At 40.1% G+C, this 288,358-nt stretch overlaps 3 protein-coding genes across 11 annotated transcripts; 2 read left to right on the forward strand and 1 right to left on the reverse strand.

The window, feature by feature from the left end:
- The first annotated feature begins 5,025 nt into the window (after window positions 1-5,025).
- Window positions 5,026-42,879, forward strand: AASDH (aminoadipate-semialdehyde dehydrogenase). 6 transcript variants are annotated; one of them, XM_057546810.1, is made up of 15 exons: window positions 5,026-5,048; window positions 8,013-8,287; window positions 8,379-8,499; window positions 11,618-11,943; window positions 19,990-20,182; window positions 26,865-27,106; window positions 27,479-27,585; window positions 28,117-28,289; window positions 28,721-28,913; window positions 29,970-30,085; window positions 31,130-31,925; window positions 34,609-34,772; window positions 35,984-36,106; window positions 36,939-37,070; window positions 38,505-42,879. In XM_057546810.1, the coding sequence occupies exons 2-15, from the start codon at window positions 8,058-8,060 to the stop codon at window positions 38,892-38,894; spliced, it is 3,306 nt and encodes a 1,101-aa protein (XP_057402793.1). In that variant the 5' UTR covers window positions 5,026-5,048; window positions 8,013-8,057; the 3' UTR covers window positions 38,895-42,879. The 6 variants fall into 6 exon arrangements, with proteins under 6 accessions (XP_057402793.1, XP_007165348.2, XP_057402795.1 ...); XM_007165286.2 differs by having other exon boundaries at window positions 5,033-5,272; XM_057546811.1 differs by lacking the exon at window positions 5,026-5,048 and adding an exon at window positions 5,055-5,065.
- A 2,948-nt stretch (window positions 42,880-45,827) lies between these two features.
- Window positions 45,828-194,395, reverse strand: CRACD (capping protein inhibiting regulator of actin dynamics). 4 transcript variants are annotated; one of them, XM_057546808.1, is made up of 10 exons: window positions 194,297-194,395; window positions 111,088-111,259; window positions 82,758-82,893; window positions 75,054-75,218; window positions 73,157-73,225; window positions 70,399-70,581; window positions 66,951-69,741; window positions 50,858-51,048; window positions 50,037-50,199; window positions 45,828-48,039 (listed from the first exon to the last, which is right to left on the reverse strand). In XM_057546808.1, the coding sequence occupies exons 3-10, from the start codon at window positions 82,797-82,799 to the stop codon at window positions 47,879-47,881; spliced, it is 3,765 nt and encodes a 1,254-aa protein (XP_057402791.1). In that variant the 5' UTR covers window positions 82,800-82,893; window positions 111,088-111,259; window positions 194,297-194,395; the 3' UTR covers window positions 45,828-47,878. The 4 variants fall into 4 exon arrangements, with proteins under 4 accessions (XP_057402791.1, XP_057402792.1, XP_028021280.2 ...); XM_057546809.1 differs by lacking the exons at window positions 111,088-111,259; window positions 194,297-194,395 and adding an exon at window positions 109,778-109,844; XM_028165479.2 differs by lacking the exons at window positions 111,088-111,259; window positions 194,297-194,395 and adding an exon at window positions 80,717-80,738 and having other exon boundaries at window positions 82,758-82,834.
- Window positions 115,900-116,325, forward strand: LOC103013929 (coiled-coil-helix-coiled-coil-helix domain-containing protein 2-like). The gene has a single exon (XM_057546813.1). The coding sequence runs from the start codon at window positions 115,900-115,902 to the stop codon at window positions 116,323-116,325; it is 426 nt and encodes a 141-aa protein (XP_057402796.1).
- Window positions 194,396-288,358: the final 93,963 nt, after the last annotated feature.

Consider the following 288,358-nt stretch of genomic DNA (forward strand, 5'->3'; position numbering starts at 1 on the left):
AAATTGTTTTCTCATGTAGCTGAGAATTTGTTGGATGGCAGGAACCAATGCTTTTAACCTTTTTAGAATTTCTTTTTTTTTGTTTTTAACATCTTTATTGGAGTATAATTGCTTTACAATGGTGTGTTAGTTTCTGCTTTATAACAAAGTGAATCAATTTCTCACTGCACTATGACAAACAGAAAATGATTACACAACGGAGACCCAAGTGGGCGCTTGCACTCTACCTTAATCATTGAAGATTGCTTGTTTGGCTCCACTGATGGGTATGTTAGATGTGATGGTTAATTTTATGTTTCAGTTTGGCTAGGCTTTGGCGCCACATTGTTCAAACACCAGTCTAGATGTTGCTGTGAAAGTATTTTTTTTTACCTGGGATGAACGTGTAAATCAGTAGTCTCTGAGTAAAGCAGATTACCCTCCGTAATGTGGGTGCGCCTCATCCAGTCAGTTGAAGGCCTTAAGAGTAAAGGCTGAGGTTTCCAGAAGAAGATAGAATTCTCAAGACTGCACCCTAGAAACCCTGCCAGAGTCTCCAACCTGTTTCAAGGCTGCAACATCAATTTTTTTTTTTTTTTTTTTTGGCCACGGCACGCAGGATCTTAGTTCCGCAACCAGGTAAAGAACCCGTGTCCTCTGCAGTGGCAGCGCAGAGTCCTAACCACCGGACTGCCAGGGAATTCCCTCTAGAGAACTCTAACGGGCTCACTCTTGCAAAAAGCCTAACTTCCCTCATCCCTCCGTTCTTTCACAATCACCTGACAAAAATACCAAACCTGAATGAACCCATGGGCAGCTGAGCTCCCTTAGAGTAAATCACACACCACTGTCCCAACTGTGACGTGGGCTACAGTGCTACCAGAGCACATAACAGGGACCTAACCTTGTCTTGGGGTAGGGTCAAAGGTTTTCAAATTTTGTTGTTGTTGTTATTTAGAAATTTTTTAAGCGTATTTATTTTATTTATTTACTTATTTTGGCCGCGCTGCGTGGCATGCCGGACCTTCCTTGACCAAAGATCGAACCTGTGCCCCTTGCAGTAGAAGCGCAGAGCCTTAACCACAGGACCTCCAAGGAAGTCCCTCAAAATTATTTTTGAAATAATTTTTATTTTTGAAAGAAACAATGACATTGACAACTGAGAGATGAGTTGGGAAGTAGCTGAAGAGAAGCAGTGAAATGAGAATGTACCAATAAATGTGCAAAGGATCAGCAAGGTACTGGGGCAGGCATTTGATACTTCTTGGGAATTGGAATGATGTAGTAAATAGATGGGGAAGAGTAAAAAGATAGTTCAGGAAACAGGTGCAAAACACATGAATCTCTGCTGTCAAGAAGGGATTAAATGAAGGCAGACTTGGAAATAATGCAGCTGTTACAGGTCCTATGAGAAGTGTAAGTCACCGTTTGGGAAGGCTTGTACCCTATTTAAAAGCTAATAAGCCAGTGTGTTCCTGTTTCATGGTAGTGGACGTGAGATTCCTGGGTCAAAGAGAACTTCATTACTCATGGCAAAAGCAGTAGCTGGAGCTTCATGTCTGTCAATTCTCCATGCCTCCTAAGTCCCCCTCGGGTAACTAAGATAGACATAGATGGATGTCTGCACACACAGTGGGTTGCGTTACAGGAAAGGAATACTAAGTTTGGGGGGGATTCATTCCTTTTATAATAAGTGGAAGAAAGCTTGCTGCTTGGGGAAGGCATTACCTCAGCTCTGAAGATTGATCACCCCGAACAACCCTGAAAAATGACCTGGATAAAGAGCAGTCAGTACCTTGCATTCTTTGCGTACCCAGCAAAAATTTGCAGGGACACTCAGGGCCCATGGCAAATTGCTCTTCCCAGCAGTATGCTAGGTTTATGGGATGGGGGTTGGATGGGGTAAATTCTCATACAAGGCTTGAAGAAAGGCATTGAGGAGGTGAGGTTAGAACTTTTTTCACAAGAGGAATAAACGTTCATCAAGCAGGTGTGGGGAGGGAAAGGGTTTTTCAGCCTGTGACTCAGCCAAAGCACAGGTGTGGAGACTTGATAAGGGTTTAGTAGGCTCAGAAGACTTACTAGGGTCTTATTATAGCTGGATCTTACAGTACCAGGTGTGGGGAATGTGGAGCATGGGGTGAGGAAGCAGTAGCCAACTGTGAGAGATTAGGCTAGAAAGATAACAAACCGTCTTGTTTACCTTGCTAGAGTCTGAATGTCATGCAGGCAATGAGAGCCCACTGAAGCTTCTTAAGCAGGAGAGTGCTGTTGCTGCTCTGGTGTATGTTTTAGAATGATCACTCTAGATTACCAGGTAAAAATGAACATAGTCTTCTACATTTGCTCCCTCTTAGACCCCCTGAAAATGACAGTGAAGGGATTTTTAGAGTCACAAACTCTCAAGGATAGAGGGAAAGAGATAACAGAAACAAAATTCTGAAATCAAAAGCAACGGGCTCAGGGAATTCCTGGGCGGTCCAGTGGTTAGGACTCTGCACTTCTACTGCAGGGGGCATGGGTTCAATCCCTCGTTGGGGAACTAAGATCCCACATGCCGCATGGCACGGCCAATAAATAAATAAATAAACAAACTCATTTATTTTTTTAAAAAAGCAAAAAAGCAAAGGCTTGGCTGATTTGGAAAAGCTAGACTAAACCAGCAGTGAGCAAAGCCAATAAGCACTCCTATTTACATCATAGAGCACCCTTAAAAACTGAGAAACTGGCTTTTGGAAGCAGGGGTAAAGATGGTAACTAAAAGGATTGGAAATTCACTTAGGAATGAGTTACACCCTTATGCTACCTCCCAGCACCCTTAAGCTTAACTCTGAAGGCCGTTTTGTTTGGGAGAGAGTAAAACAGAGGGTCTTTGTATTGGAGGACATCAGGCACCTGGAATAGAATTAAGTGAAAAATTTTATACTGAATTCTGAGACGCTCCTCCCACCCCTGCAGCCCTTTTCTCTCATTTGATTTTCAAAACACTTGCTCCACGGATTCAGAGCTTCCAATCAGCTTTTAAATGCCCACTTTTAAATATGATTAGATAATCAATGATTATTACCAGACACCCGTGGAAGCCTCTAACATGAAAGAATCCAAAACCAACAGAAGAAATAGAGACTGCAAGGGGGGGAAAAAACTTTAAAAAGCTATTATTAATATCAGAATTGAAAAATGATATTTTCAATAATGAAACAGACATTATCCTGGCAGTAGTTCAGAGTCTACTGTAGCCAAGCAAGACTGGAAGGGCTTTAGGGAAACACTGACCAAGAAGACCTGAACTAACATAGCAGTAGTGGAGATGACAGTGTTATCATTTAAAGAATGCAGATGGGGGGCGGGGGGCAGGGGAGGAATGCAGATTGCAGGCCCCTCCCTCACTAGAAAATGAATTCAGAACCTCTTGGGATGGAGATCCAGGAATCTGGAATCTGTGTTGTTTAACATTACCACAAACGATTCTGATATAGCCAGCTGGGCATTGGTCTAGAGATTGGGGAGTAGAGGACGTAGGATCTAATTGCATACAGGAGGGTAAAAAAGAAGTTGGGTGGGAGTGGATATCTAGGGTTTTTTTTACTGTCTCACTGGGTGGATAATGGTGTCATTCCCAAATACAGAAAAAAAAAGAGACACCTTTGAGTGGCCCCTCCCCAAATAAAAGACCCATAGTACAACCTGGTGAATGTCTCATGGGCAAGTGGAGGTATCTCTTGCTTGGATTACTGCTACAGTTTCTTGCCACCAACGCCAAAGGACACGAAAGCATCCTATGCCTTTTCATGTATCGTTTATTGATGCCCGGCTGCCTCCTCAGTCCTTCCCCTAGCCAAAACAAAACCAAAACCCTGATCACTTTGTAACTGAGCAAGAGATCCTGTGTGCCAGGTGCAGAAAGCCAAACTCTTTGACAGCAGGTGTTTGCAGCAAAGTACGGGTTTATTTGCAGGGTGCCAAGCAAGGAAGTGGGAGATAGATCTCAGATTCACCCCATCTTGGTCTTTGAGTCAGGGACGTTTTAAAGGGGAAGAACAAAGAAACTGGGGTTAATCACAGTCTTCTTACATTTCTTAATCATGGTTTTGTGAGTCAGGTTGTCTCCAGTTTATGATTCTCTGGCCAGGTGATACAGGTCTGTGAGCTCATCTTGCCTTGGAGAAACATCCTGAGTTTGTATGTTAATGATGATGCATACATCTACAACAGCAATTTTAGTACATTAACGATGTTGTCAACAACAGCAGTCTTACTCATCTGACTTTGATTAGTGTTCAGTTAACACAGGATTGAGGTCAGAGGGGACAAGAAAGGGAATACAGTTGTGGAGGGAGAGATCAATCATAAACTCAGCAGGGGGGACTCGGTTTCAATTTCCTCTCTGCTACCGGCACAGTAGCTTTAAAAAATATCACTATTACTGCTCTTGACATTTTAAATAACTAACTTAAACGCCTCCAACTAAAATTCCCTTAAAAACAGATTTTTATTCAGCGTATAGCTTAAGTAACCCTCCTCAGACCTGTTTTCTTTATAGCTCCTGTTGAACGTTGAAATTTTCTTAGTTATCGTTTAAATTCATCTCTTCCGATTAAAATGTCAGCCTACTTATGACAGGGACTTCGTTTGCAGGCTTTATTGTTGCACAGTTCCCCACAGTGTAGGGCAGGTTATAAAAAAAAGTCCAACGCATGAAGTCCAGTCACTCTTATTTCACAATGATTTCATCGCTCTTCACGTTAACTCTACGCAATATCTTTATCCCCACTTTGTGAACGAGGAGACAGCTGCTTGGAATTAAAGATTCTTGCCCGGAGTTTCTTGGCAAATATGAAAGGGTACGACTCCAACCGGGTCAACTTCAAAGTCCTTGCAAACCCCGTCCAAAACCCAGCAAGACCAGACCAGAAATCTGAAACGAGAGCGGGCAGCAAAGCAGCCAACACTTCTCTCCCATTGGCTCCGCAGCTCCGGGAAGGGGCGGGGCAGAAGGACGCTGCCTGCCCAGGGTCGCTCGTGCTGACGTCAGCAAGGCGACGAGAAACATTTCTAGGAACCAGAGAGTACGGTGGGCTGCGCGGTGGGTCGGCTTTAAGGTGTTGGTTTATTCGCTGTGTGTGAAGAAGTGTTGGGGTTGGATTGTCGGGAGAAGGTCCGTATGGGCTCGGACCTCCCCGCTACCCCCTCACCCTTACGCCTTCTGAGTGGGTCTCGGCAGGAGGCGGTATCCACTGGGGACGTGTGAGGGAGGCGAAGTACGAAGACACCTGCGGCTGACTGCGCACAGGTTTGCTTAGCTTCTGGGCAACCGCCTGGCCTCGGAGTTGAATCAGTAGTGTCTGGAGGGATGGAGTGGTGCAAAAAGCTGAACTTGACCCGTGTGCTCTCCCCACTCACCCTGCCTTAGACCCTCTGCTCCTTATTTCGAATGGAAATAAGCCTACCCTGTCTTGTTAGCGTGGTTTCGAAAAGCAATTGAAAAAATGTGTTGGAAGGTATAAAGTGCATTGTTATTAAACGTAGTTGCTTAGTGAAAGTTAAGAAGCTGGTGGATACGGGAAAATAAAGTTTTTAGATTATTTATGTCTTTAAAATAGCCAATAACCTAGGGAGAGCCCCTGAGACTTCTGATTACTAAAGTAGCAGCCTCTACAGATATAAAGTAGCAAATATCTTAAAACTTAATGATCCCATTACATATATAATCTGTTTATCAGATTTTGCTTCCCCCCCACCCCCTTCTTATATGGTCCCAGAAATGTTTGGGCATCCAGTTAGTATAGCATTCTCTACTGGAGCGAATGTATTTATGATTCAGTTAATGAAAATGAAAACCTTAGACAACAAGAATAGATTTTGCCTTAATTCTCTATAGCAGCCACTGGGAAACTGGCAATTAAAAGTTTAAAAACATTTTAATTGTTGTATAGATATGTGTGGTGAATCTTGTAATTTGTCATAAAAAATGACTTTTTTTAAAAGAATTTAATCCATTTTATAATCTTGCCCCTTACTTTGATGTCAAGGGATTTTAGATTATAGTATATTAATCAAATTGTCCTCCTGTGGAAAATTAACTGCTGGATGTGTTTTTGCATTAAAACAGTGCTTTTTTTTTTTTTTTTGCATGTAGACTATAACCTTTTGTTTAAATGCTTTAGTATAATACATTCTGTAGTATAGGCAATTTGTTATTCATTTGGGGAGAGGGAAGCAGAAGGTCCCCTTCTGCACTAACTGAATCTTGAAGAATGGACTCATTCCCGTAATTTTAGTGCATGTTATGAAAAGCTTTCCTTATATTTACATAACGGTCATTTGTGTGTATGAGGAAAGCTTAAAAATTTTATCTTGTGCATCACAGAAAGAGCTAGTATTTATGGAAAAGACTGTAAGTACTAAAGTTACTTTATATTTAAAAATTTTGTGTTTAGAAATCATAGCATTTCCAAACCTTATGGGTGTCAGCATTATTGGTTCATTTTGCTCTCTTTAGAAATGTTTTATTTTCTGTATTGATATTGATTAAATGACATGGATGAATCAGTAGGGAAATGAGTTCAAATAAGCATAAACAAATAAAAAACTTGAATAATTAAAACAGACTATTTGATAAATCTTATTTGCTTTGAAATCCAGAAAATAAATTTCACAGTGGGAAAACAAAAATCACCTTTACCTTCAAGGAAATACTAGGAGTTGTGAAGTTTTTTTGTTGTTGTTCAGTCATCCCTAAAGTTTCTTTGATGAAATACTGTTTCAGATTTCCTTTTTTTTTAACTTTAAAAAATTTATTTATTTATTTATTTTTGGCTGCGTTGGGTCTTCGTTGCTGCGCGTGGGCTTTTTCTAGTTGCGGCGAGCAGGGGCTACTCTACGATGTGGTGCTCGGGCTTCTCACTGCGGTGGCTTCTCTTGTTGCAGAGCACGGGCTCTAGGCATGCAGGCTTCAGTAGTTGTGGCGCGCGGGCTCAGTAGTTGTGACTCGCGGGCTCTAGAGCGCAGGCTCAGTAGTTGTGGGGCACGGGCTTAGTTGCTCCGAGGCATGTGGGATCTTCCCGGACCAGGGCTCTAACCTGTGTCCCCTGCATTGGCAGGCAGATTCTTAACCACTGGGCCACCAGGGAAGCCCCAGATTTTCTTTTTATAGAATCTGCATTGAGAAGCCCAAAGAACATTGTATTGATATAATACTTTACTGAGTCGTAATACTATATTTAGAGTCTAAATTTAAATGAATTTATTGACAATTTAAAAATCAAACTAGAGGGAATTTCCTGGCGGTCCAGTGGTTAGGACTTGGCGCTCTTGGGGCCCTGGGTTGGATCTCTGGTCGGGGAACTAAGATCCTGCAAGCTGCCAAACAAACCAAACAAACAAACAAATAAATATCAAACTAGAGTATGAAGAGATTACTTCTTAATAATTATAAAAGTGGCTTGCTGTGTTACAATAATAATAAGCACAGTTTATATATAGAGAACTAAAACTGGATGGATGTAAGGGTTTTTTCTCTTCTTTCTATCAGAGGTTGGTTTTGCTTTCACCTAAATTCAGTTCCTAAAAGCAGACTTGATTTGCATTAGTCTTTTCAAAGTTACCATACAGGATTGTAACCACTTTATTTTAATCAATGTGTAACAACTGAAGAAAAATGAAAAAATTAAGCATGTGGTACTTTAGATTTGGTTTTATTTTGGGTAATTATTATTATTCATTTCTTTTTTACTTTGTGTTCTGAGAGAATTCTACATTTCTGCTTGTTTCATCCTCATCTATGTATATACCATTCCCCTCTCAAATTTTCTTCCACCTCTGACAGGGAGTTAGGTTGCTTGTATCAAAATTTCAACCTCATTGTTCTCAGCAAAGTTACCATAGACAGTTGGTAGTTCAGAGATTCTTTAACTGTGTGTCTTTGATGTAGTTATTTTTGTGAGGAGTGATTGTATAGAATTTTTTCTCTACTTCCCGCCCCCCAACAAACTCCCTAAAACTCCTTGTCCCCCTAACATTTCTGGAAATAGGTAGAATTCTCTGCTACCAGTGATGTTCAGATAAACTTCAGTGAAATGACTCTTCAGGAATTGGTGCATCAGGCTGCCTCCCGTTATTCGGATAAAATAGCTGTATGTTTTGATGAATGTAACAACCAGCCTCCAGTTTATTACACCTACAAGACTGTGGTTAACGCTGCTTCAGAATTATCAAATTTTCTGCTGTTACATTGTGACTTTCAAGGAATTCGGGAAATTGGTCTGTACTGCCATCCTGGGATAAACTTACCCTCTTGGATTTTAGGGTAATATTTTTTAGAACTAAAAATTTGATATCTTAAAGTAAGATTATTTTCAACAGATATTCTGTGCTGACTCTGTACTTTGTTTCTTTAGAATTCTGCAAGTCCCGGCTGCTTATGCACCTATTGATCCAGATTCACCACCAGCATTATCAATTCATTTTATGAAAAAATGTAATCTAAAGTATATCCTTGTTGAAAAACAGCAAATTAATGTAAGTGTGGGTATTTCAGTTGTTTGTTTGTATTTTTATGTGTTACATTTACTTTTCAATTGAAGGGGTCCCATCCCCTGTCTTGATTTCTAAATTCACTAACTCAGCAAAATTTCTTGGTCTCAGCACTGTTGACATTTTGGGTTGGGTGTTTGTTGTGAGGAGTGTCCTGTACATTATAGGATGTTTAGTAACCCCCATGGCCTCATCTAATAATTGCCAGTAGCACCCCCTAGTTGCAACAACCAAAATTGTCTTCAGACATTGCCAGATGTCTCCTGGAGGCACCCTCCACCCCGCATGCTCCACTGAGAACCACTGCTCAATGGCATGGACATATCTTCTAGCCTCATAATAATGTATTGTGCATTGTTTTGAATTTACTTTCTCTTTCCAAAGTTGTTCTTATAGTAGGAAACTTTTATAATACTTGATACTTTTATCTTGGTGTATTTATGGCAACTTACAGTGGTCAGCAACATTAAAGAACTGTATCCAAGCTTAGATTTTGAAAAAGAGATTGGCACTTAAACCAGACCTTTCTGGAAAACTAAATTTATTATTTTTTTTATTTTTAAGTGACTGCCAACCAGAGATCTAGCCAAGAAACACTGCTTCAGGGGCGAGAATTGGTATTATATGTTAAGCAGGGTACCCCATGTTTCATTATTATTTCTTCATTTCTTGTTTATAAAATATTGTTTTACCATGGAGAAAACATTATAGAAACTATATTCAATTTAGCCTATTGTTACCCATTTCCTATATGAACCATTTTATATTAGGGGTAACTTAAATGCATTTTACCTATTTGTATATATGTGTGTGCATCTATATCTGTAATATATAGCAGTAAGACAATTCAAAAGCTTCAGATATTATATGGAGGACGTCCTAGAGAATAATGGGTATTAGAGTAAGGCCTCCAGAAAGAGACAATAAAGTATTAATTTGGTTAATAAATATTTTCTAAGTACACATATATCAGTGTCTGGCCACAGTTTTCTCTTCTGTTCCTCAAATTGGTTATTTGTTGATAAGTTAGCAAGACTAAAATGAGGATGTGATATTCATTTTTTTAACAACCTTGGTGAAAGTTCTATAGACAAGGTGGGTGGGTGGGAGAATTAATTGTCAATATCAAGCTATTCTTTATAACTGCATATAGGAAGGAGTTGAGTACATAGCAGCAAACCCCACAGAAACTACCTTGCTTCCTGTTCCATGATTTTGATGATGGTGTAAGTGTTCTTCCTTCACTTAACACAGGAGCAATCATTGTATTTATTGATCATCTACTGTATGCCCATGATCCACTAGAGTAGTGGTTTTCAGCTGGCCATGATTTTACCTGCCAGGAAACATTCTGCAGTGTCTGGAGATATTTTTTATTGTCATGATGGAAAGGGGGTGCACTGGCTTCTAATGGGTAGAGGCCAGGGATGCTGCTAAAAACCCTACAATGCATAAGACAGTCCCCACAAAGATTTAACTGTTCCAGAATGTCAGTAGTGTTTAGATTGAGAAACTCTGCACTAGAGACAGGGTGTTTGGGAGGGCATTGGTATGTGAAAGCAGCCTAAGATATGATTCTTGCCCCCCAGTTGCTTATATAGTTGGAGAGAAAAGGTTAGTACTTCCAAGGTCTGCATAGTGTGATATTGCCCTAAGCAAAGTATACGTAACCTAGTAGAGATAGGACAGTTTTAATGGAGGAGGATGGTATTTGAGCTAGGTCTTAATTTTTTTCACATTACAGGATATACCACACCTTACACCTAAAACCACAACACAAACACAAACAGAAAACTCCTGGTCCTGGGTTGTGATCTTTTCCTCTCATTTAAATTGATTTCTTTATTGTGAAAACTTGTTATGCTTCATTAAGCTGCTGCTTATCAACCTAAAAAGATATACTCAAAGCAAACTTCTGTATTAATCTATTTCCATCTACCAAATAACTGAGCCAGAAACTCAGCAATCTTCTCAAGCTCACTCCCTATCCAGAAAGTCATCAAGTCCTATTGATTCTTTCTTCATAGACCCTTTCTATCTACTTCTGCTGCAACAGACCATTCAGGCCCATATAGCATATCTGAATTGTTATGAAAGGTTCATTAAAGGCTCTCATTTATCAGAGTCTTGCATATCAGTCTCTCCTTGACAAGCTAAGTCTAGTCTGTGCTATTGCCACTTTCAGTTAGATCCCATCACAGGTTAAGGTCTAAACTCCTTGGTGTTGAGTATACAGTTATTAAGGATTAGCATCTCATCTCCTATCAATAGCACTACTTATCTTCTCCATCTCCCCCAATTCTGCAGCTTATTGGAATGTGTACTGTTCTCCATAACACCAGCTTTGTCAGGTCAGATACTGTGTATTGACTTGTTTGTTTAAAGTACCCCTCTTTATTTGGAAAATAGCTACTTATAACACAAATATTACATATGAAGAATCAATCTCTGACCTTCCAGGCAAGTTAAGTTCAGCCTTCTCTGTTCTCATTCATGGTTTGTTTTTTTTTTTCTTTTGATTGATTGATTGACTGATTTTGGCTGTGCCGTGGTATGTGGGATCTTAGTTCCCAGACCACGGATCGAACCTGCGCCCCCTGCAGTGGAAGCATGGAATCTTAACCACTGGACCACCAGGGAAATCCCCTGTTCTCATTCACATTTAAAGCATATTTCATTATCACACCACATTACACTGAAGTTGTGTGTTTTTATGTCTCTATTTTAAAGATGAGTTTGAAAGTAAGCACCGCACTTTACTCTTGGAGGTTTCTCATTTATCTTTTTATTCTTGGATATATAGCAAGTACAGTTGACCCTTGAACAACTCAGGGGTTAGGGACAGACTTCTGTGCAGTGGAAAATTCCCCTATAACTTTACAGTTGTCCTTGGTACCCGCATCCACAGATTCAATCAACCTCGGATATAAGTGGACCTGTGCAATTCAAACCCATGTTCAAAAGTCAGCTGTACTTAAAAAAAAAAAAAAAAAGCTATGTTGAATGAGTAAATGAATACTTAATATTCTATATATATTCTATATGAAAGAGAATGCCTTTTAACATATTAATGTTGTAAAACTTTGTTCCCCATTTAACACAGAAATTCAAATCTTCCTATGAAACATTATTGAACTATGATGTGTTTACAGTAGAACATAATGACCTAGTACTCTTCAGACTTCACTGGAAAAATGTTGAGGTGAGCTTGATGCTAAATAATAGCATAAGAAGAGAGACATATGAAAAAGAAAAAATGACAAAGAGCATGAATTCTGAGAACAGCAGTAAAGAAAAGTCAGAAGAGCACATGGATGTGAGGCTAAAGCATTGCTTGGCCTATGTTCTCCATACATCAGGCACCACGGGGATACCTAAGATTGTCAGAGTCCCTCATGCATGTATAGTGCCAAACATCCAGCACTTCCGGTAAGTTCTATCCTTAGAATCCTTCTTCAGAACTCGTATTTTAAAGGGAAAAATTAATTTTGAAATACCTGTTCTTTATAACTCTTGTTCCTAAATTGACCGTCCTAAGTACTTGGGTCTCTTGTTTCAGCTATATCTGAACTTTAGTTCTCTGCAGAGTAGGGCTTTACCTGTTTGATCCAGACCTGGAGCCAAACAACAATCAAATGATATGGCTGGAAGCTTTGCTTCTTAATTATTAGTAAGAAGAGAGGAAACATATTCCTGGCAGAGGTACCTACAGAGGTATGGGAGAAAGAAGGAGCTTGGCTTGCTAGAGTGCACTGGGCAGAGCTGAAGAGTGGGAGAGTAGGAGTCATATGACCTGAGGGGGCAGGCACCTGGTGTGCTCTGTTGGAGAAGTTTGAACTTAATCCAAGGAACCATTAAAAAATTTTGCATTTCATTATGTTTAGTCTGGTAGCATTGTTGAGTTGGTTTTACTGTTATGGGAAATGAGAAATCTCTATAAAGTTGAGATTCTCAACTTCTGAAGAAAGGAGGAAATAGAGGAGGAAAGGAACCAGAGGAGAGTAGGCTTAGAAAATCAGAGGAGGAAACAGAAATAGAAATGGAAACCTCATGGGACACATACGTAATTTTATGTCATTATAAGTTTTATGTAATTAAAAATTTTTTAGTAACCACATTTAGAAAGTAAAAAGTGGGGACTTCCCTGGTGGCGCAGTGATTAAGAATCCGCCTGCCAATGCAGGAGACATGGGTTCGATCCCTGGTCCGGGAAGATCCCACATGCCGCGGAGCAACTAAGCCCGTGTGTCACAACTACTGAGCCTGCGCTCTAGAACCTGTGAGCCACAGCTGCCAAGCCCATGTGCCTAGAGCCCGTGCTCTGCAACAAGAGAAGCCACTGCAATGAGAAGCCCACACACCGCAACAAAGAGTAGCCCCCACTCACCACAGCTAGAGAAAGCCTGCGTGCAGCAACAAAGACCCAACGCAGCCAAAAATAAATAAATTAATTAATTTTAAAAAGTAAAAAGTGAAATTAATTTTAACAATATATCTTATTCAGTATACTCCAAATATCATTTTAATATGTATCAATATAAAAATTTAGTGAGGTACTTTACATTCTTTTTTTTTTTTTTAATTTTTGGCTGCGTTGGGTCTTCGTTGCTGCACAAGGGCTTTCTCTAGTTGCAGTGAGCGGGGGCTACTCTTCGTTGCTGTGAGCGGGCTTCTCATTGCAGTGGCTTCTCTTGTTGCAGAACGTGCGGGCTCGGTAGTTGTGGCTCGTGGGCTCTAGAGCGCAGGCTCAGTAGTTGTGGTGCATGGGCTTGGTTGCTCTGCAGCATGTGGGATCTTCCTGGATCAGTGATCGAACTGGTGTTGACTGCATTGCCAGGCAGTTTCTTAACCACTGTGCCATCAGGGAAGTCCTACATTCTTTTTTATATACTAATTATTTTCAAAATCTAGCACGTATTTTATAAACATCTCTATGTGGACCAGTCGCATTGTTAGTGCTCAATAGGCACATGTATCTAGTGGCTACCGTATTGGATGCCCAGGTCTAGAAGGAAGGAATGGTTAAATGCTGCAGAGGTGTCTGTTGTAATTGGCAATCTGTTTTTTTAGTTTTAGTTTTGTTTTTAATATTTATTTTATTTATTTATTTTAATTTTTGGCTGCGTTGGGTCTTAGTTGTGGCACGCAGGATCTTCATTGTGGCATGTGGGATCTTTTGTTGAGGCGCATGGGCTCTTCGTGTGGCTTCTCTCTGGTTCTGGTGTGCAGGTTTTCTCTCTCTAGTTGTGGTGTGTGGGCTCTGTAGTTTGCAGCACGCGGGCTTCTCTCTAGTTGAGGTGCGCAGGCTTAGTTCCCCGACCAGAGATTGAACCCGCATCCCCTGCATTAGAAGGCGGATTCTTTAACACTGGACCACCAGGGAAGTCCTGACAATCTGGTTTTTAGTGACTTCACTTCTAATTCCCAGGGCTGAAGACAGTACAGGCTGGAGATAAGAGAATGAGAGATAAGGAAATGGAGACAACAAAAGTAAAGTGTTATTTTCTAGAAACTAGTTTTAATAGAAGAGAAAGGATTCTGGGAGGGTGTAGCTTTTTTATCTTTGATTTTAGATGGGAGAGACTTGTAGGCTGAGCATAAAGACCTGGTAGAGAGGATTGGTTAGAAAAATCAAGTAGTCGGAATATGGTAAAGGAGTAAGATATTTTGAGATGGGAGGAGATGATATTTAAAATACTCTCTCTTCTTTAGAGAGCCTTAAAAGGATAAGAGGGATAATAAGTTACATAAATTCTTTATGTAATAAGGAATGTTAGAGGAAGTTGATGGATTGTAACTTTAGAAAGAAATAGGATGCAATGTCCTATGCTAACATTATGGGAAGTGAGGTGGGGATGGAGATATAGGCAACTTGAAGAGAGTGGAACTGATTTGGAATCTAGGAGAGGTGGGAGAGACAGCTGACTAAGAGGCACTGGGCCTAACAGGCAGGAATTGTCTGTAAGGTGAGAGCAAATATGTGCTCAGTGAGGGGTGAGGGGCTAATTTGTGAGTAGAGTGTACAAATTTCTTTTTTTTTTTTTTAAAGATTGAATTTTTTTTTTTTTTTTTTTTTTAAAGGATTTTCTTATTTATTTATTTATTTATTTTTGGCTGTGTTGGGTCTTCGGTTCATGCGAGGGCTTTCTCCAGTTGCGGCAAGCGGGGGCCACTCTTCATCGCGGTGCGGGGACCGCCCTTCATCGCGGTGCGCGGGCCTTTCTCTATCGCGGCCCCTCCCATCGCGGGGCACAGGCTCCAGACGCGCAGGCTCAGCAATTGTGGCTCACGGGCCCAGCTGCTCCGTGGCATGTGGGATCTTCCCAGACCAGGGCCCGAACCCGTGTCCCCTGCATTAGCAGGCAGATTCTCAACCACTGCGCCACCAGGGAAGCCCGAGTGTACAAATTTCTTGATAGCTATTTTGTGCTTGAACTTAATGAACTCTATTTGCTTATTAAACCCTTCTTGGTTTACTTTTAGGTTCACAAGTAAGCAAAGCTAAATAATTGGATTCTGAAAGATGAAATGTTAAGATATCCAATTTAGAAATTGAAACAGTGATGTTAAATTTTCTATTTGATTTGGACTTAAATCACCAAGCTAGGGAGTACCAAATTTCAGCTGACTCCCCAGATATTATCAGAATAACCTGTTAGTAAGATAAAGCTGAGTTTATTGCTTACATTGGTAGGAGAGAATGCTGCCTACCTCCAAGAGTATGATGGTCTCAGAGGGAGAAGGGCAGGATCTGATTTACTGAGATTTTGAAGTAAGGTAGATCTTTCTTTTTTTTTTTAATTAAGTAATTTATTTATTTTTGGTTGCATTGGGTCTTCGTTGCTGTGCACGGGCTTTCTCTAGTTGCAGCGAAGCAGGGGCTGCTCTTCTTTGCGGTCCGCGGGCTTCTCATTGCGGTGGCTTCTTTTGTTGCAGAGCACGGGCTCTAGGCTTGTGGCCTTCAGTAGCTGTGGCTCGTGGGCTTCAGTACTTGTGGCTCGCGGGCTTCAGTACTTGTGGCTCACAGGCTCTAGAGCACAGGCTCAGTAGTTGTGGTGCACGGGCTTAGTTGCTCCACAGCATGTGGGATCTTCCCAGACCAGGGCTCGAACCCGTGTCCCCCGCATTGGCAGGCGGATTCTTTATTTATGTATTTATTTTATTTATTTTTGTCTGCATTGGGTCTTCGTTGCTGCGCGCAGGCTTTCTCTAGTTGCGACGAAGGTGGGCTACTCTTAGTTGCGGTTTGCGGGCTTCTCATTGCGGTGGCTTCTCTTGTTGTGGAGCATGGGCTCTAGGCGTGCGGGCTTCAGTAGTTGTGGCTCGCGGGCTCTAGAGCGCAGGCTCAGTAGTTGTGGTGCACGGACTTAGTTGCTCCGCAGCATGTGGGATCTTCCCGGACCAGGGATCAAACCCGTGTCCCCTGCATTGGCAGGCGGATTCTTAACCACTGCACCACGAAGGAAGTCCCTGGCAGGTGGATTCTTAACCACTGCACCACCAGGGAGGTTCCTAGATCTTTCAGTACAGGGGCTTAATGTAAGGATTGGGTAAGGTTTGTGATATAATCATGATGGATTGGTGGAAATAGCAAAGGAACTTTTGAGAAAAGAGGTTCAGAGAGTCTTGGGTTGTAAACTGTTTTTGATGCTTTTGCTAAAGAGATGATTTGGTTTTCATTAATGAACAATAAAGTTATATGTAACTTCTGTTTTCTTGGTTTAGAGTCTCCTAGAATAATAAAACTGTGCTAATGAAGACAATGTAAATAGTAAGTCCTATTAATATAGGCAGTAAAGTCAGTAAACTGTGTGAGGGTAAACCTTTTTTGTTTTGTTTTTTTTAGCTGTGACAGTACTACTCTCTGAAAGCAGATTATGGGACTGATTTGCTTTTTGTCTTTTGCTTTATTGTTTTAATAAGAACATGTGAGAAGAATTGTGTTGTTTATGCCCATAGACATTTTACAAAGACAGATATGGTATCTTCTGTAGTGATAACATGGAATTGAACTTCCCTTAAAATATTTTCTAATCTTTCTAGATTATGTCAAAACAAAAAAAGAAAAAAAAGCTGAATAGCTGCTCTTTGATAGCTGTGCATCAAATATATAGTCTTTAGTTGTATAAGCATTTGTGAGCTTTTAGTTTTTAAGGAACTGTTTTGTTTTTTGTGCACAGTTACCTAGTTTGATTGCAGAGTCAGAAATGAAATAGAAATTTAAAACTCCTTTTGTTTCAGTCAAAGAAGAAAAGTAGCTCAGTGAAGTTAAAAAAAAGTAAAAAAAAAAAAAAAAAAGTAGAACTTTTCTATTATTTTATTGTGGCTTTTTTTTAAGCCCCCTTTCACTTCTGGAGCTTGATGACTTAATATAGTACTCTGAAGGAATGCCCAACAAAACATATCCTTTTTATATATTTGTTTAGATTATTTATCTTGTTAAATATATTTTTGTAATCATATCTTAAAGAGAAGTACATGGGCTTCCCTGGTGGCGCAGTGGTTTAAACTCCACCTGCCAATGCAGGGGACGTGGGTTCGAGCCCTAGCCCGGGAAGATCCCACATGCTGCGAAGCAACTAAGCCCGTGCACCACAACTACTGAGCCTGCGCTCTAGAGCTCACGAGCCACAACTGCTGAAGCCCTTGCACCTAGAGCCTGTGCTCCGCAACAAGAGAAGCCACCGCAATGAGAAGCCCGTGCACTGCAACAAAGAGCAGCCCCCGCTTGCCGCAACTAGAGAAAGCAGCACAGCAGTGAAGACCCATCGCAATCAAAAATAAATAAAATAAATTTATTTTAAAAAAAATTATATATATATATATATATATATATATATATATATATATATATATATATAATTAGATTTAAAAACCTATATTGTTGGGGAAGAAAAACTTTACCCTCTTAAGTTCAGTGTCTGGGAACCTGTGAATTAGACTGACAAAAGACAGATTAACAGAGAAAAAATGTTTATTCATATACATATGGGAGCTAACAAAAGAAATAGCTCGCTCATTGTAGGGGAGGCAAACTTTTACCTTTGTCAATGAAAATTCAATTAACAAATTAAGAAGAAAAAAGGGAATTTTATTCGAGCCAAACTGAGGATTATAACCCGAGAGAGTCTCAGAAAGCTCTGAGAACTGTTCTGCCTGTTAAAAGTCGAAGGCACACTCATACATTTTCTGGACAAATGATCATATGCCAAAATGACATACTGATATTTTACATAAAGTTCTCCAAAGATATATATAGTCCAGGTAAGCATGTACAAAGCGAGTTGCAAGTCATTACGACCCCCTACAGAGTTGGGAAAGAATGCTGTTCTTTTAAGAAGTCACATTGCTAGCATCAGAAGAAAGGGGGGAGAAATGATCTTTTACAGTGGAGGAGGCATTCACATCTTTGAGGAGGCTTGGTTAAGGTGTAATGCAGATGCACGCTGCACAGTTGGGAAGGAGGTGGGGGAGACCCAAACAGACACAGAGAATTTTATGTTTAAATTTTCTTGTCTCGCCTTAAAACGTCAATTTTATTTCATCACTTTTTACCCTCTTAGGGTTCTTTTTGGCTGGGTCTGAGCATTAGATTGACAAAAGAAAGGTCAATAGAAGAAAAGCATACATTTAAGTATAACAAGTTTTATGTGGCACAGGGTCCTTCATAAGGAATGACCCAAAGAGATGACAAGACTATATTAGGTTAAACAAAGAAAGGCAATTGTGGAAAAGTGACTAAACTGTGTGGGGAGGCTAAAGGAAGATAAGAATTATTTTAACCAGGTCTGTTTGTATAGAGTTCTCTTGCTTTCAGCGTCTCATCCTTGATATTAAGAACATTACTTTCCTTCTGGTATAGGGAGGACATCTTTCATGTGGGAATTTCATCTGCCTTTATGAAAAACAGGAAAGTCAGAGTGTTTTTGTTTTGCTGTTTTTCAAGTGCCTTTAACTCAAAATGGTCAATATACCAGAGCTGCATATTTTGGGGTAGCATGTTCTGAACTCCATCATTAAATGCTTAAAGTTGGGGCTTATCTACCTAACTTAGTAGGGGAAAGGGAGGGGAAGAAAGGCTTCTATGGGAAATACAAATTGGTTTCTTTAGGAAAGACAAAAGCAGATAAGAAACTTTGTGGTAATGTTGGCCTATGCATATGAGGGTAGTTTCATCATGTCGTCAGGGCCATAAAACTCCCCAGTAGAGGGGTTTATGGTGGGTTTACTCTTGGTGTACTTTTGGGAGTAAAAGTCACCCTGAAGATGGAATTTATGGTAGTCTCATTCCCCAGAAGTTTCTGCTATCAATCAGATAAGGGAAGCTCCAGGAAGGCTTCTTTCTGCATCTGTTGAATCCAAAATGTCTTCAGCTTAAAATAATCTTCATACCAACCCTGGAGTTCCAAGTGGGTCCCCACAATACCATACTTGAAGACATTTTGAAGTTAAGGTAATCCCTGCTTTTAGATAGAATGAGTTTTTTGTCTTTAAATTGAAAAGTGTTATAGGCTCATCGCTGACCATCCATGCTCTATAATACCCTTATCACATATATTCTGTTCTGCTCTTTGTTGAGTTACTAAGAGAAAATGCCAAATAATGGGAAAAGGGAGTCAGAGGTCTCTATTAATCATCATTCAATAAGTAGTATAGGAGAAGTCAAGATTCTACCTGAAAAACAGAACTGGGAGTATATATCAGGGATCTATTACAAGGAATTGGCTTACACTTGTGGGGCTGGCTAAGCAAGACTGAAGTCCATTGGGTAGACAATTAGAAAGGGGTGATTGTGAACAGACTGGAACCCCATGGGCATGTGCTTGTCCACAGGCAAGTCAGGGAAGAGGATCCAGGGGAAAGGGAGAGTAACTGCTGAACTAGCTAATTGCTGATCCAGCTGCTGTTTGGAGTCTCTTCAGAGAAGGCCTAAACACTCTCTTAAAGGCCTTCCAACTGAGTTAATCCAGCCAATGCAGGATAACCTCCCTTTTGATTAAAGTCAGCTTATCAGGGACTTTAATCGTATCTACAAAATCCCTTCACAGCAGCACCTAAGCTAGTGTTTGATTGAATAAATGGGAGAAGGTGTGTGTGCTATCAAATGACAGCTGTCCGCCTTCTGTCCTCCAACTGTCTAGAGAGAATATCCCTTGTCTTCTACCCTAACGGGAAACATACTATCAATAGAAAGGGAATTCTGAGGACCGTAATTCAGTCCAGTCAAGTTGATGCATCAGAAGGCCATCACATATGATAAAATACATCATGGTAAAAAGTGGCTTTGCTTTAAATGGCTTTTAATCCTTACATTTATAAAGAAGAGTTCTAGAATTAATAGCACCGTTTTGGTTAATCTAAGAGAAAAAAAAATCTGGCCAACATCTGGAAACTTAATGGTTGTAAATACTTCTTTAGGATATGTGTTTACTAAATGTTAGGCATTTCTCATAATTACATTCTGTTTTGCCTTAGGGTGCTTTTTGAGATCACTCAAGAAGATGTTTTGTTTCTGGCTTCACCTCTGACCTTTGATCCTTCTGTTGTGGAAATATTTGTTGCTCTATCAAGTGGTGCCTCTCTGCTTATTGTACCAACTTCTGTCAAAGTGCTCCCGTCAAAATTAGCTGCTGTTCTCTTTTCCCATCACAGAGTGACTATTTTACAGGTACATTTTAGTAGCAAATGAAATGTTTTGTCTTTAATTATTCAGTATTTTAAGTGTGTTAGAGACTATTTTATATTCCTGTAGCTCTTTACAATGGATTAATGATAATCTAGTTAGATTATCAAGGGCTGTCTTCCTGATGATGTCGCTTTTTGTTTGTTTGAGAATGAAAAAAATCAGTTAATTCTGTCTAGAAAATTCTTTTACTATGCACTTTGTACATACTATAGTAAGTAAAGGAACTTTTACTCAAATCTGTTGGGATATGCCTCTCTTGTCTTAAAGTTTTGAGTTTATTGTGTTTCCCACTAAAAGCTGCTTTAAGTAAGTTAAATTATAATTGACTTAGAAATTTAGATTTTCTGATTTTTACATCGGTATGTTTTATATTAACCTAAAAAAATATATTTTTTAAGTTTGGCATTTTTGAAGATTTAAAAAATATATATGTGAAAGTATGTGACTTGTACTGTAGCCTAAAGATATAGCATTGCAAGTGGTTAATGAAACTAGAGAGAATTAATAAAATTATATGCATATCATGATAAATTAAAATTTTTTAAAATGAGACTTGAGAGGATGTTAAATTTCTTCCCAGAGACAGAATTTGATGCTGACTTTCTTTTTAGGAAATGTGTTTTTCTTCCTATTAAAAAAACCATTATATATAAATGAAATGAGTATAGCAATGCAGTTTGCTAGGTATCAGTGGTATAAATTCTCATCTGTTGGTGAATCATTCTATGAATCTGGGCAAGATTTTAATACAACTTTTATTTTCCTGTAAAATTCAAGGAGCATAATTTTTCAGGGAATATTTGCTAAGTACCTTAATAGTGTCTTACACCTCTCTAAATCTGACCCCCTTGCTTAATGTTAAAGCACAATCTCAGATAAATTTACTTTAGCAGTGGTTTTTAACTTTTCTGGGATCATAGATCCTTCTGAGAAATGGATACACATTTACTAACTCTGTTCCCAAAATACAGCAAATTTCGCATATAGTTTCATTGTGATTTTATATAACTCACAATACATATTTACTTGGAATATTATGAGCAGATCACATTTGACTTGGTTTGAGTAAGGAAGAGAAGCACAAAAGCTGACAGACTAACCTTTCTTTCGTATAAGACACATGTCTTGTAGTGAATTTTAGCTTTATTTTATTATCAGGGTTCACCTTTTCCCTCCAGAGTCAATTTCTTACCAAATAATATGTAAGTCATCAAGGAGATACATATATATATATTTTTTTAAGAGCTCCTTTTACAGATTTTATTTACAGATAACCTTGCCCAAACCTAATTGGATATTAAACAAGGATCTTAAAAGCTCTCAAAGAGAATACATGCTACTAAAGTTTTGAGAATTGGAAAAAATAGAATATCTTGAGTTATTGCGGGAGAGAAAGACCCCAAAGTGAGATGGACTAAGCTTCTGAGGAAATTAAGAACCTCTTTATCTCAGGAGTAAGAGTTTTCTCTTGCGAAGAAAGGGCCAGTATTTGGTTTCTTACAAACCTAAAGTATATTTGGGAATTTTTTGCATACTCTGGGTAACAAAGTTATATTATTTAAACTTGATGCCTTTTAAAAGTGAAACCTTTTAGTTAGAGCAAAATCTTAGGTTGCTAGCTACCAAAGGGTCAACATAAGTGTTTTTCATTTTTACGTAAATTTTTACTTAGACAATCTGGAAGAAAACTATAATATTTTCTATCATGTTTTTCTGTTATTTGCTAAGTCCTGTTTTCCTATGCCTAAGGTGATTTGGTAGCAAAGGATGTTGAGTTGTCCTGTGCCAATAAATTGATCATTTCAGTTTATCAGTATCTGAAAAGTGTTACTATGCTTTACCTTGCTGAATATTCATAGTTGTGCATTCATTTGTAGAGTTCAAAGTTGAAATTATCCTTAACACTAGAAATTAGGCCAGAATGTTTCAGATTTGCTTTACTGAAAATGGAGAGCAGGACCATTCAGTCGTCATTTTGACAAGAGATTTTCCTTATGATAAAAGTCTTGGGGGCTTCCCTGGTGGCGCAGTGGTTAAGAATCTGCCTGCCAATGCAAGGGACACGGGTTCGAGCCCTGGCCTGGGAAGATCCCACATGCCGCGGAGCAACTAAGCCCGTGCGCCACAACTACTGAGCCTGCGCTCAAGAGCCCGCAAGTGACAACTACTGAGCCCACGTGCCACAACTACTGAAGCCTGTGCGCCTAGAGCCCATGGTCCGCAACAGGAGAAACCACGACAATGAAAAGCCCATGCACCACAATGAAGAGTAGCTCCTGCTCACCACAACTAGAGAAAGCCCCCGCACAGCAACGATGACCCAACACAGCCAAAAATAAAAACAAACAAATAAATAAATAAATTTATTAAAAAAAAAAAACACAACTCTTGGTGGAACAGTTAAGAGCTTGATTTAGGATCATTTCAGGATAAATAGGGTGACCACTGTAATTTATTACCAAAAACTTGGAATCCTGAGAGTGAATGAAAGCACTAAATTCCCAGACAGTAATCTGGAACAATAAGTACATACTGGGGTATAGGGTCATTCTACTACTTAAATATTTTGACAAGCCATGACCTTAAATAATCTCCCCAAATTAAAATTCAAGTTGTCCTTTTAGCTTTTATTGAAAGAAGCCATTTTAAAATCTTTATTCACGTAACCTCTGGCTACAGCCAAGTGAGGAGATTGGCAGATATGCTCCCCAAAAAGCAACTATAAAGCTGGACAAAATTGACAAAAATAACCATTTCAACACTTTAGAAATCAACTAAAGGCATATAACTATCTGAAACATGTTTATTTTTTTTGTTTTTATTTTTTTTAACAGAAATATGTTTACATTTTAAAAAACTGCTGAATTTTGCTTTAGAAAAGGGAATATGTGGCATTCTAGCCAGCAAGAAGGGCCTACAGCTCCAATAGCCTGAGGTTGCTATGGTGAGGAGGGCAAGCACATTCCTGACTGACCTTGAGGCTATGTGCATGCATGTAAGAGACACAAAAGAGCCCATGGAAAATAAAAGCTGGATCAGACTTGAAAATGACCTAACTTTAAATGAGCTCCCCTATCCACACACAGATCCATCTATACAGACAATCTGTCCAGTCACTGGTTGACGTCTGAGCTATGCAGACATGAGGCGACCCTTAGGAAGTAAGACTTAAAAATGAAAACAAGAATATGTATTTTGGGACTTCCCTGGTGGTCCAGTGGTAAAGAATCTGCCTTACAATGCCGGGGACACAGGTTCGATCCCTGGTCAGGGAACTAAGATCTCACATGCCGCGGGACAACTAAGCCTGCATGCCACAACTACTGAGCTCGTGCACTTCAACTAGAGAACCTGCGTGCTGCAAACCACAGAGCCCACGCACTCTGGATCCTGCACACCACAACTAGAGAGAGAAAAACCCTCATGCCAAAACTAGAGAGAAGCCCGCGGACCGCAACGAAAGATCCCGTGTGCTGCAACTAAGACCTGATGCAGCCAAAAAAAAAAAAAAATGTATTTTAGGGAGTTCCCTGGCGGTCCAGCAGTTAGGATTCCAAGCTCTCACTGCCAAGGGCCAAAAAAAAAGTATTAAATTAAATTAATTTATTTTTTGGCCATACCATGCAGCTTGTGGGATCTTAGTTCCCCCACCAGGGATTGAACCTGGGCCACGGCAGTGAAGGTGCTGAGTCTTAACCACCGGATCGCCAGGGAGTTCCCAAATACCTATTTTAAAAGCCAACTGAGCAGTGGCATCAGTGACCATACGGGGGAGACAATTTACAATGCAGGGGACCCGGGTTCGATCCCTGGTCAGGGAACTAGATCCCACATGCATGCTGCAACTGAGAGTTCGCATGTCACAACTAAGGAGTCCGCCTGCTGCAACTAAGGAGCCGGCAAGCAGCAACTAAGGAGCCTGCCTCCTGCAACTAAGACCTGGTGCAAAATTAATTAATTAATTAATTAATTTTAAAAAAAGAAATATATTGTTATATCAAGAACATGATATCTGCCTGAAAATAGAGGTTCCAAATACATGAAGCAAAAATGGACAGAACTGAAAGGAGAAATAGACAACTCAATGGTTTGAAATTTTAGTGCCCTACTTTCAGTAATTCATTGAAAAACTATACAGAAATCAATGTGCATATAATAAAGAAGACTTGAATAACATTATCAGTCAAATTCCATATGTAGAACACTCCATCCACCAAATGCAGAGTACACATTTCCTAGGATAAGTCATATGCTAGGCTACAAAATAAGTCTCAGGAAATGTAAAATGTGTTGATGAAAAATTAGTCAATCTAAGAAAGAAATAAAGAATGTTCTTTGAGCCAAATTGAGGATTATAACCCGGGAAACAGTCTTTCAGAAAGATCTGAGGACCCTTCTGCCTGTTAGAAGTCAAAGCACAATTATGTACGTTTTCGAGACAAAGAGTTATACATCGAAGTGACATATTGATAGTTTACATAGTCTAGATCTGCACATATAAGGCAAGTAGTGGGTCATTGTGACCCGTCACAGGATTAAGAAAGGAATGTTATCTTCTAAGGATTACCTTGTTGGTGCGAGGAGAAATTTGCTTTTTATGATGAAGCAGGAATTTCTGTGTCTTCTAAGGTGGTCTGGTTAATGTATAATGCAGATGCACATTGCACCGTAAAGCGAGGGTAGTGAGGCCCAAATGGGCAGAGAAAGAATTTTATGTTAAAAAAATTTTTTTTGTCCTGCCTTAAAAATAATTTTATTTCATCAAATGTGACTAAGTGGGATTTGTCCCAGGAATGCACATTTGCTTTAACATCCAAAAATCCACTGATGCTATATACTAGATAAAGAATAATGGACAAAAAGCACATAATTATGTCAGCAGATGCAGAAAAATTATTTGGCAAATCCAATGCCAATGATTAAAAAAAAAGTCAACAAACTAGGAATAGAAGGGAACTTCCCCAACATGATAAAGGATGTCTACAAAAAGACTACAGCTAACATTATAATTGAATAAAAGACTGAATGCTTTCACCCTAAGATTGGGAACAAGGCAAGGATGTTTGCTTTTTCACTTCTCTTCAACATTATTCTGGTTGTTCTAGCCAGTGCAATAAAGCAAAAAGGAAGAAAGAAATTAAGCACCCACACTGGACAGGAAGAAGTAAAACTATTTGCAGACGACATGGGGGAACTACTAGAACTAATAAACAAGCTCAGCAAGGTTGGAGGGTACAAGATCAATATGCAAAATCAACTATATTTCTACATTATAGAAAAAAAGCCCAAAAATGAAATTAAGAAAATAATTATATTCACAATAGCATCAAAAATAATAAAATAGGAATAAATTTAAAGAAGAGCAAGGCTTGTACGATGAAAACTATAGAACATTGTTGATAGAAATTGAAGAGCTAAATAAATGAAGAGACATTTCATGTTTATGGATTGGACGTCTCAATATTGTCAAGATTGCAGTTCTCCCTATAAGTTAAACCCAGTCCCTATCAAAATCCTGATAGACTTTTTTGGGGGAGAAATTGACAAGCTGATCCTAAATTTTATATGGAAATTCAAAAGCTAGTCCTGATCCATACAATAGAATAAAAAGTCCTATGGTCTGAGTGTTTGTGTCCCCCCAGAATTCATATGGGGCCTTTGGGACTGCTTAGGTCATGAGGGTGAAGCCCTCATGAATGGGATTTAGTGCCCTTGTAAAAAAGACCCCACAGAGCTTTCTATCCCCTTCCACCATGTGCAGACACAGCAAGAAGTCTAACCTGGAAGAGAGCTCTCACCAGAACCTGACCATGCTGGCACCCTGGTCTTGGACTTCTATCCTCCAGGAACTGTGAGAAATAAACTTCTGCTGTCTATAACCTACCCAGTCTACAGTATTTTGTTATAGCAGCCTGAACAGACTAAGACAAAAAAGAATGAACTATTGATACATACAACATGAATCACAAAGTATTTTCACTGAACATACAGTCAAAGATGCTAGGTCAAAACAGAATACATGTTGTATGATTCCATTTTTATAAAATTCTAGAAAATGTCAGCTGATCATCAGTGACAAAAAATAGATCAGCAGTTGTCTGGAGGAGAGGTCCAGTTGGAGGGAAGAATTACAATGGTACATAGGTGATTTTAGGGTTGAAGGATATGTTCATTATCTGGATTGTGGTGATGGTTTCACTGATAATATATCTCAAAATTTGTATTGTACACTTTAAATATGTATAGTTTATTGTATGTCAATTATATTATCTTAATAAAGTTGTTTTTTAAAATCTTTATTCATTGTTTTGCTTAGGCACTTCCTTAACACTTTTATATACTTTTTCTACATAGAAATAATGGGAAAGGAAATGTAAATTCATTTTATAGATTTTTGTCCTTGTAAACATTTTTGTCTAAAGTGCATAATGAAACATAATTAATATTTGCTTATTTTTTACTGAAGCAAAATTTATGTCCACATTAAAAATGTAATGCTGCTTCAGTAGTTTTCCAAATATGATTTGCCATTTAGTAAACACAGCCTTAATTTCCTTGTGAGCTCCCAATGTTAAGCTTTGGACTAATCACTACAGTGTGTTGTTTTGTTTTTTTTTTAAAGAAGTGATGGGAAAGAAATAATTTATTTTTAATGTATCTACAGGCAACACCGACATTGCTTAGAAGATTTGGATCTCAGCGTATCAAGTCAACTGTTTTATCAACCAATACTTCTCTTCGAGTATTGGCCCTTGGTGGCGAAGCATTTCCATCATTAACTGTTCTCAAAAGCTGGAGAGGAATAGGCAATAAAACACAAATATTTAATGTTTATGGTATCACAGAGGTATCAAGTTGGGCGACTTTTTACAGGATACCAGAGAAAATTCTTAACTCTACTTTGAAGTAAGGGTTTCAGTTACTTCAGGGTAGGGTAGAGAGAAACTGTTATTTTTCCAGTATCTTAACACAAATAGTATTTTTGATAGGCACTGGAGTAATATTTTATAAACACTATTTTATCTAGAATTTTAAGCTGGGAATCCAGAACCTTTCTTATTTTAACTGGTGCTACAGATCCTGCTAGAGGTTTTTGTAACTAAACAGCAATGAATAACATGATAACTTTTCCACCTAACCTTTTCCTCTTGTCAATCTTTGAATTATAACAAAAACTTTATTTTTCTTTATTTGGTACAATGTGATTTAAATACACTGGTAAATTTTCTATTCAAATGAAAAATTTTAAATTTGGTTTGGGTTGTTGTGTTTTCATAGATGTGAATTGCCTGTACAACTGGGATTTCCACTGCTTGGAACAGTAGTTGAAGTCAAAGATACTAATGGTTTCACAGTTCAAGAAGGCAATGGCCAAGTATTTTTAGGTTGTTTTACATTTGTTGATTGGGAATAATTTCTTTTTTTTTTTCAAGAAAAAAAATCTGATGGGTTAATTTTATTCTTTCCTCAATTATTCTTAAGTCTAGTATTCTTTTCAGTGATGGTAATTTTTAATCTCATCCTCACAGTCATGAAACATTTAATTAGTTACCATAATTATTTCAGATAACAATGTCTGATACTCTAAGAGAAGATATAAAAGTAATTTAGAAACTGTAAATTGGTTGTTTGTATTTCTGTTTATAGCCAAAATTCTATTTAATTAGTATTTTAAGAATATTTTTAATCATGTATTTTTAGAACTAGACTGTGTTTCATCCCTTTGCTTATTTTACTAAGGTTCTTATTGTATATAATTTTATCAGATAACATTTAAAAGTGAATCCCCCTTTTTATATAAATATTCAAACTTTGAAACTTAGTAACTGAGCTTTTGGAGGTGTTCTGATTTCATGGTTTTTAATATATTTTCCATGAATTTTTAAAATTACATTGTTGTTTATATCTTGTGAAAGGTGGCAGAAATAGAGTATGTTTTCTTGATGATGAAATGACAGTACCACTTGGCACAATGAGGGCCACAGGAGACTTTGTGACTATAAAAGATGGAGAGATATTTTTCTTGGGACGAAAGGACAGTCAGATCAAACGTCATGGCAAACGTCTTAACATTGAACTTGTGCAACAGGTAGAACTGTTTAAATATTAAATATCTATTAATATATGTAGGTACTAGAGGCAGCCATAACTACTTTTCTGTTCCAGGGTTCTCTGTCAGTATTATTTAAACCTAAGACTTTTGTGTTAGTGATGAATTACAGTAGAAGATATGGATAATACATTGTGCACTTTATTCTCAGCATGAAGAGTTGTTTTTTAAATAAGTGACAAAGTGGATTTTGATAACTATGAAAATAAGTTGACTTATTTTGCTCTGGGAGCTATTATTTTTGGAAAACATTAAGAACCCTGTGTGCTGGTAATAGTAATAGTAGGAAACAATTTTTTAAAAATCTCTAGTGAATTACAGATTTTAATTTGACTGTATTGAATGCAGAGTATTTAGGAAGTTTGTTTTTAAATGTCCTTATTGGCAAATTGAGATAATCTCTCTCATAGGTTGCTGAAGGTCTTCAACAAGTGGAGTCTTGTGCAGTTACATGGTATAATCAGGAAAAATTAATTTTGTTCATGGTGTCCAAAAATGATTTAGTAAAGGATTACATCTTTAAAGAACTGCAGAAACACCTTCCAAGTCATGCAATCCCGGATGAGCTTGTGTTGATTGATTCTCTACCATTTACATCTCATGGTAAAATAATTTGAAGCAGCTATGTTTCAGTGCCAAATGATACTAATTGTATTAACTAGTTTAAAGGCCACTTAAATCCTTATTATTATAAGTAATACTAATATATATTGTGGTAGACCCTCTGTTAAATACTTTGTATAATTAACTCATTTTATCTCCAGAAACTCCTGTGAGTAGGTGGTATTATTCCCATTTACTGATGTGGAAAATAAGGCTTAAGAGGTTAAATAATTTCCCCAAAATCACATTGCTAGTTAGTAGTAGAGTTGAAATTCTGTAGGACTGTTTGACTTCAAAACATGTGCTCTTAATCACCATAGTCTATTACTTTCCCAATTTCATCTTTATTTAATATTTCAGAATGTGGTTATTGCTCAGTAAATAGTACCATTTTTTTTAGCTCTTTAAATGAGAGCAACATTAGCCCCTCCTTTCTTTTTTTTTTCTTTTCTTTAAAATTATTTATTTTTTGGCTGAGTTGGGTCTTTGTTGCTACACGCGGGCTTTCCCTCCTTTTTTTTTTTTTTTCTTTTTTAAAAATTATTTTTGGCTGCGTTGTGTCTTTGCTGCTGTGCGCGGGCTTTATGTAGTTGCGGCGAGCGGGGGCTACTCTGTTGTGGTGCACTAGTGTTGCGGTGAGCAGGCTTCTCATTGCGGTGGCTTCTCTTGTTGTGGAGCACGGGCTCTAGGCTCGCAGGCTTCAGTAATTGTGGCTCGCGGGCTCCAGAGCACAGGCTCAGTAGTTGTGGCGCACGGGCTTAGTCGCTCCGCGGCATGTGCGATCTTCCCAGACCAGGGATCGAACCGGTGTCCTCTGCATTGGCAGGCATCGGATTCCTAACCACTGCGCCACCAGGGAAGTCCCTCTTTTCTTCTTATCTGCTACCCACTACATTCTGGGTAGCATGGGACTGTCTTCTTGATTATTGATTCTGCATGACAAACTTTTATAGGATTTTCTAACCTTAACAATGAAAAATGTGTGTATTGTGACTAACAAAGACATGAAGGGGTCAAGCTGAAATTTAAAAATTGTTATTTCTCTTTTGTATTAAGGCAAAATTGATGTTTCTGAGTTAAATAAGATTTATTTAAACTCCATAGACTTGAAGTCTGAGTGTAAACTCAATGGAAAAGAGGAACTTTGGGAAAAATTACATCATTTGTGGAAGGTACAACTTTTAAGATACAAATTTGTTATTATAAAGAGGTCGTTGTATATCTTCAAGGAATGTAGCATCCTAATAAGTCTGATAAAATTTTCTAAGAATGTTACTGCTGCCCAGATGTTAAGTAGTATAGCTTTGTTTTATTCAATTTGTATTCAAATAAGGGTTAGGTTCTCTACTGCAAGATTAGATTAAGCTCCCTATATAGAAATTTATTGGAAGTGAGGTAGTCATAAAAGGCATGAGTAGACAAAACCTCTCTTGACATAACTTTTCCCTAAGAGGGTCAGTCAAGTGCAGTAACACTTGTCAGAGTTGAAAAAATAGCCGAATCTTGCTGTACCACAATCTGTGGTATAAAGGCTTAACATAATTATTCCAGAAGAACTTTCAGTAACAACATGTATGTTTCTGCTTAAGGAAATTTATATATATATATATATATATATATATATATATATATATATATGTATATAACAATAAAAAACTTATTTTAAAATATATATATTTTATTACCTATGATTTACAGGTCAGTATAATTTTTCTTAGATAAAATTTGGAGTTTTCTAAAGGGTTCTAACAAGAGGATGTAACTGTACAGTCTTGTCTGAAAATAGAGGATATCTAGATAAAAGTAATATCCACTTCATTTTTAGATTCTTGGAAAATAATTTCGGTTTATGTGAAGTTAATGAAAATAATTATTCCTGTATTATAGAAACATCAGATATTAATATCTGATATTAAATCAGGTGTTTTTATAATTCCATTCCCTATTGTATGGGTAGAAAAACTGCTCTAAAGGGAAGTATAATTTGCAGTTCTAGGGTAGTTTGTGACAAAATTGGTAGCATAATGATGGTCTCCTTTACTATACAGAAAATAATTTTAGAATTTATTTTAATTGTTAAAAACTTTATTTTGTGTGTGTTTTGTGTTCATCTCATTAATGTAGTGACCATCATCTATATATTAACCTTTAAATGCTGAATTCTTTTGGTTTTAGATCTTTAACTTCACCATATTTCTCACTTCTCTACTCTGTAGTCTGTTCTGAGTCTCTCAGAAGACCCTTTGGAGGTTCCTGATGAGTCACTCTTCTTAAATAGTGGTGGAGATTCTTTGAAGTCCATACGGCTCCTCAATGAGATTGAAAACCTTGTTGGCACATCAGTACCTGGGCTTCTGGAAATTATTCTTAGCAGTTCTATTTTAGAGATTTACAATCACATCCTTCAAACAGTGTTTCCAGATGAAGATCTGACATTTAGCAAGAAGTATGCCACAAAAAGAAAATACAGCGATGTTAATCAAGAGGAAACCAGTGGAAAATCTTTACATCAGGAATCTGTCATGCCTTTAAATTGTGACAACGAGATCAATGCTTTTATTGCCCTGAGCCGAGGGAGTCAGATTTTGTCTCTGAATACTACTAGGTTTTTAACTAAGTTGGAACATTGCCCTTCAGCCTATTCTTCTGATTTAATTTCACAGACTAACATTCAAAATATGAAAAGCTTAAATCCTCCAGCTCTTATTGGGAAGTCAAAAGATACGTCCTGTGTTGCAGAAGTTTCTGAAGAGGAAACATCTGTGATGGGGGCTGAAAAAATGGAGTTTCATGTGAGGTGGAGGTCAGACACAGGCAAATGTGTGGATGCTTCACCTCTGGTTGTAATACCAGCTGTTGATAAGTCATCTGCGACTGTGTACATTGGCTCCCATTCTCATAGAATGATGGCAGTTGATCTTTACTCTGGAAAGGTGAAATGGGAACAGATTTTGGGAGATCGCATTGAATCCTCAGCATGTGTATCTAAGTGTGGAAACTTTATTGTAGTGGGTAAGTTTCTGAATTTGATGTTTATAGAGTTAAATTTAATTACCATATGATAATGCTAGTAGGGCCAAGTTAAATTTAAAAAACCTATGTATAGTAGGTTTGGTTGCTGTCAAAGAATAATAGTTAACCACATGCTGATTCACAGTGTGGGCCTTGGGTCAGAGTTTCTGGATTTGAAGCTAGCTCTAAAGCTGTTACCAGCTCTGTGACCTTCAACGAGTTGCTGAACTTCTTAGAACTTCATTTTTCTTATGAGTATATGGGCATAATAAATAAAACATGGTGCTGCATCACAGATTATCCCCAGACTTAATGGTTTAGACTAATAAACATTTATTTATTTATTTATTTATTTATTGGGATATAGTTGCTTTAATAAACATTTATTATCTCACAGTTTCTATGGGTCAGGAATTTAGGAGGGGTTTAGCTGAAAGTTCTGGCTCAGGGTTTTTCATGTGGCTGCAACCATCTGAAGGCTTGACAAGCTGGAAAAATCTGCTTCTAAGTTGGCTTACTCACACTGCTGCAAACAGAAGACTTCAGTTTTTGCTGGTTTTTGGCAGGAAGCTTCAGTTTCTTGCCACATGGGCTTCTCCATAGGCTGCTTGAATGCCCTCACAACATGGAAGCTAACTTCCCTCAGAGTGAGTGACCCAAGAGAGTGATTGAGGAGGAACGCAGTACTTTTAGTGTCTAAAGTTGTATACCATTATTTGTGCTTTATTCTGTTATTAGAAGAACATCAAGTCTGGCCCACACTCAGAGGGAGGGGAATTAGCTTCACCTGTTGAATATCTCTTTGAGTATCAAAGAAATTGTGGATATATTTTAAAACTACCACAATAATCATAGAGCTTTTGAGAGAATTGAATGAAATGATTGCTTGTGAATCCTTTAGTACATTGCTAGGGACAGACTAAGTGCTCAAAGAATAATAGTTAACTACATGCTGATTCACAGTGTGGGCCTTAGGTCAGAGTTTCTGGATTTGAACCTAGCTCTAAAGCTGTTACCAGCTCTGTGACCTTCAACAAGTATTAGCTACTACTTTCTACTCAGTTTCATTAAGGTGTAGGTGACTTTTACTTTACAAAGATATGGGGGTCTAGGCATAATGTCTCCTCAACTACCACTCTCTTTTTACCCCCCAAACTACATCAAGTTTTACTTTAGTGCTCATGGCATCTGTTTACCAAAGCTTTTCAGACTAAGTGCTTAGGAATATATCTCCCTACTTATGTTATCCTGGCTAGAATCTACTTGAATCTGAGTTTGATTCTTCTGTATTGAAAACCTACATTTTGAAAATTATACTACAGGAAACTTTAAGTTATACATGTGAATGATCATGAGTAATCCCTATCCATGAAAGTCAGCTCATTGAGGTTACTGTTTGCATTCCAAGTGTCTAAACCCAAAGCCTCTGGCACGTGGTGGTCACTTAGTACTTTTTTCTCTTTTTAAAAAAATTTCCAGTTTTATTGAGATGTAATTGACATATAACATTTTATTAGCTTAAGGTATACAATATAATGTTTGATATATGTGTATATTGCAAAATGATTACCACAGTAAATCTAGTTAGCATACATCACCTCATAGAGTTACAATTTTTTTCTTGTGATGAGAACTTTTAAGATTCACTCTCAGCAATTTTCAAATATACAGTTCAGTGTTGTTAACTATCACTTAGTACTTTAAATATTTGTTATTAATATAATATACAGTAAAACCCTTTTTAGTATACAGTTTTGTATTTTGACAGATACATACTATCATGTAACCACTACCACAATCAAGAGTCCACTGCTCCATGGACTTCCCTGGTGGTGCAGTTGTTAAGAATCCGCCTGCCAATGCAGGGGACACAGGTTTGATCCCTGGTCCGGGAAGATCCCACATGCAGCGGAGCAACTAAGCCCGTGTGCCACAACTACTGAGCCTGTGCTCTAGAGCCCATGCGCCACAACTACTGAAGCCCGCACGCCTAGAGCCCGTGCTCCGCAACAAGAGAAGCCACTGCATTGAGAAGCCTGTGCACCGCAAGGAAGAGTAGCCCCCACTCCCCGCAACTAGAGAAAGCCCGTGCGCAGCAACGAAGACCCAACACCTCCAAGATAAAAAATATATATATATGTGCATATAGTAGCACTTCTCTGTGAGCATTACATGAATTAATAGATATAAAATTCTTAGAGTAGTATCCTTCACAAGGTAAAAGGTCAATAAACATTTGGTCATTGTTAATGTTAGCATTTCTGGAACACCTACTATGTGCTGGGCATTTATCCTAATTATCACAGTAACCCTGATGTAGATGTATCCACATTCAGCAGAAAGATAATCTAGGCCCAGCGATGCTAGGTAATTTGCCCAAAGGATGGCCATGACAAGATCTGAATCCAGGTCTGTCAAAGCCTCTTTCTGCTGCAACATGCTCACGTTCACTGTTTTCCTGGTAGTGAAGCACTTTATGGTACTTTTTTTAAAATGTAAGGTGTACCTACTAAATAGGTTTTTTACACAAATGGTTGCTGCTTTGCTGAAATGTAAATCGAGCCAGACATAGAGCCTAAGTACACATGAAGAACATCGAATATATATTGTCATGATTTTAGCCAAATAATTATTTTCCAGTGACATATCTAAATCTCATCTTTTGTATTTTGTTTCCCAACAGGCTGTTACAATGGGTTGGTTTATATTCTGAAGAGTAATAGTGGAGAAAAATACTGGATGTTTACTACTGAGGATGCTGTCAAAAGCTCAGCAACTGTGGATCCAACCACAGGACTTTTTTACATTGGCTCTCATGACCAGCATGCATATGCTTTAGATATATATGTAAGAATTCACTTCATCAATTTCATACCATAAGCATAGATAGAAGAGTGTGAAACTATCAGGTGGTGGTGACTAGGGGAGCAGGTATTAACTATTCCCAAGTTTGTGATCTGGGAAGTTTAAGGGGTTAATTAACAGCCATAATATCTTAAGACAATTTTAACTTCCTTACCGAATTTTCACAAATAAATTTGCTACTCAGAGTTTTGAAATATAAGGAACTTAGAATGCCATCTTGACAATAGAGAAGAATCACAAAAATATCAGTAAGAACTGATTACATAAAATTTTTAAATTTAAGAATTATAAAATTAAAAAGAAATAAGTTGGGAAAAGTTTTTGAAACAAGTGTGACAGAGTTAAAATATTTATAAGTATAAATTAAGAGCAAATACAAATTAATAAGAAAAATATAAAGGTCCAGATAGAAAAATAAACAAGGGATATAAATGCACAGGACCCCAAAGAAGAAATAGCTAGTAAATGTATTTAAATATTTAATATGTTTAAGAATCAAAGGAATGAAAATTTAAAACTTTGAGATAAAGAAGCAAATGTTATTAGATTAGAGGGTAGCATTAAATGCTGATGAGAATGGTGGGAGGTGAAGCCTTCGAGGAAAACAATTTGACCATAGGTAACAATTTCATATCCTTTGATTCAGTAAAATTCTTCTAGGAATCTATCCTGGCAAAATAATCAGAAACATGGACAGACATATGCACCAAGATGTCTATTTCCAAATTGTTCATAACACCAAGCAATTAGTTCCAGACAATTTTCAATGATAAGGTAGAGAGAGAAATTATTTTGTGTTCATATGGGATATGATCCATTAAAGTAACATTTAAAGAGTTTTACAAAATAAGTGAGCTGAATTAGATACAAAGTGTATGATATTCAGAATGATGATCTCAAGCATATTAAGCTGTGTGTGGGTGTGCATACACCAAAAAGATCACAAGGGAAAATGCTAAAATGGTAACAGTGGTAATCTCTGGGTATTGGCTTTTGTCATCTTTTTATACTAACTTGATTCTCCACAGTGAGTATATATTATTTTTATACTAAAAATAAAAATTATATTAACTGAGATAGACATAACATCAGGAGGGACAGGATGTGTATATTTTGTTAATCACCAGCAGAAACCAATTAATTTGCTTTCTTTTTCTTTCTTTTTTTTTTTTAATTTGCTTTCTTATTTGCAGAAAAAGAAGTGTGTTTGGAAGTTGAAATGCGGAGGAACTGTTTTTTCTTCTCCTTGTTTGAGCCTGATTCCATATCACTTGTATTTTGCTACACTGGGAGGACTTTTACTGGCTATAAATCCTGTAGGCATAAAAGAATATTTATTGATTTTATTACCTATTTTTCTTTAATAGTTTTTATTTTTGCTTTGAATTCTGAAAATTTGAAGTAGATTTCAGTTAGATATAGTCCATACATTACTGAACCAGAATTCATTAAAAATGACTGACATGAAGTATAGAAAGATGAGAAAAATCTAAGTTCTGTGTATGTCTTTTATCAGTTTTTTATTTTATTTTATTTTTTTGGCTGTGTTCGGTCTTCATTGCTGTGCATGGGCTTTCTCTAGTGGCAGAGAGCGGGGGCTACTCTTCATTGTGGTGCATGGGCTTCTTATTGCGGTGGCTTGTTGCGGAGCACGGGCTCTAGGCGCTCTGGCTTCAGTAGTTGCAGAGTGCGGGCTCTAGGCGTGGGCTTCAGAAGTTGCAGCGTGCGGGCTTAGTTGCTCCGTGGCGTGTGGGATCTTCCCGGACCAGGGATCGAACCCGTGTCCCCTCCTTTGGCAGGCGGATTCTTAACCACTGTGCCACCAGGGAAGTCCTATCAATTTTTTAAGTTGGCAGACTGTTCTCAGTCCTGTCAAGAACTTCGTGTCCATTCTAAGGATGGAGTTTATGTGCTAGTTATTTCTTTCCTGGTTTTATTGCAAGTTTTTATCTTAGCATTCATAAGTAGCACTCATTAATTTTATAGCTGTGTATATGTGTACTAGCTTCATTTATAATGTCAGCATGCCATTATAGCATTTTCTGGTGTTTATAGCTTTACCTCTGGGAGGTTTATGAGTTTATTTTATAAAGGGTAGTTGATTAGTAGAATGATTTAAATGCTGTGAATTGCTTTTGCCCATGACAGGCCACTGGGAAGAGAGTTTGGAAACATTCCTGTGGAAAGCCACTCTTTTCTTCTCCACGGTGTTGCCTGCAGTATATTTGTATTGGCTGTGTAGATGGGAATTTTCTCTGCTTTACTCACTTTGGAGAACAGGTAAAAATTTCTAGTTCTGTTTTACTTACATTTCTCAAAGGCATAGTAGCTGGTGACAACTGAAGTAAAATTTTAAACAGTATTCGAACCATTGTGTTGAAAAATAATTCTATTTTATTTGTCAAACCACGGGTATTTAAATTTTAGAATGACGCTATAATAGATTTAAAAGATTCTATCCAAACATTGTTTTACTTTTGCCATTCTCCTCTCACAATTTAAAAAATGTTATCAGTTTTTAGCCAACTTTATTATAACCTCTATTCAGATTGTGAACATTGAAATAAACTCCTGCTTTTTCTATGAAAACCTAAATCTGTTACATAACCCAATTTACATCGTATGGAAGTTCCATCTTCAACTTCATGATCGGCAGGGTAGGCTCCTTCTTTCGTTGGGATAATAATCTCTACTTCTTTACCCATAAGTGACTATGGCACAACTTCTGTGTTTTTGATTTTGGGGATTATTTTGTGGACTTGAGAGTGTACTAGCTCCAACATAAGTTAGCCCATTGCTGGCTAGAGTTGACTCTGGGTGCTTTTTATTCTACATTCACCCCTCATAGCCTAGCAGTTTCTTTTGTTCTGTGTGACAATTACTCTGTGATGAAATCTTTTATTAAGTTCACTTAATATTTTTTATTTACAAAGTAATTTGAATATATTCTCACCTTTGGATTTCTAAAAAGAAGGAGCAAATGCTATTACCCCTTTTTTTACCTTTTCTGAATGAACCAAAGAAAGATTAAAGTGATTTTGTCCAAGTCAGGGACAGAATTGAAATTACAAATCATATTTCATGAATATACCCACTCTTTTTATTTTGCTTTTACTATACTGCTATTACTGTGGATTTGTAAACACTATCTTAGACTTAGGCTTTTTCTTCCTTGTGTGTTTTCTTTAAAATATGGCTGACAGGTTAATCTATAGTAGCTTTGAAATAAGCAAAGTGTATATATCTACAGGGTAGACACACAACTCATAGCTCTTTGTTTAAAGCTTTAAATTATTGCACATAAACTCTTCTTTTCAGCCTACTTACCCCCTTATTCCTCCATTAGGAGACCAGAATAAGATACAGTTTTTAATAAGATACACTGAAAACTGTGTAGTTTTTTCTTTGAAATAAGTGTCTCTGAACATATTAGTAATAACTTTTGAATGGGGTTCGAAATGAATTTTACTTCATAATATTATGCATAGCGGGGATTTATGTAATAAGGACACTGGTGGGTTTTGTGCTAGATTTTACCATTGGGACAGAGGTCTAATCTGAGGGTGCTGCTTTTGGGAGAAAGCCATTATTTTCTCTATGTATAGTTACCATTCAGTAGCTTGCATCTCTCACATTTTATTAAGAATTTCAAAAAGCTTTACAGAATTGTTGAAATGAGATGAATGAATTATTTTTGCCTTTATCACCCTTCAGATTTGGCAGTTCTCTACCAATGAACCAATCTTTTCATCCCCATGTACCTCAGCATCAGAGCAAGAAATATTTTTTGGTTCCCATGATTGCTTTATCTACTGTTGTAGTATGAAAGGTCACCTCCAATGGAAATTTGAAACTACTTCAAGGGTGTATTCAACACCATTTGCTTTCCATAACCACAACCGTGGCAATGAAATGTTGCTGGCAGCAGCATCTACTGATGGGAAGCTATGGATCTTGGAATCTAAGAGTGGAGAGTTGCAAAGTGTGTATCAACTTCCTGGAGAAGTTTTCTCTTCTCCTGTGGTCTGGGAATCAATGCTTATTATTGGATGTAGAAATAATTATGTTTATTGTCTGGATTTATTGGGTGGCAATCAAAGATAATGAAGTACAGTCCTTGCTAGAATATATCTGTGAGATGTTTGAAAATAGTTTACATTATGGAGCATGTGGATAGTCTCATTTTATGTTAAAGATTATATTTTGTTTAAGAAACTTGTCTATTACACTTTGTTGGAAAACAACCGTATTTTACTTCCTATAGGAGCAACAAATGCTTTTAAAAGGAATTATAGAACAAAACACATCAATATGTTAAGTGGCAGTTTCTTTTAATTAGGCTACAGATGTTCTACTTGGTTTTTTTATAAAAGACTTCTGGGAAAAAAGATCAGAATATACTTGGTGGGTTAAAAAATTAGTCTGTGATGTAATACACCATTCACTCATTTATACTGAGATTCATAACAAAAGATTTTCAAAGAAAGGATCTATTTATCAAATTAGTTTCCATAATTTAAAATTTTTTATTATTATTATTTTTTAATTATTTATTTATTTGGTTGCACCAGGTCGTAGTTGGGGCAGGAGGGCTCCTTTAGTTGTGGATCACGGGCTCCTTAGTTGCGGCACGTGGCCTCCATAGTTGCAGCTCGCCAGCTCCTTAGTTGTGGCACATGGGCTCCTTAGTTGTGGATCACGGGCTCCTTAGTTGTAGCATGTGAACTCTTAGTTGTGGCATGCATATGGGATCTAGTTCCCTGACCAGGGATCGAACCCAGGCCCCCTGCACTGGGAGCAGGGAGTCTTAACCACTGCGCCACCAGGGAAGTCCCTGTAGTAGTCTCTTATGATCTTTCATATTTCTGTGGTGTCAGTTGTAACTTCTTCTTTTCCATTTCTGATTTTATTGATTTGGGCCCTCTCTCTTTTTTTCTTGATGAGTCTGGCTAAAGGTTTATCAATTTTTTTTTAATCTTTTCAGAGAAGCAGCTTTTAGTTTCATTTTATTGTTTTTTAAGTCTCCTTCATTTATTTCTGCTCTGATCTTTATGATTTCTTTCCTTATACTAACTTTGGGTTTTGTTTGTTCTTTTTCTAGTTTAGATGTAAGGTTAGGTTGTTTGAGCTTTTTCTCATTTCCTGACGTAGGCTTGTATTGCCATAAACTTCTCTCTTAGAACTGCTTTTGCTGTGTCCCATAGATTTTGGGTCATTGTTTTTCATTTTCATTTGTCTCCAGGTATTTTAAAATTTCCTCTTTGATTTCTTCAGTGATCCATTGGTTTTTTAGTAGCATATTGTTTAGCCTCCACATGTTTGTGTTTTTGCAACTTTTTCTTGTAGTTGATTTCTGGTCTTCTAGTGTTGTGGTCAGAAAAGATGCTTGATATGATTTCAATTTTCTTAAATTTACTGAGGCTTGTTTTGTGGCCTAGCATGTGATTTATCCTGGAGAGTGTTCTATGTGCACTTGAAAAGAATGTATTCTGCTGCTATTGGATGGAATGTTCTAAATGTATTAAGTCTTATCTGGTCTAATGTGTCATTTAAGACACAGTGTTTCCTTACTGATTTTCTGTCTGGATGATCTGTCCATTGATGTAATTGGGGTGTAAAACTTCCCTACTATTATTGTGTTACTGTTGATCTCTCCCTTTATGTCTGCTGGTATTTGCTTTATGTATTTTGGTGTTCCTGTGTTGGTGTTTATATATTTACAATTGTTATGTCTTCTTGAATTGATCCCTTGATCATTATGTAGTGTCCTTCTTTGTCTCTTCCAACAGTCTTTATTGTAACATCTATTTTATCATATATAAGTATTGCTACTTACCCTGGCTTTCTTTTGATTTCCATTTGTGTTCAATACCTTTTGCATCTCTTCACTTTCAATCTGTGTATGTCTTTAGATCTGAAGTGAGTCTCCTGTAGGCAGGAAGGCGGGATATGTATGGGTCTTTTTATTTATTTTTTAATCCATTCAGCCACTCTGTGTCTTTTGATTGGAGCATTTAGTCCGTTTACATTTAAAGTAATTATATGTATGTTCTAATTGCCATTTTGTTAATTATTTTAGGGTTTTTTTGTAGGGCTTTTTTGTTCCTTCTTTTGTTCTCTTGTGATTTGATGACTATCTTTAGTGTTATGTTTGGATTCCTTTTCTCTTCTTTTGTGTATCTATTATAGATTTTTGGCTTGTAGTTACCATGAGGTATTTATATAGTAATCTGTATTTATACATGATTGTTTTATGTTGTTGATCTCTTAATTTCAAATACATTTTAACAATCCTGCATTTGTATTCTCCTCCCCTCACAATTATTATTTTTGGTATCATATTTTACCTCTAATTGTTTTGTGTATCCCTTAACTGCTTATTTTAGATATAGATGATTTTACTACTCTTTTAACCTCCCTGCTAGCTTTGTGCATGGATGATATCCTACCTTTACTGTATGTTTGCCTTTACCAATGAGTTTTTTCATTTCATAGTTTTCATTTATCTAGTTGTGGCCTTTTCTTTTTCGTTAAGAGAAGTTCCTTAAATATTTCTTGTAAGTTTGGTGGTGCTGAACTCTTTTAGTTTTTGCTTGTCTGTAAAGATTTTGATCTTTCCATCAAATCTGAATGAGAGCCTTGCTGGGAGTATTCCTGGTTGTGGGTTTTTTCCTTTCATCACTTTAAATATGTTGCCCTTCTGGCCTGCAGAATTTCTGATGAAAAGTCAGCCGATAGCTTTATGGGAGTTCCCTTCTATGTTATTTGTTGTTTTCCCTTGGCTGCTTTTAATATTGTCTCTGTCTTTAATTTTTGACATTTTAATTACAGCATATTTTAGTATATTCCTCTTTGGGTTAATCTTGTATGGGACTCTCTGTGCTTCCTGGACTTGGATGTCTGTTTCCTTTCCCAGGTTAGGGAAGTTTTCAGTTATTATGTCTCAGATATGTTCTCAGTCCCTTTCTGTCTCTCTTCTCCTTGTGGGACCCCTATAATGAGAATATTAGTGCACTCAATGTTGTCCCAGAGGTCTCTTATACTGTCCTCATTTCTTTTCCTTTCTTTTTTCTGTTCAGCATCAATGATTTCCACTACTCTGTCTTCCAGCTCACTGATCTGTTTCTCTGTATCATTTAGTCTACTGTTGATCCTTCTAGTGTATTTTTAATTTCAGTTATCATGTTCTTCATCTGTTTGGTTATTCTTTATATTTTCTAGCTCTTTGTTAAAAACTTTTAATTTTTACTCTGTGTATCCATTCTTTTCCCAAGTTCTCTGATCATCTTTACAATCACTGCCCTGAGCTCTTTCTTGGGTATTTGCCTACCTCCACTTCATTTTGTTTTTCTTGTGGGGTTTTATCTTGTTCCTTCATCTAGAACATGTTCCTCTGTTGCCTCATTTTGCCTAAGTTGCTGTTTGCATTTTTATGTTTCTGGTAGGTTGGTTATGTTTCCTGACCTTGGAGAAGTGGCCTCCTGTAGGCGACGACCTATGTGTCCCAGCAGTGCATTCCCCTCTTATCACCCAAGCTATATGCTCTGGTGGTTTCCTGCTATGAGGGCTGTGTGGGTCCTTCTGTTGTGGTGAGCTAACTATGTGGGCCGTCTGGTAGGCTTGGTTGGCCCCTGTTCAGGTTGGTTGCTAAGCCCTGCCCTTTGCAGAGGCTGCTGGCCACTGGTTGGCATGACCAGGTCACAAGGTGGCTGACTGCAGAACCCCAGGGGCCCCAGGGCTAGTGCTGGCTCATTGGTGGGTAGAGTCAGGGTCTAGAAGACACCAGGGCTGTTGCCCATCCTATGGTGGGTGAAGCCAAGTCCTGGGGTTAGTGCTGGTCTACTGGCACGCAGAGCCAGGTCCTGGAGTCTGGATGCAAGGCCAATGGTCCCAGAGCTGTTGTCAGATCGCTGGGGGGAAGGAGGAGGGGCTGTTCCTGACACAGTTGGGTATGGGGTTTGGGATGTCCCAGAGCTTATGTTGGCCTGCTAGTGGCCAGGGCCAGGCCCCAGGCCCAGATAGTCCCAGGACATGGTCTGGCCTACTGATGGGCTGGATGCATCTGCAGCCTGTGGGAATGTGGTTTTCTTTTTTTTTTTTTTGGAGACTAAAGCTTTTTTAAAATTATTTATTTATTTATTTATTTATTTATTTATATTTATTTTTGGCTGTGTTGGGTCTTCGTTTCTGTGCGAGGGCTTTCTCCAGTTGTGGCAAGCGGGGGCCACTCTTCATCGCGGTGCGCGGGCCTCTCCTGTTGCGGAGCACAGGCTCCAGACGCGCAGGTTCAGCAGGTGCGGCTCACAGGCCCAGTTGCTCCGCGGCATGTGGGATCCTCCCAGACCAGGGCTCAAACCTGTGTCCCCTGCATTGGCAGGCAGACTCCCAACTACTGCGCCACCAGGGAAGCCTGTGATTTTCTTGCATCTGGTGTCTGCCCTCTGGTGGCTGAGGCTGGTCCAGAGGCTAGAACTGGCTGCCTGGACAGCACGGCCAGGGCAGGGCTGGGTCTTGGGGCTAAAAACCAAAGGGAGGATTCGACAATGGCCCTTGCCAACACCAATGTCCACGTGGTAGAAGGAACTCCCAAGAATGGCTGCCGCCAGTGTCTATGTCCCCAGGGTGAGCTGCAGCTGCTTCCTGCCTCTTTAGAAGACTCTCCAAGATCAGCAGGTAGGTCTAATCCAGGCTTCTATCAAATGACTGCTTTTGCCCTGGGTCCTGGAGCATGTGAGATTTTGTGTGTGCCCTTTAAGAATGAAGTCTCTCTTTCCCCCAGCCCTCTGGGACTCCTGAAAGTAAACCTGACTGGCCTTCAAAGCAAAATGCTCTGGAGGCTTGTCTTCCTGATGCAGGACCCCTGGGCTGGGGAGCCCGATGTGGGGCTCAGACCTCATAGTGCTTTGGGAGAACCTCTGCAATGTAGTTATTCTCCTATATTTGGGTCTTCCTTCCAGGGGTATGGGACTTGACTATATCGCAAATCCTACCCTTCTACCCATCTTGTTGTGTTTCCTTCTTTATGTCTTTAGTTGTAGAAGATCTTTTCTGGAAGGTTCTGGTATTTTTCATCAAAGGTTATTCTGCAAATAGTTGTGATTTTGGTGTGCCCATGAAAGAAGGTGAGCTCAGGGTCTTTCTATTCCACTGTCTTGGCCTCCAGAATGAATTTTTAAAAGAATATTGAGTCTCTTGCAGAATTACAGAGAGGGCTAGAGCTATATACAGCCGGAAACAATGAATGCCTGAAATATCATTTCGGCCAGAAGACAGCTGCTGTCCTTGAGGCTCTAAATGCTTACCTTATGGCTGACCCCACTAATGCTGGACACTGTTTCCTACCACTGCCAGACTTCCTCACAGTCCCATCTTTTGGTCAGTTGCTCCCAAACCACAGTCCCTTCCAATTTGAAGTGAAACATGTTGTTATGCCCACGAGAGAGTATAGGAAGGCACCTAACAGGCATTTCAGCTGTGGTAGAAGGTGAGTGCTGCCCTCTACCAAGACCCACAAGGTAGAGATTTCCGCAAACACAGAAAGGGGATTGAGGCCATGGCTGGCCCAAAAGAACATATCAGGTTTTAGACCCGTGCGGATTCGTCTTTAATGTATTAACCACCTGGAGCTCTTGCTAAATGCACATTCCAATTGAGAGGGCTGGAAGGAGGGGGGCTTGGCTTAGCCACACTGGAGACTGAGGCAAAAAGAAAAATCAGTAATACTGACCCTGTCTTTATTTAAAATTTTGATATTTGTTCATCATGGAATTTGCGTTAACCTTGATTTTTAAAATATTGCATTAAAATAGCATTCCTCTTAATTACTTGGTTTTTTGACACCGAAGGCAAGTGCCTTGCTCACGTCACTCACTTTGCCCTTGTCTGGCCTTGTGAGTCAGTAGGTCTGGTCTGCGGCCCTAAGCTGCGTTTCTCACATGCTCTTGGCTTGTGCCCATGCTGTTGTTCCATGGCCCACGCTTTGAGTAAAGAGGTTGTAGGATCATTTTGTCTGAGATGCCAGACCATTCAGTTCCAATTTAGGATTGAGATAAACATTTTATTTGTCCCTACTCATTATTTTTCTCTGAAAACATCTAGTTAAAAGTATAATAAGGTACCATATAAAATGCCTTGAAATTTTTCTTTCTCAACAAAAGCTGTATAAATACAAGCTTTCTATAGATGGTCATTGAAATCAGTAAAAAACCTCAGCTTGAAATTCCATCAGTGCCGAAGATCTTTTGGGTATTTTTTATTGAAAGATCTTTTTCCTTCAATAATGGACATTTTACATTAAAACTTTATACAACCAAAATCTCAAAATAATAATAAAATCACACTAAGGTATTTTTATTGTTAAGTCTCTACTTCATTTTATTGTTGATAAAAATATTGCAAGACACTTGTAACTCTAATGTTTCTGCTTTAAAATAAGCAATTAAAACTAAACATCACAAGAAGAGACAATGAATACATACTACAATTTGCTAATTACTGGCTAAAATGATAATTTAATAGTAATTAATATATAAGAAACAATTGCACTTGAAAAATTAAAAAAGTAAAGAAAAAACCTCTAGTTTTGTAATATGTCTTATGAACAGAGGTTAATCATCTATAACCTTGCCAGGAGAAGTGTATGTTTGTTTAAATAAAAAAAAAAAAAAAGCTTGTGTATTTAACTAGCAATCATTCATTTCTTTTAAGTTTTGAAGTTTTTATATGCTTTATAGAATTTCCCCCGTAGTTTGTTGGTCAGAAAAGACTGCAACACAACTAAAGCAAAATAACACTTCATTGGTATTTAGTGCAAAGTAGGAGTAATTTTTACATGAAATATTAAACATGTAGCCTTTAGAAGGTGTTGGAAGTAAGTGCTATGACTTACTTCCAGTATACTTTCCTCAGTATACTCTTAAAAAGATTTTGCTGGAAATTTTTTAACTGAGGTATTTCTCCTCCTTTGTATGGGATCAGTGGTAGGTAAGCCAGTACAGAGTTGACTTGTCTACCATTCTTTTTTAATGATCTGATTTATTCACCTGTTCTCTGCCATTACTGTGATATTATTCAAAGCTGACAGGATGACAGAAAAAGACAATGCAGAAGAATTAATGTAGCAGTATAATTCCAGGGCTCTAGGTGGAAAGATTCCTATTAAGAAGTGTTATATTAGTGAGGAAATCATTGAAACTAACAAATGTCTACATATTTGATTTAGAAATGAACATCACTGTGGAAAACATGCAGTGGAATATTAATTGCTTCTCATAGCCATAAAAAAAATTAACGTTCCATTGATTCTTAACAGTCTGAAGGTCCACTATATATAATATTAACTCCAACTTGCAAAAGTACAACTATCCACTTCACCACACATGCCAGCTGCTACCATGAGGCTGAGCCATCGTTTCCAGAAAGAAAATGCCTTGTATATGGTAAATAACTTTGCTGTCATCCTTTCTTTAAGGTACATAATAGTGTAACAGCACACTGTCTGTCTATTGAGTAAGCATAGAGGAAAATGACACTAATAAAATACTAATGTGTTTTTGTAGGAGAGGAAAAAAGGATGTAATTCCTTCCCCTGCTGCACTAGGCAAAGGATTTGTTCTTAGATTTTGAAGTCAGGATTGAAGAAAAAGGTAATATGCCAACACCACGAAATGTAGGTTAGTACCAGCAATATGTGGGTTTGCTGTATGTCTGTCTGTGTGTCATGTAAAGCAAATTTAGGGAAATAAAAGTGAATATATGTGGCTTTTAAATTGCCAAGTCCTTTTTTTTTAATCACGTGTATAACAACAAGGCCACTTAAAACTCTGAGATGTTTTTAAAGGTAGCAAGGTGAATGCTCTACATTATAAATGCTATTGAACATTTGACTCTAAATATGAATTACTTGATTATGGTAAAGAAAGAAACTTCCCACGGGAAGTCCTTAGTACAAAGGCTTCAAATCTTGTCTTACTGTTAACTTTCCCTAAAGATTTAAAAGATTTTCAGAGACATGTAATGTCAATAGACTCTTTTATGCCCTGTAATAAATGGCTGGTTTGGGGGGTTGTTTTATTATTTTTCCTGTCTCACCTTTGCTGCTTTGGGTGAAATGAGCCTCCCCTTCAGAGTTTTAAAAACTAGATTACACTAAAAGCAGTGTGTCCCATGCTTCTCAACCTCTGTGATATACCGGAAGTCATCTGAAGGGTTTTTACCAGAATATACACATCTGGCCCCATCCTCACAGGATCTCTGATGATTTGAGTAGGTCTGGGATGGAGCCTGGACTTCTTAAGAACAACTGCACTAGACGGGGATTCTCAGAGACAGAGAATTTGTAGCTTCTTTTTTCTTTTTAAATCATTTTAAATAAAAATATTCCCTATGAGCCAGCTGGGCCAAATGGTTAACATGTCCTTGAGAGAGTTGTGGTATAACGGGGCCTGTAGCTCAACAGTGCAGTAGAAGAGTCAATGGACTCGCTGTCTGTGTTTGTTACAGTTTCCTGTTGGGGCAAAATCATGAGAAGCAGACATGGGCAAAGAGTTGGGAGCCAGACTTTTACTTGCAATTCCCAGTTACTCACTGCATTCAGGCGAATGGGCACTCTTGTTTATATAAGATCCTTTCACTATCACTATAGAAAAGGGTAGAAATCCCCAAGCACATGGTAAATGGTTTGGAAAAAAGAAACAGGAGTACAGAATCAAGAAAACTATTATAAAGATTGGCAAAAGTACATGTTCTGAATGGTGTGTGGGTGTATGTGTGTGGAAGGGCCATGGAATGGGTGTGGCAGGCTCTCGTGAGAAGTTCTCAGTCTGGAGATTTTGCTTCATGTGGTCCCTAGGACGGAATTTTCTCTTTAGAACTAGGAGGAGCTCAAGGCACCAGGACCTAGGGTTGTGCAAATACACTCTTTACAAGGAACACCACCAGTTCAGTTTCTAAACATGATTTTAGAGCCTATAAAACATGCTGCTTTTCCCTAGCTTTGTTTCTTTCTTTACCTCATATAAAAAATAAATAAATAAAAAGGGCAAGAGAAGAGCCAATAACTGGCAATAGGAATGGATAAGAGTCACTCTTTACTTAATAATCTGTGGACAGTCGCTCCAGGCCTTGGCTTTCCTTTTGGCCAAAGCCAGCCAGGCTGGTTCTGTTGACACGGGGGCAGCGTCTGGGGTAGAGAATCTCTTTGTGACTTCTTTCACCAGTGGTGCTGGGGGAGCCGAATCAGAGATCTCCACTAGATTGCATTTTGAAGGAAAAGGAGAAAGGAATAAGTCAGAGCCACATTTTGATTTAGCAGAAGTATGAGATTCAGAAAGGAGAACCCAGTGAAACACTGGGTACCTCTGGCGAGAAGAGTTAGAGAAAGAAAGCTACGTGATCATAACTGTTCCATACAGAATTACGGTGATCACAGTGCAGTCGATTCTAATTTCAGAGAATGTCTAGAAACCTAATTTTCTCTGTGCACAGAAGCTATGCCTGTGTGATAATAATAAGAGGTAAATTCTGTGATTCTAGGCATACAACCAGTCAATTTCATGAAGAAAAAGCTTAAACCAAGTAGTTTGAAGTTTGAACCTGTTAGCTGGTGAGGTTAAAAGCTACCTCCTCTACCAGGCATGCCCTGGGTCCCTCCTCCCTCTGAGGCCCATGGATCCTGTCAGCTCGTATCACTCAGACTCGTCTAACAATTCCTTCGCATCCCATCACTATTTATCAGACCTTAGAGGCTTTGTGTGGTGAGTGTTCCTATCTTATCTTTGGGTCTTTCTTATTGTAGGCAATGGCCTACAAAATACTGAAAAGACAAAAACTTCAGCAGAAGGCTTGCTTTATTAAGGTGGAGCCAGCTCTGAATTGCATTAACCCTTTGGTGCTTCTAAGAAATCAGGCAGACAAAGGTTGATCTCTGACTTCGGAGCTTTCACTATTCTGCAAGAATTCTCTCTTGACACACACCAATATGATGTTTAGAATCCTTAATTCCTGGGTATAAGATCAAACGAAATAATGCCCTTGGAGGTTCTTGAGAAAATGCTCCAAAGTGGTTTTCAAATATAAAGGTTTTTTCTCCTCACCAAATAGTAAATATAGCTTTAATAGTGAGACCTCTTTACATTTCCAGACCTCAGCTAGCAGGTATCCAAGGCATAAAAAAATCTTGGGTCCAGAAGTTGGGTGTCCTCCGAGGAACAGGGCTGCCTAGTGGGGAAAACAGATGCCCTAATAACCCCTGAGAGGAAGCTCTTTCAGACTCTCCATCCTCCAAGTGATGTGTAACAAGGAAATAGTTATAAACATTATTGGATCATTTTATCTTTTAACAGAATAAAGAGTTTTTTTTTTTAATGTGCATGCGTCTCCTATGTGTCATGAACATATAAACACTGCTGCTGTTAATTAACATCAAGGACTTAGAGCACAACAACCTTGCTCTGTAAAGTCACACCTGGGTCAGAAATTTGCTGTCTGAAATCACATCAGTGAGAAGGGACCACCCCACTTTTTCCTGGAGCATCTGAGCCACTTGGATGACCATGATTCAGAGAAACAATGTCCATTTCCAACTGGAGCAGAGCTCCAGGTAGGGGTTTTCCAATACAGCTTCCTCACATTTACCTTAAGTTTGTGGTGTCAAAGGAAACAGGCTCCTGAGTCCACTTTTCAGCTCAGGCTTGATATCAACTACTTTGCTTTGAGTCACTGCTTCATTTAAATTTTACCTAAAATTCACCCTTTCCCCTGAATCCTAATATAATCTTATCTCTTGTTTTGTTTAGAAGGTTCTTATGGTGTGCAGTCTTCCTTGCTGCAGGAAGTTAATAAACCTAATTTTGTTGGACTACAGGCAGTGGAGTTGGAGAGGGCTCATATCACCTTGTTAAAGGTTCAGGAATTTAATGAGTCACTTGATATCACACTAGTAGCTTGAAATTAGCCATGGCTGGGAGTATTTACACCACAGCAAATACTACAAATCAGAGGTCTCTCCACTCCCTGAAGAACTGATTGTTAAACGTTTATCATCACACCACTGATAGTGGGTGAGTTTCTGATGATCTTTATCAGAGGAGCTTTATCAGTGTCAGAGTTGATGAATGGGGTCGTGAGACAGCTTGTGCTCTGAAATGCCTAAAATGCCGTGCTAGTTATGACGCTAGAGGAAATAAAACACACCCTAAGAAGAAAAACCTTTAAGTACGGTTAAATAGAAATGGACCTGTTCTCTACCTGTCACAGATGTAGGAAGAGTGTTGGCCTTTTTCAGCTGTTCTCGGCGCTCGAGCCTGGACGCTGCTGTCTCTGGCTTCTTCTCTTCCGGCTGAGCGGTGGACTTGTGCAGGGAACCAGCTCTGCTGACACTGCTGCTTCCAGGCTGCGGGCTGACACTGACCTGGGTGGACAGAGGAAGTCAGGGGAAGACTGACCATGCAAGGCAAGGCCTTGGAGGCTTCCATTGGCCAGCCCCCGTTCTCTGCTCCCAGAGGAGGGGCCGGACTGCACGGGGGAGCGGTGTGTGCTCAACCACGGAGCCGCTCAGTGCAAATGTCCCGAAGAGGGGACGCCACATACTTTCCCAGAAGAGCCCTTCAAATTAACTATACCGTCAGGGCCACAGAGCAAGATTCCTAATTTCCTCTCGACTCACTGCTCAAATAAAATGCTTTTTGTATTTCTCATATAACTTGTGTGAGCGGATTCTGCCAAATCAGGCTAACCTAAGAGCATAAGGAAACCAAATTTCTAACCTGAAACGCCTCCTTGTCTTAACAGTGGTCAGCTTATTTATTGCTCTACTGTCTAAGTATTCTCCACCACTCTCAGCTAGCCTTGTTTTGTTATTGTTGTTGTCTTAAATCCTGTGAACTAAAAGAGCCAAGCTCAGGAATTCCCTGGTGGTCCAGTGGTTAGGACTCGGCCCTTTCACTGCCAGGGCCCAGGTTCAGTCCGTGGTTGGGGAACTAAGATCCCGCAAGCTGCGCAGCGCAGCCAAAAAAAGAGAGAGCCAAGCTCAGGAAAACAAAGTTAAAGCTGAAGACTAAGCTACTTACGTTTTCTTTGGAGAGCTTTTCTGCCTGTTTGGCCTCCCTGGCTTGCTTCCTCTCCTCTCGAGTCGCTTGCTGCTCCCGAAACCCCTTCTGCTTTTGCAGTGCCAACGTTATCCACAGTGGCTGCGCGGTTTCAACTTTCTCCGCAAGTTTGGAGCCGTCTAAAGAGTGTCTGCTCTGAAGCGTTGGCTTTTCTGTGGGAAAAAAGACTGTGATATTGTGATGTACAAGTAAGAAATACATATTTGGTCTTTGTCCCTGTTTCTGGCACAGAACTAAAACCCTTGCAGTTTCCTAAGTGATGAGAGCATAAAGGTGTCTTTTGTTCTGCTAATGAGGTAACTTTTGGAAAGCACCTGAAGATGGAGGTTGGTTGCCAATAGAACCAATCATGTGATTAGAGGGTTAGAACTTTTAGTCCCACCCCCAAGCTCTCGGGGAGGGGCGAAGGGTTGGAGGCTGAGTTCAATCACCCATGGCCAGTGATTTAATTGATCACGACTATGTGATGAAGCCTCCATAAAAAGCCAAAAGAACTGGTAAGGAGAGCTTCTGAGTTGGGAACACATGGAGGTGCTGGGAGAGTGACTAGCTCCAAAAGCATGGAAGCTCTATGCCCCTTTCCCATTCATCTCTTCCATCTGGCTGTTCCTGAGTTCTATTCTTTATATATAAACTTATATATATATATATATATATATACATAAACTAGTAAGTAAAATGGTTCCCTGAGCCCCTGTAGCAAATTAATTGAGCAACGTAGATTTGCAATTGGCATCTAATTAGATGGGGGCAGTCTGGTAGGACTGAGCCCATAACCTGTGCAATCTGATGCTATCTCCAGGTGGAAAGTCAGGACTGAGAGAAGTGAGTTGAACTGACACCAGCTGGTGTCAGAGAATTGTTTGGAGGTGTGGGCATCCACCCCCCACATCTCCCCAACAGAGTCAGTAAAAAATCAGATGTGCATTGAAACTAACTACTCACTTGCCTCAGTCCCTCATCCCCTAAAACTTGTGACAGTCATCAGCCCAAGAAATAGTCAACTATCCCTTTCTAACACAAACACCGTGCCAATACCTGAGTGACTCCGCTGGGTGGGAAAGTAATATCTTCCTTCGATCAGTGGAAAAAAAACAGGAGCATGTGTCTCCCCTCAAAATGGAAGAAAAAATAGTCTCAAGTGTCAAAAAACCTCAGGCCTACAGAGGACCCAGGTAGTTATTTGATTCACTGTCCTCTTTTTATTTATTGCTTTTTTAAATTTATTTTTTCAATGGAAACTTCTCCATGTCCCCACCCCACCCCCCATCCAAACAAGTGGAATCCCAACGTATGAAAGAGGAAAAGGGGACACTGCTCAGCCTAGTGGGGCTGCTGAGGGCACCAGGACTCTGAGGAACACAGTGGGAAGCTGCGATTTTGGTCCAATGCCCTCATTTTTGTTGTTTTAATTTTTTTAAATTTATTTATTACTGGCCGCACTGGGTGGCGTGTGGAACTTCCACGACCAGGGATGGAACCCGTGCCCCCCGCAGTGGAAGCGCGGAGTCTTAACCACTGGACCGCCAGGGAAGTCCCCAATGCCCTCATTTGATAGATGTGAGCACTTGGGTCCATAACCATCAACTGCAGTGACCACGGTCACCCAGCAGTTAGTGCACGGGCTGAAGCCTGAGCCTAGGACTTCTGACTTCCAGTCTGTGCTTTTATTGTGGTGGACTGTCTTGCCTATGCAACTGGGGGCAACAAACTTCCCAGGTAGATGGGGTCAAACACTGAGTAGTAACTGGGCTCTGGAATTGAGCAGACCTGGGTTTGCCCTTATGTGACCTTAGAAAAGCTACTTAACCTCTCCAAGCTTTCATTTTCTAATCCATAAAATGGAGATGAGAATGGCACATGCCTCACCAGGCTAATGTGAAGATTAAAAGGGGTCCTCGGTATGAAAACATTTAGAATAGTGCTTGGCATGTAGTAACCGCTCTACAAAAGTGAGTGTTCTTGTTATTTATGTCTGTGAGACAATGATCCCCACCCGCCTTCTACTCCCCAAGTAAAAATTATGCGCTATTAGAGGTAACCATTCTGGCATTGGCATTGAATCCTTTACTATCTCCAAGGGAAAGGGCCCATTCTAGTCCTGTTCTTTGAAACCAAACGGAAGTCTACACTTTGATCCAGACCTTACCAAACAGGGCTTTCAGTTAAGTGAACGTCATATTGAGGAGAAAGAACCAAAATAAGTTCGAATTGGGAATTCAAGCACAAAAATTCAGGCAGATCCTTAATTTTCTACAACTCTTAGATCTATAATGCTGTACAAAGAATTCATATAATGAACCTTGCGAATTGTAATATTCCTAACCAAATAAGGATTCAGTTATGATCTAACATAGGAAAGAAAACCGACATATTTCAGAAGTATTTTTTTAAAAAACTAAAACTGAAACTGAAAGGGGTTTTTGATTAGTTAACCAGAAAAATCAAAAAATATTTACCACTTCGAGCATTCTGCTTAACTGAGAAGCTTTACGTACATTGGAAGGAAATGAGTTTCACCTTTTTACTCAAGGGCTGTGTAACACCTGTGTGTAAAATGGCTAAAAACCAAATTCCCCAGATCTAAGTGATTTCCATTTAAAGCAGTTATGTAAAAGAGAGTCTCACCTGAACTTGCTTGGGAAGGTCATTCAAGCAACAGGCCAGTTTCCTGCCAACAACTTTGACTGCGTTTATCACAAGGGTCGAAATACCTTTAAAGTATAATTGCCTAAACTTACAGTTGACTAAAATAATTTGAAAAGATAAATCTCTAGCCAGATTTTTATCTTCTTAGATCTGTAGTTTGAATAGTACATCCTGGAGTTATGGACCAGACTCTTTGAAAGGCTGTAACATAATATGTATTAAGGGCCTAACAGGTCTGGATTGTAGTTGGGGATCAATAAACAGAAAACAGGATGTTAAAATGGGACTCATGCCTGAGTTTCAGCCAGGGATGCCCCAAAAGGTCGTAACAAATAATAAATGGCACTTACTCCCGTGTTGTGAAGTGATGTGCTTGATCACCTACTCAGGACTAGCCAACGAGGTGACCAAAACAGCCACCTCAAGGTCCTAGGAAAATCAGAGCTGAGGCAGAAGCAGCCAGAGTAGAGAATTTCTTTGAAAAACATTGTTGGAGCATGGTGTGTTCCCACGTCCTCTCCCCAGCAGAGGAAAGGGGGCTAAGCCAAGTGAGAGGATCTCTAATGAGACCACTCAGACAAACTCCTGGAGTCTGTGGGGCACAGACTTGAGGTTCTATTCACACCAGGAAAAGTCCAAAGGCAAGGACGGTGGCTGCCAGGGGCCTGGAGAAGAGGCGTTTGTGCTGGGAAGACCTCTGTTATTGAGTGATGCTTGAGGTTCAGGTGCTAGCCATGTGGATGGGAGAGAGAGGGGCGGTCTGGAGGGGAACCAGGGACCCAGGGCTGCCTGGAGGAGGCACCACTGAAGTAAGGGAATTGCAGGAGGAGAAAGAGCCCAGGTGGCACATGAGGGATCTGAGGAACACACAGAAGAATCAGCACTGAACATCCCCCAAGAGCAGTGAACGTTGCTGCCTCACCTCTCTCCCTTCCTTCGCTCCAGCTATGGGGCCTGTTTCTGGGCCAGGAGGAAGGGCAGAAGTCGACCACGTCTGCATCCCCACTTTAGGCGTTTCAGCCCAAAGCAGGCCAAATTAGGAGGGAGACACTTAGTTTGAAATACTGTTTGGAGTTTGATTATGACACTGGAGGCAGCATATTAATTACTAACATGAGACAGTTGTTACTAAAGGTGCCTAGAGGACTTTTTACTATCAAAAAGTAGCTGAAAAGATAGAACTCCAACTCAACAACAACTAAAAAACCCAATTAAAAAATGGGCAAAGGACTTAAATGGACATTTCTCCTAAAAAGACATACAAATGACCAACAGCATATGAAAAGGTGCTCAACATCATTAATCATCAGGGAAATACAATCAAAACCACAATGAGGTATCACCTCATATCTGTGAGAATGGCACGTGTGTGTGTGTATCTCCCAGAAAATAACAAGTGTTGACCAGAATGTGGAGAAATTAGAACGCTTGAGTGATGCTGGTGGGATATAAAATGGTGCAGGCACTATGGAAACAGTAGGGTGGTTCCTCAAAAAATTAAAAATAGAATTACCATATGATCCAGCAATTCCACTTCTGGATATTTATCCAAAAGAATTGAAAACATGATCTAGAAAAGATATTTGCACACCCATGTTCATAGCAGCACTATTCACGATAACCAAGAGGTGGAAGCAACCCAAATGTCCATCAACAGATGAATGAATAAACAAAATGTGGTGTATACATACAATGGGATATTATTCAGCCTTAAAAAGGAAGGAAATTCTAATAGATAACTAATGAGAACCTACTGTATAGCACAAGGAACTCTACTCAATGCTCTGTGGTGCCCTAACTGGGAAGGAAACCCAAAAGAGAGGGGATACAGGTATACGTATAGCTGATTCACTTTGCTGTACAGCAGAAACTAACACAACATTCTAAAGCAACTATATGCCAATAAAAATTAATTTAAAAAAAAAAGGAAATTCTGACACATGCTACAATATGGACAAACCTTAAAAACATTATGTTAAGTGGAAGAAGCCAGTCACAAAAGGACAAATACTGCATGATTCCACGTATATAAGGTATCTAGAGTAGTCAGATTCATAGAGACAGAAAGTGAAACAGTGGCTACCAGGGGCTAGGGGAGATGAAAACGGGAATTGATTAACGGATATAGAGTTTCAGTTTTGCAAGACGAAAAAGTTCTGGAAATTGGTTGTACAACAATGTGAATGTAGCATTACTGAACTATACACTGAGAAATGGTTAAGATAGTAAATTTTACATTATGTATCTTTTACCACAATAAAAAAAACTTGTAAAAGTGACTGAAATAATTATGCCCAAGATATTATCCAAGAGATGGGGGAAAAATGAGAATCACAGATCAGATTTTTAAAAACAGCCCCCCAAAATAAAATAAATAAAACAAGGTTTTGCTAAATTCTGTGGAATTTTTGAACAATTTTTTGGAACAAATATATGACTATGGTCATTCAGTCCAAGAAGTAACGTTAAGAACATTTATGTAAAAAGTGTTTCTGGAGGCTTAATTACAGCATTTCACAAATACCAGGTGAGAATTATGGCAAGAAGTCCTAGGGTAACAAATGGGAAGATCATTTAACCCGGGAAAGAACCCCTCATCCAGGTTTTACCACTGCGAGGAGCAGGCAAGTCGCCTAACTTTTTGGATGTTGATGTCCCCATCTGTAAAATGGAGCCAGGACAACCCACATGTGCTGTGAGATTAAATGAGATGCTGTAAACAAAAGCACTTTGTAAGTCATTAAGCACAAAGGATGACTGTTGTTGAAATTTTCCGGAACAGTAAAATCCCTAACTTAAGTCAAGGTTTTAAAAGACAGAGAAGTTCTTTGTTAATTGCATAATCTTTTTAATGGGGGAGTTCAAAGTGTCTAATTAAAATTTTATTTTGTGACAATGCTTAATTAAACCTATTCTCTTTCATTCTAAACTCACTGGATGAGGAGAACCACAGCCAGCCCACTCAAGTTCCCCCCTCTAGGTTCTGGGGAGACGAGCAAGTGCCTCCTGGCATCTAATCACTGCTCCTGTAGGTCACTTCTTGGAGAAAGGACTACTTAGTATCTGTTCTACCCATTGGAAGGAGGTGAGAATCTCAGAATGAGATGATATCTGGTGATATCTATAATCAAAGCATTGGAGGACAGACGCTGGGGGATTATTATTGCTATTTCCATTCCCACTGGAGTGGGTTCAGTCAATGCCTTCCCAGTGCCTTGTCCCATGTATTGGTCCTTGCTGAGCTCCACCTAGGGAATGGAGACCTCTTTCTAAATTGGTGTCCCCCCAAAAATGTGTGTGTCTGCCTTAAAGGATGTGCAAGGCAATTCACTGAGAGTGAAGAAAGAAAAGATTAAAATTTCTATTTACCTATTTTAAAATCTAGAAATAATAGAATCGAGCTTTTCTAATTCTGAATACCCAGATGCAGACACCTCACTCAGCCCATGTATCAGAAGGCCGTGTATAACAAATGGTATGTTTAAGGACTCTGGAGGCGGGGAGGGATTGAGATGGCAGAGTAGGAAGATGTAGAGCTCTCACCGCCTGCCACAAACACATTAAAAATACATCTACATGCAGAACACTGTTCATGGAACACTAGCTGGAAACTGGCAGAAGAACTCCTATACAACCAAAGCTGCAAGAAAGATTTCCACGTGACTGGGTAGGATGGAAAAAAAGGCGTAGGGTTGGGACCCCTGCCCCTGAGGGGGATCTGAAAGGAAGAGAAGGTCTGTATGGGTGGACCCTTGCCCTGGGGAGCCAGCAGGTTGAGCCACAGACTGGGCATCCCAATCCTAGTGTTGTACATGGAGGAGACAAGTCCCCTTGGCTGCCGGGAGAACCTCTGGGACAGACAGAAGGGCTGGAGAAGCCTAGACTCTACTCGTGAGGAGTGTGCATGTGCTGGCTGGTCAACAATCACGGTGGAGAGGACTCTGCACTGGTGGCTGCCACCTTGCCGCACTCCCCAGTCTGAGCTGGGTGAACACCCCAGCCCCACTCACTCCACACTGCCGCATGGTGTGAAACCTGGGCCAACTGGCCCCCTGGGGAAAGACTCAGTCTAGCTACACAGACAGACTGGGGGCCCTGGGTGTGATCCGGGTGGGGTGGTGGTCACTGTCAGTGTGCGCTCAGGCGGCCCCGCAGAAGCATGCCACAGTTTGTCTCCCAGCCTAGCAAGAGTGCCCCACCCGCTCCACACTGCAGCTTGGCTCTGGATCTGGGGCAGACAGGTCCTGGGAGAAAACTGCCACAGAGGCAGCCCGGATTTCTGGTGGCAGCATGGCCATCTCAATTCCTGCAGCCACAACACCCGGATCCCCAGCCCCAGCCTACTCCACACCACAGCCTTGCACCAGATCGAGGATGAACACAACAGGGGAAGGGACATAACCCTGAGCTGCGTCTGAGCAGAGCCGTGGACGCCTACAAAGGAGGTGCACAGGTCCTCTGGATGCATGGGCCTCACTTGCTTCAGCAATCCCCTCCTTTGGGGCAGGGCATACACTAAAGGGGAACAGAGCCTGACTGAGCCCAACCCACAAGGCTACTCCAACAACTGGGGAGCACACCTCACTGCTAACAGGGTGGCAAGAGCCACAGAGCAGAGAGGAAGTCCCATCTCACACCCTGCATAGACTTTAGATCCTCCAACACCAACCACACCCTTTCTCAAGGTGATAACAGCCAGCACACCCTGAGGAAAGGCATGGCTGGCATCCATATCAAACCAGGCCTCATACCAAAGACACTGGACACACATAATCTACACAGGGATGCTCCCACGTAAAAACACTCCTTCAAGACCACAATAGATGATGTTTCTCCTGCATGCACAGAGACAGAGAAAGTAAGTAAAATGAAAAGGCAGAGGAACTACTCCCAATTAAAAGAGCAAAAGAAATTCCCTGAAAGAACAAATAATGAAACAGAGCTCACTAGTCTACCAGACCCCAGTTCAAAAAGGTGAGTAATAAAAATGCTAACTGAATTAAGAAAGACTATTAATAGAAATGCAGATCACTGTAACAAGGAACTAGAAATTACAAAGATGAACCAATGAAAAACAGATAATTCAATTGCCAAGATTAAAAAAAAAAAGTAATCTAGATGCAATGAATAGCTGACCAAATGACACAGAAGAGTAAGTGACCTGGAAGACAGAATAATGGAAACCACCCAATCAGAACACCAGACAGAAAAACAAATGGAAAAAAAAAAAAAAAAAAAAAGAAAGCAACTGGGATTTCCCTGGTGGTCCAGTGGTTAAGATTCTGCACTACAAATGTGTGTGTGTGTCGGGGGGTGGGGGGGGTGGGGGGCGCTGGGTTCAATCCCTGGTTGGGGAACTAAGATCCCACATGCTGCGTGGTGTGGCAAAAAAGAAAAAGAGCAACATACAAGACCTATGGTATATATAAAACTTGCCAGCCTATGCATAATAGGGGTTCTAAAAGGAGAAGTGGGAGAGAAGGGGATTAAAAATGTATTTGAAAAAACTATGGCTGAAAACTTCCCAAAGTTAAAGAAGGAAACAGAAATCCAGGTACAAGAAGCTCAGAGTGTCCCAAACAAGATGAATCCAAACAGAACCACAAGAAGACATATCATAATTAAAATGGCAAAAGTTAGAGAGAGGATTCTAAAGGCAGCAAGAGAAAAACAGACTCATTTACAAGGGAATCACCATAAGGCTATGAGCTGATCTCTCTGCAGAAACTTTGCAGGCCAGAAGGGAGTGCAATAATATATTCAAAATCCTGAAAGGGAAAAACTTGCAACCTAGGATACTCTTCCCAGTAAGATTATCATTTAGAATAGGAGGAGAGATAAAGAATTTCTCAGACAAGCAAAAACTAAAAGAATTCAGCAATATTAAACTTACTCTAACAGAAATATTGAAGGGTCTTCTCTAAATAGAAAAGAAGCAAGGATCTGTAGGAAAGGGAAAATCATGATAGGAAAGGCAAACCTAGAGTAAGGACTGAAGATCACCTAAATAATCCAGTACTTACACTAACAAAGAAACAAAAAAATTGTAAAAGCAATTATAACTACAATAAACAGTAAAAGGATAAGCATGAAGATGTAAAATAGGAAAGCAAAATCACAAAATGTGAGGGAGGGGAGTATAAAACTAGATCTTTTAAAATGTATTTGAACTTGAATGACTATCAGTTTAAAGCAAGTAGATACAGTTATGGGTCAACATATAGGAACTCCATCATAACCACATATCAAAAACATACCATAGATTCATGAAAACCAAAAATAAAGAAACTGAAGCATACTACAAAAGAAAATCATCAAACCACAAAAGAAAAAACAAAAAGAAGAAGAACAAAAAAACTATAAAAACAATTGGAAAACAAGGATTAAAATGGTAATAAGTACATGCCTATCAATAATTACTTTATGTCAAATGTCAAAGGACTAAATGCTCTGATCAAAGACATAGAGTGGCTGATTGGATAAAAAAAAATAAGAACCTACAATATGCAGCCTACAAGAGACCCCCTTCAGGGCAAAAGTCATACATAAAGTGAAGGGATGGAAAAAGATATGTCATGCAAGTGGAAACAACAAGAAAGCGGCGGGGGGTGGGGAGGGGGGAGAAGGGTGGGTGGGTGGGTAGCAATACTCATATCAGACAAAATAGACTTTAAAACAAGGGCCATAAAGAAAGACAAAGAAGGGCATTATATAATGATAAAGGGATCAATACAAGAAGAGGATATTACACTCGTTAACATATACTCGCCTAATATAGAAGCACCTAAATAAATAAAGCAAATACTAACAGACATAAGGGGAGAAATGGACAATAATACAATAATAGTAGGAGACTAACACCTCACCGACATCAACTGTCAGACCTTGCAGACAGAAAATCAACAAGGCAAGAGGTCCTAAATGACACACTAGGCCAGTTGGACTTAAATGATATCTACAGGACACTATATCCAAAAAAAGCAGCATGCACATTCTTTTCAAATGCACGTAGAAAGTTCTCTAGGAAAGACCACATACTAGGTCACAAAACAAGCCTCAACAATTTCAAAAGGACAGAAATTACATCAAGCGTATTTTCTGACCACAGCAGTATGTAACTAGAAATCAATTACAGAAAGCAAAATGGGAAAAGAACAATGTGGAGACTAAACAGCATGCTATTAAAGAACCAATGGGTCAATGATGAAATCAAAGAAGAAATCAGAAAATACCTCAAGACAAATGAAAATGAAAACACAACTTTACAAAATCTATGGGATGAAGAAAAGACGTTCTAACATGGATGTTGATAGCAATACAGGCCTTCCTCAATAAACAAGAAAAACCTCAAATAAACAACCTAACCTACCACCTACAAGAATGAGAAAAAGAACAAATAAAGCCCAAAGTCAGTGGAAGGAAGGAAATAATAAAGATTAGAGAGGAAATAAATAAAATAGAGATTTAAAAAAAATAGAAAAGATCAATAAAACCAAGAGCTTATTTTTTGAAAAGATAGACAAAAATTGACAAACCTCTAGCCAGGCTCAACAAGAAGAAAAGAGAGAGGACTCAAATAAACAAAATAAGAAATGAAAGAGGAAAAATAACCAATATCACAGAAACAAAAAATCATAAGAGAATACTATGAAAAGTTGTATGCCAACTTAGAAGAAACTGGACAACTTAGAAGAAATAAAAAATTTTCTAGAAAAATTTCTCAGCCTGCTGACTGAGTCGAGAAGAAACAGACAATTTGAACAGACTGAACACTAGAAGTGAAGTAGAATCTGTAATTTAAAAACAAAAAACAAAAAAACCTCCCTACAAAAGTCAAGGACCAGATGCCTTCACTGGAGAATTCTACAAAACATATAAAGAACTTAAACCGATCCTTCTCAAACTATTCCCCAAAAATTGAAGAGGAGAGAACACTCCCAAATTCATTCTACGAGGCCACTATTACCCTAATACCAAAACCAGACAAAGACACTACAAAAAAAAATTAAAGGCCAATATCTTTAATGAATATAGATGCAAAAATCCTCAATGAAGTATTAGCAAACGAATCCAACAATACATAAAAAGGATTGCACACCATGATCAAGTTGTATTCATTTCAGGGTCACAAGGATGATTCAACATACACAAAAATCAATGTGATACACCACATTAACAAAAGGAAAGACAAAAATCACATGATCATCTCAACAGACACAGAAAAAGTATTTGACAAAATTCAACATCCATTCACATCAAAAACTCTCATCAAAGTGGGTATAGAGGGAACATATCTCAACATAATAAAGGCCATTTATGACAAACTCACAACCAACATCATACTCAACAGTGAAAAGCTGAAAGCCTTCCCACTAAATTCAGGAACAAGACAAGACTCTCACCACTTCTATTCAACATAGCACTGGAAGTACTAGCAACAGCAATCAGACCAGAAAAAGAAGTAACAGGTATCCAAATCGGAAGGGAAGAGGTAAAACTGTCACTATTTACAGATGGCATGATATTCAATATAGAGAACCCTAAAGTCTCCACACAAAAAATATTAGAACTAACAAATGAATTCAGCAAGGTAGCAGGATACATGATTAATAAATAGAAATCTGTTGTGTTTCTATACACTAACAATAAACTATCAGAAAAAGTAAAAAACCCAAAAAATCCCATTTAAAAATCACATCAAAAAAATACCTAGAAATAAACTTAACCAAGGAGATGAAAGACCTATATGCTGAAAAGTATAAAACATTGATAAAGGAAACTGAAGATGATTCAAAGAAATGGAAAGATATCTCACGCTCTTCGATTGGAAGAATTAATGTTGTTAAAAATGGCCATACCCCCCAAAGCAATCTACAGATTTAATGCAATCCCTATCAAAATACCCATGACATTTTCACAGAACTAGAACAAATAATCCTAAAATTTATATGGAACCACAAAAGACCCAGAATTGCCATAGCAATCCTGAGAAAAAAGAAGAAAGCTGGAGGTATAACCTTTCCAGACTTCAGACTATACTACAAAGCTACAGTAATCAAAACAGCATGATATTAGCACAAAGAGAGACATAAATCAATGGAACAGAATAGAGAGCCCAGAAATAAACCCACACACCTACAGTCAATTAATCTACAACAAAGGAAGCAAGAATATACAATGGAGAAAAGACAGTCTCTTCAGCAAGTGGTGTTGGGAAAGGTGGACAGCTACATGTAAAGAAACTAGAACATTCCTTCACACCATACACAAAAAGAAACTCAAAATGGTTTAAAGATCTTAATATAAGAAATGACACCATAAAACTAGAAGAGAACACAGGTGAAACATTCTTGACGTAAATTGCAGTAATATTTTCTTAGATCAGTCTCCTGATGCAAAAGATATAAAAAGCAGAAATAAGCAAATGTAACCCAATCAAACTTAAAAGCTCTTGCACAAGGAAGGAAACCATCAACAAAATGAAAAGTCAACCTACAGAATGGGAGAAAATATTTGCAAACAATGCAAACAATAAGGGGTTAATATGCAAAATATACAAACAGCTCATATGACTCAGTATCAAAAAGACAAACAGGGACTTCCCTGGCTGTCCAGTGGTTAAGACGCCATGCTTCCACTGCAGGGGGCGCAGGTTCAATCCCTCGTCAGGGAACTAAGATCCCGCATGCTGTGTGGTGCGCCCAAAAAATAGAAGAAACACAAAAAGACAAACAACCCAATCAAAAAATGCGCAGAAGACCTCAATAGACATTTTTCCACAGAAGATATACAGATGGCTAACAGGCACATGAAAAGATGCTCAATAATGCTAATTATTAGAGAAATGCAAATCAAAACCACAATGAGGTATATCACCTCACACAGGTCAGAATGGCTGTCATCAAAAAGTCTACAGATAATAAATACTGGAGAAGATGTGGAGAAAAGGGAACCTTCCTACACTGTTGGTGGGAATGTAAAATGGTGCAATCACAATGAAGAACAGTATGGAGGTTCCTTAAAAAACTAAACATAGAACTACCATGTGATCCAGCAATTCCACTCCTGGGTGTACATATGGTGGAAAAAATGAAAACTCTGATTCAAAAAGATACATGCACCTCAGTGTTCACAGCAGCACTATTTACAATAGTCAAGACGTGGAAGCAACCCGAATGCCCATCAACAGATAACTGACTGGGCTTCGCTGGTGGCGCAGTGGTTAAGAATCCGCCTGCCAATGGAGGGGACACGGGTTTGAGCTCTGGTCCGGGAAGATCCCACATGCCGCAGAGCAACTAAGCCCGTGCACCACAACTACTTAGCCTGCGCTCTAGAGCCCGCGTGCCACAACTACTGAAGCCCGCACACCTAGAGCCCGGTGCTCCGCACCAAGAGAAGCCACCGCAATGAGAAGCCCGTGCACCGCAATGAAGAGTAGCCCCCGCTCGCCACAACTAGAGAAAGCCTGCGCGCAGCAACGAAGACCCAACACAGCCAAAAATAAAATAAATAAAATAAAAATAAAGATTAAAAAAACCCCACAGATAATTGATTTAAGATGTGATATATATATACGTGTATATATTTATATATGTGTGTGTGTGTATATATAGTGGGATACTCAGACATAAAAACGAATGAAATATCGCCTTTTGCAGCAACATGGATTCACCTAGAGAATATTATGCTTAGTGAAAAAAGTCAGAGAAAGACAAATACTATATGATATCACATGCGGAATCTAAAAAATAATACAAATGACTGTATACAAAACAAACAGATTCACAGACATAGAAAACAAACTTATGGTTACCAAAGAGGACAGGGAAGTGGGAGGGACAAATTAGGAGTATGGGATTAACAGATACAAACTTCTATACATAAAATATACAAGCAACAAGGGAATTATACCCAATATCCTGTAACAACCTATAATGAAATATAACCTACAAAAAAACGCACAAAAAATGAATCACTATTCTGTACACCTGAAACTAACACAGTATTGTAAATCAACTACACTTCAATTTCAAAAAATTGGAAATAAAGACAGACAGACAGACTCTGGAGGGAAGCTGGGAGTGCTGTGATGTGATGCAGGGAGAGGACTTGCATTCTTGTCCTCATTTGTTTTGCTTATTTGCATTGTGAGTTTCAGCAGTTCAGTGAGTTTATGGCATATCATATCTTCTCTGAACCAGATGATCTGTTATGAAATGGACAAATGGTGTAAAGAAATTCCAGTAAACAAACCACAGATTGGGATATACTACTAATAATGCAAGCATAACAACACAGCAGAGCTGTCACGCTCTTTGCCTGATACTTGGTGCAGAAATCAAATCTGACAAGAAGGTGGCCAAAGAAAATAAAAAGCAGCACCATGATTTGCAATGTGGATTTACATCCACTGTATTTTCAGTGAACCTCACCCTAAGTACATATGGTGCTCCACGGGTTTTAGCTAATGATGGTATTGTATGTATACAGTTAACACATAAATTGGAGGTCCAGGCTTAACGTTTTTATCCTGATAAGGTGTTCAGTTAAACAAAGTTGGTCAGCCCAGGCCTGGGGTCGCATAGCGTGTAAAACCCCAATGGTCTTAGGTAGAGACCACCACATGGTCCTTGCTCTCATGCTTCTTTTCTACCAAATAAAGAAAAATTCAATTAGCAGAGACTGTTAGCCCAGAATCTGGATACTGAGAAAGAAAACAGGGGCAGCAACAGTTTTTGGTAGAAAACTGTAAGAATTCTCTCTAAGAGAAAGAAGCAGTACAGAGCGTTACTTCTCTGGGAGAAGACAAGAGAGTGATAGAGCGGGTCAGTCTGTGAGAGGAACTCTGATGATACCACCAAAGCTAACAGCACAAAAGCTAATGTCAAAACTGAAAATGGGGGTTCCGGTTCAAGAGGGTGACATAGGAGGATCCTGAACTCCCCTCCTCCCACAGACACACTGGGTTTACAGCCCCATACTGAACAATTCCTTCTGAAAGAAATCCAGAAACTAGCTGAGTGACTTCAACACATCAAGGGAACAGAAAAAAAAACCACATGGAAATGGGTAGGAGAGGCTGAGACACAATCTCGCCATAAACCCCATCCCCAGCAGAGTGACCCACAACCAGGAGGGAATTCAGAACTCCCCGTCTCTCTCTGAGGAGCAAAGGTTTGGACCCCACATCTGGAACCTCATCTTTTAAGACTTCCACCTGAGTGACAGGCCCCCAAAACATCTAGCTCTGAAAGCCAATGGGGCTTATGTCCACGAGACCCACAAGGCCATAAGGAAACTAAGGCACAGATCTTAACAGGCTTGTGGGAACTTACCGTGGCTATCCCCCCAGAGCCCAGCGCAGAGGTAAAACAACAACAAAAACCTGAAAAATGGGTTCCTCTTCGGCAGGACAAACAGAAACCAATAGGGAGATACGGTCTGGACACTGCTGATCAACATGCTGGTCCAAGAAACCAAGCAAGGCTTGGTTAAAAAGGATGGTAGCGTCTTCCATAAGGCAAGTAACCAAACCAACATCTCTGGGAAACAGCTCTTTTCTCTGCAAAAATCACCCCACACCTAAAGAATTAACCTAAATCTTCCCTAAAAAACCTGAGGGGAGAATTTCTCTGAGAAATACGAGTAACTTCCTGGGCTATGAACCACACCTGACCACCTACTCTGCAAAACAGAAAAGAAAAAGTATCAGATGAAGGTTCTTGGGGCCCCAAAGCCAATCCAAGTGATCATCATGCTGCCCCAAACATCCAGCATGAAGAAACACTAGGGGCAGGCAGGAGTAATGGTCGCTCTAAAATTTCCTTATCGGAGGGCTTCTCAGTGGCAAGCTGGTGGGGTCAGGATGCATATGTGGGCATTGTGCATTAAATTGAGACAAACTTGATTATGCACACAGAGGCTCCTGAGGGGGGCTGTCCAAAGCCCCCTAACTTCCCACCTGGGTGCCGCTAGTGCCCAGAGACAGAACACAGACACTGGTCTAGGAAACTCCAGTCTTTACTGTCACTGCACAGGCCCCTCATAAAGATTAATAACATCTGCATTAACTTGGACGACGTTTCAATTTCCACTGCCAACCGAAAGCGAATCAGTCTGTGCCAGCACCTCCAACTTATTACTTGGGTAAGTAAGGATCATTAACGGTGTGAACTGCAGACAGTCAGTCAACAGTCAGAACGCAACAGTCAGTCCACATTTCCAAAACGGTAAAGAAAAGTAAAGAGCCTCACCATGATCCATGAGTGAGGGCACCTGGGGAACGGGGCACCAGGCTCTAATTAAGGAAGTGCTCCAACGCCAGCTCCGGGGGCTACTTCCGGCCCTGGGCACGGACAACAGGCTGGACAGAGGCAGAGTTTTGCAACCTACAGTTACGCACCTTTCCTCCCCGCCTCGGGTGTTGCAGAAGGCTTTTCTTGCCGGGCGGCAGACGGAGCTGGGGAAGCTGGCTTCCTCTCTGTTTCCACCTCTTCCTCCTCATCCCGCTTCTGGTCCTTCCTCTCCTCAGTCGGCAGGGCTGAGGGTATCCGGGGGTCCCCGTTGTCCCGGCCCTCCTTGCACGGCTCGCCGGGCTCCGGGTCAGGCTTCCCCGCCCGGCGAGCCAACAGCTCCACCAAGTAGGGCCTGCTCAGCTTGGAGATCGGGGAGGACGGCGGAGTCTGGCCCGCGGGCTTGGGAGCCAGGGCTGGCTTCTGGGCCAAGGGCGTTCTGTTTGCTGCCCTGTCCTGCTCTGGAGCCGGGGGCTGGCTGCTGGCTGCTGGGGGCCCAGGCTGGGCTGCAAGAGGAGACTGGCTGGGAGGGCTTTCAGCAGAGTCCTTCCAGGGAGCCGGAGCTTGCTTCCTCTCGGGGGGGAGGGACGGGCCATGCTTGAGGGCCGCAGCCTCTGTCTCTCTCTCTCCAGCTGTGCTCCCCGGAGCTGACGGTGCCCCACTGATACTGTCCCCCATGCTGCCGTGCTTTTTCTTCTTCTTTTGTTCTGTTTGTTGGTCGCAGTGGAAGCGCAAGGAGTAGTTGGTCCTTCTCAATTTTATTCCAAAAGGGGAAGCTTTATCCTCCCCACCTGGCATCACGGGCTCCGGCTTTCCTACTCCACCTGTGGTCTCGCTGTCCGAAGTGACCACGGGTTCTGCTTGGGCCACTGCTTTCTGTGGAGGGTAAGGAAGGCTTGGAACAAGGAAAGATGGAAGGTCTTTGGCAAATTTGCACCCCTCTGTGGTGTCCGTTGGCTCCTGGTGCGCCCCCGGTTTCTCTGCACCCTTCACGGGCTCTTTAGTATCAGCAGCAGCGAGCTGGGGCCGGGCCTCTTCGCTGGGGCCCGGCAGGGATCTTTTTCTAATGCTTTCCGCTTCCGTGTTCTGTTTGGAGGTCTCCCAGCCCCCATCAGAGAATTTCTGCCAGGCAGGCTTAATGGAGAACTTTGCATTTACCGGCAGGGTCCTCCGGAGGTTCCCGCGGGAATCACATCGGCCCCTGGGAGTGTGTTCATCACCCGGCCGAGACTCGTCTCTCTCGCCGCGCTGGTCACTCTCTGCATTCTTCAGGATTCTGGACCGAATGGAAGCCCATTCAGCGAGCGCGGCCATGCTGCTCGGAGACTCCTGTGAGGGCCTGGTCTTCCCACTTCCTGCCCGGGGGTCGCCTGGGGCTCGGGGTGGGTTCTCCAGGGCAGGGACATCTACGTGCTTCTTTTCTTCTGACAAGCCCAGAAGAGACTTGCACGCTGTGTCCTTGATCTGGCTCAGGTTGACGGCTGGGCCGCAGAGCTGGGCTCCCGTAACCAGAATGGCTGTGTGTGGGATGCTCAGGGACGAGGGCAGGGCGTGGGAGGCCGGGCTGGCTTTGGGGACCTTTGGCTCTTGGGGACCAGAGGCGAGCCCCTCATCTTTCATGGGCTTCACCGGGCTCAGATTGACTTTGGGGAAGAGAATTTGTTTCCCTCCAGATGACACCTGGAAAGTGTAGGGTCTGGGCATGGTCTGCCTCTCATCTACCTCCTGCCATCTGAGTTCCTCCACCTTTCTGTCTGTTTCTGGAGCGGCAGCTTCTTTCTTCTCTCCTGGAGCCAACGCCTCTTCCACCTGGGCCTCTTGTTTCTGGTGCAGCTCTGCGTTGGTTTCTTCCCTCTCTTCCTGCCATCCACAACGATGATCCCCGGGAACATCCCCCTGGTTTCCGGGCTGCTCGCCTGATGGCTCGGTGGCCTCTTGGCTCTGCTTCACCCAAATACTCGGTTCCTCAGAGTTTTCTCTTGGCTTCTCGAGTTTCAGGTGTTCTTGTTCTGCTTTCTCTGAAATGTCGCTCTGAAATGGGCTCCTCAAGCCCCTTTTGTGGTCCAGCAGCGGCTGATTCTCCTCTTCCACTCTCGGTGCTTCCTGAAGCTTCTTTTCCGCTTCCTGCCTGCTCTTCGCCTCCGCGTCCTCCCGCAGTCTCTGCGCCTCCAGCTCTTCCTGCCTTCTGAGCTCCTGCATCCGTTTCTCCTCCTCCTCCCGCTGCCTCTGCGCCTCCAGCTCCTGCCGCCTGAGCTCCTCCCGCCGCCTCTCCTCTTCCAGCCGCTGCTTCTCGGCCGCCCGCCGCCTCTGCTCCTCCAGTCTTCTGAGTTCCTCCAACGCTCTTTCCTCTTCTTCCCGCCGCAGCTCCTCGGCCTCCTGCCGGCCCCGAGCCTCCAGCTCCTCCTCCTGCGCGCGTCTCTCCAGGCGCCGCGCCTCTTCCTCCAGGCGCCACGCCTCTTCCTCCAGGCGTCTCGGCTCCTCGGCTTCTGGGGGCCCTCCTTCGTCGTGCTCCCTCCGCTCTGGGTCTCCGCAGCCTGTCTCTTCCGGACTCTGCGCCGCCTCTTCACGCTGCCTCTTTGCTGCCTCTAGCTGTACTTCTCCCTCCTCTTCCTCCCCTTCCTCCTCCAAGAGCTCCTCCTGCCTTCTTTTCTCCTCCCAAAGCCTCCTCTCCAGGGCCTGGAGCCTCTGCTCTTCCAGGCGTCGCCTCTCTGCCGCTTCGGCCTTTTGCCGTTTGCACTTGGCCTCAAGTTCTTGCCAGTATTCTTCTTGGCGTCGCTTCTCTTCCTCCGAGTCCAGCGCCTCTGGCTCCTCTTCATGCCAGATTGGCTTGTCTTCTCCAGGGTGCCCATTCTGGTCTAGGGACAGCTGATGCCGGAAGCCACCTTGCTCGTTCTGTCGATCCTAACATTGGTAAGGGAAACAGAATTAGCTTTCCTTGTGCACAGGCTACCATTACAATCCTATTCACAATGCGAGTGGCCCTCCTAATCTCAAAAGTAGGAGCAGCGTTCCCCTCTCTACGCACAGAGACAGGTAACCTCGGGTATCCCTCACACCAAGAGTAAACTGGGGGTGGGGAAAAGAATTTCATCTTTGTGTTTCCTCTCTACATGTCATCCTCAAATTCCTTTTTTTTTTTTTTTTTAATACACGTGAATAATCATAGGAAAACTGGTAGTCCAGCATTAGAAAGGTGAGGAAAAATGAGATTTGCGCTTCATCAATATCCCCCGAAACTTATGACTGAGAAGTCTAATCAAACTGAAGAAGCTTTGGCTAAGCCATAGCACAGGAAAGTGGGCCATCCTTCTCCTGCGAAGCACACAGTATCCGGAGCCCCTCGGAAGGCAGCCTCTCTCTCTGAGGCCCACCAGCCACCAGCGGGCAACAAGTCAGAAAGGGTGGTGGAAAGGAAATGGGCCCCTTCACCCTTGTGCCTGAAACACAGCCATCCCCGACAGGGACAGACCGAGTTCCTTCCATAGGCCCCTCACAGCACCATCCTGCTAGGCAACATTAATGCCCAGCCAGCAAGGGTGTCTGCCAGGCCGTACATACCCCGACAAGTCGCCTGTGCTTCCTTGACACCCTCTGTTTTTTTGGCTTAATGGACAGTTTGTGCTTGGCGGCACTGTTGTCCAGGCAGGCGATGGCCAGGGGGATGGCATCTAGGTTGACGCTTTCGATGGTGCCGGCAGAGGAGAAGTGCCTTTTTGGCCGAGACGGTTTAACTGGAGCAGCCTACAGTGGAGATTGAAACGTGAAGTCAGTCCGGATCAGAGAACAACCTGCAGGGAATCCTGGAATAGCAGCACTTGTTGGAGCTTGCACCTTGCCCAGCCTGGCCCAGGAGATGCTGGCAAGCGGTCAGGGCTCGTGGGCACAGTGAAGTGAACACTGCTTTTATAATCAAAAGACGCTGAGTATTTGTTTTGCCAGTGATAATCTGTATTAACTTGTAAAGGTCATTTAATCTTTCAGGGACTAATTTTCCTACTCTGAATGGTACGGGGGTTAGATTAGATCAGGGGTCAGTAAGACATAGTCAAGGTGGTCCAGTCCTGCCTGAAGACTGTTTGAGTGAATAAAGTTTTCCTGGTACAGAGCTACACCATTGCCCTCGGCTGCCTTTGCGCTAAAAGGAAGAGCAGGGCAAAGCAGAGTCTGGTAGTTGCAACTTATGGCCACAAGGCCTAAAATAAGTAGTAGTTTGCTAAACCCTGGACTAGCTCATCTCTATGCTAAGAACTCTGTAATTCTAAGAGCCTCCCACTGCCACAGACATGGTGTGTACATACCTCAGCTCCTACTTTAGCCTCTTCAAACAGGGAATGTATCTTTCTGGCCTTTGTATCAATCCTCTTTATGCCCAAGTAGCAAATCTCATTTGGTAAGTGCTCAATAAATATTTGCTAAAAGAATGAAGGAACAATAAAGTATAATAACCTCTCTGCCTAGGGCGTAAAATTTCTAATCAGCAAAAATGTTTTAGCACGATCATGCCAAAGTCACCGAGCACTGGTGCAATGGAAGCGAAAAGGAGGAGGCCTGGGTGAGAAGGTGAAGGGCAGAAATGTGCTACACACAGGGGAAAGGCAATTCTGCAAAGGATGAACCGCAGAACTGCTTGCGGCTCTGTAATACAGGTGTGGTCACTTAAAAAAGCGCAACCTCAGACCAACCGTATACATTTAGTTATAGGTCAGAGAGACCGAGGCTCACAGTCCACGCTGAATCAGATGGTAAGAAGCCACACCTGTAACTTCAGAGTATTCACAGGCAAGCGGCGAGGCAAGGGCTCCTGGCCACAGCACGCCACCGCCACCGCGCAGCAGAGGGCGCTCACGGCCCTAACTGCCTTCTCCAGCAGCTAAGATACGGGCTCAGCATCAGCAGAGGCCAAGGTTCCCCTGTTTTGACTGTGTCCGTGCACAGTAAGGGCAGAGTCGATGGGGTTTAGCTGGTGGCTTTGCTTTTTGCAATTATCTTCCATATATATATCTCTTATTTATTTATTTATTTATTTTATTTATTTATGGCTGTGTTGGGTCTTCGTTTCTGTGCTAGGGCTTTCTCTAGTTGCGGCAAGCGGGGGCCACTCTTCATCGCGGTGCGGGGACCGCTCTTCATCGCGGTGCGCGGGCCTCTCACTATCGCGACCTCTCTTGTTGCGAAGCACAGGCTCCAGATGCACAGGCTCAGTAGTTGTGGCTCACGGGCCCAGCCGCTCCGCGGCATGTGGGATCTTCCCAGACCAGGGCTCGAACCCATGTCCCCTGCGTTGGCAGGCGGATTCTCAACCACTGCGCCACCAGGGAAGCCCTATCTTCCATATTTATGCACAAAGATAAAGGAGCCAGCTAGCTCCAAGAGCAAAACGAATGCTCAGTAAATACTAATTTATGACAAGAAGCACGGAAGTAAGGAAAAATAATCCTAGCCTTTGGTCTCCTAAGCTTTTATTTATTTATGGTTATCTTTATAATAGGTGTCAAATTCTAAACTACTGTTGAAGAGAGATGAATTAAACATTTATTTCCATCCCCTAATGGATGCGTGAGTAAAAGGAGTTAAAGCCAAATGTGATAGATTGAAGACACAGATAAAGCATTTCAAGCTGAGATTTAATGCCATGTTTCATTTCTAGTTATTCAAGCTGGGCCTCTTCATCTGGGTGGTGGAACTGTCTTGAGTCATCCCCTTCAGAAGACTCAGGGACATGCCCTGTTCTCACCGTACTGTCTGCCAGACCCCGGGAAGACCCCTGGACCACTGTGCAGGTGAAAGGTCCTCATGGGAGCAGACTGGCCTCTGTAGAAGAGGCGCACGGGGTCTCCACAGGGCTCCCTAGGCTCCTGCAGGTAACGTCCCAGGTTTCAGTGGAACGTGTGTAAGTTAAAAACCAAAAATACACACAAGTAGAGAAATGCTAAGGTCTTTTGGGGGGCATCTCTAAATAGAAGGAGGCTTTTCCTTACACACTCTTTACCTTCAGGTGTTTTTGAATGTTTTTTTCAATGGCTTACCGGTGTCTTAAAATACATGATGCACTTAGGAAAACTACCAACACCTGAGACTCCAAACACAGGTGTGGCGGGAGTGTGGCTCTTTTTCAGAGCAGGGTTCAGTTCTAGCAGTTACATCACCATAGAAACAGACGCTCCAACATCTACCACTGGTTGCATTTTGAAGGAATTTAAAGTAATGGACAAAGGTAGCATTTATGAATGGAAAAGTGAGGCAGCAGATCGCCCAACAAAAGGAAGAATGGAAGTTAAAGTAAGGAAGCTACATACACAAGTTCAAATCGTATTACCTTCTCTTCCATCTCACTTCCGGCTCCAGGCGGATTCAGAGGACCTGGAGAACTTGGCGTCTCACTGGACTGGAACAGTAGAGAGAGTGCTCAAGTCAAACACCAGCACAGGAAGTCCTGGGCAGACAACCAGATAGTGTCTGTGCAGGCAAGGGCCACCCCCTCCTCCACGCAGGGGCGCAGCTGGCTGCAGAGAGCCGGCAGGTTCACGGCGGGGACTCTGCTAATGTCCGGACTCCACCAGGGCTCCTGAGGCACGGTGTGTGCTCCCCTCTCCCCCGAGTTCAACACATTTCCCATCTGGGCAGTCTCCAACCTCAGTCCTTGATGTGTTTCCCCACTGATGAGAGAATCTCAGGTGCTGCCCTGCTGCCACCCTACCTGGGAAGCAGGGCTCCAACTTCAGAGCTCTCGGCTTTGCTGGCTGCCTTCCACCCCATGAAGAGGAAAGAGGGCTCTTCCAGGGGCACACAGGGGCTGGGCTGAGGAGGTGGATGACCAGAGGAGGCAAGAAAACTTGGAAGGAAGGGAGGAAGGAAGGAGAAGACTGTCCTCTCATTAGAATGTAAACTACATGGAGGCAGCCCCTCGTCTAATCCGGCTCATCTCTGCGATGCCCACAGCTGGGGGAGCACCTGCTGAACGAATGACCCTCCTTCTCCCCCAGGCCACAGTGCCCTGCACTTATTAGATCTTCAGTAACAGGGAAGACATTTGCTTTGGTCCACAGGAAATCCCTGAATCAAGGCTGATGGCCCATGCTGCTGCCCAGCACTCAAGAGGCTGGAGAGAGCATTGTTGGACAGTGCGAGAGATGGGCCCCATGCCTGCTTCACCACCACCCACGAGTGTGGGCGCCAGGAGTCACCAGGGCCAGGGCCAGGGCCAGGCAGAGATGGGCAACAGAGAAGGTTGTCCATCTTTTCTTTCCTTCCTTCCTTTGCTCTACAAGTCACTTATCTTTTGTTCTACTCTTATGACATATTAGCTGATAACAAGCACGACTTCTTCCAGGGGCATCTTAATAACACCCAATGTCATTTCAGGCACCATGGTAGGCACAGCACAAAGAATACTTTCTTTTAAGCATGGGAAGACTCAGAGCCTCAGCTAGAGAACAGTTTATCTAGCTACTGGTAGGGCTTTTCTTCCTTTTCCCATAAGAGGCCTGAGGGTGTCCCTTTTGCTGCTAGAGGGACTCTCATTTCAGGATATGCTCAGAGTGTTTCTTTCAAAGTGTCAAGAGACCAAATTTAGATAGGACAGTGCTGGAGCAGTGTGACTTTCTTTCCACACTAAGTAGACTTCAAGCTGGTCTGTTTGATATGTTCTGCCTTATTGAGCACCTACTTCTTTCCTCATTTCCCTTTAAGTTAGTCCAATTCGACAAGTAATCATTCAGTGCTCCTAAGTAAGCAGTAACGATGTCCTGGGGAGGCAGAGACATGTAAGATCCAGTTTGTCCTCAAGGAACTCAACGTTTAGAGATGCAGAGAAAATAGTTACGTGGACCCAGATACAGACGGAGTACAGATGTGTAAGGAGCACTAAGGATGCACAGTGAAGGCACAGAGGAGATAGTGCAGCTTGGAGGTGAGGCCGGGCAAGGCTCCCAGAAGAGGTGGGTCAGCCCGAGTCTCCGAGAGTAAGTGGAAGACACTGGGAAGAGCTGGTGCGAGGGGCACTTCTCCCCTGCCTCCCCCTCTTCCAAGCTGGCCCCACTGCAGATCAAGGCACTGGCCCGGGAAGTGCCCTCCAGCCCTGGGCTACTCATCAGGAAAGCTTCACCCACCTTATTCCCCACATTGCAGACCCCAGGGTTACTGATGCCCCTGTCCACTGCCCAGCACCCTCCTGGGCTTATTAGCAATCAAGTCATTCCCTGGAGGAGCCTTACTTTGTTCTCGGTGTCTGAGAGGATGACGTCCTGCTGAGCCACAATTTCCATGGGACTGGTCAGGAACGGATCCTCTTCCAAGTGAGCCTCGCCACTGTCTGCCTTCTTCATGGGAATGGCATTGGGTGGTGGCTGCCCAAACTTGATGTTCGTGCCCAACTGTCGCTGGAGAGAAACAAAAGAAAGACGTTCTGAAGCAGTGAAGCGGTTCACAATAACCACAGCCAGATTCCCCATAGCTAGCAGGCACTGAGGCATATTCTGTACACGACCGGTTTCCAGACTAGACACCATGCCAGTAAACCCTGATGCGGTCCTGTAATAACTGAATTTGTTTCCTGGTATTTCTCTCCCACCTTCGAGCCATGAGCTTTTTCATCCAGCCACCTCTTTCATGGAGATGCCAACATTTCCAGGGGCGAAGAGAGACCAAAAGTTGGGTATGACAAAAATTTTTTGATTAACCTATGAGTTTATTTATATAAAAGTCTTTTAAGGGTACCAAAATTGGATAGAAAATCGTTTCATGAAATGCAGAAACCACTGGGGGAAATCAAGACCCTTGTGGTTGCACAAAGAAGGGAACCCTTCAGCCTTTTTGGACATACTCCCCTTGAATATTTATGTTTCATCTACCTTCCTCACCAGCCCCTAGCTTGAACATCCTGTTCGGGTTACAGTGGGTACCACTGCCAAATGGAAGAAGGCCCCAGGACCCACAAGTCTTTCCATGATTGATGCTGAGTTCACGGAAAAAATGGAAGCAATCTTGTCCTGCCAATAGGACGGCTTCTTCGCCTTGCTGCAGCTACCCACTGTGCCCTACGGGCCAGAAGGAACCAAGTGGGTAAGGGACAGAGAAGGAGGCCAGAGGAAGGGCCAAAGAGGGACTGATCACTGGTGGGAGGGAGCTGAATGGATGGGGAGAAGGAGGGAAAAACGGGATAGAAATTAGGAAGATAAATAGTATTCAGAATTAAAGAAAAGCCAGGTTAAAAAAAGAAATTCTATTCCCTGAAGAAAAATATATAAACATAATAGTTTTTAATAAGAGGCAAAATATTTAATGGGCTAGATATATTAGATATAAAATATTTAATGGGTAGAGAAAGTGAATGACACTCAGGAAGAAAAAGAGGTAAGCCGTGGTCATCTGAAAGATTACTGTACTGAATCGAACATATTGTACAAACTACTGCCTTTATCTATATCAGGGATTCTCAAGCTCGGCGCTACTGACATTTGAGGCCAGATAATTCTCTGTTGTGGGAGCTGTCCTGTGCACTGCAGGACGTTTAGCATCACCCCAGGACAGCAGATGCTAGTAGCAACCCCTCTTCAACCTGTTTAGACAACCAAAAATGCCTCCAGGCTTTGTCCAATGTCCCCTGGGGGCTAAAGTCGCCTCCGGCTGAGAATTACTGCTCTAGATCTAGGTACTTGGGTTTCACAGTCTTTTTATGCTTCAAAGGAAAAAAAAAATAGAGACTACATTATCTGATATTTATCTCTAATGTGGCCAATATTTAATCCCACAAAGCTGCAAAAAGCCTTAGCAATCACATTATCCAACCCCCTCACTTTACAAAAAAAGTCAGAGGTCCAGTGGGGAGAGGTGACCGGCCCAAGCTTATGGAAAGAATGAGTGGTCCCAAAGGGATTTGAATCCATGTCTTCTAAACCACATTCAGTGTTATTTTCATTGCACTCCACTGGTTCTCATAAATTTAACGTCGCACTTCCTTCTTTTAGGGGCAGAAAGGAAGAGAGGATGCAGCATTTTTACTACCTCACTGAAGTTCCCCAGCAGAGGACTCCCTCGAGGGAAATATGCCCCTTCTCTCTCTCAACTCCAGGGTATCAAATCCACCCACCTTCACTCAGCTCCCCCTCGGCCTTGCATGGTGGATGGTGAGATTGCAGAGACATGAAAAGAGATGAGCCCCAGGCCCCCCTCCCCACATCCCGGGGGCACGCACCCCAGCATGCCAAGTCAGGAGCACAGAGAGACAAGGACTCGTATTTGATCTGCTGGTATCTCAGCCTGAGCCTGGCTCCCCTGGCACCCCAGGGAGGGAGCACACATCAAAAGCCTGAGTTCAGCCAGTGAAGTACAGCTTGAGCAGCCTAAAAGGGTTTTGGGGAGGAGAAGGCTGAAAAAGGGTATCTTCTAAAAACAAGTTTAGCAGGAAGCGGCAGTTAGTATCTACTCTAAGCAGATCAATAAGCAGGCACAGTTAGAACAGCCGATGGTATCAGACGAAGAGGACACGGTGTAACAAAGCCACAGGCCCGTCTCACTTGCTACCCTGTGGGAGAGGGACGGGGACGTGGGCAGAAGTGGCAGGAGGAGTTCCAGCATCCTAATGACAGCCTGAGCAGGGGTTCGTTCTGGGACTCCCAGCCCAGCCTTTGGTTGACCAGTTATCCCTTCTCTAGGAGTGCTGGCCAAGAGCTGGAAACTTTCCCCATCACCTTAGACCCAGACCCCCTGCTGTCAGGGTGTGCCATCTACCAATGCTCTTGAATGTCTGAGATGAGGGTATTTCTTCTACTTATAATGGAAAGAATAATCCTTGAATGAGCTTCCAAGGAGAACCTGGCTTGATACCCTAAATGCCCTTTACTTAGGATTTCTGCCACCATCACAGAAAAGAATGAATATGCTGATATTATTCTTCATTAGGGCACTTTTTAGAACACTGACACTGGTCCACCCTGATGCTTAGGATAAAAAAAAAAAAAAAAAAAAAAAAGAAAAAAAGAAAATATGGCCAAATGTAATCCCAGTCTGGATTGAAATAAACTCCAAAGATGGGATGGGTATCATGGCTGCCAATGGAAAATGAAAGAGAAAATGGGAAAAAATATTAGATGCAATAAGAACAGGTGAAATAAGGTGCATGGGACAAAGCTGGGAAATGGAGAGAGTGATATTAAGAAATGAAGTAGAGAGTTAAAGAAAGAGGCAAATTGAGAGGAGGGTGCAGGGGGCAGAGAAGAGGCATAGGGAGGAGAAGCTGCAGCCTTGGTGGCAGGTACAACAGCTGAAGGGAGTGGGGTCGGGGTGGGGAAGGTGGATGGGAAAGAAGGAAGAGGAAGCGGGAGGCAGGGAGGGAGGGAGAATGTGTGTGTATACCAGAGGGTTGATTTATGTCACAGATATGTGCATCCTGGCAAAAGAAACACAATGCTGTTGCCTTTGAGAGTAACGATGAGCATCTCCATAAAACAGCTGGATTTAAAATCCCTCTAGAGAAAACAAGTTCGGGCTGCTGGCTAGGGAGCTTGGGAGGTGGGTGTGGGATGGAGGAGGGGAGGACCCAGGTCATGAAAGAAATGACGGCCATCGTCTAGGGATAGGGCTGCAGCCTCTCTGTCCAGACAAAGGACTGTCTTCACAGACACACCCTGCAGTGGTTGGGGACGAGACAGTGGAACAGGCCAGGCCAGGGCTGAAGGTCCAAGGCCATGGTGACTGAGCCTTGGGCTCTCGAGGCCAAGGCTCTTGCACCTGCCCTGTGGTTCCTGCTCCAAATGCTTCCTTCAGCTGACTCGAAGGAGACTGGGCTGTTGGACACTTTGTGTGGTTTACTGACAACTAAAAGGTGACTGCTGAAACCTATCTGGCAATCTCAGGTGTCGAGTGAATTGAGTATGGGGATAAATGTGGCTTTTTGGTGACTTTTATTCTGCGCACCATTCAGGCATGGTCCTGGGAAGAACTGTGATATGAGCAATCACTGAAAACCAGTCTGTTGAGATGAGCTTGCCCTTAAGTTTTCAGGAAAATAAACTATTACCACTCCCTGCATATATAGATATATATTTTTTACATACCCATGGATTCTTTATATGTACTGAGATAATAGCCAGAGGGGAGAGTGGAACCGCTGTGCCTAAACTGAGTCCATGTTACTTGTGGCTATGAATGGAGTTACTGTTAGACTGGAATGTGAGCTAAAAGGGGCGATATTTTATTCACCCAAATGGGGCCATTTTGTTGTAATATGGAATGTTGGAGAACGATGTTATAGGAATGCACATCCATATTTATGAGGCTTTTCTCCTATGGTGTGGAAATTCCAAGCACATCATATTCTGCAGCTCTCACACTGCCAGTTTAGATTTCCCCAGACTTTTCACAGCCATCCTTCAGACCACGTCTGTAAGAACAAGGCAGAAGAAGAATAAAGTTGCTGTCCTCTTGAGCGAACTACGTATACTCCCATAGTTAAAATGAATTTAAAAGAACAAGCAAAATCAAAAGCACACAGATTTAAAGACGTTCGCTCTGTGCAGAAGTGGCTAAGAGCAGCTATTTATTCTTTGTGTCCTCGACAGCTGCGTTAGGTGCCCAAATCCTCAAAGGTAAGACACTTTGGCATTTTAAAGTGAAATCCAGCTCAGCAGGAGATAGCAGCTACTGAATATGGAGGTTTTCCCTCCTGAGCTAAACAGTCCGTGGGCTAACAGACTAAGCATTTTCTGACAAAGATCTGGTATAATTCTAAAAGATCACTTACAGGCTTAGACTGTGATGTTCCTGAGTCTTATCATCGACAGGTGCATACATACTTCACAGCCTGGTTTGATCTGAAATAAACAGCCACCTCCCTGATCTGTGCTCTGGGCAGCTGTAGGGAACATCAAGGTCATTGTGGTCCAAATGCAGTGAAGTGCAAAGCTTACAAAGCCACTCTGTGCTATAGCAGGTGAACAGTGATTTTGTATAAATGGCCAATTTTAAGAACTGGAGGGGCCCTTCAGATCATCCATCACATGCATCCTCTTATTTTTCAGATAGGGCACATGAAGGTCAGAGAGGTTAAATGAACTGCTCCAAGGCCACGCAGCTAGGTGGTGGCAGAGGCCTGGCGGGGGCTTTTTATTTCACCCACTGGCCATAGAACAACTGACTGTTATGGATAGGGTCCTCAAAAAGGACACCACTGTTGTTTCTGTCCCTGTAACTGTCCTATATATTAAAATCTGTTCTCACTCTGCACACGAATTATTTTTATACTCAGGGGAAAAAAGTAATTTTTCTTTTAAAGGTTCAATTGCTTGCCACAGAAATTTTGGTAGGTGGTAGATTCACTTTGTTCAGAGAAGAGCAGGCTTATTTATGCTGTGTTCAGTCATCCTGTACTCAGCATTAGCAGACAGATACTAACCATCACGGGTGCAACATAGGACAGTTCTGGCTGAGATGACTACGTGTGGACACTAGGGGGCAACCTTTCCAAGTGCAGTCATTACAGGCGTGGCTCCGGTTTCCAAGGACTAGGAAGTTTCTTAAGCCAGAGAAAAATGGCATTTTTTTTTTTTAAATGACATTCCAGTAGAAATCTCATTTCAAAAGAATGTCTTAATAATGGTGGCAAATCAGCTTGCTAGGACATTTACTGTCAAATAGGTGTTAGCCATTACTTCTCTCTCTCTTTTTAAAATAAACATACACACATACACAAAGACAATTTCAGACATAAAAAACATACATGCCTCTGACGTAACTAAACACCCTCATTCCATGCTGGAGTCTACGAGGGGGCGGTCTTTTATGCTGCTTACTAAGCATCAATACCAGCATAACGTTTTTATGGAAAAATGCAAAGCATTCATGCAAGTTAATAAAGTTAACTACTATTTCTACGACTTACCAGGAACATACTGCTTAGTCGACTGAAAAATAAAAGCACAGTCTTTTGGGGGTGATACAGTTATATCTTATGTCACTCCAAAAATCACATTTGCTATGATAATGGTCCCCATTTCCCTCTTCGAAGAGCAAAAGTCTCTTATTTTATTGTTTAAAAACATAACTTTAGAGCTGTAAGGAAGCTTTTGAATCCATGCAGCAGAAGCAAAATTAGGCAGACCTTGTATGAGTAGATAATGTCCAAAGGAGAGCACTCAAATTAGACAGCTATTCTGCTTTACTCACATTTCTTCTCCTGTTTTAACAGAATTGTTGCTTCAGGGAAGTTAGTTGTTTTACATTTTATTAGTTATGAGATCAGATTCTTTAAACTTATGGCTTACATCATTAACACAAACAACTGGCATTCACATATTTCTATGGAGTTTCTGTGTTTTCAATACTGAGGAATTATCTATTTTTTACAACTCAAAATCCACTTCTTGGAGTGGCAGTGGCAGGTGGTGTGACATTACAAAGCTGATACCATTTAAGACGACAGACTATTATCTAATTTTTTTTTTTAATCTAATTTTTAAAGAACTCCTTGAAAGCCCTTGTAAAATACAGTTGTTTTGTAGACTGAAATCTGTAAGTCATTCCCCTTAGAAAGGGAATATTATGAGGGTTCATTACTTCGCAGCAATAATATTCCAGGAAATAAAAGACTTGAAGAAGGAAAGGTAAGGAGGAAGGGGATCAAGGTTTTCTTTGGCCGTCACACCCTTCCCCCTTCTCCAGCTTATGAGAAGAGACAGCTTACTTTTTCTTCTGAGTCTATAAAACGTGTAGCAGTACAACCAGCAAGAACCAAGAACGGGGGAGCTAGTTAGGAAAGCTGAAATTTGAAGGAAGTGCCTAGGTTAGTTCTGAGGGCAGGACTATGGCCTTGGGCAGTGGTGTGGTAGGTACAAAGATCTAGGCAAGTTTGGGTGTGGTTTCAGGGTGTTGGCTATTTCCCACCTCACCATATGCTATATTCAGCTGAGTGTGTGTGGAATATGTAACCAAACAGAGATCACAAAATACATAGCTAATAATCAGTAGAAACAAGAATGTTTCAAGAAAATAGAAAAATTTGAGTGTCAGTAGCTATTCAAGCCAGCTGTCCCCTTTATTTTTTATGTTTTTGCTGGTTCATTCACTCATTCATTTATTGGTTCATTCGTTGTTGTAGACTTAGATGGAAACCAGCGGACCATAGCCCCCTGTTCATAGTCTGCATTGCTTCCAAGCACCCCCGGCTCAGAGAAGTGCTTGCTTAGGCACTTCTGTCGGGTGAGTGAATTCTACTGAGCACTCGGGCAGACTTACTTGGTCAGATCCCAGGGGTCTTTGCTCCCCTTGCTTTTCCTGGATTTCCCGTTATTTCAATCTCATTTAGTGAAAAATTATTTTATTATATTTTCATTCTTAAGGAGATACCATCTGAGTCAATTTTATGTAGGAAAACTGCCCAACTCTGCAGTGTGAACAGGAGCGAAGCTGAAGAGCTTCACAGCACCCCTCTGAGACAGGGTGGCTCAAGGCAGCCAGATTTACAAACACAACAGAATAATAAAGAGTCTTACCATTCACTGGCCAAGTATGGAGACTTGGAAAGGGAACGCTTGCTGTGCTTACCCCCAGCTGACAGTCAACCCTGTGCTCAGGGATTATGGCCAACACTTAACGGTTAGGAGCTCTTTCCTCTCACCCAAGTTCTGCAGCCTCTCTAGGGCACTTGTCCTCATTAAGTCCAGTTAAAAATGAGGGAACAACTTGAGAGAAAAGGAGAGGGCGTGTTATGTAGGTGGGTACAATGGTGATAGTGAACCTCTCACAGGTGGACGGAGGCTTCCAGAAAACTGAGTGAGGTTTGAGAAAGCAGACATTCTCCCCAGGAGCTACCCCCTGGACCTCCCAATCCACTACTCAAGGCCAAGTTAGGAACTTTTCCCACTTCCCTCCATAGCCGGGCCCCTTCCCTATGGCTCTGACCTTCCAATCTCAAGCTGTCTTACCTGAAGAGTTTTGACTTTGCCCAGGATGTTGTCCTGTGACATTGCTTGAACTGTCTGCTCACTTTCTGCTCCCCCATCAGGGATAAAAATACTGTCATGGGAAAACGCCCGGGTTCCCACAGAATAGTTGAAGGACCTGGAATGCAAATCATGTGCTTCATTTTATTAGGATGATAAGATTCCTTTTGGCAATTCAATTTCCTTTTCCTCCTGATTTAGGGGACTCCACCCACATCCCCTGTCTCATTCAGAAAGCACTTCCAGCATGGTGTCCTTTTCTGTGAGAGGTCAGCCAAGCAGCTGGGTAGACAGAAGGGTCCCGCTGGAATAAGGGAGCATGTCTCCAACACAGCAATGTTGCAGAGCCACTCGGTGGGAGAACTCAGACTGCTACTTGTTTGTAGAGAACCCAGGACAGAAGGCACTGCAGAAATGTTAACTGTAGGAGCCTTTCTCCTGACGAGCTGTCACCGTCAGTTTTACCCCAGTAAAGTCTTGTCAACAAGTACTTTTTAAGTAACATGCAGATCTGGAAGTAAGAGGCAAGAGTTTCTTTCTTTCAGATTGCGATCAAAGTGAAAGAAAGATATATACCTCTAAAACAAAGACTTGATGAGGACTGGAATTGCTACAGAGACTATAGGAATAAAGAGTCTCTCTGTCGAGACTCTAGGAATTCAGAGAAGAGGAGGAGAAATGTGTGTTAGGGAGCTTCTAATGGGTGGCATGCACTGGGCAGCTTATAGGTGGTAGGTACCCAACAATAAACACTTTTCAGTTGAAAGGCTGGACTTCAAAGAAGTCTGGACTTCAAGGAAATCTGGACTTCTACCTGACTGGGAGGTACAGGCTGGGTGAACTGCAGGAGGAAGCAGCAGACACCAGCTGTTCCTTACTTGATCTTGGAAATTAAGTTACCTCTGGGGAGGAACACGCAGGGGCAGAATCACACACTCCCCATAAGGCAAGGCAGGCACATTTCCGTGATGCCAGGCACACAGGCAGCTCTCTCAGGGGTGAGAGAGCCCCACTTCTCCCTCTCCCCTCCCCAGAAAGGGGTTCCACCTGGAGGTTTTATCAGTGACCTAGGGCAAGAAAGAAGACGCAGTACTGGGGGAAGCGGGCCTCCAGCTGTACCTCTGAACTGAATTACAGAAATGCAGCAGGCAGGGTCCCGACCAAGTTTAGACCTACTTGGAAAGACTGAGTACCAAATTTTTTTCATCAAATTTGCCAAATTACGAGCAGCATGGTAACAAAGCATATGAGGTTTAGAAACAGAAGACTTGGATGTGAGCCTCCTAGCTGTGTGATCTTCGGCAATAATAATATATATATATTAAAATTTATTTATTTAGTTTTGGCTGCGTTGGGTCTTCGTTGCTGCGCACGGGCTTTCTCTAGTTGCGGGGAGCGGGGGCTACTCTTCGTTGTGGCACGCGGGCTTCTCATTGCGGTGGCTTCTCTTGTTGCAGAGCATGGGCTCTAGGTGCGCGGGCTTCAGTAGTTGTGGCACGTGGGCTTCAGTAGTTGTGGCTCACAGGCTCTAGAGCACAGGCTCAGTAGCTGTGGCGCACGGGCTTAGTTGCTCCACGGCATGTGGGATCTTCCCAGACCAGGGATCGAACCCGTGTCCCCCTGCATTGGCAGGCAGATTCTTAACCACTGCACCGCCAGGGAAGCCCCCGGCCATAATAATAATAACCACCAATCCCTACTTTGATGAAAACACTGTGCTGAGAGTTTTACTTTCATTATCTCATCACCAGTATTTTGTTGCAAATAAAACTCAGGGAGTAAATAACCTTATTTAAAGTCACCTAAATAGAAGTTGTAGCATAAGAAACAGAATTTAGATCTGCTGAATACAATCCCAGGCCAGGCAGCTGAAGTGTTTTAAAGTGGTGGAAGGTCTCTAGTATTCCTTCCCATGAGTGAGATGGGGTTTGGGCGGATCAGTGGGAGAGGAAAACAGGATGCCAATTCCAGCCATGTGGGCTGGAATATGGGAGGGCTGGAGACACTAAATAGCTGGAATAATGGGTAAGCCTTCGGCTAAATAGCACAAGGCACTATATAGCAGCAACCCACTTTATGAAATATGAGGCATTGTTTTAAGATATGAATATGAATATGAAAAGGAAATTAAATGTATCACTATCTCCCTGTCCTCAGAGACTTTGTGACCTATGCTACAAAATGAACTTCCAAGTTCACCTAAAGATGCTATGAAATAAACTTTCCATTCAAAGTTATGGAATCAAACCTTTTAATATTGTGTCTAAACTTTTTTCTCAGATCCCTGGCTATGATTCAGATGAAAGAAGAGGTAACTGACTTCATTTTCTACACAGTGTTTTTACAAATGGCTTACATACGCACACAGGCTCTCAAATATTCTTATAAACACATATATGGACAAGTCCACTTTAGATGCTTAATAAATGCTTACTAATGTCTCACAGTTGTATGTACATTATACACCAGCACTAGGCCAAGTTCCCTTCCAGTTTCCAAGTCAATCTTTTGACTGAATCGTGAAATTTAACTCTCTGCTCTAATTCTTTTTTCCAGGAAGGCTAAGAACTGACAGTTTCCTGCTCTTCTGTGTTGCCCCAAATATTCCTTGTTGCCAACCAGGGTTTAATGTCCCCACATTCCCCACTTCCAGATGATCTTACTGAAAAATAGAGAAAATGAATAGTAATAGTAGTAGTAGTAATAATTATAATAATAGCGGTAGTCACAGTGGTAATATTAATACTGGCTAAATGTTACTGGGCACTTGCTATGTCCCCTCCATGTGTGCTAACTTCTTTAATATAACACCTAAATCCTTGTGATATATAATATTTAAACCTTATGTGGAAGGCACTATTATTAAGCCTATTTATAGATGAGGAAACTGAGGCTTAAAGACAATGAGTGACTTGCCGTAAATTGAATGACTGTATACGTGTGAACCTGTTTCTGGACTGTGTTCTACGGGTCTATTTGTCTGATTTTACAGCAGTAATACCACACTGTCTTAGTTACTGTAGCTTTTTAATGAGTCTTGATATCTAGCAGTTTATGTTCTCCAGCTTTGTTTTTTTTTCCCAGATGGCTACTCTTGTCTCTGCATTTCTACATAAACTCACACACACACACACAGACTCTAATACACTCCTAGGATTACTTTTGTGATGGCATTGGATCTATAGATAAACTATGGGATACCTGACATCTTTACAATAGTCAATCTTTTAATCCACGAACACTGGATATTCCTTCATTTATTAATATTTAGATCCTCTTTACTTACTCTCAATAATGTTTTGTAGTTCTCTGTATAGAGGTCTTTTACATATTTTGATAGATTTATTCCTACATATTTGATGTTTCTAAATCTACTGTAAATGGTATAGGCTAAAATTTTTATTTTTCTAATTGTTTATTGGTAGAATATTAAAGTATCACTTGGTTATTGATTATTGATGTTATAACTAGGCTTAGCTAAATTTGTTAATCATAATAATATGACTGTTGATTCTTTTGGATTTTCTATGTATACAATCATGTTATCTATGACAAAAGAGTTTTATTTGTTCATTTTCAATCTCCTTCTCTCCTTCCTCCCTTCCTTCCTTTCTCCCTTCCTTCCATACTGCAATTAGCTAGGATCTTCACATGAACTTAAATAGAAGTGGTAATGGTGAATATTAAAAGTATTCAATATTTTACCTTAAGTTATGATGTTAGCTATAGAATTTCTATAGATGCACTTATATTACTGCTTCTTTGAAAAGACAAGCAGTCTGTCTCTTATAGCTGACTTTAAGATTTTTGTCTTTGGTTTTCTCAGTTTTAGTCTGTTGTGACTAGGTGTGAATTTCTTCTAATTTATCTAGCTTAGGGTACATAATACTCCTTAAACCTGTGGCTTGGTGTCTTTCATCAGTTTGGGAAAATTCTCAGCCATTATTTCTTCAAATACTGCTTCTGCCCCGTTTTTCTCTATTCCCCCTCTGATTCTCCAATGTTAGACCTTTTCAACATGAGCCATATGTCTTTCATGCTCTTTTCTGTATCTGTTGTTCTTTTTACTCAGTATGATTCAGTCTGGATTTTTCTACTGACCTAGCTTTCAGCTCATTAATCCTCTCTTTAGTGGTGTCCAGTCTGTTGTTAAAACTACCTACTGAGTTCTTACTATCAGTAGCATTTTTCAAATCAAGAATTTCCAACCAAATGTAAAATCGATAGCTCGTGGGAAGCAGCCGCATAGCACAGGGAGATCAGCTCCGTGCTCTGTGACCACCTAGAGGGGTGGGATAGGGAGGGTGGGAGGGAGACGCAAGAGGGAGGGGATATGGGGATATATGTATATGTATAGCTGATTCACTTTGTGATACAGCAGAAACTAACACACCATTTTAAAGCAATTATACTCCAATAAAGATGTTAAAAAAAAAAGAATTTCCATATGATCCTTTTTAATAGATTCTAGTTCTCTAGTGAAATTATCCACCTTGTCAACTATTTTGTTGAATATATTAATCACAATTGTTTAAAAGGCTCTGTATGAAACTGCAATATCTTAGCCCCCTTTGGGTCTATTTCTATTATCTTGTTTTCCTCATAGTCTGATTCTTAACTGCCTGGTAATTTTTTAATTGAATTCTGCACATAATGCACAAAAAACTGTAGAGGCTGGGTTCTCTCCTTTCAGAGAGGACTTGCTCGCTCCTCTAGCAAGCAGCAAAGGAGCAAAAACACCTCAATCCAATCAGAAACCAAGCTGATCTTGGCTGGTTAGCAATCTTTGTCAGGCTCAGACTACCTCTGCTTCGTCCCCACTTGTAGGGTACAGGCCTCCCGGAGTCTTAACTAAGAATCTGGGTTATTTCCTAAGGCCCTTCTCCTTGGTGGATTCTCAAACTCCAATTTTTGTCTTTCCAGCACCCTAGACTGCCCTGTTTTTCAGCCTGCATTCCTGTGCAGCTGTATCAACAGATTCCTCAAAAGGAAAACTGTTGCCTAGATTTAGGTTCATTCTGGGCTTCTCTTCTCTTGGGGGGAACTTAGTCCCTCAAGTCCTGGCTGTCATGGCAGCCTCAAACTCTAATTTTCGTGTTCCCAGCTCCATGAGATTGCCTACAGCTCTGCTGCCTTCTCCTCCTCTTGGCAGCCACCCTGAGCCTTTTTGGTCTCTTGACCTGCACCCTGAGAGTCAACTAATGCCAACAGGAGAGAAGCAATATGCAGAAAGTTGGCCTCAACTCAATGGGCCTCCCTTCTCTCCAGGATCTCACTGTTCAAGTCTGGTGCCTTAGCAGCAATCTGACACCTTCAAACAGACGTCTCTGTTTTAATATTTTATATGTATTTCCAGTTGTTCTTGGTGGGAGCACCGATTTGCTACAAGCTGCTTCATCACAGCCGGAAGTGAAAGTAACTAAATAATTTTTTTGATATTTATTACGTTTCTACACATGACAGAACCTACTTTTTGATAAGGCCATTGTTCTTAAGAGGATTACTTTTCAAAGTGATGAAAAACATTTGTACCTTTTTCTTCCTATATTTGGTTTTTGTCCCTTTTTAAAGCTCTGAGAAGAAACAGTGCAGGAGAATGGTCATTGGTTTATTAGTTACACTAATGAACACTCTCTTCTAAATAATTCAGTTTACATAATGCAAGTTAACATTACATCCTTGGCAATTTGTGTAACTTTAGATCTTTGGTAATCCTGGTTACCAATGTCGGCTCCAAACAACTCTACAATGTAGATTATCTCCTTTTCTCTGAAGAGGAAGCTGAGACAAAGAGTGGGTAAGAATGTTGCCCCAAGTTCCAGATTTTGAGGCAGGGTTGGAATGGAAACTGAATAGCCCACGTGTGGCGATCTCAGCTTGAAATTATGTTCTAATGAACAAAGAGCTTGGTGGGAATCTTTGTCCTTAACCAGCTGGGAACTATAAACTACATGATTAGGAGATGGAGGGGCAATTTACCACAAATTGTACCTTAGCCGAGTTCATCTGGACTTCTTTACTCTTGACATTTAAAGATCTTTCACAACTGATTGCAAAGTAGGCCAATTCTCCGCCCTTCCATTTATTACGAGTGAGCCAAGAGGCGAGGGGCCTCTGAGCCTCAGTGCCGCAACTTACCCTCAGACTATCTGATCAGATGGAAGAAATGGGACTTGCTGTGTGGGAAGCTTTTCTTGTGATGCTTAGAATACAGAGTAGCCTGTTGGTCGGCTGTGAGATATATAAAGACCTCTAAAATCCCCCAGATTTTTAACTTGTAACTGAAGGATTGTCAATACAGTCATTTAACAGACATCTTAATGAAAACAAGATCTGAGGTCAAATGTCAAGCACATGTGGGAAAAGCAAACTCTAGAAGGAGAGGAAAAGAGGCCCACTTGGGAAATTTGGAACAACATTGGGCTCTGAGGAACAGTCTTCATAAGCTTAGAGAAGAATCGCAGAGCCATGACTTACAGACGCCAGAAAAATGGTCTGTTTGGACTCAGAGGTCCAAAGAGCAGAAGTTCCTGGGGCCTTTATGCAAAGAAAGGTTTTGTTGTTGTTATCATTGATAATATTGTTATAGGCAGAGAGGTTGGGATTCCAAACATCGAATCAGAGGCTTCTAATCAGCCCATGGAGGCCAGCTTTTCATCTTCTCCTCAACTCTTCACTGACTCCTATGGTTATCTTTCCAAAGGCAGAGATGGTAGAACGACCTGAGGCTACTCTTTGGGCTTTAACAATCACTTTTAATAACTGTCTATCTAACTCCAATACTACACTCTCTTCTACCCATGTGTCTCCAGCTACTTGGCTATCCCACTGTCTCTGCAAACTCAACATGAACAAAACCAAACTCAACAAGCGTTTCCCACAAAACTCCAATCTTTCCTATTTCTGTGTTACTATCATCCCTCAGGTTCTGTGCTATATTATTTTGCAAGTAAGGTCAGACCCAGGTTAGGGGAAAGGTATTGTGCAAAAGACCTTAATGAGTAACATTATCTGTCCTTTCACAGGCAGAAATCTTTCAAAAACAATACAGAAATCAATGAGTAGCACTGCAAATCCTGAGCTCCCGGACCCATTTTAGGCCTGCACTGGATTCTGCCTGCCACACTCCTCCACGACTGTGCTTGGAGGCCCGGAGAACTGCTTGTCGCACCTCTAGTGGGTCTCTAACGGAAACGAGCGCCAAGAGAGGGAGCTGCGAATCCAGGGCAGCGGCAGCTCTGGCAGATGGCAGCCCTGGCACAGCCAGCAGTCTCTGCTGACTCTGTGATCACGGAGGCCACAGCTGGAATCCTTTCGGACAAAGAAGCTAAGGCCCCGGGAGGTGAAGGGAGAGACTTGATCAAGACAGAACTGAAACCCGGGGGGCAGTGACAGTAATACTCGCTGGCCTTTCGACTGCCCTCAGAGGATCCTCTGCTTATTTCTGTAATATGATTGACACCTGTAAACGGTCTCCAGCTGAAGTCCTCTCCAATTCCACTTCCTCTCAAATCCTACATCAATCTTCAAGCAATTACTTTGCCAGCTCAGAAACCTCTAGTGGTTCCTTTTTTGCCAAAGTCCTACCAGATGAAGCTGTAACGGTTGCTTGGCATTTAATGCTCTTCATGTTTGGCCTTTAAGGACCCTGAACCACTCTGGCTCTGTGAAATCCATGCAGTGCAGGGATTTAGTGCTCGGACTCGGGCCAGTGTGCCTCCTTGTGAAACCTGGTTCTCCCACTTCTAGCTGTGTGGCCTTGGGCAAGTCACTAAACCTCCAGGTGCCTCAGTTTCCTTATCTGAAAATGAGGATGATAATAGGACCCACCTCTTGGAGCTTTTGTTAGGATTAAATGAGCTAAGTTCTTATAGAAGTGTTACCTATTATTATCAAATGTTACCCTACTTCAAACATCCTGTAAGGCAAACCCAACCATTCGGTTCCCCGAATACCCTCTCTGGGCTCTGTCACTGTATGGGTTCTTCCTCCCCATGGATGGACTGCCCAAGGCCAATCTCTCAGTTCAGGTCCTAACCATCCTTCAAGGTCCAGCTCACATCTTATCAACCCCACACAGCCTTTCCTATTTCCTTGGAAGAAGGGGATCTTTTCTCCCACTGAAAGCCCTATGCATGCATCTCCTGTTACATACATGTCTATGTTATGGTTACTATAATCATGCCTTAAATGAGAGGGAAAATAAAAGTGCTTTGCATATTGTAAAATGCTCCACAGATGTGATTCTAATAATGATAATGGTATCATCTTGTCTCCACCACAGTACTAGGAGTTTCGTGAGGGCAGGGATCACATCTGTTATCTTTGTTTCTCCCATAGAACTTTACCAAATAAAGTTTGTGAATAAGTTTTTTTTAAATGGATGAGTAAAGAATTAACACTGAAGGGTAGTTAACCGGATGTGTTTCCCATGGAGAGGTCATTGAGGGAGTGAAAGCATGATGCAAACATACTGATGGGAGGAGGGGAAATATTTTCTGATGGTGGGTATTTTTCAGGGAGGGCAGGCCTATGTAGGAGGACATCAGAGAAAGTTCTGAGAAGCCAAAGGGTGGGCAAGTCAGGATGTTCAGCACCTTTAAAGGTTCCTTCCAGGCCTCCTTTTCAACTCAAACCAGGGAATTGCTCCAGGCTTTGTTTCCCACCTTCTATTTCATGCCGTGTCTCTCTCTCTCTCTCACCAAGCTTTTCAGGTTTCTTTCTGTGTCAGTTATAGTTCTTTGTTGGAAGTTAACAGAAACTAACTTTGTCTCACTCAACCAAAAGAAAATCTACTAGATGAACAGTGAGGACTCAAAGAACAACGAAAGCTAGAGTCAAAGCTTGGAGAAAGACAGGGGTAAAGAGAGGTCTAGAGGTCTAGGCATTGGGAACCACAGCGGCCATCACACCGCGGGAAGAGCCCAGTTACACGCTGCTCTCGTGGTTGTGTCCTTACTTCCTGGACCCACCTGCCAAGTCAAAGCCCTAGGAGACAAAGACTGATGGGCCAGGCGGGGTCACATGCTCATGCCAGGCTTCAGCGGGAGGGCAAGTAAAAGATCTGGCCCTTTTGGCTTCTGTCATAGGAAGCAGGCACTATGTCCTGTCAGAAGGGCACACAGTGAGGCAGTTGATTCCCTGAAAGGAAATGTGGGTGCTGTTGAGAAGAAGAACCAGATGCTAACAGCTGAATGACCAAAAACAGCCATCACACTATGCCTTTGGATCTCTTTTTGATTCTCCTTTCCCACCTAGCCCATCTGCATGGACAGCTCATTTGAACAGTTCTGTGGTGTTCTGATATCACTTCTCCCCCAAGAGGCTGCCTTTCTTTCTTGGTGGCACATGCTGCTGCCTGAGAGCAAAGGATGACACGCCCCATGCTCCTAGGATGTCCAAGCCCAGGTCCAGTGCCCTATGCCCATGCTTATCTGCAGAAGTGGTAGAGATCAGATAGAGGGTGTGTGATGGGCCTGTGGCCTGGAGCTTAGGCACTGGAAGGTGACAGTAAAGAGAGAAGGTGAGAAGGAAAGCAATACAAAGTTATCCCTTAGACGTGCTATTCCATCCCTCACCCACTGCGCAGTTAGTGCTAAGGAGCGCAGGGAGGAGTCAAGCAGAGCCATCTCCATTTTAAGTTCTGTTGCCTGGAACTACTGTTTGCAGTAGGGTCTGCTGTGAAAGGAACAATGAAAAGGGAGGGAAAGTTTGCTGGGGGAGGCTTTTCTGGGCAAGGTCTCCTCATGAATAAAATGTGACACAAGACAGGGATGATCCCCTTTCCGTTCCTGGTCTGTGTCATCTGCATGTGACACCTGGAACAGTGGCAGCCATCTTGGAGCTATGAGGAAACAAGCCTGAGGACAAGAGCCTACTCCCTGAAAATATGAGGGAAAAAAAGGAATCAGACTGGATCTTGATGATGTTGCTGGGTTGCTTCATTAATGGACCTTGGAACTTGGAAAGTCTTCCAGACTATCAGGAATCAGATAATACATTTCATTACTGTTGAAGAAAGATACCAGTAGAAGTGTTTTCTGTTACAACTGAAATCATCCTACCTGATACAGTCTTCTAGCCACTACTCTAAACTCTGGGCACATCTAAGACCCACTGACATCATCTAACCTTGGAGTATGAGCCTACAGAGGGAAATTCTCCCCACGCAAAAAAGGAGAAGGCTCTCTGCAGCTGCACAGTTAACACATGTCTCAGGCCAGCCCTCCTACTCCTCCTTTGTCTTTTTTGGACAAGCATCATGTAATTTGGGACCATAGATATTGGGTAATTACCACGGCAATGATTAGGGATTCACTTCAGGAATAAGGAAATATAATTATAGTCCAATTGCAGCTTGTTTCCATAACAACAGGGGCAATTGTAATTGATCAGCACTTTTCTTCCTAAGCAGATCCGTGAGTCTCATTCAAATGAAATGCTAAAGAGCAATTAACTATCCTCATCAAACAAACTAGAGTTGCTGGAAGAGCCTGAAGTCAGATTACACTTTGTGTGGCGTCTTGGAGGTTCATCCTGGACTCTGGTAGTTTATGAAAATATTTGGTACTCAATAGGCTATAGAGTACCAAATCACCTAATAATTACAATAGAAACAGGATACATCATAAAAAATTCAAGGAAGAGGAAGAAAGTTTGGAATCTTAAAACACAGATTCTCAGAACTGGAAGTCAAAGGATCATCTACTTCAGCCCCTTGGCTCAGTCCCATGCCTAGATCACGTAGGACGAGCAATCGTCTAGCCTGCCTCTAACGCTCTGTAGGGGTTCCACGGGCTTCCATGCTACCTGTTCCACTCCTCAGATGCCCCACCTGGAGAAAGATCTTTTCATAAACCTCTCTAGCCAGGCTTCCCTGGTGGCGCAGTGGTTAAGAATCCGCCTGCCAATGCAGGGGACATGGGTCCGATCCCTGGTCCGGGAAGATCCCACATGCCCGCGGAGCAAGTAAGCCCGTGGGCCACAACTACTGAGCCTGCCCTCTAGAGCCCGCGAGCCACAACTACTGAAGCCTGCGTGCCTAGAGCCCGTGCTCCGCAAAAAGAGAAGCCATCACAATGTGAAGCCCGTGCACTGCAACACCCGCGCACTGCAACAAAGTAGCACCTGCTCGCCGCAACTAGAGAAAGCCGCGCACAGCAGCGAAGACCCAACACATCCAAAAATAATAAATAAGCAAAAGTAAATAAATTTATTTTACAAAAACAAAAAAACCTCTCTAGCCACTGTTGGAGTCAATTTAGTCTTGGTCTATGCTCTGGAAATAGAAAGCTAGTTATCGACAACCTCTTTATCTCAGTAGTAATATTATGCCCTGCATTTGTAAAGTGCTTTTTTATAGCAGATAGTGTAATGTCATGTGCATTTTTTTGTCCTCATAATAATCCTTGAAGACAGCATATCCATTTAACAGATAAAGAGGCTGGTTTGGTTAAGGTCACACAGCTCATGAGTGAAAGCACCTGTATTCACAAGAGGACCCTGGCTCCTGATCTGCTGCTCTCCCACATCTTGTATCTCCAATAATAGCCAAAACTGATTCATCATCTTTCTTTCCCCGAGACTTACTCAGCCCAGCTCTATTTGTTCTCCTGCTTAGCCCCAATTTTCATGCATTTAATGCTTTTGTACCTCTTCTCTACTCCCTGTTCAATTTCAGCACATTCCAGGTTCCTATGGCTAGAGGATAAATGATCAAGTAAAATAAGTCTTTTCTGACTTCATCTTCTGAAAAGCAGCAAGGCCAAGGGACCTAAGCACACACGGTAATCAGGGAGCCTGAGCTTCACTGTAATTTCACTGGTGACATGCTGTCTCACTACACCAACCATGTAATTTTCCTTTTCCAGCAGGTCAGAGGGACAGCGATACTCTTCATCATGATGGGAAACTGAAGGATGAATTAGACAAACACTGACTGGTACAGTGGGAAGAGTCAGTATGGTAAAAAGGGCAGGATTCATGTACTCATTCATTCAATGAATAACTACTGAATGCCTGCTATGTGCCAGGCACAGTGCTAGAGGCTGGAAATACGATGAAAGGCAAGGCATGCAGGCCTGCTTTTACGGAAGTTGTGTGAACATTGGAGGCAGGGGTCCTGATCTAGGCTCAGGGGGCCAGAGAAAGCTTGCTCCCTCGAGGAAGGTGCATTTGTGCAGAAAACTGAAGGATGAAGAGGAATTAGCTGGGGGAAGGAGGTGGAGATGGGGGTGGGGCTGTTCTAGACAAAAGGATTACCATGTGCAAAATCAGCTGACCTGGAGTCCAGTCATATATCTAACACTAACAGCACTTGTGGAGTGAAGGTACTGGATCAGCACTAAAAACGACCTTAAACTTTTAACACTGGTGTGTGCACGCATGTGTGCGTGTGTGTGTGTGTGTGTGTGTGTATCTGTGTGTGCTGGTGGCGGGGAGAGACAACTGAATAAGTGTCTCATATAAGTGAAGAGTACAATTTACATTATTAGGGGGTCAGGGGTGTGGGGTCAGCCAGAGGCACATATTTCAAGTAGGCAGCCTCAAACATGACCTGTATCTTTCCCCAGGTCCCCTCTCCTCTATCAAGATGCCCATGGACCCCCAATGCAGGGCAAAAAACCCTCAAGTAAATGGAAGCAGCTGCTTACCCTTCCAAGCTAGCCTGTTACACTCTGCACTTACATCTTACTTCAAAATTACCCCTTTCTGTTCCACCCCAAATTTCTACCTCCTATTTTAGGGTTTCAGAGGAGGAAAATATGCCCCTTGTCTCTCCTGCCAACATGAACTTAACCACCTCAGCCAGGTATAACCTCATCAAGACTACATTTATTCCTTTCTTAAAAAACATCTTAAACAGGTGGGATCCACGCAGTCCGCCTGGAGGATTCAACCCAGCAGCGGGTCCGGCTGTGCCGGCGTTCCAGCGGATCTTTCCTGCTCCCCGTTCCTCCTGACCCCTCCCCCAGCCCTCCCTCCACCCCTCGCCTCTCCCCCCGTGCCTCTCCCCCCGTCTCCGCGGGTGGAGGTGGGCGGGCGGGGCCGGGGTTGGGGCCGGTTGGGGACCGCTCCCCAGTGGGTGACCAGCCGCCGCCAGGCATATTTCCACCGCAGTGGTGCGCTGCGACCGGCTCCAGGACGGCTGGGAAGGCTGAAGGGGAAGGTGGCTCGGTGGGGGGACCTGTCATCTCGGCGGCCGGCCCACCCTCCCCGAGTGTTACAGCCCCCCGGCAGCAGGGTTATAAATAGATATGCACCCAACATAGGAGCACCTCAATACATAAGGCAACTGCTAACAGCTGTAAAAGAGGAAATCGACAGTAACACAATAATAGGGGCAGACATTAACACGTCATCTACACCAATGGACAGATCATCCAGACAGAAAATTAATAAGGAAACAGAAGCTTTAAATGACACAATAGACCAGATAGATTTAATTGATATTTATAGGACATTCCATCCAAAAACAGCAGATTACACTTTCTTCTCAAGTGTGCACGGAACATTCTCCAGGATAGATCACATCCTGGGTCACAAATCAAGCCTCAGTAAATTTAAGAAAATTGAAATCATATCAAGCATCTTTTCTGACCACAAAGCTATGAGATTAGAAATGAATTACAGGGGAAAAAAACGTAAAAAACACAAACACATGGAGGCTAAACAATATGTTACTAAATAACCAAGAGATCACTGAAGAAATCAAAGAGGCAATCAAAAAATACCTAGAGGCTGGAACTCCTGGCTCGGGTGGGGTCTCTTCCCTCCGCCTTCACGGAACTGCCCCGGAGCCCGAGGGGAGGGCGACCTCACTGAGGCTGCCGGCTCTGGAGGTGCCCCAGCGGCCGAAGCCGTGACAGTCGCGGGGCCGGCGGGCCGGCCGTGTGGATGAAAGGCTCTTGGTGCTCCAGCCAGGCATCAGGGCCGTGCCTCTGAGGTGGGAGAGCCAACTTCAGAACACTGGTCCACAAGAGACCTCCCAGCTCCACGTAATACCAAACGGCAAAAATCTCCCAGAGATCTCCATCTCAACATCAAGACCCAGCTTCACTCAACGACCAGCAAGCTACAGTGCTGGACACCCTATGCCAAACAACTAGCTAGACAGGAACACAACCCCATCCATTAGCAGAGAGGCTGCCTAAAATCAAAATAAGGCCACAGACACCCCAAAATACACCACCAGACGTGGACGTGCCCACCAGAAAGACAAGATCTAGCCTCATCCACCAGAACTCAGGCACTAGTTCCCTCCACCAGGAAGCCTACACAACCCACTGAACCAACCTTAGCCACTGGGGACAGATACCAAAAACAACGGGAACTACGAACCTGCAGCCTGTGAAAAGGAGACCCCAAACACAGTAAGATAGGCAAAATGAGACGACAGAAAAACACACAGCAGATGAAGGAGCAGGCTCAAAACACACTGGACTTAACAAATGAAGAGGAAATAGGTAGTCTACCTGAAAAAGAATTCAGAATAATGATAGTAAGGATGATCCAAAATCTTGGAAATAGAATAGACAAAATGCAAGAAACATTTAACAAGGATGTAGAAGAACTAAAGAGGAACCAAGCAATGATGAAAAACACAATAAATGAAATTAAAAATACTCTAGATGGGATCAATAGTAGAATAACTGAGGCAGAAGAAAGGATAAGTGACCTGGAAGATAAAATGGTGGAAATAACTACTACAGAGCAGGATAAAGAAAAAAGAATGAAAAGAACTGAGGACAGTCTCAGGGACCTCTGGGACAACATTAAACGTGCCAACATTCGAATTATAGGGGTACCAGAAGAAGAAGAGAAAAAGAAAGGGACTGAGAAAATTTTTGAAGAGATTATAGTTGAAAACTTCCCTAATATGGGAAAGGAAATAGTTAATCAAGTCCTGGAAGCACAGAGAGTCCCATACAGGATAAACCCAAGGAGGAACACGCCAAGACACATATTAATCAAACTGTCAAAAATTAAATATAAGGAAAACATATTAAAGGCAGCAAGGGAAAAAAACCAAATAACACACAAGGGAATCCCCATAAGGTTAACATCTGATCTCTCAGCAGAAACTCTGCAAGCCAGAAGGGAGTGGCAGGATATACTTAAAGTCATGAAGGAGAAAAACCTACAACCAAGATTACTCTACCCAGCAAGGATCTCATTCAGATTCGATGGAGAAATTAAAACCTTTACAGACAAGCAAAAGCTGAGAGAGTTCAGCACCACCAAACCAGCTTTACAACAAATGCTAAAGGAAATTCTCTAGGCAAGAAACACAAGAGAAGGAAAACACCTACAATAACAAACCCAATACATTTAAGAAAATGGGAATAGGAACATACATATCGATAATTACCTTGAATGTAAATGGATTAAATGCTCCCACCAAAAGACACAGGCTGGCTGAATGGATACAAAAACAAGACCCATATATATGCTGTCTACAAGAGACCCACTTCAGACCTAGGGACACATACAGACTGAAAGTGAGGGGATGGAAAAAGATATTCCATGCAAATGTAAATCAAAAGAAAGCTGGAGTAGCAATTCTCATATCAGACAAAATAGACTTTAAAATAAAGACTATTACAAGAGACAAAGAAGGACACTATATAATGATCAAGGGATCGATCCAAGAGGAAGGTATAACAATTGTAAATATTTATGCACCCAACATAGGAGCACCTCAATACATAAGGCAAATACTAACAGCCATAAAAGGGGAAATTGACAGCAACACAATCATAGTAGGGGACTTTAACACCCCACTTTCACCAATGGACAGATCATCCAAAATGAAAATAAATAAGGAAACACAAGCTTTAAATGATACATTAAACAATATGGACTTAATTGATATTTATAGGACATTCCACCCAAAAACAACAGAATACACATTTTTCTCAAGTGCTCATGGAACATTCTCCAGGATAGATCATATCTTGGGTCACAAATCAAGCCTTGGTAAATTTAAGAAAATTGAAATCGTATCAAGTATCTTTTCCGACCACAACGCTATGAGACTAGATATCAATTACAGGAAAAGATCTGTAAAAAATACAAACACATGGAGGCTACACAATACATTACTTAATAACGAAGTGATTACTGAAGAAATCAAAGGGGAAATCAAAAAATACCTAGAAACAAATGACAATGGAGACACGACGACCCAAAACCTATGGGACACAGCAAAAGCAGTGCTAAGAGGGAAGTTTATAGCAATACAAGCCTACCTCAAGAAACAGGAAACATCTCGAATAAACAACCTAACCTTGCACCTAAAGCAATTAGAGAAAGAAGAACAAAAAACCCCCAAAGCCAGCAGAAGGAAAGAAATTATAAAGATCAGGTCAGAAATAAATGAAAAAGAAATGAAGGAAACAATAGCAAAAATCAATGAAACTAAAAGCTGGTTCTTTGAGAAGATAAACAAAATTGATAAACCATTAGCCAGACTCATCAAGAGAAAAAGGGAGAAGACTCAGATCAATAGAATTAGAAATGAAAAAGGAGAAGTAACCACTGACACTGCAGAAATACAAAAGATCATGAGAGATTACTACAAGCAACTCTATGCCAATAAAATGGACAACCTGGAAGAAATGGACAGATTCTTAGAAATGCACAAACTGCCGAGACTGAACCAGGAAGAAATAGAAAATATGAACAGACCAATCACAAGCACTGAAATTGAAACTGTGATTAAAAACCTTCCAACAAACAAAAGCCCAGGACCAGATGGCTTCACAGGCGAATTCTATCAAACATTTAGAGAAGAGCTAACACCTATCCTTCTCAAACTCTTCCAAAATATTGCAGAGGGAGGAACACTCCCAAACTCATTCTACGAGGCCACCATCACCCTGATACCAAAACCAGACAAAGATGTCACAAAGAAAGAAAACTACAGGCCAATATCACTGATGAACATAGATGCAAAAATCCTCAACAAAATACTAGCAAACAGAATCCAACAGCACATTAAAAGGATCATACACCATGATCAAGTGGGGTTTATCCCAGGAATGCAAGGATTCTTCAATATACGCAAATCAATCAATGTGATACACCATATTAACAAATTGAAGGAGAAAAACCATATGATCATCTCAATAGATGCAGAGAAAGCTTTTGACAAAATTCAACACCCATTTATGATAAAAGCCCTGCAGAAAGTAGGCACAGAGGGAACTTTCCTCAACATAATAAAGGCCATATATGACAAACCCACAGCCAACATTGTCCTCAATGGTGAAAAACTGAAACCATTTCCACTAAGATCAGGAACAAGACAAGGTTGCCCACTCTCACCACTATTATTCAACATAGTTTTGGAAGTGTTAGCCACAGCAATCAGAGAAGACAAAGAAATAAAAGGAATCCAAATCGGAAAAGAAGAAGTAAAGCTGTCACTATTTGCAGATGACATGATACTATACATAGAGAATCCTAAAGATGCTACCAGAAAACTCCTAGAGCTAATCAATGAATTTGGTAAAGTAGCAGGATACAAAATTAATGCACAGAAATCTCTTGCATTTCTATACACTAATGACGAAAAATCTGAAAGTGAAATTAAGAAAACACTCCCATTTACCATTGCAACAAAAAGAATAAAATATCTAGGAATAAACCTACCTAAGGAGACAAAAGACCTGTATGCAGAAAATTATAAGACACTGATGAAAGAAATTAAAGATGATACAAATAGATGGAGAGATATACCATGTTCCTGGATTGGAAGAATCAACATTGTGAAAATGTCTCTACTACCCAAAGCAATCTACAGATTCAATGCAATCCCTATCAAACTACCACTGGCATTTTTCACAGAACTAGAACAAAAAATTTCACAATTTGTATGGAAACACAAAAGACCCCGAATAGCCAAAGCAATCTTGAGAACGAAAAATGGAGCTGGGGGAATCAGGCTCCCTGACTTCAGACTATATTACAAAGCTTCAGTAATCAAGACAGTTTGGTATTGGCACAAAAACAGAAATATAGATCAATGGAACAGGATAGAAAGCCCAGAGATAAACCCACACACATATGGTCAACTTATCTTTGATAAAGGAGGTAAGCATATACAGTGGAGAAAAGACAGCCTCTTCAATAAGTGGTGCTGGGAAAATTGGACAGGAACATGTAAAAGTATGAAATTAGAACACTCCCTGACACCATGCACAAAAATAAACTCAAAATGGATTAAAGACCTAAGTGTAAGGCCAGACACTATCAAACTCTTAGAGGAAAACATAGACAGAACACTCTATGACATACATCACAGCAAGATTCTTTTTGACCCAGCTCCCAGAGAAATGGAAATAAGAACACAAATAAACAAATGGGACCTAATGAAACTTAAAAGCTTTTGCACAGCAAAGGAAACCATAAACAAGACCAAAAGACAACCCTCAGAATGGGAGAAAATATTTGCAAATGAAGCAACTGACAAAGGATTAATCTCCAAGATTTACAAGCAGCTCATGCAGCTCAATAACAAAAAAACGAACAACCCAATCCAAAAATGGGCAGAAGATCTAAATAGACATTTCTCCAAAGAAGATATACAGATGGTCTACAGACACATGAAAGAATGCTCAACATCATTAATCATTAGAGAAATGCAAATCAAAACTACAATGAGATATCATCTCACACCGGTCAGAATGGCCATCATCAAAAAATCTAGAAACAATAAATGCTGGAGAGGGTGTGGAGGAAAGGGAACACTCTTGCACTGTTGGTGGGAATGTAAATTGATACAGCCACTATGGAGAACAGTATGGAGGTTCCTTAAAAAACTACAAATAGAACTACCATACGACCCAGCAATCCCACTACTGGGCATATACCCTGAGAAAACCATAGGTCAAAAAGAGTCATGTACCAAAATGTTCATTGCAGCTCTATTTACAATAGCCAGGACATGGAAGCAACCTAAATGTCCATCGACAGATGAATGGATAAAGAAGATGTGGCACATATATACAATGGAATATTACTCAGCCATAAAAAGAAATGAAATGGAGGTTTTTGTAATGAGGTGGATGGAGTTAGAGTCTGTCATACAGAGTGAAGTAAGTCAGAAAGAGAAAAACAAATACAGTATGCTAACACATATATATGGAATCTAAGGGGAAAAAAAAAAAAAAGGCCATGAAGAACCTAGCGGCAAGACGGGAATAAAGACACAGACCTACTAGAGAATGGACTTGAGGATATGGGGAGGGGGTGGGGTGAGATGTGACAGGGTAAGAGAGTGTCATGGACATATATACACTACCAAATGTAAAATAGATAGCTAGTGGGAAGCAGCTGCATAGCACAGGGAGATCAGCTCGGTGCTTTGTGACCACCTAGAGGGGTGGGATGGGGAGGGTGGGAGGGAGGGAGATGCAATAGGGAAGAGAAATGGGAACATATTGTATATGTATAACTGATTCACTTTGTTATAAAGCAGATGCTAACACACTATTGTAAGGCAATTATACTTCAATAAAGATGTTTGAAAAAAAAAAAGAACAATAAAAAAAAAAATACCTAGAGACAAATGACAATGAAAACACGACAATCCAAAACCTATGGGATGCAGCAAAAGCAGTTCTAAGAGGGAAGTTTATAGCTATACAAGCCTACCTCAAGAAACAAGAAACATCTCAAGTAAACAATCTAACCTCACACCTAAAGGAACTAGAGAAAGAAGAACACACAAAACCCAAAGTTAGCAGAAGGAAAGAAATCATAAAGATCAGAGCAGAAATAAATGAAATAGAAACAAAGAAAACAATAGCAGAGATCAATAAAACTAAAAGCTGGTTCTTTAAGAAGATAAACCAAATTGATAAACCATTATCCAGATGCATCAAGAAAAAGAGGGAGAGGACTCAAATCAATAAAATTAGAAATGAAAAAGGAGAACTTACAACAGTCACCGCAGAAATACAAAGCATCCTAAGAGACTACTACAAGCAACTCTATGCCAATAAAATGGACAACCTAGAAGAAATGGACAAATTCTTAGAAAGATATAACCTTCCAAGACTGAACCAGGAAGAAACAGAAAATATGAACAGACCAACCACAAGTAATGAAATTGAAACTGTGATTAAAAATCTTCCAACAAACAAAAGTCCAGGACCAGATGGCTTCACAGGTGAATTCTATCAAACATTTAGAGAAGAGCTAATACCCATCCTTCTCAAACTCTTCCCAAAATTTGCAGAGGAAGAAACACTCCCAAACTCATTCTATGAGGTCACCATCACCCTGATACCAAAACCAGACAAAGACACTACAAAAAAAAGAAAATTACAGACCAATATCACTGATGAATATAGATGCAAAAATCCTCAACAAAATACTAGCAAACAGAATCCAACAACACATCAAAAGGATCATACACCATGATCAAGTGGGATTTATCCCAGGGATGCAAGGATTCTTCAATATACGCAAATCAATCAATGTGATATACCATATTAACAAATTGAAGAAGAAAAACCATATGATCATCTCAATAGATGCAGAAAAAGCTTCTGACAAAATTCAACACCCATTTATCATAAAAACTCTCCAGAAAGTGGGCACAGAGGGAACCTACCTCAACATAATAAAGGCCATATATGACAAACCCACAGCAAGCATCATTCTCAATGGTGAAAAACTGAAAGCATTTCCTCTAAGATCAGGAACGAGACAAGGATGTCCACTCTCACCACTATTATTCAACATAGCTTTGGAAATCCTAGCCACGGCAATCAGAGAAGAAAAAGAAATAAAAGGAATACAAATTGGAAAAGAAGAAGTAAAACTGTCACTGTTTGCAGATGATATGATACTATACATAGAGAATCCTAAAAATGCCACCAGAAAACTACTAGAGCTAATCAATGAATTTGGTAAAGCGGCAGGATACAAAATTAATGCACAGAAATCTCTTGCATTCCTACACACTAATGATGAAAAATCTGAAAGAGAAATTAAGGAAACACTCCCATTTACCACTGCAACAAAAAGAATAAAATACCTAGGAATAAACCTACCTAGGGAGACAAAAGACCTGTATGCAGAAAACTACAAGACACTGATGAAAGAAATTAAAGATGATACCAACAGATGGAGAGATATACCATGTTCTTGGATTGGAAGAATCAATATTGTGAAAATGACTATACTACCCAAAGCAATCTACAGATTCAATGCAATCCCTATCAAATTACCAATGGCATTTTTTATGGAACTAGAACAAATCATCTTAAAATTTGTATGCAGACACAAAAGACCCCGAATAGCCAAAGCAGTCTTGAGGGGAAAAAACGGAGCTGGAGGAATCAGACTCCCTGACTTCAGACTACACTACAAAGCTACAGTAATCAAGACAATACGGTACTGGCACAAAAACAGAGATATAGATCAATGGAACAAGATAGAAAGCCCAGAGATAAACCCATGCACCTGTGGTCAACTAGTCTGTGACAAAGGAGGCAAGGCTATACAACGGAGAAAAGACAGTCTCTTCAATAAGTGGTGCTGGGAAAACTGGACAGCTACATGTAAAAGAATGAAATTAGAACACTCCTTAACACCATACACAAAAATAAACTCAAAATGGATTCGAGACCTAAATGTAAGACCGCACACTATAAAACTCTTAGAGGAAAACATAGGAAGAACACTCTTTGACATAAATCACAGCAAGATCTTTTTTGATCCGCCTCCTAGAGTAATGGAAATAAAACCAAAAATAAACAAATGGGACCTAATGAAACTTCAAAGCTTTTGCACAGCAAAGGAAACCATAAACAAGACGAAAAGACAACCCTCAGAATGGGAGAAAATATTTGCAAACGAATCAACGGACAAAGGATTAATCTCCAAAATATATAAACAGCTCATGCAGCTCAATATTAAAGAAACAAACAACCCAATCCAAAAATGGGCAGAAGACCTAAATAGACATTTCTCCAAAGAAGACATACAGATGGCCAAGAAACACATGAAAAGCTGCTCAACATCACTAATTATTAGAGAAATGCAAATCAAAACTACAATGAGGTATCACCTCACACCAGTTAGAATGGGGATCATCAGAAAATCTACAAACAACAAATGCTGGAGAGGGTGTGGAGAAAAGGGAAACCTCTTGCACTGTTGGTGGGAATGTAAATTAATATGGAGAACATGATATGGAGTCACTATGGAGAACAGTATGGAGGTTCCTTAAAAAACTAAACATAGAATTACCATATGATCCAGCAATCCCACTACTGAGCATATACCCAGAGAAAACCATAATTCAAAAAGACTCATGCACCCCAATGTTCATTGCAGCACTATTTACAATAGCCAGGTCATGGAAGCAACCTAAATGCCCATCAACAGACGAATGGTTAAAGAAGTTGTGGTACATATATATACAATGGAATATTACTCAGCCGTAATAAGGAACGAAATTGAGTCAGTTGTTGAGACGTGGATGGATCTAGAGACTGTCATACAGAGTGAAGCAAGTCAGAAAGAGAAAAACAAATATCGTATATTAACGCATGTACGTGGAACCTAGAAAAATGGTACAGATGAACTGGTTTGCAGGGCAGAAGTTGAGACCCAGATGTAGAGAACAAATGTATGGACACCAAGGGGGGAAAACCACGGGGGGGGTGGGGGTGGAGGTGTGATGAATTGGGTGATTGGGATTGACAAGTTGAGACCCAGATGTAGAGAACAAACGTATGGACACCAAGGGGGGAAAACCACGGGGGAGTGGGGGTGGAGGTGTGATGAATTGGGCGATTGGGATTGTGATGTGTATAAAATCGATGACTAATAAGAACCTGCTCTATAAAAACAAAACAAAACAAAAAAAAATCTTTATTGAGACGCAATTCCAATACCATAAAATTCACCCTTTTAAAGGGTACATTTAAATGATTTTTAGTATATTCACAAAATTGGGCAACCATCACTGCCACCTAAATTTAGAAGATTTTTATAACCCCAAAGAAACCACGTACCCATTAGCAGTCACCCCCACCCTACCAAGCGCCTGTCAACCACTAATCTTTCTGTCTCTGTGGATTTGCCTGTTTGGAACATTTCATATAAATGGAATCATATAATAGGTGGTATTTTTTTATTTGGCTTCTTTAACTTAATGTATTGTTTTCAAAGTTTATCCATGTTATACCATGTATCAGGATTTCATTCTTTTTCATTCCCAAATAATATTCCATTGTATGGATATACGCCACGTTGTATTTATCCATTCATCTTTTGATGGACATTTGGATGGTTTCCACTTTGGGGTTATTATGAATAATGCTGCTGTGAATATTTGTATACAAGTTTTTGTGTGGACATATATTTTCATTCCTCTTGGGTATATACCTAGGAGTGGAATTGTTTGGTCATATGGTAACTCTATGCTTAACATTTTGAGGAGCTGTCAAAGTGTTTTCCAAAGTGGCTGCATCATTTTACATTATCAGCAATGTATGAGGGTTCCAATTTCTCCACATCCTCACCAACACATACTATTGTCTGTCTTTTTTATTATAGTCTTCCTAATGGATGTGAAGTGATCAGTTCAGAACCTGTGTCCCAGGGAGGGGATTCAGAGGGAAAGGCAGATTATATGGGTAGAGATCCTCCCTGGGGAGTGGAGGGGTTCAAGCCACATATTGGGTGCCCCAGTCCTGGGGTCCAACACAGGGGAGACAAGCTCCCTTGGCTGGTTGGAGGGCCAGTGGGACTAACAGGAGGGCTGTGGGAAGCCTGGACTCTTCTCAGGAGGAGTAGGTACATTGAAATGCAAAAACCCTAATCTCGTATTTTGCAGTCTGTTTCAACTTTATTAGTCAAATGGTTTATTTGTGGATTCCTTAGGATTTTCTATATACAAGATCATGGTATCTGCAAATAGATAGCTTTTATTTCTTCCTTTCCAAAATTGATGCCTTTTATTTCTTTTTCTTGCCTAACTGTCCTAGCTATAACCTATGGTATAGTACAGTACAGTGTTGAATAGCCATTCTTGTCTTTTTCCTGATCTCAAGGGGAACACATTCATTCTTTCACCATTTAGTATAATATTAGCTGTGGATTTTCATAGATGTCCTTTATCAAGTTGAAGAAGTTCCTTTCCATGCCCAGTTTTGAGTGTTTTTATCATGTACGGGTGTTGGATTTTGTGAAACGCTTTTTTCTACATCAACTGAGATGATCATGTGGTTTTTGTCCTTTATTTTATTAACATGGTGTGTTATATTGATTGATTTTTGTATATAAAACGAACCTTGTACTCCTGGCTTAGATCCCATTCGGTCATGGTGCAGAATCCTTTTTTATATGTTGTTGGATTCAGTTTGCTAGTATTTTGTTTGGGATTTTTTATGTCTTTATTCATAAGAGCTATTGGTCCGTAGTTTTCTTTTGTGTGTGATGTTTTGGTGTTAGGGTAACACTGGCCTCATACAATGAGTGGGAAAGTTTTCTCCTATTCTATTCGTGTCACACTCATTCTTGTGTGAAAGTCTCTGCTCATGCCATTCCTGGTCTGAAACATCCGTGCCTTGCCTCTCAGCACTCCAAGTCCTGTCCCTTGTTGGGAGACAGCTCAAGTTCTCCTCATTCCTGAGCCCCTTCCTATCTGCTCCAGCCCCACAGTGAGCTCACCCTCCGTGGAGCCCCTTCGGTTCTCACCATGCTTACAGCTGGTGCTTACTGTAAAGTGCTGTAGCTATGCATGATCACAGTAAATGCCAGGTGTTAGGCAGAAATTGGAAGTAGGACAAGTGGTGTCCCAATAAGTAGCAGAGCTTCCATCAGGCAGCTGAAGGCAGGAAGATACCTGAGCCTGGTGACCCAGGACCAGCAGGGCAACTCAGGGCCATATGACTAGCTCCCTAGTATGGCCGCAGCAGAATACAGAGGCAGAATAGCAGCAATGCACTCATTACTGCTTGAATAGTGGCTCAGCAACTTACTAGCAAGTCATTCTCTAGCCCTAGTTTTCTCATCTTTGAAATGGGAATAATAATGTCAATCTCAGAGTCACAGTAAATATTACAGGAATTCACCTATGCAAAATACATTGTATTAAGTTTAATATGTGGTAGCTTTAATATACACCCATGGATATTCTCTGTGAAACAAAAATTTGTGGTTAAATCTTGGAAATGCTGCAAACTACATCCCTCTTCTTGGAAATTCCCAGGGCACACTGGCATAGTAAAAGATCTGAAAAGTCCCATGTAAAGAATCCTATTTAATTCATTTTGGTCCAGGATTTCCCAGATCTCTTTGTCAAACTGACCCTCTCCCCCTTTTAAATTTAACATCTATTAAACACACTTTGGGAAACACAATATTAGCTGTATTTAGTTACAAAAGGAAGTCACATTCAATTGTTAAAAACTGATCACGTTTGTTTTACTGTTTTGCTTTTCCCATAGGCATGTATAATTTAAAAGTAGTAGCCTAGGAGAAATAAAGGCTTCTAACCTAGAGAGAACAGAATGCTTTGAAACCCAAAGGAAATGAGAAATTTCAGGCAGAAGGAGATCAATAAAGAGCTATTTTTGGCCATGGAGACATTTCTAGAATTACAGATTCTTAGAGTTTGACAGCATGTTAAAGTTCAGCTCCTTTAAATTCTCACCCAGTGCAGAAATTGCCCTTCATCAGTTCCAATGCCTCTGGCATATACCCAGCCTCCCCATTTTTAAGCAGCTCTAGTAATTAAGAAATTTTCCCTCACATTGGGCTGAAATCTGCCTCCTTGGAACCTCCACCAGAGATCATGTTAACGGAATTTTGACTTTTGTGCTTTAGTGAGAGCTGCCCATTTTGGAAATAGCAAACAAAAGGCACAGACATTTTTTGAATCCTTAGCAATGTGAAGTAACATATCTGTTAATTGAACAGTGAACTGAAAATAAGAATTGTTGGAAGCAACATTTTTCATTTTCTCCATCTGTAAATAGGGCGAATAATCAGAAGTTCAGCTATACTGTAAAGTGATGCATGTAATATTTACTTTGTGGGCGGGATTATTTTTCAATTGGAAGTTTCTGAGAAGAAAGAGGGAATATATATTTTAAGCAACTTCTATTTTCCTATTTTTTTAATTTTAAAAACATTTGGGGCTTCCCTGGTGGCACAGCGGTTGAGAATCTGCCTGCCAATGCAGGGGACACGGGTTCGAGCCCTGGTCTGGGAAGATCCCACATGCCACGGAGCAACTAGGCCCGTGAGCCACAATTACTGAGCCTGCGCGTCTGGAGCCTGTGCTCCGCAACAAGAGAGGCCGCGATAGTGAGAGGCCCACGCACCGCGATGAAGAGTGGCCCCCGCTCTCCACAACTAGAGAAAGCCCTTGCACAGAAACGAAGACCCAACACAGCCAAAAATAAATAAATAAATAAATTAATTAAAAAAAAAAAAAAACATTTGAAGAGCCTTTTTTAAACTCATCGTCCCAAGCTTATCCTTCTAGCTTCCTGTATTATACAAATAAGTATTAAATAATTAAAATACAGTATATGTCTCATAAATATAGGTTTATCAATAAGAACAGGTAACATTACTTACATTTAATGGAAATGTAGCTGTTTGATCCAATGTAAATTTCCCCAAGGCAAATCTTTAAGTTTTAAAACTTAAAACCTTAAGGAAAACCCCAAGGGGTAAACAGAATACCACTTAAATGGGAAGAGAACAAGGGTCTAGGGTCTTCTAAGGGTCTAATAAAATTCAGCAAGAAATCAGAGACTTGACAAAACCATAACCTGCTATAAAAAAGACAAGTTGTGTTTTCATAGGACAGTCCTTCCAAAGGAGAACTTTCCAGACTTGATCTCAGATTTTGCATTAAACTGCTACTTGGTCACATTTTAGTATCTGTACCTCATTCTGATGCTGTGAAGCAAAAAGGTTCACATTCCTATTTTGCAAGGGAAGAAACCAAAGTAAAGTCAAACCTGATTCGTGCTGGACAATACTCAATTCTATATTGATACTGACGTTCCAACAATTGGGTTAGTTTGGTGCTAGCTGTGTTCTCCTTTCAGTGAAATTGTTCTCTTTGGTTAAATTCAATAGTTTCCTTAATAAAGACAATGGAAAACAAATACAGGCCTGTGGAGGAAAAGACTCAGCATTACTTAGGGCTAACAAATGCTGTTGTGGGCACCGTAATGCTTAATGTGCACGGCTTGCTTGAGGATTCTGTAATCTGGGCTCAACTGTAGTTGACAACACTATACTCACAGACAGACCACCGAGGCTGTTTTCGTCTTTGTCCTTCAAACACAGTGAGAATATCACAGGTTACATCATCTATGCCTTCAACACATACTAGGGCAACTTAATGCAGTGCCAGTCATTCATAGGAAACACTTTTTGAGTGCCTAAGGTGAGGCTGAATAAAACCTGGTCCCTGGCTTCACAGAACCGGCAGCTGAGTGAGAGAGACAGACTAGCCGATCAATCATTTGCAGAGAAAGTAACAAGTTCTTTGCGGGAGCCAGGCAGTCAAGGGCAAACAAATCAGAGCGGGTAGTGGGAAAGGGCTTCTCAGAGGAGCTGACTTCTGAGCTGTCAGTAGCAGAACGTAACCATCTCTGACTTCAATTCCCAGCACTCAGGTGAGAAAGTACCTCCTTACCCTGCTTCTCTGAGTTCTTGACACGGTAACAGCCAGATGTAGTGCCTGCGCTCTAAGAGGAAGAGAAAGAGAAAACAGGAAAGAGCAACGAGAAGGAGAGAGAGAGAAGGAGAAGGACGACGAGAGGGAGAAGGGAGGGGAGGAGAGAGAGAGAGAACAAGACGCAGAAACTGAAAGCCCCATTGTAGGCAGGTTCTGGAAGCTGCTAGACATGGCCAGGGGGATGAAGGGTGACACCCTGAGCCCCAGCAGTTTGCATCCTCAACGCGGGTGTAAAACCTAGTGTACGAACCACCCTTCCTCCTCGCCAGGCAATGGGACAGGGGGACATGGTCTCCTCCAACCCAAGGAGCTTGGGTCGAGCCAAGGCAGTGAGCTGCTGCCTTCCTCCCCCAGTGAGGGCAGCAAGACAAAGGCGCACATCCCTACGCTCTCCCACAAAATGAGGCCAGACGCGTATGCTAATTCCCCGAGGTAAGGTCTCCGCACAGAGCGCACCACGCGCCGCAGGCCTCCACCTTCCCAGAAGTGGAGCCCACGAGGATGCCGCTCTGCCTCCTTCGGGACCCCACTCCCCACCCCGGAACTCCGCTGAAGGTCAGGAAAAAAAGTGCGAGTGATTACCTCAGGCTGTCCTCCAGGGTCTCCTCGTCGGAAGAGAAGGTCCCATTGCTGACGCTCGGGGGAGAGCGACCCTTGCGCCCTGCAGACGCCTCCCGGGCCGTCGACGTGCCTTTCTTTCTCCTTTTGCCAAACAACTTCTTCAAAGGCTGGAATTTGCCTCCCTTCTTCTTGTCTGCGGATTACAAGATAAACACACGCTGCAGTTTGACAGGGCTGCCCCTCTGAGCCTAGAGAGAATTACCACCGGGCTGCGGGCCGGGGCAAAGGGCGGCCCAGCTGTTGGAGCCAAGAGCCACCGGGCCGCGCGCCAGCGCCGTCGTCGGGCAGCCGGTGCGCGCAGCAGCCGGCGAGGCGGGCCCCGGGCATGGGTCCTCCGCACCCCACCCCCCGCGCCCCCCGGGCTCTCGACAAGCGCCCGCGGGCACCACGAAGGGCTTCCAAGCTTCATGGTGGTCGGCAGGGCATCCCCTGCACGTGCCACACGAAGCTGCTGCCTGCTTTCTTTTCACAAAGCAGATGGCCAGGGCCCCTTTCCACGGAAGAAGCTGAGAAAAACACCTAAGTCAGACAGGTGGTTAAAAGATTTATATATCCAGGGCTTCCCTGGTGGCGCAGTGGTTGAGAATCTGCCTGCTAATGCAGGGGACACGGGTTCGAGCCCTGGTCTGGGAAGATCCCACATGCCACGGAGCAGCTGGGCCCGTGAGCCACAATTGCTGAGCCTGCGCGTCTGGAGCCTGTGCCCCGCGACGGGAGGGGCCGCGATAGAGAAAGGCCCGCGCACCGCGATGAAGAGCGGTCCCCGCACCGCGATGAAGAGTGGCCCCCGCTTGCCGCAACTGGAGAAAGCCCTCGCACGAACCGAAGACCCAACACAGCCAAAAATAAATAAATAAATAAATAAATAAATAAGAAAATCCTTTAAAAAAAAAAAAAAAAAAAAAAGATTTATATATCTGTGTATGTGACTTACATATATATATCATCTCCCCTGAGAATCACTCTCTTTCAGCCTTTGTTAGGTAACAGAAGATAACTTCTAACTCTTGGCATAAGCTTTGTCCCCAGTTCCCTCCATCCCCATGTATTTCCAGTTTATTCCTCTTGTCTCCTTTTAAGATCTACTATGACGAGCCCCCAGAGGAGTTGCTATGCACATCTTTCCATATATTACTTGATCCAGTCAGGACCCAGGCTCACTGCCAGCACTTTCTACAGATATTTTAGGTACCTTTCAGTTCTGCTCCTTCAGATACAAATCCCTCCAAATTACTCCATTCCTACCCCAGAAAAGAAAGTGTAAATCACCCTCTACCAGGAGAAGTATCTTCTCAGATCTTTCCTTTTAAGAAGCTTAAAGTCATTTATCCAGTGGTCAATCTTTTTTTTAAAGTATTTAACCCTTACTATGCACAACTGCTCTAAGACCTTTACAGATATTAACTCAGTTATCTTCAAAACAACCCTGGGAAGTAGTTACTACTAACATCCCTATTTCACGGGTGAGGAACCTGAGGCCCAGAGAGATGAAATTACTTGTCTGTGTCATGGGAAACATATCTTGGAAGCTGAAGTCAGGAGCTTTGAGGGAAAAGGAGAGATGAACACTCACAATGTGTATAGGAAAGTACTTGCACAAAACACACAGGTACGAGCCCCCAGCTGGGTATCAGAGCCCCCAGATCTCTGCTGGCCAGAGTCTACAGAGAGATCTGAGTATAAAAATGACATTAATGAGGTTCAAGGTAGTCATATCATTTCCTCTGGTGATCTGCAGCTCTGGCCTTACTAAGAGTTCACAGAAAATCTGACGTGAGGAAGAAACTACTTTGCTCTGAGCAGTGGCGTGAGACAGTGAGGAAGCAGAAAGTATAATCACCAATTACAAAAAGATAACAGTCTGGAATCCTTAGTATAAATACAAACACACCTTCAAACTTCATCAATCCCTGAAATAACATACTGTATCACCCTTAAAAGGAAAGGAGATTTACAACATAGCAGATGCCCCCATACATAAGGCATTGTGCTAGGCATGTAGTCCTCAGAGTTAAATTATTTAAAAGACAAGGAAATGTGCAATATAATTGAGATCATATCATTTAAAAATGGTAAAAAAAAAAAAAAACCCAAAATTGGAGGGTTTATTTCAGAATGTCTGTATGTTTTCAGTGGTTATTTATTCAGGAGTATAGGCCAGATTTTCACAAAACCTACTTTTGGTTCCCATCAGTAAAATCTCCAAAGGCTAATATAAAAAATTATAATCAGTAGTTTTTGAAGACCACCACAGAATATTAGGGAAATGTTAGAAGAATTGATTCTACATAAAATGAGTAAATTTTAAAAATTTAAATTAAAAAAATTCTATAAGGTGCCTCAAGTATCATTACAATTACTATAGAATTGGTCTTTGGCACTGCCTGATGAAATAAGTGAGTACTTTCTCTACAACTGTCCAAGGCTCAAAATATGTAAGTGACATCTGATTTCTAAGTTTGACAGCATCATAGTAAATGGTCAAACAGTAACTTATGCTACATTTCACTTATTTCTGAGGTAAAATTCTTCCTTTTTCCTTTTATATCATTTGCTTTTTTTCCCACTGTAGAAATACCTAACCCCAAATTCTCTAATCAGAAATATTCTAAAAGACCATAGCAAAATTCTAAAAGTATCAGTTATGATAACATCATTACCTCCAGCCTGGGCCCACAAATCTAGTTTTTAAGCTAAGTAGAGAATTTTAGAATGTTAGAATTTATTGATGGGGGGAAAAAAGTCATTCCTTTCTCTAAAATCAAGGTGGATTTGGTGGGGTTCAGTTGAGCTGGAACCAAGAGAGTTAACTGTAATTAAAGGCAAATTAAATTACAGTTTCTTGAATGGGTATTTAATTGATGGGTGACTTGGTCTACATGGTCAGCCAAGAAGGCTGATGAGGGCCTTTGTAATGCTCAGTGTCTTTTTTTTTTTTAATTGGGGTATAATTGATTTACAATGTTGTGTTAGTTTCTGCTGTACAGCAAAGTGAATCTGCTATGCAAATACATATACCCACTCTTTTTTAGATTCTTTTCCCATATAGGCCATTGCAGAGTATTAAGTAGAGTTCCCTGTGCTATATAGTCGGTCCTTATTTGTTATCTGTTTTATATATAGTAGTGTGTATGTGTCAATCCCAATCTTCCAATTTATCCCTCCCCCCATTACCCCCTGGTAATCATAAGTTTATTTTCTACATCTGTAACTCTATTTCAGTTTTGTAGATAAGTTCATTTGTAGGCTTTTTTTTTACATTCCACATATAAGCGATATCATATGATATTTGTCTTTCTCTGACTTACTTCACTCAGTATGAGAATCTCTAGGTCCATCCATGTTGCTGCAAATGGCATTATTTTGTTCTTTTTTATGGCTGAGTAATGCCTGTCTTTTTTTTTTTAACGTATTTTTGTCTGCATTGGGTCTTTGTTGCTGCGCGTGGGCTTTTCTCTAGTTGCGGTGAGCAGGGGCTACTCTTCGTTGCAGTGCGCAGGCTTCTCATTGCAGTGACTTGTCCTGTTGCAGAGCACGGGCTCTAGGCACGCAGGCTTCAATAGTTGTGGCGTGTGGGCTCAGTAGTTGTGGCTCGCAGGCTCTAGAGCACAGGCTCAGTACTTGTGGCGCAGGGGCTTAGTTGCTCCGTGGCATGTGGGATCTTCCTGGACCAGGGCTTGAACCCATGTCCCCTGCATTAGCAGGTGGATTCTTAACCACTGTGCCACCAGGGAAGTCCTGCCTCAAGTGTCTTGAATGGGGGCAGCCACCAGATAAAATATTTGCTGCACTGGTCATATTGGGGGGGGCGGGGCAGAAAGTGAACAGACAGTCTAGGAGAGGGCACCAGGGTATGGAAGCCTCAGCTTGGAGAACTTGGTGGGCTTCATGTGAGTACAGAATGGTCTCCTTCAGGTGACCTATCTGTAGAGCTGGTCGTTTGAGGACTGCTTGTAATCCAGGCAGCCTAGCACTTTGTGCTGCATGTTATATGGGCAATCACTTGGCATGAGCCCACACACATCATCCTGAAAGACATGTCAAAGTCCAGATGTCAGACAGCGCCCTTCTCATAAACTACTTGGGAAAGGCTGCTTCTTCATCAATGCCTTACTTATTACCCGGAAGGTAAAAGAACAGTAAAACCTACCTGAACTCTCCATCCAACAAACAATCCTCTTACCATGAGAAAAAAAAGATTCTAAGTCCTAAGAACACCAATCTTTCTTCGGAGGAAGAGTCAGAACACAGAAGCTTTTGTTAGACGTCTGCTTCAAAGTCTTAGTGTTTGGTGACATCTCAGTTATAAAAAAAAAAAATTTCCCCCATTCTCATTTCCGAAATCAATTATACATTCCTGTCAGAAATATCTTTACATTTTAAATAAAATTTAGAACTTTATTTTTATGATTATTTTATTACTGACTGTGGCAATTAATTATTTTTCCAGGATTAACTTTAGAAAAAACTCAGTAACTGCAATGAGGTCCACCCAACATTCGGACAGCAAACTGTGATTTAGCAACATTAATAGGGAATAAAATTTTATAAATCAGGGAAGGAGTTATACTCTTATTTACTTGATTCCCCAATTTTACTCTCAATGTTTAGATCTAAGATCTTTAATATCAAAAAAGCGAGTACTTAAGAAGCAGCCTGGGTCTCCTCCGAGTCTCGCTCTTCTAGACCCCGCTTCGCCGCGCATTTAAGGTGCCTCGTGGAAGCCGAAGCCGCACACCCCGCGTGGCCCCTCCGGCCAGCCGGGCACCTCAGATGAGAAGTGCACCCAGGCCAGCGCCCGCAGCTCAGCCGCCCACAGCGGCTCCACCATCTGCCGTTGGCTCCCCTGCTTCTGCTCCCCGGCAGCCAGGTCTGATGGCCCAGGTGGCAACCACTGCAGCCGGCGTGGCTGTGGGTTCTGCCATCGGCCACACTCTGGGTCATGCCCTCCCCGGTGGCTTCAGTGGAGGAAGTAATGCTGAGACCTCAAGGCTTGACATCACTTACCAGGAGCCTCAGGGAACCCAGCCTGCACAGCAGCAGCAGAGTGGCCCATGGTTTTTTGAGGTGAAACAGTTTTTGGAGTGTGCCCAGAACCAGGGTGACCTTAAGCTTTGTGAAGGCTTCAGCGAGGTGCTGAAAACAGTGCAGATTGGTGAACGGGTTAGCTTCATCAAGAAGTTCCAATTGGAGGCATGAAAAATCATCTCTCATGACCACTTTGGTTTTAGCATTAAAAATATAATTGATAGTGAAGATATAAAGTGTGAAGCCACCAGTTAAACCTCTCCTCGATCATTAATAGCTTTGTGCTTCAGGATTGCAGTGGAAGAGGGTATTCTCACCATATAGAAGCTCACAGAGATGGTATTGAGTTTGGGGCTGGGTGCGTGTTTGTGTGGCCTCTTAAACATGCTTTTGTTTGTGAATTAATTAGAATAAAGTGATTTTCTTTCCAAAAAAAAGCAAGTACCTAAATTTTATGAAGCACTTGAAATTCTATGCTACAACTACCATTATGAAAACCTGAACATGTGTCTGTACATAGCCACTCGATAAACTATTTTATGATCAGTTTATGATTTGGGGGCTGTAATAACTGGCTGTCTCCCCGGAATCAACTGGATTAAGTGCATGGTCATCAACAGCAGCTATTTTTCTTGACAAATAATGCCAATTCTCATTGTGAATATATTTGTACAGATGGGGCCTAAAAGATCAAAGCAATTTTCACAATGCAGTAAAACAGAACACTTCTGCAATGCTATTAATATTCCAAGATACAATGGTCATGTAGAAGGAGTATGGCTTCGCAAAGTATTCTCTAACATTAAAGTATTTAGAATGGCATTTTAGAAGTTTACAACAGAAATTTACTTTTGTTGGGTGGTTGGGACAGTGGGGAGAGGAGGGGAGGGAGAAGAAAGAAATGTTATTTCTACTAAATTTGTTTTTTTAATGACTGCAGCTCTAGTTAGGGGTTAAGTATGTAGGCCCCAGAGATGAGAGCAGTTGGCCTGAATCCTGATCCCATGTCTTACTAGCTATGAAACATCTGCTTACCAGCCTCTGTGGAAATGGACCATCTTAAATGGTAAGTCTGAGTTTATAGGAGAAAAAACAGTGGGTATCACATTTTCTTAATATTTCAGCATTTCTGTGCCATAATTTTTCACATGAAAGAACCTATATCTGCACATACACTGCTTCAGGGATCACAGTCATTTTCATTCTTTAAGTACTGAATTAAATTAATTTATTTTCATCATCCAATAATTACTTTAGGGAATTTGTTTTCATTTTAAAAAGTACTCACTATCCGTTATTTCATGGATATAATTACATACCATTTGATGGCTGCATCATCATAATTGCTAGTTTATATAGAAGATTCTAAAAATTAAAAATCACTGGGCAAGTCAAGCAAATCTGATTCATTTTCCATTTGTCATAAGAATGCACTTCTTACATTTTCATTTCTAAACCTAAAATAATAAAAGCATACAATTTCTCTGCATTGGATTTATATGCTACACTTCCAAATGAGAAACAGAATTTCCTCTCATAGTTCATCTGGAGCATCATAAACGTCTTAGTCTGGAGTTTCTCAGAATGTGCTCTGTGGGTCAGTACCAGGTTCTTATCCAAAGACCAGTACATTTGAGAATCCACGTAAAACAACGTTAAACATGCTTCTTTACTATGGGACCTTTCAGAGTCTTTAATATGCTGATATCATAATTGTGCTCCAGAAGAGCAGAGAATATGCAGTGCTGCCCAAACTTGACTTTCTGGACATCTATCATGACTAGTGTTCCTCTGAACACACTCGGGGAAACAATGTCTTCACTATTTCTTTCAAATGTCTTCTAGTTTCTTTAGGTACCATATATTTTATACACACTAAATTCCTCCCCTAAATTCCAGAGCACACTGCCCAGTAAACACGAGTTTACATTACTAGAGTGTACGTCTAGCAATCTTTTTTAACTGAACAGTTTCTTCTCTAAAGTATTCTGATGTTCCAGGGCTAAGAAAAGCACTGCAAAATTCCTCGTAAATCAGTAAAATTATAGGATTCAGGCAACTGCTGTGTACCATGCCTTAACACGATGCCTCACACTAAACAGGCACTCAGTATACAGGTGGACTGTTCCCTATTCCCTTAGGGCTAGACATGCTTTAGAAATCAGAAGTTTTCAGATTGTAGAGAGGCATATTTAAACCCCAGTGGGGTCTGTGACAGCACTTTACAATCAAATGCAGTGTTTCTGGAAAACATTTATATTCACCTTACTTTTTGCTAACAAATGAATTTGCGCCAAACTTACAAAGAACCTTTGGGAGTTTGAAAGTACAGATAAAGGGTGGTGATCTCTTTAGGCAGCACTGTCAGCCCCGTAATCACACTTGTTCTGAAAATGCAAGTTTGTTCCAACGTGATTGACATATGTTATCCCATCCACGAGAAACACTGAGTGCGGAAAACTGCACTCAGCTGAATTGAGGTGTGTAGGAACACACAAACCCCACACACACATACACCTCAAATGTCTACCAGTTCCCGCAGATTGCCACCTGTGTTATGAGATAAACCCACACACATGTGATGTTACAGCTTTCTGTCCAATTTCGGAAAAAACCCCTTCCACAGCCTCACGATAGCTCACAAGTTGCAGCCGTCCGATGCTCTAGTCCACGAGAAAACTTTGTCTTTTTCAAGGTAAAGTACCATATATATTGGAGTATTGTTTATTTCATTATCATTTAACATGTGTAAAACTGTGCTACAATTTTTATTAGGTGCCTACCCTTTTAAATAAGTCACTTAAAATTTTTTGTGTTGTGCTGCTATCCCATTTTCCCATTAGCCCTTGGTTTTCACTTTGTGATTCTGCAGAGCTCATTGATTTTCAGCAATACCTATGTCATGTTATAGCAAAATTGACTGCACATGCTAAGCAGAACCTACTGAAATAGGTTTGTACTGTACTTACTAGGTCTAAGCAAGGACCAATCGTTTCTTTGGCCCTTTGTTTCTCCAAACCACATTAATTTTTCATTTTTCTGGTTTTTCCCATTGGACTATCTCAGAACCCCCTTTTACATGTTTCACAACAATTCACAAGAGAAACCAAATAATATTGAGAAGCAGTAACAGAGGCAGATACGATCTTTCATGTGAAGTCTCAGTGTTTGGCCACATTTCTCCCACATACTAGAAGACGTGTGGGTGGTGGTTCTTTTCACTGCCAATTTCTGCCACTTGAGTTTCAGAGGGTGCTGTGAATCAACGCCCGACTCTGAGCAGAGAATACTGGCAGGGGGAGCTGCCTGATACCTTGCCCTGCATATTTAGTGCAGCAGCCAAGTACCTCAACAAAGGATACCTCTACACGGGGGCTGAACACCTTAAATTCATTTCAATTCAACACATACTATTGAACACCCAACACCTGTGGGATTAGTGCGGGGGCCCAGCTGGCAGCACTAATGGGTAAAACAAAAGCTTTAGGGATATCTGAGGCTCTATCAGTCAGGGTTTAATCAGAGAAACAGAACCAGCACGAGGTGTTTTTGCACGGGCATGTGTGCATGTGCATGAGTATGTGCATGTGTGTGTGTGTGTTTGTGTTTGTGTGTGTGTGTAAAATACATTAAGAGATTTATTGCAAGAAATTGGCTTATGCCAGGTGGAGGCTGGCTAAGCAAGTTTGAAACCCATAGGGCAAGTCCTCAGGGAGGGCAGGCTGGAATTTGCTGCTGGTTCCCAGGTGGAATTTCTTCTCCCAGCGAAGCCTCAGTCCTGTTTTTAAGGCTTTTCAATGTATAGACTCAGGCCCACCCAGATTATGCTGTATAACCTCCCTTGCTTAAAGTCAACTGATTATGGACTTTAATTACATACAAAACATCTGCACAGCAACAGCTCAATGAAACAATATTTGTGTTTGATTAAATAACTAGGGAGTACAGCCTAGTCCAGCTGACGCAGCAAAATGATCACACCCCACCCTCTGTCAACTTGGCACTTGTGCTCAGCTCCTCAAACCACGCTTCATTTCCACATAAAGCCAATAACAAACACATACTTCCACTGACATGACACAACTATCCTATGTACATCTGAAAACACACTAACCCGTTCCCCAGAAGAAGATGTGAAGTGCTTGGGTGGTGCTCACACTTCTCCTGTAACTTATAAACTGAGACATAGAGTTATTATTAATACATCTTATGTTAGATGATAAGGAGATAAGAAAAACATATTTGGTTAATATATATACAAACATATTCATAACAAAATAAGGAAGAAATACTCATAGCTATCATGGGTTGTTTCTGCAATGGTCATGTGGTTGTACCTGGTCTGTATAGCTATCTTCTTCCACTACCCATTCCACATTCCTTTTGCTCTCGGCAAGGACCTCAGCTGGTTGTGGCTCTTTGCCTGGTGAGTTGACTCAAACCTGCATTCCTGAAGACCTTGGTCCATTAGCTGTCCTGAACTGGGTTGTTGTAGTTTTTGATTACCGCACAGCACATGGGAATGCTAGTGTGCCCTAAGGGACCTCCTCTATTCCAGAAAAACTCTTCCTTACCTCCATTATATAGTAGCAGCAATTTTCCCTTGGTAATCAGAATCAATCACTCCAGCTCATACAGCAACCCTCTTCCTTGCCTGTTGATTGAGAGGCATGAGGACCCCAAAGGAGCCATGTGAGAGTCTCAACAACTAGTTCAGTGGAATCATTGTTGTGTCTCCTAGTGGAAGCATTCCACCTATTGGAACTAAGAACTCTAGACAAGCAGAACCTAAGGTCAAGGGGACAGAAAGAAAAATTTTCCTACTGGATCACTAGGGGTAAAAGAAAATGGAGTCACTCCCATTTCCATCCACTGATTCCTGGACCTATAAGCCTGGCTATGAGAGAAACAGCACCATATATTGGATACTGACTTAGAACATATACTGCATCTGAGAGGACATTATCCCAGCCCCACGAAGTATTGCTACCTCACTGGCACTGTAACTGAGTCTTCTAAAGGCCGTCCCACCACTATATCAAGCCAGCTGCTACAGGATGATGGGGAACATGGCAAGACTAGTGAATTCCATGAGCATGGGCCTATCAAGTTCCTTGATCAGAAGTGATGCCATGTGACCTACCATTATAGTAGAAGAGATAGTATGTAACCGCAAGGATGATAGTTTTGACAGAAGCACTGCATGCAGAGGAGGCAAAGCTGTATCCAGAATGTCTGTTCTAATAAGAACAAAGTGCTACTCCTTCCATGATGGAAGCAGTCCAATTTAATGAACTTGTACCAGGTAGCTAGATGATTACCCCAGGGAACGATGTCATACTGGGGACTCAGTGTTGGTTTCTGGCCCTGGTGAGTGGAAGTCAATAATGCTGCTGAGCTCATCCACATCCTCCATCCCTGACACCATGGCCATTTTGTTCATGAGCCCATTGGGCAATGACAGGAGTGGCTGGGAAAAGAGGCTGCCAGGTATCCACAGAATGGGTCATCCTATCCCTTGACTATTAAAATCCCCCTCAGGTCACTCTTTGGAGAGCATCTACATGAGTCACAAATAGCTTTTTTTTTTAACTTTTTATTTTATATTGGAGTATAGTTGATTAACAACGTTGTATTAGTTTCAGGTGTAAGTGATATCATACGATATTTCTCTTTCTCTGTCTGCTTACTTCACTCAGTATGACAATCTCTAGGTTCACCCATGTTGCTGCAAATGGCATTATTTCATTCTTTTTAATGGCTGAGTAATATTCCATTGTACATATGTACCACATCTTCTTTATCCATTCCTCTGTCGATGGATATTTAGGTTGCTTCCATGTCTTGGCTATTGTAAACAGTACTGCAATGAACACTGGGGTGTATGTATCCTTTCGGACCACGTTTTTCTCTGGATATATGCGCAGGAGTGGGATTGCAGGATCATATGGTAGCTCTATTTTTAGTTTTTTAAGAAACCTCCATACTGTTCTCCATAGTGGCTGTATCAATTTACATTCCCACCAACAGTGCAAGAGGGTTCCCTTTTCTCCACACTCTCTCCAGCATTTATTGTTTGTGGATTTTTTGATGATGGCCATTTTGACCAGTGTGAGGTGATATCTCATTGTAGTTTTGATTTACATTTCTCTAATAATTAGTGATGTTGAACATCTTTTCATGTCTTCTTTGGAGAAATGTCTATTTAGGTCTTCTGCCAATTTTTTGACTGGGTTGTTTGTTTTGATACTAAGCCGCATGAGCTGTTTGTAAATTTTGGAGACTAATCCCTTGTTGGTCACATCATTTGCAAATATTTTTCTCCCAATCTGTGGGCTGTCTTATCATTTTGTTTATGGTTCCCTTTGCTGTGCAAAAGCTTTGAGCTTAATTAGGTCCCATTTGTTTATTTTTGTTTTTATTTCCATTACTCTGGGAGATGGACAGAAAAAGATATTGCTGAGATTTATGTCAGAGAGTGTTCTGCCTATGTTTTCCTCTAAGAGTTTTATAGTGTCCGGTCTCACATTTATGTCTTTAATCCATTGTGAGCTTATTTTTGTGTGTGGTGTTAAAGAATGTTCTAATTTCATTTTTTTAACATGTAGCTGTCTGGTTTTCCCAGCACCATTTATTGAAGAGACTGTCTTTCCACCATTGTATAGTCTTGCCTTGAGACACAAATATCTTAAAATCCTTCGCCCATTCAGGGAGGTCTATCAACATACTTCTTGCCCAGATCTCTCTGTCACCAATTTTCCAATCATATTCCTTCCAAGTCCCTGACCATCCTGCCGAACCACTGGCCACAACCTATGAATTGTTATAGACTTATACCTTTGGCCATTTCTCCTTACAAAAAAAACAAACAATCAGATGCGCTGACTGACATTCTACCCACTGGAAGGATTTCCCTTCCCCACTGTCCTTCAGGGCTGCCCTAGGATGGGGCTAGAGCATAACAGCTTTCAAGTGGTACCTGAATATCATGCAAAACCATCAATAATGAGCCCCAATTTTTCTCTTCCTCAGTCAACTGGTCATAGGGAACTCCCCATGAGGCCACAGGTGCAAGCTGGGAGAGAGAAGGCAGTGAGCAGGGCTGGGGACCATAGGCATTTGAGCCACTTCTTCATATAATTTACTTGTGCCTTCAGGGCCTGCTTGAACCTGATTTAGTATATAGCACTTCCTTTTGATGATGGAGTGCTGCCATGCATGCCCAGCTTTATGGCTTGGTGGGTCAGACAACACCCAGGTCATAAAGGGCAACTCAGGTCACGCGGTAACTTGGTGGGCCGTGGTTAAGCATTGAGTCTCTGCTAACACCCATGGGCAAGCCAAAAGCTGTTTCTCAAAAGGACAGTTATCTACAGAGGATGGTAGGGTTTTGCTCCAAAATCCTAAGGGTGTGTGCTGTGATTCACCTATAGGGACCACCAAAGGCTCCAAACACCATTCCTATCTGCCACTTAAGACTTCAAGCAGCCCTGCATCTACTGGATCATACGGTCTGAAGGGCAGAGCAGCTTGCGCGGCAGCCTGGACCTGTCGCAGAACCTTCTCTTGTTCTAGGCCCTACTCAAATGAACAGCTTTCGGGTCCCTTGGTAAATGGGCCCGAGACCCAGGTGAGGAATATGTTGCCTCCAGCATCCAAAGAAGCCAACTGGGTGCTGGACCTCTTGCTGGTGGTGGGAGGGGCCAGATGCAACAACTTATCCCTCGCCTTAAAAGGGATATATGACATGCCCCAGGCCACTGACCTCTAGAATTGTATTAATATGAAAATCCCCTGAATTTCAGTGGGATTTATTTCCCATCCTCTGGGCATGAAAAGGTTTTACCAATACGTCTAGAGTAATTGGTCTCTTCTGCTTACCATGTCCAATCATCATGTTTGCAAGGTTGTAGCCTCTGTGATATTATTATGCGTCACTTGTTTCTTTTTAAAAAAATGATTTTTAAAATATTCAGTGGTCTCAGTTTGCTATTCTTTCAATATTGAACTGTTAACAGTTCAAGTTCAAAATCTTTGTCTTTACATTGGTACCTTCATTAAAGTGAGAGCTGGGTGGTACTGATAAACCAGAAAAGGGCCCTAAAGAATGTAATGCTTACTGAGGATTGATGAGTGGAGGATATTTAGTAACTCGTGTGACTATAATGGGTTTAACTGGAAATGACCTAAGTGGTTAGACAGCTGAAAATTCTGAGGAAAAACTGTAGTAATTATTGATAATACAGAGATTCAATTAAGATTAGTTAAATAATTAGTTACAGATTTCAGAATGACTTGATTGACTAATAATTTTTTAAAATATTTATTTATTTTGTTGCTTGGGGTCTTTAGGTGCGGCATGCGGGATTTTCGTTGCGACATGCAGGATCTTTAGTTGCAGCATGCGGGATCTAGTTCCCTGACCAGGGATCAAACCCGGGCCCCCTGCATCGGGAGCGTGGAGTCTTAACCACTGACCACGAGGGAAGTCCCTGACTAATAATTTCTTAAACTTAAGGGCAGGTGCAGTTTTAGTCCCCACAGGATAAAAGGCGACTTGAGGGTCAAATTCTCAAACCTTGCCTGAGTATGTAAAATTCTTAGAGATGTAAGACAGAAGCCACTAGGTTCTACTATGTGAGCATCAATTCTTGATAAATTTAGCAGGAATTGTCAATGGTACTATTGGGAAATGAACCAAAGTCAAAGTGACATTCATTCCAAGTGGTCTTGGAGCCACTGGGCCAAGTGCTTGTTGCTTACTGAGTCGATGACCTGTGAAATACAGACCCAAGTGGTAGCAGAATGAAACCGCTAGTGTTCAAATGGTCTAGGAAAGGAATACAACCTCACCTGGTCCTCTGTGCCTACCTATGGGTAGAGCTACTCTGATATCATTTCTGAAAACAGAAAAAAATACTGTTTTAAAAGATTTTCAAATGAAATGATATAGTCTGTCTCAGTACTCCAGGTTGGGTCAGACAGTCCGGTCAGGCTATTCTTCTTTGATCCGAACGCCATTCTTTTGCACTAATACCAAGTTTCTTTCTTTTGGCTCCTTACTCTGTTCTCACTGGAGAGCACTCTGTGGGGATGAGGCAGTCCCTTGAGAATCACTGCCCCCCACCAGGTTTCTCATGTCCAGACTGAATCTTGGACAATAGCTCAGACAGGTAATAGATTCACTCTGGCAATGTCCTATTCTGGAGAGACAAAGAAGACACAACCACTATCTGTTTTGTAGAACCTTTCCATTAATTCGTGCACCAGATACTGGTAGAATAAATGACAACCTAATTCTGAGATTCCAAGGGTCAGTGATTTAAATTAACACCCATATCTTGGATGTGTTACCTCTTTGACTAGTAACCACTGGGTTCGTGTGATGTGGAATCAGGGGAAAAAACCCAAAGCTGTCCTTTGCCTTGTATGGTTGGGAATCATTTCTGTGAGGTAATCTAGGTTCTGTGGTGACAAGTGTCTTAGAAATGCAAATATTTGCCACACAACTCACTGTCCAAAGCCTTCAAGGAGAGTCACAGGAGCTCTACAACAAACATCAGGAAACCTCACAAAGGTCACTCCTGAACCACAAACATTATGGCTTTAATTTTATTACCTAAATGCAGCCCTCTGGGCAAATATTTCTGCTTTTTGGGTTGTCTGTTTAGCATCACCAAGTCCAACAGTCGCTAAAACTGTTATTTTTTTGTGTGTACTATTTCGCAACAATAAAGAGAGATGCTCTTCATCTCAACAGGTCATGTGAATGTGGGGAAACAAGCCCCAGAATCTTGAAGATCTGGGTTTATTTAGTCACCGCTACCATTTTCTCGCTTCTTGGGACCTCAGTTTCCACATCCGTAAAATAAAAAGACTAAACTATATACTATCTAAAGTCCCTCCCTGTTCTAAAATTCTATGAACCATTTCTTTAAAAAGTTAGAGAAGTTTAGAATGTATTCTGGCTCATAAAACCTATAACTCTTTTCATAAATTATCTATTCATTATATTCATTATATTTTCTCCATTCCTGGTTTGTCTCCTAATTACACTTGTTTTGTTACATCATGCTTATTTTGCAACATTAAGGACCTTCAGGGTTTGGAAGAGGCAATATCATAGTCTGCAAGTTGGCAAAGAGAGCCAAGTCATTCCATTTCTTTGTGTCAGAATCCAGGTTCCCAGTCCTAGGAATGACAGTGCTGATAGAGAAGGAATAGTGCCACAATCCTAGAACCTGAATCCCCAAACCTCATCACCCAACTGCCTTCCTGGGTTGGACTCAGTGAGGTTTTCTAAGAAAAATGACTACTATGAGCCTCAACTCTGGGCAAAACATGTGGACCTGCCATCAGACACACTTCTAAGATATCAGGGATTACATTAGCCACTCAGGGTTCTTTTTAAGTTCTGAAGGGCAAAGCCAGATGGGTCCCACACAATCTCAGATTTATGGGTCAATGATACAAATGGAGACAGCTTTAGTCGATGACCAATTCTGCCCCACTATATTCAGATTTTGCCAGCCTGCATTTGCCTGTCTGTTTTTCTCAGTTGTATATTAAGGAATGTACACCCTATCTGGATTCTCACTCTACCTAATAATCCCACAACTTTATGCCCTGTCTACCAAACTCAGTCCATCTATGGAGAAGTAGTGTTATTCTATCTAGCACAGGTCAGCGCTACCTCTGCAAGAGCCCTGTTTCCATGGTGATCAGTGCAGATCTGGGATGATGACTAATCAACAAATATTGACTGCAGTCCTACTGGGTACAGAGCACTGAGCAGGCATTGGCATATCACAGGAATTCTTGAGTTCCTGACACCAGCTAGTACTCAAAATTTAGGAGGAGAATAATTTGTTTTTCAAAAGTCATAAAGTTTTCAAGATTCTGGCCTCCTATGAGAAAAAGTTGGAGTCTTGCTAGGGGATAACCCCCTGATAGCAGTTGATAGGGTTTTCTCTATCCAACGATCCAAAGGTTTTAGTGGTAGTGGCGATGGCAGTATATGTGTGTACTGGGGGTGAGCTGAAAAGAAGATGTAAAGTCTTCCCTCGAGGGCTTGTAAAGCCAGGGTGGTTTGGTCTAAGATGAATCCTAAGGCCAGTGTCCTTCAAATAGTGGGTGACAGCCCGTTTAGTAGACCCTGCAATCAATTTAGTGGGATTTAGAATGCTTTAAAACTCAGTAGAAAAGAAAAGAAGAGAAGAGAGTGGAGTAGAATACAAAACAGGGTGAGTACAATTTCATGAAACTTATGTTTCTAGTTTATATATGTGTGTTTATGTCTATGGGTATTTATGACTTTATACACACATATGTTCTGATATAAGATATATTTCTTACTCTAGATCAAGTCATAAATACTTGAGAAATGCTAATAAAAAAATTAACACACTTCCCAGTAAGCTAGGCATGCATTTCAATGCAAGAGTCAACAACTATTTATCGACACAAGCCATTGCATATGTGGCAGGCACTCTGGCTAAAAGAGAGAAAGTAATGCATGCAAAAACAAGCTAAGAGCTGCCAAAGTGATTAAATAAACTGCCAAAGTCAGAGCTGACGTTCATACTGCTGAAATCTCTACTCTGGCTTTGATCATTCTGCTTCTCAAGCAGCGAAACTCTATCTCAGAGTTGACCAAAATCTTCCACTTCTTAATTTAAAAAGGAAGAAAGCTTTATTAAACTTGAGTCTTTGTGGCTGTTGAGCTTGGTTTTAGAGTATAACTTTAAAACTCCTAATTTGGGGCCTAACTTTAAAAAAGGTATTATGCTTTACCTTTTGTATATGCTTTACCTTCAATATAAAATTCCTTCAAGGGCTTCCCTGGTGGCACAGTGGTTGAGAATCTGCCTGCCAATGCAGGGGACACGGGTTCGAGCCCTGGTCTGGGAAGATCCCACATGCCGCGGAGCAACTAGGCCTGTGAGCCACAACTACTGAGCCTGCACGTCTGGAGCCTGTGCTCCGCAACAAGACAGGCCGCGATAGTAAGAGGCCCGCGCACTGCGATGAAGAGTGGCCCCCGCTCGCCGCAACTAGAGAAAGCCCTCACACAGAAACGAAGACCCAACACAGCCATAAATAAATAAATAAATAAATAAAATTTAAAAAAAAATTCCTTCAATAAAAAATTTCACGCAGGAAATCAACTCTGCTTGCACCAGATTCATTTCTGCCAAATCACATCACTTTATTTTTCAAGTGCCTTTCACAGAACAATTTCAAGGAGTTGGGAGTGATGGTTAAGTCACTACTTGCTTTCCATGTCGGACTAGAGAAGCTAAGTTAGCTGAACAAGGTCAGATGCCAAGTGAGTGAAGAAAACAGGTCCCCAGACTCTGAGCTTGCTCTCCAGCCACCTAGCCAGGCAGGCACTCAGATCAGAAGACAGCCTGTTGAGGAATACTCTATTCTTCTCCATCACTTTTGCAAGGATTCCCTTCCTAGACCAATATCTATCCTTTCCTAGACCAATATGAAGCACCAGGATATTAGGCAAAAGACTGAAGAAGGTCATTCTGGAACTGTTAAACAGAAGTAATGTATTAGGCTACAAATCATGTGGGAAATTTCAGAACTTGTTGCTCAGCCCCCCAACCACACAGGATGAAGATATGAATGGATTCAAGGAATCTTTACATATACTCATGAATGATAAATTCCCAGCGGTTACAGGGGACACTTAAAAGATATTTCAAAATATGTCTAATGAAAAGAAATTGCCAGCAGAGGGGGTAGATGCTATTTTTTCCCATAAAGAATAAGACTAGTATACTTTGTTAAACTTTGGCTATGTGCCAGGCTTAAAGTTTCACATGGAATATCTCACAACCACTCTGTAAATTATTATTTTTCACATTTTATAAGCGAGGAAACTGAGGCTCAGAGAGGTGAAACGATTTGTCCAGTGCTACATGGCTGATAAGTGGCAGTGCTGAGATTCAAACCAAGTCTGTCTGATTCCAAATACCATGATCTTAACCATTTTGCTGCATTCCGAACGCGTGTCTTGGTGTCTCTCCAAGCAGACTGTAAGCTCCATGAGGGCAGTATTCTCTGCTTCCTTGCACCCACCCCTTATGTGACCCACCTAATTGTGGTGGAAGCAAAGAGGCACTTAATAAATATTTCCTGGCTGAGCTGTACTTCCAGCTCACTGAAACTGAGCAGATTAATTACCAAAAGTTTAAAACACAGAGTCTTTCATGCATGAGCAACACCAGGTCCCTCAAATGTGCATTTTTCCTAGTAAGGTACCAGCTCTGACTCAGGATGAGTTATTTCGAGAAATAGTTTCTAATAACTTGAATGAAGGAAGCTCTCTGAAAACAAATCGCACTGTGCCACCCTCTGTGACGCTCCTGACTTTTCAGTGGGAAACAAATCATGCTCCTGGTCTGTCTGCAAGAAGAGCCTGCATGAGGACGATAAGCTGAGTATTCTCTAATGGGATCCCACAGCCCTGCCACTGGGAAGAAATTCCACATCGGGGGCTGCTGGGATGTTTTATTCGTTTACTTATTTATTTGGGGAAGGGGGTACCACATAGAATTATCCTCAGCCTCATGGAATCCACTCTCGCATATTATTTATCTTGATAAAATACTGTGGGATGCTGAAAGCAGGAAGCAACCCATGCAAAATCCCCTTCCAAATTTCACGACAGAACTCTCTGGTGAGTTTTCCTCTCCCAGTTATTAATTGGAAGGTCCCCAACTATGGGAAGAGAGGAAAGGAGTTGAGCTCCCTCATGTAACTCTGAAAACCAAAATGGGCTTTTCTTTAGATGCCAGAGTCACCACCAGCTGCCACTCAACGACTGCCAGATCACACAGCTGGAAAAGTGGCTGATACATTATCACTCACTCACAACACAGAAGTAAAGCCAGGTGAGAAAAGACAATGAGGAGAACAGTGCTTCATTGTACAGGATGGATCTAGCAAGAGAGACTTAAGAGTTTCAAAAGATACTGACTACATCTGGGCCCCGACTCTCAGCTGATGAGACAGAAAAAGAGGAATAGTTTGCAAAAGGGTCTCAAACCACAGTGGTTTTTAGGCTTTGAGTCTTTCCCACAACCCCCATGACAGGTGATGGTCACAGAGCACAAAGCTTGGATTATGTGTAACTCCCTGCCCTAGCAATAATGCATCCTTTTCTCTCACATACAACAAAACTTATTAAAATGAAGGTAAGTGGGAAAGGTTTGCAGACAGCTAACTCTGAATGCCCTCAGACTTTTTTTGAGAACTTAAGTCCCTGACTAGTAATAACAGAGTGCTTAGGGGATACACCACTATAGAAAACTGTTGCCATGGAGGCCAGAAGCTGGAGGCCATGTTCTGATGTCATTAAGGGTGACACTGGTGCCTATTTTTCCCCCCATTGCCCAATTTCAGACGGCAAGTCCAGGGCCTTTTCTTCACATTCCATGCACTTACCTTCTGGGCTGACTAAAGCCTGAAGTTTCCCAATCAAACAAATGAGACTCTTCCAGCTGGCAAATTACCCCAGTCAGAGACACTGCAATATGGGGGGATGCATGGCCCAGTAGGGTATTTAGGGTAAAACCTTCCACAGCACGACTCAGGTTAGGTACAGGTACCGTGGGGTTGGCTTTTGACATGGTTCTAATTCCAGTAAGGAGAAAACAGCCAGTGGAGTATTCAACTCAGGATTCTGCCCCGACAGTTACTACAAGAAACACTGTGTGAAACGGCAGAACTGCCCTCCATGCTACTGTGCCTGCTTTCCTTCCTGACCCTGAAGTTATCTGTCCGTCAACTAACTTCACTTACCTTCACCTCCCACACGTGGCCCCAGGTGAAGATATGCACATAGGTATATAGATATAATCTTTTCATCACAGTAAGGGAGTTGAGAGGGAAGAGATTAGATATTTTAGTTCCATTCAGCATCTCCTAGTTTTAGAGGATAGGAAAACGGCATCTCAAGGAAGTTTCATTTCCCCTATATCTGGCAAAATAAAGATCTTCTGAGCATTGCAGACAGGAGATGCGGTCGGGCCCTCAGGCCGGCAGGTTGGGGCTGGATGTCATAGTCTTAAATACCCGCAGGTCTCTGCCAATGACTCCTGCCCATCCTCCTCTCCATCATGTCTACCTAGAGCAAATGCCAGACACGGCCTCTGAGCAAAACAGACTGAGGCATCACATGAGAAACACATCGTAGTCTATCTTTTGCCTGAATCTTATTTAAAAGAAGAGAGAAAGAAAGGAATTAGATGTATGCTAATAAAACAATAACCTTAAGTGCAAATTATCTGCTACCTCAACCAAACATTGGAAGTTTGATTTTTATTTCACTTCAATGCAGGGCAATGGGAAAGTGAATGTTTGAGAGAGATTACAGGTAGCAAGGTACCATTAGGTATTCTGCTCTTGTATCTGACTTCAGGAAACACTCTCCCAGCCAAAGCAATGACTCATCTGCTGCTGCCAATGTTACAACAGGAGCTTGATTTGCTGCAGCAGAGCAAACAATGTTAACACTCCTTAGAAGAAAAGCTCTGCTCTAGCATTTCTGAAAGATTAAATAAAGTCAGTGCAGAAAATGGAAAAGCACTATCACCCTTTTACATTAAAGAGAGATGACCACAACACGACTTGAAAGTACCAAAAGCCTTAGTTCAGAAAATCAGCAAACATTTCTACATCTGTTTGTTTTTCATTGTTGCTGTTTTGTCTTATTTTGTTTTTTGGCATGTAATGAAATATTATATTATAGAAATCAGGCCCAGGGAGATTTGGGGAGAATCTGAGGTTATACTACATTGACATTCTAAAGAAATGATGAAACTGCTAGCAACTATATACCAATGATAATTGGTAGAAAGTCTTCAAATTTAGATTCATATTCTCATTCACCCAACAATTATTATTGCCTATCCGCTATGAAAAACTCTCTACAGAAAGGACAAAGATATCACCAATATAAGATAGGAAATGATATGCCACATGGGAAGGGGATGGTTATTTCAAGGAGGGAGTGATCATTTCTAAGATAGGGAAGGCTTTCTGGTAGAAGAGGAAAAGGAACTGGCCTTGAGGATGAATAAAAACAAGGAATGTTCAGAAAATCAGGGTGAAGACTTTATGAGTAATGGGCACAGAGATGAAGGTGAGAAAGTGTAGGGAGTCAGGGAGCAGTGAATAGTTCAGACTGCCGGAGGCAGAGGAGACTTAGAGAGGAGAGCTACCAGATTGGGAGGCCAGATCCGTGGAAGGTCATGACACAGACTAGACACACAGATACATGGAGAGTGGGTTCAGCCTTTCTGAGCTGTAAGCAGGAGGGAAATAAAAACTTTAACAGGACAGCTACAGGGCTGGGACAGCCCACTTCCGAGCCTGATGTTAACTCTTTAGTTCCTGTAAAGGATTGAATGGGTTAGGATAGGAAGCGATAGGACAGCTAGGGTGTGGGGAGGGGTGGCCCTGGGGGGCTTGGAAGAGGTTACCATTTACCAACGAGTACAGAGTATTTCATCATTTTAGCAACTGACACAACCAGACCAATGTATGCTAGCTGAATTTCAGTTCTAAGGTAAGACAGATAGATAGATAAAGAGAGAGACAAATAAATAAATAAACACATGCCAAAAGCTAACTAAAGCTTCTGTTTTTCAGATCTGTGGACTGGATCTCTACTTGGATATCCCATAGATACCTCAAACTCAGTAAGTCTAAAACTAAACCCATCACATTCTTTCCTAAGCAGGTAACATCTTATGATCACTTCAGGAAACAGCATCATAAACTACTCAGGCACTCATGTCATGATCTGGGAATCATTATCAGGCCTATAACATCATTGCCAGCATATGAACCCCCTTCCTAGTTTGGGGGAACCATCATTGTGTGAATTTTGATGGGAGCCCGGTCTACTCTCTCTTTCACACTCTATGCTTCTGTCTTCAGAACCTTCTAAAGTTTCCAGAACATATCAAATATAAGGTGGTCCTGAATCTCAGGCATTCTCACATTTTTCCTACAGTAAGACCATCTTCCTATTCCCTGACTTCGATCGCCTTACATACATAATATTTTAGGGATATAGTTGAAATACAGTCAAACATGTTCTTAAAATATTATATTAATTTAATTATGCCTATGTTAAATTAAGTAATATATTAACCTGGAAATACTCTATTATTCAACTATGACATTTTATAAATCAATAATAAACTGTTTTTGATAATTTCTTTAATAATCCTTCTCACTATTTCTCTTCCCACTCTTTCTGAAACCTATATTAATAATGTTGGACTTACTGTAATATTCTCCAGTTTTCTCACTTTTTCTCACCATTGCCCATCTTTTTTTTTTTTTTAACTTTCTGCAACTTCATCTTCCAAACCTTTTACTTAACTATCTACTTTGTAAATGATTAATTTCCGAGAGTTCTTTCTTATCCTCTGAATGAATAGCATCCTACTCTTTTTTCTCATAGGCACTGTCTTTCTCTTATCTCTGAGGATTTAACTATGTTTTCTTTGAAGTTTTCTTGTGCTCCCTGTGTTCCTTCTGATGCTTTTGAGTTCCTTTTTCCTGTTTCTTCACTCTGGTCTCTGCCTTTCATGCTGGATGCTTTAATCAAATGTCTAGTGATTCTTAGCTGTCTATTCATATTTAATAATGAAGCATGAAAAAGCTGTTTTGAAGCTAGCATATGATATGAACTGGTAGGCTTCACTATAAAGTATTTGAGCAAAAAGCCAGGTTGATTTTTTTCTTTTTTAATACATAGTATATAGGTTACAGGCTAAGTTGCTACAACAAAGAGGTCCCCAAATCCAGTGGCTCGTACACATTAGGAGTTCACTTCTTTCTCTTTTAACATTCCATAGTCGATGGTTGGTGCTGGACAGGCTGCTGCTGGTCTATCCTTTCTATTTTGCTGTTCCACTGTCCCCCAGAGTCTTGCCCTTGTCCATATAGCTGAGGCTGTCTCACCAGCAACACATCCACATCCCACCCTTGAAGGGAGCAAGAGAAAGGGGAGGACAAGCAAGTTTAAGAGAGTGAAGCAGAAGCTGCTCACAGGGCTCAGAAGAATTTAGTCAGTGGTCGCACCTCGCTGCAAGGGAGCCTGGGAAATGTAGTCCCCGCCTAGGCAGCCCTGTTCCTTACCAAAACTCAGAGGTATTCTGCTGGTAAAAAGGATAAATGGGAGAATAGATACTGGGGGGCTTTAGAGTCATCTCCAAATCAGGGACTCCCAAATGTCAGGATCCCCAGGTATTTCTTCTAGAGGTGGATCGTCCAACCTCTTCCCTGGCATATCCAGGCTGCTGGCATTCACTGTCAAGTGTACAAACTAAGGTTCCTTACTCCTACCTCCTCTGTGCCTGATATCTGAGTCCAGCGGTCCTCTGGTTTACTTCTTCCAGAGGATAAACTTCTGATTTTATGTGAAGGTGGAGGGGGAGGAGGCCTGGTTTCCTGTCCATTGGGAACGGGGGTGGGGAACTGGGGTACAATGGCTCCTTGGACACACTTTCTTCTAAAACCCCTATTCTCGGCCTCCCACCCCTTCCATCTCCTGTGGTCCTGGACGCCTTTATTTCTGAGCTTTTCAGGAGTTCTCTTTAAACATCTTTATTGGAGTATAATTGCTTTACAATGGTGTGTTAGCTTCTGCTGTATAACAGTCAATCAACTATACATATACATATATCCCCATATCCCCTCCCTCTTGCGTCTCCCTCCTTCAGGGGTTCTTTGGATGCCTGAAAATGAGGGAACTTAAGTTTGACCTTCCTGTTCTCTTACCATTCCTCTGCCACTTTTCAGTCTTTAAAAATTCTAGTTCAAGGTTACATACATCTCCTAGCGTCATCAAAGGTGAAGTCTGAATTTCTGCTTCTTGTTCACTTTATTATTTCAGGGAATTGAAAAAGGAGAAGGAAATGAAAATGGCTTTCCTTTACTATCTTGAAACTAGAAATATTTTTTTCCTCTGTACATGATGTTATCACTGGAAATTTTATCTCAAGCCACAAATATCCATTTGCTTAAAATAAGAACAGTTTTATTTTTCCGTTCATCCTGTGGGTGTATACTCATGATCTCCACAAAGTAACCACTAATTGTATTTCATTTTAAAGTGATCTTTAAAAGGCTGATTTGCAATGATATCCAAGATGTGCAGATGTGAAGTCATTCCCCACCCCTGCCCCCAAATACTTATTAAATCTATATTGAATTTCTTTGCTTCCTTTGTCAAATGACCTCTATAAGCATGCAAACCAGCAGTGACATAGGTAGTTCTGGGCTATTGTGTCTTTCCTAAACAATTCTTTGTGGTTCAAAATAAAGTAATTGCGAGAGTGTCTTATAATGTAAAATGGTTTTACAGACCTGGATATAAGGCAACAACTTTCTTTATCCTGAAAGATAATTTTTGGGAATAAAACTTTATATAAAAACTTTATAATCTGGCATGAAAGAACTGGACTTTTACTTTCCTATTTTTGCCTATGTTAGATTATGTACACGGTACACACTCTTCAGCTTCTTTCTCTGGCTAACTCGTACTCATCCTTCAAGACTCATTTCAGGTGTCAGCTTCTAGAAGAAGCCTTCCTTGACTGCCTCCCAGATCTCTTCCAAAGGTGCTGCCCCTCTGTTTCCATATCACTCAGTGCTTCCCTAAATAGCATTTACTGTATTGTAATTCCTGGTTTGTCATTCTCCTCCACTAAACTGTGAGCTCCTGGAGGACAAGGTCCATGTCTTATTTATCTTCACATCCCCAGCGCCTATAAACCATGCCTGGAACACAGCAGTTGCTGGTTATATATTCGCTTATTGAATGAATAAGAGAAGTGCTGGTTTCCAGTTGGAAATAAAAGTCTCTTGATAAAATGAGGGGAAGAGGAATCAGGAGGGATCATTCCCTTTGGTTACTTCCATTCACTCCTTACCTCAGTCGCTCAACATAAACTGAGCCAAGCATAGAAACCGTCTTCAGTAAGACTCAACTGAACGAAATTTCAGGAATAGAAATTTACCTTGGAGAATTAAGCCAATGGATTGCTGATCAGATAAAAAGATGCATAAACGTGGGGCTTTGAGTATTTGTTTTCGTCAAGGCCCTATGGTTGCAATGGACGGAAACGCATCCAGGTTAAAAAGGGGGCGGGACGGGGGGAGACTGGGACTTCCCTGGCGGTTCAGTGGTTAAGACTCCACGCTTCCACTGCAGTGGGCGCGGGTTTGATCCCTGGTCAGGGAATTAAGATCCCACACGCGGGATCCTGTGCGGCGTGGCCAAAAAATAAAAAATTTAAAAAGGGGGAATTAATGGACTCAGAAAACACAAAAGCCCTACAATGTGCAGCCATATTGGAGAGAAGAGCCATAGAGGGTAGGAAAATTTCGTGAGCACTGGGTATAGCCTGCCCTTTTCTATATGTCAACCAGATACGTGGAAGAAAATGGCATCTGCTCTAGCATGGACTTTGACTCCTAGGCTGAACAGCTGAGTGCAAGGTTGGAGCTCCTCTACTGCTTTCATGCACTGCAGCTGCCATGATGTGACCCATGCATCAGGCAGACAGTGTGGCGGGACGTCTCCCAAGCCATGGGGGATGTGCCTACGGACTTAATCACAGCTGCGCTAATGCAACTCTTGGGGCGGGGAGTCGGGGGGCGGGGGGGGGACGGGACATAAGTTTCTGAGATGTAGAGGAATGGGCTGGAGGAGCAGCAAATACAACCTACGAAACTTCTTTTTAATGATCAGCCATGCAGCGGGCTAAATGCAAGAGCAACTCTGTGGCTGAGCCCAGCCCCCCAGCCCCCCGCTTAAAGTCGTGGTTGGTCTCCCAGGACCAAGCAAGCAAGGAAAGAGGCAAACAGAGCAAAGCGTGAACCACATATACTCAGCAAGACGGTGTTGATGATATTTGTGTAGTTTACCTATCCCTCCAGGGACTGTCTCTTGGGGGTGCCCCACTCCCCTACCCCAGTCTGTGTTAGGTGCTCCCTCCCTAGCCACCGGGTGCTTTGTCAGATCTTTGGCATATCTCTCTCAGGATATTTATCGTCTACACCCTTGTCAATCTTCCCCACTTCTTGAGGTTGGGAATGATAGCATATACCTTTTGGTATGAAGAAGGGTATACGTTTAACAAATGAATATTATGCCATTTAGCTCTGTATTTCTTGGAGCCTAGTATAGACCTGGGTCATGTTAGATGAATGAACAGTAAAAAAAAAAAATCAAGAATGAAATGAAAACATCTGGAATGTAATTGCTTTTTAAAAAGTTCTACAGGTTTAATAGTTTCTCATGACTTTCATCTGATTTCACACATTAATACCAGCAGAGCAGATGTCCATCTGTCCTTTAAAAAGTGTTCGTCTTCCAGAAGTCTGTAAGTTTTGAGGTAATTATAAGACAAAACTTTATTATGGCCTGGTGTTCTTAACACAGAGGAGACTGGGGCAGGGAGTGGGGGTGGGGTCCATGACATCCTCAAGCAGAGGGCTAATCAAATCTGATGGTGGCTGATTTTGTTTTCACAATGGTTGATTTAACCTGACAATAACCATCCTATTTCTAGATTTAGACACTTTTTTTCCTGGTGCAAAGGTGACTTGAATTTGCTCCAGGTTCAGTTCTGCTTAAATGCATTTAGATGGCATGTAGGCCATTGCTCATTTCAGCTGAACTTGGGGGAAAGGGAGGTTCTGATGGTTCTCTTTATTATTCTTTGATGTCGATGTTTTACATTAAAGGTCAATTTCCACATCTGTTAATTGAACATGATGACATCCTTCTCCCAAGGCTACGGTGACGGATAAATGAGACGACGTCAGTTCACCACAGTGCCTGGGACATGGCAGGTGTTTGGTATATGTTTGCGGATCTGAATCAGTTTAATTAAATAAGGATTCTAGTCCAAAGATGCTTTTATTTATTTTTTTCCTCATGGAAGGCAACTTTCTTACAAAGAATTTCTTTCTTAGGGCACTGCCGCAGAGGAAATAGAACGTTTTGATAAAACAGTGGGGAAAAAGTTTGAAAAACAGAGGATCTGGAAGTTGTTCCCATCTCCCTCTAAGCTGCTCCACGCCACTCAATCCTCTTCTGTTGAGAAACCCTAGGCCTTCATTGTGCTATTTCTCCTCTGCTTCAGGAAGTGAGGAAAAGCTAAAGAGAAGTCAGAGAGTGTGTCAGAAGGCGTCTTTCCCTCCCTTGCCTGCTGGAGCATCAAATCAGAAAACCACAGTTCACTCCGGACAGCCTTGGCGCCACAGGGCCACACTGAAGTCGCTCTGACATGTTAGGGACAGATTTAGAAGAGAACACCGTCAATAAGGGCAAAGCACTTCAGGGCCCTGGGATACAGAATCAATCAGACAGTACTGAAGTGTGAAGCAGAACGGCAGTAACCCCTACCTTAAAGTATTTGTCACATGTTTGCCTATCTACCTTCAGCACCCTTGTCCAAGACACTCTCATTTTTGCTTACCGACCCCAGCCCTTTCATAGTAGCCAAAGGATCTTTTAACAAGTAGGTCAGATAAGGGCCAGAAACTTTATTGTTGGCTCACCTGCTCTGGCCTTGCCTGCCTCTCCAGCTTCATCTTTGCTCACACCCCTCGGGGAACATGGATATCCTTCCAGTTCCCTCTTTCTTTGGGTCTTTGCCTCCTCAGGGTAAACCCTTCCCCTAACTCTTGCCACCTCGGTATCTCCTACTCTTCTTTCAGGTTTCAGTTGAACTGTCACTCCCGCAACAGCATTTCAATAGACCCCCTACTTGGTGCTTCATGCACCCTGCACTTTTCCTTTACGAAATTCATGGCAACTTACAACTTGATATTTGTTTTTGTGACTCTTTGTTTCTTGTCCATTGCTACTGGCAGAGGAAAAGTTCCTGAGGGCAGAGAGTCGGTTTTACAAACCACTGTGTATCCAGGACCCAACACAGTGCTTGACTCATTGTTGAGTAAGTGGAAGCAAAAAGGCGTCTGTTAACCACATATTCTTTCGTTGGGGATGTACTCTGGAGTAGTACTGAAACCTTTTCTAAGAGATATTATATAGTTAGGATCCTCTTTATAGAGACAGGGCTCCTTTTCACAAAATTTCTACCAAGACATTATCTACAACCCATCACAGTTCCATATAGTGGCTTATTTTCCATCACAGCCACACCCATCCAGTGTTTAGTATCAGTTCGAGGTGCTGAATTACCTGCCATAAGCTTTACATTGAGTTCATGGAACTCTGACCTTGGGGCTCTTTGTGACTCAGTTTCCCTATCAGTAAAAGGAGGGAGTTTGAAGAAACTGCCCTCTGGGACTTGAATTTAAAATTAAACTTATAATAAGATATTATGACTATCTTATTATTTCTGGAAAATGTGAGAACAGGCAGCTCACAAGATAAGTAAAAATGGCCAACAGTAACCAAAAAAGTAAATTAAAAAAATGAGGCATCATCTCTGCTGATCAGATTGGCAAAGATGAAAAATAATAACACCCTTGTTTAGCATTTCCTTTTTCAAAAAAATAATTTTCATCACTGTACAATATTTAAAGTGGCTCTTTGGCACTGTATATAAAAAGTCTTAAAAACATATGTAGCAGATTATATTTTCCAAAGATGGCCACACCAATATAGCCCATCATCCCATTTTGCTCTTCTGACAACGTGGTGCTGATGCCCCTCCGTTGAAAGGTGCGAGTCTATGTGCCCTCCGCAACCTGCATGGGCCTGTACAACGGAAATGATGCTGCAGGATTCCAAGGCCAAGTTAGAAAAGGCCACACTGCTTCTACCGGTGCTCTACTGGGACACAAGCCTTTGGAGCCCAAAGCTGCCATGTGAGAAGCCTAGCTACCCTAAAGCTGATGTGCTAAAGAGACCACATACAGATGGAGAAAAATGCCAGGGGAGTCCCAGCTGTTCCAGCCCCCAGCTATTGAACTCTTCCCTGCCTAGTACCACGCAGGTGAGTGAAAGCCTTCAGAAGATTCCAGCCTCCCTGGCCAAAGTCAGATGGAACAGAAATAGGCCATCCTAACTGAGCCCTGTCCAGACTGCAGATTCATGAGTAAAATAAATACTGTTTGAAGTACTAAGTTTTGGGTAGTTTGTTATATAGCACTAGATAACTAAAACATTATATATACTGCTGGGTTAAAAGATATCTATATTCACATATATATACACACACACACACACACAAATATAGAGTTCTGCAGTAGTTTGTTATATATTACTAGATAACTAGAACATTAATATATTATATATAATATGTTAATATATCATAATATATAATATATATAATATATATTGCTGCATTTAAAGATATCGATATAATTTATACATCTGTATTTATGCATCAGTCTATCTATATACATACAGGTGTGTAGATATAGGTATCTTTTAACCTAGCAACTTCAGTTCTAGGAATTTATGCTAAGAAAATACTTGGAAAATATACAAAAATAGCTCCATAGCATTATTTAGAAAACTAAATATTTTGAAGCCATCTAAAATGTTCAGCAATAGGCAAGTGATTAAATATATTACTTTATACTCATATGATCAATTACTAAGCAGTCACCAAAAAAGTGATGATGTGAAGCTGCATTTGCTGACAAGACAGTGAGTCATGAATCAAAAATTATAATTAATCAAATTCTTTGTGCCTCAGGTCCATTTTTCTTACCAGTTTTTTGTATAGGACCTTATGTGCAAATAAATGGACCTTAGGTGTAAAAAACTAGATTAATCATATTCATCAGTGGCTCATGCGTGGCTCTTTTTAAGTCATTTATTCATACAAAGATATTAAAGCATATTTCCCTGCACCCTCACCAGCAACTAACTACCTCTCTCTCTCTCTCTCTCTCTAATGGGTAGAAAACAGTCTCAGTGCTATGCACTTTTTTATATATCTAAAATATAAACCACTTGTCATATGTTGCAAATATTTTTCCTGTTTGCTTTTAAACAGTTTTCATGGCATATTTTGTAGCACAAACGTTATAACATGGTCAGATTTTACATGGTCAAATCTATCAATCTTTTCCTTTATAGTTGCTTAGACCTTTGTTTTAAAAGCTAAATACACTGTTAATGATTAGCATTAGTGGGTACGGGAATGGTTGAATAGATTCATCTGGACAGGATTTTCCTTTCTACACTGAGCACCTGAAGTATGACCTTCAGTTAATACTTTGCTGCCACTGTTCAGGGAGACTGTATACTTGTGTGATTATGAGTTCTAGACAAGTGGTTTGTCTGATACCTTTGTTCAAAAGAGCAATTCCATTCCTCAGTGAACTTCGCTTTACTGACAGGAATGTGAGTTGGTATTTAATGAGTCTATAGCACTACAAAGCACGCTAATCTATTTCTTGTTCCTCCAAGGGAATAAAAATAACCTTCAAAATAAACTTTCCATAGACATCTCATAAAATGCAAGTTTCTAAGTTCTATAATTTTTCACTGTTCCTAAACAGAATCCTTTAGTGGTTTATGCAAATCCAGGCAGCTCCAGCTTAGATGTCTTATCTGCTTTTGATGAAAGCCTTGACTTGACAAATACCCTAAGATTTATTGCTTTATGGCATCTGGTCAGATATGAGTTAGTAAGAGATTTTATAATTCTTCCTCCAATCCCACTGTATCTTTTCAAATACATAATCTTGAGCTTTTATCTATCAAATGAAAATAGGGTGAGGCACTTTAATTATTTTAAAATCCACAGTATGGGCTTCCCTGGTGACGCAGTGGTTGGGAATCCGCCTGCCAATGCAGGGGACACGGGATCGTGCCCCGGTCCGGGAAGATCCCACATGCCGCGGAGCGGCTAGGCCCGTGAGCCACAACTACTGAGCCTGCGCGACTGGAGCCTGTGCTCCGCAACGGGAAAGGCCGCGACAGTGAGAGGCCCGCGCACCACGATGAAGAGTGGCCCCCGCTCTCCACAACTGGAGAAAGGCCTTGCACAGAAACGAAGACCCAACACAGCCAAAAATAAATAAATAAATAAATAAATAAATAAATAAAATAAAATCCACGGTATGAAGACACCTTAAAAGTCAATTTTATCCTAAGTCTACAAATGTCAACGAATTGTTGAAAACATGATCTAAAACACAATAGGACGCTACCCTTGAATAAGATCAGAGGGTGGAGAGAGGGCAGTATGTGCTTAATTCCCTATTAATGCTTGGGAAAAATCAGAAAGCTCCCTTGGCTTTAACAGTACTGCCATGGTAATTTCTAAGTCTGTATTTTCAGCCTTAATCTTCCACCTAAGTTCGAACTGTCCACCAAAACTTTTCTACTTGTCATGTTATATACAATGATGTCACGCAAAACCAAATCAGTCAACATCCCTACCATCTCCCAGCTTCTGTCAATGGTACCACTAGTGCTTGAAATGTTGTAGTCACCTCTGCCCCTGCCTTTCCTTCACCCTATCAAACCTGTTGACTTTTTAACCATTTATTCATTCAATAAACATTTATTGCACATCTATTCTTTTTTATTGTAGTAAAATATACATAACATAAAATTTACCATTTTAACCATTTCTAAGTATACAGTTCAGTGGCATAAAGCACATTTACACTGTTGTGCAACCATCACCACCAACCATCTTCAGAACTGTTTCATCATCCCAAACTGAAACTCTGTACCCATTAAATAACTCTCTATTCCCCTACCCCTAGGCCCTGGCAACCACCATTCTTTCTGCCTTCATGAGTTTGAACACTCTAGGTATGTCATGTAAGTGGAACCATACAGTATTTGTCCTTTTGTGAGTGGCTTCTTTCACTTAACATTATGTTTTCAAGGTTCATTCACATTGTAGCATGTGTCAGCACTTCCTTCCTTGTAAAGACTAAATAATATACTACTGTATGTATATCCCACATTTTGTTTATCCATTCATCTTTCAATAGTGAGAAGCCTTCATATTTTGCATGTATTTTCCCAACATCGAAGACTGTCCTTTTTCCAGTGAATGGACTCGGCACCATGGTTAAAAATCCTTTGACCATATATGCGAGGGTTTACATCTGGGCTCTCCATCCTATTTTTTTTTTTTTTTTTTTTTTTGGCCATGCCACATGGCCTGCGGGATCTAGTTCCCTGACCAGGGATTGAACCTGTGTCCCCTGCAGTGGAAGCACGGATGCTTAACCACCGGACCACCAGGGAAATCCCTCTATCCTATTCTATTGCTCTATGTGTCTGTCTTTATGCCAGGACCACACCGCTTTGATTATTGTAACTTGGCAGTAAGTTTGGAAATCAGAAAGTATGAGACCTCCAATTTTGTTCTTTTTCAAGATTGTTTTGGCTATTCGGAGTAGTCTCTTGAGATCCCACAGAGCCTGTAGGATGGGTTTTTCTATTTCTTCAAAAAAAGTCATTGGGGTTGCACATCTACCACACGTAGGGCAGTGTTACTTGTATTTGTTCCTTTCTTTCCACTTTCATCAGTCACCTTATGAATATGCTACAATTGCCTCCTTGTTGGTATTCCTCTCGCAAACTCTCCACACTATAATACATTCTACAGGCTGCTACAGATAAATAGCCCTAAAACATCACATTTTTATATTACTCATTGGATTAAAGACCTATAGTGCTTCCTAGTGCCTGTTCATACACCTCTGCTTGGCATTTAAGACCCTGCATCATTTGTTCTTGATCTGCTTATAATCTTTATTTTCTACCACTTCCTGGCACCAAACCTTCACTCTCATCATTCTGTTTTCCTTTCCCCATGCTCTCCTATCATCTGAAATAACCTCACTCCCCCAACTCCCCCATTCCACGTTTTTATATAACCTCACCCATCCTATACGGCCCATTTCTAGCCCTGTAACCTTTATTAAACCTCTAGTGACAATACTGTCTCACCATGATCACGTCTTTTCTAAGCTTTTTGTCCTATAATTTTCCCTTTTTACAAAAATAATGCTTTATTTGTAGCAAACTGAGTTTAAAATTGGTAGAATCACCACACAAAAACTTGTATACAAATGTTCACAGTAGCATTATGGATAATAGTTTAAAAGTAGAAACAATCCAAATGTCCAACAATTGATGAATGAATAAACAAAATGTGACAGACTTCCATACAATGCAATATTATTTAGCCATAAAAAGGATTAAGTACTTATTCATGCTACAATATAGATGAATCTTGAAAACATTATGTTACATGAAAGATGCCAGTAACAAAAGGCCACATATTGTATAATCACAATTATATGACATTCTAGAAAAGACAAAAAGTAGAGGGACAGAAAACAGATCAGTGATTGCCAGGGGCTGTCGGAGGGGAGGAAATGGGGAGTGACCGCTAACGGGTATCGGTTTGTTCTTTGGGAGATGAAGATGTTCTAAAATTGATAGTGGAGATCACTGCATGACTTTTTTTTTTTTAAAATTTATTTTATTTATTTATTTATTTATGGCTGTGTTGGGTCTTCGTTTCTGTGCGAGGGCTTCCTCTAGTTGCGGCGAGCAGGGGCCACTCTTCATCGCGGTGCGCGGGCCTCTCACTGTCGCGGCCTCTCTTGTTGCGGAGCACAGGCTCCAGACGCGCAGGCTCAGTAGTTGTGGCTCACGGGCCTAGTTGCTCCGCGGCATGTGGGATCTTCCCAGACCAGGGCTCGAACCCGTGTCCCCTGCATTGACAGGCAGATTCTCAACCACTGCGCCACCAAGGAAGCCCTGCATGACATTTTGAATGTGCTAAGAAACACTGAATTGTATAGTTTAAAAGAGTGAACTTTATAGTACGTGAATTATATCTCAATAAAATATAAAAATTATGGAATCTACAAATAAGTTACCGGAACTAGTGAATGAGCAGCAAGATTGCAGCATACAAGATCAATATATAAAAAATTGACTGAATTTCTATGTGACAACAATAAGCAATTAGAAATTAAAATTATGAAAACAATACCATTTGTAAAATATAACATACTTAGAATAAATCTGACAAAAGATGTGAAAGACCTGTACATGGAAAAAATACAAAACACTGATAAAAGAAATTAAAGATGACCTACATAATTGGTGAGATGTACCATAGCCACGAATTGGAAGACTCAGTATTATTGTCAATTCCTCCCCAGATTGACCCACAAATTCAACATGATCCCAATCAAATTCTCTTTGGGTTTTTTTTGTTGAAACTGACTGATTCTAAAATTCATATGGAATGGCAAAGGATCTAGAAGATGAATAAAATGGGAGAAATAACACTGCCTGATTTCAAGTCATAAGGATGCAGTTATCAAGACTGTGGTACTGGCAAAAAGAAAGAAATAAAAGATAAACAAAAAAATAAATAGAACAGAGTCCAACCCTCGTATACATTGTCAACTGATTTTTGACAAAGGTATAAAGGCAATTTAGTGAAGAAATGTTAGTCTTTTCAACAAATGATGCTAGAAACTTGGATATTCATATGTGAAAAAAGAACTCTGACTCACTCTCACACCATATACAAAAATGAACCAAAAATGTAATATAGACCTAACTATATAACCTAAAACTATAAAACTTCTACAGGAAAACAGAGGAGAAAACCTTTGAGAACTTGGATTAAGCAAAGATGTCTTAGACTTGACATCAAAAGCATGATCTATAACAAACTCATAAACTGGACTTCATCAAAACTAAAAACTGTTCTTGAAAAGACATGGTTAAGAGAATAAAATGATAAGCCATAGACTGGGAGCAAATATGTACACATCATATATCTGATAAAGAACTTGAGTCCAAACTATATAAAAAATTCTTGCAACTAAATAACAAGAAAACCAGTTAACCAATGAAAAAAATGGGGAAACACTTGAACGGACATTTCACCAAAATAGATATAAAATGGTAACTAAGCACACGAAAAGTTCAACAAAATTAGTTACTAGAGAAATGCATATTTTAAGCCACAGTGAGATACCACTACACACCTATTACATTAGCTAAAATTAAAAGGACTGAACATACCAATTGTTGGCAAGGATGTGGGGGAACTGTAACTCATACACTTCTAGTGGGAATACAACTCTGGAAAACACTTCGGCAGTTTCTTCCTGGGAATTTCCCCAAGAGAAATGAAAACATACCCAAGAGAAAAGAAAGACTTATACTAGAATATTCATTCATAGCATGGGAAACAACCTAAATGTCTATCAACAGACGAATGGATAAACAAACTGTGACAAATCCATACAATGGAATACTACTTGGCAATGAAAAGGAATGAACCATTTATACATGCTATAACATAGATGAATCTGAGTTGCTCAAAATAATTATCCTGAGTTAAGAAGCTAGACAAAAAGGAGAACAAACATACTGTATGATTCCATTGTATAGAATTCTAAAAAATGTAAACTAATATAATGTGACAGAAAGCAGATTAGTGGTTGCCTGGGGGTCGGGGAGGTGGGGGAACAGGAATGGGAATGGAGGAAGGGGGCAGGAAGGGGGAGGGTTACATATATCTCTGCTGTTGGAGATGGGTTGTTTTCATTTTTCTCCATGTTTATAAATGTATCATAACTGCCATAAATAGCATTATTCACCTTTAGTACTCCTTTATGATGCATAGTATATATTCAATAAATGTTTTTTAGTGAATTAATCATTGGGTGATCAATTGTATAGCTGCTTGAATGTAAAGTCTGAAAACTAAATTGCTGGGTCAAAGAATAGCCAGATTTTAATACTTTTTATACAATGGCAAATTTTATTCCAGAATGATGCCAATGGTTAAGCGGGTTTGTATTTATCTATTCCATGCCATAATTTACCCATACAAACAAGCTGCTGATTTGTAGATGAAAATGTTCACTCTCCTTTTGATATACAATTACTTATCTATTAATGAGTTTGAATTTTTTATTGTTTATTTGCTTATTAGCCATTTTCACTCCTTCTTCTAGCTCTTTTTGCACCAAATTTGTATAGCACACTATTAGCACTATATTATATATTTTTATTTGTATTGAATAATTTGGCACTTTATCATCTTACCATACAATGTGGTTATTTATGTTGCTGTTGTCCTTTGTGTATCTTAATGCAGAGGCATGACAGGGTTGCTTATGAGATGCCGTTGTCGGTCTTATAATCCCAGCATGCAATATTATTATTCACTAAGTGTTTTTCCCATGCTGTATACAGAACATATTTTTCTTTTTTCATTTTTCCTATATATTTTTATTCAGATTTTAAATTAACTGATATAGGGACCATACTAATTATACATTACCAATATAAAGGCAGATTATGTAATCCCGTTATATGTAATTAGTGGATGATCTGACTCAAAATATAAAAGATTATCAAAGGACAGGATGGTGCTTCCCTGGTGGCACAGTGGTTGAGAATCTGCCTGCCAAGGCAGGGGACACGGGTTCGAGCCCTGGTCTGGGAAGATCCCACATGCCGCGGAGCAACTAGGCCCGTGAGCCACAATTACTGAGCCTGCGCGTCTGGAGCCTGTGCTCTGCAACGAGAGGCCGCGACAGTGAGAGGCCCGCGCACCGCGATGAAGAGTGGCCCCCACTTGCCGCAACTAGAGAAAGCCCTCGCACAGAAACGAAGACCCAACACAGCCATAAATAAATAAGTAAATAAATAAAATTAAAAAAAAAAAAAAAGGACAGGATGGAGTGTTGGTCTGATATGATTCCAACTGTGGTTCTTGCAGCACTATTTTTAAGTGATTTAGAGCACAATCCTTTATCATCAGTTTTCTCCCGTATAAAACGTGTGCAAAATCAGGAAAAGGGCATCAACTTTGCGGAACATCATAAATAAAACAGTAGAATGACTACCAAGAGCCCAGGACGGTGCCCCTATTCACAGATCTTCCTCGTGTGGACTATTCATTCTATCCTCTCAACAAGTGCTTGAGTCCCATCAGCTGCTGAGGATATAATAGTGATCAAGCTAGACAATGTTCCTGACTCCCAGAAACTTAAAATCTGCTGTGGAGAAAAGAAAAATAGACAATTATACTATAGTGTGATAAGTGCTATAACAGGGAACTATAGTGACATCAGAGTACATCCAAGGGGTACCTTAATCAATAGATGCATAAGAGATTCCATTCTACCTTTTAAAGTGAAATATGATTAAATCCTTAAAGTACTTAATAGTGATTTACTATTATATTGGATGACCTATAATTTAGAAAACTACAGGTCTTTCAAAATTTTATATATAATATACATATGGAAAGCTCATATGTCTTAAGCATACAGCTTGATCAGCTTTTGCAAACTGTTACAATCATGTAACCAGCCCCTAAATCAAGAAATCAAACAGTGCCAGCATCCAGAAGTCCTCCCCATCCTCCCTAAACTGGCTTCTAACAGCACAGATTGGTTCTTCCCAGAACTTTTAAATGGAATCATGTGGCACGCACTCTTTTGTGTCTGGCTTTGTGTCTAGTTGTGGATTGTGCATTATCATTGCTGTTTTGTATTCCTTGTGTGAATCCACAGATCTACCTCAACATATGTTGATAGGCTGCTGGGTAATTTCTACTGGGTTGGCCAAAAAGTTCATTCAGTTTTAAGTAAGAATAAAAGACACATTTTTCATTTTCATGAAGAACTTTATTGAACAACGTATTCACTAACTAAACGAACTTTTCGGCCAACCCAATAGTTTAGGGCTATTATTAGTATTGCTCCTACAACATTCCAAAACTTGTCTTTTGGTGAATATAAGTATGCATTTCTATTGGATATTCACTTAGGAGTGGAGCTGCCGGATCCTACAGTGTGCATATATTCAGCTTTAGAAAACAGGCAACAGGAGCTTTTAATATCACAGAACAGGCAGAAATATAACTTTTACATTTGCTTGGGATTAACTTAACAAATAACTTGATTAGTTACTATTTTCTGAGCACCTCCTGTTGGCCAGGCATTGTGCTACGTGTTTGTTATGTACTGGCTTTTGCCTTGCAGCCCTTAGGAAAACATCTCTGCTCTAAGATTAAATAAAAAGCCAGGATATAAAACTGTGTGTGTATATATACTCAAAACTATGTTAAAATATCATGGTATACAGGAAAACAACCTGGAAGGAAAATAAATCAGCAATGTAAGAATGATTGTCTTTATTAAGTAGATGATCTATTAGCAATATTTTTCTACTCTTCTGTATTTTCTAGGACTACCAGCCATATAAAATTTCACATACGCTTTGATCTGAATCCATAGAATACCCGACTGAAGATAGTATGGTGTTCAGAAGCTACGATATTCTCTAATCTGCAAGGAACCTAGTGAAAGTTGAATGACTGATGGAGAATTCTATGTCACACACTTAGCATGTGCTTACATATGTTCTTATATTTTGTTGCAAAGTCGTAGGCTCACAAAAAATCAGAATTGGAAGAGATGCTTTCAAATACTTTTAGCTCTGCAAGTCTTCATTTGAAAATTTACATGGAAATCTAATGTATAAAAGTGAGAGACTTGGAGCACTTGGAAGAAGTCTTGGGAGCCAGAGCCCACCCTGCTTAGCACTCTAACGTAGATGGTCTTAGGCATCAAGAATATTTGAGAGAGACTGTTTGAAACCATTGATCCAATTCAATCCATTCATTTTCTAGAAAAAGCTGAAACAAGGCCATAAAGCAAGGTAGCTGCAGATCTTCTGACTTGGAGTCTAATCTTTTCCAACACACCATTGTGTTTCAAGCGGACTCTACATTCTCCAAATTGCAGGAGCAATGCCTACACCTCCATGTCTCCGATCCAGGCCAGCATAGACAGGCAGCAGTGCTTAGAACATCTTTTTTAACCAAACAATTGATATATACCTGCTATTCAACTAGAAAAGGCCAGATCACCACCCAAGGTGAATTATATACAGAAAAAGCCTACGCATACTTTTTATAAAGGAACTAAGGATCCTTTCAGTCTCCATACCTAATGTGCTCAGTGGCACCAAGAACATTTCCCAATACCAATAAGAGGAAGATTAAGAAGTTAAACAATAAAGCAGCTGCGGTTATGAAATGGACTTAAAATCAACAGCAGGAAGAAGACCTATATTGAAGAAACTCCTTCCAGCCCAGAGCAATTAATGTGGTGAACAGATGGGAAGGGAAGTGGACTATTTTCAAGTTTTAAAGATAAAAGACACAAAGAAATAATAAGCAGTAAGCCCCACAGTGCAGGGGCAAACACGAAGACATGTCTTTCTTTTTTTTCAAAAGATATTTTTGTTGCTATAAAAATATTACTATACTTGCTCCAAGTTCTATCCTGTTGTTTTTCCATCAATAAAGGAACTGAGTACTGGAGAGACGGAATAACACAACTAGAGAGAAAGTGCAGAGCAGAGACATCAACGGAAGCAATGGGGATGAAAATGAGCTTCCGAATTCTGGTATGTGCCTTCCCCTAACTGAGTTTATGAAAGGTCAAGCTTCCCTTTATTTAGAAGATAGCATATAGTACTTTTAGAATTGAAGCTTATAATGATGATCATGAGGTGGCATTTGTATCGGCAAAGAAGTATCAGGGTGTATGTTCAATGAAGTCTTACCGTGGATTCTTAAAATTGTGTTTGTGTTACTTCTCCACTGGTAATCCATACACAGCACAGTACAGGTTCTCTTCAGTGATTCACGTGCTACTGAAACAAGCTTGTCTCCTATGTCTCGTTCATTACAAATCCCGTCGCTCATACCTACAAGTGCACTCTTCCTGGATCACCACTGCCGTAATATTATCGCAGTGTCCGGCATTTGTAGAGAATGTTACGACGTTCAAAACACTTCTCCCATTTAGTTTTTCATTTCACCCTCATGACATCTCTGTGTACTTGCCATTTGACAGATAAGGAAACAGGCTCAAGGACTGCAAGTAATGACTTCAAGGTCTCAGAGTTAATAAGAGGCAGCATTGAAATAGGAACCTTGAACTTCTGGTTTTTAGTCCATCATTCTTTAAATAACAACTAACTTTCCACTAAACTACATTAAACACCATCAAATGTTCCCTACTGTCCTTTTGATAAACTCCTCAGCCTCAGCGTGGCTTTCCAGTTCCTCCCCACCCGGTGCCTTGCCCTGGCTAACCTTCTATTCCACTCCCCTCCAATACACTCTAGCTGTTTGCTCGTAACAATACCCTCCCTGGAATGTCCTCCCTTCTTCATTTCACCAAACTCTACGTGGCTTTCAAGGCCCAGCACAAGTGTCTGGTAGAGATAATCTTCCACCAAAAGCAATTCACGTCTGAAATGCATATCTTAGCATTTCATTATATTCAATATAATTAGTAGTAAACCACAGTTATTGAATTATTTGTTACACCATATTAGTTTAATTATTTTATATTTAATTTTTTAACATGTCGAAGTCTTATTTCTGCTAAAGACCAAATCCTTTGGCAGTAAAGGAAGGTATCACATGCTTTGATTCATGGACATGTACCAGTGTCTAGCACAGGGTAGACACTCAATAACAAAAGTTGATTATTTTGGTTTTGTTTCAACAAAGTGCCTAGTGTTGTGTAAGGACATAGTCACTGCAATGACTGGGGTTAGGAGGATAAGCTAGAATTTCAGTCTTAGAGGAACTGAAGTACCAGGAAGCCTCCAAGGTAGAAATCCAAGCCCTGAAACTAAGTACACAGTGAAAGCAGAACAAGTAGCAAGGCTGACTTGATGCTCCTTATACATTTTCTGCTTAAGAAAGAAAATTCGCTTCAATACTGGGCCAGGACTGAACTATGGGTGGAGGTTAAGTAGCTCCTAAGAGACACAGAAGGAGAGGAAGACAGAAAAAGGGAAAGAGAGAAGGTGACAAGGTAGACCATTGGTGGGCTGAGTGCCATAAAATAGTTACCTTCTGTCGGACAGGTTGTATGATATATAACGCACCTGCTGCTGATCATGGGAAGTAGCACTCACTTCAAGAATCCACGTAATTCTCTAAACAGACTTGTGGTTACCAAGGAGGAGGAGGAGAGGGAAAGGGATGGCCTGGAAGTTTGGGGTTGGTAGATGCAAACTATTACATTTAGAATGGGTAAACAACAAAATCCTAATGTACAGCACAGGGAACTATATTCAACATCCTGTGATAAACCATAATGGAAAAGAATATAAAAAAAGAATGCCTGTATGTGGATAATTGAGTCACTCTGCTGTACAGCAGAGACTGGAACAACACTGTAAATCAACCGTATTTCAATTTAAAAAAAATCCAGGTAATTCTCTAAAACAAGGTCCAGCCCACACTTGTTTTTGTAAATAAAATTTTATTGAAACATAGACACACGTGTTTGTTTAAGCACCGTCTATGGCTACTTTTACACTAGGAGGATTGAGCTGAGGAGGTGCAGCAGAGCTTAAAATATTTGCCATCTGGCCCTGTACAGAAGCTTGCCGACCTCTGCTGTAAAATCTGCTTCTGCTTTTTATAAGGAGATCACATAGCAATTTTTGACAAGGGAGACCCAGAAGCTGTCAGTAGATTCAGAAAGGCCAGAAAGTTTCCTTCCTTATGATCCATTGCTCTGGTCTATGACCCCATCACTCGACCACTCTGTCTTACTTTATCTATCTGTGAAGCTGAGGTTATTCTTCCCACTCTTGGGTCTTGGATCTGAAGTTTTCTAGCACGTGTGCACTGTGTCTAACTATGATTATTCCCTAATGCTCATGTTCATATGAAACGTTAGGGTAGACAAAGAATGAGTTGTTCATGCAATAGTCAGTAGAAGGAGTCAGAGCAACAATTTGCTTTATCTGACCGTAAGGAAGTAGCATATTTTTTGAGTTAACAGAAGTATACCCTCATATTATGTTTACCACTTTTAATGGAATCTTAAAGTCTTAGCAACAGCCTATAGAAAACATAATTTAACCTCTTTTTGCTGACTCAGACTCATCATAATGAAATTTGTTACACTGTAGGCCTCTGGGACCACCAAGGAAGGGCAGTTAATTGAGCTAACACAAAGAGCTGAGAAAACTGACTTTATAAGTTCTTGTATCTGCTTTTCTGCTTCCCTTATTCTCAGAAGTCATCCTGCCGTGGATGCCAGGACTGGAAGGTGATCTAAATCAACCACCAATCTCATGCCGAAATTCCTAGATTAAAAAAAAAGTGCCTATCTAATGGGATGGTCTGTGTCTTAGTCCATTTGGGCTGCTATAACAAAGTACCACAGACTGGGTTGGGGGGCTTATAAACAACAGAAATTTGCGTCTCACAGTTCTAGAGGCTGGAAGTCTGAGGTGAGGGTGCCAGCAAGCTCAGGGGAGGGCCCTCTTCGGGGCTGTAGACTTTTATATCCTCACGTGGTGAAGGGGCCAGGGAGCTCTCTGGAGTATCTTCCATGAAGGCTCTAATCCCGTTCAGGAAGGCTCTGCCCTCATGACTGACCACTTCCCAAAGGCCCCACACCTCCTAATACCATCACACTGGGCATTAGGATTTCAACAAATGAATTTTGGGGGCACATAAACATTCAAACCATAGCCATCAGTCAAGTTCACCAAGTCATCAAATACTTACAATATGCCTCCTCACAGTTTTAAATTCAAAGATGATTAAGACATAATTTCTGCCTTTATGAAACATAAGATTCCATCATTGGTGGAAAGCCCAATGTTCTCATATAAGATTGGATGTGGATAAGAAGGACCCTTTCACCTTTTGCTATTTTGCTCTTTCAATGCTATCTGATAAAGTCAAATATCCTTTTTTAGGGCCCCCCACACACAGTTATTATATTTTCTGATGACAGTGAACAATGTCTAAATGGATAAGGAGAAAGTTCATGAACAGTCAGAACACTTGCTTTTCATGGGCAGGATTTTGCCTCACAACAAGAGCTTTAAGATGTGGTTTCCAAGAATAAATTCTATCTTAAAATGGAGATTTCTCTGTATTACACTGGAATATCTCAAAGAGTTGTTTTACAACTAATGTTCTGACCTTGAATTACTTCCTAAAGGTCCAAGAGACATTAGGGAGACTCCAAAATGAGGCTCCTGCTGCTCTAACCTGTCATTCACGCCTCAGTTTCACAACGATGAGCTAAAAGAAAGTCCTAAATATTTCTACCTAATAAAGCATGGGTAGTCCAGCTATAAGATTGTTTCTTTATAAAAAGAATTTAACAACCCCAAGACTCAAAATCAAATATAATACAAGGAATAAGGTGGAACCAGGAAAAGAGAAAAATGGAAGAGAGAGAAGAGAAAAATAAAAACAAAAGAGAGATAAGAAGAAAAGTTTCCAGGGAGGCAGAGGGAAATGGAGGTGAAAGAAAAGAAGATCAAAAAGAGTAATACACACGTCCACCTGAGACTGACACAGCATTGTAAATCAACTACACTCCAACAAAACGTAAAAAAGAGTAATACACAGGTCCACCTGAGACTGACACAACATTGTAAATCAACTATACTCCAATAAAATGTAAAAAGGAGTAATACATAGATGGGCTTCCCTGGCGGCGCAGTGGTTAAGAATCCGCCTGCCAATGCAGGGGACACGGGTTTGAGCCCTGGTCTGGGAAGGTCCCACATGCCGTGGAGCAGCTAAGCCCATGTGCCACAACTACTGAGCCTGCGCTCTAGAGTCCGCAAGCCACAACTACTGAGCCTGCGTGCCACAACTATTGAAGCATGCGTGCCTAGAGCCCGTGTTCCACAACAAGAGAAGCCACTGAATGAGAAGCCCACGCACTGCAACAAAGAGTAGCCCCCGCTCACCACAACTAGAGAAAGCCCGCGTGCAGCCACAAAGACCCAACACAGCCAAAAATAAAAAAATTTTAAAAAAAGAGTAATACATAGAAAGGTAAGATTCAATCAAGATGTCTATTCAAAAATTACAGTGTTGAGAGAAGATCACAAATGAAGAGCTATTTACCTATGTCCCTTAAAAGAGTAAGAGTATGAGGAGCCTACTGTTTAGATGGAGAGGCACAGCCTTCCTAGCACATGTATCCTCTGACACTCAACTCTCCCTAGATCTGATACCAGTTTATCACACCTGGCACCCAGCTCCAGGGCAAAGGAGGCAGTTGGGTCACCTGCTGCCAGGTAGTGCTGGAAAAGTTGGATTTAAGCCAAAGCAACTATGCAGTAAAATAGTACTAACAGCTGAGAAAAAACCAGGTTTGAACCAGGATTAAATAAGTAAAAGAGTTAGCCAACACAATAGAAAGGAATTAGATGAATAAAAGACTGGAATAGAGTAAGTTAAACCATACTATTTACAGATGATATGATGAAAAACCGAAGAAAGTCAACTGAAAAAGTACTAAAATAGAAGAGAATTTCTAAGTCTGATGGCGTATGGATCAATGGCTTCATAAACAACAAAGAGAAGATACAACGGATGAAAAGTCCTTAATTATAACAACAGCCAAAACAACAAAATACCTAGGAATAAATTTAATAAGAATTTGAAGGGATTGTATGAAGAAAACTTCAAGACACTTCTAAGGGACAGACAAGTGATCAAATGGAGGGGCATACCATGCTCATGGGCAGGAAAACCTGACATCATGAAGGCATCATTTTCCTTAAATTAACCTAGAATAAGGCAAAGGCAATTCCTATAAAAAAGAATAATGAGCAAAGCTCTGAAAAAGAAGAGTAATAAGGGGAAACTAGCTCTACCAGATATCAAGATGTTTTATAGACCCTCAATAACTAAGACAGTATGAAACTATTGCATGAATACACAGATAAATCAGTGGAACAGAATAGAAACCCAGAAAATAGACCCAAATACATTTGGGAATTTAATATATGATAGAAGTGGCATCTTAAATCAGTGGGGAAAGATTGGTTCAAGATGGAGGAGTAGAAGGACGTGGGCTCACTCCCTCTTGTGAGAACACCAGAATCACAACTAACTGCTGAACAATCATCCACAGGAAGACACTGGAACTCACCAAAGATACCCCACATCCAAAGACAAAGGAGAAGCCACAATGAGACGGTAGGAGGGGCGCAATCACAATAAAATCAAATCCCATAACTGCTGAGTGGGTAACTCACACACTGGAGAACACTTATACCACAGAAGTTGACCCACTGGAGTGAAGGTTCTGAGCCCCACGTCAGGCTTCCCAACCTGGGGGTCTGGCAATGGGAGGAGGAATTCCTAGGGAATCAGACTTTGAAGGCTAGCAGGATTTGATTACAGGACTTCAACAGGACTGGGGGAAACAAAGACTCCGCTCTTGGAGGGTGCACACAAAGTAGTGTGTGCATCGGGATCCAGGGTAAGGAGCAGTGACCCCAGGGGAGACTGAACCAGACACACCTGCTAGTATAGGAGGGTCTCCTGCAGAGGCGGGGAGTGGCTCTGTCTCACGGTGAGGACAAGGACACTGGCAGCAGAAGTTCTGGGAAGTACTCCTTGGCATGAGCCCTCCCAGAGTCCGCCATTAGCCCCACCAAAGAGGCTGGGTAGGCTCCAGTGTTAGATTGCCTCAGGCCAAACAACCAACAGGGAGGGAACCCAGCCCCACCCATCAGCAGTCAAGCAGATTAAAGTTTTACTGAGCTCTGCCCACCAGAGCAACAGCCAGCTCTACCCATCACCAGTGCCTCCCATCAGGAAACTTGCACAAGGCTCTTAGATAGCCTCATCCACCAGAGGGCAGATAGCAGAAGCAAGAAGAACTACAATCCTGCAGCCTGTGGATCAAAAACCACATTCACAGATAGACAAGATGAAAACGCAGAGGGCTATGTACCAGATGAAGGAACAAGATAAAACCCCAGAAAAACAACTAAATGAAGTGAAGATAGGCAACCTTCAAGAAAAAGAATTCAGAATAATGATAGTAAAGATGATCCAGGACCTCGGAAAAAGATTGGAGGCAAAGATCGAGAAGATGCAAGAAATGTTTAACAAAGACCTAGAAGAATTAAAGAAGAAACAAACAGAGATGAACAATACAATAACTGAAATGAAAAATACACTAGAAGGAATCAATAGCAGAATAACTGAGGCAGAAGAACAGATAAGTGACCTGGAAGACAGAATGGTGGAATTCACTGCTGTGGAACAGACTAAAGAAAAAAGAATGAAAAGAAATGAAGACAGCCTAAGAGACCTCTGGGACAACATTAAACACACCAACATTTGCATTATAGGGGTCCCAGAAGGAAAAGAGAGAGAGAAAGGACCAGAGAAAATATCTGAAGAGATTATAGTCGAAAACTTCCCTAACATGGGAAAGGAAATAGCCACCAAAGTCCAGGAAGCGCAGAGAGTCCCATACAGGATAAACCCAAGAAGAAACACGCCGAGACACATAGTAATCAAATTGGCAAAAATTAAGGACAAAGAAAAATTATTGAAAGCAGCAAGGGAAAAACGACAAATAACACACAAGGGAACTCCCATAAGGTTAACAGCTGATTTCTCAGCAGAAACTCTACAAGCCAGAAGGGAGTGGCATGATATACTTAAAGTGATGAAAGGGAAGAACCTACAACCAAGATTACTCTACCTGGCAAGGATCTCATTCAGATACGATGGAGAAATCAAAAGTTTTACAGACAAGCAAAAGCTAAGAGAATTCAGCACCACCAAACCAGCTCTACAACAAATGCTAAAGGAACTTCTCTAAGTGGGAAACACAAGAGAAGAAAAGGACCTACAAAAACAGACCCAAAACAATTAAGAAAATGGTCATAGGAACATACATATCGATAATTACCTTAAATGTGAATGGATTAAATGCTCCAAACAAGAGACACAGGCTTGCAGGATGGATACAAAAATAAGACCCATATATATGCTGCCTACAAGAGACCCACTTCAGACCTAGGGACACATACAGACTGAAAGTGAGGGGATGGAAAAAGATATTCCATGCAAATGGAAATCAAAAGAAAGCTGGAGTAGCAATACTCATATCAGATAAAATAGACTTTAAAATAAAGAATGTTACAAGAGTCAAGGAAGGACACTAACTACATAATGATCAAGGGATCAATCCAAGAAGAAGATATAACAACTATAAATATATATACACCCAACATAGGAGCACCTCAATACATAAGGCAACTGCTAACAGCCGTAAAAGAGGAAATCGACAGTAACACAATAATAGTGGGGGACTTTAACACCTCACTTACACCAGTGGACAGAACATCCAGGCAGAAAATTAATAAGGAAACACAAGCTTTAAATGATACAATAGACCAGATAGATTTAATTGATATTTATAGGACATTCCAACCAAAAACAGCAGATTACACTTTCTTCTCAAGTGCACACAGAACATTCTACAGGCTAGAACACATCTTGGGTCACAAATCAAGCCTCAGTAAACTTAAGAAAAATGAAATCATATCAAGCATCTTTTCTGACCACAACGCTATGAGATTAGAAATGAATTACAGGGAAAAAAACGTAAAAAACACGAATACATGGAGGCTAAACAATACGTTACTCAATAACCAAGAGATCACTGAAGAAATCAAAAAATACCTAGAGATAAATGACAATGAAAACACGATGATCCAAAACCTACGGGATGCAGCAAAAGCAGTTCTAAGAAGGAAGTTTATAGCTATACAAGCCTACCTCAAGAAACAAGAAAAATGTCAAACAATCTAACCTTACACCTAAAGGAACTAGAGAAAGAAGAACACACAAAACCCAAAGTTAGCAGAAGGAAAGAAATCATAAAGATCAGAGCAGAAATAAATGAAATAGAAACAAAGAAAACATAGCAAAGAGCAAGAAAACTAAAAGCTGGTTCTTTGAGAAGATAAACAAAATTGATAAACCATTAGCCAGACTCATCAAGAAAAAGAGGGAGAGGACTCAAATCAATAAAATTAGAAATGAAAAAGGAGAAGTTACAACAGACACCAAAGAAATACAAAGCATCCTAAGAGACTACGACAAGTAATTCTATGCCAATAAAATGGACAATCTAGAAGAAATGGACAAATGCTTAGAAAGGTATAACCTTCCAAGACTGAACCAGGAAGAAATAGAAAATATGAACAGACCAATCACAAGTAATGAAATGGAAACTGTGATTAAAAATCTTCCAACAAACAAAAGTCCAGGACCAGATGACTTCACAGGTGAATTCTATCAAACATTTAGAGAAGAGCTAACACCCATCCTTCTCAAACTCTTCCCAAAAATTGCAGAGGAAGGAAACTCCCAAACTCATTCTATGAAGCCACCATCACCCTGATACCAAAACCAGAAAAAGATACTACAAAAAAAGAAAATTACAGACCAATATCACTGATGAATATAGATGCAAAAATCCTCAACAAAATACTAGCAAACAGAATCCAACAGCACATTAAAAGGATCATACACCATGATCAAGTGGGATTTATCCCAGGGATGCAAGGATTATTCAATATATGCAAATCAATCACTGTGATACATCATATTAACGAATTGAAGAAGAAAAACCATATGATACCTCAATAGATGCAGAAAAAGCTTCTGACAAAATTCAACACTCATTTATGATAAAAACTCTCCAGAAAGTGGGCATAGAGGGAACCTACCTCAACATAATAAAGGTCATATATGACAAACCCACAGCAAACATCATTCTCAATGGTGAAAAACTGAAAGCATTTCCTCTAAGATCAGGAACAAGGCAAGGATGTCCACTCTCACCACTATTATTCAACATAGTTTTGGAAGTCCTAGCCACGGCAATCAGAGAACAAAAAGAAATAAGAGGAATACAAATTGGAAAAGAAGAAGTAAAACTGTCACTGTTTGCAGATGACATGATATTATACATAGAGAATCCTAAAGATGCCACAAGAAAACTTCTAGAGCTAATCAATGAATTTGATAAAGTTGCAGGATACAAAACTAATGCCCAGAAATCTCCTGCATTCCTGTATACTAATGATGAAAAATCTGAAAGAGAAATTAAGGAAACACTCCTATTTGCCATTGCAACAAAAAGAATAAAATACCTAGGAATAAACCTACCTAGGGAGACAAAAGACCTGTATGCAGAAAACTATAAGACACTGATGAAAGAAATTAAAGATGATACCAACAGATGGAGAGATATACCATGTTCTTGGATTGGAAGAATCAATATTGTGAAAATGACTATACTACCCAAAGCAATCTACAGATTCAATGCAATCCCTATCAAATTACCAATGGCATTTTTTACAGAACTGGAACAAAAAATCTTAAAATCTGTATGGAGACACAAAAGACCCCGAATAGCCAAAGCAGTCTTGAGGGAAAAAAGTGGAGCTGGAGGAATCAGACTCCCTGACTTCAGACTATACTACAAAGCTACAGTAATCAAGACAATATGGTACTGGCACAAAAACAGAAACACAGATCAATGGAACAAGATAGAGAGCCCAGAGATAAACCCACGCACCTATGCTCAACTAATCTATGACAAAGGAGGCAAGGCTATACAATGGAGAAAAGAGAGCCTCTTCAATAAGTGGTGCTGGGAAAACTGGACAGCCACATGTAAAAGAATGAAATTAGAACACTCCCTAACACCATACACAAAAATAAACTCAAAATGGATTAGAGACCTAAATGTAAGACTGGACACTGTAAGACTCTTAGAGGAAAACACAGGAAGAACACTCTGACATAAATCACAGCAAGATCTTTTTTGATCCACCTCCTAGAATAGTGGGAAAAAAAGAAAAATAAACAAATGGGACCTAATGAAACTTCAAAGCTTTTGCACAGCAAAGGAAACCATAAAAAGACGAAAAGACAACCCTCAGAGTGGGAGAAAATATTTGCAAACATACCAACAGACAACGCATTAATCTCCAAAATATATAAACAGCTCATGCAGCTCAATATTAAAGAAACAAATAACCCAATCCAAAAATGGGCAGAAGACCTAAATAGACATTTCTCCAAAGAAGACATACAGATGTCCAAGAAACACATGAAAAGCTGCTCAACATCACTAATTATTAGAGAAATGCAAATCAAAACTACAATGAGGTGTCACCTCACACCAGTTAGAATGGGCATCATCAGAAATGTACAAACAACAAATGCTGGAGAGGGTGTGGAGAAAAGGGAACCCCCTTGCACTGTTGGTGGGAACGTAAATTGATACAGTCACTATGGAGAACAGTATGGAGGTTCCTTTAAAAACTAAAAATAGAATTACCATATGACCCAGCAATCCCACTACAGGGCATATGCCCTGAGAAAACCATAATTCAAAAAGACACATGCACCCCAATGTTCATTGCAGCACTATTTACAATAGCCAGGTCATGGAAGCAACCTAAATGCCCATCAACAGACGAATGGATAAAGAAGTTGTGGTACATATATACAATGGAATATTACTCAGCCATAAAAAGGAATGAAATTAGGTCATTTGTAGAGACGTGGATGGATCTAGAGACTGTCATACAGAGTGAAGTAAGTCAGAAAGAGAAAAACAAATATCGGATATTAACGCATATATGCGGAACCTAGAAAAATGGTACAGATGAACCAGTTTGCAGGGCAGAAACTGAGACACAGATGTAGAGAACAAACGTATGGACACCAAGGGGGGAAAGTGGCGGGGGGGGGTGGGGATGGTGGTGGGATGAATTGGGAGATTGGGATTGACATGTATACACTAATATGTATAAAACAGATAACTAATTAGAAAAAAAGAGATGCTTATCAAAAATAAATAAATAAATACAAATAAATAAATAAAAATAAAATGAATAAAAACATTAGGATAAAAAAAAATCAGTGGGGAAAGATAGATCATTCCATAAACGTTGTTGGAATTACTGGATAGCCAACTGGAAAAAGATAAATTTGTAACCATACTCACACCATACACCAAGAAAAACTCCAAGTGGGGCAAATATTAAAATGTTAAAAATGAAACCATAAAAGTACTAGAAGCCACAGAAAAAGAGACAATCTGGTATTGTCTGCCCCTAGCTGGAAGAGCACACCACCTATGAAACAGTCTTGGGAAAAAATCTAATCTAAATCTGACAGCGCTTTGATCCAACTACCAATTTACAAAAAACACAGAGGACAGAGGAACATATAAACTCCACTGCAGGGATGCAATCAGCAAAATCCAGACTGTGGGAGACTCTACAGGACACTCACAGTCCAGAACTCCAGTGAAAACAGCAAGCACTGTGTGCCTGGCATACATATTTGTTATAAGGAGTGAAAGGATATAGATTAGTCTCTTCTTATATATACATGAAAAAATCTCTGGCGAGATTCACGTAAAACTAAAAACAGTGGTACCGTGGGGCGGGGGAAATTGACATGAGAAATGGTGTGGGAAGAAGAGTTCACTTTATACCTTTTAAACTTTGGTATTTTTGACGTATGTAAATTCATCACCTGTTTAAAAATTAAATCAATGAAAGATTTTAAAACCCAATGAACTTTAAAAAAAAAAAAAGCAGCAGCTCTTAACCTTGTAACAATCATGATAAACGCTCCTGAGTAGAAGCTCCTGAAAAGGTTAACAGCAGGCAAGAGGAAATAAGCTCCTGAAAAAAGGAAATGTGTCTTGCTTTTCTCAATGTGCTACTGCAATAGTTTCCAAATTCATTTTCCTGACCGTGGTTTTGGGCCTTTCAATTCATACTCCATGTGGCTGTCAGAATGATCTTCCTAAACTGCAGATCTGATTATGTTTAAAAACTTTCGGGCTTCCCTGGTGGCGCAGTGGTTGAGAATCTGCCTGCCAATACAGGAGACACGGGTTCGAGCCCTGGTCTGGGAGGATCCCACATGCTGCAGAGCAACTGGGCCCGTGAGCCACAATTGCTGAGCCTGCGCTTCTGGAGCCTGTGCTCGGCAACAAGAGAGGCCGTGATAGTGAGAGGCCCGCGCACCGCGATGAAGAGTGGCCCCCGCTCGCCGCAACTAGAGAAAGCCCTGGCACAGAGGCGAAGACCCAACACAGCCAAAAATAAATAAATAAAACAAACAAACAAACAAAAAAAACGTACCGATGACTGAGCCGCACCCCGCAGCAATTAAATCTGAATGTCTACAGATAGGACCCAGTCCAGACACTATACTTTAAAAAAACTTTCAGTGTCTCTCTTACCCCACAGGATCAAGTTTAGCTCCCTAGCATGGCAAAACATTGACATCTTTCATAATCTAGCCTTAATCTACTCCCTTTTCAGAGGTTTGCCCTGTCTCTTCTCACTACAAACTCTCAAACTCAAGCATGCTGGATTACTGGCTGCATTCTGAATACATCAAGCACTTTCTTCTTTGCCATGGTTATCCATCTGCCTGGAACTTCCTTTCACTTCTCCATCTAGTGAGTGTTTACTCTCTACCCCTCCTTTGAGACCTAACGAAAATGCTACATCTAGGAAGCCTGCCCTCACTTCCTCCAAGCAGGACTTTCAGGGACCGTGTTCCCCTTCCACTCATTTCCCCCTTCCACTAGGCTCCCAGAGTCCTTTTTTTCAAACCTCTAATATAGTATGTGTCACTGCGTTCCGTAACTATTATTTCTTCTAGTCAATATTTAATAAATGAATAATCATGCCTTACAGCCAACCAAACTCCTTCTCCAAGAGTCCTAAGCTCAAAGAACAAAATTCCAAAAAAAAAAAAATCAAAAGCCAGGCTTGCAAAAAAATTACTAGGCCATTAAAATGAATTTATTGGCTTGTCCTCATTGCAGATGGTCCTGAAATCAACATCCTGTATTATTCACACAGCACATCAAGAACTGCAGTGAGGCTTGTGCCCTTCCTCCAACAGGCTCCAGCAGGCTATCCAACTCCTTCAAATAAGGGCAAGTTTCCCTTTGGCATAAACCAACTAAAACCCTACCATCTCATTTCTTAGGGAGAGGAGTGAAGTTCAAAGAGCTTGTTTATGGAGAGCCAAAAGTTGGTCACAAGAGCAGAGACTAGAAATCACAAGTCCTCCTAATTAGACTCCTGTGCTAATCTCCTAGAAAGAAAAGGAAGCCTGTGATCTGATTACTTTTTTCTTGCATGTTCAGGATATTTGAGATTATGGGGAAAGTAAATATTTGGCTTCAGAAATACACCTGAGCGGTAATAAAGATACAGGTGTGGCTACTGATCAAGGTGCTGGAGGAGAGGGGGTAGCAGGTAGGTGCCTGCCTACCATAGCCACGGGTGGGTTTCTGAGAGCTTTTACTCCTCCTTTTCTTCCTTTCACTCAAATAAATCTTTCGGTCTCCTTTCTCATATTTCTTACAACCGAATTTCCCCAATTCCTTTCCTCATTTTACCTCCTTGCAGTGTAAGCCTCAGCGCACCTGATAATCATTTATGTTTTCACAGATTATGTTGAGTCTCTGACCCAACACCTTTTAAGACTTCCCCAGGCACAACGTTTGGGCACTGACCTAAATCATTACTATCTGTCTCTTCTTGTGTAGCAGTGACTCTGGAATCACAGGACTTTAAGTTGGAAGGTCACCTAATGATCTAATGCCCACACCATACAGTCAGTAAACAGAAAGGTGAATTTACTTGTCCAAGGTCACGTTAGTTAATTGCAGAATCTTGACCAGAGTCTGTTTCCCTAATATCCGGTTCACTGTTATTTCTATCACATCAAGCTATCTTCATTCCTTCCATTTTATTTCCTTAATCTTAGATATTATACTCAAATTTCTGTTTCATAACAAACTGTGATTGAGCCCACCAGAATCTTCAAATGAAGGAATTTCCTGATACTAGAAACATCTTCCTTTATTATATTCAAACTCCTCTTATAACAGGGTGTAGAAGTGGTGGGGAAGAGAAGAACTGGGGTTGGGGGAAGACTCATGTTATTCAGCTTTAACTAGCAGAACTCATCTTCAGTTCACCTACCAGTTAGAAGGTTCTGAGGTGACCTGCTATTATCAATTCTTTCACAACATCTTGTATTCAGTAAGTTGTATTCAGGGCAGTGAAGGTCAAAAGGCAGCCCAGGATCCACTGCAACTACTTGGCCAAATATTAGAAAGATGGTAGATTTAAATGCTCCATGTTACAGCCCAAAATAAATAAAAGGAACCATATCACTATAAAATAAATAATTCTTGTGAGAGTCTTCCTGCAATCATCCAAAAGTCTTTTAGGGCACAAATTATTTGTAGCTATTATAAGAAGAAAATTTCTGCATATTCAAGTAGACATCTGTTATGAGTTGAATGGAGTCCCCTCCAGAAAAGATGTGTTAAGAGTCCTAACCCCCAGTGCCTCAGAATGTGACCTTATTTGGAGACAGGATCTTTACAGAAGCAATCAAGTTAAAATGAGGTCTTTAGGGTGGGTCCTAATCCATATGACTGATGTCCTTATAAAAAGGGGAGATTTGGACAGAGACACACAGAAAGAACATCATGTACAAGCCAAGGAACACCTGAAGCTACCAGAAGCTGCGAGAGAGGAATAAACAGATTCTCTCTCACAGCACTCAGAAGGAATCAAACCTGCCAACACCTTGATTTTGGACTTCTAGCCTCCAGAACACAGAGAACAAAACAATCAATTTCTGTTATTTAAGCCACCCAGTCTGTGGTACTTTGTTATGCCAGCCCTAAGACATAATAACAACATTTGAGGACCAGTGGGTTTCCAATGAACACTTGCCAGTGCTGGCAGGAATCAACTTCAGGTTGCCAGAGGGAATACCTCTGAATGTTAACAGAGGTATATAGCTTAGCTTACTGCAGAAAATAAATCCAAGAGTTTTTCCACTTTAGAATATGTAATTTACATATTTATGCAAAGGCCAATTTTAAATGATGCTTCTCTGTAAATATCACACTGCTACTTTTGCCAAACCAGGGTACAGAAAGAGGTCACACACACAGAGCCCCCCCCCATAGAGTATATTCCTATATTTGGCCTCGAATAGACTGAAAGTTCCCACAGTTGCTAGGACAATGATTCCAACAATCCCTGTCAGTTTAGCAGATGAGATTGGAACAGCTGCATCTTCAGTACACATCATTGTCTTAAAAAGATGCTCAGAGTGAATTACAATTAAATTACAGAGCTGTCAAAAAGGGTTATAATTATAGCATTTATTCACCACATTTACAAGGCCAGACATACACAAAAGGAACTGAAAGCTGAAGAGAAAAACAAAAAACCCACTCTGCACTCCTTACCTCAGCAGGAAATCTGGTTGAGGGGAGAGGGGAAGATGAGTTAGTTATCATGCAAAGAGCCCATTTACCGTGACAACAATGCTTCCTGCTTCCAGAGGGTCTTCCATTCCAGAAGTCGGAGGCACTTTAAGACATCTGGTGGTAACTCATCTCTCTTTTACAATTGGAAAAAGGAGGGCAGCAAGGTTGCCATGACTCACCCACAGTTACAGACAGCAAGGGAGGAGCTGGGACCAGAACCAAAAGGAAGGAGACTCCGGCCAGTGGGCTGCACAGGGAAAGCAAAATCAGGGCAGCCAGATCTGACCCCTTGTTTTGCTCTCATCTAGATGAGGATACTAATTTATCCAGCAATTATTTATCATGAAGCTTGGAGAGGCTTGAAAACTGTCCTTCACTTCTCCTGCCAAAACGACACAAGGTAAAAGAGAGGAAGAAAATCCTCAACTGCCATTTATGCTAGTAGTCAATCCTGCTACTAATCAATAATGCATTCAGAACCACCGGAAGAATGATATAATTCACTTAGTCACCTTCAACCTCAGCATCCGGAAGACAAATAGAGGTAGTAACGTTTATGCAGTGAGCAAACTCCTTGAATACACACAAAAAATTGCAAACTAGAACACCATGCATGGTTTCAATCCAGCAATCAACAAATATCTATTGCACTCTTTCTGTGTAAGACGTTGTGTGTAGACTTTTTCGCAAGACCTCATACATAGCTAGCTGAAGAGACAAGACACATAAAAAGATAAAGCAAAACAAGGCAGCACACACACAGAATTTGAAACTACAAACTCAGTCATATAAACAATTTCAGAGCAAGGAGAAAATTAACTGATTCTTACCAATCTGTTTCTCACCCTTTCTTTTCTGAATATGATCACATAATGGTGGCTTTCTTAGTGCCTTCAGGTTTTCTTGTGTGTTCTAAAAATCTATGTCACTTGGTCCTTCAATTGAACCTGCCTTTCCATTAGTCAGTGGTATTTCCCTTATATATAAAGTCCCAATCCCATCCTCCAATTTAACTACTTGCTTGGTGGCAATGGAATGAATCATTGGGAAAAAAAGAAAACATCTCTTAACAGTGCTACTGACAACAAAATCTATGACTTTATAAGAGTTGTTCTCTGAATTAAGATGATGATAACAAATACATGATGTTATTCTCCTATCCTGGGCCCAGGGCAGGTATCACTTATTGATCATGTAATTATTTTCCTGTTCAGTGCAAATACAGAACTACAATCCTTCTTAACAAGCCACAGGCAGCCACTGGCATATAATCAAAATTGACTGGTGATACGGAAGCCATTTGCAATTCATGTCAGATTTTGCACCTAACTTCTTTGTTTTGTTGTTTTTTTTAACATCTTTAATGGAGTATAATTGCTTTACAATGGTGTGTTAGTTTCTGCTTTATAACAAAGTGAATCAGTTATACATATATATATGTCCCCATATCTCTTCCCTCTTGCATCTCCCGCCCGCCCATCCTCCCTACCCCACCCCTCTAGGTGGTCACAAAGCACCGAGCTGATCTCCCTGTGCTATGCAGCTGCTTCCCACTAGCTATCTATTTTACGTTTGGTAGTGTATATATGTCCATGCTACTCTCTCACTTTGTCCCAGCTTACCATTCCCCCTCCCCGTATCCTCAAGTCCATTCTCTAGTAGGTCTGCGTCTTTATTCCCGTCTTGCCCCTAGGTTCTTCTGAACATTTTTTTTTTCTTTTTTTCTTTTAAGATTCCATATATAAAAAAAAAAAAAAAAAAAAAAAAAAGATTCCATATATATGTGTTAGCATACGGTATTTGTTTTTCTCTTTCTGACTTACTTCACTCTGTATGACAGTCTCTAGGTCCATCCACCTCACTACAAATAACTCAGTTTCGTTCCTTTTTATGGCTGAGTAATATTCCATTGTATATATGTGCCACATCTTCTTTATCCATTCATCTGTTGATGGACACTTAGGTTGCTTCCATGTCCTGGCTATTGTAAATAGCGAAGAACATTTTGGTACATGACTCTTTTTGAATTATAGTTTTCTCAGGGTATATGCCCAGTAGTGGGATTGCTGGGTCCTATGATAGTTCTATTTTTAGTTTTTTAAGGAACCTCCATACTGTTCTCCACAGTGGCTGTATCAATTTACATTCCCACCAACACTGCAAGAGGGTTCCCTTTTCTCCATACCCTCTCCAGCATTTATTGTTTGTAGAGTTTTTGATGATGGCCATTCTAACCGGTGTGAGATGATATCTCATTGTAGTTTTGATTTGAATTTCTCTAATGATTAATGATGTTGAGCATTCTTTCATGTGTTTGTTGGCAATCTGTATATCTTCTCTGGAGAAATGTCTATTTAGGTCTTCTGCCCATTTTTGGATTGGGTTGTTTGTTTTTTTGATATTGAGCTGCATGAGCTGCCTGTATGTCTTGGAGATTAGTCCTTTGTCAGTTGCTTCATTTGCAAATATTTTCTCCCATTCTGAGGGTTATCTTTTCATCTTGTTTATGGTTTCTTTTGCTGTGCAAAAGCTTTTAAGTTTCATTAGGTCCCATTTGTTTATTTTTGTTTTTATTTCCATTTCTCTAGGAGGTGGGCCAAAAAGGATCTTGCTGTGATTTATGTCATAGAGTGTTCTGCCTATGTTTTCCTCTAAGAGTTTGATGGTGTCTGGCCTTACATTTAGGTCTTTAATCCATTTTGAGTTTACTTTTGTGTATGGTGTTAGGGAGTGTTCTAATTTCATTCTTTTATATGTAGCTGTCCAGTTTTCCCAGCACCACTTATTGAAGAGGCTCTCTTTTCTCCATTGTATATTCTTGCCTCCTTTATCAAAGATAAGGTGATCATACGTGCGTGGGTTTATCTCTGGGCTTTCTATTCTGTTCCATTGATCTATATTTCTGTTTTTGTGCCAGTACCATACTGTCTTGATTACTGTAGCTTTGTAGTATAGTCTGAAGTCAGGGAGCCTGATTCCTCCAGCTCCGTTTTTCTTTCTCAAGATTGCTTTGGCTATTGGGGGTCTTTTGTGTTTCCATACAAATTGTGAAATTTTTTTTTCTAGTTCTGTGAAAAATGCCAGTGGTCGTTTGATAGGGATTGCATTGAATCTGTAGATTGCTTTGGGTAGTAGATTCATTTTCACAATGTTGATTCTTCCGATCCAAGAACATGGTATATCTCTCCATCTATTTGTATCATCTTTAATTTCTTTCATCAGTGTCTTATAATTTTCTGCATACAGGTCTTTTGTTTCCTTAGGTAGGTTTATTCCTAGATATTTTATTCTTTATGTTGCAATGGTAAATGGGAGTGTTTTCTTAATTTCACTTTCAGATTTGTCATCATTAGTGTATAGGAATGCAAGAGATTTCTGTGCATTAATTTTGTATCCTGCTACTTTACCAAATTCATTGATTAGCTCTAGTAGTTTTCTGGTAGCATCTTTAGGATTCTCTATGTATAGTATCATGTCATCTGCAAACAGTGACAGCTTTGCTTCTTCTTTTCCGATTTGGATTCCTTTTATTTCTTTTTCTTCTCTGATTGCTGTGGCTAAAACTTCCAAAACTATGTTGAATAATAGTGGTGAGAGTGGGCAACCTTGTCTTGTTCCTGATCTTAGTCGAAATGGTTTCAGTTTTTCACCACTGAGGACGATGTTGGCTGTGGGTTTGTCATACATGGCCTTTATTATGTTGAGGAAAGTTTGCTCTATGCCTACTTTCTGGAGGGTTTTTATCATAAATCGGTGTTGAATTTTGTCAAAAGCTTTCTCTGCATCTATTGAGATGATCATATGGTTTTTCTCCTTCAATTTGATAATATGGTATATCATGTTGATTGATTTGCATATATTGAAGAATCCTTGCATTCCTGGGATAAATCCCACTTGATCATAGTGTATGATCCTTGCACCTAACTTCTTAATAAGCTAATTATGTTATATAACATATAGTGCTCTGGGTTCAAAATGTGAGGAGCAGAATGATCTCAGAGATGAGTATGACAGAGACTGACAGCTGTCAGTCCCCCAGTGTCCACTCTCCCTTTCTTCAATGACATTAAACTCCATGGTTTTCAGCGAGGTGTCTGGCTGTCCACTATGAAATTTATGGCTAAGGTCTGGCTAATGGGATATAGGCAACTTCCAGGATGTGTGCTTAAAGTGAAGGCATATGCTGTTTTTCTTCCCCTTCCTCCATCCTGGTCCCGAGAACATGGACATGGTAGCAAGCCACCTTGGACCACACTGGTGAGGAACACACACTAGGGGTGGCCGAGTAACAATGGAGAAGGAACTTAGGTCCCAGAGTAGGGCCACCGTACTGTCCTGAACCTTCTATCTCTGAGGTGTTACAAGAGAGAGAAATACATTTCCATTGTATTCCTGTTATTTGGGGTCCTGCTCTTCATGGTCAAGCTTATATCCTAACTAGTAAAATAAGCACATATTAATTCACACTAACCTAGAGATCCAATTCTTTTATCAGAAACAAAGCAGTATGGAAGAGTAAAAGGAAATTCTGCTTTCAAATAAAAATCAAAGAAAATATTCTTCTCGTCTGCCTTAAATACTTTTAATGGCAGGAATCTAATATTCCTATAAATTCCAGATCTATCTATAGGAAAGGTGAGCAAGAACACATGCACACATATTATGTATCTTTGTTTATAAATCTGTTCATACAGAATAACTCTAAATTCACAGTTACAATACTACGCCACAGGAGTACCGAAACCTGTTTCAAAACCATAGACCCTGAATTTCTGCCATCAGAAATGGCAAACAGATCAGAAACAAATCTGAAGATCCAAGCAGGTAAATAAAAGAAAGGGTTTTTTTCTGTAATAAGTACTGGACTTTTTTAGTTTCCAGTCCTCTCCCTAACACACACAGACACATGTTCCCACACTCACACACACATATGCACTCACACACACAAACACACACATGCACACACACAAACAAACATTTAAACAGGTTATAAAAGAGTTTAGCAAAGTTCATGGGGGCTTAGTCTGTTTTGGATGATCTTCCCCTGTGCCACCTCAACCCATTCCTGGGCTTGACTGCAATCTGAATACCAGGCTGGATGGTTCGATAGCAACTCAGCATGGCCTTTCTGCTGCTTTACTATGATTTAATGGGAGGAACATATGCAGGGTTTTAAACAGCCAACATGAACAGATTCCATCTCCCATAACTCATTCTGCGTGTATGCATTATTTACTTTTGGTGGGTGTGGAAAGAAGGGAATCTGACGTCCTTTTAATTTTTAACGTGTCAAAACCCAGTCTGAAAAAACCCTCTCAAGAACCTGACTTCACTTGTTTTTCTCCTCTCTTACCTCAGTCCTCACGTTTCCCTGGCTTACTCTAAAGCAAAGCTAGCCAGGAATCACAAAATACTGTAAAGAGTATAATAATTCATGTTTCTCTTTTTATATTTCTTTTCTTTGTTGAAACGTATACCATCTTAGGAGTGAGACTGAAAACCCCACCAACTTGAAACAGAACGATAGGAGAAGAGTCTAACGGATCTGTACCTCCTACTAAAGAAATTCATGCAGCAAAGCTAAGTAGATGGATCCCAATAACACATGATTTGTAATCATAAAAAAAGGAATTTTGGAAATAAGTGAGCAAAACCAACCAATAAAAAGGGCAAAGAAGTTTAGCCTAGAGTACAAATCCAAGAAGCCTCAAGTCAAGGGATTTGGATGGTCATGTGGGAACAATTAAGGAGAAAGGACATTCTAGCCTGTTGACCTTGCCATTCTGTGACAAGGGATCAGCCAGGTTGTTCCCTGGGCAAGGCGACTGTGTAGGATTATGCAGGCTATTCCCTGCATGAGGATGCCCAGTCAGGCATGCTAGAGGTGAATGAAATCCAGCTTGCCTGCCACTCACCGAGTGCTGAGCCCCAGCACAGGGCTGTGTCTGCAGGAAGGAAGTGCAGTCTTTTTTGAATGTGTACAAGGTGTCAGATGGGCTACATGTACCCAGAAAGGACACTGTAGGATAGCAGAAAATGCCCCCCCAATATATGCCACTCTACCACAAGGATTATTTTGAGCTGAAGGCAACTGAGAAAAAGCAGACACAAGAAAAGATCTCTGTGTCCCCCTATTTGCCTAAAAGCAGGACATAAATTTACAAAGGTGTCCCCCCTCTAACTCTCTACCAGAAAGGACAAAAGGTAACCACCAGAGACAACTTTAGACCTGTGTCAGCCCAGAGATGGTACCAGAGGAGTCTGCATAACAAACCTTACTGACTGGCTCTTATTCCTTATCCATTAGTTTCCCATATACTTGCTTTCTAACAATCTGCTGTCCCTAGACACTCAAAGTCCTTTTCCTTTCTCTTGTCACTTCTCTAAAAATGTATTGTTATTTTGCTAAGGTGCTATACAAGCCCAAGTTCTAACCATCCCTTGGAACTACTCAACTCTGGGTACTCCCACGTGTAAGTGTTTTGCACATGTTAATAAACGTTTGTTTGTTTTCCCCTTGTTAATCTGTCCTTGTCAGTACAATCTACAGGGCCCCGGGTGGAGAACCAAGGAGGGCAGTAGGAAAAAGAATGTGTTCCCCCACTACAATACCTGTTCTTATCAAAGAACAGTTTTGTTCCAAGAATCAGAAGGCTGGTAGCCCCCTACGATGTTAAATACTAGGTGAACTCAAGCAAGGAAAGGAGGAGGAATGGGGGTACTATCTATGTGCCCTCTGTCAGTAATAGGAGACCTCTGGTGAGGAGGTGAGGCTAAGGCGAGCAGAGCCAGCTTCGTGGGCAGGCAAATTGCAGTTCCAAAAGGCCCCCCCCGCCCACCTGTTCTAATGCTTTGCCTACACTGTCTCAAAATTCTTAATTTTTGAACAAGGGGCCCACATTTTTGTTTTGCCCTGGACCCCACAAATTATGTGCCATTGTTAAGGTGAGGATGGCATAGTAAAGTGCTGAGGAGTTAGAAACTACTCACTGCTCTGAAACTAGTTAGAAACTACTCAGAGCCTGTGGGAGCACAGCTCACTATGCAACTTTGGACTTGGTGGGGAAGGGAGGAAGGGATCTCAAAAAGCTACTGACCAGAACTGCCTGTGATGTATGGGCTGATCATGAGGGAGGAATCGGGGCCTGGCATGGCAAAGGGGAGACTTAAGGAATACTGCCGGGGTGAGAAGCTTAGGATGGTTAACTCTGTAATCCAATCTCTCCTCCTACAAGTATGAGTATACCGTGAGGGTTCGAGTCCCTCAGAGAATTACTCTCCGGGTACCAAATAACACAAGTACTCAGGTCACTGATGGTTCTTTCCACTCTCGCCAGCTCCTCAATGATTGTTGGTTGGCTGCCAGCACTAACAGCAGGAGGGGAGAAACAAAGGGAAATTTCTTTACTGCCTGGTTTGATCACAGCCACTTCTACCCCCTTCTTTAATAACGTGAAAATGTAGGACTTGCCTGTCACACTTGTCTGTCACCCGAGCTCCCTTCTTTTTTTACCTTTCAGCATTTCTATCCTACTCTTTCAATTCTGATTACAACGTGCAATATTACCAAAGCTAATTTTCTACAGGAAACATTCAGGAAACTTCATTAAGATTGTATGGATCCCACCTCTAATTCAGCAATTAGACAAGGTGGTCAGGGGGATGCATACACTCATTGTGAAAATAAAATCGTTTCGAAATTTCAAATTGATGGCATAGATGAGGTTTTAAGACTTAGCCTACTATTATCTCTACGTGATAGAATTACAGGTAATTTTTATTATCTTCTTTATATTCTTATTTTTTTCAAAGTGTTTTATAATGATATCTTACTTTTATGATTAGAAAAAAATAAAAATTATTTCAAAAGATTTAGCCTGAGTAGACACTATTTCCATCTACTTTAGAAACATCTTTTTCCATATAAACTGCTGATATACTAATTAGAAATCAATGCTGGCTAGTCATTAAAGCTGGTTTCTTAAGGAGTTCCACCTGTCAATACTTTAACAGCCTGGCTCGAATTGTTGCATTCTTTCATCTGTGAGAGACTTAAGAATGTCACTTAATTTTCCAAATTTTGGGTTTGAAAAACGCAGGGGGAAAAAACGTAAAAATCACTCATAATCCAATCACTTGAAAAATCATATAAAACAAAAAGTAAAATAGCCTTCAACCCGTTTTCCTACACATAAACAGACTTACCTACAAATGCACTTTTTTAAAAAAAATAAAAGGGGCATTATAATAGTTCCAGTTTTTTAAAAAATAAATTTATTTATTTATTTATTTATTTTTGGCTGCGGTGGGTCTTCGTTGCTGTGCGTGGACTTTGCCTAGTTGTGGCGAGCAGGGGCTACTCTTTGTTGCAGTGCACGGGCTTCTTGCTGCAGTGGCTTCTCTTGTTGCGGAGCACGGGCTCTAGGCGTGCGGGCTTCAGTGGTTGTGGCACAGGGGCTCAACAGTTGCGGCACGCGGGCTCAGTAGTTGTGGCGCACAGGCTTAGTTGCTCCGCGGCATGTGGGATCTTCCCAGACCAGGGCTCGAACCCGTGTCCCCTGCATTGGCAGGCGGATTCTTAACCACTGTGCCACCAGGGAAGTCCTAGTTCCACTTTTTCACATGTACATCTGCACTGGGCAATACATATATTATACCTTGTCCTTTTTATTGTCTGTCTGAACCATAATTTATTTAACCAATTTTCCTATTGCTGAGCAACGGATTGTTTCAAATTTCTTGTCATTGCAAGTATGGCTTCAATGGACATCTCTGTACATGTTTTTATATATAATGATATTACTTCTGCAAAATTCTTAAGAGTGCTATTCTTCAATTAAAGATGATAGTCATTCTAAATAAATGCTATCAAATTAGCCTCTTAAAAGACTGAACCATTACACTCTCATAGTATAAGTATCTCATTTCCCATGTCCTTTACTGCATTTAACGTAACCCATTTTTTTCAATTGTTCTTACTCTGATTCCAGAAAAAAAAATGTTTTCATTCACATCCTCAGAGTATCTTTTCATATATTTTTTGGCCATTTGTGTAACTTTTGTGAATGTGTTCAGATCCATTGTCTATGTTTCTACTGACTGCCTTTCTCCTATTGTTCACTCTTATATACTTATTGTCTGATGCTCATTGAAATCACTCCTTCACAATGCCTAGTACTGAATCTGCCCTTAGTTTAAGGGGACATCATCATCTAAGGACATTCCAGCTTTATTCAATAAGTTAAGTTTTTAATGTTGTCATACTGTAGCACAATGGAATAAAAGACATCTGTTCACTACTAGTGACCAAAAGTCTAAAGCTTTAACAGTGCATTGGATGGTCAGATACCAAGAGAAATAGCATCACACCACAGCATACACAGCCATGAAGTTATTTCTTCACTTGAATAATTTCATGTGTACACACAGCAGTAAGAATCACAGCACACTTCATCACACTGGGAGCAGCTTAAAGAGACAAAGCCATCTACTCACAACAGAAAAATTTTGAATAATGACATAGAAGACTCTCATCATTCTTCATAAAAATATCTCGATGCTAAAAAATCTAAAATAAAATGCACCAAAAATGACAAGAATTTAGTTAGAATGGGGAGTTTGAAGGATATTTTTCCTTTTTCTTTATATTCTCTAAATGATATTTTAATTTCATCATTTAAAAGTAAATTTTAATTATGAACTTAGAGTGGTGACGGTTGCACAACTCCATGAATATACTGAAAAACAGAATTCTACAATTTAAAAAGGTAAATTTTATTATACGTGTATAGTAAATCAATGAAGTTATTTTTGTATAAGTAGAATTTTAAAGTCAAAATACTACACTGATTTTGCTGTGAACCTAAAACTGCTCTAAAAAATAAAATGTATTTAAAAAAAAAAAACCTAGAGTATCCTGTGTTAAGTTCCCATTAATTTCATGTTGAAAATTCTGGAAGACAGTAGGATGCATAAAGCAATAGCATGACAAGACTCTTTGCAACCCCTTGTTCTTGGCAATGATATCTGATGAGCAGGTGGAGTGGCTTCTTAGAGAATCAGTGAAGTGAGTGTCAGCGTATTCAAAAACTTCTGGGTGACTTTTATGCTAACGCAACTTATAGAGCCTGCACGAGAGTGATCCACGCTCCCATTATGCTTATTAGTATTAACACTGTTAATATTGGGAGAGAGGGACACACAGTTTTGAGGGCATTAGCCTGCTGTGGTCTCCTTTGCCTGGCAAAGCAATAAAGCTATTCTTTTCTATTTCAACCCCCCCCCCCAAAAAATATTGGGAGAGACATAGCCATTCCTTCTCTTTCTATTCTGGCTCAGCTTCTGGGGTCCCAGCTGATGATTAATGAAAACTTCATTGAGTAGAACTATTTCATAGGGAAAAAAAAATAAGTTCTAGGTTAATTAAAAAGCAGCAGAGAATAAATTAATTCCATTTATCACTAGCATCACGTAATGGATGAGAGCACCCTGGGGCCTGGTTATTCTTTTAGAGCGTCCTATATGAATGCTAAGCCAAAAAGAAAGGAGAACTTGCAACAAATATTGCATCTAGATGCTAATCAAGAAGCCAGAGTAGGGCTTCCCTGGTGGCGCAGTGGTTGAGAATCTGCCTGCTAATGCAGGGGACACGAGTACGAGCCCTGGTCTGGGAAGATCCCACATGCCGCGGAGCAACTAGGCCCGTGAGCCACAACTACTGAGCCTGCGCGTCTGGAGCCTGTGCTCCGCAACAAGAGAGGCCGTGATAGTGAGAGGCCCACGCACCGCAATGAAGAGTGGCCCCCGCTTGCCGCAACTAGAGAAAGCCCTCGCACAGAAACGAAGACCCAACACAGCCAAAAATAAAATAAATAAATAAATAAATAAATGAGTTTGTTAAAAAAAAAAAAATTGGAAAAAAAAAAAGAAGCCAGAGTAGTCATCAAGATACAAGTGAAACTGTTTTACTCAATGAATTTGACAAAAATAGACTTCTGCATGTTTTGAAGTTTCCACTCCCTGAAAGGAAATAATAAAAATAAAATCCATTTTTATTCCCAAATCGAGAATGGGGGACTTCCCTGGTGGTCCAGTGGTTAAGACTCCACGCTCCCAATGCAGGGGGCCCGGGTTCGATCCCTGGTCGAGGAACGAGATCCCCCATTCATGCCGCAACTAAAGATCCTGCATGCTGCAACTAAGACCAGGCACAGCCCAATAAATAAATACTGAAAAAAAGAGTGGGAACAAAAGAATATTTCCACATTATGGTTGTCTGGTCGATGGAGAGAGCCACTACCCTCAACCTAGGAGTCTAAAAGTCAGAAACTTCAATTAACTTTCAGTGATATGAAATCCGTTCTTGGAAGTTCAGGGAGGAGAATATTTCTTTCTGGAAGGAAACTTGAGGCGTTCTTAGGGAGTGAGGCATAAATCACGCCAGTATCAGTCAGACTTCGAACTAAGGGCATAAAGAAACGTTAGGTTCTCTCTAACCAAGCCTGTCCCTCATTTCCAAATTAACATACCACCAAAAAGCATGAAAAAGATGTAAACAATATTTGCCACAGAATTCCAGCACTTCTTCTACTTTCAGTTTGCCACCTCGACAGTATTTTTGTGAGCCACACCTCATTCTAGTGGCTGTATTTTCCAGATCATCTTCCCAAGACAGTGTAACTTAGGAGGAGCATCTAGGACTGGAGATAACTTCCTTTAGGATTTGTCTTTCCTGCTATGCCTCATGCTGGGGGGGATGACCTCCCTAAAAGGTCACTCAGCTCTTGGAAGAGCTGAGAAGGAGCCCACCAAAACACACACAAAAACCTGGCAGCTGATAAAATACAAGGAAATCCACTCGACGAATGAAAACAGCGGGAAGATTGTGACTGAAGCTAAGTGATCTATGGCTGCTCAGGTTTTACTAAATTTGAATCACCGATCAGCAGCACAAAAATTAGTGCCCTGGGCTTCCCTGGTGGCGCAGTGGTTAAGAATCTGCCTGCCAATGCAAGGCACACGGGTTAAAGCCCTGGCCTGGGAAGATCCCACATGCCGCGGAGCAACTAAGCCCGTGCGCCACAACTACTGAGCCTGAGCTCTAGAGCCCGCAAGCCACAACTACTGAGCCCACGTGCCACAACTACTGAAGCCTGCATGCCTAGAGCCCGTGCTCCACAACAAGAGAAGCCACGACAATGAGAAGCCTGCGCACTGCAACGAAGAGTAGCCCCCGCTCACCGCAACTAAAGAAAGCCCGCGCGCAGCAACAAAGACCCAACACAGCCAAAAATTAATTAATTAATTAATTAATTAATTAATTTTTTTAAAAAAAGAGCCCTTCTCTTTAAAAAAAAAAAAATTAGTGCCCTAAGATAACACTTTGGTCTCATTTTAAAGTACATTATCTTCTCTATGCCGTTTATTTTCCCCTTCAACTTTAAGGACACCAATCTTCTATTCTGCCTTTTTTTTTTTTAAGTCAGCATGGGAAAGGGACAAATTTTCTTTTTCTATCCTGTGTACAATATAGCCATGGCTCTAAGAAAAAATGATACCTGTGAAGTAACATAGAGTACAGTGCCTGGCACACAGGAGGTAATAAAAAACCAAACAAACAAAAACTCCTGTAGGTACAGAATAAGAGCATGTTTATGTAGGTTTCATGTATCTTCTTTGTCACAGGTACTAAGCAGCTCAGCAAATACTTTTTTTTCCCTTCCTTTTCCTGTATTAAATACTACTCTTACCCTGTCCAAGGAATAGATAGATAGAAATATCTTACTGTATTACAGGAGTGTAGGAATGAGATAATTATAGGTTTGTTTCTTTCCCAATTAAAGGCTAGAGTCAAAGAACTATGATATCACAAATTCCCTCAGGAAAAATTGCCTTCTCCCATCTTCTTATCGAGGTTCATGGTCAATGGACTGAACAATTTCTTATATCTCAAAGAAATGATAGCTTAAAATAGATGGCAGGTGTACTGCCATTCTATATATGGCAGTGTACATACATTTTTTTCTAATCCATAAATGGAATCTGGTTTATTTGTCGGTAAGGTGAGAGAAACTTAAGAAACCGACACTTTTATACCCCAGATAACAACACATAATTGTAGAACTATGTAGATGAATCACACAGCAAAGTGAAATTGTGATTTCTAATGAGGTAAGATAAATAATGTTGTCAAGGCAGCCATCTGATCAGAAAAATAAAATACATTTCCTAAAAAAAATTTACCCTACACAATAAGGAAATAGGGAAGTCTAATAGACCTTGCAACCTCCCTAGAAATGTAGTAAAAGCTTCACAGTATGAGTCACAGAAAGTTATTCTCGGGACAGGCTTCAACAAACACACTGTGAAGTCATATTGGCCGGATGGGTTTGTGTTGGGGGTAAAGAAGGAGAAAGGGAAGTTTAGTGCAGGCATCATGCAGAATGTCTTCCAAAGCTCTCACTTACCCTGAGATTTCTACTGTCTCAAAGAGAAAAGTGTATAACATCCAAGTAATCTATTTTTAACCTACTATTTTTTTTAAAGGGAGAGAAACTGTTCTGGATAAAATAAAACAAAACAAAAACATAGAACACCCAGGAAATTAACCAGCAAGAATGAACTAGAATACACATATCCTTTTTATCTCTGCCAAGGAAAGTAGGGTAAATCCAATTGTTGGCAGTTTCCATGTAATTTATTTGAAGGAATTTTGAGGAAAAAAAAAAAAGAAATTGAAGTGGGAGCTGAAAATCAAAATGTTCTGATTACTAGCAATAAAAATAGATGTATTTTAGGGTTCATTCAATGCACTAATTATAATGCTTATTTATATGGTATTATTGAAGGGAGAGGTTAACTAAATGTTATCCCTATCAGTATCAAAATTTTTAAAAACTAAAGCATTTTGAACAAAAATTTTTCTGTGAAATATTATACATTGAATAGAATATTAACTGTTCTTGATGACTCAGGGCTATTACTACTAAGCTTCGATGCAATAAAGTGATATCTTGAAGAGAAACTAAAGTAGACAGGATGGTCTGTCCCTATCAATGGCCCATCTGCCTTGAAAAATGTTTGTGCCTGCTCTAAAATAAGTATTCTGCTGCCTTCTTTCACATGTTTAAATGTCACTTCTTATTAGGTTGGTGAGTCTGATTATCATACTTCCTTCTCCTTTCTAATTTATTGCTTCTTGTGCCTGTGAGATAGGAAGTTAGATCATCCACCATGATAGAATTATATGTAAAGAGAAAATCACTAGGTGCTGAGCGAAAGCCTAGGAAGCTCCCCCAAGAGTTTAGAGGATGAATTGGCAACTCTTTTAGCTGCCTTTGCTTTGCTTCCCTTACATCTGGGTGCTTCCCTCTGTCCCAGACAGTTGAGATTATTGCACGGGTTATTTGTGGTTAATCCACTAAAAACAATAGGGAAAAGATGGCTTCTGTCTCTTTAATTTGCGACTCAAGAGTAGCCACTTTGTACCATACCTGAAACATCAGCACTCAGAGACTCAGCATGGACATTTTGTATAAGTTTAATTTCCTCCATGGCCATGATTTTGTTAAGTGTTACTGAAATAAAAAGTACAGCATACAATCTATAAGCACAAAGCTTCTGAAAGTGGAAAAAAAAAAAGTGGCCCACACTTATATTGCCAATTCTTTTCTACATCTTCCACTTCAGTGAAAGAAAACACATTACCTTTCATCATGTTGATGCATATAATATGTAATAAAATGGAAGAGGTGGAGGAGACAAAGTGATACCTGTAATAAAACACTGAAATTATTATTGCATTTCATAATCTACAAAACTGCAAATTCACTGAATTACAGCCTCCATCAAATTGCTGACCCCTGCCCCCAGGGAGGAATGTACTGTATTCCTCATACCTGTAAAGGAAAGGTAGGATTAGTTCAGGGATGCTTTCCTTTTTAGTAGTAATAGAGCCAATGTTTATGCTGGGTAAAACGACATAATTTCCAAACTATGCATAAAAAAAAATATCTTGCCAAATTTACAGCCTTCTCATATCTCACCTCTTCTGTTTCAAAGTGCTCTTTCATACCCAAGATTTGTATTCTGTTTATTACAGTCTAATTTCTCTTAATATTTTTAGGATAAGAGAAAAGGTTTAAAAAACATCATCATCATGTTTTCTTTTGTTCCTGCATTATTTTCCAAGTAACTCAAAATTGTTTGCAAATATTCATCCTCATAGAGGTATTGGAGAAAAAATTATCCTGGATTGACAAACTAAGGCAAAAATAACTTTTGAAACATTTACACACTTATACAAGGTCAATGTTTATCCTCCTGCTTTGCCAGATATAACACATTTCCATTTTAAGTTCTCTTTCTTTAGAAAAATTAAATTCCATGAGCTTTTCTAGCTTATGCCCACAGGTTCCTCTGGCCATCTTTCTACTCGGTATAAGTAATCACCAAAATTGTCTTAATATCATAATGTCATATATATCTTTTTACCTTTATTAAACTTTTTCAAATACCAATCACATTTTTGAGGCATTCATTTCTCTGCATTTCCATAAATTTTAAACTTTGGATCTTTGTAATTTGCATAGTTTTTATCAGCTGTTTCTTATAACATTTTGCCATGAAGCATTCATGCATCTTTTTCCTACATATTTAGAGCCATCTTTTGACTATGCTCCCTTCTATGCCTCAAAACTCCCATATCCTGGCACAGTGGCTGCATTAAGCAAGTTATATATTCTCCCTACTTCTCCATCACAGTATGAAGTTATTTTCTTAAACTCAAAATATCCTTTTCATGACCCACATCACCCACAAAAAATCTCAAGTATAAAGATGAAACTGAATATTTCTCTTACACCATTTTTTAAAATATTTATTTATTTATTTAATTTGGCTGCGCTGGGTCTTAGTTGCGGCACGTGGGATCTTTGTTGTGGCATGCGGGACCTTTAGTTGCAGCACATGGACTCTTAGTTGCAGCATGCATGTGGGATCTAGTTCCTTGACCAGGGATCGAACCTGGGCCCCCTGCAGTGGGAGCGTGGAGTCTTAACCACTGGACCACCAGGGAGGTCCCCTCTTACACCTTTTATCAACATTACAACACAAGTCTCCAAAGTTATTACTTCCATCCCTCTCTTATGGTTACTGAATTTACTGATATGACAATTAGTCTCAACTTAAATGTCATCTCTCTATTTAGACTTGTCCAGATCTATCCAAGAGGGTCAAACCATAGGAGGAGGTCAAACCACTTTCAGAGAACTACCCCTATTTCGCATGGTTTTACTTTTCATTTTGCTTATCTCTGAAACATAAGCCGTAATATTAACAGTTCTTTATTCAATTTTGATTCCTTTTATGTATCTCTTAGCTGCTTCCTTAGCTTCATAACTCTGTTAGTGGTAAACTTAAATTCCGTCATCACTGAAGAACTGGATTTTTGAAGCATCGCTACATTTTTCTTTGTTACCACTGTCATATTGCTGTGAATGCCACAATATTGCTTTTTTAAAAAATTTTATTTATTTTATTTATTTTTGGCTGCGTTGGGTCTTCATTGCTGGGCATGGGCTTCTCACTGCAATGGCTTCTCCTGTGGTGGAGCACGGGTTCCAGGTGCGCGGGCTTCAGTAGTTGTGGCACGAGGGCTCAGTAGTTGTGGCTTGCAGGTACTAGAGTGCAGGCTCAGTAGTTGTGGTGCACGGGCTTAGTTGCTCCGCGGCATGTGGGATCTTCCCAGACCAGGGCTCGAACCCGTGTCCCCTGCACTGGCAGGCAGATTCTTAACCACTGTGCCACCAGGGAAGTCCCCACAATGTTGCTTTTGAATTCAGTTTCCTGGGGCTGACTTATAAATGTCCTCTGTTCCATTGGCCTGGAAATCAGATACATGTTTTCTTTTATAGGATCTATTGCCACTGTATACTGCAAATTACTGCCTGTGGATCTGTGTTTTACAATCTACCCAACCGAATGTGAAACTAGTGAAGAGTTGGCAAAATATATCAATATAGTGCACTGTATAAGAAAATGTGTTTCTAATCATTTTATGCCTACCCACACTGACTTACAGTGCTCATATTGGTATATTTTCCCATTTAATCCAAGTCCTCTGCTACTTACTGAGGGCCCATGAAGCCCACACAATTGAACTACACAAATTGGGGATAGAAAAAAGAGGCATAAATCATATTCTGTCCTCTGCAAATATATAATCTCCACAGAGGCAGGACAGAGAATGCTCCAGTATTGGAATACAAACAAAACAAAACTCTTCTTCCTAATCTTCTAAAAGTAGCCTATGAGCATTCTTTGATTAAGTACTTGCCAATTTGATTATCTGCAAGTGATTTTTGAGATTATGTATACAACAGTGGCATACAACAAGTAACAATATGCAATTTAGTTGAAGAATGATTCTATAACTTAGTATCAACATTGGAATCTCAATACACTTTTGTTGTTCTCTATTGAGAGTGCATATGTTTTTTGATGGAAAATTTTGGTATAACTGTAGTGAAATTAACATTTTGGGAGTGAAGAAAATCTCTACACATGTCCTTTGAAAATCTCAACATACCATACTCTTTTTCTTTTCTCATACACCCCTTCTCTGTCAGTTTTTTTAAACATAATTTCCTCAAAATGAATCAATATGCAGGAAGGGACTAACTCTGCAACCGTTTTACTTGGTGAGCGACAAACATCATGACAATATGCCACATTACGTGTGAGGGCTGGGGAGCCGAAGATTAATCAGACATTGTCCCTGCCCTGGAGGAACTCCCTGTCTTATGAGCCAGTGTTGTCTGTCTGGGGTGAGGGGAGGCTGGCATTAATCACTCTTACACTGCTCCCTTTTAATGCCTGATATTATAATTCTGTGTGGAATTTCGAAGACCTTTCATGCCTGTAGTTTGTAAGAAAAAGTTCATATTTTTGAGACTAGGGAAAAGTATTCTCATTCTACCTATTTGCAATCAAACATCTTCCTTTGATAACTTGGTTTCCTCTGCACAGGACAATGTTTATGGATTTTTTTTCCCCAAAGTCTTTTAAAACATGACACATGTTAGACTTCAGTTCATAACTCTATCCCTTGGTCAGCTTTCTTTTCATCTCTAGTTTCATTTTTCCACTTGTCCTCACGGTCAACCTCTTCCCACAAGTCTTCAAACGTTATTAACCTTCTCATACACCATGTTTCTATTTTAACACTTGCATCATGCCCTCCTTAGTGACTACAGTATTGGATAGATGTTGCTGAAGTCTACAGGGCAGTGGGTAGGACATGTTTAAAAGTAAGACTACCAGCAGAGTATAGCCTCCTGAACAAAGAGTAAACTCATTACAAATGATGTATAATAGGTTTGTATTTATATACAGTTTAAAAGGTCTTGAAAAACTCTGAAGTGAAAAATGATGTTAGTGGGCAGTTCTATCATGAAATTTGTCTGATGTACTCTGAAAACAAGGGCTATATACCTGGGACTGCGAGAGAAGAGTGTAACCAGATTTGGGTGCAGGAAGGCCATCAGTGATCTTTATTGTTATAACTACTATACAAAGTTTAATCCATGGTTGTATATCGCAGATGTGAATCTGTTTTGTACCACAACTCAGAATTCACTTTCCCTTAGAAATAATGTTACAGGTGGTGGTGGGTATTCCACCCAGTTCTCTGTTGGGGAATGAAAGGCTTATTCCCCTAAGTGCTGCAGTGCTGCAGACACATGTCCCGGGGCAGGTAGAATAACGGCCCCCAGAGATGGTCACTTTCTAATCCCCGGAACCTGTGAATATGTTACCTTCCATGCAACGGAACTTTGCAGAGGTGATTAAGTTAAGGGTGTTGCAATGGGAAGATTACCCTGGATTTTCCAGGTGGGCCCAATGCAATCACAAGCACCCTTATAAGAAGGAGGCAAGAGTGTCAGGAGTCACAGGAAGAGATGTGATAACAGAAGCAGAGGTCAGAGAGGGAGAGAGATTGGAACATACTACTGAAGGCAAGCAGAATATGTCACCCTAAGATATGCCATTTTGGCACACTGATTATTTAGAATTAAAGTTACTTGCGAAACAGCTAGTACAAGAAGGACACTTTGACCCTCCTGTGTCCCCCCTAAAAGTGGAAAATAAATCTCCCATGTGAAAGGTACCCTCCCTGCACCAGAGGATGGAAGGCATCCTTATCACCAGATATAGGGAATTCAGGGCCAAGAAGGCTGTACAAACAAGCCTTGTTACTTCTTCACTAACTTACTATTCCAAGCCCAAACCACTTTGTTTTGTCAATTCTTCACAAATTTATTGTTTCTTTGTCTAAGAGGTATAAAAGCTTCCTACTCTGGTGACTTCTTTGACTCTCGTATTTTTATGGGACTCTCATACATAAAAATTAAATTTGTTTTTCTCCTATTCATCTGTCTTATGGCAATTTAATTATTAGACTAGCCAAAGAACCTAGAAGGGAAGAAGAGAAAAATTTTCCATCCCTATGCTACCTGGCCAGCTTTGAAGATGGAGGAAGGGGCCACAAGCCAAGGAAGCCAGGAGGTCTCTAAAAGCTAGAAAAGGCAAGGAAAGGGATTCTCCGCTCCAGCATACAGAAGGAACACAGCCCTGCTGCCTCATTTTAGACTTCTGAAACTATAACTCCTCAATGCTTACAATTTGAGAAGTCCTACAATAGGAATCCTGTTTAACTTTGTTGAGAATTTCCCAAAGTATTTAACCATAGAAATTTTAAGGATTATTTTTTAAACATTCTTTAGAATAACTGTTCATGGAACCTATTTTAGGAAATAATGGTTTAAGGATTTATGCTATGGATGATGCCATCTGGAAGGGATGCAGACATTCTTGGATACATTTAGTGAGACTGAAATTCCATCCACTGTCTCCACTCAGTGAATTATTACCAAGTGTCTGTTATGGCTTTATGTTGAGATACGTATTGGGATGAGGGAAGAAGGGATGAGATATAAAGACATAAACAAAATATCACTGGGACTTCCCTGGTGGTCCAGTGGGTAAGATTCCATGCTCCCAATGCAGCGGGCCCGGGTTCGATCCCTGGTCGGGGCACTAGATCCCGCATGCAAGCCGCAACTAAGAAGTCCACATGCCGCAACTAAGAAGTCCACAGGCCGCAACTAAGAAGCCCCCATGCCTCAATGAAGATCCCTTGTGCCGCAACTAAGACCCAGCACAGCCAAAATAAATAAATATTTAAAAAATATATATATATATATCACTGTCTCCACAGGAAGTGTCATTTAGTAGGGGGTATGAGATATTTACCAAAAAATTATAAACCAGGTAGAAAATGTTAGGTTTTGCGTGTGTATGGGTGGAGGAAGGGATGATGGTACAGTGAGCTGCTGTGGATGTTTGGAGGACAAAAAAAAGAAGCACTTCTGGAAAGAAGGGGAGCTGTCAGAGAATGAATTATGGAAGGTCTGACATATGAATTTGAAGTCCTTTAAGGACAGCTAGGCTGATGAAAGGAAGAACAAGAGAGAAGAGGGGGAGACCGGGTGAGCAACCTTAGCTGTTACAGGCACTACCCAACTCAAGAACGACATGGGGAAGGCAAGACAAGCCTAGCTAAGCCACATCCTTATCTGTGCAATAATCAGAATTATAAATCGGGGTTCTAGTTCTAGGAAATTCTTAAGTCCCACAAAACACCAAAATTTATCACAAATAAATGAAAAAAAAAGTGATAGAGGTTCTTAAAAGCCTTGCGTATATATAACCAAATGCTTAATATAAAATTTAAGTCTGTCTTAAATGTTCCTTTTGGGGGTATCTTTCCACATGGGAAGGACTTTCTGAGGCTTCTAAAAATATATGCCAGTTAAGTTTAAACTAAAGGTGCTTTTTCCTTTTTCTGGTAAATCTTCCGGTGGTAAGTATAGCTCTCCTCACTGTTCCCTGGGCCTCTAAACTTCTAAACTTCAGTTCAGGATGACAGTCACCTATTTCAAAAAGTTTCAATGTCAATTCTGCGTGCATGGAAGGCTTTGCTTTAATAGTAAACGGTAGAGAAGGCGCATTTCTGTGCTGATGTTAGCTTCCTGTTTGGCGTGGATTTTAGGCTCTTTGGGAGTAGAAACTGTCTCCCCGTTGGTTCTTTGTAAGCCTCTGCTGCAGAGGAGCTGCAGCCATCCTGTACATGTTTGCTACAATGGTGAGAGGCTCATGGAAGTGAAATCTTGGCTCCAACTCGAACTCGTTTAGGAAACGAAATTTTGAATTTTTAAAACTTATTTCAATAAGGAAAAGTAAGATTAAAGCAAGTGGCGTTTCAGGGGTGAGGAAGTCAGCAGAGCTTTTTTTAGGTGGGGGAGGGGCTTTAGCCCCTAGAAGAAACAAGCCTGTCACTTTCTGGAAAGATGCCTATTCTGTCCCAGGGCTATATCCAAAGCAAATCAAGCAGAATCATTTACTTCCTGAAATTTCATTAAAGAAGGAAAGGGCAGGATTTAGAGGATCAAAGAGCCCCTCCCAAGAAACATATTCACATAGGTGTGACCTCTGGAGATTGTGTGCTCCCCTTGTTTGTCTGGCAAACACCTTCTCATCTTTCAAGACAGCTCCAATGACACCTCTGGGAGGCCCTCTGGTTCCCTTTGGCAGTTGTTTACTCTGCCCTTTGTGCTTCCAGGCATTCTGTGCAAAAACTCTCTCAAATATCACTAATCGCATTTTATCCAGTTATCTGTTTACATATCTGAATTCAATTCAATAAAGTTCTGCTAGGGCAATGTTAGATTCAAAGGCTCAAAGGCAGGAAGGACTCTGGCCTTTAGAAGCTACTTCCTACCATAGGTGACAGACAAATATACAACTGCCTAGAGTTCTCTGTAATAGCAGAGGAACAGAAGGCAATGGAGAGAAAAGAGGAAGGAGGGGGTGACCCAGATCTCCTGGGTGGCAGGATCTAATTTCATATCCTTAGCCCTTAGCACAAGGTCTGGTGCATAACAAGTTCCATACATGTTAATGAAGGGAGGGAGATACGGAGAGAGGAGAGAAGGAGGGAGCAAGGGAGGGAGGCAGGGAGGGAGAGAAGGGAGGGGAATCAACAAAAATGCCCCACCGCACCCCAGTCACTGCTGTATGCTGTCAAATCCATCAGTTACTCTAAAGTGGTATTTTCAGGCTCCTGGAAGAGATATTTCAGAGCAGACAGTTGATGATTCAATTTTACCTAGCACATAAATCAGTACATGATAATCACCAACTGAGAAAGACAAGTCATAATTTGTCCCATATTTAACTGTCATCCCACAGAGCATGTTAATAACACTCCCAGGGGGTCTACGGAAAAGAAACTTGCATTCACTAAACCACTAGCACTACACCAATTATTTCTTGGATTCTGCATTATTAGATCAGCAGGCTCTTTTGCTCCCACAAAAGGATTTAGCTAGGATTTCCGTCCCCTTAGGACCTTGTTTGCCATCCAGTTCCCCATTTTTCCGCCAGCTTCATCTGTGCAACTCATCTTGGGTTACCTCTGGCAGATGGAGAGAGGAATCTAATTTCAAGTCTCTGCTGTCTGCATCCCAAAGCCCTCCCCGAACAGCCTCTATTTCATCAGGAAGAGAAGGGAGGACAGAGGATGAGCAGCCTCCCTAAGAGAGGAGAGTGTAAAGTATTTCTCAAATTTTCGTCTTCAACGGCTGGTATCATTTTACTCCCTGAGGGGAGACTATGCTTTGTTGTTTAGGCCAGCCATATAATCTCCAGTATCCCGATGCCACAATATCAATTACAGGTTCATTTGGATAATGGGATAAATTGGTGTCCAGACTGCTAGACAAGACATAAATTGGAGGTGGTGGGGCGCGGCGGAGGGGAGAGGATGCTGGAGGGGATTGAGGATATAAGTGAAATACGGTAAAGTCGAATTCTTCGTATCCTTGCAAATTAAGTAGCTTAATTCTGAACTGTTACTTGTCTCATGAAGAGAAGCTCACCAGCAACCAAAGTGAAGCAGATATTCCTGAAGAGGTTTTCTTAGGTCCTAAGTAGAGAGATATTAATTCTCCCATAGCACCCCAGCTCTCCCAGTGTAATGCTAAGAGCAGACAGGAAAAATAAATGACTTGTAATTTAACATACATGTGTTACCAGACACAGAAAGTCATGTGTCGTAAGATTCCATTTATATGAAATAGCTAGAACAGGTAAACTCATAGAGACAGAAAGCAGATTGGTGGTTTCCAAGGGTTGAGGAGAGGGAGAAACGTGGAGTAACTGCTTAATGGGTGTGGTGTTTTATTTGGGGGTCATGAACACATTTGGGGACGAGACACAGGTGGTGGTGTACAATCTGGTGAATGTACTAAGCGCCACTGAATAGTTCACTTGAAAGTGGTTAATTTTACGTTGTGTGCATTTCACCTGAATAAAAAATAGATATTTTATAATAAGATGTCTTCTAATTAATGGCCTATTTCTCATTGCTTAACAATCTACCTGGAAACAGGGAGGATTTTATTTCCTTCCATAGTGAAAAGAGGGATTAAATAGGTCTCTAGGTTCTAATATTTGTCACCTTTTGGTTTTTCTTACAGAAAGTCTGGTGTTTTCCCAGAATGTCTGTTGCACAGAAGTAATTCTAACCCACTACCCCTGACTTGCTTGGCCCTGTACCATCAGCAGCAGTGACCGGTGCGGCTGGAGAATCACAAGTGGATGAGGTGCACCAGTGTTCACTAGCCCCTGCGCCCCCTGCCGGCCCGTGTGACCCAGCTGTGCTCTGGGGAATGCCCTTCTGTGGTGGTGACATCAGACAAAGACTATGGGTCATTTCAATTCAGTACCAAAACACGAAGAACTTGCTCTCCCCACACACTTTTAGGATCAAAGAAAATCGATTTTAACAAAGAACAGAGGCATCTTTGGAAGAAACTCAGTTTTTTTCCCCTTCTTTTTGATACTAAGAAGAACATATGCTGCCACACACAGATCCAAAGCTGTCAGCTGTTAAGTGGAAAGAGAAGCCCAAGAACTTAGGAGGAATAAAAATATTGAGAATAGAGGTAAATAGAAGGGAACTTGAAACGAAACTGCAAGATTAAGTAACAACAACAAAAAAAATGGCTAACAATCATATTTAGGAAAAGCAGGTATGGGACTGCCCAGTCTTACCCAACACCTTCTGCCTTGTGCCCCACGCCATGCAGTCAAGGCCACAGACTAACAGGCCTCCCAAACCGTCACCCAACCAATTTTCTAAACCACTCAGTTGGTCTCCCGCTCTACTTCTTGATGTAGCTCTAATCTTTCTGGTTTTGCCCTTATGACATTTTTTCCAACCATGGCTCGGTCTCATCTCCTAGACTTAACGCTTAGCTTAGAGCGTTTGGTTTCGTTGACCAAGGTTTAGACATTCTTCTGGGACTCCTGCCTTTGATGGCTTCATGCATTCGGCCTGGCCCAGGGATGCTGAAACAGAGCCCCCCTAAAACTGAGTTCCTCTGCTGAGTTTATGATTACCCTCTCTATCCAAAACTTTACTTCCTTTCTTTTCCTGAACCTGTTCCCCTTAAGATTGAGAAGTATCAAAGAAAAGGGGAGACTGAAACCGTATACAAGCCCCCGTGTCCCTGTCCTTTAAAGTAAAAGGCTTTTGCTTTAGTCTTCCAGGCCTCCCTTGAGTCTCTAAAGGCTGGCTCAAGAGTTAATGATTATGAAATGTGAAGATGCAGAAACAAAGAATAGCTGTTGGGCTGGGAAACTGGTAACAATTTAGACTATAAATCCAACATATCACAGAATCACCAAACTCCCAGTTCCTTGAAAGATATAGATAAAGGCCTGACACACATTCCTAAGTTGTTTTTACAGGAAGCAGCCCCTACCAGATGAAAACTGTGACCACAAGCACATAGACCCTAGACTGGTTGAAACCAGAAGGCTGATGAAGTTTGAAACTTCATCTTGATGCCAACCAATCTGAGAATTGTCCATGAGCTGATATGTACCCCGAAGCCCCCTCCCTCACACTGCCTTTAAAACCCCTTCCCTAAAAGCCATCAGGGATTTCAGGTCTTTGGAGCATGAGCTGCCTGTTCTCCTTGCCTGGTGCCCTGCAATAAATGCTGTACTTTGCTTCACAACAACCCAGTGTCAGTAGTTGACTTTACTGCGCAAGGGTGAGTGGACCCAGGTTTGGTTCTGTAACAATGTCACTCCTCCCTGTGACTCATGGAAAAGTGTCCAGTTCTGTTTTGGTGTATACTTCCTTTTCTTGGTGTATCCCTCAAGACTAAGCCTAAAATAAGGTTCTAATATTGATTTCAGGCTCACAAATGGCTAGATAAGCTGCATATCAAGAAGAAATGTTTAAATATAATGAGAAAGCAAAATATATTAAGTGCTTTCAAAATCCCCTAATTCTATTGCAATATGCCGACTGACTCAGAGAGTCTTATTTTTTCCCTACGTTGTGTGAGAAAAAAACATGTGGTCCTGTCACAAAATGTTCTACACACCACAGAAACTGTAGCATTATTTTTCTGGAAAAAATCCTAAAAGAGGGGAAAAGCATCTGTTTCCTATGTTTGTCATGCTATGAATGAAATGCAAAATGGGGAGTGGGTTATGCAGGGGCATCTATTTTCCCTTTGATAGCAATGCTGAGGTAGAGCATCAATTTTGAGCTATCCTATGGTTAAGCAGCATGGATGAGGACTGCAATGTTGTATGTGTGTAACTCCTGTCTTAAGCTGAGCAATTCCCTGTCACCTCCATCCTGACATCACTGCCACAGCCATGATAAAATCGCACTGATAAAGCCCATGATAAAATCACACTGACCAGGCTCTTCTGCTTACTGACTCTGACCTTGGGCAAGTCATTTAAGCTTTCGGAGCCTGTTTCTCCACTTTCAAGATGGTAATAGTAATGCCTATAAAGGTGCCGTTATGGTTGAATGTGTCCCTCCGAAAGATGCATTGAATTCCTAACCCCCCAGTACCTCAGAATGTGACCTTATTTGGAAATAGGGTGATTGCAGATGTCATAGTTAAGATGAAGTCACACTGGAGTAGGTTTGACCCTTAATCCAGTATGTCTGGCGTCCTTATAAGAGGAAGGACAGCCAAGGGGAAGACACAAACACATAGGGAGAATGTCACATGACTGTGGACGGAGAGACTGGAGTGATGCAGCTGCAGGCCAAGGAATGGCAGCCAATGCCAGCCATCACCACAAGTTCCAAAGAGGCCAGGAAGGATGCTCCCCTACATGTCTCTGAAGACATGTCTCTGAAGACACGGCCCTACCTTGCTTTTGGACTTCTAGCCTGCAGAAATGTGAGACAATAAATTTCTGTTGTTTTAAGCCACCCGGTTTGTGGTATTTTGTTACAGCAACACTGGGAAAGTAATATGGTGGATAAAGTGTAATTTACTTACTGTATGTTGTGTATTTTAATTGCGGAGGAAGGACACTTAGAATAAACCAGATAGACAAGAAGAAAACATGGTAACTTTTCTTATGTATCTAAACCAAGGAAATGACATTATTTCCTCTGGAGCTGACATTGCTACTCTCCTTCCCACCTACTCTACTGTAGCTCACTGGCCTCCTGGCTGTGCCTGTGACATCTGACCATGTTCCCTCCTTAGGGCCTTTGCATCAGCTGCATCTCTGCTGGGAACACACCAGGGCTAACCTCCAAATTCCTGTCATTCCTCAATAAGGCAGACCCTGCCACTCCATTTAACCCTGAAATCTGCCTTCCCACCCACCCAGCATATTTCCAATTCCCTTTACTTGGCTCTACTTTTTTCTTTTTTCCATATTCTTACTGACTTCTAATGGCCTAGTAATTTATTTAATTCTCTATTGCGTGCATTATATATTATCTGTCTCCCTCTGTGATAGAACAAGCTCCAGGAGGGCAGGGATCTTCACCTGTTTTGTTCATTGATGAGAACAAGCATCTAGAACAGTACCTACTTCATAAGAGGTGCTCAACAAAGATTTTTTTAAATCCATCATTTATTTTTAATTAGCCACTTTATAATTATAGAAGCTGTACGTGTGCATCAAAAAACATTAGAAAAAATTAAAAACTTCAAATTCCCTCCATCCAATAATATCTCCCCAATCATGATAAACCAAAATGGTTTTTATCTCCTTTTAAGTGATTCCCTAAGGAATCCTGTCTCTTGAGGAAAAATGTCATGATAGGAATAACACCCATCTTCCAAGGCTTGGTATGTGGATTAAACGAAACAATACTTAATACAATGCTTGTTGTAACAACTAACACAGGTTGTTGTTATTTGCTCTCCTTTGATCTTGTCCTTAACTTCCACCCTTCCCCCACCAACTTTCAAAAAGTAGGTGACAGATATCTGCAGCAAAAAGAATAGTGTGATGTTGTTCTTACAGGGGGGCAGGTGGGGAATGCCTTCCACTCCCGGCACTCAGGACAAAGCCACCAAATTCACAGTACCAAGCTCTACGGTCCAAACGCACCATGAGACACAAGGCCACCAACTATTCCATAGAATTTTACAACAGCAACCAATAACAGTAATTAACAATAAACAATAACAATTACACTTTTATATTGCACTCTCCCATTTGCAAAGCATTTTCATATGAAATTTTCTTTTATAGATAAAAGAACTGAAGCTCTGAGAATTTACATGATTTGTCCAAGTTTACACAGCTGGTAAGGAAAAAGACTGGGAATTAAATCTAGAATTAGAAGATCATCAGTGACAAGGATCTTTTAACTTGCTATTTAGTGAAATGTGTACTATCCATTTTGAGTCCCACTCACAATAAATGAAATATTATTTAGTATTTTCTTTGTAAGCTACTTCCTTCCCCATCCTCTAAACAAATGACTTACCTCTCTGAATAGCCACATGGCCTTTCCTTGTTAGAGAGCTCTCCTCCAAAATTTGCTTCTTGTAAAAAGGAGGCTTCACCCTCAGTGGTACGTGTGCCAGGAAATAGAGTACATTGTTGAGAAAGCCTGGGAATCACTGCTCTTGTGAACTGTTGAGAAAAAAAAAAACATCAAGAGCTTTATATCATCAGTTCTCTCCGGGGACACCTTTAAAATAAATCTCTTTTCCATTCTTTGGCAGAAGTCGTTACAAAAGAGGTTTTTTGTTTTTGTTTTTGTTTTTTTTGAGGTTTCCAATTAGGTTTAGTAATATATTTTTTAATGAATTTATTTATTATTTAATTATATTTGGCTGCGTTGGGTCTTAGTTGCTGCGCACGGGCTTTCTCTAGTTGTGGCGAGCGGGGGCTACTCTTCGTTGTGGTGCGCGGGCTTCTCATTGCAGTGGCTTCTCTTGTTGCGGAGCACGGGCTCTAGGTGCGCGGGCTTCAGCAGTTGTGGCACGTGGGCTCAGTAGGTGTGGCTTGTGGGCTCTAGAGCGCAGAATCAGTAGTCATGGCGCATGGACTTAGTTGCTCTGTGGTATGTGGGATCTTCCTGGACCAGGGCTTGAACCCGTGTCCCCTGCAATGGCAGGTGGATTCTTAACCACTGCGCCACCAGGGAAGTCCTAGGTTTAGTAATATTAAATTTGCATTCCTTAGCTTAAATTTATTCTAGGGCCTTCAAAGCATTTATTATAAACTGTTCCCACTTCTGAAGGGACTGAAAGAATCACATTCATGACTACTGAGGCTCCCATCCTTCCTATATACAGAATTCTCACATTTATTTTTCATGGTAATTTAACTAAAATTCAAGGAGCTAGAAGACACAAAGTCAACCTATCAGAGAAGTAAAAGCAGTAATCATTAGATTATTTCCTCCCCCAGAGGTAATAAGGCACCTTTTTATTCAAATACCAACCACTGTGTTAACTAGGTTAATGGGCTCCCCACGGGTAGGGCACCCACTATCCCTTCTAAACACATGGAATGAAAACCATGATGTAATGACTGTAACTTTTAACTGGAAAGGAGGTGGGAAGTGTCCAGGAAACAACCCCAGATTCAAATATGCCCTTTGCAAAGCCCAGGAAAAGAAGACAACATTCTGGGGCAATGATACAGGAAGAAATCACTTCAATTGTCAGGATGACAATGGCTATTGGGCCCGTTTGAGGAGTTCACAGTGTGGGCTTAGAGAAGGATTCCCAGTCATGGCTATGAGGGACGAGCTTGTATCAGACCAACTTCCAATGACCACAGCTAGAAAAGCTAGATAAAATTATTTTTAAAATCTATTTGAAGGTACTCGAGTGCTACCATGGCAGCCAGGACATGAGAGGATGTCCTGAGAGGACAAGATCTTAGGGAGAAGGGAAATAAAAATGAGGCAAGTCATCATACTACTTTTCCTCTCAAGAAATCTACTGATCTTTAAGAGGCACAGGGCAAAACTGCTGAGAAGCCAAGCAGAAAGCAGCTGTTTAGAGGCCTGCTTTTGGCAGGTTCACAAGGCTGAGGAGACTCCAAAGAGAAGGGAAGTCCAGAGAAGCAAGCTCAACATTCTGCCTCTCTAAGCGTTCGGTCATTGATAAACGACGTAACCCAAGCAGAAGACAGCAGCTAAGCGGCTGAGGAGTTAAACAGAGCATCTGACAGTTTCATGATGCTGGAGGAATGAAAATTAGACTTCAGGGCCCACCAAAAAAGGAAGAGCCCAGGTAAATAACCCATGCTTTCAGTTAGGACCCCTTAAAGGGCTACATCCTAGGATGAAGGCCTTAAAAATACTGGAACTGAGCCTCAAATCAGTTCAGTCCCTCATTAAAGAGGTCTGCCTTGCTCTAACTGCCTATCAGAAGCAAAAGCCAGACTCTGGAGAAAGACACCATCATCCACAGTCTCTATGATTCGTTATACATAATGTCCTGTGTTCAATCAACAATTACTAGGCATACCAGGACATAGGCTTAAGAGAAAAAGAGACAATGAAAACAGACCCAGAGGTGACCCAGATAAAGTCATGGCATATGGTCTTTAAAATACTTATGATTAACATATTCAAAATTGTAAAGATTATAAAATATTTTAACACACTTCTCTCAGTAACTCACAAAAGAAGCCAAAAAAAAAGTAAGGACACAAAAGATTGGAACAACACAATTAACAAACTCAACCTTAGTAAGTTTATTTAGAATACTGCACTCAACAACTGATTACGTAGTGTTTAAGGTACACACATTAACATTTATGGAAATTAACCACATGGATCATAAAAGTTTCAAGAAATTTCAACAAATGGAAACCAGAGTACTTTTTTGAACCTATTATTTAGAAGTAATATAGATTCACAGGAAATTGCAAAAACAGTATCATTTTTTAAATTGAAGTAAAATTTACATACAGTAAAATAGACTGGCTTTAAGTGTACAATTTTATACATTTTGATAGAGAAATCCAACTGTGTAATCGCCAACAAAATACAAATATGGAACATTTCCATCACTCCAGAAAGTTCCCTCAGGTGCCTTTTAGTCGATCCCCACATCCCAGAGGCAAGCACTGTTCTCATTACTATTACCACAGATTAGTTTTGCCTGTTCTTGAACTTCATAAAAACTGGGCTGTAGTATGTACTCTTTTGTGTCTGGCTTTATTTACTCAGCATAATGTCTCTGAGATTCATCTACACTGTTGAGTGTCTCAAGAGTTCACTCTTCTTTATTGCTAAGCAATAAATAGTCCATTGTATGAAAATACCACAACCTTTTAATATATTCCCTTATAGATGGAGATTTGGTTATTTCCATTTTAGGGTTATTATGAGTAAAGCTGTTATAAATATTCTTATACAAGTCTTTCTGTGAATATATATTTTCATTCCTCTTGAGTAAATACCTAGGAGTAGAAATGCTAGATTACAGAGTTGGTGAATACTTAACCTTACAAGAAACTGCCATTTTCCCAAAATAGCTGTATCATTTTATACTCCCATCAGTAACACATGAGAGTTCCAGCTTACACAGCCTCATCGACATTTGGTATTGGCAGACTTTTAGTTTGTGCCATTGCAGTGCGAGGTTTTGATATGCATATCTTCTTTGTGCAGTGTCTGTTCAAGTCTTTAGTCCATTTTTTTCAAATTGTGTTTTCTTTTAAATTACTGATTTATAGGAGCTCATCTGATATTCTGATGCCAGTCTGCATCAGGTATATGTATTACTTATATTTTCTCCCAGCCTGTGGTTTGCCTTTTCAATTTCTAAGTCTTTTTTTTTTTTTAATTTTTATTTATTTATTTATTTATTTTTGGCTGTGTTGGGTCTTCGTTTCTGTGCAAGGGCTTTCTCTAGTTGCGGCAAGTGGGGGCCACTCTTCATTGCAGTGCGCGGGCCTCTCACCATCGCGGCCTCTCTTGCTGAGGAGCACAGGCTCCAGACGCGCAGGCTCAGCAATTGTGGCTCACGGGCCCAGTCGCTCCGCGGCATGTGGGATCCTCCCAGACCAGGGCTCGAACCCGTGTCCCCTGCATTGGCAGGCAGATTCTCAACCTCTGCGCCACCAGGGAAGCCCTCTAACAGTCTTTTGATGAGCAGAAGCTTTTAATGCTGATGAATCCTAACTTACTATTTTTTCTTTACATTTAGTGCTTCTAGCATCCTTTAAGAAATCGTTGCCTACCTCAAAGCCTAAAAGATATTCACCTACTTTATTTTTCAAGAAGTTTTACAGTGTTAGCTTTATGTTTATGCCTATGATATATCTCAAATTAATTTTTGTTTGTGGTGTAAGGAAGGGGTAAGAGGTTCATCCCCCCCTACTTGTTCCCCTTCATCAAAGTTTAATTGACATATATTACAGTACGTTTTCAATTAAGCTAGAAATCAACACAAAAACGTTAACCAGAGAATTCTCAAATGTTTGAAAATTAAGCAGTACACATCTAAATAGCATGGGTCAAAGAAGAAATCACAAGGGTAATTAGAAAAAAATTTGACTTAAGTAATAATAAAATGATGACAAATAAAAAGCAGTGAAATGCAGCTAAGCTATATTTTAAAAGGTCAGAAATCAATAATTTATATATCCATATCAAGGAATTAGAAAAAGAACATAGAAATAAATCTGAAGAAAGAGGAAATAAGCAATAACAATAAGAGCAGAAATAAATGAACTAGATAGAAAACAATCATAACTAGAGAAAAATCAACAAAGGCAAAAAGTTGGTTCTTTGAAAAAGATAAACACTGATTAACCCTTTAGCCAGTCCTCAAAAAGCAGAGCCAAAGCTTCTCACCCCAACTCTATGACCTAAGAATCTTCTCCCTACAACACTGATTTCAGACAGAATAAGTCTCCTCATCTCCCCTACTGTTGGTCCCAAAGACACAAGGTCTATTTTACTTGTAAGAGTTTTGCTTTTATTCTTTACAGAGAAACAAATAGAGAAAAACAAAAATAAACACAAGGACGTCGCAAAGCTTCCAGAATTTCGAATATGAGCTCTTTGTCAACAACATTATGAGGTGAAAACAACGTTGACCTGACGTTTGATGAGACATCAGCCCCCAAGATGTGACGCTGTCAATACGAGTATTTGAAATATTGATTTACATCCACTATCATTAGGAGTGAACTTTATTCTAAGTGCCTTAAAAGGGCAACTAACAATACTGTATAGCCAGTGTGATTAGCAAGACATTTTACAATTAAGTCTACAAAATGTGAATACAAATCTATTTTTCACTGACGTTAAGTCACTATGATACTCAAAACAACACTCAGTAATAATTATTTTCAAACAAAAGACAACAAGCCACACATCATCTGTGAAATATTTGTTCTCCCTGTCTCTGTAAAAAATGATTTAAATAATACACAAAAATCAACCAATGGTATTAATAATTTACTGATAATTAAATAATGCACAGATGAAAAATTGGCAATCAATCAAATTCACTCCTTAGTCAATAGGTGAAGAAAATGTTGGTGGAGATCTGAGGAAATAAATATTTAAAAATTACTTGACATGCAAAATTTATCATACTATTGGATGAAGTACAGATATTTCTGTCTCAATAATGAAATTCATAAAGAACTACTTTTTTAGTAAGCCACTAAAGAAAGAAGTACAGCAGAAGAAATATACGTTCTAATAATAAATGACTTCTTTAATAAAAACAACTGTTTTATGGAGAGCCTGTGACATCGATGGAGTGAAGAAAGGAGTCCAGGAAAAGATAATACCAGCTGTGAAAGGCATTTGTTGCATCATTCAGAGGCAAACTATTACATAAAAGAGGTTGACTCCGGAAAAGCACCAAGTGCGACAGAATGTCAATGGCACGGTTAATTTAGTAGAATCATTGTAAAACCTTGTCATAACATGGGATTGAGCATGAAAATCTTTTATACTACACAGTGGTTCCCTGGTTATTTCACACCACTGCACCAAGAAGACTTGTCAAATTTTAAGTTGACTCACATTTGTTCTTTTCAAGTAGACATGTTCTAAAATATCCTGACTGCTTCAGTGAAAGCAACTGTCAGCTGTATGCTTCAGAAGAGATGTTTTTTGGTGGGAAAAAAAAAAAGAACATGTTTATTCTTTTTTTCCCCTCCAGATTTTCTAAATAGCGTTCAGGCTGATAAGTTAGTTGTCATTTACTTTTCTGATAAAGTTGATGCTTTAATAATGAGTGATACATAACTACTTTTCAAGGAAACTGACTCTAAAAAGAATACTTTGAAAATGGGTGTTTGGAGAGTTTTCCATCAGGTGATTTTGTTGTTGCTGAAAACGATGGAAGTCATCACCTTCAGGAATCATCCTTAAATGATGATTCACACTCTCTTTCTCACACTTCCCACAACGAATTGTCCCGAGCCTAATTTTCTTGTCCGACAACTAACTGATATACCTTTAAAATACATCAAGACCACAACCACTTCTCATCAGCTACAATGCTCCCAGGCTAGTCCCAGCTACCATCATCTCCCTCCCAGATTACAGCAGCAGCTTCCTCGTTGATCTGCCTGCATATACTCCCCCAACTCCTTCACTGCACCATTGCCCCCAGCAGCCAGAGTCACTCTATTAACAATCATCTGCTCAAAACCATCTAATGGTTTCTCATATGTCTCAGAGTAAAAGTCAAATTCCCTACAATGGCCTACACGCCCCTATGTGATTGGTCCATTATACCATTACCTCATTGACAGCATTTCTTCTTCCCTTCTTCTTTACTTACTCCACTCCAGCCCCAACGGTGCTATGACTCAAAGAAGCCAGGCACACGCTGCCTCAGGGCCTTTGCACTGGTCGCTCCCTTTGCCTGTATTATTTCCCCAGATACCTTCCTGCACCTCATGCAGATTTTTACTGAAATATCACTTTCCCATGAGGCCTTCCCTGGCCCCCATCTAAAACAGCAACTACTCCCAACACTTCCCATCCCCCTTCATTGCTTTATTTTTCTCTTTAATGTTTATCACCATCTAACATATTTTAACTACACTTGTTTATCTGTTATTGTCCATCTCCCTCTCCCAATGAATGAGGGCAGGAATTTTGTCTGTTGTATGTTCACTGTTCTAGCTCCAAAGTCTAGGACAATGGCTAGCAATAATACTTGAATATGTGAATACCTGAATACTTGATGCTCAAAGAACGAGTAGCTTGTAAAGACCTTCGTATCTACACACTTTTAAAAACTTGGAAACAGAATTTTCTAAATCTTCCAAATGAATTTTCATGAGTTTTAACTCTTTGTTAGAAATATAAAAATGTAATACCTTAATAATAATTTGTAAGAATAATTGAATGGCATGGGAAAATAACAATTATTAGCTGAATTGAAACAAAAATCTTGGCATAGTTGTTGAATGTGATTGAAAAATATATATTTTGATTTACTAAGTACAGCCAATGATGTCATTCTTCTATTTGGATCAATACCTCTTTATGAATTATCTTTTTTGGCTATTAAAACTCAATTATCGAAATAAAATGAACTCATAACCACACCATCAAATGTATCACACAGTGTTAAACCAAAACAAAACAAAGTAAAAAATAATGATATATATTCAGTTACTGTGCTCTCATAAAGCAAAGGGAATTTTTTTGAAATGTTAATCAATAAAATAAAATTTTAAAATTTTATCTTTATCTCACCCTTTAAAAAATTCAATTTCATGAATGTTTTATGATATTCAATATATTCAACACTTATAAACAAACATTTTTTTGTCTGAATGAAGTGTATCTTCATTTATAGCTTGGAAACCGCTGTGCTAGAGAGTTGGGAAAGAGGGAAGAGGCACATCTTGCCCTAGCTGAGAGAAACAGAAAAATCATCAAATAATTACCACCGTGTTGTAAGTATCATGATAAAAGGTCCTTTATGACTTGGCCTCTGCCCTCCTCTATAGCTTTGTCCCTCACTACTCCCTAAATGACTCCAACTCTACAAAGTTTATGCTCCAGCAACACCTAATTTCTGGTAATTTCTCATGCACAACTCTTGATTCTGGACCACTTTGCATGGATCTAGGGTTGCCAGGAAAATACAGGATGCCCCATTAAATCTGAACTTCAGATAAACAATAAATAATTTTTGGTGTAGGTATATCTGATGCAATATTGGCATCTCCTGCATTTTATCTGGCAATTCTATGCCATGGAAACCCACAGTTACAGCCCCTAACTCAGGCTGAATTGGAAATGCTTCCTCAAAAAGGTAATGCTTGAGATGATACTTGTCTTCCATTTCCTTTTCTTAGGGTGTACAAACCCTTAAAAGGATAAAACATTGACGGCAATTTAATATTAATAATCTTGGAGGATATCTTTGGCTACTTTATAAGATTTCAGAATAAAAGTGGAGTGAGGAATCTTAACAATACAGTATCATACTGTATTTGTCAGGATTCATTTATTGCATGTAACAGAAACTGACTTAGGCAAGCTTGAGCGAAAAATTATAGTTATTATAAATATAATCTATTATAATTATACTTACATATTTACACAGAACTTTTGGGATAAGTGTACAGATTGGCTGCAGAAAAAAAGCTTAAAACTTGGACCTACAGACCATTTCTTGTATCTGCTTCTCTCCTTGTATCTACTATTTGTTTTTCTCTCTACAGGTCATTTTTGGTACTCTCTAAGGCAGGCAGAAGATGGGTCATGCCACATTTTTTAGATCTCTTCTTTTTAACAGTACAGCCCAGATTAAGGTTAAAATCTCTTAATTCCAATTCAAATTGGACTCTGATTGGGCCCAACTGGGGTCAGTATGATTTACTATAACCTGAGAGTCAGAGTTAAACATTGTGTAAAAATGGGTGCCAGGGAGTCATCCCTGGAGAATGGAGGCCAGGGAGTTGTAATTCCCAAAGAAAAAGGAGTTGAAGGCATAGACATTTGGGCGAAACTACAAAAGGGCACCTAGCACATACATCCAAGTGTGGGCTATACACAACATCACGTCCACCACCATCACCCTCCCCATCATCACCTACTGCCATCTACAACTACCACCCCTACCACCTCTACCACCGCCTTCACATGGTGCCCATCCTTCTGTCAATCTCCACTCTTTTTATCAAGCAGGTAATCCTTTCCTGGCTTTAAGGAAGAGGTAAGGCAACTAAAGACTGGGGTCTTTGTTACTGTACATGCCTCCCAGCAAGAGTTTGGCTCCACCGAACCAGCTTCATGGAAGCCCCTGTACTGTGTAGGCAGCAATTTAGAACTCATCTTTCGTCCCACGTTGAACACTTAGGTTTGAACCCCCTCTCCATCTCTATTCATTTCCTTTCTCACATCCTCAGGAGGAACTTTGCAGAACCCTTGTAATGTTAACAGTTTTGTTTGTAATTCAAGAATGACTACATCTGGGTGTTTCCAGACACAAGAACAAAATCAGGAATAATAATGAGGCCATATATATTCGGTACCATACCCTAGGGCCTGACTGTGATCCTTCAGTGGACCCAGAGTATGTATCTCCAGGTAAACTCCTTTGAATAAACTGAAATGTGGACATTTTCCATTTGCCATGGCCATGTGTAGGATGTTTCACAGCCCCTGCTGGCTGTGCGGTCCGCCTCCAAAAAACAAGTGCTAAGAATCAGTTCCCTGTATTTCAAGCTCTTGGTCCAGCAGTCAGGAAGACTGTGTGTCAGGACCACATCTCCAGGATTCCTTTACTTCTGCAAGTCATGATGCCTGTGACCTGCCACTTGAGAACAGATTGTAACAGAGAAACTGCAGCTGAATTTCTTGGAAGGTTTCTGCCTAGACTGGTAACCGTGATGCTGGGTCTGGCCAGGTAGAATTAGGTTTCTGTCTGGGTGGCTTCAGCTTTGCAGGCAGACACAACTTCAAGCAGTGTATTTTCAGCCCATTTTCAATAGCAATTGGCAAGAAAAGCGGTGACACCAGTTTTGGTGACTCTTAGCAGACAGCAGGACCTGGGTAGTGATACTATCCTCCTTTTCCTCCTGTAAGGCCCCCAACCTGACAGCAGGGTGCAGTAGAAATGATCTGGACTTCAGGCCAGGAGAGCCATATTCCAGTCTTGGCTGGATGTGAAATTACATTGTGCAGTTCAAAAAAATTGATATAAATGACCTCCTTCCCTCTCTCCTCCATCTCCATGCACTAGCAGGAGGAGAACAGAAATTCTGCTCCTTCATCTCTTGCTTTCCCAGCCTCTTACCCAACAGAACTTCTAGGAATGCGCAGGTACAGAAGATACCCCTAAAGCTGTGTGGTTGGAGATATAAAAGGGAACCATCTAAAGCCATTAGCACATGGAAACATCTTCACAGATGTCCTATCCACAAGAGTCAGGCTCAAGGATTGAAATCCACCCTTTCCCCTTCCCAGATCTTATAATTTTCTACTATTCCTCTGCACAGAAAACACTCAGCTAAACTACAAGTTTGGGTGACCTATAAGGTCGCTGCTACTATTAATGGTCATGAATTAATAGTTTCCCCTTCACTGTTAAACTTCAGAGGCAAGTGGTCTATATCTTTTATTTGTCTCAGCATTGTTCTCTCCTTACCCCACTCCCCCAAATCACTCCTGATCTCACTGTTCTACTCAAATTGTACTTCTGAAAGTCACCAATGACCTCTGAGTCCCAAACAAGTCTGTGCTCAATTCACATTTGTCTCGACACTCACCACCCTCCCATCGACAGCCCTTAATACGTGATGCTGTCAACTGGACATCACTGCTTGAATTTGTCTGTTTCTTTAGGTTCCTTGAAAACTGTCTTCCTGATTGCTTTTAACCTTCTACATACTCTTTTTCCCTTCTACTGATAAATCTTCAAAGCAAAGCAAATATTACACAGTTTTTCTAAGACTAACACCTGTCATTTTACTTTTTCATTTCCGTCATTCTCCATGCCTGGTTAGTTTTTTTTTTTTTTTAATCTTATTTGTTTCTTTCCTTGATGCCTCTTTAATCTGTTTTCTCTGTTAATCCAGGCTCTCATCTAGTCATGCCTGACTTGCTCAATATCCCATTATTCAGTTAGTCTGCCTCTGCTATGCCCTAAACATTAGTCATATTAATTCAGGAAATTCTGCTTGCATTAAGTTACTCCCTTTCTACAAAACATGCAATGACTCCCCGTTATTTATTTCAGAATGAATTTCTAGCTGAGTCTGGCATTCAAGACCCCCTCACCTAAAAACCTGGCCCCGCTTAACCTACCCAAGCTATTTTTATTACCTAACATCTACCATCCCCCAGCACAAATTACCTCTTGGACAAATCAGTGTCCTTGCATCTCACAAATATCTAGGATGAGTCTCAACTCTAAGCCTCCCTTACTTTCAATGAGCAGCAGAGAAAAACATTTGCTTTTCTCTGAACCTTCCATTTAACATTCCCACTACCACTGTGATTCATGGTCACCATTTCCAACAGAGCCACAGCACACGCATAACCCCCAGCAAAGAGCCTGCAATCTTCAGGGCTAACTGGATTCTACCAGGATGTATTACTCCACTCAAACCAGAACGCATGTGATAGGCAGGGAGTGGCAGGCCAAGTGACGAAGCGTCCTCTGTGTTCGTAAAGCAAGTACAAACAGAACCTGAGCATCACAGACTGAATGCATTCAATTCTTTGAAGTAAAGTAGCTCACCAGATAAACACCTCTGCTGGTTGTTTGAATTACAGATGAGTAAACTAATCTGTTTCTTTATTTGTAACTTCTCAGAGGCAACTGTTCAAACGCACATCTTAAGGAATAAACTGAAATCTCTCCGCTATTTGGTTGGAGAATAAATGGTTATTTATTTCCTATATTCTTAAAGGAAATTCTAGGGTTCAGGCATGAGAGGATAGACTTAGCATGGGATCACGAACTTGTTCACCTGTTCACCAGGTATGGAAGGAAGAGGTTTGAGAGAGATGGCCAACAATCCTTTTGAGAGTACAGTACGTACTACTACTTAAGCTAATGCTAAGCAGCCATGGTTCTTGATCAGATGATAAAAATGATTTATACTTTAGACATAATTCTAAGACAACAATTCTCAAGTGTAAAACCCTCTTGGTGGCTCTCCAGAATTTCCAATTCTCCTATTTTCATTTTCCCATCTCTTTTCACCTCATTTTATCTTGTAAAGTACTTTTTGACTCAACTCAGCTTTGGTCTCCTTTGATGGGATTTGACAATACAGTAGAGAATCTTCCCTGATTTAGCTACAAAGAAACTTTCTCCCCATTTGTTTGCTCTCTAGCAGTGGGAATAGACTTCCAGTGATCCACCCACACTCCAGCCCCTGATGAATCTTACTCGTTTCAGTAATGCCTCTTTTTGTGGCATTAACATAGGTAGTCTTTAACCCCCCAAAATATGATTTTATATATTGGTTTGTAAAGCCAGTCTCTGTTTTATATGTTGGTTTTATATGTTGGCTTGTAAAGCCAGTTGTGAAAATGCTGATGGTCTTTTCCCTATAGAAACCATGTGATAAATGGTTGTTAGGCTCTCAGGCTGGTTTTGTGACTAATTATCCACACCACTGCAGTAGTATGAGAAGGATCCAAAGTCTTTCTGTTTCTGTGTTCCTGAATCCCGTTGATCTCAAGGAGGGTGGGTAGGATGGTTTCAGCTTCTTCTCTGTCTTTCCAGGGATTCTCTGTATATATAATATACATGGGTATGTCCTCAACTCTTTTTCCCTTTCTTTTTTCTTAACACAAAAATTAGATATAATACACGCTATCCTACATATTTCTATTTTCCCTTAACAACTGAGGCGATTGCATCAGTACAATGTAGATTGGCGTGGTTTTTTTAAATAGCTCTATGGAAACAACATGGCTTACTTAAAAAAATTAAAATATAAAGGTGTTACTAATTTAATAAATTGTATAAAGTAAATTTTAAATTCCATTTTTCACTGTAAAAGCCACCACAAAAGAAAAATCAAGGCATTAAAAAATTATCCACAATCCCACTAAACTATGTTGGTTTAGTTCTTTTAAGATAGTGTTTTTCAAGTCTGGTGGGGCTTCCCTGGTGGCACAGTGGTTAAGAATCCGCCTGCCAGTGCAGGGGACACAGGTTTGAGCCCTGGTCTGGGAAGATCCCACATGCCACGGAGCAACTAAGCCCATGTGCCACAACTACTGAAGCCCGCGCACCTAGAGCCCATGCTCCGCAACAAGAGAGGCCACCACAGTGAGAAGCCCGCGCACTGCAACGAAGAGTAGCCCCTGCTCGCTGCAACTAGACAAAGCCTGGGCGCAGCAACGAAGACCCAATGCAGCCAAAAATAAATAAATTTATTTAAAAAAAAAAGTCTGGTGGATGGACTGTTCACACCAGAATCACGTCAGGTGCCTGTCAAATAGGCAGATTCCAGGGCACTCTCATACACTTATTACATAAGAATTTCTGAGTATGGGGCCTTAGCACTGCAAGATTTACAGTTCAAGTTTGAAAATTGGTACTTGAAGGCCTTTGCTCTGCCTTAAAAAAAAAGTTTTAATTATAGGTGACATGCAATTCTGTGTTCCCACTTTTTTCAACATTTAAAGCTAATGTTTTATAATAAGCATTTTTCCATATTACTAAATTGTCTTCACTATCATCATTTTATTTGCTTGCTTACTACTCCATTTCTTAATTTACTTATCTGTTCACCTGTTGTTGGACTTCTAGGATCATTCAAGTTTTACCTTCACATTTCTTGCTCTTTCATATTGTCCTTTGAAACAAGTAAGTAGTTGAAAGCCAAGACTGATACTTACAAATACATTATTCACGTACAGCTCATCGAATACAATTTCGCATTTGAGACAAGTTTATTGAAGCCCGCCATGTCCACAGTACTGTGCCTTTACACTGGGGGCCAACCAAGATGAGGAATTCAAGGCTCTACCTATCAAGGAGTTTAAAATCTAGTAGATAGTTTACAATCTGGAAATAATCGGCCAAAGTTCTATTTAATGTCAGTCCTGGGAGGAAAGAGAAACAACTTAGGCAGTTGGAATGTCCTGACCCAGATGGCAGTTTTAATGCCTCCAAGGGAGCTACTCCTATGATCCCTAGTTTGCAGAGGAAGAGACTCCAGCTTAGAGTAATCAAGCAGTTTGCACAGCATCACACAGTAAGTGGAAGAACTGAGATTTGAACATGGACAGTATGACTGTAGGGCAGGGATTGGCAAACTTTTTCTATAAAGGACCAAACAGTACATGTTTTAGGTTCTGGGGCCAGACGGTCCCCGATGCAAGTACTCAACTCTGCTGTTGCAGAGAAAAAGCATCTACAGAGGATACTTTAATGAATGGGCATATCTAGGTTCCAATAACTTTACTTGCCAAAAACAGGCTCCTGTTCTAAGACGTATAGTCTTTATTCCCAGGCTACTCTGCTTCCTCACTCAGCCAATCTGATATATTGAGCATCTTCTCCATGCAAGGTAAACGCACAAATGAAGCCACAAATGAGGCTGCAAAATGAATAAAATGAGTCTCTGCCCTCCAAAACTCCAAGGTGAGAAAAAGATCATGGAACTTTGAGTAAGACATTTAACCTCTGTCAATGACTCCATTTTAAAACTATAAATATTGATAATATTTCCCTCATACAACACAGATGTTGTGAAGATTAATGAGACAGTTCACATATTCTGATTTACTTAGCTGAATGACTTTTTCTTATGTTAAACTGATCCTTGCTCTTTCGCAGTCCCAAAGGAGATGAGTAAATAAACCAATCTATCCTTTGCTCATGTAGGAAGGAGTCCCCTTAAATTAGTAAACTAGAAATTTTTATGTAGTATTGCAACACTTTATTTTTATGAAGCACTTTTAAAATTTATATGTAATTTTCTACTGGGACCAAATAGGTTTTTTGTTTTCGTTTTTTAATAAATTTATTTATTTATTTATTTATTTATTTTTGGCTGCCCTGGGTCTTCATTGCTGCGCGCAGGCTTTCTCTAGTTGTGGCGAGCGGGGGCTACTCTTCGTTGCAGTGCACAGGCTTCTCATTGCGGTGGCTTCTCTTGTTGCGGAACACGGGCTCTAGGCGTGCGGGCTTCAGTAGTTGTGGCTCACGGGCTCTAGACGCAGGCTCAGTAGTTGTGGCCCACAGGCTTAGTTGCTCCACGGCATGTGGGATCTTCCCGGACCAGGGCTCGAACCCATGTCCCCTGCGTTGGCAGGTGGATTCTTAACCACTGTGTCACCAGGGAAGTCCCGACCAAATAGTTTTTAAACTTTTATTTCTTAACACAATCGAAAGGAACACAAAGGAAAAATGGAAAATAACACAAAGGAAAAAAAATCTGTGTAATTCAGAAACACTGTGATATGTGTTCACAAGTTACACATCCACGATATCCTCCCGTTATTTAGATTTTCTGAGTTATAAAAGTTCTTTGCTTATACCTCACGGTCATTCTGACACTCATGGAGTCTCTGTAAAAACAGTCAGGAAGAGTCAGTCATTTACTCTTACAGGGTAATTTTTAAATTGCTCAGAAAAGTATACACCCAGAAATAAAAAGGGAGGTGACTCCCCTGGTGGTCCAGTGGCTAAGACTCCGTGCTCCCAATGCAGGGGGCCCGGGGTTCGATCCCTGGTCAGGGAACTAGATCCCACATGCGTGCCGCAACTAAGAGTTCGCATGCCGCAACTAAAGATCCCGCGTGCCACATCTAAGACCCGGCACAGCCCAATAAATAAATAAATAATTTAAAAAAAAAGATTAAAAGAAAAAGAAATAAAAAGGGAGGAAATACGGATACATGCAACAATGTGGATGAATCTCAAAAGCATTATGCCGAGTGAGAGAAGCCAGACACAAGACTGAGTACTGTATGATACCACTTACATGACACTTGGGAAAGGGCAAAACTATGCAGGCATATTTCAGATCAGTGGTTGCCGAGGCAGGGGACAAGAGGAGGGGACTAATGGTAAAGGGACATGAGGGGACTATCTGGAGTGACAGGAATGTTCTGTACTGATCGTGATACGGCCACGTTGTTCAAAGTGCACCCGGAAAAGGCTGAAGTTCGCTGTTTATAAACTAGACCTCAATAAACCTGTCCAAAACTGCTATAGAGAGTTCCTCGGGCAAAGATAAATGGAGAACAGGCCCCAAAGGTTGCAGTCAATTGCTGTTCAGGTTAGATTCTGAACGGGAGCTAGCACTGGGATCTGGGCCAGAGGCACTGCATTTGCTTCCTCTCAAAGACAGCCCAGCACGCACCTGGAGCAGGTCCAATCTCCGAAAGTGACTGGGAGGAAAGAGAAACAGCGTGGGCAGTTGGAAGGTCCTGACCCAGATGGCAGTTTCTGGCCATTCTTCACAGACTCCTGAGAAGCTCCTGTTTCCCTGTGTTAAGGAGGCTGAGGTAAACTGTACCACTTTCTCCTATGTACAGACTGACCCACATCTCTACCGCAAACTGCCCGGGAAAAAGAAAAGCTCCAATTGCAGACACTTGGGTGGTCCTATTACTGCTCTCAATAATGTTTCTAGGACTAGTCATTTAAGGAACACCCACTGGGGATTCTGCTGAGTACCTGACATAGCAGCAAACCAGACTGAAGGCGCTGCTCTCCCGGAGCCTGCATTCTAAAGGATGGCGAACAGCTCACATTTACTGAGTGCTTGCTATGTGCCAGGTGCTACGGGGACTGACATTGAATTGATACAACTATGGAGTGCAGAGGCTATTATTACCATGCCTATTTAAAGTTTAGGAGCCTGAAGCCCTGCAAGCAAAGTAACTTGTCCAAAGATGTGCAGCTAGAAGGTAGCAGAATCTGGCTTGAAACCCAGGCAGACTCACTCCCTCAGTCCATGCCCTTAGCTACACTTTTCTCTCTGAGTGGTGGACAGGTCAGCAAAAATACTGTCCTTATAGGGTCCCAGAATGTCAATACTAGATGCCTTGGGAAATATCTGTAAACACTGAATAAAGCTATCCCATTTACATAGAAAGAGTGTTACCTCATGAGATAAAAGATCAAATATCACTGGGCTTCCCTGGTGGCGCAGTGGTTGAGAATCTGCCTGCCGATGCAGGGGACACGGGTTCGAGCCCTGGTCTGGGAAGATCCCACATGCCACGGAGCAACTGGGCCCGTGAGCCACAATTACTGAGCCTGCGCGTCTGGAGCCTGTGCTCCGCAACAGGAGAGGGCGCGATGGTGAGAGGCCTGCGCACCGCGATGAGGAGTGGTCCCCGCTTGCCACAACTAGAGAAAGCCCTCGCACAGAAACGAAGACCCAACACGGTCATAAATAAATAAATAAATAAATAAAAGAACGTGAATTTCAAAAAAAAAAAAGATCAAATATCACTAATAGACAATTTGCCAAAAAAAAAAAAAATACTAATTAACATACCTACCGAAAAATGATTACCTTACAATCAAAGGAATAAAGCAATAAAATGAGATGTATATTTTGCTTATTAAATTAGCAAGCAAAGAGTTCAAATGCAGACAGCTAAGATGAATGCACTGCTAATGGAAATGGAAATTAATACAGTTTGGAAGGCAGTTTGCATTCTGAACCATAAACATATTAATTCCTCTTAACCAGGTTTTCCATTTTTATGACTTTATCTTTAGGAAATAATCCAAAGTATGGGAAAAGTTATGTGCAGCAAAGATATCTGTTGCAGTGAGTGGTGTTTATAAATTTATGACAACATTTATTATTTATACAATATATTCTTTATATAATTTATTCAATTTAGCAATCCAATCATAAAAATAAAAAGTAAAATAAAACCTACACATCTCTGATCCAAAACTGTGCTTTTCAACAAAGTAGGTCTCTATAGTTTCACCTGCCCTGGTTAGGCTGTGGTTAATATCAGCTAAAAGAATGCTTAAGCAGAAGTGTGTCAAAACACAAAGTATCAACAGTTTAAAAAGGAATATATTTCATTTGCCAGAAATGCAAATAGGCTGGTGCGCATAGTGATAAAATCATTCTCGGGCCCCAAATCACATCAAACTGTGTGGCTCTTTTTTCTCATCCCCAACTGCCGGAAGAAAATAGAAAGAGTTTTTTCTTTCCACAGTCTCTCCTAATTTTACACATTGCTTAAACATGTAAAGGTATGCAAAAGCAAAATACTATTTTAGTCCTTCCTGATAGAATCACTTTCATTAAGTGATCTTCCTATAAAAACAAACATCTCATGCTGTGTTACCCCTAGAAATCCAAAGACTGAGAGCTAGTTATTACAAATACCAGGAACAATGAACATTTCTCAGCTACTTATTTTCTTTATAGACATTAATGGGTTTTTTTAAACTATAGATTTTATTTAGGATGAGGAATATCTCTGTAGTTATCTTACTATATCCAGAACCCCCAGGTAAAGCCTTTGCCTGGAGCCCTTTATCTTCCTCTACGTCTTCCTCCTGCACTAGTGAACAGCATCAGATGCAGTGAGTAATGAGTAAATCTTCACAAGGTATTATGGTCTAGTTGGTGAACTGCAGGAAGTTCAAATGGCAGAATCTCAGAGGGCAAAGGGCACTGACAGTGAAGCTCTACAGGTAGGTAGAGGTGAACAGACTAAAAACATTATGTAACAGGTGTGCATATGCACATCAAATCATTTCATTTTCTAAAATATTTATTTATTTTATTTATTTATTTTTGGCTGCACTGGGTCTTTGTTGCTGCGTGCGGGCTTTCTCTAGTTGCGGTGAGCAGAGGCTACTCTTCATTGCAGTGTGCAGGCTTCTCATTGCGGTGGCTTCTCCTATTGCGGAGCACAGGCTCTAGGTGCATGGGCTTCAGTAGTTGTGGCGCGTGGGCTCAGTAGTTATGGCTCGCGGGCTCTAGAGCACAGGCTTAGTAGTTGTAGCGCACGGGCTTAGTTGCTCTGCAGCATGTGGGATGTTCTCAGACCAGGGCTCGAACCCGTGTCCCCTGTGTTGGCAGGCGGATTCTTAACCACTGTGCCACCAGGGAAGCACAAATCATTTCATTTTTATAGTGCCTGGGAAAGGTAAGCATAACTGTCCTCATTTTACTGGTGAGGAAACCAAGGCTCCCAAGGTTTAGGCAGATTGCCCAAAGTCACATAGCTGACAAAGGGCAAAAGCAGAATTCAAACCTGGATTCAGTGCACAGTCTCTCTCTATTTGGGGTCCTTAATGATCTGTCATTCAGTACCTGTCTTCTGTAGAAGAGGGACACATCTTCTGTAGAGTCTGCTCATATTAATATGAACTTTATAAGTAGCTTGGTTTAAAAATCAGGTAGCAAAATAGTATAAAACTTTTCCCTATTCAAAATATGGGATGGTTAAAAATATCAAAACACAGGAGTGACTTAGCTATGAGTTTTCTTGTGTGGCTGCTTTTGCTAGATTTTCTATAATAAGCATTAATTTTTATACAAAGGTAAATTCGAATAAAAGTTATTTTTAATAGTTTAATATTTTTAAAGTCCAAGATAAGAGCACAGGTGCTAAGTAGCATGACACCTGGGAGGCTGGGGTTAGTTAACATTGGTGACACAGCATTTGGACAGCGTGACTACATTTAGAAAGATTTCGTAGACCTTTACTGAAGAGATCCTCTCCCAAGAAATAGGAGAAAATGTACTAGAGATATGGCAGTGAGTGCTAGAATTTTTTTCCTCCACCGTGAATATTAGTGACAATTTTCCTTCCTTTTTCATGATAATTTCATAACAGGACTTTAAGAGTGAGTCTTCCCCTAGAGGGGTGAGCTGTCATAACACTAGAAAGTAATAACTGTTATCACATAACATACAACATGCAACTACTTCTGCACAGAGGAGGTGGGCAGTGGTCCACAGAAAAAATGACTTTGGGCTGAATATGAAGAGCGAGTCAGATTTTTGCCCGCTGGGAAAGCAAGAAAGGAGAAAAGAGCCTTTAAAGGTTCAGAGGAGCAAGAATGCAAGCTTGTATTTCTCTGGAGTTCAAATGACATTACTGAAGAAGAAGCTGTGCTCTAAAATCTGTCCTGAAATGGTTCTCTATCTTTCATCAATATGCAAATTTAGAATTCAGCCAGAATCCTTAAAGAGCTCATTGATGGCGATGCCAGCTCAGTGACATCACCCTGATGGATGCAGCACTTTGCTGTCACCTTGTGACAAACATTCTTCTCTCCTGTTGACATATCATCACAAAGGTGACAGCCAGCCATAAAGATAAGGCATTATTTCCCCTTAAAACAAATATCAAGTAGACAAGCTGTAGGTCTTTATGCAGAGATTTATCCTGTTCTACAAACCACTAACAAAATAGTTGCCAACTGAGCTGAAATGGTTACAACTCCCCAAAATGTCCCTTTTTGAGAATAACAGGCAGAGCAAAAACAAGGTCTACCTTTATCCAAGAAGGCAAGAACTTACTGGATGATCTCTGCTCTTTCCTTTGAGGAAGTTAGAAAAAACATTAATTTATTTATAGGATGGGCCAAGAGACTTTCAGGAAAAAGCACTACTTTAGCAAACTGAAAGAACACAAAAGTAGGCCACTCATCTTCAGAAAGCTACACCTGCCTGCGCCATCCACTTTAAAGAATTTATTTATACCATAGGAACCAAAGAGACAATGCAGAGAAACAGCATATGTTAGTTCTACTTGGTCTGTGGAAAAGAGATTCTTCCTACTAAGTGTCAGCAACCCAATTTAGAGGCCTTTGTATAAGTAGTTGTTTTGGGACTGTAAGAATGCATGCATGTGTATTTATTTATAATATACCTCATTCTATAGGGATTTGGCGTGGCTTTCAGCAAGTACATGTGTAACCAAATGACAGTAATATATTAATAGACATTTTAAAGTCCAGACAGGGAAAACATAAGTGAGGGCAGAAATTCAAGACAACTGAAATGAAAGACACAAATATATGTGCTATAATTATACTCCAAGTTTGATTCTGGGGCTCCAGGCAGTCAAAATGAAAGAAGGGGCACAATTAGCCACATCATTCTCATAAGCAGAAAGGAGGAGGCATGAAACACTTCAAGAAAGCAAAGTGTTCTTAGCCCGAGATTTTAAAAAGAAATTCTCAAATGGAATGTTCTTTTGGGTGCGGGGGAGAAGGGACTGAATTGAGATACTAGACGCTGTCCTCAAAACTTCTGTAATAAAGGCAGTAACTGATTTTGTTTTTATTTCCTTGTATCATCCTTTGATTTTTTTTTGTAAAAAAACACAGGACAAAACATTAAAACTCAACTCTATGCAGGGGATTCTTTGTGACTAAGGTGATTTTGCTCAGCAGTGTTATCTGCTAGCAGATTGAATGACAGGACCCAGGAGTTCAGAAAAAGAATGGATGGATGACATTTCTTCCCATCGATCTTTCAGAGAATAGACACTCATCCATCCCTCATTTGTCCATTCATTTCTTGAGCTTCTCCTAAATGCTGGGAATCAATCTAGGTGCGTGGATTCAGAGGCACAGTAAGACACAGTCCCAATTCTTGAAGAACTCATGGTTTGGTAAACTCTGATTTTCAAAGATATTTTTTGTCAGGGACCTTGTCTCCACAAGTTTTGCCTATAACTCTTCATGGCAACTTGGAAAGAATGAGACATAGAACGGTATTTACCATGCTTCACGAAAAGCATTCAAAAAAACCCCACATGATTTCAAGGAAATGCAAATAGACATCTAGTCAGAGTGTCATGAAAGAATGAAAAATAATTGTCTAAGAGTACTTGTAGCCTTAATTTAACGTTAAAAGATACAGTCTTGATGGTTTATTTTTAAAACATTAACTCATTTTCCTACAGAAATCTCAAAGAATTAATTTTTTTAAATAGAAAGGATGTTTTAATTCAATGATAGTGAATGACTAATCATTATATGCCAATAAATGTATCTAATAATCAGCTAAAATTTAATCTCTGAATGTTCAAAGATTAAAATAAAAGCAAAGATTAAAAAAAAGCACTTGCTACATGATTTCACCCTGTCCTTTAATTTTTTTTCCTCCACAAGGCTTATCATATTCACTCATTCATGTAACAAATATTTATTGAGTACTTATTATTTCTCGGCACTCTTCTTAGCACTGGGTTATAGCCATGAAATCACCGCCCTTATGGAGAGCATACATTCTAGCAGGTAATGATATATATCAGGCAGAGATCTAAACTTATTAGATATATTAATTAATTTAATCCCCACAATAAGCCAAGAGATAAAGGTATTATTACTGTTTCCATTTTAAAGATTAGAAAATTAAGGCAGGGTAAGGTTAAATACCAAACTGACACAGTGAATGCGTAGTAGAGCAGGGATTTAAACTCAAGCAGTCTGGCCCCAGAGTCCATGTCCCTAAACACTGCAGTGAATGTCCCTAACAGCAGGGGCTCAGGAAATATCTGTTGAGTGAATCAACAGAAGAGAGGAGGACAGAAAGGTCAGAGAAGAAGTCAGGAAGAATGTTATAAAGATTCATCAAATCCTTACATTTTTGCAGAAAACCTTAATGGTCACAAAGTACTTCCAAATGAAACATTACTGAAGCTTCAGGACCATTCTATGAGGTATGTATTTTGATCCTTTTTACTCAGAGGAGACAGAGCCTGTCCCCAGGTCACATGCTTGGTAAGTGGTGACGTCTCCTGGGCTCTTTCTAATGCACCTCAGAGGCAGGAGTGGCAAACTCAGCTTGAGGTGCCAAGGAAGGTTTCTCAAGGGAAGAGACATTGAGCTGTGCCTTTAAGAGAACCAGCGGGATTTTAATGTCACACTTCTAGCAGATTAAGAAAATCAAGAAAACCAAAGTGCTAGGCAAATATTGTGAACTCAATAAGTACATGAACCAAGTATATTTATTTCCATAGGTTCACAAATCAGAATGCTGATATGAAAGACACATTGGAATGGAGAGAATTCTCAGGTCCTTAGACATCAATGGATTGGTCCATCTAGTTATCACAGTTAGTATCCCTTTAAATTTTTAGTTCCTTGGAAATATACTACACCTAGGAGAATAACCACTAATACAATTTAACATTAATCATTATGCAGCACTGTCCTCAAAAAGCACACACAAAATGTTTCAATCAACAACTCGTGCTCATTCTCAAATTTCCTAGAGTGAGGATGCCTTCAAGCCTAGATGCCTGGGTTTGAAGTCTGGCTCTGGTAGTTACCAGCTGTGTGGACTTGGGCCTCAGTTTCCACATCTGTAAAATGGGAGTAATTAATAATACCTATCTGATAGGATAATTGTGGGGATTCAATGAGTTAATAAATGTAAAGCACGTGAAAAAGTACCTGGCAAATAGCATTTGGTAAATGTTTGCCAATGTGGTACACTGTACTACTATTTCCAAATACTCAGTTCCCTTCCTGGTTCCTCAGGTATCCACAGGATGTGCCCTGGTATCTCCACTGGTTCCATGTGGTTCGCAGGATGCTGCAGGAGGATTACTTATCCCCAAACCACTGACAATGGGCTTGGCCATGTGACTCGCCTTGGCCACTAGCCTGTGAGTAGACACGACATAGATAATGTCTGATGAGAAGTTTTAATGGGCAATACATGTTTCCACTGGCTCTCTCTCTTTGCCATGAGCACACCATGTCCCAGAGAGAGGCTGCTCCTTTGGCCTGGATCATGGAATGAAAAGACACAGGGGGCAGGAGCAGATTCAACGCCAATCTGCCAAAGACACATAATGTGGGCAAGAAATAATCCTCTGTCCTTGCAAGCCACTGAAATTTTGGGGCTATTTGCTACCATAGAACAGTTGACTAAAACAGCTATTGTTATCAGTATTATTGGATTAAATTTCTATTTTAACCAAAAAAATTAGCTTTGAAAAACTTTAAAAAATCAATAGGTAAAAATCTCAAATCTTCACAACAGATCTCAATGGGTCTAATTGTTACGAAAAGCTCTTAGAAAAGTGAGTAACTGAGTTCCTATTCTTTACTGCTGATCGTTTTCCCTTTACCTAGTAACCATGTCCCCTGACAAAACCTTATAGATAGTGACGAGCATCTCTGCCGAGCTCAGTTTTCCACTCTGCATATAAGTACAGTACACCCTTCTTGGAAGCCATGATTTACACAAAGAAAGTTGGGAGACTGGCTTTCAAAAGCCTCTCTTATAAGCTCTATAGCCTTGTAAAAGAAGATGTTTTTCATTTTAAAGGTAAGAGAACTCACTGATGCAGATTTCATCATGGTTTATTAATAGATTCTCACTGATTCTGTTTTCCTGTCTCAGCCTTTTGTAGTTTTGGGAAAATTAGCTTCTAAAAATCATTTTATTCTCTTACATCAACAATAGCATTTAATCTTCTTCTCCATACCTCAAAAGGGTGCATTTCCTCTTTTAGGCAATTGCACTGTGTTCATTTCTGGTGGCACTGAGTACTGAACCACTGTTACTTTCTTCTAACACTCTGTGAGCACTTGGGCACAGGCTGCTATTCTCCTGAGCCTGCAGTCTAATGCGGAAAAGAAAACAACAAGCAAGTAAAGAACCAAATGCATTCAGAGCATGTTAAGTACTATGAAGAAAAGAGGGTGTTTAGTAGAGAGTAATGAGGTATGGGGCCAGATGAACTTCAATGATAATCCAGGAAGACCCATCTCAGGAGAGGACAATTAAGGTGAGACCTGAAGGCTAAGAAAAGTGCAGCTGTGTGAAGGGCACCAGGACACATGTTCAGATGAGGCCTTGAGGTAGAAAAGAGCTTAGAAGGTTTAAGGAACTGAAAGAAGAGACTGTTTCCCTTGCTCTCCACATTTCAGCAAGAGAAAGAGGAACACGAGATGGAGTTGAAGAACAAAGCAGACGTAAGAGCATGTGGAGCTTCATGGGTTTGGACTGTATCCTGAGAGGGATGAGAAGACATTACAGTGTTTTAAGCAAGTAAGTGACCTGGTCTGATTTGCACTGATAAAAGGTGTGTGGAAATGGACTTGAGTGAAGCAAGAATGAAAGTGGAGAAACCAGTAAAGAGGCTACTGTAAACATCCAAGAGGAAGGAAAGAGTGAGCCAAGAGGAACTGGAGAGAAGCGGACAGACATGAGGCATATTTAGGAGTTAAATGCACAAAACTTGCTGACAGTCTGAACCTGGGTGTGGTGGGGAAGACAGCAAAGACTAAAGGCTGACATCTAGGTTTCTTGGGCCTGAGGAAGGAGGAAGATGACAATGCAACTGAATGAGATGGAGATGCCTAGGGGAGAAACCCATTTAATGGGTAAAGTCGGGAACTGTATTCTGAACAAATAAAATTTAAGATGCCCATTAGCTACCCAACTGGAAATGTCAGATAGGCAACGGGATAGACAGGGATGAAATTCAAAGGGGAAATCTGAGCAAGCAAGCAATTTGGGAGGGGTTACCTATAGGCAAGGAGGGCATTCCCATGGGATGATGACTTAGCATGGAGAGTCGATGCCAGAAAGTAAGGAAGTAGTAATAGAGGGTGAACTGTCAAAAGACAAGCCAGCTTGAAGTGGCTCTCATTGGCCAAAAATACTTATTTATTACAAAAAGAAAAAAGAGTAAGTGTATGATGGAGAAGCTCAGCAGTCCCCACCTTAATCAAGTGTTCATCAGCTGCAGCAGTAATAAGATGAATCAAAATCATCTGCCACTGGATAGGATGCAATGAGAAGAACATAGTAGACCATCTTCTGTGATACTCCTGGAAAGATATCTAACTTGAATTTAATCATGAGGAAACAACAGACTATCATAAACTGAGAGATATTCAACAAAATAACTGGACTGTTACTTGCAAAAGTATCAAGGCCATGAGAGTCAAGACAAGAGTGGTTCCAGATTGGAGACCAGAGGAATGTGGCAACTATACACAGTATGCGTTCTAAACTGGATCCTTTTACCATAAAGGACGTAAGTCAGACAATTAGTGAAACCTGTAGGGGGTTTGTAGACTGGATGGTCACAACGTTATCAAGCAAGTTTTCTGATTTTGTTGGTTATATTATGGATACATAAAAGAATGTCCTTGTTTGTAGAACACACAAACTAAAAAGTATTCTGGGACATTACGATATCATGTTGGCAAATTATCCTCAAATGGTTCAAGAGAAAAGGTTATTTGTATTGTACTTGCAACTTTTCTGTAAGTTTGAGATTGTTTTTTAAAAAATGAGTTCCAATAATATAATCTACATACCAGACTGTACACATTAAAAGTCTAACCTGGACTTCCCTGGTGGCTTAGTGCTTAAGAATCTGCCTGCCAATGCAGGGGACATGGGTTTGACCACTGGTCTGGGAAGATCCCACATGCCTCAGAGCAACTAAGCCCATGTGCCACAACTACTGAAGCCCATGCGCCTAGAGCCTGTGCTCCACAACAAGAGAAGCCACCGCAATGAGAAGCCCGTGCACCACAACAAAGAGTAGCCCCTGCTCACTGAAACTAGAGAAAGCCCACACGCAGCAACAAAGATCCAATGCGGCCATAAATAAATAAATAAATAAATCTATACTAAAAAAAAGTCTAACCAATACCAGGTATTTGTGAGACTATGAAGTAAAGGAAACCCTCATTCAGGGCTAATGAGACTGAAAGTTGGAAGAACAACTTTAGAAAACTGTTTGGCTTTATCTCAGAAAATTGAAGATACATATCCTTTATGACTCAGCAACTGCATTCCTAGAGAATCTCTTGAATATGAGGACCAGGATGTTCATAGTGGCACTGTTTTTAAGAATCAAAAACTGAAAATAGCTTATATATCCATCAATAATAAAACAGACCAATAAATTGTTTATATATTTATATAGTGGAATACCATACAGCGATGAAAAGGAATGAATGAGAGCAACACTCATCCACAAGGATGGTTCTCAAGGACAGTGCTGAATGAAAGCAGCAAAATACAATCATTTAATAGAGTCCAAAAATAGACAAAACTAAAATATATTGTTTAGGTGGTAAAACTTTAAGAAAAGTAAGAAAATGATTATAACACATGTCAAGATAGTGGAGGCAGGGAGGGAATGAGTTACGATGGGGAAGATGCACAGAGAGTCTGTTTCTAGAGGCTGGCACTGTTCCATTTCTTGCCACTGGAGTGATTCCATCAGAGCTTATTTTACTATGATTTGTTAATGTGCACATGTATGATTTGATCACTTTCTGGATATATATAATTTTTAATAATTTAAAAATTACTAAAAACAACTGCTTACATTTACTGAATGCTTACTATGTATCAGCTACTATACTGAGCATATAAACATGTTTTATCCTATTTAAACTTTCCCAGCCTATGAGGCAGGTCATATTACTATATTCTCCATTCTACATATGTTCAAACTGAACTGACTTATCCATCATCAGCACTAAAAAATGGGGATGTGAGGCTGACTTGGAGCTTGCAAATTTAACCACTAAGTTATGCTTTCAAGTACTGCTTTGATTTTTCTCTATTTTTGGATATATGTTATTAGAATTTGGATTCATGAAGGATTTCTCTGTAAGTTTCCATAGTATTTAGTACAGTGCTTTAAAACAGGCTTGATAAGTATTGTTGACTAGCTGAGCCATTTGTTATTTCTAATAGAACCATAAACTATTGTGTAATGTGCTGAGATATTTTTTAGTCCTTCCATCAATGCTGAGAGCCTGAGTTTTAAATTATAAGGCAGAAGTCTTTAAAAACTCATTTAAACTACAAAAGCATTTACACTGAAGTAAAAGGCAAGAGGTTTACATGATTTTGACAGCAAGAATGCATTTAAGTACATTAAAGCACTCTCAAAGAGACCAATGGGCATGAGATAGCATTCCACTACAGCCCATTTGAAGGAATTATGTGTAACCATAAAAATTCAAACTCACTCTGAAAACCAGGTTTTTATACTTGACAAAAATCTATTGAGCCAAATTCACTACATCGTATTTTCAAAAGAAATCATAGCTTTTGATTTTCTTCTCTGACTTTGGATTTATGTAACGTCTTTCTCCCTAAAAAACTCCGCATTCTGTTTGCCCAAACATTATCCCACTCACTTTCCATTTTTCAGGAGTTAACATTTCCAAGAGTTACAGACAAATAAATATAGAACTTTTTTTAAAATAACTTTTTTTATTTTATTTATTTTATTTTTGGCTGTGTTGGGTCTTCATTGCTGCGCGTGGGCTTTCTCTAGTTGTGGTGGGTGGGATCTACTCTTCGTTGCGGTGCACGGGTTTCTCATTATAGTGGCTTCTCTTGTTGCGGAGCACGGGCTCTAGGTGCACAGGCTTCAGTAGTTGTGGCTCGCAGGTTCTAGAGTGCAGGCTCAGTAGTTGTGGCACACGGGCTTAGTTGCTCCGCGGCATGTGGGATCTTCCCAGACCAGGGCTCAAACCCGTGTCCCCTGCATTGGCAGGCGGATTCATAATCACTGCACTACCAGGGAATCCCAATATAGAACATTTAAAAGAAACTTTAAAAGGCATCGCCCAAAAAGGAATCAATTTTTTTTTTTTCTATTTGAAAGATTTACCAATCTCAAGCTGTAGGACTCGAGGAGTTTGAGAATTGTTATCTTTCTTCTTGAAAGGCTAGAACTTTGTACTGAACTTTCAGTACAGTTCAGCAATAGGTTTCATCCCTTATGTGACTCTTATTTGTTTTATGATGACAAAGAAAACAGAGTTGAGATCAATAAGCAGCAGTGGTAGGGGATCAGGGAGAAGAGTTAGCAGTCATGGTACCGGTGAAGAGAAGAAAAAGATTGCTATGGGTTCTTGCCATGGACAGAAAATATATGTTTAAATACATTCATAAAAACCTAAGGGTAAACATTATTACAACTGAAGTAGGATTTTTAACTTATGAATCTGATCAATTCAGCAAAAGATAGGAAAGAAAATTAAAGGAACAACATGAAATCATAATAAATAGAAGACATTAAAAAATGCAAGGGATAATAACAAATATAACCTTCCTACACTGTAAGATGGTGTAACCACTTTGGAAAATAGTCTGTTGGTTTCTCAAAAAGTTAAACATAGGGTTCCATATTATCCAGCAACTCTACTCCTAGGCATATACTCAAAAGAAATGAAAGCAGGGCTTCCCTGGTGGTGCAGTGGTTGAGAATCTGCCTGCCAATGCAGGGGACACGGGTTTGAGCCCTGGTCTGGGAGGATCCCACATGCCGCGGAGCAATTAGGCCCATGAGCCACAACTGCTGAGCCTGCGCGTCTGGAGCTTGTGCTCCTCAACAAGAGAGGCTGCGACAGTGAGAGGCCCACGCACCGCAGTGAAGAGTGGCCCCTGCTCACCACAACTAGAGAAAGCCCTCGCACAGAAACGAAGACCCAACACAGCCAAAATAAATAAATAAATAAATCGCATTTCCTTAAAAAAAAAAAAAAAGAAGTGAAAGCATATGTCTACACAAAAAGTTGTACATGAATGTTCATAGCGGTATCATTATAATAGCCTGAAGTGGAAACAACCAAACATCCATCAACTGATGAATGGTTAAATAAAATGTGAAATATCCATATAATGGAGTATTATCTGGGAATAAAAAGGAATGAATTATTGATACATGTTACAACATGGATAAACTTTGAAAATATTATGCTAAATGAAAGAAGTCAATCACAAAAGGCTACATATTATATGCTCCCATTTATACAAAATGTCCAGAACAGGCAAATCTATAGAGACAGAAAGTGGATTAGTGGTTGCCTAGGGCTAGAGATGGGAGAGAAGTTGGGGGAAAATGGTAGTGACTGCTAGTGGATACAGGGTTTCTTTTTGGGGTGATAAAAATTTTCTAAAATTGACTGTAATGATAGTTGCAAAAATCTATGAATATATTAAAAACCACTGAATTAATATACTTTAAATAACTTAATTATATAGTATGTGAATTATATCTCAATAAAGCTGTTAGAAAAGAAGAAATATGTCATTGCCAAAATATATGTAAATGGGTTAAATTCATCTATTAAAAGGGTAGGACTCTCTGGGGATGTAATGTACAGCACGGTGAATATAGTTATTAACACTAATATATTGTATATTTTAAAGTTGCTAAGAGAGTAAATCTTAAAAGTTCTCATCGCAAAAATAAAAATCATAACTGTGTGGTGATGGATGTTAACTAGGCTTACTGTGGTGATCATTTTGCAATATGTACAAATATTGAATCATTATGTTATGTACATGAAACTAATATAATGTTATATATTAATTATACCTCAATTTAAAAAAAGAGTAAGCAGGACTCTCAGCATGGGTTAAAAATATCATATATTAGGGACAAGAAAACATAAAATAAAAATTGCAAAGAAATTTTGAAAATAAAGACTGAGCAAAAATATATATCAGACAAATGTAAAAAGAAAAAAGGGTGGCAATATTACTATTAGATAAAATATTCTCTGATCATGCTTATAAAAAAAATAATAAAGTACTGAACACATTTATATTTAGTCAACTGTAAATTAAAATGACAAGCAAGAGACTTCCCTGGTGGTCCAGTGGTTAAGACTTTGCCTTCCAATGCAGGGTGTGTGGGTTCAATCCCTGATCCGGGAGCTAAGATCCCACATGCCTTGGGGCCAAAAAACCAAAACATAAAGCAGAAGCAATATTGTAAGAAATTCAATAAAGACTTTAAAAATGGTCCACATCAAAAAAAACCTTTTTTTAAATAAAATAAAATGACAAGCAAAATCTAATGAATCACTGGATACTAGAAAGCACTCTTTAGAATAATTCTTGGGTAAAAACAAAAGTCAAAACTGAAATGACAGGTTATTCAGAAATTAATGACAAAGGATACATAAATAATAAAATCTATAGGATGTAGTCAAAGCTATATGCAGAGGAAAATTAATAGCCTTAAAATGTTCTTTATGATAACCTTGAAAGCTGCTAATGAAAACACTAGGCATTTAACTCTAGGGAAATAGAAAAAGAACAAGAAAATAAGCCCAAAAAAGTAAGAAAAAATAATATAGTTAATGAATTAGAAAACAAAGAGGGAATTAATAAATAAAACTAAGAGCTAGTTCTTTGAAATCATCAAATTGTGTTTCACTGAATACCCATTCCAGGAGCTATTAATAGATGTTCTGTGGGGAGCAAAAGATTTTGTAGCAAAAATGTATGAAAAACACTGCTTAGTAAACCTTCCACTTAAGAATTCATAATGCAGATTAGCCTATTAAAAATTCTGAAAAATCCTAAAGCATGTAACTATTTCAAATAGTGGGATCCAGTCTCACAAAGTTATTTGAGCATGAATACTTTTACTCATCAGCGTTCTTTGGAATAGTGCTCCATGGAATACCCATTTGGGAAATGATGATATAGGTAAATCTCTAATATGTATAATCAAAAATAAATGAGAAGATATGAATATGGAGCATCTGGAATGGGAAATGAGATTTAACATAGAAATGGATGAAATTAAAATAAGAGAACTGCACATAAGCTTTATACTTAAAATTTTGCAAATATACACAAAATGGACAATTTTCAAGAAAAATACGCATTACCAAAGTTTATTCAGAAAGAGGTAGAAAAATGAATCATCTAATAAACATGCAAGGAATAGAAAAGGTTATGATTAAACACAAGTACAGTCAAAATCAATTAACTCTTCTTGGAACAGAGGAACTTCCTAGTTCTCTAGCATCCAGTTACCCTACTTTTGAGTACTGCCATCCCTCTCTAGGATTACCACAACAGCTTTCCAACTGGTATCCTCCTTTTCTATCCAGCAAGTGAGATTCCTCCAATAAAGAAATTTGATCATACCACTTCTCTGCTTAAAATCCTTTAATGACTCCTCATTAATCTTGGGAAGAAAATCCAAACTTCTGGATATATTCTACAAGGTTCTGTAAGTTATGATCTGTAGGAAGCACTCTAGCCTCATCTCTCAACTCTCTCCTTCCCCCACTTTTGCTCCAGTCCTACTGAACACTTTTCCTTTTTTCAGAAGCACCATGTTCTCCCTCACCTTCGGGTCTTCCCACAGGCTCTTCCATCTCCCAGGGACACTCTCCTCTCCACTCCACTACTCTTTTTTTTTTTTTTTAAAGATTGATTGATTGATTGATTGATTGATTGCTATGTTGGGTCTTCGTTTCTGTGCGAGGGCTTTCTCTAGTTGTGGCAAGCGGGGGTCACTCTTCATCGCAGTGCGAGGGCCTCTCACTATCGTGGCCTCTCTTGTTGCGGAGCACAGGCTCCAGACGCGCAGGCTCAGTAGTTGTGGCTCACGGGCCCAGTTGCTCCGCGGCATGTGGGATCTTCCCATACCAGGGCTCGAACCCGTGTCCCCTGCACTAGCAGGCAGATTCTCAACCACTGCACCACCAGGGAAGCCCTCCACTACTCTTTTGAACGGACATTCTTACTTAAATTTTGTTTTAAATGCTGGAAAGCATCTTCCAATTTCCCTAAATATGGATAGACGCTCCTCCTATTTTTCCCATATCCTTATTGTAGCATTTACACAACACTGTTTTAATATCCTGTTTTTTTAACCCCATTCCTCAATAGACTACAAGCTCCAAGAGGGCAGAGATTTTACTGTCTTGTGTACCACTTAATCCCCAGTACCTAACAACATTCCAGGCACATAACAGAAATCCAATGTAAGTTTATTGAGAGAATGAATGAAATTGAACACTGATACCAAAGATAAAAAAGATAGCATCCATAATAAACCTGTAGGTCAATCGTATTTATGAATATAGATGTAAAATCTGAAATAAAATATTAGCAAGTCAAATCCAGCAGTCTAACAAAAGAATACTATATCATGGTCAAGATGCATTTACTCTAAGACTACAAGGATAACTCAACACTAGGAAACCTAAGAAGAAAAACTATGTAATTGTTTTGATAGATGATAAAGAACATTTGATGGATTTCAAAATTCATCATGATAATCATTCACTAAATTTAAAAGAGAAAGATATTTAACTTGATGTAAAGCATTTATTGGAAGAGAACAGAAAATTCTATCTTAATGGTGAATTAACAGAGACAAAAACAAATAAGACAGGAGGCCTGTGAAAACTGCTATTATTGTTTTGAACATTTTAGCTGAAAGGCAGTAAGACAAAAAAGAAACAGTGAAAATACTGGAAAAGACACAAAAGTCATTATTTTAGCTAATGACTATCTTATTACTACTTAGGACTAGTTGGAAATTTTAATAAGTTTTCCAGTTACAAGATACCAACTTTCCCACATTAACTAGCTAGAAAGTATAATGGAGGGGGAAAAAAGGTATCATTCATGAAAACAGCAAAAATATTAAATTCCTGAGAATAAATATAACAAAAAAAATACAGAACTTAAAGGAAGAAAAATTTCCCAAACTAATACCTTATTTATTAAATCAAGTCCAACCAAGTCAATGAAATTTTTATGTCTGGAATTGGATACTACAATCTAAAATTCTTCTGATAAAATAAATAACTGAAAATACATAAAAAAGAGAAAGAAATTCAATGAAAAAGTGCTTGCCTTGTAAAATGAAATACAACACTGAAATTTAAATAATGTGCTATCAGACAGGAATATCGAAAATAATCATGGGGCCAAGCTGGAAAATATATAAATAGATCTAAAAATTACTGGAATTCAATATAGGTGACATATGGACTTTTAAATTAGTGTGGAAAGAATGTATAGCTTAGTAAATTCTCTTCTGACAACCAAATAAACATTTGGGAAAAATTAAGATGGATGACTACTTTATAAGTTATACCTAAATATTATCCCAGGTAGATTAAGAGAGTAAATATTTTAAAAACTCATTAGAATACTAAAAGAAAATGTTAGAGTGTTGAAAGATGTAGGCTTTTATAAGCATGAAAACAAACCCAAACACATGAGAGGAAAGACTGCTAGATATAATTACATGAAAATTTACATTTCAACTAGTATTAAATACTTAGCACAAAAGTATTCTTAAAAAAGGTAAATTGGGAAAAGAATTGATAACTCCCCGATTTCTCAAGGATATGGAGAAATGGATATTTTTCTTACAAGGTTGATAGTACAAAATTGCATAAACTTTCAGAAGCACACTCTGGAAATATTTTCACAAAAAAATAAAGATGAAGAAGTGGAATCAACCTACATGCCATCATTAGAGAAGTGGTTAATTAAATTGTGGCACAGCCATGCAATATAATACTATCTAGCCATTAAATATACATAGATCTACATTTCTTTTTGGAAGAACACCCACAATATATTAAAAAGAAAAAAGGTTTAAGAAATAATCTGTGTAACATAATCCTTTTGTTGTAAAATACTTACATATATATAAAAATAGACAATAAAATGTTAACAATGGCTACTTATGGGTTTAAAAAAATGGAAGATTTAAAATTTCTTCTTTAAAACTTTTCTTACATCTAAGTTTTTTCTTTGAATACCTATTTCTTTCATAATACTGAAGGGTATTAAAGCAAACAACCAAAACAAGAGAAACTGAAATTTTCTGAACTGAACAAGAATTATCTTTAAGGAAATTTTATTTGAAGTTCTAGGGTATCTCTTGAAAGCTTTCATGACAGGTAAATCACTGTTAGATGACAGGTAACTACAAGAAAATATTTCCAACAAGTTTTAAAATCCTCCATCTAGTATTTCAAGACCTTCCAAACAACTGGCCGAACTTTATCTTCCAGTTGCCTGTGACTCCCTATGTAAACTTTCTGTCAAGTCAGTCTGTATTTCTTTAGTGGAAAATATACAAAAATCTGTTTGGCGTTTATCTCTGGTATGTAGAGTTTAAACAACTTTAGTTTTGTTGTTAAATATTTGGGTTTGGCAATTCATAAAATCCCGCTTGGTAGCAGTTACCAGAAGTAATGGCAGAAAACTGAAGAGAAGTTAAACCTCATCCCTTCTCTGATTATCCCACTCCACAATGATCTCCTCTTTCTCTGACTTCTGGAACAATTATTGTGTGCCGCCATAACTTTCTCCTTGTTCATATACTTTGGACAGTACTTTTCTCTCGTTCATTCATTCATTTATGCTTGGTTGTATGATTTACTGTTTTCCAGATGAACTCAGCAGCCTGGGGCAGGCATGGAGAAAAGCAAATATTTGGGATTCATTCAGGATTTAGCTTTTGCAGGGCTTGTATTATGGAAGGGCAAGAAAGTTCAGGATATTGCCAAGAGCATGGCTGATGGAATGGACTATGGACTCTTAATGTGGATGGGATAAAAATGAGGATGAGAGAGCTGACATGGAGAAAGTGGATGTTTCAAAGAACTAGCCCTCTGAAAGGCTCCCTAGGCTTTGCAGGATTGTTTTTCATTTACCTTTCATTATCTGAGACTACGACTGCACATATTCAGAGAACAGGAATATTTGTGTGCACCAGTAATTATATAATTTAGGAATATTTATGTCATTCTGCTAAGAATAAGAAACAGAAATTCAATAGTAGAGAGAAGTTCCATCAGTCACACTTATTAAGGAAAGATTTTTCTCTTTTTTTAACGGTGAGTATAATGCATGCTTCCGAGACTGAGCTTACTAAAAGAGCAAAACGAACACAAATAACAAAGGGCAACTATAGTAGAAGGTGACAGGCCACGAAAAAGAGCATGTTAATAACTAAGCAGTATTTATTAGCCAATGTACCTTCCCCAAACCCACTCAAAATCATTTGTAGTCTCTGCTATGATCCAGAGCAAAGGCTGAAGAACAAGGTAAATGTGATGCACAGTGACAGTGCCTGAGAGACTTCCAGCCCTTCCAGATCTCAGTTAAAATGAACCTTGGAGAGGTTCTGTGGACAGAAGGGATAGAGGGCAGGAGAGCTGAGGCATAAAATGCTAAAAGGGGTTAAAATACACATTTCCCCAAAGAAGAGATGAAAATTGATTCTGTCTTCTGGTGACCATATTTTAAATTTTATTTATTTATTTATTTTTGGCTGCACTGGGTCTTTGTTGCTGCACAGGGGCCCTCTCCAGCTGTGGCGAGCGGGGGCTACTCTTCGTTGCGGTGCACGGGCTTCTCACCGCGGCAGCCTCCCCCAGTGCGGAGCACAGGCTCCAGGCACACAGGCTTCAGTAGCTGTGGCACTTGGGCTCAGCAGTTGTGGCTCACGGGCTCCAGAGCGCAGGCCCAGCAGTTGTGGCGCACGGGCTTAGTTACTCCATGGCATGTGGGATCCTCCCAGACCAGGGCCCGAACCCATGTCCCCTGCATTGGCAGGCAGACTCCCAACCACTGCGCCACCAGGGAAGCCCTGGTGACCATACTTCGATAAATATACTTAGTTACGCAAAACTAAATGACTCCACAGAAATCCAGAAAAAAACTGTTGAAAGTGTGTAAAATTTGTACTATGTAAAGCTGACTTAAAAAACCTGAATATCAAGTTGTATTTATGTTATGATTTTTATTTCAAAATCATTATGCAGGTGGGCAAATATTGAAAGGGAACAGAAAAGTTTAAATTGTGGAGATGGTTATGGACTTTTCCCCTTTATTTACATATACGTATATATGTAATTATATTTGTACAAAAAAGAAAAATGCAAAAAGAAACCCACATTTTTTTCTCTTATGTAAGAATTTTCTCATTCACTGTATTCCCAGGGACATAAACCCATGTTCTACCTATATGTCAATTACCTCAGCATACTGAAGCATTTCTCTTCCTCTCATATGGTCACTGTTTCATTTGCAAGCATTCCTTCTGAGGTAGGTTGGAGATTCAGGGACTGTGATATAAAATAAAAACTGAGCACACAATGCCTCAGCATTCGTTTCAGAACCTCCTCTTTCTTTCATTATCTATTCAAAGACAAAGGAATCCATATATATGTGTTCCCATACAGTATTTGTTTTTCTCTTTCTGACTTACTTCACTCTGTATGACAGACTCTATACGTACAGCTGATTCACTTTGTTATACAGCAGCAACTAACACAACAATGTAAAGCAATTATACTCCAATAAAAATGTTAAAAAAAAAAAAAAGGAATTGCTCTAAGCTTTCCAGTTACTACAAGGTTTAAGGAGGATCGCTTTTCCTGTCTACATCCTTGCCTCTGGGGATAAAGTAAAAAGGAAAGAACAAGGCTCTTTCCCAAGCAATCATGAAGAAGACAGAGAGAGACAGACACAAAGAGAGAGACAGACAAACAGAAAGAGAGACGACTCTACTTCAAGACTCAAAAAGAAGAGAAAGAGGTAAAGCAAGGTTTTTCCCTTGCTCCTAAGAAAGCTTTGGAGGCATGACAGTAATATTATGACATACAATTATTATTAAATATTAAAGCAATTTCACAAGTCAAGTATCATAAGGAAAAGAGATTTGATCACTTAAAGATATTTGTAATTGAGTATATGGAAGAATCTTTTGGTGAAAACAAACTTCAAAATGACTTTTCTGGCTTAATTTGGACCCACTGATAAACAGACGCCATTGACAACTTCATGAGCACTTTTCTTTATGTCATCAGTAGTCCTTCCTTTCATTAGAAGTATTATACACACTGGCCTAATTTTGAAGTCTACTAAAGTTATGCTTACTATTGGAAGCACTGATAATCACAGCTTTTTGAAATCTGCTGAGAAAAAAGAAGATATCTTCAAAAAAGTCTGAGAAACAGAAATCATCAAATGTGTTTTCTTTGTTGAATGAAAGAGAGACAAGTTATTTTCAGTCTTCTAGGTCAAAAGGTTTGAAATTAGAAGAGGACTTTCTTCTAGTCTTAGGTAAAGTCAAACCTTTTCAAATCTCATGTTTCAGACTCTTCTGATAGAGTATGATAAACTGTCCTTTTACACACAGGTAGTTCAAGTGCAGTCACATGGTACAGAATAGTTAATACATAAAGTCTGAATTCAGAATCAGAGACTGAAGTGTTATCATTCCTTCATCACTCAATCTATCTCCTAAATCAATGATTTAAACCTTTAGATCATACAGGCTTCCGTGGTGGCGCAGTGGTTAAGAATCCACCTGCCAATGCAGGGGACACGGGTTTGAATCCATGGGCCAATGCAGCACATGCCCTGGTCCAGGAAGATCCCACATGTCGTGGAGCAACTGGGCCCGTGCGCCACAACTACTGAGCCTGCGCTCTAGAGCCCGAGAGCCACAATTACTGACCCCAAGTGCCACAACTACTAAAGCCCACGTGCCTAGAGCCCGTGCTCCACAACAAGAGAAGCCACCGCAATGAGAAGCCCACACACTGCGACGAAGAGTAGCCCCCGCTTGCCCCAGCTAGAGAAAGCCCATGTAGCAACGAAGACCCAACGCAGCCAAAAATAAATAAATTAATTAATTAAAAAAAAAACCTTTAGATCATAATCTCAGAGAAAGTCATGAAGGTCAATGTAGAAAAATTAGGGGCCACTGTCACCCAAACCTGGACTAGAACATCTAATCCTCTGAAAGATATATTCAAAGGAAAGGCTTAATGAGCTAAACTAGGCTTAATGCAAAAGCTCTCTGGTGAAGTTCAGTGGAGAAAGAAGCCTTATCTAATTTTGCTACCCCCACCCTTAAATCAAAATTATCAGAACAAATGGGACCTAATTGAACTCAGAAGATTTTGCACAGCAAAGGAAACCATCAACAAAATGAAAAGACAACCTACATATTGGGAGAAAATATTTGCAAACAATGCGACCAACAAGGGCTTAAGTTCCGAAATATACGAACAGCTCATACAACGGAATAACAAAAAAACAAACAATCCAATCGAAAAATGGGCAGAAGACATAAACAGACAGGTCTCCAAAGAAGACATACAGATTGCCAATAGGCACATGAAAGATGCTCATCATCGCTAATTATTAGAGAAATGCAAATCAAAACAACAATGAGGTACCACCTCACACTGGTCAGAATGGCCGTATCATTAAAAAGTTTACAAATGACAAATGCTAGGGAGGGTGTGGAGAAAAGGGAACCCTCCCACACTGTTGATGGGAATGTAAATTGGTGCAGCCACTATGGAAAACAGTGTGGAGATTCCTTAGAAAACTAAAAATAAAGTTGCTATATGATCCAGCAATCCCACTCCTGGGCATATATCCGGAAAAAGTGTAATTCGAAAAGATACATGGACCCCAGTGTTCATAGAAGCACTATTTATAAAACATGGAAGAAACCTAAATGTCCATTGACAGATGAATGGATAAAGATGTGGTATACATACTCAGCCATTAAAAAGAATGAAATAATGCCTTTTGCAGCAACATGGATGGACCTAGAGATTATCATACTAAGTGAAGTAAGTCAGAAAGAAAGACAAATACCATATGATATCGCTCATATGTGGAATCTAAAATCTGATACAAATGAACTTCTTTATGAAACAGAGGCAGACTCACAGACATAGAAAACAAACTTATGGTTACCAAAGGGGAAGGGAGGTGGGGCAAGGATAAATTAGGAGTTTGGGATTAGCAGATACAAACTACTATATATAAAATGGATAAACAACAAGGACCTGCTGTATAGCACAGGGAACTATATTCAGTATCCTGTAATAAACCGTAATGGAAAAGAATATGACAAAGAATATGTGTATATATATATATATATGCATAACTGAACCACTTTGCTGTACAGCAGAAATTAACACAACACTGTAAATCAACTACACTTCAATAAAAAAAAAAAGACGTGAGTATCTGAAACAATACTCTTTAAATCCACACTCTTTCCATTTTTCTCATTCTTTAAAATGTTATCTGAATTGTGGCCATGATGAAGTAAGAGGGACCGGATTTTCCTACTCAGCTTAAAACAGCTAAAAAATGGACAAAATATATGAAGCAATGTTTTTCAGACACTAGATAACCGTCAGTGCAGGACAGCAGTCCCCAAGAGAAGGGAAATAAAAGAGGTAAGCCCTACAATTGCCCTAGTTTACTGACTGGAGAGAATTTACAGCCCATGGTGCAGGAGGAAGGAGACCGGGAGCAGCCCTGTGATCTCTCTGAGTTGAGGAAATAGAGTTGAGTGTTAGGAAAACCAAGTCAGCTGGAATTCAGGGACAGGGTAGTAATAAGGAGAAGGCTACAGAGAGAGCGGTCTGGAGATCTGTAGAGGATTACCCTGAGTCTTTAGCTGAGTACTGATTGGCACATGCATGGAAGAAACTACCTAAACCACGGATTAGAGGGCACAGTAAGTGGAGTTCACACAGGACCATGAATAGTTCATGTTCCCAATGGCCTGAATGGAAAGATCTTCTAACATATGGGCAAGGAGTACAATCCTCAGAGGGTATTGCCTGAGTTGTGGAAACAATTGAGCACTAGACTAAAGGCTTTTATGAGCTCACTTAACAAAGGCCAATAGGAAAATTTGAACAGATCAACTGTTTCTCAGAAGGTCAAACTGTTCCCCAGTTAGCTGCATCCTAGTACAAAGTTCAAAACTATTCTAAGGAATTAAAAAAATATATTCTAAGGAATTACAAAGTCCAGCACCCAACAACATCAAACTCACAATGCCCAGCATCCAACAAAGATTTCCAGACCTAGGATGTAGCAAAAAATATGACCAGTAATGAGAAGAAAAATTAATCAATAGAAACAGACTTGGAAATGACATGGACAAGAAGCTTAGTAGACAAGGGTGTTAAAATAGCTAATAGCCTGAGGATTTGTTTATTGGACTCTAAGCATATATCAAATATACTCAACATGTTTCAGAAGATACAGTCAAGTATGAGCATGATAGAGAGAGAAATAGAAGATATAAAGAAGACCAAATAAAACTTCTAGAGATAAAAAATACACTGGATGGGATTAACAGTAGACAAGATAGTGTAGAAGAAAAGATTAGCAAATGTGAAGACATAGCAATAAAAATTCTCCAAAATGAAATACAGAGAGCAAAATTACTGAAATAAAAGAAACAAACAGACCAACAGTGAGTTGTGGGAAAGAGCAGTGGCCTAAAATAAGTGTAACTGGAGTTTCAGAGGGAGAGAATAAAGGTAAGAAGAGAGAAAATTTATTTGAAGAAATAATGGTGACCATTTCCCCCATTTCCTGAAAACTATAAATTCAGATCCAGTAAGCTAAACAAATCCTCAGGCAGAAAAAATACACAGAAAACCATACCAAGATACAACAAAACCAAATTATTGAAAACCAGTGGTAAAGAGAAAAATCATTAAAGAGCCAGAAAAAAAAAGATACAGTATACACAGAAGAATAAAGAATGACAGTGGATTTCAAAAGAGGCCAGATAATAGTAGTATGAAATTTGTAAAGTCTGAAAGCAAAAAAAAACTTGCTAATACAGAATTCTCTATCCAGTGAAAATATCTCTCAAAAATAAAGGTGACATAAAATTCATCACAAGCAGTACGGCACTACAAGAAATTTTAGGTAGAAGAAAAGTGATACTAGATGGAAATCTGAATCTACACAAAAGCACCAAAAATGGTAAATTTGGGAGTAAATACAAATACCTGTTTTTCTTAAATTTAAAGTATCTTTAACAGATAATTAAATGTTTAAGGGCTTCCTTGGTGGCACAGTGGTTAAGAATCCACCTGCCAATGCAGGGGACACAGGTTTGAGCCCTGGTCCGGGAAGATCCCACATGCCACAGAGCAACTAAGCCTGTGTACCACAACTACTGAGCCTGTACTCTAGAGCCCATGAGCCACAACTACTGAGCCCACGTGCCACAACTACTGAAGCCCACATGCCTAGAGGCCGTGCTCCACAACAACAAGAAGCCACCACAATGAGAAGCCTGAGCACCGCAACAAAGAGTAGCCCCCGCTCACCGCAACTAGAGAAAGCCCGCGTGCATCAACGAAGACCCAATGCAGCCAAAAATAAAATAAGTAAAAAAATAAACTTTAAAAAAAGATAATTAAATGTTTAAAGCAAAAATAACAATAAATTACAGGATTTATAATCCCAAATCATATAGAAGTAAAACATACGATAACAATACACAAAAGTCAATAGGGGGAAATAAAAGCATACTATTATAAGATTCTTATAGTATATGTGAGATGATATACTATTACTTGGATATATAGTAAATTCTAGAGCAACCACAAAAATATAACTAATAAGCCAATAAATGAAGATAATTCGAATCATAAAAAATACTAAATCCTGCCAAAAAAAAAATACCCAATGCCAAAAGAAGGCAGGAAAAGAAGAAAAGAAGACAAAGAACAACTGGAACAAATGAAAAACAAGTAGAAAGATGGTAGCTTTAACTGCAATAACCAAAACAGCATAGTACTGGCACAAAAACAGACATATATATCAATGGAACAGAACAGAGAGCCAAGAAATAAACCCACACACCTATGCTCAATTAATGTATGACAAAGGAGGCAAGAATATACAATGGAGAAAAGACAGTTGCTTTAATAAGTGGTGTTGGGAAAGCTGGACAGCTACATGTAAATCAATGAAATTAGAACACTCCCTCATACCATATAAAAAAATAAACTCAAAATGGTTTAAAGACTTAAATTTTAAGACATGATACCATAAAACTCCTAGAAGAGAATGTAGACAAAACATTCTCTGACATAAATCGTAGCAATATGTTCTTAGACCAGTCTCCCAAAGCAAAAGAAAGCAAAAATAAACAAATGGAACCTAATCAAACTTAAAAGCTTTTGCCCAGCGAAGGAAACCATCAACGAAATGAAGACAACCTACGGAATGGGAGAAAATATTTGCAAAAGATGGAGAATACATACAGATGGCCAATAGGCACATGAAAAGATGCTCAACATTGCTAATTATTAGAGAAATGCAAATCAAAACCACAGTGAGGTATTACCTCACACCAATCAGAATGGCTATCAGCAAAAGGTCTACAAATAATAAATGCTGGAGAGGGTGTGGAGAAAAGAGAACTCTACTACACTGTTGGTGAGAATGTAAATCAATAAGATTGATGAAGAAAAAATGAGAGAAGACATAAATTATCAATATCAGGAATGAGAAAAGAGATATCACTACATATTTTAAAAACATTAATAGCAAGGAAAAATTAAATAACATGGACAAATTCCATAAAGACATAAGCTATAATAACTTCCTTGGAAATAAACAGATAACTTGAAAATCCCAATAGCTAGTAAAGAAACTGAATTTTTAGTTAAAGACATTTTCACAAAAAAACCTCTAGGCTCAGCTGCCTTCACTTATTTTTTTTTCTTTCAGTTTTATTGAGATATAATTGACACATAGCATTGCATAAATTCAAGGTGTACAATGATGACTTTTATTAGATGATTATTACAATAATTTTAATTAACAGCTATTATCTTCCTTAGATACAAAAAAGAAAAGAAAAGAAAAAAAACATTTTTTTTCCTTGTGATGAGAACTTTTAGGATCTACTCTCTTAGCAACTTAGCACTTACTAATTCCACCTATCATTTAAAGAGGACATAATACTAATACTACAAAACTTTTTCAGACAATAAAAGATGAAGGAATACTCCCCAATTCATTCCATGAGGCCAACATTACCCTGACACCAAAACCAAAGACACTAAAAGCAAAAAACAAAAACAAAACAAAAACACCCTATCTACCTATCCCCTTCGTGAATGTACACACAAAAATACTTATCAAATAAAATATAACAATATATAAAAAGGTTAATACAAAGACCAAGCAGGTTTCATTTCAGTACTGCAAAGCTGCTTTAACAATCAAAAATCAATTTATTTTACCATATCAACAGACTAAAATGGAAAATATGTATCATCATTTCAATAAATATAGATAAAGTAGTTAACAAAAATCCACATCCATCCATGATAAAAGCTCTCAGCATACTAGGAACAGAAGAATAAAGAACATCTACAAAAAATCTACAGCTAACAATATATCTAATGGTGAAAGACAATGTTCTCACCCTAAGATCATGAACAAAGCAAGGACGTCTGCTCTCACCAATTCTATTGAACACTATTAAGAAAATCACAGCCAGTTCAATAAAACAAGAAAGAGAAATGGCAGACAGTTTAAAAAGGAAATAGTAATGTTGTCTTTATTTGTAGATGACATTACATTAGCAGAAAATCCTAAGGAATTTATAAAAAACTACGAGCACTAATAAGTATGCATAACAATATTATATGACACAAGATCAATATAGAAATAAATTATATTTCTAGACACTAGCAACCCACAATTTGAAATTGAAATTTGAAAAACAATACTATAAACAGTACTATGAAAATATGAAACATGGGGAAAATGTGACAGAAATATGCAAGATGTACACTGAAAACTCGGAAACATTGCTGAGAGAAATTAAAGAAGACTTAACAAATAGAGAGTAATCATTCATGCTCATGGATTGGAAGACTCAATATTGATAAGATGTCAGTTCTCACCAAACTGATCTAAGTGATTTAATGTAATCCCAAATCCCTGCAAACATTTTTTTTCTTTGTAGAAAAGAGAAACTGATTCTAAAATGTCTATAGAAATACAAAGGACATAGAAGGGCAAAAAATAATTTTGAAAAATAACAAAGTTGGAGGACTTTATGTGTTTTCAAGACTTATTATAAAGTTACACTAGTTGGGACAGTGTGGTATTGGTGTAAAGACAGACCTAAAGATGAACAAAACAGAACAGAGAATCCAGAAATAGACCCATACATATATGTCAACTGATTTTCAACAAAAGTGTGAGGGCAATTCAGGGATGATATGCATAAGCAAAAAAATAAATAAACCTTGCTCAATCCTTACTCACACCATAAACAAAATTAACATAAGACAGACGACAGACCTAAATGTAAGAACTAAAACTAAAACTTCTAGAGGAAAACATAAAATCTTTATTTTGGATTAGGCAAATATTTCTTAACAGGACACAAGCACAAACTAGAAAACAAGCAATACAGTGGACTTCACCAAAACTAAAAACTGCTGCTCTTCAAAAGACACTGTTAAGAAAATGAAAAAGCAAGCCGTAAAGTGGGAGAAAATATTTGTAAAATATCTATCCAACAAAATACTTGTATCCAGAATACGCAAAGAACTCTTATAACTCAATAACAAGAAAAAAAACCCCAGTAAGAAAATGGGCCAAATATTTGAATAGACACTTTACTAAAGAGGATATACAGATGGCAAACAAGCACATGAAATGTCATTCAACATTCAATGTTCAACATCATTAGTCATTAAGCAAATGCAAATTAAAATCACAAATAGACACCATATCCAGTGGAATGGCTAAAATTAAAAAAGACTGACCATAGCAACTATTGCTAAGGATGTGGAGCAACTGGACCTCTCAAATACTGCTAGTGAGAATGCAAAATGGTACAGCCACTTTGAAAAACAGTTTATCAGTTCCTTACAAACTTAAACGTATATGTACCATACAATCCAGTCATTTTACTTCTACATATTTTTATTCAAGAGAAATAAAAGCATACATCCATACAAAGAATGGCACGTGAATGTTCATGGCAGCTTTATTTTAAATTTCCATCAATGGGAAAATACACAAAATTATATACCCATACAATAGAATACTACTCAGCAATAAAAAGGAATAAGCTGATATATACAACATGGATGAATCTCAGAATTATTACGTTGAGACTTAAAAAAAAGTACATACTGTATAATTTCATTTAGATAAAATTCTATAAAATGCAAATTAGGGGCTTCCCTAGTGGCACAGTGGTTAAGAATCCGCCTGCCAATGCAGGGGACACGGGTTCGAGCCCCAGTCAGGGAAGATCCCACATGCCGCGGAGCAACTAAGCCCGCAAGCCACAACTACTGAGCCTGCATGAGACAACTATTGAAGCCCGCGTGCCTACAGCCCATGCTCCGCAGCAAGAGAAGCCACTGCAGTGAGAAGCCTGCGCACCACAATGAAGAGTAGCCCCCGCTCAATGCAACTAGGGAAAGCCCGTGTGCAGCAACGGAGACCCAATGCAGCCAAAAATAAAATAAAATAAATTTATTTTTTAAAAATGCAAATTAATTTATGGTGACAGAAAGCATATAAGTTGTCTGGAACAGAGGTGGAAGGAAGGATGATTTCAAAGGAGCATGAATATACTTTGCAGGATGAAATATTCTTAATTGTAGTGACAGTTTCCTCATTATTTCCCTAAGAGAGTAGAATACAGTTCGGGTGTAGTCATATGTCAAATTTCATCAAATTGCACACTTAAATATGTGCAGTTTATTGTATGTCGATCTCATCTCAATAAAACTGTTAAAAAAACAAATACCCTGAGCATTCAACTGTTCACTGTTCCTTCAACAAGCAATTTCACACTTCCTCATTCCCAACTCACTCAATAGCTTTTGTTTTTTTTAACATCTTTATTGGAGTATAATTGCTTTACAATGGTGTGTTAGTTTCTGCTTTATAACAAAGTGAATCAGTTATACATATACATATGTTCCCATATCTCTTCCCTCTTGCGTCTCCCTCCCTCCCACCCTCCCTATCCCACCCCTCTAGGTGGTCACAAAGCACCGAGCTGATCTCCCTGTGCTATGCGGCTGCTTCTCACTAGCTATCTATTTTACATTTTGTAGTGTATATATATGTCCATGCCACTCTCTCACCTGGCACTCAATAGCTTTTTAAGTGGTGTTGACATCCATCCATGAAATACTATTTTAAATAAGACCCTATTTTCCTCTACTAGAAAGTGTAGGTGGAGGTGACGGTGTCAGGAAACAATAGAGCAAACACCTGATCAACACTAAGGGAGAGTGGAGGGAGCACTGAAAGTGGACGCTGGATATTTCCTCGTTCCTTTCTATGCCACCTGCGTACCCCCTTAACCTGGAATTGCTTTGGACCTCTCAAAGTTAACCTGTCCTTCTTTTCCAAATAACACACTGTTCCAAGAAACTGCTTGAATTGCCACATGGCTTTTAGCAAAAACATAACTCAGCTTGTGTTCATAACTCAGCTATTACTACAGGCTAGTCAGAAAGAAAAAAAAAAAACTGTGTGAATCTGTTCTTTCCATCTGAATCACAGACACAGCTCAAGTTCTACCATCTCCAGGCAGTCAGCCTTCCCTGACCATTCTAGGACCCTCTGACATCCCTCCTCCCTGATCTCTGCTCTAGGTAGAATTCTCTGTTTGTGTCATGCAGTTTATCATTGCAGTTGTCCGTTTTCTTACCTAGTGTAGAGGGATTTCTTCTATTCCTCTCCCCAAGTTTCCAGCTTTGCCTATACCATGGGAACTTCTGCCCACAGTTTTGCTCTCTTAGGGAAGTAATGAGGAGGAAGTTTTCACTCTTACCATTTCTCATATTTCCTCCCCTTAATAGACATAAACCATCTAACTGGGGAGAAGGGCAGTGCTCAGGCATGACCGAGCTTCTGGTTGGCCCCTTTTCTCAGACAGAGCCTCTTGCCCATAAGCAGAGCACATCCTCCTCTAGAAGGCAGCATGCAGTTTCGCAGCTCATATGCCTCTGAACAAAGAAGACACATGAAATTGAGCTGGAAGGAAAACCTTTGTAGGCCCCATGGGTCCCAGGCACATTCCTCAATCCAGCTTGATCAGCAATTCAGCTGATGAGATATTTTAATCTCTACCACCAACAGGTGTGGATGAGAGGTATGATTAATTAGCACCCCCATCTAGAATGCCTTTCCTTCTTTCATTTGATGGTCAAAATGTCTACCCTTCTAGACTGACTTCTTATTCATGGAGTCTTTTGCAATTCCTGAGGCCTCGATTAATCATTTTCTAGTCTTTGCCTCAAAGTACAAGATTTATTCTGCCTGGCATTCTAGTAAGTTGTATATATCTTTTTCGACACTTAAAGTATAAGCTCCTTAAGAAAAGGGGCTATGTCATAGTTATCTTTGTATCAATCTATGCAGTTTCATTTTGTACACACTTAATCTAGATCACCTTTGTAATTACCTGTTTACTGTTTGTTTTCAGGCAGATTATAAATTCAAAGAGGCAGGGAGTCAATTCTTGTTAACTGCTGTATCACTTCCACTGGCACAGGGCTTGACACCAAATAAATGCTCTGTAAATATTTGTTGAATTGAATTACATTTTCTCTCACACATTTATAATCATGCCTAATAAATACTTGTTGATTGATTGCTTATTTGATGGAACGGTGAGATGCAGCAGATCAATCTAAAATCAAAGTGCCACCTTTTAAAAATCCAGAGTAACTAAAATCAAAACATCAACAACAACAAATATGCACTTCCTTTGAAGATAATGTTGAAATGATGAAAATTATTCCCTTTCCCACACTACATACCGTCTTTTGGAGTTTTCATACCTATAAATTACTAATCTATTAAGAGCACCCAATTCAAAGGGTAAAATCCTTGCCTCATCACTGATTGCTCTCGTCTCTAAATGATCAATTTCTAACGAAATAAAGGTTTTTCACATTGCAGGTATAAGAAAATGCTGGAAATAGAATCCAGCCAATTTAACAGAGTTCTGAAATAGTGACTCAGCATACCAGTGCAAGCTACAAGGGCAATCAGACCTCCAACCGCTTTCTGCTGTGTTGTTTCTATTGCAAAACTGTTCAGTATTAGAACTCTCTGCTCTCCACAGCCAGTGGCAATTGGTGCCTCTTGGCCTCACAGAGGTCCCTTGACGTTTCTCCAATAGCTCAGTAGCACTATATAGCATTTATTTTAGATGTTTGAATTTAGATGTATTAGTTAATTGATTAAAAGGCGAAAAGAGAAAAATAAAGCTCAAGAAAGTGCCTAATAACTTAAAGAAGTAAGTACCTAGGAAGTGACTAGTGACCATCCAGTCTTATGATGGGTCTTCTGGGAAGAACGTGTCTGTCCTCTAGAAGTCCACAGGATGTCTGATTTATACTGAAGCCATCGTACAACAATATGAAGCAGAATATAAGGAAGTGTAAGTGACCGCGGTACAGCCAATCAGAGCAGAGGAGAAGGGTAAGGGGGGTGTTTCACTGATAAGCTGAGTCTTGGGAAAAAATGTAGGATTTAAACTGGTAGAGGTGAACGCAGGAAAGGAGGTAAATCCCCAAAGTCCCACTCTACTTGCAAGAATACTTTCAAAAGTTCTTCCTCAGAGCAGGTAACAGTCCATTGACAGATATGGGTTACAAAATCAAACCTGATTAAGACTCTCCTGAGTAGCTTCTGAGTGGGTCCCCGTTTTAGAAAAGCCCCTGAAATTGCTGCAATCACTAAGACCAGGAAGAGGGCACCTCACAGAGGTGCATAAAAATACTCAACAGAGCATTTACTATGACCATTGAATGATTACTATTTTACAGCAGACTTTCTGGAAGATGCCACCTACTAGTAAACTAGGTACCCCTGGGTAACCTGTCTGTCTTTCTCTTTCTGACTTACTTCACTTAGTATGATAATCTCTAGGTCCACCTATGTGGCTGCAAATGGCTTTATTTCATTCTTTTTCATGGTGAGTAGTATTCCATTTTATATATATATATATAATATATATAATATATATATCTATTATATATATATTACATATATATATACACAAATACCACATCTTCTTTATCCATTCATCTGCCAATGGACATTTAGGTTGCTTCCATGTCTTGGCTATTGTAAATAGTGCTGCTGTGAACATTGGGGTGCATGTCTTTTTGAATTATAGCTTTTGTCTGGATATATGCCCAGGAGTGGGATTGCTGGATCATATGGTAATTCTGTTTTTAGTTTTTTAAGGAACCTCTATACTGTCTCCATAGTGGCTGCACCAATTTACATTCCCACCAACAGCATAAGAGGGTTCCCTTTTCTCCACACCCTCTCCAGCATTCGTTATTTGTAGACTTTTTAATGATGGTCGTTCTGACCGGTGAGAGGTGGTACCTCATTGTAGTTTTGCATTTTGCTAATAATTTGTGATGATGAGCATCTTTTCACGTGCTTATTGGCCATCTGTATGTCTTCTTTGGAAAGTGTCTATTTAGGTCTTCTGCCCATTTTTTGATTGGGTTGTTTGGATCCACTGAGTTTTGATATTAAAAAATTTAGGTAATTGTTTTTAATTTAAAAGTTTTTTTTAATTTAGGGTAATTTTAAGATGGTTTTAAACCAAGATTGGCATAAGAATTGGTTGTTAACAATGGGAGATTAACCAGATGATAATTAAATATATTAGGACATTTATATTCTTTTAAATTTTGTTCTAAATAACTTTCCTACAGGTATTATATTAATTATTATTTTTAGTAATTGGAGACCTAGCATTTTTGATTTGAGATTATGCTTATAATTTTCCAGAAAAACACCACTTATAGTATGTTCTCTTGGAATCAGTTGTCTGCAAGACTATCCTCACTTTAACCTAACTCACAGTCAAAAATCAAGGTTAGCGATTTGTTTTCTCTTTGTCCTTCTGAAGCACTGTATGCATAATTCTACTGGTTTTGTGTCTGCCTCTCACAGGCAGGGATTCTGTCCCATTCATCTTTGTACTCCCAGCACCTAGCACAGTGCCTGACGCATAGTAAGTTCAATAAACTCCTGTTAAATTGCTGAATCACTGCCTTCCAGTTTCCAGTTTGGATCCCGTAGCCATGGCTAGGCACCATCATCCACCTGGTGGCAGCAGCCCCATGGTGCAGAATAGCGAGGAGGAAGTAAACAGTCTATGGAGAATTACTCTTACAAGCCTAAAACATCTGCAAAGCAACAGTAAATCTACATATACTCCAAATGCCCCACTTTCCCTCCACCTCCTCCCTCACCTAAATATCTAAATCCATACCACAAAAAGCCAGTTCATACAAAGTTTTAAAGCTTATCTGTTTTCTCAGAATCAATGAGATGCTTGTGATAAACATCACAAGAAAAAAGTTTTGTAAGTAGATAAAACAATTCACTAGTACTGTTAGATTTTTTTAAAACAGATTCCCAAAATAACTATGCTTGACATATTTTCTACCGAAAAATAAATACTAGTGCAAGAAATTTTATCTCAGAAATATTGTTGACTCAACATTATTTATTTTAAAGTATCTTTAGCACTTGTCCAGTTATCACAGAATATGGTCTTTGATTGTTTTTCAATGCAGAAGAGAACATTTTACGTGGGAGGTTCAGCAACTTAAGAAATATTTGTATTTATGCCTTATTTGAACTATTATTTTTATCCATCTACTGCATAAAAATAAAAATTGAAACACCTTCCTAATTGCCTTACCAGTTTGTTTGCATCTCAAAGCAGCGGAAAACGATCCAGTCACCCTTGTCAAGAAGCATTTACGGGGATGGGATGAGGGATCTGCCCAGTAAACAAATTAATTACAATATCAGGCATCAGACTAAAGGATTCCAGAAGCAGCAGTGACTAAGGATTCCTTTACACACAAGGAGAGAGAACCAGGAACTCCGTTGCATCCTGATAAAAGCTCTGTGATCAGTGTTCTCAGTGGTCTGCAGGTCATGCTTTGCAGATTATTTTATACTCTATGAAAAGCAGTAAATTAAAGTCATCTATTATTTTACAGACTCTCAGTGTAGCCTGTTTGGGTTAAAATCATTCCCTGGTTTACCTACATTTTAAGAAGCCTGTATTTTTCCAGCATTATTTAACTTCCAGCCCTCTCTACACCACCACGGCCCCCTCTACACACACATACAAACCAGGAAATATTGTTAAGATGGGACATTGTGACAACTTCCATCTTATGTTGCTCAAATTCTACTGCCTGCTTGTACTTCAGTCAATCTTCCACTACAAGAAAACATCAGCTAGAAAGTGGTAACATTTCCCTCTTCCACCCATTGTGATACCAAGGACACTGTAATAGAAGTGTCCCTTTGTGCAAACAAAGCCTACAGACAGCCACAGTCTGTGCTGCCCTGGGGCTGGCTTTGGCTCTCTGGAGCAAGGCCGAGATGTATTGAGGCTTTCCAGACAGAAGGTCACAACGGTGTGTTGAATAGCACGGTTTCTGCAGAAATCCTTAAAAACTACATTAATCCTAAAATACCGTATATGGCTCAGAGACAACTGAGACATGCTAATAGAAAACAGCCGGTGACCAATGACAGCATTTCATAAAGCCAGCCACACGCACCCAGATACCTATCTTAGGAGACCCTTAGGCAACAGGTGCTGTACCAGAGGGAAAGCTCCCGTTCAGAGGGAGAAGAGTTCCATCACCCATTCGTGTCCCAAAACATTGTGTTGGCCTCTGCCTCCAAAGATATCAGCCACCTTTCACACTAATATGAGAGTGAAGAAAGCAAGAAAGAGGAATTATAGAAAACATAATTTCAGCAACAAAGAATTCTATTCTTTTGAAACTGGAGAACTCAGGTGCCCTGCTTCCATGGACTCTTGTCCTTAAAATAAAAATCCACTCCTCCTCGCTTCACTCTACAAGGCCATTCTTTTTATTTGAAGATCTTTTTCTCACTACATTCCAGAACTTTTTGAGAGATGTAAGTGGGGGCAAACCAGCTGTTTTTCATGAGGATAAAAAACAAACAAGCAAAAACCTCTAGGCTCTAGTTTATTTCTGTTAGTGTATAACCTTAAGGAAGTCACCTAAACCTTCACAGACCCCAAGCTTCCTTATACGAACATAATAAGGCAGGGTTGGAACACAACCTAGGATCTTATATAAGGGGGGTTTCATAGAGATAACTGGGCTTTAGAAGTCTAAGAACCCAATAAAATTATATGTAAAATGTTTGTGTATGAGCATTTTTTCTGGATTAGCATCCACTTTCATCAGATTTTGTAAATGGGCTGAGACCCACTGGTTAAGACAGTTTCTAAGTAAAAAGGTGTAAACTTAAGAGTCTACAACTCTGATTCTTCAGTAACAACAGAGCAGGTAAAATTTTAATTGCAAGAGAAAAGAGCCTGCAAATTTTCATCCTTAGAGAATAAACAAATGTCAGTGGAAATCATACTCTATTGACAACGCTAAGGGATCTGTGATGAAGGGGCTGTCTCAGCACCTGGTATCTTCCCTGGTATCTATAAGGGCCTGGTATCTTCCCTCCACCCTCAGCAGAAGATTTAGGGCCACGTCAAAAGAGGACACAGAAAGAAGCAATGAGAACACTGAGTGCCCAGATTTTGGTTTTTAAATACCATTCCTCACTACAGAAGTGGGAACCCTTGAAGAAATGGCTGAGTTCTAATCTGGGGAGAGCAAAGTATGAGGCGACCCTGAGATGTCTTGTTGGGCTAGGAAGTGCTGGAAGACTAATGGATCATGTTAAAAGCTGACAGGAGCTGGTGTGAAGCGGATCCCACTGGCCAAATCTAGGCAATATGAACATCAAAAAGGATGACAGTAAAAGATTATAAAAATTAAAACTTAAAAAAAAAAAAAATTAAAACTTTTAATCCCATGAGTATAAAATGAGGAAATAAAAAGAGGGCATGGAATCAGAGCATATCAAAGAGAAAAATAAGGAAAGTTTTTCTTTACAGAAGAATGCCAACTAACAAATATAGAAGAAACAATAAAATTAGAAAAATCACCACTTTGCAACCCCCATGTAATCACTGATTTAGGCACAGATCATCAATGGATATAAAAATCACTGGGCAATAAGATATTTACATGGTCTCAAAGTATCATGCAACATATTCCTTAACACCAAAGTTTCCATTTCTTGAATCTAGACTTTAAGAATAAACACAGCATTGCATATTCTAATTAAACTGTATCCTAGTTAACAGAAATTAATGTTATTGAAATCTGTGAACTTATTAGTTTTCAAAGAATTAGAACATATCAGTTAATCCATACTCATTATCCAATCCATAATCCATCATTATCATACTCATTTGATAATTATTTGAGGATTCAGAAGGCTCTCCTGTACCTTTCTGTGCCTCTTTATTATCAGTATGAACATAAAAGATAAAAGGATCACTGCACAGAAAGAGGTCCCCAATAGCACACTGGGATCGTCAAACTAGCTGTTGTCCCTCTCAGCTTCCCAGTGGCCAGCGGTTCCACTTGGGGATATCACGGTCCACAATGTTCTACTATCCTCTCCTACACTTCAGGGAAATAAAAAGCAACTCTTTCTCACCCAAAGGTAGAGAAAGACAGCACAGAAAATTCTAAAGAACAAATGACCATGTTTCTTCGACAAGTTGTAAGAGGGGGGAAAAAAAAGGAAGAGAGGGAATGTTGATGGGTTGAAAGAGACTCAAGAAATATATCAACCAAAAGCAACATTAGAATCTTATTTGGATCCTGACTCAAACAGGAAAATTTGAACACTGCTAAATATTACATATTAATTAATTAATTTTAATTTTTAAGTGATAATGTGATTGAGATTACACTTTTAAAAGAGTCCTTTTTGAAAAATAAATAAATAAATAAAATAAAAGAGTCCTTTTTGGATAAGATACATACTGAAAAACTTGCAGCTAATACGATGTCTGAAATTTGCTTTAAAATATTCCAGCGAGGGTGGCAGTGTGGGGGGGGTGGGTGGGATATAGAGGGAACAAGAGTGGTCACTTGATAACTGTCAAATCTGGGTAATGGGTTTGCAAGGGTTCATTATACTATCCTCTCTACTTTTGCCTATGCTTGGAAATTTCCATCGTTAAAAATTTTTTTTAAGTAAGGAAGCCCTATTAGTCATAGGTATGAACAAACTGTGGTTAGTCGGGATGTGTTCAGACTCTGGATTTATGTATAATTAACTTTATTTCAGTAACCACTTACTGACTGCCTGCTTGGTTCTGGCATTTCTAGAACTAGTTGATACTCAATGGTCCTTTTAAGTACCATTGAGAGTATAATGCTTAATAGTGCAGTGTCTGGAGCCAGATGGCCCAGACTAGAATCCCAGCTCTGGCACCTACTAGCTGTGTGATATGGATAAAACTGCTTGATCTCCTTATGCCTCAGTTTTCTCACCTATAAAATGGGAATAACAAGAGTACCTACCTCAGCAAACCCATGTGTACCCAGAACAGTGTACTTAGAACACAGTAAGCATTCAACAAATGTTAGTTATTAACAGCATTCACCAGCTGATCATATTAAATGTAAATCTATGACTTCTACTCTACTGCCATAGAAAATCTCATATAAAACACTGTCTTACTTTGACAGCTATCAAACACTTTGATACCATTCCACATTTCCTAAAATTTAATAGATGTGGCATTTGCTGGTGACACATCTATGCTTATAACAGTTTGAGGAAACATTATGTTCCTTCATATTAATTGACCAAAAAGATATCAAGATGCAGAATAGCAAGAAGTCACCCCAGCTGCCCTTTAGTAAATCAATTTATTTGAAAATACATTTTGTCCTCAGGCAATACATCACTGATACTCATCTGCACATATGAGGTCAGACCAGCATAAGTAGGGCTGGAAAATGCAAATCAAGATGATTCACCAATAACATTTTCTACTCTTGAGATTGTGAAATATAATAAAACTAAAGCTTAATAAAAAGGGACGACCTCCCGCCTCTTCCCTGACAGCCAGTGTTTGATGAAACTGCTTATGTTACTGAGGATGAGGAATGAAGGTCAGGAGGGAAGATGTAGGAGATACTGCAGGCAACTGAATCCAGGACAACTGAATCCGGGACAGAGGTCAGGCTCCATCTGAGGAGAATGTATAATGCATGTTCATCAGCATAGGTTGCAATAAATTGAGACATGAAAGAGAAATCAAAACAACTCAAGACTCTGATCAATGATGTCCAAAGCGCAGGGCAGTGGGAGTGGTCTGCTTTAGTATATAGAATTTAAAAACATGGATAAACTGATGAAAACTCAGTGCACGTTTTATTATCATCAGGCACTGGCAAATCAAAACAGTGATAAAACATTCCTCCCCCAAAAAGTCTTTTGTTAGTCTAAATTCTAAACCACTACTGCAGTCACTGTCAAATTTTAATAAGATACATGTAATCTTCAAATTAGCACATTTTTCTAATTTTGTAACTCAAACATTTATTCGATATAGAAGTTAGGCAAATGCCCATTTATACACCCGTGGAAGCAGATTCAGCTACAAAGATTCATTTTCAGAGTAAATGAATTTGTAATGATTCAGAATTGTTCAATCTGGCTTCACGGTTCATGTAACCCCTGACATGGCACATATTCCTGCACTGAAACAACAGATCCAAATAAACAATGATAGTCCAGTGACTGTAATATGAAGAAACAGAATTTTAGTTACTTCATTTCTGTCATTTAGGTGACCATCTGACGTTTTTAATTTCATTTTAAAACAGTGAGACTTGGGCTTCCCTGGTGGCGCACTGGTTGAGAATCTTCCTGCCAATGCAGGGGACACGGGTTCGAGCCCTGGTCTGGGAAGATCCCACATGCCGCGGAGCAACGTAGGCCCATAAGCCACGATTACTGAGCCTGCGCATCTGGAGCCTGTGCTCCGCAACGAGACAGGCCAAGATAGTGAGAGGCCCACGCACCGCGATGAAGAGTGGCCCCCACTTGCCGCAACTAGAGAAAGCCCTCGCACAGAAATGAAGACCCAACACAGCCATAAATAATAAATAAATAAATAAATAAATAAAAAACAGTGAGACTTGAAAGATGCAATATTTTTGTTTGGAAAGTGTAAAGTTTATTTTATACAGGAAACACTTTAATGAATATAAATAATATCTTTATACTTGGAATTTATTATTGTTTATAACTTTTTTTTAAAACTAAAGGATATAATAATTCTTTAATGAAATGATTATTTACTGATAATGGGCTTCCCTGGTGGTGCAGTGGTTAAGAATCCGCCTGCCAATGCAGGGGACATGGGTTCGAGCCCTGGTCAGGGAAGATCCCACATGCCGCGGAGCAACTAAGCTCGTGTGCCACAATTAGTGAGCCTGCGCTCTAGAGCCCGTGAGCCACAACTACTGAGTCCACGTGCCACAACTACTGAGTCCACGTGCCACAACTACTGAACCCCGTGCACCTAGAGCCCGTGCTCCGTGACAAGAGAAGCCACCGCAATGAGAAGCCCACGCATCACAACAAACAGTAGCCCTCGCTCGCCGTAACTAGAGGAAGCCCACGTACAGCAACGAAGACACAATGCAGTGAAAAATTAATTAATTTTTTGAAAAAGGGCAGGACGACTCAAATCAGAAAGATAATTGTCTTTCACAAAAGAAATATGAAATGAGACCCATATTGCTAATTGCTGGAATTAATGCTACTGAATCATGATTCACAAATGAATATTTATAACTATTCTAGTTACTGTGGCATACTATCTACCTTATTTTCATATCAGATTTTAGGATCCTTCAGGCAGGAAATCAGAGACTGGAGCTTTATAACCAGAGTTGAAAGGACACTTGATTAATAGGTAATGAGGAGCTACTCAAGATTTTTAAGCAGAGACATTGTATATTCTGAGATTTAACCCTTTGTACTGTGTGAATTGATGTTAAAAAGGCTAAAATTTTTCTAAAGTTATTTGACTGACTGCTTATTAATAGAGAACAATTTGATAACTTCTTAGAAAATTAAATTATGCTTTCCTAGTCCATTTGGGGTTAATTTTCATTTTTAAAATTATTGTGAATAAGTCCTTCAAACAGCAAACATTATTTAAATGTTTGCTCTGTGTCTGGCACTGTGCTTGCCGGTGGTGGTTGGGTCTTTCAAAGACATATAGGACCACAGTCTCTGCTATTCAACAGAATGGTAAACAAATAATTATAAAAATGTGACTAGTGAGATAACAGAGATACATACAAAGTGCTACAGGGGCAAAAAGAATTAGCTCATAGTAAGTTCTAAACCTCAACTACTTTGAAATCTAGACAGAATTCTGACATCTATGTTGGAATTAAATATATAACCAGTGAAAATTGATTTTGCATGGACTTTCTCTTCACATTCAAGCAGTGTGATCATTTTGAACAGTTTCATCTTCATGAAACCTATTTAATAAATTAAGCCTATTTAATTAATTCACCACAAAATCCTGAAATCAATGTATTAAATAAATGGGCACAAAGAAAATGGCAGATTAAAGTGAAGTCAGAGCAGAAGCAAGAAGAACTACAATTCTGCAGGCTGTGGAAGGAAAACCACATTCACAGAAAGATAAAAAAAATGAAAAGGCAGAGGACTTTGTACCAGATGAAGGAACAAGATAAAACCCCAGAAGCACAACTAAATGAAGTGGAGATAGGCAAACTTCCAGAAAAAGAATTCAGAATAAAGATAGTGAAGATGATCAAGGACCTTGGAAAAAGAATGGAGGCAAAGATTGAGAAGATGCAAGAAACGTTTAACAAAGACCTAGAAGAAGTAAAGAGCAAACACCTAGAAGAATTAAAGAACAAACAAACAGAGATGAACAATACAATAACTGAAATGAAAAATACACTAGAAGGAATCAATAGCAGAATAACTGAGGCAGAAGAACAGATAACTGACCTGGAAGACAGAATGGTGGAATTCACTGCCACAGAACAGAATAAAGAAAAAAGAATGAAAAGAAATAAAGACAGCCTAAGAGACCGCTGGGACAACATTAAACACAACAACATTCTCATTATAGGGGTCCCAGAAGGAGAAGAGAAAGGACCCAAGAAAATATTTGAAGAGATTACAGTCAAAAACTTCCCTAATATGGGAAAGGAAATAGCCACCCAAGTCCAGGAAGTGCATAGAGTCCCAGGCAGGATAAACCCAAGGAGGAACACACGGAGACACACTGTAATCAAACTGACAAAAATAAAACACAAAGAAAAATTACTGAAAGCAACAAGGGAAAAATGACAAATAGCATACAAGGGAACTCCCACAAGATTAACAGCTGATTTCTCAGCAGAAACTCTACAAGCCAGAAGGGAGTGGCACAATATATTTAAAGTGATGAAAGGGAAGAACCTACAACCAAGATTACTCTACCCGGCAAGTATCTCATTCAGATTCGACAGAGAAATCAAAAGCTCTACAGACAAGCAAAAGCTAAGAGAATTCAACACCACCAAACAAGCTCTACAACAAATGCTAAAGGAACTTCTCTAAGTGGGAAACACAAGAGAAGAAAAGGACCTACAAAAACAAACCCATAACAATTCAGAAAATGGTAATAGGAATATACATATCAATAATTACCCTAAACATGAATGGATTAATGCTCCAACCAAAAGACACAGGCTCGCTGAATGGATAAAAAACAAGGTCCATATATATGCTGTCTACAAGAGACCCACTTCAGACCTAGGAACACCCACAGACTGAAAGTGAGGGGATGGAAAAAGATATCCCATGTAAGTGGAAATCAAAAGAAAGCTAGAGTAGCAATACTCATATAAGATAAAACAGACTTTAAAATAAAGAATGTTACAAGAGACAAGGAAGGACACTACATAATGATCAAGGGATCAATCCAAGAAGAAGATATAACAATTATAAATATATATGCACCCAACATAGGAGCACTTCAATGCATAAGGCAACTGCTAACAGCTATAAAAGAGGAAATCGACAGTAACACAATAATAGTGGGGGACTTTAACAACTCACTTACATCAATGGACAGATCATCCAGGCAGAAAATTAATAAGGAAACACAAGCTTTAAATGACACAATAGGCCAGATAGATTTAATTGATATTTATAGGACATGCCATCCAAAAACAGAACATTACACTTTCTTCTCAAGTGCACACATAACATTCTCCAGGATAGATCACATCCTGGGTCACAAATCAAGCCTCAGTAAATTTAAGAAAACGGAAATCATATCAAGCATCTTTTCCAACCACAATGCCATGAGATTAGAAATCAATTACAGGGGGAAAAAAAGTAAAAAACACAAACACATGGAGGCTAAACAATACATTACTAAATAACCAAGAGATCACTGAAGAAATAAAAGAGGAAATCAAAAAATTCCTAGAGAAAAATTACAACGAAAACACGACAATCCAAAATTTATGGGATACCACAAAAGCAGTTCTAAGAGGAAAGTTTATAGCAATACAAGCCTACCTCAAGAGACAAGAAAAATCTCAAATAAACAATGTAAGCTTACACCTAAAGGAACTAGAGAAAGAAGAACAAACAAAACCCAAAGTTAGTAGAAGGAAAGAAATCATAAAGATCAGAGCAGAAATAAATGAAATAGAAACAAAGAAAACAATAGCAAAAATCAAGAAAACTAAAATCTGGTTCTTTGAAAAGGTAAACAAAATTGATAAACCTTTAGCCAGACTCATCAAGAAAAAGAGGGAGAGGACTCAAATCAATAAAATTAGAAATGAAAAAGGAGAAGTTACAACGGACACCGCAGAACTACAAAAGCATCCTAAGAGATTACTACAAGCAACTCTATGCCAATAAAATGGACAACCTGGAAGAAATGGACAAATGCTTAGAAAGGTATAACCTTCCAACACTGAACCAGGAAGAAATAGAAAATATGAACAGACCAATCACAAGTATTGAAATTGAAACAGTGATTAAAAATCTTCCAACAAACAAAAGTCCAGGACCAGATGACCTCACAGGTGAATTCTATCAAACATTTAGAGAAGAGCTAACACCCATCCTTCTCAAACTCTTCCAAAAAACTGCAGAGGAAGAAACACTCCCAAACTCATTCTATGAGGCCACCATCACCCTGATCCCCAAACCAGACAAAGATACTACAAAAAAAGAAAATTACAGACCAGTATCACTGATGAATATAGATGCAAAAATCCTCAACAAAATACTAGCAAACAGAATCCAACAACACATTAAAAGGATCATACACCATGATCAAGTGGGATTTATTCCAGGGATGCAAGGATTCTTCAGTATATGCAAATCAATCAATGTGATACATCATATTAACGAACTGAAGAAGAAAAACCATATGATCATCTCAATAGATGCAGAAAAAGCTTCTGACAAAATTCAACACCCATTTATGATAAAAGCTCTCCAGAAAGTGGGCACAGAGGGAACCTACCTCAACATAATAAAGGCCATATATGACAAACCCACAGCAAGCATCATTCTCAATGGTGAAAAACTGAAAGCATTTCCTCTAAGATCAGGAAAAAAACAAGGATGTCCACTCTCACCACTATTATTCAACATAGTTTTGGAAGTTCTAGCCATGGCAATCAGAGAAGAAAAATAAATAAAAGGAATACAAATTGGAAAAGAAGAAGTAAAATTGTCACTGTTTGCAGATGACATGATACTATACATAGAAAATCCTAAAGATGCTACCAGAAAACTACTAGAGCTAATCAATGAATTTGGTAAAGTTGCAGGATACAAAATTAATGCACAGAAATCTGTTGCATTCGTATACACTAACAACGAAAGATCAGAAAGAGAAAGTAAGGAAACAATCCCATTCACCATTGCAAGATAAAGAATAAAATACCTAGGAATAAACCTACCTAAGAAGGTAAAAACTTGTACTCAGTATACTATAAGACACTGATGAAAGAAATCAAAGATGACACAAACAGATGGGAGAGATATACCATGTTCTCGGATTGGAAGAATCAATATTGTGAAAATGACTATACTACCCAAAGCAATCTACAGATTCAATGCAATCCCTATCAAATTGCCAGTGGCATTTTTTACAGAACTAGAACAAAAAATCTTAAAATTTGTACGAAGACACAAAAGACCCCGAATAGCCAAAGCGGTATTGAGGGAAAAAAATGGAGCTGGAGGAATCAGACTCCCTGACTTCACACTATACTACAAAGCTACAGTAATCAAGACAATATGGTACTGGCACAAAAACAGAAATATAGATCAATGGAACAGTATAGAAAGCCCAGAGATAAACCCACACACCTATGGTCAACTAATTTATGACAAAGGAGGCAAGGATATACAGTGGAGAAAAGACAGTCTCTTCAATAAGTGGTGCTGGGAAATCTGGACAGCTACATTTAAAAGAATGAAATTAGATCACTCCCTAACACGATACACAAAAATAAACTCAAAATGGATTCGAGACCTAAATGTAAGACTGGACACTATAAAACTCTTAGAGGAAAACATAGGAAGAACACTCCTTGACATAAATCACAGCAAGATCTTTTTTGATCCATCTCCTAGAGTAATGGAAATAAAAATAAAAATAAACAAATGGGACCTAGTGAAACTTAAAAGCTTTTGCAAAGAAAGGAAACTATAAACGAGACAAAAAGACAACTCTTAGAATGGGAGAAAATATTTGCAGCAGATGAATCAACGGACAAAGGATTAATCTCCAAAATATATAAACACCTCATACACCTCAATATTAAAAAAACAAACAACCCAATCCAAAAATGGGCAGAAGACCTAAATAGACATTTCTCCATAGAAGACATACAGATGGCCAAGAAGCACATGAAAAGCTGCTCAACATCACTAATTATTAGAGAAATGCAAATCAAAACTACAATGAGGGATCACCTCACACCAGTTAGAATGGGCATCATCAGAAAATCTACAAACAACAAATGCTGGAGAGGATGTGGAGAAAAGGGAACCCTCTTGCGCTGTTGGTGGGAATGTAAATTGATACAGCCACTATGGAGAACAGTATGGAGGTTCCTTGAAAAACTAAAAATAGAATTACCATATGACCCAGCAATCCCACTACTGGGCATATACCCTGAGAAAACCATAATTCCAAAAGACACATGCACCCCAATGTTCATTGCAGCACTATTTACAATAGCCAGGTCAGGGAAGCAACCTAAATGCCCACTGACAGACGAATGGATAAAGAAGATATGGTACACATATACAATGGAATATTACTCAGCTGTAAAAAGGAACAAAATTGGGTCATTTTTAGAGACGTGGATGGATCTAGAGACTGTCATACAGAGTGAAGTAAGTCAGAAAGAGAAAAACAAATATGGTGTATTAACGCATATATGTGAACCTAGAAAAATGGTACAGATGAACCGGTTTGCAGGGCAGAAATTGAGACACAGATGTAGAAAACAAACGTATGGACACCAAGGGGGGAAAGTGGTGGGGGGGTGGGGGTGGTGGTGTGATGAATTGGGCGATTGGGATTGACATGTATACACTGATGTGTATAAAATTGATGACTAATAACCTGCTGTATAAAAAATAAATAAAATAAAATTCATAAATTCAAAAAAAATTTAAATAAAATAAAGTGAAGTCAGCTATAGGATGATGGGGAAAAAAAAGGGCATCATCTGGTTGCTTGTGCTTTGGAGAAGGGCATAGACAGCAATGCCATTAACAAATTCTGGAATAGAATGAGTAGATACGAATGAGCAGCTCATAAGTTTATTTTTAGACACAATGAGTATGAGATGTCTATGGGACAACAATATGCACATGTCCAGCAGAAGTTGGAAAAGCAGGTCTGGAGTCGTAAGAGAGGCGGGGCTTGCTGATATAGCTTCAGCACTCATCAGTTGAGAGATGGGAATTAGAATCAGCAGGTTGGATGAGATTGGCTAGAGGGAGTATGTGTAAGTGGAAGAGAAAAGACTAAGAATGGAACTTGTTTATACATGGTTTCACATTATCGCTTAAAATTTTACCTTGCCATAAAAAGCATAAACTTTCCTAATCTACAGGTCCCTATCTTTTGCTTCTTTCATCCAGAGTAGCTGTTAAGAGCATGGGCTCTGAGAAAGGTAGTCCTAACTCTGCCACTAGGAGCTCAGTGATCATGGGTAAATTTCATAATCTCCCTGGGCCTCAGTTTCCTTATCTGTATAATAGGGATATTGCAGTAACCACCATGTATGGTTTTTGTGAGAATTAGATGAGGTGATGCGTGTAAAGTGCTTAGCACAGTGAAAGCACTCAATAAATGTTAGCTACTATGACGGGGGCAATGAAGAATCCTCCACAGAACTTACTACAACTCTGGCCATATGACAGGAACTTAATAAATACTGGCTGTACTGTTCCATGTTTTTAACATCTATTTTAATTTCTCAATGGGTGGCTCATATAAAAAGTATTTTGTTGATTTGAGAAAACATAATTCACTATGTAATAAATACAGACTCAGTGAGCACAGGGAACTGTATTCAGTATCCTGTAATAAACCACAATGGAAAAGAATATGAAGAAGAATATATATATATATATATATATATATATATATATATATATATATATATATATATATATATATAAACTGAATCACATTGCTGTATACCAGAAACTAACACAACATTGTAAATCAACTATACTTCAATTTGAAAAATATATATATAGACTGAGTGTATTCTCTGATTATGTACATACAGTAACATACATTGTTACTATATAAAAAACTTGATTGAGAAGTTACTACATTGAAAGAAATTGCATTCTTGTATTCTTTTCCTGTTGATATTAGTAACAACCTTCTGTCTCTGATCCTTTCCTACCTTAAACATTCCAAGCATCCATGAACAAAAATAAGCTTCCTAATCATCCACTACAAAAGGATGAAAATGTTAAGGTAGAAATAACCAATGGGTCCTCAAAACTTCCATAGTTTATGGCTCCATTACTCCACTTATAAACTGTACCACAGTTAGCCATATGCGAGTCTGTTTCTTCCCGTAGATTTGTAGGCACCCTAAAGTCAAAGCATGTACTGTTTTCATCACTGTGTCTTCAGGACCCAGCCCAATACTTAGCATGCAGTAATGTTCTGAATGAATGAATATATGAATGAAGAAACAAACAAATGAACAAAAGAACTCAGGAGCATGCAGGACAGGAAAAGGGATAATTTAGACTGTACAAAATAAGGAGGGTGGGCCAGATGATCTCTGCTGTCCCTTCTGGTCCAGTTGATGCTGAGCCTATGGGTGATGGATCTTTTAATAATGGCATTACATATGTCCACTGTCATTAATGATGAAAATCTGTCAGTTGCATAGAATCAAATGACACAGAGGACAGGCTTTGTTTTAGTTGTTTCAATATTCAAAAAGTATTGCTGTTTTTATGAAAAAGCAATTTTAAAAATAAAAAATCCAGTCACTTGGAAAAAGCCAAAAAGATGTGTTATGGCACATATTTTTTAATTGCTTAAGTTTACGTACAATAAGGAGACTAAAAAAAGATAGGGCAGAGATTTGACAAACTTGGTGATGAGAACAGAAATTACTGCAGCAGAGTCTATGAATATCCCAGCCTTTTAAGAAACCTACTATTAAGCAATCTCTTTCTATGTCCTATATCGCCAACGTGCAGCACAGAGTGGAATTAGAAGGACCTGAGATTGAATTACAGCTCCATTACTTACTCTGACCTTGTAAAAAGAAGACAAGAACGTCTACCCCGTAGATATGAAGACAATGATACCCACACTGGTTGTCTACAGGGTCTATCCTGCCACGTCTAGGCTCTAGATAAAATTGGTTCCGTTTATTTTCTTCTTACAAAAGTTCCTTTTCCCCTATGCTATTATGAAACCAGAACTTCAGTGTCAGGCTTCCTCAGTCAAGGAGCGGGAGTCACATCCTTTAGGCAGCTGGATAAGATCTATATACCCACATGAGAAAAAAAATCTATTATAATCTCTGATAAGATAGAACTGGTACAACTTATCACCTTCCACACCAGACAGAGAACATGACTAAGCTTGTTGGTTAAAGCAATTATTCAAGAGCGCAGGCAGAGGAAAACAAGGAGCAGCCAACACCTAACACTGACTGGCAAGGAGACAGATGAGCTGATGTTTTTGATTCTGAAAATGGGTCACTGTATCCCCAGCAGTAACCTCGGAATTCTAATGACTGCAGAACCCAGTCGGCGAAACAGAGAATGCTGATCAGAGAACAGAACAGTGGGGACGAAAACAATGAACTTTGGTAGTTCTGACTACATTAGTGTCACGTAATTTGCAAAGTGTGAAATCACTTTGTTTCTAGCAAGAATAGGTCTTTTTTTTTAACATCTTTATTGGAGTATAATTGCTTTACAATGGTGTGTTAGCTTCTGCTTTATATCAAAGTGAATCACAGAATAGAAGATCTTAAAATAGCATTCTCCCAGGTTCTCACTTCCTCTTCCCTCTTAAAATTACTAACTGGAGATAGTAAAACATAGCAACAGACTGGGAAGTCAATGACCCAGGGGGGGTTCCTGGTTTATGCTTCATTACTTTAACTTCTTTGAATCTTCATTTCCTCAGTATAAGTTAGGTGAGGTTGGACCACCTATCTCTGAAGGATCCTCCAACACTAAAACTCCAAGTCTAGGTGCACTCTGATTTTAAAACAAACTTTGTTTTATCTTACTAGCAACACCAATCTTATATTTCTATAATAGCTTTACCGTTATCTCACTGGAAAAATAAATGAGCACATATATGATCCTATTTTTGCCAGTAAGATAAGAACAGCAATTACTATCTGAGACCTGGAAGTAAAGATGATTTGTCCAAAAGTCACCCTAATATTCTGGGATTTAGAAAATGCAGTCATTTTTTTTAAAAGCCAAAATGAATAGGTCCAGAGTGAAGCAGTGAAATAAAGGTATTCTTAAAATTCTTACAATTCTAAAATATTTGGTTCTGAAATGGGCCCAATCAGCTCTGACACAGGTGTGAACAATGCCCAGTGCATTATGGGAGCAGGCAAAAAGGAGGACCCTCTGATCCATCAAGTCTCAGTTCAAATGCCACACTCCCTTCAAAGACCTTTCTGGCCCTCTGCTCACCCCATCCCCTCCCCGTTAGAATTACTATCAATCGAACTCCACTGACCTCACACAGCACTTTTTATCAGTATCTTTTATAGCACATACAGCTTTCTTCCTAGATTACAAATATTTATGCACATGTTTTATCTCCTCTATTTTTTTTTAAAATTATTTATATTTATTTATTTATGGCTGTGTTGGGTCTTTGTTTCTGTGCGAGGGCTTTCTCTAGTTGCGGCAAGTGGGGGCCACTCTTCATTGCGGTGCGCGGGCCTCTCACTATCGCCGCCTCTCTTGTTGCAGAGCACAGGCTCCGGACGCGCAGGCTCAGTAGTTGTGGCTCACGGGCCTAGTTGCTCCGCAGCATGTGGGATCCTCCCAGACCAGGGCTCGAACCCGTGTCCCCTGCATTAGCAGGCAGATTCTCAACCACTGCGCCACCAGGGAAGCCCCTATCTCCTCTATCTTAAGTTCATCACATTGCTTGTAATAATAAATAAATACTTGTAGGATCAATGATTCTCCAGAAAAATGGCTCTCTGTTTTTTTACTAGAATGCACAGGTAAGAAATATTTTACATTTTGACCCAGTACACATGTACTACATATAAATATAAATATATAAATGAAACAATAGATAGCTAGCGCGAAGCAGCCGCATAGCACAGGGAGATCAGCTCAGTGCTCTGTGACCACCTAGAGGGGTGGGATAGGGAGGGTGGGAGGGAGATGCAAGAGGGAGGATATATGGGGATATATGTACACGTATAGCTGATTCACTTTGTTATACAGCAGAAACTAACACAACATTGTAAAGCAATTATACTCCAATAAAGATGTAAAAAGGGGGCTTCCCTGGTGGCGCAGTGGTTGAGAATCTGCCTGCCAATGCAGGGGACGTGGGTTCGAGCCCTGGTCTGGGAAGATCCCACATGCCGTGGAGCAACTAGGCCCGTGAGCCACAATTACTGAGCCTGCGTGTCTGGAGCCTGTGCTCTGCAACAAGAGAGGCCGCGATAATGAGAGGCCCGTGCACCGCGATGAAGAGTGGCCCCCACTTGCCGCAACTAGAGAAAGCCCTCGCACAGAAACGAAGACCCAACACAGCCATAAATAAATAAATAAATAAATAAATAAATAAATAAATAAACCCCTCCCCCCAAAAAACCCTTTAAAAAAAAAAAAGAAAAACCAAAATAAATAAATAAATGAAACAAGTATTTCACAAATACTTGCCCTAATCAAGTTAAGATACATTCTGATATTCTCTATTCTTTTCTATTTTAGTCTGTTTCATTTCTTTTAATCATGGTAGCAACTGACTAGATTTATGTTTATGAATCTCTAATGAATCTCACCCTACAATTTGAAAATTAGTGCTCTATGAGAGTTATTAAAAAAGAAAAAAAATTTAAAGGAATATCTGTTTTCTGAAATTCATTTTTTAAACAAAATTATGTCATCTTCGTTCTTGGGCTCCCATCCTTTTTTCTTAATTAGTTTTTAACTGGAGTATAGTTGATTTATTAAAACTCATTTTATACTTGGACTACCCAAAAGTCATTCATGATTTACTTATTCCTAACCTTCCTACAGATGCTGAAAAGCTAAATACTTATCTTCCCAGGCTCCCTTGCAGCTATGCACAGTCATAACCCATTTCTGGCAAATGAAGCGTAAGCAGAGTCACTGGAGTGCCTTTAGGAATGTTTTCTAAAGGGGCCAGATTCTCCTGCCATGCCCCTCAGCCCTTTGACCTCCTCCCCCTTCTTCTTGTCTGAAATGTGGAGACAACACGTGGAGGTGTGATGGGCACCTGACAAGCATGAGAACAAGACCTACAAGGAGGAGTGGAAGAAGAGAAGGAACCCAAGTCCACGGTATCATCACAGAGCCACCAGATCAGCCATGGGCTGTCCACCCCAGACATTTTATTATGGCAGATAAACAACATCCTTACTTGCTTAAGCCACTGTTAGGTTTTTCGTTATTTACAGTTGAACATATTCCAAAAGATCCTACACTCAATAAACCTTTTTTGGATTCAATGATCCTCCATGGGAGGTAAATTTTTTAAAAGGGAAGGGTATCTTTTCTGAAATTTATTATGGAGGGCCTCCAATGCTTTTATTTATACAAGAAAGGCTTTGGAGACCTCCAGTATAGAAAATGCTTACAGTGATCAGTTCACAGAAAAGAATTCTTTTTTGTAAAAATTTTAATCATGTATTAGTTTAATTTCATCCCCAGGCACAGTGCTAGTCACTGAAGATACCACAAAGACTAGAACCCTAAGAGGCTTATAGACTGATGCAAGAAGCAAAGAGATAACGGGTCTGTACAATATCATGAGATAAATGCTGCGATAGCTGCCACCAGGGCACTGGGAGGGAACCAAGATGAGGCAGAAGGGATTCACATGCCTTTCAAAGTGTCACAGGCAATAAAAACTAGCAAACTTTGTTCAATTGTCTCAGCAACTTCATTTCTCCTCTAAAAATGCACTGAACAGGATTATTTGTAAATGGAATAATGTGGAGAAATATCTTCCCGTGGCCTCCAGTGAAACCCTTCTATGATCGCTAAAAACGTCCCTTGGAAAAGAACTTCATTTTTTCAATTAAATCTCCAAATAGCTTTTTGCAAACTAGGAAAAAGACTTAGTGCCTATCATCTCACATCGCACTTATTTTGCATCTGTCAGTTAAACTGGTGCCGTTGTGGGTGTCAAATGACTTCTATTTTAGCACTTTGAAAAGATCAACAATCAAAGATAACTGATATTTTTATTAATCATCACATACTAGAACAACAGACAGCTGACTAACCAGAACAGTAAGACAGTAAATGTTGTCAAATTAAAAAGATAAAAATAAAAATTTAAAACAATGCATACTAGAAACAAGGATTTTTATTAATACAGCAACTTAGCTAATTGAATCAACCTATTAGAGCAAAGTCCACATTAAGATCACAGTGACCTCAATACAGTAGTTTCAACATTACAAGACTCTGAACAGACAGACAGATAGATCCACTTAAGTCTATCTATTTTTTTCTTTTCTTCTTTTTTTTTTTTTTGGTATTAGATCCAACACCTTTACGCACAGTGGCCATTATTTTCAAACCAAAAATTAATTGAGCCTAATTACTGAGACTGAAACTAACTTAAAAAACCAGTGACAATACAAATAAACACCATGCCTGATCCTTAGCCAGCCAGAAGAAATGGGGGTAAGGGAGAGTAAGGACTGTGTTAAACATAGATTTCAAGCAATATGGTTTAGGTGCAATGTTAGCCCATAAGGGTCTTTTTTTGTGAAAGAAAACAGAAGGTTTTCAAGAAGGTTTAGGTAAGCAGGACAATTGGCAAATTGTCATGTACACAAAGTCAGTGCCTCCTCTAACTATAAATCCTTCAGCTGCTTTTTATCACTCTTAAGGTTGCCATTCAGAACTATAAAAATTCACTTCTTAGGGCAAATTAAATATTTTAAACTTTTTGAATAACTTACACCTGGAGGGTTAGTTTCCACTTCTATTCACTTGTTTTCCTTTTTTATATTTATGCTTCCTTGACTCCAAAGTTACACACACAGGTAGTTTACAGAATCAAATCATTCTGCATGGCCTATTACACAAGCAGTGTCTTCCCATCCCATTTTTCCCACTTCCCAGAGGCAACCACATGCAAATTTTTTAGTTGTTTCTTTTAGCACTGATCTCTGTATCTTCAAATGCAATGTTTCTACTCTTGGTTTTTTAGCTATGAAAGTTTATTATCTTTTGCTTTCCTGTTATGGAAACCAACCCTCCTCCCAATCCACATCCACACACCCCCTACTTCCCATCCTCCCAATATAGTTATACCACCATTTTGAATGGTCCTATATTCAATGTCTACATTATTACCGCATAAACACTATTTACAGCTGAGCCAAATGGTACACTAATGATTATTCTTCTTTTCTTGAAAACCTCCTATTCCTAACCCCACCCTCAATGACTGTCTTATCTTTTAGTTTCCTTTACGTATTTAACACCAATTATTTTTGAGAATGCTCCACAAATTGTTTAAATCTTCTCTTAATGGGTTAAATCAAGATTTACGTCAATTTCATCTTCTTGGAGACATGGCCCCTGAATATTTCTGACCTGCTCAAATTTGGACTACTTTGCTCTCAAGGCCTCCCACAAAGCTGTCATCTTGAGATTTTCCTTCATTGTCATTCTGAAGATTCCCTTTGCCTCACTTTTATGTTGAATCTATTATTTCTTGCTTTTCATGTTTTTCTATCTTTTTTGACACCCTTACTTCTACAAAGCCTATCTTCTAGTAACTTCCTGGGAAGTAAAATTTTTGAGACCCTGAATATCTGAAAATGTATTTATTCCACCCTCATTTACTGTTTACCAAAAGACAGCATCCTAGGGTGAAAATACTTCACTGAATTTTGAAGGCATTTGCTTCATATTCTTACTGTATTCTTTCCACTGCCTTATTATGTCCATGTGTTTCAACAGTGCTGTTGAGAAGTCTGATGCCATTTTGATTCTTACCTTTGGGTATGTAGCATGTGTTCTCTCTTTTCTCTGAAAGCTTTTAAGACCTTCTCTTTATCCACAATATTTTGCAATGTCACACCAGTATGCAGAGTAGGTCACTGGCAACTATTATGCTGAGTGCTCAATGGGCCTTCTCAGTATTGAAACTCATGTCCTTCAGGAAATTGTCCTGAAATACTTCCGTGATGATGTTCTCCCTTCCATTTCTCCCTCTTTGTGGATTCCCCTGTGACTGGGATGTTGGGCCTCCAGTACTGATACTCTAATTTTCTTCTATTTTCTATCTCTTTTGTCTTTTTTCTCTACTTTCTGGGAGTTTTCTTCAACTTTATCTTCCAAATCTTTTTATTATATTTTTAAATTTACCTGTGGTGTTTTAATTTCATCTTTTTCATATTTAATTTTGAAATAATTTTAAATTTAAATAAAAGTTGACAATTTTTACAGAGTTCATACACACCTTTCACTCAGCTTTCCCTAATGTCAACAATGTACATACTCACAGTAAAACTAGCAAAACCAGAAAATTAACATTGGAATAATACAATTAACTAAACTTCTAACCTTATTCAAATTTCACCAGTCTTTCCCCTAATGACCCTTTTCTGTTCCAGGATCCAATCCAGGATCCCACATTGTATTTAGTTGTTACAGCTCCTTAATCTCCTCTAATCTGTGACAGGTCCTTAGTCTTTCCTTATCTTTCATAACCTTGACACCTGGGATGAGTACTAGTCAGTTAATAGTATTTTGTATAATCTCTCAATTTGAGTTTGTCTGATATTTTCTCATGATTGGATTGAGGTTATGCATTTTTGGTAAAAATACCAGAGAAGTGATGTTGCATCCTTCAAAGGGCATTGTATCAGGGATACCTGCCTGACACAAAAATACATTGTATTTTTGGTGGTGTTAATCTTGATCACTTAGTTAAGGTGGTGCCCACCATGTTTCTCAACTGTAAATACAATAATTTACCCTTTGTAATTGGGGAAAGGTAGCAGGCAGGCAAGCAACTAACTAGCCCATTTTAACCAAAAGTAAGTGCTCTGGGTTAACTTGTTACTGTTTTTCCTGTACTCCATCGAAAACAAACAGAAAAGGGCTCTTTTCCTTCTGAAAACTTCAAAAATAAGTAGTTGTCCAGGGAAAGAGGACTCCCAGCATCCTTAGATCTAACATAGTCTGGGGATCTACAAACATAGTGTTTATGTTTATGTTATGGTCCCTTTTGTTAAATAAGACTAAAAATTTGGCAAGTAGCTAGCAATGGTCTAATGTTTGAATCCTAACTTGGACAAAAATGTAGGTACCTCCCAAAGGAGAAAAGGATTCACATACAGTGTGTCAGCTCCGTCACCCATAATGTCTTCTCCAGCTCAATCAACCCATTTTTGTCTTGTCTCCCAGCAGTAAATGCCCATCTCAGCTAGGACACCAGTTGTGTTCACCTTCTCTAAGGTAGAATGAATGCCTGGGTTCAATGATCTGAAGACGAAGCTCTAATTTGGAAACTCCATAAATGAAAAGTACATCTCTTTCCACTACAAGAGGTATCCCTGAATAGACCAAAGGGACTGCCAAGGGCTGGTGGTCCCTGGGGAGGTCAAAAACTAAAGACATGACAAGTTGGAAAACTGAAAAGAGGGAAAGAAGAGATTGAAAAAAAGTGTCAGGTTAGAAACAAGAAGAGAGAAGAAAGGAATAATAATACTAGCTAAAATTTACTAAGTACATATGTGCCACTGTTCAAAGTGCATTATGAACACAGCAACAGCCCTTTAAGGTGGGTACTATCACTGCCCTCATTATACAGAAGGAAAAATGGAGGCAATAAGAGGGTAATAACCTGTCCAAGGTCATACAGTAAGTGGCCAGTCCAGGATATGATCCCAGGCCATTCAGTCACTAATGCTCTTCAAATATTATGTCCGCAGCCTCCATTAGAAGTTCACATACGTGGTTGGCAAGTTCCACCAATTATCTCTGGTGCCACCCATGGCACTATTATCTTAAGTTGCATAGCCTTAGTACGGAAACAGAGCTCGGCCTTACATATGCCTTGTGCTTTTCTAGTAGATACATTATTTGTGCTTTTCCACAAGGACAACCATCACAGTTCACTGGTGTTCATTAAATATTCTCAGGTTCTTGTACAACCCAAATGAGATCTGATTATTAAAGACCAAGCTATTACAGAGGAACCAAGAAAAAAGAGGAAAAAAGAATGATTTCCCTTACTGCACTCAGATAAGCCAGCCTGCTATTTGCTTTAGGGAACTATGTGACCTGCTCTGACTATAAAACAGCTTTCTTATGGCTAATGAGAAAACTTCCACACAGCTAACACTGAAAGGTTTGCAGACTGGAATAAATCAATCTTGCCAGCCTAGAAACTTCCCAAATATACTATTCAGATTGACAGTGTCAGAAAGTCAAGACAAGTACAGATCTCCTTCAGTAAGGATGAGTGTTTTTAAACACAAGCAGTCCTCAGGGTTTCGTTTTTATAATTCTGTAGAGTAGGATCCACTCTTGGGACATGAACTTCATGTCTCCTCTCACTGTGCTTTTGGCTGTTTACAGTTTATAATTCTGAGGATCCCATGGGCCTTTCCCGACTCCTGCAGAAGTCTAAAGGACAGAAAGGGTTTGGCTTAAAGATGTGTGGCCTGGGGACAAATGAGATTATAAAGAGCTTTAAAAAGACAAGAAGCCCAGACTTGCAAGGACAGCCTGACCCTGCATCCAGGCCCCCAACTGGGAGATCGGAAAGGATGCTGCTGAGAAAACCCCCCTACGTACCATTTCAGCCTGGCCTGAAAGTCCTTGAAGAGAGACCAAGATCTAACATAATAACTTCCACATACACCCAGAAACTTTCCAGAAAGCAGGTTTTAATGAGGACAAGAGCTTGGGGATGGAAAAAAGATTCTGAAGGAAGTCATATGTCAAAAGAAGGCTTACTTGGAGGCACTAGCCCAAAGCTCAGGAAGAAAGAATTAGATTTTCCAGGGATGGATTTGCAGAGTTTCAGGAGTGGAAAGCAGAGAGTAGGATTAGATGTAATATATGTCCAACAAACATCACAGATATTCCACATTTAGAATTGTATTCTAGCTAATGTTCAGACTCAATAAATTTTGGCAGAAAACAAAGGCATTAACAGTTGGAAAGGATGCTGTCTCATCACTGAAAAAAGACAACCTAGGTTTGCTATCGTGAAAGGCATCAGATAATAGTAATAACTATAAATAATTAATAACCAACACTTAATATAGAGCTTATTATGTGGGAGGCAAGCTCTAAATCTATAAACTCATTTCTATTACCCATTTGACACACAACCATATCAGGTAGGTCCTTTAATGACAGATTAGTAGGTCCTATTATTTTATTAGAAATGAGAACAGATTTAAGTGTGCACTTTGCTCCTAACACATGAAACAACTCAAGCTCACTGCTCCAGTTATTTTTACTTTGTCAAAAATCAAAATAACTGGATGTTCATAATAACTACCTTAAAGAGTCCTTTGAAAGATCAGTGATATACTACAGGCAAATATCTTCTATTCTGAAGCAAAAGACATGACTTGGGGGCAGGTAGTTTTATTTAATTAGCTTTGATGTTCTTACTCTGCATTCTTGCAACATCTTAGTTGCTCTTTGCTTTTAATGAAAACACAGAGCTCAAAGAATGTGTTCCACTGAGAACCCTGAGTTCCCAAGGCTGTGAGCAAAGTGAAGACTTGCAAAAGTTCTTAACTCCTTGCCTAAGAAATAGATACCAGAGCTAAATAGAAAATAAGACAATTCGGTATCATCCATCTTAAAAACGTGTGTTTGCTACCAACTGCTAAGTGAACAATGCTAAGAGAATTTATTTCTTTTGATAATGAGTTAGGAATAACAGAGAAGAATTATAGCTATTTAATGTTTTTAATAGAATTATGGACATGCCTACAAAAAGGTAGAGATGTCTCCTCTCTTCTTCTATCTTAGGCAATGCTGAGTTTACAAAAGACAAAGAATAGAAAATCTAATAATAAAAGTAAGCTTTCTACTTGGATGTAGAATCTCACCACTTGGACTTTGCCAGGAGTTCCATTATTCTTTAAGAATTAATGTAATGAAATGATTAGTCATATATAGAAGGCACTTTCATCTTGGGCAAGTAAAAGTAATCATTTGAGAGGAGGGAAACACAAAACGGCTTCTTATTCTTACACTGTACACTCATTTTGAGTTCTTCAAACCAGAACCTTGGAAGGAAAGGCCCAGCTAAGATCTACTCAGAGGTTTCCCCCTCTAAGTTAATATTACGGGCTTCTAGAGTAGAAGTGACCCATCCTACCGCAGTGCAGACCCTCTTGGGTTTGGAGTTTAGCCAGCCAACCAGCTGTACTGGAAACCCTCAAAGGGAGCTCAAATGGCCCACCCTAGGGGCTGCCTGATTAGGTACCTACTGATCTAGTGCTCCTTCTCCCAAGGACTAATTTGGTTTTTTTCCTTTTTCTCCTCTTCTGCCTATCCTCTTGCCATATCCTTTAAGCCATGAGGGTAAATCTTTAATACAGTCCATCTGGTTTTGTTCTCTTCCTGAAGAATGCGGCGTAGGGTTAGGCTGAGAAGGAAATGGGGGAGTCCAATTAGATACAGTTTTGCCTCCAGGGAGTTAGGTAAGATGAACTTCTTAAAGACTCTGAACATTTATTCATTCACTTATTCCACCAATAGTTATTGAGTTCCAGCCATCTGTCAGGCACACTGCTAACAGCTAGGGATAGAATGGTGAGTGACCAGAAACAGATGCAGGCCCTGACTTCATGAGACTCAAGGACAGATGGGGAAAGAGACCTTCATAAACAATCATACATGTAAATGTAAATCTGCAGCTGTGGTGAGTGCTGTGAAAGGTACAAGGCCTTGAGAGCATAAAGGAGGGATGTGGTCTAGTAGGAAAGCTCAGGAAGGCTTCCCTGAGGAAGTGACGGCCGGAGCTGAGAGCTACAAGCAGAGAGAAAGAACCAAGGGCCCTGCTGAGGAAGGGGGCTGGCTGGGCAAGTGTGAAGCCAAAAGCAAGCCTTATGGCCAGAAGAAAGACAGTGAGGGATACAGGAGAGCTGGAAGAGGCAGTAGGGGCCCCATCCAGCAGACTGAGCTAAGTAAGCGGCTCTGACTTTCCAGCAAGCAGTGGGAAACCAGAAGGGTTTTCGACAAGGAGGTGATGACTCAGGTTTGCAGAAAATTCAGATACAACAAAATCCCGTATGTAATCCGCCCACAGTCACCAATTAAACTCTCCTGATCGGTCAGTTTAGCCCTGGACCCTATTTGCAACAACACCAAAAAGGTCATTCATCCAAACACATGATGTGGCTATTTGGCATAACAGAAAGAACAGTTGACTGGGAGTTTTTGTCTGTTTGGGGGCAAAGAACTAGTCACTACTTTTCTCTAGTGTATCCCTTTGTTTCTGCCTTTTTTTAATGAGGAGGTGGGCAGTGGACCACTTAGTCCATTCTGGCCCTGGGACTCTGATTGCAAAAAGGAAAAAAAAAAGATATACTTTTAAAAACTCAAGTGGCCAATAAACATGGAAGAGATGATAATATTCGTACATAATTAGAGAAATTAAAATGCATTCGATTGGCACAAAAATCGCTGCCAGCAAGGATGTGGAACAACAGGAACCTACGCTATTAAACAGGAGTATAAATAGGTACAACCACTTCGCAGAACGATTGGGCGGTATCTTGAAAAGACTGAAAATGTACACAACCCATGACTTAGCAGTTCCACCCACAGATACCTTTCCTAAATAAACTTTCACACATGGAAAGTTTATGCACAAGGAAATATATACAAAAATAGTTATAGCAGCATCATTCCTGAACAAAGTAGAAACAGCCTAAATATTAGCAAGAGAACAGAGAAATGTAGTATACTCATAAAAGGGAAAACTCCACAGCAGTGGAAATGAATGAGATAGAGCAATGTATACAGCAACAAGGATAAATCTCATAGACAAAACTGAGTGGAATAAAAACAAATCGAGGGGCTTCCCTGGTGGCGCAGTGGTTGAGAATCTGCCTGCCAATGCAGGGGACAGGGGTTCGAGCCCTGGTCTGGGAGGATCCCACATGCCGTGGAGCGGCTGGGCCCGTGAGCCACAACTACTGAGCCTGCACGTCTGGAGCCTGTGCTCCGCAACAAGAGAGGCCGCAATAATGAGAGGCCCGCGCACCACGATGAGGAGCAGCCCCCGCTTGCCACAACTAGAGAAAGCCCTCGCACAGAAACGAAGACCCAACACAGCCATAAATAATAAATAAATTTTTAAAAAACAAACAAATCGAGAAGTATACATTTAACATGATATCTTTACATAATGTTTAAGACATACACAATGATGCTATATATTGTTTAGTAATATAGTCATTTTTGGTAAAAGATACATGGTAAAACTAGTCACCTCTAGGGGAAGGGAGGGAAATATGACCAGGGGAGGGCTCTTACTCAGTTTGTAATATTTTAACTGCTTCAAGGGGGTGGTGGATACACAAGGTAATTATTATGTTACCTTTATGCCTTTTTGTATATAGAAAGTATTCTTAACAACAACAACAGAAAGGATGGGAGGAAGGGAGGAAGAAAAACAGGTTGCTTTTCTAAATCAAATGTGTCAAAACAGTAGAACTTGATTACATATATACAGATACAGCCTTGAGAAGAAAAGGAGTTGGGCTTGGCTTTGAGCCAGAAAGTGAGAGACCTGGGCATGGAGGTGCCCATATGTAACAGTGCTCCCCTGAATCAATCCTCTAAGCACTCCAGGCGGTAGTTCCCTTGTCTGTAAATCAGAAGGTTGCAACAGAGGATGCCTAAGGTCCTTCCTTTCCAGACCTAAAATCTCATGGTTTTCTACTATACTCCACCTCCACAATCCCCATCTTAGCTGGGGCTCTGGCACTGGCAACAGAGAGGCTAAGCCCTGATTTTCCCCACTCAGATAATTTGTAATCTAAATTAAGGTTTTAAAACTTGCATTTACCTTTTTATCTATAAAAGCATATGTTTTTATTCTCTTGCTCACACCTGATATGTGTATTAGTGTGCTAAGGCTGCTATAACAGAGTACCACAGACTGGGTGGCTTAAATAAAGGAAATTTATTTTCTCACAGTTTTGGAGGCTGGAAGTCCATGATCAAGGCAGGGTTGGTTGCTTCTGAAGCCCTCTCCCCTTGGCTTATAGATGGCTGCCTTTTCCCCATGTCTTCACATGGTCTTCCCTCTGTGTGTATCTGTGTCCAACTTTGCTCTTCTTCTAAGGAAACCAATCATACTGGATTAGGGCCCACCCTCATTTTAACTTAATTACCTCGGTAAAGACTTTATCTCCAAATAGTCACATTCTGAGATACTAGGGGTTAGGACTTCACCATATGAATTTTGGTGGGGGACATAATTCAACCCATAACAATAGGAAAGCCCTAAATCTTCCTACTGATAGGTTTGTGGGAAGAAGTAGCAAAAACTTACTAACTTACCACTAATTTAAATTTGTTAGCTACTCTAATTCTATAACTGTTTACTTCTTGTCACTAAAATGTCACACATTTATCTTAGTTGCGGCATGCATGTGGTAGTTCCCCAACCAGGGATTGAACCTGGGCCCCCTGCATTGAGAGCATGGAGTCTTGCCCGCTGGACCACCAGGGAAGTCCTACTCTGTCTTTTAAGAAAAACTCATTCATTTTCTAGAAATAATTTGGTTGGAAAAACACCACACAACTGGTTTCCAAGAACTAACGTCTGGTGCCAAAAATGACATATATATATACACACACATATATATGTGTCATATATGTCATTATACATATATATGTGTGTGTATATATATATATGTCATTTCTCCAGCATATCATTTCACTAGACTCTGCTAATGGAGAGACATGGCCATTTCGGAGTTAGTCCACAGCAACACATACGGCATTATATGATGTGTAGTTGGCCAGTTTGTCCCACTTCCAGCGTGCTGCTCACTTAATTTAGCCCAGTGAGTGACAAACTGAACTCTGTTGGCTTGGCATGCAGAAGTCTCAATGTCTGCTAACCCACACAGAGCCTCCTTTCTTGAGCCTGTAATCATAGGAAAGAGAGCCAGCTCTCATTAGGGCAAAACCATCAAAGGACACTGGGAGTCGTGGAAACTGGCCATTTTGGAACAGTCAATATGCCAAAACCTTAAATGGCCAGTGTGGGCAGCTGAAGGACACTGTTCCTTAAGCCACAGGCATGTCTATTTTTCACTTGGGGAAACTGTGGTTTTAGCCAAGACATACCTTACACCAAAGACAGGTGAGTACATCATCAAAGCATGTCCCCAAAGAGCAGATACTTAGAAGATCCAACTTCATTTGGAACAAAAAAAGGAGCCAGAGGAAACAGAGAACGTCAAATACTAATGTCAGATCCTGGTCCTAGAAATGGTACTTGAATAAGGTAGTCACTAGCAGACAAATCCAGCAGACCCAAAGTCTTCTCATGAAAGATGAAGGTCCAGATTCTCAAAAGAGACTTTGATGATTCAGATAGAGGCCCACGGTTACCTAAACCTTCAAGTGAAACTAAACAGCTACCTGTTCCTCAATGAATGGTCACCAAATCTATAGGATCACTGTTTCTCATGTAATTAACAGGGCAGAAATTCAGCAGAGAGTTCATGCTGTTTACCTTGATAAAGAATAGCTAATGGTGGCAGCATCAAGTTTAAATGTGGAGGTCTCTTGGGAAACAAGCTGTTGACCCCTGGGAATTACCCTGCTGACACCTTAAGTTCTCATTATTATTAAGTGGAAGAAGTGTTAACTATATCAGTTTTATTAAAAATGAAGCAACAGTGCTCTAAATCTGTGACAACTAAAATTATTCTTAAAGGGTGGGTCAGAATAAGCCTCAGTAATTAATGTTCTTTTTAAAGTTGATCACACTTTGTAGAATTTCCCAAAACCATAATATTTACTTACATTGTTACCAAAGCAGTATAAGTATATGCATACATAAAGAGTTAACATTGAACTTATGTCATCATATGTGAAAATGAAAAACTTCAAAAGTTTTTCAAAGTTTCATATATGAAAAATCAAGGAGATTTTGCAACCTGTCCATAGCGAAATCTATCACACTGCTCTACCAGAAAACCTTAAGTCCTTACTGTTTTTCACATTATGCTTTAAATGCCAGAAAATTTTACTACCATTTCAAAGAAACTTTACTCTACGTATGCTGCAGTAAAACATTTGTCAAGTAAATGTGCAAAGCTAGCTTAAAGCACCAGAACTTCAAACCAGAAAGTCTAAATTCATTGGATTTGCCAAAGGGCGTTTTGAAAGTATTTTAAAGAAGCAGTAAAAACCAGCAAAGCACTTAGGGCTTTAAAAACTTTTTTTTTGAAAACTAAACATACCCATAAATGTTTTCATTTTAGTTCTTTTTTTTGAATTTTTTTTCATTTTAGGGTTCTTTTGGAGAAATTTAAGCTTTGGTTTATAGAATGTTAACTACTGAGGGGAGAGTAGGTCAACGAGATAATTGTTTTAAATAATTGCCAACTAAAAATCAGATCAAAAATGAAAATGCTACTTCTCTAAAATGATCAGTAACAGCAACCCCTCCATCCAATTCTCTATCACTTCCTTTTTTCACTCCAAACATCTCTAAAGATTGCTTGACCCCTCTGTACTCGCAAGTCGTTGATCCCATACCTTTTTCACCATCATTCACTGTTTTCTTGTCCTCAGATTTCATCTAAGCCAGTTTCAATTCGTGGTCTATCATAACCATCACCTCCCTGCACACACCTTTACCTCGCTAGCTCTTCTTCTCATTTCATCCTATTCACACGTCAAAACACCAAACCCAGCAAAACCCAATCCTTACCTCTTCCACAACTGTGCCAGTGTTTTTGAACATGGCTAGAAAAATACAGTCAACTAGAATGACGGGTCAAATTTTCAATTCATGGTCATGAACCTCAAGGCAGCAGAGCCCTTAGTGCGGTCAGACAATCCTAATATAGTACCATACCATCCATTCTTCCACTGTCATGGACAACCATTCCATACCTTTCCCCTTCAACATCCAACAGGGCCTCCCCGCACCCTCACTCTCATCTGGTGGAATAGAGGCAATCAGAAGAGAACTTCCACAAGCTCTCAGCACTGCATCTACTTACCTGCCTGTAGCTGGGCCCATTTATGGTATTCTCTCTTCCCTCCTATTACTATGGATGACATGTCCATTTCCCTAAGACCAACCCCTCCACTTTGTGCACTAGACCCCATTCACTCTCATCCACTCAAGGGGAAACATCCAGCAATTCTTCCCCTTCTCCTACATCATTAATTTTCCCACTCTACTTGGACATCCACTGGCACATATGGGAGCACAGAAACATACTATATTTCCCATCTTAAAAAAAATAACTTTCTTGACTCTGGTTTTCCTTTATAGCTTTGGTTCCATTTCTCTGTTCCACATGACAGTAACCTCAAAAAGTTGTCTCTGTTTGCTGTCTTCAATTCAACTCCTTTTATCCCTTAAACCTATTCTAATCAATTTGTCGCCACCAACATTCCACTGAGTTGCTCCTGTCCGTGTCACCGATGATCTTCATACCACTAAATCTGATGGTCAGTTCACAGTCCTCATCATCCTTGACCTCTCAGCAGCATTGGAGACGCGGGTCGTTTCCTCCTTTCCTGAAACACTGTCTTCTTCAGAACTTCATCCTCACTGGCTCACCAGAGGCTTTCTCAGTTGAGTCCCCCTCATATTCCAAGCCTTTAAACATTAAAGTGCTCGAGGGCTCAGTCCTTGAACCTCTTGCTTTTGTAATTTATACTCACTCTTTGGGTTACTTCATCCAGCCTCATAGCTTTAAATACCAATTAGGTACTGATGCTTCCCAAATGTGTATTTCCACCCAGATCTCTCCCCTGAACGCAAGCCTCAGGTAGCCCTCTGCCTCTTCTACATCTCTACTTGAACGTCTAATACACATCTCAACTTTCTTTGTCCAAAACTGAGCCTCTGGTCTTCCCCTCCAAACGTGCTCCTTCTACAACCTTCCTCATCTCAATAAATAGCAACTCCACCCTTCCAATGGCTCAGACAAAAAAACTCTGGTGTCACCCCTGACTCCTCTCTCTCACCTCCCACATCCAATGCATCATCAAATCCTGTTGGTTCTACCTCTGAAAAATATGAAAGATTCAAAGACATATTTCAAATCCGACCATTTCTCACTACTCCATAGCTAACACCATCACACCTCCTCCAAGGGATGAACAAGAGCCTCTCACCTGGTCTCCCTGACCCCTCACCGTTACTCTCCACACAGATGTCAGAGTGACCCTGATAAGTCAGGTTCTATCCCCCTCTGTCAGAACCCTCCAATGACTTTCCACCCCTCTGAGGTAAAAGCCAAAGCTTCTGCAATGACCTACAAGGTATCAGGCATGAGGGTATCAGGCTACTTCATCTCCCGCTACTCTTCCCCCAACTTACTCCATTCCACCCACATGATCTTGTTCCCTGAACAAGGCAGGCGCACTCCCACCTCAGAGCCTTTCCACACGCTCTGTCCTCGGCTTGGTTCATTCTTTTCCATTATAACCACACGCTACCATCTCAATTTCTTCAGGTCTTTGCTCAAATGCCACCTCCTGACTGAGGCCTCCCTAATAATTCTACTTATAATTGTAACACTCCCTATTCCTTTTCCCTGATTTTTCTCCATGGAAGTCACTGATATTTCTCCACTGCAGTACTGATAGCACTGATAAATTACGTGTTCTTGATTTTAGTTTATTATCTGTTTCTTCCACTAAAATGTAAGTGCAGGAGAGCTGGGATTCTTGTACACAGTTATACCCTCAGAGCCCAGGAGAGTTCCTGGCATATTATAGGCAATAAGTATTTAGAATGAATGAAAGAATGAATGAACATATTATATGATTTAAACTATATACTATAATATGTTTTTAATTTTGATGTAGTCTAATTTATCAATCTTTTTCTTTATTACCTACGCATTTTAATGTCTTATTTAAGAAATCCTACTTGACTCAGATATAACTTTATGTCATTTCTTTAAAAAGAAACAAACAGGGACTTCCCTGGCGGTCCAGTGGCTAAGACTCCGCACTTCCAATGCAAGCGGTGCAGGTTCAATCCCTGGTCGGGGAACTAAGATCCCACATGCTGCGTGGTGTGGCCAAGAAAATTAAAAAACAAAACAAAACATAACATAACATAAAATAAAATGAAACAAACAGTACAAATTATAAAGGAGGGAATTGGTAAGTTGCTTTACTTCTTCCTAAGACAACATAAATAAAGCTAAAAGACAACAAACAGATGGAGGTAAGATCCAAAATATATAAATACTTCCTTGAAACTAGAAAGAAAAAGACCGTAAGAATTGAAAAATGGACAACACTGACGATGAGGCAATTCACAGAGAGAAGGTTCAACAGGTCAATAATTCTAAGAAAAAATGCTCAGCCATACTGCTGATCAGAAAATGCAGATTGAAACAACTGTGAAATACCATTTTGTATTCATGAAATGAGGAAAACAATCAAGCTATCTGCTAATAGTAAGTGGTGGTAAGGATGCAAACAAATTGTAACTTTCACACTTTTCTGGTGGATGTATAAGTGGGTATACAAAATAGATTATATTTCTTTTATTCCAGGAAATTTAAGTTTTAAGATTTCTAGTAGATAATTCTGTTAAATGTATATAGATAAATGTACATGGAGTTATGGAATACACATAAACGAATATACATAAAGTCACTATATAAATTCCTTCCATATTTTCCTATGCCTACATTTCCAACTAAAACACTGCAGTAGCCAATAGAATCGAGTCGCAAACATTATTATGACTCATTAGGGAAGAAGGAGAAAGCTCTTTGTGACACAAGGATTCAAAAGAAACAAGCAATTATTGGAAGAAAAGGTATATGTAAACCAACCCAGCTTTTATTGCATTTCAAACAGTTTCCTTCAAATACAATTTTAAAATCTCTCAGACATTTAATAAAACAGCAAACTATTTTTCCAACATTGAACTCAATAACTGTTACTTGAATTGAGCTAAAATTTAAGCAAACCTTTCCATGCTACGCAATCAACTCCTGGTGACCATCTTAACAAAGAGCCAAATTCAGTCCTCCAAATGATATCATTTCAAGGTGTCCTTAATTCAAACCAAATTATCAAGACTGGGTGTCCCAATCTGAAGCCTAGAAACTGCCAGCCATGGTGCATACATTACTTACAGGGAAGGAAAGACCTTTGTGTTTCTGCCAAAAAAAGAAAAAAAGGCACCAGCATTTTCTTCTAACAAATCACTATCTAAAATGGCGTTAGGGGCTTCCCTGGTGGCGCAGTGGTTGAGAATCTGCCTGCCAATGCAGGGGACACGGGTTCGAGCCCTGGTCTGGGAAGATCCCACATGCCACGGAGCAACTGGGCCCGTGAGCCACAATTACTGAGCCTGCGCGTCTGGAGCCTGTGCTCCGCACCAAGAGAGGCCGCAACGGTGAGAGGCCCGCGCACCGCGATGAAGAGTGGTCCCCACTTGCCACAACTAGAGAAAGCCCTCGCACAGAAACGAAGACTCAACACAGTCATAAATAAAATACATAAATAAATAAATAAAAAAAAAAGAACGTGAATTTAAAAAAAAAAAATAAAAATAAAAAAAATAAAATGGCGTTAGGCCAGAAGGGCCTCTGGTTACCTACCCTCTTGAAGCATAAACAAGGTCTTCAGGATTCTGATATTGTCACTTTTGTAGAACAGGAGTATCAAAAACATTCAGAAGATAAGGCATCGCTTTGGCATGGAATTCCTATTCAGGGTTTCCAGTGGAAGAACTCACCTACCTTGTGGAGAAAGACAAGAGCATTTAAGGGAAGGGAAGGGAAGGGAAGTTGGCCTGGGTGCAGGAAACATGAGGCCAGCCTCTATGTGCCTAAGGAACTCCAGAGGGCCACTCTGGATATAATGTAATCTCTTTACTTGTAAAATGGGAATAATTATTTTCATCATATGATAAAGACCTCAGAAACCTCACGTGAAAAGAGTAAGACAAAAATGCAAATTAAAATACTGTCATGAACATGCATAGCAATTTCTCAACACGGTCACTCTGAGTTCCAAACACATTCCCAAATACCCACAGGCAGGTATGACTAACTTATGTCACATCAGAAAGTTAGGGAAGGAACCAACATTTATACATCAGAGGCTAGCAGGGTTTCCCAGTGCCTAATACACAGTAGACACTCTACCAAAGCTGATTTAACCCTCAAAACAACCCCACAGGGTAGTATTTGCCCCATTTGATAGATGAAAAAGGACTGAGGAGAATCAAATAAATTGTCCATAGTAAAACAAACACAGAAACTACAACAAAATCCTTAAATACTCAAACCCCCATCAGTCTGAGTCCAAAGCACTGGCTAATTCATCTACACCAGTGCTGTCCACCAGAAACATAACACAAGCCACAGATGCATTTTTAAAAAAAATATTTGGATCTACTTCCTTTTTTATTTATTTTTTTATTTTACATATTTTTATTGACGCATAGTTGATTTACAATGCTGTGTTAGTTTCACGTGCACAGCACAGTGATTCAGTTCTTCTTTTTCAGATTCTTTTCTCTTATAGGTTATTACAAAATACTGAGTATAGTTCCCTGTGCTATACAGTAGTTCCTTGTTGGTTATCCATTTTATATATAGTAGTGTGTATATGTTAATCCCAACCTCCTAATTTATCCCTCCCCCACCCCTGTCCCCTTTGGTAACCATAAGTTTGTTTTCTCTGTCTGTGGGTCTATTTCTGTTTTATAAATAAGTTCATTTATACACAGATGCAATTTTTAATCTCCTAGTAGTCTCATTAAAAAAGGTAAAAAGAAATCAGTGAGATTTATTTTAATCACATATTTTATATACCCAATATGTCAAAATATTATCAATTCATCGTGTAATCAATATAAAAAAATATTGGAAATGTTTACATTCTTTTTTTCATTCAAAGTCTTTGGAAGTCTGGTGTATATTTTACACTTATGGAACATTTTGGTTTGGACTAGCCACGTTTAGTGGTCAAGAGCCACTTGTGGCTAGTGGTCACGGCACTGGGACAGACCATGTCTATACCCCACTGACTTCCACAAGCAAAGAAACTGTTCCTCAGGGCCCAAGACTGACACGTGCTCTCCATCTCACAGCTGGTGGCATGGAGGGGCGAGTTCCCGGAGGCATCATGTTCCCTTCCTTCCCTGGGTCAGGTGCCTCTCACCTGAAAACTTCCCTCTGTAGTGATGCCTTTCCTGACCCAAAGTCACTCTCCACCCCACCCTGGTCACCTTCTTCCACCACATCCTCTTTCACTTTTCTTCATGGTGCGTATCACTAACTAAATTATCTGTTCATTTATTTGTTCACTGTTTATTGCTCATCTCCCCACCCTAAAATTTAAGCTCTGTGATAGCAGAGCCTTTTCCATATCTTTCATCACTGCTGCCAAAGCTTGGAGCACTGCCCGACACATAGAAGGTATTCAAAAAATATTTGCTGCATTAATGAACTGTTATAGCCAAAGGGCAGAAATTCTCCTTCCCACCAACTAGGAAACGCATTTACCATAGAAACAATGTCATATGGAAGTCAGTTTCCCAGACTAGCCCACCAAAGTCTACTTAAGCCATAATGTAACCAAAACCTAGGAGGAAATAACAGTACATGGGACAATGTCAGCAAGTGGCTTAGTAAAGAGCAAGTAAAACCCTCCTCCAAGGCCCAGGTCATTGTAATCACTTTACTTTCCCAGGTCCTGGTATATAATCCCTGGGACACAGCAGGCCTTCAATATGAATGAATGAATCCATTCAAAGGGGAAACAGTATTCAAGTCCAGCTACACTATGGGTTAGATCATCATATGTAGGTTATCCTGGGAATCTAACCAACAACTACAACACTGTGTAAAAATATGTTGTAAGTGGCTTTCCCTGATTCCTTGATTTGGGTTAGGTCCCCATGTTATACACGTCTGTATCACAAAAGACTGCTCTGGTGTCATCCAACAGAAATTCAACCCAAACTACCTTAAGTAAAGAAGTGATACTTATTGTAAAGACTCTCATGGAGAACTCTAGCCAGAAACCCAAACATTGCGAGAACTTTCTCTCCATCTCTGGTACCCAACCTCTGAGCATCAGGTTCATTTCTTCCCATTCTCTTCCTGTGGCTTCCTTCCCTCATCCAGGCCTTATGGTGACCTTAAAGGCTCCCATGCTTTCACATTCCTGTTTAGACACCCAGAAATTCCTTGGCCTTTCTGTCTCTGTTCCATCTTCCAACATTCCTGGGGAAGAATAGTTACTGGCCCAGTGTGACAGGTGCTCACCTTTGAACCAATCAACTGTGACTCCCAGCATTGGTTCAACTTGTAATAACCATGTAGATGGTTGGGTATAAGAGGTGAGTCCTAGAAAAGGGGTGCCAGGTAGACAAACCCACTGCAGTCCATTACAGTCCTCTAAACCCTGCATTTCCCCTTTCACTATATTCATCACACCTAAGTACAACTACTGATTTAAAGTTTACCTTTCAGATTATGCCATAAACTCAAGGAAGGCAGAATATGTCTCTCTCTTGGTCTCTATACCCTCACCAGGAGTAGTTTCTGGCACATAGATGCCCTTCGATATACTTCTGTTAAATAAATGAAACTATTTTAAAAGGAAAATTTAAGGTGAAGACATACAGGAAAGGTAAAACTCCTCATTGAGAACTTTTTATATAAATTAATGATATCAACCCATGAAATAAATCCTCCTCCTTTAGAAGCAGACACCTGCAGCAATTCGACTGGGAATCCAGTGTTGCAGACCATAAAACCCTATAATACCCTCACCAAAACCACTTTGTCTGAATGACTCCTGTACACACTAGCTAGGCTCCCTACAGGAAGTAGTGCCCATAGGTGGCAACTTAACAGTAGACGTTCTATCAAGAAAAGTGATAGGGCTCAGGAAAAAAAAGTCTGCAAAGTGAACCCTCAGGTAACAAAAGCAACAACAGAGCAGTGCGGGAGAGGGAAGCATCGTGTTTACAGCTTAACAAAAGGAAGGATAAGCAGCCCTGTGTCCGGAGCAATACAAGCTCCTTTCACTTAGAAAGCGACCCAATTTAGCTGGCATTTGAAATCCTACTTTGGAGCGAAGGTATAAACTCTTCAAGACACGTACATTTGTACTCCCAGAGTTTTGTAGGGCATTCTAAATGTTGTACTTTACTGGTGATACTAAGGATTAACTCATTTACTCCTCAAAACTAAAGGAAAATATCTCTAATACCGCAAAGAAACGAACATAATTTGCCAGAATTTGGTCTCTGAGGTGTACCCACACGTGTAAACTCAAATGAAAAACTAAGTTACAAGTCCTATTTGCATAACCCTTACAAAGCACTCCCACATGCTGTATATGGTTTGAATAAAGGCTCAGGGGGAGGAAGTAACTTGGCATGAATCAGTTTGGCTAGAAATGCCTAAAACAATACTTCAAACTAGGCCTTTGATACCAAACCCGTTGTTCTTTTTTTCCTTCCAGTTTTATTGAGATATAATTGACATACAGCACTGTATATGTCTAAGGTGCGCAGCATAAAGATCTGACTTACACACATCATGAAATGATCACCACAATAAGTGTAGTGAACATCCGTCATCTCACATAGATACAACATGAAAGAAATAAAAGAAGTATTTTTTTCCTTATGTTAAGAACTCTTGGGATTTACTCTCTTAACTTTCATATATAACATACAGCAGTGTTATATTTATCAGGTTGTATACTCTATCCCTAGTACTTATCTTATAACTGGCAGTTGGTACCTTTTGACTGCCTTCATCCTATTCCCCCTCCCCCCGCACTCCATTGTTCTTTCTACTGCCTCAAAAATCACAGGTAAATTCTAGTAAAGTGAATATTTCTTAAATTTACGACTTCAGGTTATTTGTTTCACTCTGGATGCATAACTAGCATGTGTAAATACTAACAAAATCCCAGCTCTCCTGCTACACAGCTATGTGACATTGAGCAAGATGTTTATTTAGCTTCTTTTGAGCTTTAGTTTCCTCATCCATAGAATGGGTATAATAATGTCAACTGCATGGGGTTATCATAAGTGTTAATTGAGAGGGAGGCTCTGGATTCAATGAGGAACAAACAAGATTCCTCTGTCTTGGAAGAGTGCACAGTCCATGAGTAAGACATAGATACCAACAAATAACTTCAATAATAGTGGTAAGAGAGGGATGCGCAATGTGTGGGATCAAATATGAGCTGAAGTCCATGAAAAGGAACAGCTGGGGCTTCTCTTGTGCACAGTGGTTAAGAATCCGCCTGCAATGCAGGGGACACACGTTCAATCCCTGGTCCGGGAAGATCCCACATGCCGCACAGCAACTAAGCCTGTGCGCCACAACTACTGAGCCTGCGCTCTAGAGCCCAAGAGCCACAACTACGGAGCCTGCACGCCACAACTACCAAAGCCTGCATACCTAGAGGCCGTGTTCCGCAACAAGACAAGCCACCGCAATGAAAAGCATGCACACCACAACGAAGAGTAACCCCTGCTCGCCGCAACTAGAGAAAGCCCGCACGCAGCAACAAAACCCAACGCAGCCAAAAAAATAAATAAATAAAATAAAATAAATAAATTTATAAGAAAGAAAAGGAACAGCACAAGAAAAAGCATGGAAACATGAGAGTATAGAGCTCCCTGAACTCCGAGAAGGTGGTATTACTAGGCAGCAAAGGACAAAGAATGTCAGGAAACAGGTCTGGAGAGGTGGAGGTGCCAGATCTAAGGGTTTGGGTTTTATTCTGTAGATGATGGGTTGCCACTGAAGAATTTTAAGGAGTGTGACGTGGTAACAGGTGTGAATTTTAGATATGGCTACAGAGGGAAGGATGGATTTATGCAGGACAAAACTAGAGAAAAAGATGGCAGAGAGAGGTGACGAGGGCCTGAATTAGTGATGTGGTAGCAGAGAAGGAGGGATACAGAGGATGTGTGATGGGATAAAATCAGCAGAGCTTACTAAGTGACTGGAAGGGGAAGGGAACGGACAAAGGAGAAACGTCGAGGTCTAGGAAGATGTTCGTACTTCTGGCTTGGGTGAGTTGGTTAATGGAGACAGGGAACAAAAGAAGAGCCTCGGGTTTGGGGGAGAAGGTGCTGACGTTAGTTTTGCACAGACTGAATTTTGTGATACCCATGGGGAATCTAACTAGTGATGTCCAAGAAGGCACCTGGATAAAGGAGCGTGAGGTTTAGGAGGAAAGGCTGGGACGAAGATGCACATTCGGCAGAGCAATGCCTCAAGAATGAACGAAATCAGCTCAAGAAAGCACGTAGGAGAAGAGGGTTTTGGAAAGCACCTGGGGAAGGGAAACTGCCACATTCAAGTGGTGGGCAGAGTGTGAGCCAAGAGAGGAGACCACGGGAGAAGGAGCAGAGAAGCATGAGAAGAATCCAAGAAACCTGGTAAGAAGGCATCTCAAAGAGTCAGTGGCCAACAATGTCTCTGTAACAAACACGTTCAGTTAGAGAAGGACTGAAAAGGCGTTCATCCATTCTATGTATCAATGCCCAAATCACTATCATCCTTCCGAAAGAAAAAAAAAAGGCAGAGTGCATTTTTGTGGAGTAGGGGGAACGATTGCCAAATTACTGAGGTGGAGGAGAGAACAGAAGGTGAAAAAGTGGAGTGCAGGCTTCTTTTTCAGATGTGCCTGACTGAAAAAAGTGTTCACAGCGGTTCTGGAGTCAAAACCCCAAGGCCATCATCAGACCCCAAGGTCATCATCAGACCCCATGGCATTAATGGAGGCTGGGCCAACTCACTAACTGTACCACCAACAGCAACAGTGCAGAAAGTTGGAAGAAACTCACTGGGCCTTGCTGGGAGAGTGATATGGCTGGACAGCTCCTGACCACCATGGAAAACAGATAAGAGGGGCAGAGAAGAGGAGGAAACAGGAGTGGGCGCTGGATTGGGGTGTACGGGTGGGGGAAGAGGTGGAGGGAAAGCGGGGGAGTTTGGGGCGCACGGTCCAGAGCGCCCACTTCTGGGTCTTGTCCTCCGGGAAACCAAAACGCCAGCACATCCCAGTATGGGCTAAGGGGTCTCTTTATTTTATTTTTTATTTTTTTGGCTGTGTTGGGTCTTCGTTTCTGTGCGAGGGCTTTCTCTAGTTGCGGCGAGCGGGGGCCACTCTTCATTGCGGCGCGCGGGCCTCTCACTGTCGCGTCCTCTCCCGTTGCGGAGCACAGGCTCCAGACGCACAGGCTCAGTAATTGTGACTCACGGGCCCAGTTGCTCCGCGGCATGTGGGATCCTCCCAGACCAGGGCTCGAACTCGTGTTCCCGCATTGGCAGGCAGACTCTCAACCACCGCGCCACCAGGGAAGCCCAGGGGTCTCTTTAAATGCAACTTTGGACTGTTGGTTAAGTGTGAGCAACAGGCTGCAACTCTATCAGAAAGGAAGGGCTGGGGTATTTCTTAACATTCATTCCCACCCCCACTGCCATCCCCTGCTCCCTCCCAGCCACTCCCTCCCAAAATTCAGAGCAGCTGGGGTCAGGCCTGTTTAATACTTATTTCAAAAAAAAAAAAAAAAAACTTATTTCTTTGCTTAGGCCTCCAGGGGCAATAAAATGGCTGCTTCCTTTTAGTAAGTGAAAGGTCACATCTCCATCTGCAAAGAAAGCCATTCCTCTAACTAGTTTGCTTCTCTGGGCAATTTGTATGCAATAAGAAATCTGCAGCGCGCTACAAAGGGTAAACAGCGATATGCTTGGAAAGTTGAAGAATAGGACTTAGGAGTGAAATCGAATTTAAAACAGAGAAAATTACAAAACGGAAACTGTATCATGAATAAATACATAATATTTAAAATAAAACAAAAAGCAAACAAGCAAACAAAAACCCTTGCCTCCAGAATCTCCTCTCTAGCCTGGTGTTCCTCAAAGTCTTACATCTCAAAACTGGCGGTTCAAACTCCTCCTTTTGACTTTTCCCCCCCGTCCTTTTCTATTATACATTGGTATATCAGTAGATTGGGGTGGGCAAACTAAGGCAAGGGAGCCAAAGTCAGCCCACAACCTGCTTATGTGTGGGCCGGGAGCTAAGAATGGTTTTTATATTTTTCAAGGGTTATAACAAACAAATGAAACCAAAGTAGAATACTCAACGGAGACCACATGTGGCCTGGGAAGCCTGAAATATTTACTTTCTGGTCCATTACAGGAAAAGGTTGTCCCCTGAGTACGATGAAGACCTTGGTGCCCAGCAGGGCAGAGACTTTCCTGGAGCTACACAGCTGTTTAGCAGGAGAACTTCCACAAGAATCCTTGGCTCCGAGCCCCGGGCACCCTCCCAACCACCGCCCTGTAGAGCTGATAGGACTGTCAGCCAAACACAGACTTGCAGTAATTCCCACTTGAAAAGAAAAAGTGGAGACTTTAAGGTTTCTGAGAGAGCCACATAAATAAACGTGAGAGATTCTACTACTATTTTTTAAGGACTGCTGGTTGAGGGTATGAAACGGGAGGGAAATATTTAGTGATGGGCAACACACATCCCTCAGACTCTCCCTTTCTACACTCACCTTTTCCTCTAACGGTGCCTCCTGAAATCTAATCTCTGTCACCTGGATAAGAATGTTTGTAGAAAAGATATGTCAGGAAGTAGGATTTGTTCTTGGCCAAGCGCCGCTCCACTCAGACCTACCCGCCCTCACGCATAAAACCACACTGTGAAGCTATGTGACAATCACACTGCCTGCAGTGAAGGCTATGCCCCAAGAGATTTTTCACGTGGCTTAAGTGGTAATCCAAGTCAAAATGAGTCTCTTTTAATATTTCAAACTGTTTCCTACATAATTCATTTATCTAACTTTTGATGAAGTTATGTGTAATGATCAAAACTCACCTTGAAACGGCCAAGGAAAATTCACATGGTACTGACCCCTGCATGAATCTTTCCATACTAACCAGACTATTTTCCGGTTTACCTCTCTGTCCTGAATGGCCATTCAGAAACAACTCCTCTTGGGGCAGATATTTAATATCATTCACTAAGAAAGGGTGGTGATAATTTATCTGTCTTTCTAAATCACAACACATCCCCAGTCATCTCATCAGACATTTCTCAGTGCCCGTGGCCTCATTCTATCCTGGAGCTGGGCAGAGCTGACCCTGATGATAACAATATTATGAACACCGTCATAAAAAACCTAAAAGGCAAGAAGCTGGGACAAGAAGATAAATGCAGATTTCATATTGAGTATTATTTTCAAATGTCAAAGTAAATTTTAGAAATCTAGTCCAGTTTTTTCAAAAAGATACTAGGACATCATCATAAATAACAGAACCCAAGTATAATGTCTTAACTGAGTGTTCTTTTCATGTCTCTTAAGAAAATATTAATAATTCAAAAGAAAAGAAAAAGGAAAGATGGAGGGAAGGAAAGGGGATGGATAAAAAGAAAAATCCTCAGCCCAAGGTAGTTCCATGGCTTTTAAACTCTCTCAATTACTTTTATTATTTGTAATAATTTCACTGGTCTTTTGGGGTGAAGCAGACTGGAGGTCCCAATAACATACCTCCTTTTACAGTATACCTAGCATGTTTCTTGGTCTTCTAATTACACATTTATCTAAAATCCCTGTTCCTCTTATCTCCTTGTTGAATTGATTCATTTGTAGGTCCTTACAGATTTCTTGTAAACACATTTTTAACCAATAACCAATTTTTAAGAAAATTAACAATGAGTCTAGGATGGCTATAGATCCTACTTACAATAATCAAACAAAAAAAATCTCAAGGGGCTTCCCTGGTGGCGCAGTGGTTGAGAATCTGCCTGCCAATGCAGGGGACACGGGTTCGAGCCCTGGTCTGGGAAGATCCCACATGCTGCGGAGCAGCTGGGCCCGTGAGCCACAATTACTGAGCCTGCGCGTCTGGAGCCTGTGCTCCACAACAAGAGAGGCCGCGATAGTGAGAGGCCCGTGCACTGTGATGAAGAGTGGTCCCCACTTGCCACAACTAGAGAAAGCCCTCGCACAGAAACGAAGACCCAACAC

Source organism: Balaenoptera acutorostrata, chromosome 5, assembly GCF_949987535.1.
Source record: "Balaenoptera acutorostrata chromosome 5, mBalAcu1.1, whole genome shotgun sequence".
Taxonomy (NCBI): Eukaryota; Metazoa; Chordata; class Mammalia; order Artiodactyla; family Balaenopteridae; genus Balaenoptera; species Balaenoptera acutorostrata.

Bases quoted from the DNA above. Each gene is read 5' to 3' on its own strand.
- AASDH (XM_057546810.1), top strand. From the start codon at position 8,058: ATGACTCTTCAGGAATTGGTGCATCAGGCTGCCTCCCGTTATTCGGAT. The intron at 27,107-27,478 runs GTAAGGGTTTCA...GTGTTTTCATAG, and splicing joins ATTCTTAACTCTACTTTGAA to ATGTGAATTGCCTGTACAAC. The intron at 28,290-28,720 runs GTAGAACTGTTT...TCTCTCTCATAG, and splicing joins ACATTGAACTTGTGCAACAG to GTTGCTGAAGGTCTTCAACA.
- CRACD (XM_028165479.2), bottom strand. From the start codon at position 82,834: ATGGGGGAGCAGAAAGTGAGCAGACAGTTCAAGCAATGTCACAGGACA. The intron at 80,739-82,757 runs GTAAGACAGCTT...TTTATTTTTCAG, and splicing joins GCAAAGTCAAAACTCTTCAG to TCGACTAAGCAGTATGTTCC. The intron at 73,226-75,053 runs GTAAGGCTCCTC...CTACTGTTCCAG, and splicing joins TCTCAGACACCGAGAACAAA to TCCAGTGAGACGCCAAGTTC.
- LOC103013929 (XM_057546813.1), top strand. From the start codon at position 115,900: ATGAGAAGTGCACCCAGGCCAGCGCCCGCAGCTCAGCCGCCCACAGCG.